The sequence below is a fragment of the Chelonia mydas genome, chromosome 3, assembly GCF_015237465.2.
Source record: "Chelonia mydas isolate rCheMyd1 chromosome 3, rCheMyd1.pri.v2, whole genome shotgun sequence".
NCBI lineage: Eukaryota > Metazoa > Chordata > Testudines > Cheloniidae > Chelonia > Chelonia mydas.
This window is the reverse complement of record NC_057851.1, coordinates 23,513,987-23,802,344: the sequence shown is the minus strand read 5'-3', so window position 1 is coordinate 23,802,344 and position 288,358 is coordinate 23,513,987.

The following is a 288,358-nucleotide window of genomic DNA, read 5'->3' as shown; positions in this document are numbered from 1 at the left end:
GTTAACCACAAAAACATTATTAAAAGAAATAATGTTTTGGCAAAGCCCAAAAAGGGAGAAAAGAGCCAGATAACCCTTGAAATCCACAGGGGCCTTCTCTTTTGCTATTAATTTTAAATGAAGATGGTCAGATACTGTGTGATGGGTGGGAGTATAAAATCCAAGATAGGTCGATAGACAGACCAAAGGCATTCTTCAGTGAAACACCTGAGAAAACCTTGTCCTTAGATATTCTCCCAGCCAATAAGAAAATTATTCCTGCCTCTAATATTCCAGGCAATCAATTGTGAAAGTGACATCATTTTTCCCAAACAAAATAATATAAATGTAGGCCAAGATTTTCAAAGTTGGGAGCCTGAAGTTATCCCTGTACGTCCATATTTAAACACCTAAATAGGGATTTTCCAGAGATGCTGATCACCTGCATTCCTACTGAAGTCAATAGAATCAAAGAATCATAGAATATCAGGGTTGGAAGGGACCTCAGGAGGTCATCTAGTCCATTGGTCCTGCTCAAAGCAGGACCGATCCCCAGTTAAATCATCCCAGCCAGGGCTTTGTCAAGCCTGACCTTAAAAACTTCTAAGGAAGGAGATGCCACCACCTCCCTTTTTTTTAGGTAATTCATTCCAGTGTTTCACCACCCTCCTAGTGAAAAAGTTTTTCCTAATATCCAACCTAAATCTCCCCCACTGCAACTTGAGACCATTACTCCTTGTCCTGCCATCTGCTACCACTGAGAACAGTCTAGAGCCATTCTCTTTGGAACCACCTTTCAGGTAGCTGAAAGCAGCTATCAAATCCCCCCTCATTCTTCTCTTCCGTAGACTAAACATCCCCAGTTGCCTCAGCCTCTCCTCATAAGTCATGTGTTCCAGTTCCCTAATCATTTTTGTTGCCCTCCGCTGGACTCTTTCCAATTTTTCAACATCCTTCTTGTAGTGTGGGGCCCAAAACTGGACACAGTACTCCAGATGAGGCCTCACCAGTGTCGAATAGAGGGGAACGATCACGTCCCTCGATCTGCTAGCAATGCCCCTACTTATACATCCCAAAATGCCATTGGCCTTCTTGGCAACAAGGGCACACTGTTGACTCATATCCAGCTTCTCGTCCACTGTAACCCCTAGGTCCTTTTCCGCAGAACTGCTGCCGAGCCATTCGGTCCCTACTCTGTAGCGGTGCATTGGATTCTTCCATCCTAAGTGCAGGACTCTGCACTTGTCCTTGTTGAACCTCATCAGATTTCTTTTGGCCCAGTCCTCCAATTTGTCCCTCTGTATCTTATCCCTACCCTCCAGTGTATCTACCTCTCCTCCCAGTTTAGTGTCATCTGCAAACTTGCTGAGGATGCAATCCACGCCATCCTCCAGATCATTAATGAAGATATTGAACAAAACTGGCCGTAGGACCAACCCTTGGGGCACTCTGCTTCATACCGGCTGCCAACTAGACATGGAATCATTGATCACTACTCGTTGAGCCCGACAATCTAGCCAGCTTTCTGTTCACCTTTTAGTCCATTCATCCAGCCCATACTTCTTTAACTTGCTGGAAAGAATACTGTGAGAGACCATATCGAAAGCTTTGCTAAAGTCAAGGAATAACACGTCCACTGCTTTCCCTTCATCCACAGAACCAGTTATCTCGTCATAGAAGGCAATTAGATTTGTCAGGCATGACTTGCCCTTGGTGAATCCATGCTGACTGTTCCTGATCACTTTCCTCTCCTCTAAGTGCGTCAGAATTGATTCCTTGAGGACCTGTTCCATGATTTTTCCAGGGACTGAGTTGAGGCTGACGGGCCTGTAGTTCCCAGGATCCTCCTTCTTCCCCTTTTTAAAGATGGGCACTACTTTAGCCTTTTTCCAGTCATCCGGGACTTCCCCCGATTGCCATGAGTTTTCAAAGATAATGGCCAATGGCTCTGCAATCACATCTGCCAACTCCTTTAGCACTCTCGGATGCAACGCACCCGGCCCCATGGACTTGTCCTCGTCCAGTTTTTCTAAATAGTCCTGAACCACTTCTTTCTCCACAGAGGGCTGGTCACCTCCTCCCCATACTGTGCTGCCCCGTGCAGTAGTCTGGGAGCTGACCTTGTTTGTGAAGACAGAGGCAAAAAAAGCATTGAGTACATTAGCTTTTTCCACATCCTCTGTCACTAGGTTGCCTCCCTCATTCAGTAAGGGACCCACACTTTCCTTGCCTTTCTTCTTGTTGCTAACATACCTGAAGAAACCCTTCTTGTTACTCTTAACATCTCTTGCTGGCTGCAACTCCAGGTGTGATTTGGCCTTCCTGATTTCACTCCTGCATGCCTGAGCAATATTTTTATACTCTTCCTGGTCATTTGTCCAATCTTCCACTTCTTGTAAGCTTCTTTTTTGTATTTAAGATCAGCAAGGATTTCACTGTTAAGCCAAGCTGGTTGCCTGCCATATTTACTATTCTTTCTACACATGGGAATGGTTTGTCCCTGTAACCTCAATAAGGATTCTTTAAAATACAGCCAGCTCTCCTGGACTCCTTTCCCCCTCATGTTATTCTCCCAGGCGATCTTGCCCATCAGTTCCCTGAGGGAGTCAAAGTCTGCTTTTCTGAAATCCAGTGTCCGTATTCTGCTGCTTTCCTTTCTTCCTTGTGTCAGGATCCTGAACTTGACCATCTCATGGTCACTGCCTCCCAGGTTCCCATCCACTTTTGCTTCCCCTACTAATTCTTCCCGGTTTGTGAGCAGCAGGTCAAGAAGAGCTCTGCCCCTAGTTGGTTCCTCCAGCACTTGCACCAGGAAATTGTCCCCTACATTTTCCAAAAACTTCCTGGATTGTCTGTGCACCGCTGTATTGCTCTCCCAGCAGATATCAGGGTGATTGAAATCTCCCATGAGAACCAGGGCGTGCAATCTAATAACTTCCGCAAGTTGCCGGAAGAAAGCCTCGTCCACCTCATTCCCTGGTCAATGGGAATGCATGATACATGGCTTCCTCCCCACTGCTTTTGGAAGAAGGTAGCTTCCTGGGGGATTCACAGAACTACATGTACAGTCCTTAAGCAAGGATTATTAAGTTATAATTGTTCCAGCCCCTGATGCAGGAGCATAGAGGTGAAGATAGAGGTGAAGATTTCCTGCACTCCCATAATCCTTCCCACTTCTGGAAGGGCCAGGGATATTTTAGCTTGGAGTAAGCAGCAGCTGTCTAACTGTCAGTGTCGGAAAGGATGGGAAGTTTCTACAGGCAGAAACTACCTTAGCATTTTTGGGTAAGCCTCAGAAAACTCTTCCAATCCTTCCCATCCCCAGCATAACAATGTCCTGTTCCCCATGATCACACCATTACTCATAGCATCACACGCAGGTTCTGAGGAGTTTTAGTGAGATGATTCTTTGGAATACACCCAAATTTAATTGACTCATTTTACATAAAAGATGTAAAACGTGTGTATGTGTGTGTGTGTTCAGGACTCCCCTTTCTGCTGCAGAAAGATCCTTTCAGCCCTAGCAATCAGTTTATATCAAACCCATCTTCATGCAAAAAAGGGCTAGAATGACAGAGATTTTGGAGCAGAAGTGTGAAGTTAACATTTCTGAAGCTGTAAAACAACAACCTCAATTTAAATTTTCAGTGATAATTTGGATTAGTTCTTCTTTAATCTGAACCAGTTCATCAGTCCTTACTTCCAACCTCTGACCTCCTGTTTGGTAGCCCAGGGCCAGATGTTGCACTGCTGAGTTGCTTCTGTTCCCTCGTTTCCCTTGGTTTACTTCATTCTCCAGTTTAGCTAGTTTTACATATTAAGTCCTGTCCTTATCCCCATGGAACCATCTCCATTCGTTTTCTTTTTATAGACTTGCATGTTTCATATCCATGTAAGATTGTTTTTACAAGGAGTGTGTTAATTGTTATTGACTCATGTATACTACTTGGTGTAACTCAGGTGGTGTAAAGTAGTGCCATCTTGTGGTGATGATTAGTTTTATAAATATTTCCTCACTTTTCTGTTGGCCAAAAGGCCAAAAGGTTAAAAAGTGTCCACTAATTTTTTGGTATTTCAATTTTAGCATCCAAAAATTGAGGTGCAAAACTGAAAGGCCACTCCTGAAAATTTTAGCCTGAGAAAACAATAAATCGCAGCTTCCCTGATTACCATAGAGTATGTTAAGAGATTTCCTTTTCTTTCATTTACCACGGTTTAATAAAATAAAGATATAAATGATCAAAGAAGTTTTATAACTTATTATTTTTTAAAAAGTTCTTTGTAAGAATGCCATGGAAATGTGTTATGCTGCTCATTGAATCGAACAATCTACCCTGATAAAAATGGGGTGCAAGGAAAATAAATTCCCCATGTAGATCAAACCTCAGGAACACATCTTAAAAAGGAAGAACAGGTTGTGAAAATACTTCACACATGATAACATACAAATTGTTGAAATACCCTTTTGTATATCATTTATTTCAGGGATGTGGAACGATGTGGCCTTTCTATTTCTTTATTGTTCTTTAACTATCCTAATGGGAATGAGGGCAGGTGACTTGTCCTACTGTTTGTAAATGTGATGGACACTCATAATAACGATAGCAAAGTTTAAAACAAGTGACTGGTAATCTGGACTCTTGAGATCAGTTCTCGGCTCCTCATGAGCTTGGGAAAGACACATAAATTGGGGTTTTCAAAAGCATTCAGCTTTGGCCGAATTCTGCCCTAATACTATCATTGCTAAAACTCCCAGTCACTTCAATGAGAGCACAGTTAGGCCAATGCTGAGCGCTTTGAAAATCCCGCCCACTGCCTATTTGTGCCTCCATTCCCCTGATCTGCAACATGGGTGTAATGCTTACCTGCTTCATGGGTTTTCCATAAACATTCATTAATTCTTGTAAAGCACTTGGTTAAAAGGTGCTAGAGAGGTGCAAATACTATGCTTCCAATGTGTTATTATAATTGCTGAATGTCCGGTCAGTTACTATTCAGCTGGAGAGGTTTTGGGGAGGAGTTCTGAGGTAGAAAACAGAGGTATCTCTACCACGTGTAGTTTGTTGAAGCTGTTATGATATTAATAAATAATGGTAGCTTAAAATAAACTCTACATAGTAGTAAGTAGCAACTAAATAGTTACTATTTTTCCATTTCATCTCTGGAGGTATAATTGCTTCAACCACAACAATATTACATAGATAACATAGATGATAATAAAAGCTGAGTGCACCTTCCATTCTCACACCCATGCTTGTTGCAGCACAGACAGCACCACTGTGTGGTTTGTATTTCCTCTCAATATGTAGGTGTGGTGTAGTGTTCCATGTCTATTGCCCCATTACCATGAATGGAAGTTACAGAAGTAAGTTGCTCACACAGGAAGAAGATTAGCTTCTTGCATCTTTCTCTGTATCTTAACATTTTCAAAGCCATTTCTCTTGAAGCACAGTAGCAATTACATGTGGCTTTCTGGTGTATAGTAAAAGTAAATGACTCCAGCGCTACCAATTTAATGCTTCAGGTACTGGTGGTACAAGAGATGCTTGTATGGTATACTCCAGCCATCCATACATTATTGCTTACTAAGCCAATTAGTCTTCAAACATAAGCTACATTTCTGTGCTTGAAAATGACTGAATATTTTTACTCAAGCTTTCAGAAAAATATCACCCCTGGTCTGAGAAAAAAAGTGTTCTGATTTTTAGCCCAATAGGTAAAAGTTATAAGAAACTGAAAAAGACCCTTTAGAATGAAAACATTTATGCATCTGTAGCTATAGGTATTGCTACACACTCCACATAAAATAAGAAGTGTTTAATGCCTGCTATTTCAACAATTTGTATGTCACTGTATGTCCTGCTCGTTGACAACCTTTTTGCTTTTAGCATGTATACCTATTATTTAATACCTTCAGTTTTCACTGAAAAGGTAAATTGTAACCAGATACTGAACACAATTAATATAAACAACAAAGGGAAAGGAATGCAAGCCAAAATAAGGAAAAGGGTTAAAGAATATTTAGATAAGTTAGATGTATTCAAGTCATTGGGTCTGATGAAATTCACCTGTAGGTAATTAAGGAACTAGCTGAAGCAATTTCAGAACCATCCTTTGACAACTCATGGAGGATGGGTGAGGTCCCAGAGGACCGGAGAAAGGAAAACAGTATGCATCTTTAAAAAAGAGGACCCAGGGACTATATACCAATCAGCCTAACTTTGATACCTGGAAAAATACTGACACAAGTTATTAAACAATCATTTTTAAGCACCTAAAGGATAAAAGGGTTATAAATAATAGCCAACATGGATTTATCAAGAACAATTTGTGCCAGACCAACATAACTTCCTTTTTCCCCACAGAATTACTGACCTAGTGGATGGGAGAAGCTGTAGATGTGATATATCTTGATTTTAGTGAGGCTTTTGATACAGATCCACATAACATTCTCATAAGCAAAGTAGGAAAATGTGGTTCATATGAAATTGCTATAAGATGGGTCCAAAACCAGTTGAGGACAGTGATCAATTGTTTTCCATGTCCAGCGAAGGTAGGACAAGAAGAAATCAACTGAATCTGTAGCAAGGGAGATTCAGGTTAGACGTTAGGAAAAAAGGCTTTCTAACTATAAGGATAGTTAAGCTCTAGCATCAGCTTCTAATGGAAGTTGTGGAATCCCCTTTATTGGAGGATTTTAAGAACAGGTTGGACGAACACCTGTCAGGGACTTTCTAAGTTTACTTGCTCCTGCTTCAGCACAGGGGGCTGGACAAGATGATGTCCTGAGGGCCTTCCTAGCCCGAGATTTCCATCCGTTTAGGTGTAAACAGTTTCTTTTGGCCTTTATTTTGTCAGTTTAAGACAATGCTATTGTCACCTCTGAATTACATGCAAAAATAGATAAATTAAGAGAAATAATTGATCAAATTACCTCTCCTGGGGACAGTGCAACTCTTTTCAAATCTTTGGTCTCCGCTATGTTCTCTCCTGGGTCTTCTCCATTGTCTTGTCAATCACATATCTGTTATCCCTTCTAACTTTGCACAGACTCAGTTTATCAAGTACCTCATCTGTGTACCTATCTATTCTGTACCCCCAATTAAAACATTATTATGCATAAATCACAATAACTAATCAAAACTAATACATTTTTGCTTATCCTTCTAAAACTTACTTTTATTTGATTCTGGCCATTCCTGTCATTTATTCTCTGCTGTCAACCCAGTTGGTTTCATCCAGTTGTTTTTAACCTTACTGGTCTATTTTTATGGCCTTCGGGTTTTGCTTATTAGCTTGTCTTGTTGAGGGACAGCACATACCTAATAATTCCCTGCTAGCACTCTGTTGCTGCCTGGTATTTACACAGACCAGAGATTTTACAGATAAGATACACAAACCAGGGTTCACATAACCTTGAAGCTTTTACAGCTGAGTTCCGAAATGCATCAGCAGAGACACATACAAATGCCAGAATTCCTTTCTATTTTCTTAAAATACTATATACAATATTCATTTCTCCAACAATACTATTCAGTATTTGACTAACACAATTCATTGCACAGGTTTCTAGCAATGCTATGTTACATTCAGATATGCACCTTTTTGGTGTGCTCACAATAAAACCGAAAACAAAAGTAATTTATTGATCTTAAATAAAATGTGTGTGCTACTGGTCCCCTCCAACACAAATTCCATGGAAGAGGGACGGTTACTAGGGAAATTCTTGGATAACATTTGCTGTAATTCAGAGGGATCAGCCTGACGTACATTTTGTGGGCATATAGATGGGGCAGGTGTGTTAGTTTTCAGCATTTCAAAGACATTCAAAAGTCCATAGGGAAATCCTACAGATCTCAGACCATCCACATGGAGCTACTCCCTAGGATTTTCTCTCCCTTAGACATCTCTTATCACTATTGGCTCCCAAGCTATGCCTGTTCCTCCCCATCAAGTTGATCTCTGTCTACTTTGGTAAGTGAATCTGTATTTAATAAAAATGAATAATTACTGGACATTGGAATAAAATTATATAGCTTGTTTCAGTGTGTTTTATCTTTCTTTTAAAATTAAATAGCTGCAGAGATTCTTCAGATACCCCTAATAACTTGGAGAGTTAAAAAAATGGAGTTTATGAAAACTGCAATCTGATTGGTCTGGAGCATCTGAAAATATTTTGTAAAATACATAGAATAGTATGGTGCAACTACTCTTAGCTGAAGCTCCTTCTACAGATAAGGCCCTGTTCTGCCATCAGATCCCACTGATGGCCGTGGGAGTTGCAGCTGTCTCTATGGGAAGATATCTTCCCTTGCAGTCTGAGAACACAACCAGAAAAATTCCGGTCAGATTGCAAATCTCTTGCTCACACTGATAAGCAGTTACTCCCACAAGTAGTTCCATTAAAGTCACTACTCATGTGACTAATGCCTCACCAGAATGAGTAAGAGATTCACAACTTAGCCATAAATGAAGCTGTTCTGAGTGGGAGTAAAAAAGAGACATGAATCTTGGAGAATGTTCAAATGTCAAAATTGCTCTTTCAAGACTCATTAATTTTTTTCACTTTATAAAAGGTCAAAAAAAAATTAAAGATACAAGAGAAGCATCTGGCTAAGTGAATAATGAAGGTCAAAACAGCAGTAGCTTCTGAAAGGGACAAGAAAAATACTTGGGATAATAAAGGTTTTGCTACTATTTGTGATGAATCATTCAAAAAGCAATTTGTCTGCTGTATTTGGAGGAACCGAATTTAAATGAAAGTTCCCAACAACACCCTCAAAGGGAAAAAAATTTTTTTGAGTGTACATAAGCCTTGTAGCCTTTCTACAACCTCTATTAAATATAAATTCTTGAATTATGTGAACCTTTTAAAAAATCTGTTTCTACATCTTCTGCTTCCTTTCAGGGTCTTCCATAGTGCAAAAGGCTACTTGCACACTTTTATTTTGTTGTGGTTTAAGTGCAAGTACAGATTCTGCTTTGTAAATCATTATGAAACATTGAATGTGATGTTGCCAGTGAAGCCTTTAATAGGACTGCACCAGTGTTCCTTTTTAACTTCATCTAGGTACTCAAACTAAAAAGCGGGTATATAATCTTATTGTCCCTGACAGTTAGACCCCACAGAGAAGCAGTTTGACACTGCTCAGTGTGATTAGTGGGAGATTGTTCCTTGAAATAATTGTTAGAAGAACACAGGCAAGCATAGAAAGAACAAAGGTGTGTTTTTCTCCTAAAATACAATGAGAACTGGTAGGGTTGTTGTCAGAGTAGCTAAGCGTTGTGCCCCGTATATGGTTCTTTTGGGTCTACTTAACATTAAATAGGAAGTGCTGGCAAGCTGCATATATGACCATAGGAGGGATTCAACTTCATGCTCCAAGACAGTACCATTTGAATTCCTTATGGCTGCATATGGTTCACAATAAGACTGGAAGGTCAGTATAGAGGTTAGGGTGCTACACAAAGACATGGATCAAATTCCCCGTTCTTACATGGATTTCCAGTGTGATCTTATATAAGTCACTTAGGTCAATATACCTGGACTCATGGGGCTTGCACTACTGTGCTTAAAAATAGCTGTGGAGACAGTGTTTTAAGTTGCACCATGGGCTCTGAAGTGCTTCCCCCACCATGCTTCAAAGCCCAAACTCCAGTCCAACGTCTACACAGCTATTTTTAATGCTATAGTGCAATCTCCCACAAGCCCAAGTTGTCAACCCAGGTTTGGAGGCTTGCTACTGCAGGTTGTGTAGACATTCCCCCAGGTGCCTAACCCTCAGATTTAGGTGCTACTTCAATCCACAGAACTCCTGCCTAAGTTTTTGCAGTAAAAGTCCCCTACGCACTTAAGTTTCTGCCTTGAGGCAGGCACCTGGATGGCTATCTTGCACCTAAACCCCGGCATGATCCTCAAACCACGTGGAGATAGGCCTTGCCTCACCTAGCTGACCTCTGGAGCCCAATCTGGAAAACATTCTCCCAGCATTCTCATTCCCCCAACATTCTCCCTAACTCCACACAAAATGAAGACAGAAGATTACCTTTATCCTAGTTGTTAGAGGGCTTATTGCGATGTGGGAGATCCCAGTTCTATTCCCACCTCTGCCTATAAGGAGTAGGGATTTCCCACTTCTCAAGTGGCTGCCCTAATATCTGGACTACAAAGTCACTCTTGCTTTGGCAAAATACATAGTTAATAATTTAATACACAGTGGAACAACATTAATAAAAGAGACGGAGAGAGCCTTCTATCAGTGTATCAGGGATGGGAAATCCCAGTTCACATCCCTTCTCCTCAGCAGGCAATTGAACTCAGGTTTCTCTCATCCCAGGTTAGTACCCTAACCATTGAACTAAAAGGATGGCACTGTTTCCTTCTCCTGGCCCTTGTGTTTGGAATTAGACACACGCTGGGCATGCCAACCAGATCAGGCCCTGCCAACATGACAGGTGAGGCACCGCCTATCTGTTTGAGGATTGCACTGGGGCTTAGGCAGGAGATAGGAGTCCAGATACCTAGAATGAGGGAGCAGTGCACGTGCCCAGAGGCAGAAACTTAGGCACCTAGTAGACTTTCAGAGTGAAAATTTAGGTGCTGCATGAGTTTAGGCAGCTTATAGGGTTAGGTGGCAGTTGAGCAAGAGTTTTGTGAATTGCAGAAGCATCTAAATCTGGGCTTTAGGTGCCTAAATCTGGGCTTTAGGAACATAAGACCCTTTGTGGATCTGGGCTTTAGTATTCAGAAATCACTCTTCTAGTGGTAGTTGTTTCCAAATTTGGAGGAAGGTGATTTTTTTGTTGTTGAATGGTTATTTAAAATAAATGCAGCTTGTCATTTGTTAGTGTTGATATCTGGAATACTTCAGTGGTACCACTCATGCAAAAAAGATAATTAGAGAGAGGAGGGCTGAGTCATAACAATTCTTATTGAAACCATCACAGGCTATTATCTTTCGTTTTCGAGGAGAAATGAGTCCAAGATCAATTTAGGATGTACAGATTCAGAATATTTTACTTCTGATCACCACAAGATCAATAGAGTACTTGACTGCCATATCATGACCTTTGAGACAGGAAGTAATACTGAATAAATGCAAAAAGAAAAGGAGTACTTGTGGCACCTTAGAGACTAACCAATTTATTTGAGCATAAGCTTTTGTGAGCTACAGCTCACTTCACGAAAGCTTATGCTCAAATAAATTGGTTAGTCTCTAAGGTGCCACAAGTACTCCTTTTCTTTTTGTGAATACAGACTAACACTGCTGTTACTCTGAAAACTGAATAAATGGAGATTGAGAGCTTTCTAAGAGCTAGAACCTTGACTTTTTCAGAAGAAATCTGAATGCATTCCTGTCCCATATGAAGTCTTTCAGTTCTTCCATATGATAAAACGAGATTGACTATCCTGTCTTGGTACAACTAATCAGAAAGGCAATATTTGATTTAGAACAAATATGAATAATTTACAAAGGGAAAGGAAATTCTCCTCTGGGATATTCATTAAATTTGAAAGCAGGATTGAACTAAATCTGTAGGACCTGAAGTTCAGGTTGAAGGCTTTCCACTGGGAGAAGACAAGGGCAGAAGACACAATCAGATGAGGTCTGGAAGTAGATAGTCATGACTGATCTTTTTTTCCTTAGGGAAATTTCTAGTTTACCATTCCTATGACCTTTATTAATTTGAAATAAGTGGCCATTTCCAGTAGCCTCCTTATCTCTGAGTTGCTGCTTTAGGTGATGTAAGTCTGCAGGATTCTTATATCAGTCCCTCTTGCTGTTGGGGTGCTCTGTCCTTTTAGCTCATTGTTGCTGGTGTTGTGAGACTACTGTCCTGCAGTTTCCCTTTTTGGCCTTCTTCCCTGTGATGCCAGTATTTTTGCTGGACATGGGATAGGAGATGTCAGTCTGAGGCATTAATTGGGGCTGCAATACAGTACAGCGGCACTATCTCTCTATTCCCTATGTCCTATTTGCATATCTTTTCTCACACCTAGCACTGTCTTTACTGTATGTATTGAAAACAGCTCCTGTTTGGTGAACTGACGGGCTAGGGTGGGACTGTTGGTGTGACAAACTGACAATATCCTGGACAAACCATGTGGAATTAAGATAAACTTCACTGAATTAAACTAAACCTTACTGAATTAGGTTTAGTACATTTGGTGTCCATTGTATTAAAAATGCAATTGTTTATGTGTTATTGTATGTAACTTTTCTAGGGATGTGCCCAATGTAAATGTTAAGAACTTCAAAGGATTTTTGGGGACAATGTGTGTAAAGTCAATTTCCTAGGAAATATCTGTGAGTGAGGGGAATGCAAAGGACCCACTTCAAATCCATCCTTTTGAAGCTATGCCCTGATGAAAGAAACCAATTGTCTGCTAATTACCTGGTACTGGAAACTCCAGAACAAAGACCCCCTAAGCATATAAAGGGTGGACTAAACATGGCACGAGTGTAATTGTTCATCACAGTCTCAGCTCAGAACTTGAAACCCCTTGGGTGGTGTTTTGAAGGACTGCTCCTGCCAAGAGCCCATGGCAGGGTTGGGGTGATCTCTGGTAAGCTTATTAGCACATGTGTAGGTTCTTTTATTGTTTTTTCTGTAGCCAGCAGCCTAGAGTGTGTGCCCTTGTTAGACCACAGAAGGGAGATACACATGAGGTTGCTCTGAACTGGCAGTTATCTCTCAGCATTTTCAGATTGGAGTTTTTGGTTTGTGTAGCAGTAGTTACTAGAGCTGGTGGTAATTTTCTGATAGACTGTCTTTCCATCACATTTCGTGGACATGTAGATTTCAACCAAATTTTATTTTGGAAAAAACCCTCAAAAATCAAAGAGCAGAGCATTCTGTTTCAGAAAGTTTCAATTTTCCATTTCAAAATGGTTTTTTGTTTCAAATATTTATTTTACATTAGAAATATAACATTTAAAAATCTGTCAAAAGCAGAAGAGTGTTTCAATCTACCCAAACCAAACTCTTTTTACAAAATATTGTTTCATGGGAAGTTTTGAAATCTTTGCTGGCTTCCTTCTGTTTCACAATTGGGTCAGCCAGATTTCCTCTTGGGAGCTCTGAGGGAGTCACTACCAGAGCTGGAGCTCTACCACATCATAAGACAGTGCAGCATGCTGTGCCAAGCCAGCTCCACTGGCAAGTACACGTGAAAGGTAATGACCCCATTGCTAACTAGGAGCAGAGTCTATGCCTTCCCACTTAAATCTAGCCACCTCCTGCAGAAGGCTGAAAAATATTGGAGAAAAGTCTTTTACCTTCCCCCATCCTCTCTGCATGCTACATAGGAGCTGCTAAGAGTCTGACACATGAAGAGTATGCTACCTTAATTTGATTCCTTTTCATTCTAACACTTCAGCTACAATATGTAATGTGGTGACATGCAAGTGATTAATGGTATATAATGTGTTTGGAAGCAGGTGGCAAAATGTATTTCATCGGCATATTGGGGAATAAAATGAGAATTTATGTGGATAGTTATACAAAACATTGTGTGTGCATGTGTGGACACAGCCGGCTTTTCAGACTTTGAGATCAATTTCTCCTTGTTTGTGTTAGTAAATGCACACAGTTTCCAGCAGATGGCGCTCATTGCTAGGGGGAAAAAAAGGGAGGAAAAGAGAAAAAACAACACCACTTTTTTCTGTTTGCTGCAAAATCCTGTTTATGTTCTCCTTTTAATTAACAATTATTTGGATGTCATTTTTAGGATTCACCATCACGCCATAGCTAGTGTTACAATGTCTTACACAACCAGTCATAATAAGATGTGAGTCTGTTGTTGCTGATTAGCTGCTGAAAGCTCTTTGACAGGCTTATCAAGGGCATCCTGTGGACTTTATACTGCTGTAGGGACTCTTATAAAGCAGAATCTGTCATTATGCAAGCTGAACGTATAAGAAAACACATGCTTAGGACCACATTTTTAAAGATACAATCATGGGCATGTAGATTTTCACATTTAAAAAATTTGGCCCTTAATTAAAATGTGAGAGAAGGCCTTTAAAAATGGTTGCAGTGTTTTAGAATATTAGTTATGCTACATTAAACAATACTTACTGTATGTAGAATTTCACATCTTCATACCATTTTGAAAATGTTAACATATTAACCTTCAGAATATGCCTGTGAGGTTACTTAGTATGAAATTGTTAAATACTAAAGCCACTATGGTCCATATTTGTGATTAGCTTATTTCCCATTAGATTAGATGTTATCTAGAATCATAGGCCTGGAAGGGACCTTGAGAGTCATCTAGTCCAGTCCCCTGCACTCATGGCAGGAGTGAATATTATCTAGACCATCCCTGACAGGTGTTTGTCTAACTTGCTTTTAAAAAATTCCAATCCGAGATTCCACAACCTCCCTAGGCAATTTTTTCCAGTGCTTAACTACCCTGACAGGAAGTATTTCCTAATGTCCAACCTAAACCTCCCTTGCTGCAATTTAAGCCCATTGCTTCTTGTCCTATCCTTAGAGGTTAAGGAGAACAATTTTTCTCTCTCCTCCTTGTAACAACCTTTTATGTACTTGAAATATTATGTTAGGTTTCAGAGTAGCAGCTGTGTTAGTCTGTATTCGCAAAAAAGAAAAGGAGTACTTGTGGCACCTTAGAGATTAACAAGTTTATTTGAGCATAAGCTTTCAGATGCATCTGATGAAGTGAGCTGTAGCTAAATGTTATACCAATAAAATAAAAACCAGCAGGATCTTATTAAAGGGGAAAAAGGCAAAATACCACATTTATTGTGAATACAGAAAGAATCATAGTAAGCAGTTAGTTATAGCTATAACATTCCATTCAATTTCATATTTATTCACACATTCATTCATACACACACACACACACAGGTTCTGCAAGGTTATTATCATAGTTACCAGCCCTAGAGTTGCTCATGCCAAGCCACTGGCCAGGTGGCCTGGACACCAGGAAGGAGCAGGGCCTCGTCAGAAGCACATCTGATGCTCCTGGAAGTTGGTTTGCAGAATCAGACCCCAAAGTTCTCACTTTCTAGAGTCCATTTTTTACAGGAATTTCTTCCTATGCCAGTCTATGGTAATTGCTTCATCATGCTGTTGCTGAATCAATCAGCAGATGTCACATTCCTGATGGCTCCGTGCTGCCAGATGTTATCTTTTTCTTTGGTTCTCCCATTCTTGAGACTGTTGGGTGGATTCCAGTCTGCCCTCCGGGGGTCCTCTGGTTATTTCCACTTGACGCCTTCTTCAGCCGATGGACACTGCATTCTTAGGCTGGCACCTCCCTGATTATTCAGTTATTATCCACACTAAGCATCCATCCACATACATCCTCTATCTCTATTTTAATCACAATTGTTAACAAAGCGAGATGAATACAACAAAAGGGTGGGGAGTATCTGGGTGCTGTTTCTGTTCTTACACAGTATTGCTTTGAGTCTCTCTCTGTGTGAGTGGTTGTTGTTACAAAGAATTGCTTTGAGAACAGACTCAGTCTTAGAATGTACTAACACAATTAGCAGCTTGCAAGTTTCACACATAGAGGGAGAGAAACAGTACCAAAAACCAAGAGTCCTCTTAATTAGTAATACCCTGGAATTTAAACTATGGGGACTCAAACTCATTTGTGATTTTAATACAGAACTTCTTTAATATGATCCAACATCCAACGTGAAAGCTTATGCTCAAATAAATTTGTTAGTCTCTAAGGTGCCACAAGTACTCCTTTTTTTTGAAATATTATATATATGGAAAATCTCCTATATATTGGTTTGCTTTGTCTTCCAACAGGAAGAAGTCCCTTGAGGCCCTTAGATAAATGGGATTTGAGAGCAAATGGGGAAGTGACCAGTAGATTTTGAAAAGGTTGTATGCTGGCCCCTGTTTCACAATGTAGTGAAGAGAAGGTCACCGTACCAGCTCTGCAGAGGACATATTTTTCAGTGAGCATGGAGAACACTGGCTGGCTTTTCAGAAGTTCTTTAAAGACACCACAATCAGAAGCTACACTACAGTGAGCAAGTTGCATGGTATTATCTAGGTATTTGAAAAGCTATCAATCTTGGAAGAGCACTCTGGTTACCTGTTCACCACACTGGTCCCCTCTCCAGTATAGAATCCTACTGGAAACCCTACTCTTGATCTGTTGAGGCACCAAAGTGCTGATGTCTGTCTATCTCAGGAACTCTCTCCTGGCTCCCCACCATCCCCATGATCGCTGCACTAATAGGGCTATGGAATGCCCTGAATCAAGCTCATAGGAGATAGCTGCCTGGAGCTGCTGAATGCAAACCAACTGCTGTAGAAAGCCCTTCCTCCAGAAAGGTGGGAGAAAGGTGAAACATACAGGCATTTTGAGTTTGACAAATTGTTATTTTTTTTTATTTTTAATGGAAAAAACTGGGCGGGGGGGATTTGGTGGTGTGGGTGTGTGCAGGGGTGTCTGGCAGGGTGACCAGACAGCAAATGTGAAAAACAGGGATGGGGTGGGGGGGTAATAGGAGCCTATATAAGAAAAAGACCCAAAAATCGAGACTGTCCCTATAAAATCGGGACATCTGGTCACCCTAGTGTGTGGGGGAGGATGGGTTAGCCATCTGTAAAGTTGGTCACAATGTTTTTGGAAAAAAATAATCAAATTTCAATATTTTTAAAAGCCAATATAAAATTATGAAAATCCCAGTAAAATATTTTATTGTTTTTTCAAGCAGCTGTAATAGGCAGGGTGTCACAGATCTCATTGAGCTGCCCCTCCTGGACACTAGGCACACTCTTGGGATGCTGATCCTGTCTAGCCTTCCTCTCCTGACAGTCAAAACCTCATGGTCTAACTACCTAGCCCAGGGGTCGACAACCTTTCAGAAGCGGTGTGCCGAGTCTTCATTTACTCACTCTAATTTAAGGTTTTGTAGGCTAGTAATACATTTTAACATTTTTAGAAGGTCTCCTTCTATGAGTCTATAATATACAACTAAACTATTGTTGTATGTAAAGTAAATAAGGTTTTTAAAATGTTTAAGAAGCTTCATTTAAAATTAAATTAAAAGGCAGAGCCCCCCGGACCAGTGGCCAGGACCCGGGCAGTGTTAGTGCCACTGAAAATCAGCTCACGTGCCGCTTTTGGCACGCGTGCCATAGGTTGCCTACCCCTGACCTAGCCCCTAAGACTGGTGTTGACCCCTCAGATTCCCCAATAGTTTATAGGCTCCCTCTCCCTGAACTCCAGCTGGGTGGGTGCTCTGATAGGGGCACCTGATAGGTGTAGCATGTAACAGGTACAGAGAAACAGACTTTGCACATATCCTAAAACACCACTCTGCTCTTTACTTGCAAGATAAAGCACAAGAGAGTACTGATCATCTAGGAAACAGACACCCTGACCACAATGCCCCTCACTCTAACTTACCCTTTCCTTGTGAATCCTTGATTGTCCATTAGATAAGCAGGGTTCCCACCACTTCATCAGGCTCCTGCAGCAGCTCCCTTTAGCTTGAGCTGGTGAAAATGGGTAAAGACTCTGAGAAGAGCAGCTCCTGCCCTTTTATAACCTTTCAGTCCCATCTGCCAGGTGACTTCATGAGCAGCTTTCTCAGGTGACCACAGACTCTTCCCAGCTGACTACATTGCCAGGTGACTTTTCCCCTGACAAACTAGTTCTCCTGGGTAGGAGACAGCCTTTTGTCTTGGATGCTTGTATTTGAACAGGGGACTATCCAAATGTAACAAGCATCTCTTGTCAGCCCTGTACCACTACCTCTAGGAGTTTCAGTGCAACACGGAGGCAGAAGGACAAGTCTTTAAACCACAATTTGAGGACTTCAATAGCTCAGACATAGGTGAGGTTTTTCAGGAGTGGGTGGGTGAGATTCTGTGGCCTGCGTTGTGCAGGAGGTCAGACTAGATGATCATAATGGTCCCTTCTGACCTTAGTATCTATGAATCTATGAATCTAAGAGAGAAGGCAAAGGACTTCAGTCAAAATGGAGTTTTCAGCTTGATAAAAATACACACAGAAAAGCTTATAATCTCACACCAAATTCATAAATTGTCCACAAAGTCCCTAAATTGTCATCTCATTAGTTAATTTTAAAAATATATATAGTTGTCCGTTGGCTCCAAAGTGCCTAAATACCTTCTGAAAATGAGATTCAGGCACCTAGATCAGTTAGACATTGCAATGCTGAACACCGCAACACCTAAATACCTTTAAAAATCGGGGCCTTAGGCATTTTTCAAAAATTTTATCTTTAGTGACTAGTTGGAATTTTTCAAAAAAACTAAAATTTCATCAACACCAATAGCAGGGGTAGGGAATATTGGGGTGTTTTGTTTTGTCTTTCAGCTGTGTGACTGCAGAAGAGTGCCAGGTTGGTTAACATGAAGGGATGAACCTGTAACTCTGTTAACTGAACAGACAGCCACCATTAGCTAATTATTCAACATTAGCCATCCCCTGCCTTCTTTGCCTGCAGTGTCTAGCCAACACAGATTAAATAAATGCATATTTACAAAGCATGCATTAATGATTCTCTGTCAAATCTGGGATGAAATGCCATTTTAAAATCATGACTCTACCATAACATTTATAATGGACCAAGGAAATAGTTAAGCAATAGCTATCAGAGCAAAGAGCATTTTCTGGAGCTTAATGAATGGGTAGGAGAACTGATGGCCTATAACAAAGCCTTGGGCCATTAACCCCAGTCAAGTGATTAATTCCCTGGGAAATGCCTTGTGCTTTGTTTGTTATTGCTATTGTAGCTCACAGAATGCAAGTAAATCTGTACTTAATCTTTACCTTTTCTTTTTGCTCTGAAGCAAGGACACTGCTTTGAGAAAGATGGATTTGCAATGCTATTGCTATTTACGTGTTATTTTTATAATAAATCACCCCCAGCAGCAGCTGATCAACTTATCACTTGACCTGTCTGTAGTCTACCTAGATGGTAATACTTGCTATTTTAAAGATCACAGAAATAGGAGTAAAAATGCTTATACATAATTTCCTAAAAATGTCCAAATTCTACAAAGCCACATTGACTCACATTATACTCTGACGTCCCATGAAGAAAAGTTTTTGTAGTCCAATGTCTGTTTATCACTGGGAAGGTTTTATTATCTTTCATTTTTCTGTCAAGTTTCATTCAGGATGTTCTGACTTTAAGAGAGTATGAGCTAGCATTGAACTGATGAAGGCAGATGAACGTTCTAGAGCAGGTTGTGACCTCCACGGGGGCCACGAAGGGCAATCAGAGGGTCCTGAGGCACTGAAAATTTTATTTCAATCTGAAACAAAAAAAATCTCACTCCCGAAACCTCTACACACACTTGACCTTTCAAGGTCAGGTATTCTCTGTCAACTTCTTGAAACACACATAAATCAGCTATATAGAGTTACTGTGGATTAATTCCCCCCCCCCCCCTCCTTAAATTTATTATAAAAGCAAGGGGGTCATAAAAATTTTACCGCCCATCTAGAAGGAACTGCAAACAAGAATAAATGATTTCCAAGAAACTGCAAGGGAGTAAGTGTGATGAGGACACCGAACATAATCTATTTGCATTAAGGAAATCTATACAGTTTACATTCGCTGAGGAAGATCTGTATAAATATTTTGATTGAACCATTTATTAGAATTTATGTAGAAAAATCTAGCAGGTGAGACGTTTTCAAATTCCAGTATCATTTATTCATATAGTCTAGGGGGTTAGTTATAGCCTGATTAGAGTAGAAATTTTAAAATACCTACAGAGCCACCAAATTAACCCTTGTGTAGTCTGATTACAATTTCAGGACAAAGCATTGTCTCCTTGCTCCAGTAGCATGATTCATAATAACGTTAGACATTATTCTCCACTTCATTGTTGTTTTTTGGCAGTAAACATCTGATAGATGAGGCGGAGAAGGAAAATGACAAAAACAATATATGAATAAAGTCTGATAGATGGTTTGCTGTAAAGTATTTAGAGGTAACACATGAGATTAAGCAATGTATTGAGTGAAATATAAGCCGGGTTGCTTTATACAGAGAGTAAAATTGAACAAGTTGGCCTCTTTTTTAACAGTTCAACTACACTCTCTACTTTTACTCTGGTGAAAGGTCCTAGTTTGATGTCCAGATCTTCTTCTTCTGTGTCTGGGGGATTGGCCACTGGCTTGCCATTCAAGTAGCTGACTAAAGTACTGCCTCCATATATTGAATTGTTTTGATGTCTTCTCTCTTAAATTGCCTTTGTTATCCTGAACTGGTTGGTTAGTATTTGTTTTTCTTCCTGACAATTGTCTAGTCATGTTGCACAGAGTCTCTGTGTTGCCATTTTGCCCATAAAGTTTAATTGGTCTTTCCTAGAACATTTTTGGCCTCTTTATTCTTTACATCATATCCCTCCTAAAACTGCTATGTCTGTGTTCTTGTGCTTGCTTGATTTAGTTTCAGCTTAATATTGTGTCTTTCTTCTATTTTCTGACATGTACACTCAGATGACCATTCACTGATATTTTTTCCTGAATCCCAGAACCAGGCCCCGAAACCATTCGGGTTTTTAAAGCAGACTTGAGGAACACAGTTGACGTTTTGATAGGCCTCTTACAAAATATGTGGGAGGAAGAAAAATACCAAATGATGGGGAAAAGGATCATATAGAAACTACCAAAGAAAGGAGACCCCAGTCAGTGTAAAAACTGGAGGGGTATTCAATTGCTGTCTATCCCAAGTAAGATATTTATACATTATTCTAGACAAACTAAAGTGGTAGATTCAAGGTTACAATAAGAACAGGCAGGGTTCAGACAGGAGAGAAAATGTATAATCAAATAGTAACCTCAAGAATCATCATTGAACTGTTGATTGAATGGCTGTCACTGCTTTATATGAATTTTATAGATTTCTAAAAAGCCTGGATAGAACAGTTTTATGGAAGTTGCTTTGCCCTCAGAAATTTGTTAACATCATTCAGAGCTTTTATGGAAATATGATATGCCAAGTAATACATAATGGCAAACTGACTAAGCCATTTGAAGTTACTATGGGTGTCAGACAAAGATGTCTTACACATCACTCCTGATCTTTTTACTGGTAGTGGACTGGGTCACAAGAAAGACCACAGAACATGTAAGGGGCACATAATGGACATTTACACAGAAGTTAGAGGTCCTTGACTTTGCAGATGATATGGACGTGCTATCCCACACCCATAGAGAAATGCAAACCAAAACAAATGGTCTCCCAGCTTATGCACAATTAGTAGGACTAAAAATCAACACCAAGAAAACGAAAACTGTGAGAATCAACACACAGCAAGAAGCACCAATACTATTTTCTGGTACTGACTGTCAGCCTAGTCGCTAGGCAAAACGGCAAGGTCAGTGGGGCCCATTGACACTTTTCCTAATGGTTGTGCTTCCTGGTTGGGCAGGGGAGCCAGTGTAACCCATGTGCCTAATAGGGAGATATCTCTTTAAGAGACCCATTGCGGGGAGGCAAGGACTGGACTGGAGGAGAAAAGAGTCCAGGCTGGAGTGAGAACAAGGCAGGATGGAGCAGGGCTGGAACAAGGACTAGAAACAGGAGCAGAGGAAGCACAGCTGCCGGTATTGTAAACATTGAGCAGCTGCTTTGCCACTGCCAGGCTCAAGTAGCAGGCTGCTGATGTAACCTCTGGGTGGCCTAGAGTTCACTTCATTGCCCTGATCCCGTGCCAAGACTAATTGAGAACCAACATTAATGGTCCAGCAGGCTCCTCAGCCAGATCTTTAAAAACTCTTGGATGTAAGTTATCTGGACCTACTAATTTAGAAACTTCAGTAGTTTTTGTTTAATATCTTCCAGAAATATTAGTGGAATGGAAAGAGTAATATCATCAACATATGATGAGACTGCATCTCTTTGTCCCCACAAAAAGCAGAACAGAAATATTTAATGAATATTTCTGCCTTTTATGCATTATTAGTGATAATTCTACCATTTCTATCTAGTAATGATCCAATACCACTGTCAGGATTCTTTTAGTTCCTAATATATTTTAAAAAATCCTTCTTATGTCCTTAACTCTGCTAGCCTTATGTCATTTGGCTTCCCTTCACAAATTTCTACAATTCCTAGCTTCTGATTTGTATTAATTAGTATTAACTTCCCCCTTTCTTCTACTTGTTAATATATACATTTTCAAAAAGGATTGTTATTTTCTGCCTTCTATTTACATAATCACTCAGCAAATTATTATTTTCAAAAAACTGCAATGAAGTATTCATGTGAAACATTGAAATTAACAAATATGCTGTATGCTCGTTCCTTAGAATAACAAAGTATTTTGGCAATTATATTTGAAGTACAGTATTGCCAACTCTCATGTTTGTCTTAAAGGTCTAATTCCTGGAATCATGTTATTATATGAAAATCTCAGATTTCATTTAAAAAAAAACAAAAACTGCCAGCCCTCCTGCTTGGAGAGGAATGCTTGAAAACATGACCAAGGTGCATTCTCTAAAGTCTCAAAAACTAGAAGGCAAATAAAATGACAATTATTTTAAAGTCAAATTAATGACTGGGGCCGGACTCATGATTTTGAACACTTAGGGCAATACTGATATTTGCTAATACAGATTTAGCCATATGACCTAGTAAAACCTCATGAAACTTAGCTGTAGAAAGAAGTCTTCAGCCAGCTATATACACCAAAAGAGAAACTTGTTGATTTGTTGATATGTACCAGTTTGCATGTTTTCTGAGTCTTTCACATCTTCTATCATTTCTATGAGAAATAGTTTTGCAGAAGTTCTCCTTTAAATCAACTGCCTCCTTTTACTGGTTTTCTCCAGCTCACAATCAGAGAATTTGGGTCACAGTAAGTCAACCATTACTGAACTTGCATAATGACAGGTTTCAGAGTAACAGCCGTGTTAGTCTGTATTCGCAAAAAGAAAAGGAGTACTTGTGGCACCTTAGAGACTAACCAATTTATTTGAGCATGAGCTTTCGTGCATCCGATGAAGTGAGCTGTAGCTCATGAAAGCTCATGCTCAAATAAATTGGTTAGTCTCTAAGGTGCCACAAGTACTCCTTTTCTCATTACTGAACTGTCTCATGAAACATACCAGCAACACTCAAACCATGCAGCTGTACTGAACATTAACATCACAGCTCTGCTTATTAAAAATGCTCCTAATATTTGCTTCACAGCGTTCCTGTTTAATTATTCATCATAAAACACACAATTACAAAACAAAACAAAAAAAGTAATAGTACAATGCAAAGGCAGATAATCACTAACAAATGTCCATTAGGGTCTTAACAGCAGCACCCAAAGATTTGAAGAAAATGTGTTTTACTAATTAGCAATGGATCAGTTAATGCCTAACAGATGCTTTAGTGATTGCCGTGGTTTTAACATAAAGTTCCTTTATGATCTGATGAGTTTTTAAAAATCTTCCAGAAGTTTTGTACTGATTTTCTTTTATTAAGAATATGGAATGAGGGACTTTGAAATTTAAGGTCAATGATTTAGTAACTATTTTTTAGCGACAGAATTTAAGTAACCCAGGTATAACAAAGAAGATTTTGTTTATAAAAACAAAAGCTTTTAACCTTAGTGTTTGTAAAGGAAACTTCCAAATGGGAAACAAATGAAAGCCAATGCAATGTTGTCTTTCTGAATTTAGAGCTTGATCCTTTAGAACTTCCTGGGCTGTTCCCAGCTCTCCCAAGCCCCAGTGGAGTGTAATTGAGAACACTTTGGTCAGTTTCACAGCTCCTGTTCAGAGCTGTAACAGCATGGCACTCACCTCTCACAGATGCCCCTTCTCCTGGGGTGTGTCTGCAGTCTTTAAACATTCCTGGCCCTTGTACTGGGCCACACCCCCTGGGGCTTCCTCCCTGGAGACAATGGCTTTGCTATCCAGCTGGGCCGCTAAGTAGTTCAGATCCCCTTCTGGGGGCTTATTGCCATCCAATTGTAGGCCACTTCCTCAGTGGCCTACAGCAGGGACCCAGGCTCGCCCACTACTCCGAGTCCCAGCCCAATGACCCTAAGAATAGCAACCACTTGCCGCCATGTCCCTTTAATGAAACTGCTTTCAGTTCCCTGGGCCAGTTCCTCGGGGCCCCAGCCTTTATCAAAACTTCACCCTTATCGCAGGGCTCTTTTATGTTCAGGCCTAGAAGACAGTCAGGAGCTCTTCCTCTCTCCCCTGGTCTCTGCCAGCACTTAGCTGTCTGTGGTGCTGCAGTTCCCTTTGGCTACCCAAGCATACCATCTGCACTCCTCTGGCTCCACCAAGGAACTGTCTCTGGCTCTGCAGTGATTTTTATATGGCCCTCCTGGGCCCTGATTGGTTGCTCCCTGCAGCCTTTCTGATTGGCTAGCCCTTCGCAGTCTCTCTAGGCTGGTGGACTTAGTTCTCTCTTGGGTGGACTTAGTTCCACTGTTTCTTTCCTGGGATGGGTGTGGCAAGACCCTGAGGCCTCCAGCAGGGGACCTCTAGGCCTAGTCCACCCCTCACAGTAGCCTTATCTTCTTCCATACACAAAGATCATAACAGTACTTTCAATCAGGATTACCTTTACTTTAAATTAAAGGAAATAGGAAAACAGTAAAATCTCTATGAAAGAGTACAGACAGTGTGTGTGTGTGTTTGTGTGTGTGTGTGTGTTCTATACATCAGTCTGCACTGAACACAAGACAGCTGCCTGTCTCTGGAGACAGCAGTCTTTAGAGAGGTGAAGATGCATGTTAATGTAGTTCTAAAGCCATTTACATTGCCTAAAACACCCCAGGCAGCAGTGAATCTAACAGGAACCATGTCATTGTTACAAGACGGCTGTCTGGAAAAATCTATGAGCAGCAGAAATGAGCATTAACTATTCATTTTGGAGAAATACTCATAAAAGGGAGGCCAGGGAGGGTTAGCATAGCAGAAAGCCAGGCTCTCAGCACCAAGGAGGTTAAGAAGAAATAGCATAGCAGAGAGCTACCCCTCACATTTGAAATTTACTAAGATGCCTAGGAAGGGTAGAGTATCTGACTGCAACTCTTTTCCCTGCGCACACTAGGAGCAGTCAGTAACTAAGGGTGAGATTTTAAAGTATTAGGAACCTAAAATGCAGATAGGTGCACAGTGGAATTTTCCAAGTGTTCAGGTGCCTGATGCTAGTGGCATCTCAGAGCCTGGGTCCAGCCCGAGCCCAAATATCCACACTGCATTTTATATCCCACAGCCTTAGCCCTCCAAGTCTGAGTCATCTGACACAGGCAAGTGTAGACATACCCTAAGAGACTAAGGGAGAGGTAGAATAGCAGAGATAGTCCTGACCCCCGGTATATTCAGTGTATGGGATAGGGAGAGAAATAATTCCACTCCCGTTCAAGCAGCCAGAGCAGGGTTTTCAAACTAATTCAGCACCTACTAGACACACAATGATATTTCTATCATATATTCCTTGCAATTTCCTCAGCGTTCACTATAACAAGGTACAGGATAGCCTCCTTACTAGGCTGCTTCCTTATTATTTGTATTATGAAAGTGCTATACAAAATTTCCAAGAATATTTGGCTAGACCTTGCTGTCCCTTTCCTGTTTCCCAGCTTACAGAAGTCTCACAGGACTGGATCACATAATTGCCTTCCACAACTCTCTAGCAAATGTTTGTTCCTGTGCCTTGCTCATGTCTATAACAAACTTCACTAAAGATACTCTTAACTTTCCCCACTGCTGACTCCTCATGTATTGCCACATTTCAGCATTACTTATTTAGAGCTAAGATAGTAAGCAGGGCAATGGTACACAGCCTGGTAAAGCTTACCTATCAATAACACTATCGTTTTATGATCGGTGGAACTGGAGTCAGAGGGCTCACAGTCCTTGGAGGGTCCGTTATTGATGGGACCCCATGAGAATAGGGAATGTGGTGAGTTTGGCCTTCATCTGGAAGCAAGTCAGCCACATAGACAGAGCAGTGCACAGAGTTGAATAAAGTTCCACTTGTTCAACTTAACCTGCATTCAGTTTCATTCTTCACTAAGCATGGCAGGAACATCAATGATTGATTTCACATTAAAGCTATGCTTTGCTTTACCAATTTGACTAAACCAATATGTTGCCTTATAAAAATCCCCCACGCTAATTTTGTCCTGTCTTGTGCTAGAGGAGTTTATTATTTAAAGTCAGCCTTTGAATATTTGAACTAATAAGTAAATAGTGCTCCTATTCAATTAGTATCCTTCTATTACGAGGTTACAGCTAATCAGGTAACAATTCTAACCAAGTAAGAGAGAAATCGCTTTCATATAAAGGATACATTTTCTTAAATGGGAATTTGTTTCTTGTGAAAGTGGCTAGGTTGACAGTACTGGAAGCTGAAGCTCACTGTTAGTGCACAGAACAGAGAACAGAGACAGCATCTGTGTAAGCTCTCCAACATTGTTCCCCCAAAATACCTCAGCCCTGAATTTGAGGGACTACTTACATGGATGAAAGTGAAGATGGTTTCTATTACTGTCCATTCATTGGCCTCCTTGCTGAGGCAGCCAAAAAAGGACAGAGGGCCAGATTTTTAAAGGTATTTAGAGTGCCTAAAGATGGCAATAGGCATCACATGGGATTTTTAGGTACATAAATACCTTTGAAAATCTGGCCCAGATGGTCTCATAGTTCCAATGGTGGTCATTGTTTTTGTGACTGAATTCTATAGGTGAGAACATAGGAAGAAAGCTAAAGGTCAGGAAAACCAAAGGGAAGCAACTGAGACAGGGGGAAATGAGAAATAGAACAAGGGGAAACCTGACCAAGGAAGTCTACCGGATAAAGATGACTCAGAAGTATCAAACATTCATGGATTGTAACTATTTCATAGAAGGCCTTCAAGTTCAGGACCATCATTAATGGGCCAGGTTCTCAAACCTGGTTATGCCCTCTTTCCACCACACAAGGGGACACAAGGGAGCTGTCATCAGTCCAGAAATTGCCAATGGGGAATTCCCTTGGTGTAAGGGAACTCCATGCTGACACAATCTGTACCCCTACGCCTCTGGCCTGCTTGATATAGGGGTATGTGTGTGTGTAAGGGGCTGGGACGGGATCTGTCAGCGCATGTCAGTGCTTTAAGGACTCTCTGTCAGTGATGTCCCTTAGCTGTACCTGGCATCGAAGCCAGTGATAGCCCTCAGGATCAGAAAGCTTGTACCAGAGACTGGTCTGTGTCACAATTAGCACTTTGATAACTGCAAGTAATGAGGATGCTGTTGAGGTTGGTATGCCTTGTGATGATAAGATCCAGTTGGTACCAGTGGCCAGATCTGGGATGTTTCCAAGACACTTTTGTTGTGGCTTTGTCTGGAAGAATGAGTTTGTTACACAGAGGTCGTAGTTGCTAGAATTTTGTTCCTGCCTCTGACAGTTTCCATTCATCTTGCCAGTTCCGTGTTGACCAAGACAGTTTGTCTATGCTTCATGAACAGCTCCCACCCTTGCACTGAAGTCCCCTACCAGGAAAACATATTCATGTTTCGGAATCCTGCTGATGGTGCTGTTCAACTGGTTGTAGAACTGGTCCTTGATGTCAGAAGACAAGGAGAGTGTTGGGGCATACACACTCAAAAGGTTGACTGGGCCCTCAGCATAGTGCCAAGCATAGAACAAGCATAGTGCCAAAATTCTCTCTGATCCATTTGTAGATGGCTCAGTGATTCCCAGAAATGAGTTCTTGATGGCTAATCCCATTCCGTGCTCTTGCATTTCTTCTGCACTTTTCCCCTGCCAGAAAAATGTGTAGTCTTTTCCCCTGAGAGATCCACTTGATGCTAGTCATGTTTCTTGGAGGGATGCGATATCCATATTTAGTTGTTTCAGTTTGTCATTGATCACACTGGTTTTAGGTGTAGTGTTGATTTACTGAAGGTCCTCAGATAACCCAGTTGTCATGATGCGAACGTTCCAGTACTGCATCTTTAAGGATGTTTTCTTTCTTTTACTACATTTGCCTAGTGCATTGGTTACAGTCCACCTGTCAAGTATTAAAACTCTAAGCTCCAAGCGCCTATTGAAGCAGGCACACTGTGGTGGGACAACACCCTATTGTCTGGTAGCTGCCCAGTTTTATGGTGGGCGGTGGTTGTCCAATGAGATACAATGATCTCTCTCTCTGCTGGAGACAGCCCCTGGCGCTGAACTATACACCAATCGAGTAAGATCTTAGAACTGGTGATTGCTGCCTCCCGTGTTGTGTCGAAACTCAAGGTGAAGCTGCAGTATCTCTCCAGGACACAAGCCTGGGCAGATGATATGGAGGCCCTGAGTTGCCCATGCATCAGGACCCCCCTCTCGGCATTACAGGTAAAATCCAGAGGAGAGGAAATGTACGGAATGAGTCAGCTGATGCTTGCATATCTGTAGCTCACCACCTTTGCTTCCTCCTCAAACTGACACACATCAGGATCCCACTGCAAATGCAGTTGCAATCTAATACCCTTCTTAGACTAAATGCAAGCACACTGGATTGCTATGTCCTGCTCATAACCATTCCAGCCTGGGCAGAGCAGGTTTTCAGTATCCAGACAGAGCAAGTCACTCTCCAGATAGTTGTGGGCACAAAGTAACTACTGAACCACTGCAGGTTCACAGGTGAAATTTGTATTTACCTGTAGGATTTATTGCTGCAGTTAAAGTCAAAAAGTTTGCTCAGTGTTACTATCCACTATGGAACAGATCATCATCTCTTCTGACACACCTAAAGAGGGTGAAACCAGTGGTGATTATGTGCAGTCTTCATGCTCTCTTTAATGTTGGGCCAAGCAAGGGTACCACCACCACCATGTCCTCTTTTCATGGTTTTGGTGAAGCTAGCCCCAAAAAACCCAATCAAGATGTTTCATTAATGTAGAAATGGTCCATTTTGACATTTCCAAAACGTTTTATTGCTTTTCTTTTGATTGAAACAATTTTCCAAAATCAACATGAATTTGTGAAATGTTTTGGTCAACGTGAATCTACTTTTTTTCAGTGGAAAAACAACATTTGGACAACAATGTTTGCTCAGGTGTAGTTGGAATTATTCATACGCTGAAGCCTTTCTTGGAAAGAGCTGGTTGCTGAAGCTCATTCACTGCTTTATCAGCTTGGTGCACTGGCCCTTGTAATGGATGGAAAGATTCCATTCTAGATAGTTACACAGCCTGAACTAAAGCCCAGTGAAGTCACTGGGAGTCTTTTCACTGGCTTCAAAGTGCTTTGGATTAGACCTAGAATCTTTCACATTTCCACCTCTATTGAAGGCTCCGAGGTAGACCACATCACCACTGCCAAAGTGCCTACTCTTTTCAAACTAACCTGTTCTGAAACATGGCACAGGATTCTGCCAACATACTTCAAACCCCATATGTTAGATGTGTTAAGCGAGACTTGAGAAATCAACATTTGTGTTTGAAGTGCAGTGTCTTTACAGTATGTAACAGGATTCATAAACATTAATAACCTTGGAAGCTGCAATTCTCTTTCTAAAGCTAAAACTAATCTGAAATGAAACATGTAATGTAACTTTTAGTTCAAGTACCTCAATAATTAAATTAAATGTCACCCTCCATTTACTGAATAAATCACTGTCTTTAAAAAGAGAGACAGAGAAGATTATTTCTGTATTAAATAAAGCTGGTCAAACCTTTTAATGGAACCGTTTTCTGTAAAAAATGAAGTTTAATCTAAACTGAAATGTTTTGCAGGAACATTTAGATTTTGATGAAATTTTCTGTGGAAAAGTGTTGAAATGACTCACTTTGACTGTCTCATTGCAATTCAATAATGTTAAAATATTTTGTGTTGACTTTATCATTTTGTTTTAACTATTGTATTTTATATATTGATTAGCCTTTATCACAAAACCTTTTGATGTTTCTAATCAAAACTTCAGAATTTCTATTCTACGAAAAATATTTCAAATTTTCATTCCATTTTATTCAGAAAATAAATTTTGAAATGTCAGAATTTCTTGCAAGATGGAAATTCTGCTTCCAACCAGCTCTACTATTAAACATAGCTCAAGTTTTTATTTAACAAAACAAAAACCCTCATTAATTGTGTGAAACAAATGTAGGGCTGCATAAGTAACCTAATTAAAATTGTCAATAGGCTTTATGGGTTTATTTGTGTATTGTCCTAACTCTGCTCTTACTAAAGTTAATGGGAATTCTAAGGGAGCAGAGTTAGGAGCACTCGTGAAAATTCTGCTGTATATGAGTAATGTTACAGAACTGTTGCAGCGTATTCATGATAAAGTCCATAAATGTTTCATTAAGGCCATCGTGATTGTTTGTTAAAAAATGCACATACATATTTAATTCATAGGCAGCAAAGGGAATGGAATCATAACACATCAGCTTGTGCTCCCATCCCATATCACCACAACAGTGGCAATTCAGCTCCCCGAACCCTTTACCAAAACCCTCACAACCTAGGCAAGATTCTGCCTCATCTTTAGTGTTGATAATTCAGAAGGTGACACTCTTTCCTTTGTGTCTGTGTTGAGCTAATACACCTGTATGGTATTAAGGACAGTTGTGTTGTTGGACGTGCCATGTGTCAGGCAACATACAAAATCATATTCGTATAGGCCAAAAAAGTAATGGAAGAAATGAGAATGTTCTAGTATTTTTAGTTTTTTATAGTTTGGGCTATTTTCTGTTTTATTTTGCTTTCATACCACTGTTTCTTGATTTTGCATATTTGTTTAATTGCTCTTTATTGTTCAGAGCAAGTTATGTAGTAGTTAAACTATTAATGCTAGGCTTTAAAGCCTTGTATTTCATCATCAGCATTAACTAAACTATGCAGAGAAGAATCTGCTTTGAGTATAGATTTATTGTAAATTACTGCTCTCTGCATATGGCTGTAAATGCCAATAGGATGTTGTGGCGACAAAGGTTAGGTTCAGCACTCACAGCCAATATGTGGGTCAGTTAGATACATGGAAGTCAGATTGTTTTACATCTTGCTGATAACTTCCATTTCAGGTTTGCCAGTATACTAGAATCCAATAGGATAAACCTTTTATTGAGTCCAGGGAGCCTTAGCTTACTAGATTAATGCTGTGTTCTTTTCAGGTCAACTTTTAACTTAAATAGTATTTCTCAAATGAGGCCATTTACTTATTCTTAACCAACCAAAAATTTCTTAATTCACCCGGAACTACATTAATATATAATCAACCTTTCACCACTCAAATGTAGACAACAAGCTGTGTGTACTACACACACAATATAGTTCTGCAAGCAATTATCACAGACTAGAGTAGAGGCTCAGTAGTTATGTCATAGAACAATGCAAATTACCAAGATTTCTTATTACATTTATGATCAACAATTCTCAACTCACATCATGTGAGACATTTTCTTATTGTCTTCATATGATCCTTTTTTGGGATAAACAGAGGTGGATATCTTTTTTAATTTCTGAGGGCCAGAAGGAATAATTAGTTATTAATCATTCAAGGCACGTCTGTCCCATATATCCCTTACAATGCTCAAGCACGGGCTTGGAAACATCAAGTCCACAAGCCCTGGTCCCACAGACCTGAGCTTAGTGTGCAGTGTAGACATACCCTTACTCACATTGAGTAGTACCTTACTCCACACAAAGCACCACTGAAGTCAATGGTACTATTCCATGGGTGAAATCCTGGCCCCACTAAAGTCAATGAGATTTTTGCCTTTTACTTTAACGGGGTTAGGATTTCACTCAAATGAGCAACAGAATAAGGATCTGGGACCAGGTTTGTAATGGTAATTAGGTGCCTAAAAATGCAGATACCTGCCTAGAGAGATTTACAAAAGAATCTAGGCATCTAATTCCCACTGAAACCAGAAGCGGGTCCAAGGACTGCACCTCTAACTGATCTTTCCACTGGAAAGGGTGAACTGAATAAAGATCAGACATAATTTTGAAAATTATCTTCTGATTAAACTAGTCAGGCAATAGGAGAATTTGCATTTTATTAGGAAATTAAAGTACTCTTTTCTGCAGATTATATCATTCTATTAGCACACACAATACTTGCTCAGGGTTCTGGATTTACTTTTCTAGAAATGAATAGTACTATTCTGTCATTTTTTTTAAAGTTCGGGTCAGATTTGTTGTACCTTTTAAATGATGAGGAGTTACATGAATAGTTCCACTGGTTTTGATGGATTTTCTAGGGTCTACTCAGCATGAATAAGAGTGACAGAGACATATACGGCTGGATAGGAAACAGTTTTCATATCCTGTGAGAGCTTTTGAGAGCTTGAGAATTCCTCTCACCCCTCAAATCAGGACAAAAAGTTGGAATCTTGAAAAATTTTCAAAAACTGACAAACCAAATAAATAAATAAATGGTTCACATGAAAGGAAACATTTTGTTTCAATTTTGACCTTTTCTTTGTTAACATTTTTAGTATAAATTAAGTTACATTTCAAAACAAAAAAACGTTATTTTGAAGTAAAAAAAAAAATCAAAACTTTTCAGTTACGGAGCCCCTGTTGGTCAGTGGTATGAGAACTGGGTTTAATGCGATCATGACAATCAGAAAGAACCATGGGATTCTTTTAATCCGAACTGTGATCAGAATTCCACTATGCAGTGATTTATCATATTGCATAAAGTATTATTTACGTAGTTGCACTTTTTCAGTCCAGTATTTGCATCTGATGATTTGTTCAGTTCTCAGGCGTCCACACATTGGCATAGAAGCTAATTACTTTAGGAAACACTGTAGTTGTTTTGTTAAGTCTAAAAAGCAAAAAGGCTAGAGCCAAATCTCACTTTACTCTTGCACATACATTGATTGGTTTATGTAAGACCACTTGCATGAGTAAAGTGAGCAGGATTCGCTCTCTTATTAATCATCTTCACAAATAAAAGCAAACAATGGGTATCAGAAGTTTTTGTCCTTCTCTGAACAAGCCTGGCCCAAATTATCAGGGAGACTTGGTTTCAGGGCTGATAAGAGATGCTGCAAGTCCCTGACTGAGAGAACTCCGGAACCAAGTGCTTGAGAAAAGAGAATCTGCAAAGTGGTAGATTATCCCTAAAGGAGAATACAGAAAAGCAGAGGCAGTCTCCGTCTCTGTATCCTCAAACCCAGGTCTAAGTGAAAATGATTGGAATTCTTATTTTTTAAGTATGATTTTTAGAGAGTGCTTAACCATCATACTTCAAAAAGAATTGGATCATTCAGTACATGTCAGACTAGAATTCATTAAATACATCTTCTTTCACTCTGCATTACAAAGAGATTCTGATCACGGGAGTAGGATGGAATGCATTAAATGAGGTTTTTTTTGTTTTTGTTTTTAAGTCAGTGCACTTGACTTTTCAGTTCTAGACGTTTTTAAGCTAAGATGTTTAACCAGGGAGCTATGAACTGACATTTCTGATTTTTTCAGTAAATTTGACACAAACTTCAAACGGTATTTATTTATCTATTGTGCACTACAAAATATTGTGAAAGCCAGAATGTTGCTCTGTTTCCCTCTCTGTAATTTGATTTTGCCTATGATAAATGGCTGCTGTTAGAGAGCTTATTCCTTCACTCTCCCACTTCCCTGGTCCTTCTCGCATGAACAGAGAGCAACAATACCCGAAGTCCGAAGGTGCAAACAATTCGATGTTTATTGGGGTGAACTTCCAGCAAGCTTAAATCTAAGTTCCTTTTTCCTTATTTTCGAATCCCAACTTACTTCCTGTTTGCCCCTAATTTATATAGTAATATTCTTAGCTATACCTTAACCAATCATTCTACTGAAATTTAACTAACCAATCCTAACATATTGTAACATGATTAGCTAACCAATTATATCCCACCACCTTAATTAGTTTACACCCAGCAAAATTAATTATACAGCAGACAGAAACAATCACAGAACCAGACAGAGACCATGCCAATAAACAATAGCAAAGTGGGAACTATAATGACAAAACAATACAGAAGTGAGGATTTCACAACTACATCTATAAAGACATAAGGGTTTCCCAGCTGTGTTTATTGATAAGTGAGTTCTTACCAAACAGAAAACTATCAGCCTAAATTTCCTTTTACATCTTCTAGGCACTTCCCTTTCTCTGGAGGTGATAGGCACTATCAGGACAGGATTGTATTCCTAACAGACCAACAGCACCTTCTTTCAATGTGACTAGGTTGGAATGTGAGGATCTGACCGGTCACTTCCCAGCTTATGGCTGCCTCTGTTGCTTAGCCAAAGGCCTTAGCCTAAGAACAGGGCCTCAGACTGTCACAGTAAGAGAAGGACCTTACATTGGCAGACAATGATTTTGATTCTTTCTTTTATATCTCTATAACTAGCCAAGTGATAAGAATATACCTAAATTCTTAAAGTACAGGCCTTTGCAGACAGGCCTGAATATCTATATCCTAACAGCTGCAATCTAATGTCAAAAGTTGTTCATATCGAGCCCTTAAGTGGTTGCTTGATGGCAATATATGAAATAAAAATGGTGATCTCTCTCCGTTTCCCAGTGGAAAAGATGTCCACTACAAATTTGTTTAACAAATGTATTAGTCACTATCTAGCAGTCTCCTCTTCCCGATACGTCTACACTGTGTACTCCTTATGGTGGCATGTAGAGTACATAAACTGCATGCTCCTCCTAGCATGGGTATAAATGGCAGTGTAGGTGGTAAGGCACTGCTTAGAAAAGTAGAGTAAAGACACATCTGAACCCTTAGGATATGTACCACACACAGGTCTCTCTTCACACCCAATAATGCCTCCCATGACTACACTATTATTTTTAGCACTGTAATGTCCCACTGCATCTCCACTTTTGTAGTCTTTCCCTGCCACAGAGGGATGCAGAGGGAAAAGACTCCAGCAGCTCTCCATTGCCGCAGCTTTCCATAGAGAAAGATTCTGGCAGGCGGAAAAGGCTCCTGGAGCTCACTGTGGTGGGGAAAGGCTCTGGCAGCAGAGAGAGGTTCCAGCAGGTTCCCCAACTGCTGGGGCCTTTTCCCACTACCTCCCCCTGCAGAGCCTTTCACTGACATGTGTAACTATGTACCACAGTATGGATGCAACCTGCTTTACACTGCAGAACCTGATTGCTTTTTCATTGTTCTTAAGATCCAAGGGTGTGGGTCTGTGTTCACCTTTGCAAATTGGTGAGGATTTTTATCAAGCCTTCCCCAGGAAAGGGGGTGTAGTGCTTGGGGGGATATTTTAGGAGGGAGACGTTTCCAAGTGGGCACTTCCCCTGTTATTTTTGTTAGACACTTTGGTGGTGGCAGTATAAAGGTTCGAGGACAAAAGGTAAAAGTTTGTACCTTGGGGAAGTTTTAACAGTGATAGAACAAACACAGAAATGAGGATTTCACATCCCAGCTATTGATAAGTGAGTTCTTGCCAGACAGGATGCTATCAAACTAAGTTTCCTTTTACATTTTCTAGGCATTTCCCTTTCTCTGGAGGTGATAGGCATTATCAGGACAGGACTGTATTCCTAACAGCCCAATAGCACCTTATTTCAATGTGACTAGTTTGGAACGTTAGGACGTGACCATTGGTTTCCCAGTTTATGGCTGCCTCTGCTGCTTAGCCAGAGATCTTGGCCTAAGCACAGGGCCTGAGACTGTCTCAGTAAGAGAAGGACCTTACACCGGCAGACAGTGATTTTGATTCTTTCTCTTATACCTCTATAACTAGCTAAGTGATAAGAATACACCTAAATTCTTAGAGTATAGGCCTTTACAGACAGGCCTGAATATCTATATCCTAACAGCAATCAGGTTGTTAAAAGAGAATTTTAATTAAAGAAAAAGTAAAAGAAAAACCTCTGTAAAATCAGGAAGGGAAATACCTTACAGAGTAGTCAGATTCAAAACATAGAGAATCCCTCTAGGCAAAACCTTAAGTTACAAAAAGACACGAAAACAGGAATATACATCCCATTCAGCACGACTTATTTTATCAGCCATTTAAACAAAACAGAATCTAACGCATATCTAACTAGATTGCTTACTAACTCTTTACAGGAGTTCTGACCTGCATATATATACAGCTATATTAATCCGGATGCAATATTCTGTGGTTTTATCTGTAACTTAAACCTTCACTTTTAACTTAACATACTGTTATTTATGACCATAAAATGTCATAACAATTGACCATGATTTAGTAGGCAGCAGGTTTAAAAAACAAAACAAAACAAACAAAAGGAAGTATTTTTTCACACAACGCACAGTCAACCTGTGGAACTCCTTGCCAGAGGATGTTGTGAGGCCAAGACTATAGCAGGGTTAAAAAGAGAACTAGATAAATTCATGGAGGATAAGTCCATCAATGGCTATTAGCCAGGATGGGCTAGGGTGGCATCCCAAGTCTCTTTTTGCCAGAAGCTGGGAATGAGCGATAGGGAATGGATCACTTGATGATTACCTGTTCTGTTCATTCCCTCTGGAGCACCTGGCATTGGTCACTGTCGGAAGACAGAATACTGGGCTAGATGGATCTTTGGTCTGACCCAGTATGGCCATTCTTATGTTCTTAAATAAAGGAGGCATCTGCACTTCTTCACATTTTGACAGCCAGGTGTAAGAACTGGTTACAATGTGGCATTTGTGCTCACTGCTAATAAAGGGGAAACTATACAGAAAAATCACATTTAGAAATTCCATTTAATCATCAGCAAGTTTTATCCAAGTATATAATGCTATATGTAGTGGATCTCCAAAAGTCCTAGCTGTCATGCAGCCCTATATTCTTGTGGTTGTCTGCAGGAGAAAAAAAAATCACAGGATACCACAGGCTGATCTGTACTACATCTGTGTTACATTTAGAAAGCCTCCTTTTACAAATAATATTAGAAATTGTAGAAATCACTGTATATGAAAACTTGAAATAACATCAGTAATTATCTCAGTAGAGAAAACTTATTAACTTATGAATGTATTAAGTAGGAAAGAACCTAACTGGATTGGAAGTGTTTGGGGACCCATTACTAAGTTTGATATTTTGACATCAATGGCTGCTACTATCTTGAATGATAGTATCTACTACCCCAGAAGGAGAACTGGAGATAGAATGACAGCACTGGCTAAGGGTGTGGTTCATTTACAAAACAAACTAGAAAGGATAGTCTTAGAAGTGAGAAAAATCACCAATCAGGCCTTTTAGGGAAGGTAAATGAAAAGGTGGTGGTGAGCCAACTCCAGCAGCATCTGAGATTTTCCATTTTTCATTTTCACTCCAGTCATTCAGACTTCAGATTGGTATTTGGACCCAAATGTCTCCTTAGTTTGCAGGGATGGTGTGTGCGTGCACGCATGCATGTTTCTGTCTGTGTAATCTTTTCCCCACTGACTAGTACTTACTCGTGTGACTAGCCCAAGGAAGTCAATGGCACAAGTCAAGCACCTGAGTCAGGATTGATCATCATAAGTGACAGTTGCAGAATCTGGTCCATAATTGGTTGTAGGTTTTCTAGAATTTAATAAATTTGAAGCATAAATATAAACTCAATAACTAGCACTGATTTTTTTTAAATGACTTATTTACACTGAATATGCTCATTCTTGAAAGCAACAGTATTACCTTTAATCATTTCACAATATAAGCTTTATACCTTTGGTTACACCTCTATTTCTATGTAGGTTGAATGTTAGAGATCTTTTGTGATAATCAGAATTTGAGGTTGCTATCTCAGTACAACTGGTCCACTGGACAAAAGCTACTCAGACCATTTTTTTTTTTTGAAATTTTAAACTGGATCCAAAACTTGCTCATCCATATTTAGATAATTAACCCCATTGCTCTACTCAGTCCTAATCAGCATGCAGACTTTCCTCTTTCAGACCTCAGCTATGGTACTATAAATCTGTAACAGGGCTCTAAGTGTTGGCAATCAAATTGAGAAGATATGTAATCTTTGATAATATTTACTTATATATTTAACTTTTTGAGAATCACCGACACTGGAAGAATGAATTGCAATAGAAATGAATAGTGAGCATATAATTTTACAATAGAAATATAGACATTAAATAAAGCTTGGTAGCATAAAAGAATTTAAATGTCTGTCACGTCTATTCTGCATTGCACCCATCAACTAGTTTGATTTTATAATGCTTTACATTTCATATTATATATATATGAACTGCTGAAGAGAAATATGAATATATAACAGATCAGTGGAGCTAGTCACACGAGTAAGCCCGTAAAATATTACTTCCCATCAATACCTAGCTCTTGTATAGCACTTTTCATCAGTAGATCTCACAACACTTTACAGAGGAGGTCAAAATCATTATCCTCTTTTTACAACTGGGGAAAATGAGAAACAGAGTAGGGGTGTAATTTGCCCAAGGTCACCTTGTAGGACAGCAGCTGAGCTGGGAATAGTACACGGGTTTCTTGAGTTCCAGTCCAGTGCTCTGTTAGACCACACTGCCTACTTACACTATCATAAGTAAGTGTGTGTGTGTGTGTGTGTGTGTGTGAGAGAGAGAGAGAGAGAGAGAGAAAGAGAGAGTGAGGATGTTTGATTTCTAATGTGAATTTTCCAGAGTACCAGGCAAGAATTCTGGAAATCTATAGCCGCTGCCACTGCCAGAGTGACATCTATGCTTTGTGGATATATATTTTAATCAAATGTGGACAGAGCTAATGAAACAGTATTTATTTTTAAGAACCTCTTGTTGTTATGAAGACCTGGATCCTTCTCCCATTTAGATTTGCCATTGAGTTCAATGAAGGGAGAATTTGATCCTACACTTGCTTCTTTCCAATACATTCCTCATTCATTAATGCTCACAATTTTCTATCTACTGCTGCAAAAACAGAGAGACAGCAAATGGAAAGCAATTGACGGCATACATCACAGGTGTCAAATATCTGCCCCAATGGGTGTATTTCTATGTCTTTGAGGTCTTATTCAGATGGATTTTACACTATATCTTCTTTTAAAATGTTTGTGTCCCCCATAGTTGCAAAGAAGAGTGTCCAACTGTGAACTGATGCATTGTTGTCCTGACTCTGCAGACAATCTAACACCAATGATACAGAGGTGAGAACTCCCATGTATCCCCAATTAATGGACATGAAATGTTCATTCTAAAAACACTAATTGTTGATACTTTACATGTTAGCATGAACTTTTCCACTGATGAATAATTTGGTATGAAGTGGGAATTGGGAATTGCTTTAGGAAAGGATATGCTGAGGGGAAAAAAAAGGAGTGACACAGAGTCAGAGGAGAGAAACAGAAAGGAGAGTGAGGAAGGAAGGAAAGCAAAAGACAGAAATGGCATTGGGCCAAAATATAGCATATTCTTTCCCTGAGTGATGTTGAATCCCTAGATAAAGTCAGACTGAAAACAAGGCGTACATTTTTAACTATCAGGGTAACTAATCATTGAAAAAATTTATCAAGAGTCATGGTGGATTCTTCATCACTGACAATTTTTAAACCATGACTGAATGTTTTTCAAAAAGATCTGCTCTGGGAGTTATTTTGAGGAATTTTATGGCCTGTGTTATGCAGGAGATCAGAACAAATGATAACAATGGTCCCTTCTGGCCCTGAAGTATATTTATGTGTCAAGGTTCCAAACAAATAATAATGCTATTTTTTAAATAAACATGTAAAAATCATTTTCCATCATTGACCTTTCTGTGAACCTTTCCATAGATATTACAGACAGACTTTCTATGGATTGTGTGTAGTTTGTAGCCTTACATTCATTTCCCAACCCAGAGAATATAAGTAAACATAGAATTTAGCCCTCTTCTCAGAATGTTTCCACTCCTTGCATTTGCCATCCAGAGCATGAGATGTACAGAACCTACAGCCAGCTCCTGCAACCCTTATTAATATCACTAACCCTTGTACACCAAATAGCCCCATTGAAAACAATAGCTTTGCTCATAGAATCATAGGACTGAAAGGGACCTTGAGAGGTCTTCTAGTCCAGTGCCGCACATTCAAGGCAGGACTAAGGATTATCTAGATCATTCCTGACAGGTGTTTGTCCAACCTGCTCTTTAATATGTTTTCAATCTTCCCTCATAGGTCATGTTTTCTAGACTTTTAATCATTTTTGTTGTTCTTTTTTGGACTTTCTCCAATTTGTCCACAACTTTCCTGAAATGCGGCACCCAGAACTAGACCAAATACACCAGTTGAAGCCTAATCAGCGTGGAGTAGAGGGGAAGAATTACTTCTTGTGTCTTGCATACAACACTCCTGCTAATACATCCAGAATGATGTTTGCTTTTTTTGCAACAGTGTTACACTGTTGATTCATATTTAACTTGTGATCCACTATGACCCCCAGATCCCTTTCTGCGGTACTCCTTCCTAGGCCATCATTTCCCATTTTGTATGTGTGCAACTGATTGTTTCTTCCTAAGTGAAGTACTTTGCATTTGTCCTTACTGAATTTCCTCCTATTTACTTCCAACCATTTCTCCAGTTTGTCCAGATGATTTTGAATTTTAATCCTATCCTCCAAGCACTTACAACCCTTTCCAGCTTGGTATCATCCACAAACTTTATAAGTGTGCTCTCTATGACATTAGCTACACCATTGAAGAAGATATTGAACAGAACTGAGTCCTGAGGAACCCCACTGGATATGCCCTTCCAGCTTGACTGTGAACCACTGATAACTACTCTCTGAGAACGGTTTTTCAACCACTTATACACCCACCTTATAGTAGCTCCACCTAGGTTGTATTTCCCTAGTTTGTTTCTGAGAAGGTCATGTGAGACAGTATCAAAAGCCTTATTAAGATATACCACATCTACCACATGACAATCCACACTGACTGTTCCTTATCACCTTATTATCTTCTAGGTGTCTGCAAATTGATTGGGTAATTATTTGCTCCATTGTCTTTCTGGGTACTGAAATATGTAGTAAGTAAGTGAGTAAGGCCTACATACTGAAGCAAAAGCTGCAGCCAGGAACAGGCCATTTAAAGATTTTTCTTAGCATTTTGTTTTTTTCCCCATTTTTCAAATTGTTTTGCCATTTTGCTCTATTTTTGAACAGATTAGGGAATGAAGAACACTGCAGGAAACTGAAAGCTGCAACAAAGCCATAGGTTACATGCAGAGTGAGCATCTGCAAACCAAATGCTACCCTGTCTACTAATCCCAACCCAGGGCTGGACAGATTTTATTGAAAGCATTCGAAATCATCCAGTCAGTGTGTTAACTCTTTTATAGGAGGGTGGAGGTGGGGACAGGGGCCAAACTGTTTGTCTAATCAGCTGCCACCAAATTCAACTTTTTATTTCTGAGACTTGGGCAGATTCATGCCTATAACGGTTTGAGGAGAATGTCTTTGTGCAATAAAAAGAGTTACATGAAGGGACAGAGTGAGAAATTAAAGTATCAGGATGGAAGTCAAAGTCTTTATTGTGGCCAACAAAATCCAAGAAGTGTGACTTTGCTGATTTGGACATATACAGAGGATGGATGAAGGGGACCTGGTGAAGTTAGCATGGCCGGAGAGGGTGGTGGGAAAGAGACCCCAAGAAAGTGATGAATGGATTGCATCAGAGAAGATTGATCTTAGTGCAGCCTTGGACAAATGAAGGTGGTGGTGGGGTGCTTGCATGATGACCTGATCCCAGATGATGGAATAAGGGGAAGAAGATTTGAGACTTGGGTTAGATTTTTCAATTAAGGAAAAATCCAGTGACTAACTCTTTTAAAGGTTCTCTACTTTCTAACACACAGTGCTTCCTAAAAGAATAGTAATATTGATATTTGCAAGACATCCTTCAAACATGAAACTTCTATCGACATCTATATTTTGTACTAAAAGAGCACTATCCATTCATGGATCTCAAAGCACTTTGCAAAACATTCATTAAGACGTACAATAGGGAAGCATTTTAGAGCACTTTTACAGCTGAGAAAATTAAGGTACTGAGAAAGATCGTCACTTGTTTAAGGTCACAGAATAAGCCATTGGCATGGCTAGGACCAGAACTCAGGAATCCTGATTCCCAGTGCCCTCCTCTAACACCAAAGTGACCTGAATAAGATTTCATAACAGCATGCAGTCTTTGGTGAATCATAGCATTTATCTTAAGGCAAGGACACATAATTAAGAACCTTTGTTGTTATTAATAACTATAACTTGAGTACACGAAATATGGAATGCTTCAAATAATTGAATAATGGTCCATCTGAATCAAGCAGTCCCAGGTTTCCCTTTTGGAAAATTTAATAGATGAAATGAAATATAAAGCTCGTCTAGATTTCAATTTACAGTTAGCTCTTATGCTAGACTAGTACTAAGAAAAGGCTGAACGGATATTGACAGCAATATAATCTCTCTAAAACTGTGATTGATCTAGTCTGCAGAGGGAGCGATGGCTGCAGTGCATACAGATGAAGGAGCAGTCTGTGGAAAGACTGCAGCAGGTACACTGTATCTACCAGTGAAAGACTTTGAGGATGTTAAATACATATCATGTCCTTCAGCTTAAGAAGCCATGTACTGAAGGGAAGGATAAGATAATATGAGGATGAATGAAGAGGACAGGCAAACACGTTGTCTGTGCATGCTCTGCTTAATAAAAGAGTTTTAGAGGTCTTCCCTCCGTTCTGTCTAACCATGATGGGCAAGACACCAGTCAAATATTTTTTCCCTTCCTTCTGTGCGATTTTGACCAATGAAGATGGCTGATACACTCAAGTTGAAATAATATCCTTTAAAAAAAAAACAGTTTCAAATATTTTGATTATTCCCCCCCTTATAGGAAGAAATCACAAACTGTTTGACATGTGTAACTAAACTGTGACCAAGCAGTTTAGCAGTTTAAAGACAGCAGTTTAATTAGCAGTCAGTTTTGAATAATTCTCTTCGGTTTCTCACAAGTTTCTAAACAGGCTGATTCATGGTCTCAAAATTGTTCAAAAAGACATTTAAACGACAGGGAAATAATATTTGCCTTACTGAACCCATTCAGTCCCTAATTGCAATTGTTCCATGTCTATAAGGGGTGAGTTAATAGTATTCTCTATTTTACACCCTTGTCTTTCCTACTATAAGGAAAGGAAGCACTAAGATGTTCATGTGCCTATACAGACTGTACAATCGTGCCACTACAAACCTTATCGCTCCACATTCAGTCCTTTTCCTTCTGATTGGTTGTCACCCTTTATTGCCTCGTCACATATGAAATGTACATTGTAAAACCTGAGTTTGGAAGTTGTGTGATTAAGTCCTTGTGCATTGATCTGAAAATTTACGAAGATGAGGGTCCAGGCCTGTCATGTGCTGAGCACACTTTGATGGGAGCTCAGCACCTCAGATGAGTGGGCACTGGGAGTCCTACCCTGCCCTATAGATATGCTATAATACATTTAAAATGAAATTAAAAATGAGATGATTGAACTGTTACTTAATGCAAAACTAATATTTTCCCTTGTATCTGAGGTATTATTTCCATTTTATAGATAGGGAAACTGAGGCACTGAGCAAAATGAGTGATTTTCCTAAAACCATACTACAAGTCACTGGCTAATTTGGGAATTGAACACAGACGTCCTGGATCCTAATTGTGAAACTACACTATTTTCCACGTGTCTTTTTTTTTTTTAATTACCATCCAATGGTACACTACTAGGCACCCATTTGTGAACACTCCAGTAATCTGCTTTGTGAATAACGACCTTAGACAGATATTTATAGGATAAACTCTGCTAAGTTTTAAACTCGTTTTCAGCTCTCAAATGGTTAAAAGCCAGCCCAGTTAGCAGGGATACATGCAGTGCTCTGTATGTAATTACTTTCAGGGTATTGATCCTGACCCAGAACATACTGATGCACATTATGATGCAAATTCAGCATTAAGAGGCTGTGTAAAGCCTGGAGCTCCTGGTGGGTGGCATCTTTTTTCCACACTGATATCCTATAACATTTCCTCTTTTACTGTGCAGTGGGGTTTGTTACTTGAAACAGGAAGAAGTGCGTGGGAATGACAGGTGGAAGCTCTGTAAACATATACAGTGGCAATCAGGCAGTGGAAAATTTCCTCTGCGTTCTGTTTTGCTCTTCACCCCATTTTGGAGGCAAGGCTTTTTTATTTACTTTTATGCTCATGTCCTTTTGCAGAGTTTAGGATTTACAGAAATTCTTCCTGGCCTCTGCTACCCCTTGCGTATATACACTTTGACAGCTCTCCTCATCTCCTGTCCTTTATGTATATGTGGCCCTCCTTCCCATTCAACCATGTTTACCGTTCACATCTCATCTTTTTTCCTGTACCGTCCTGTTCCATCCTTAACACAGGACTGTGGGTTTTGGCACCATTTTTTCTGTTGAGTTTGTTTGTTACTCAAAAGATCAAGTGGCAAGCTGATCAAGAAGTGGTAGTACAAATGGTAGTACAGAAGCACAAGGGTCAGAGTGGAAGGTGACCTTTTCGCCTTAAATCTGCATTTCTTAATTTCTGAATATTTGATGATGATAATAATACAAATATATAGGTGCTCTTACACAGCACTTTTTTCATCTCTTGATCTCAAAGTGCTTTACAAAGGATGATCATTACCCCATCTTACAGATGGGGAAACTGAGGCACAGCAGTGAGGTGACTTCCCAAGATCACTCAGCAGAACCAGTAATAGAATTCAAGTCTCCTGGGTCCCAGTCTAATAGAATCCAATTAACAGATGACCAAAACTAGATTAAAGGAAGATCACTATGAGCTGTAACTTCCTCTGTTAACTTCAAATTATGAAAAGCTTTTGCTTGTGTAGGCACACTGAGAACATAAACTCATTTCCCCCAACCCTTACAGGACAAATTAAGGCACGTGTAAGTAAATATCTTGCAATTAACTTTGCAGCTGAGTTTGCATTTAACTAGATTTTATAATCTGTACTTAGATTTCCAGAAAGCCTTTGACATAGTCCCTCAACAAAGGCTCTTGTGTAAATTAAGTTGTCATGGGATAAGAGGGAAGATCCTCTCATGGATTGAGAACTGGTTAAAAGACAGGGAACAAAGGGTAGGAATAAATGGTAAATGTTCAGAATGCAGAGGGGTAACTAGTGGTGTTCCCCAAGGGTCAGTCCTAGGACCAATCCTATCCAACCTATTCATAAATGATCTGGAGAAAGGGGTAAACAGTGAGGTGGCAAAGTTTGCAGATGATACTAAACTGCTCAAGATAGTTAAGACCAAAGCAGACTGTGAAGAACTTCAAAAAGATCTCACAAAACTAAGTGATTGGGCAACAAAATGGCAAATGAAATTTAATGTGGATAAATGTAAAATAATGCACACTGGAAAAAATAAACCCAACTATACATACAATATGATGGGGGATAATTTAGCTACAACTAATCAGGAAAAAGATCTTGGAGTCATCGTGAATAGTTCTCTGAAGACGTCCACGTAGTGGGCAGCAGCAGTCAAAAAATCAAACAGGATGTTAGGAATCATTAAAAAAGGGGTAGAGAATAAAACAGAAAATATCTTATTGACCTTATATAAATCCATGGTACGCCCAAATCTTGAATACTGCATACAGATGTGGTCTCCTCATCTCAAAAAAGATATACTGGCATTAGAAAAGGTTCAGAGAAGGGCAACTAAAATGATTAGGAGTTTGGAACGGGTCCCATATTAGGAGAGATTAAAGAGTCTAGGACTTTTCAGCTTGGAAAAGAGGAGACTGGGGGATATGGTAGAGGTATATAAAATCATGAGTGGTGTGACGAAAGTAAATAAGGAAAAGTTATTTACTTGTTCCCATAATATAAGAATTAGAGGCCACCAAATGAAATTAATGGGCAGCAGGTTTAAAACAAATAAAAGGAAGTTCTTCTTCACAGAGCGCACAGTCAACCTGTGGAACTCCTTGCCTGAGGAGGTTGTGAAGGCTAGGACTATAAAAGGGTTTAAAAGGTATACTACACTGTTATGAAGACAGGAAATGTTAGATGGTTCTTTTCATAGCTTAGATGGATGCTGCCTCTGACAATTGCAGGGGCCAGGAGGTTATGTATTAGCAAAGTCATAAAAGTATAGTTGTCATAACAACCAGGGACCAAGCTCACTAAGTAAAGAAGCCGGAGTAGATAATCTAATGAATTTTCCCTGATGCTTCAAGCCTTTAAGAAGGATTTGATCAAAAGTCAAGTAAAAATGAGTCAACACAACAGAAGAGCCAGGGAACGGATTTTCTGATGTGGGAGGCATGGGATAAAAGTAAAATATGGTGAGAATTGAAGGCTGAATTCTGAAGATGTTACTCAGACAAATCTCCTGTTGATGTCAGAGCTCAGTGAAGTTCTTTAGATTAGAGAGAGAAAGAGAGAAATTTGAGAAGAGTTTGACTGAAGTCACTGTTTTATGAAAGAACAGAAGAGAAGGAAAAGTACCAACCAGGGCCGGCTACAAGGGCAAGAGGTACCATAAATGGCTCGGTCCTTCATCCGCTCAAACCAATGATAGTTTTGTCCATAGGAATGGGCCTCAAATGTAATACTCATTGATTCCAAGGCCAGAAGGGACCACTCTGATCATCTAGTCTGACCTCTGGGATAACACAAGCCACAGAAATTCTCTAAAATAGTTCCTAAAGCATATCTTCCAAATAAAATTCCAATATTGATTTTAAAATTGTTAGTGATGGAGAATCCAGCATGACCGTTGGTAAATTCTTCCAGTGATCAATTACTCTCACTGCTTAAACTTTACTCCTTATTTCCAGTCTGAATTTGTCTAGCTTTAGCTTTCAGCCATTGGATTGTGTTATGCCTTTCTCTGCTAAATTGAAAAGTCCACTATTAAATATTTATTCCCCATGCATATACTTATAAACTGTACCAAGTTATGCCTTAACCTTGTCTTTGTTAAGCTAAGTAGATTTAGAAAACATGCTTTATAGTGACAGAATCAAAGATCTCATCCTTTAATCATTCTTGTGGCTCTTCTCTGAATCCTTTCCAATTTATCCATACCCATCTTGAATTGTGGGCACCAGAACTGGACACAATATTCCAGCAGCAATTGCACCACTGCCAAATATGTTCCTCTATGTTCCTACTTGAGATTCTCCTCTTAATGTCATCCTGGGATGCCTAATCTTTTTTGCCCACAGCTTCACACTGTGAGCTTATATTCAGCTGATTATTCACCGTGACCCCCAAATCGTTTTTAGAGTCATTGCTTCCCAGGATAGAGTCCCCCATTCTATAAATATGATCTATATTCTTTGTTCTTTGATGTATACATTTTCTCATATTGAAACGTATATTGTTTGCTTGGTAAACTAGTGCAAGCAATCTAGATCACTCTGAATTAGTGACCTGTTCTCTTCAGTATTTACCACTCCCCCCAGTTTTTGGATCATCTGCAAACTTTGAGTCATTTTTTTTTATATTTTCATTCAGGTCCTTGATAAAAAATGTTAAATAGCATAGGATCAAGAACCAACCCCTGATGTACGCCACTGGAAACACGTCCACTCAGTGATGATTCCCCATTTGCAGTTACATTTTGAGACCTATCCGCTAGCCAATTTTTAATCCATATTTATTGTGTGCAACTGTAACCCATGCTTCTGTTGCTGGTCCTTTTAAACTGTAGTTTTCCTCCTGCCAGAAGAGTGGAGCAGCTATCCACTGACTCTAGCTGGTCTTAGACTAGCTGGTAAACAAAGGAAGAAGTTCACGAACCCTTGGGCAGTAGGACATCTCCAAGAGTGGTGGCCCGTTCCACTCCCAAGTATAAAGAAAAAAAGAGGCACCAAACTCTTCAGTTAGTTCAGCCAGACCCAGAGTGAGACAGCCAGACCAGAGGGGAGGTGGAGATCTCTGCCCTGAAAGCTGAGAAAAGTTTTTACTAATTGCAGCAAGAAGATAGCCTTCTCCTTATGGCTACCAGCCCATTTAAAAAACTGGGCACTTGCTACTTGTTCAGCTCAGCACAATGTAGTGACATTAATGCCAAGTCAGTAGTATATGTTTTAAATGCACAGGATTTGTTGCCTGTGTACTATTTGGTACTGAAGAATCTGTATGTTTGAGCCTGAGTCTCAGTTAATCCTCAAATTATCGTTTTATAAACCTAAAGTTTTTGTCTGTTTTAAGTTGAGCAGCTTTACTACATTGTGGCATCTTTATTCCAGACTGGAGCAAACTCAGGATATGGGCATCCCCAACTGCCCAAATTTGTATATTTATCTTGTGCATTATTCACAGGTGGGAGTTCTGCTGTCAAAACAAAGCTCACTATTCCTGCAGTAAAATGGAATTATAGTGGGTATTTGTGTGATCAAAGTTGAGGCTCTGAACCTGTATCTGGGAATCTGTCAGTCGTAGATTTGGTCTTGCATTAAATTTCTACTAAGATGGTAGTTACATAGGCCCAGATTCACAAAGGTATTTAGTCACCCAACTGTGATGCTTCCTGGGGATACCCTGCATTGTGAAGCACCTTGCTATGACCTGCCCTTAGCATGAGGAAGCCTGGTCTGTGCCTGCCCTGGGTGAGCTCCCCAACTCCACTGACCACAGGCAACACAAGCACTGCCCTCAAGGCCTACGTAGGCTCCGCTGTCCCTCTGCAGGTTAGCAATAAGAACACTCCAACCCCTGAACGTTGTTGTATTGATCTTAAGGACCAAAAGAGTTAATGCTGGACAGTGCAAGGGTTAATGAACACCTGAAAAAGAGTGACACTTAACTTGGGGGTGGTAGGGGTGCCTACAGAGGCTTTGGTTTTACTTGGTTCCAAAAGTATTCATTCTAAAGCTGCAAGTCTATTGATCAAAACACAAGAACGAACAAGCAATTTAAACATGCACTTATATTGAAACTGTAATTGAGTGATTATCAACCAAACAAACAACCAAAACCCTGAGAGGCTCTCTCCTTTTGGAAGCAAAATATCAGAGTCTTGTCTTATTTTCAGAACAACCTTTTAAAAAAAATTTGAAAGGAAAGGGTTAATTTTACTCTCAGTCCTGCTGTGGAAAAGGTATTCACTTCTCCTGTTTCTAACAACCAGACAATCTCAAGGTGGAGGAGAGATAGGACAGAAAACGTGGAAGAAATACAGCTTTTGTTGATGTAATTAGAACAGTGGATGGCTGGACAGTCACAAATGGATGCTTTGACTGGCAGGTCAACCAGGACACCTCTTGTTTGGACCCTGGTTCACTTTCCAGTCAAGGACGTTACCTGGTTGGGTCTTTTCTCCATAGAAAGGGCAGGATTGTGGTCAACTTATCTCACCCTGCTGATGCATGCAGTTGATCAGGGCCGGATTAACGCAGAGGCTTTAGGGGCTGCAGCCCAGGGCCTCAGGCTAAGGGGGGGCCCTCCAAAAATAAATCCATAATTATATACAATTCAGTGGTGACCAACCAGTCGATCACAATCGACTGGTCGATCCTGGAGCCTCTGCCAGTCGATTGCGATCTCCAGGCTGCTAAAAGTCCAGTGGCACAGCAGGACGCAGGCAGGCTATCTGCATGCCATGGCCCCACGCCACTCGTGGAAGTGGCCGGCTGCTGGCACGTCTCTGCGGCCCCTAGAGGGGGAAAGGAGGAGGCTCCGTGTGCTGCCCCCTCCCCCAGCACCATCCCCACAACTCCCATTGGCTGGGAACTGGCCAATGGGAGCTGCGGGGACGGCGCTTGTGGGCAGTGAACAGAGACACACTGCCCTCCTCCCGCCTGGGGCACACAGAGATGTGCCAGCCGCCGGCTGCTTCCAGGAGCGGTGTGGGGCCATTACATGCAGTCAAGCAGTCTGCCTGAGCCATGCTGAACTGCCGGCTGGGAGCCTCCTGTGGTAAGCGCCCCCTGGCCAGAGCCTGCACCTCGCATCCCCTCATGCATCCCAACCCCCTGCCCCAGATCAGAATCCCCCTCCTGCACCAAACTCCCTCCCAGAGCCTGCACCCCTCACCCTCTCCTGCACCCCAACACTCTGTCCCAGCCTAGAGTCCCCACCTGCACCCAAACTCCCTCCCAGAAAGAAACTAATATAACAGTTATTCTAAGGTAAGAAGTAGGCTATTTTGAGTTAACTTAACTATATTCTACATGTTTTAAGACTGAAATGTAACCACAAGATGGCTTTATGTTAATTAAAAAGCAAGTTTAGTAATAGTGTTAATAGCTTCAATGCCATAATTGTGATCATTTTGTTTTAAATTAGGAAAAGGACTTGTATACAGGAACTCCACAAAATCTAATAGCCCCATGCCCAAAGGAGAGTTAATACGTCCCTGCAGTTGATAACAGGATTTGATGAAAAGGTAAGACAGAAAGAGACAGACAGACAGAGAGAGAGAGAGAGTGAGAGAGAGGGAGAGTGTGCGTGTGTGTGTAGGAATAAGGTCTTTTAGTTTGGTCTACTCCTTCTACCTTGGGGTCAGGGAATATGAGATGAGACAACACAAGACAGGATGCAAGATGAGATTTTTTTTGTCTTTTTAAGAAACCCCGAAAGGGAAAAAAGTGAGCAGCATAGTTCATCCCCTCATTATTCTATTCACCAGTTAGGCCTAATATCTGGCACACCAATTTTGATCCATTAATTTCTGGACCCAAATCTTCATGTTTATTGAGTGAAACCTCACTGTCTTTGAATCCTGTCAGTAGGCCCTTTTTGTTTGGACTCATCCAATTTATCTGTCTGTTTCATAACATTCATTTATTGAAAACTTGACCTTTTCCCCACCATTAATTTCCAAGCAGGGAAAAATTTATAAGCTATTGTGACAACTTCTGAACTTGCACAGACTTTTTACATTTGAACTTACAGTAAATTTTTAGGTCTAATAATCACAATAGTCCTCTGAGTGTCTACCTGCAGTATCTGTTTCCTGGTCCACTGGACAATCAGTATTCACAGATCCAATTCTTCCAAAGAAACAGAACCCTCCAGCTTATGAGTTCCACGTCAGATCACTGCTCTGCTTAATGAGCAGCACTTAGATTTGTTTACAGTGAAATCAAAAATAGGGTTATTTAACAAAGCATAGCCATTCAAAGTAATAACAAGTCGTAGTACTGGAAACAAATGGTTACATATAAAATTAAATCATGACGACATGTGCTATTGCCTAGACTTAATTGACAATATAGTATTGCTCACCCACGCTTTACAGCCAGGCAGGCTGTGACCTCTCTTTCATAAGACAAATCACACTATCAGTTTGCCTCCTTGGTGAAGGATAAAAATCTTGTCCCCACTCCTCTTTTTTTTTTAAATGCAGTTACAGATTATTGTCTCTTATGCCAGGAGGTTCCCTCTTCAGAGAGTAATTTTGGGGTTCCTATGCCTTTGCAACTCATCAGGCCTGCCCTTGACCCAGACAGTATAGCCTGTCTCCCTGGAGGTCCATTGTTCTTTACACTGATATGCCTTGACTCAGGGAACAAGCTTTACTTCAACAGTTTTGAAATGTAGAATTTTACATCTCTCTTAATTAATGCTTGTATGGGAAATAGTTTATGATGATCACTGGGCTACTGACCCACTCTTTGGTGACAGATTATGCAATATATATGACCCAGGGATCCCTGTAAATATTTATGTCTCCAGTGCCCTCTGCCAGTTAAAACCAAAAGGCCCCTAGGTCACACCAACTTCCACTGAAGTCGGTACCTTTGCGGATCTGGGTCACAGACCTTTGAAATCAGTGAAACGACTTCATTGGATGAGGGATTTTAGAGCTATCCCTCTTCCCCCCCAACCCCGCCCCTGGCTTCATTTTTAAAAGTTCAACAGACCTGCCGCCTTCCATGTTAGAAGGTCTTATCCTGCTTCAACTTAAATCAATGAGAATTTTGCCATGGGTCTCTATGTGAGTATAGTCGGGATCAGGATTTCCATCAGTTCAATGTCTGATCTTCATGAGAATTAGCAAAGAAAAAAACTATTTGCACCCTTGTTCAATAATGAGAAGCACACACCTTATTAAAATGTCCCCATTTATAAAATTAAAATGTAATAAATATCTTGATTGCTGTAGTTTGATTATTTCTACAAATTAATATCCTCTATCTTTGGCATTCTGATTTACCATAGGCAGAGCTAAATGATGCCTATAGATTGCCCAGGACCTTTTTGTTGTTATAAGCCTGTTTCCAGTGGCTTATAACTTTTTCAGATTATATTTGTTCAGTCTAAAATTGCTCTCTGCTTGAAGCGGAATTTTGAAGGGGTTTGTTTTGCTTCCATAAACTGCTTCATTTCAATAACTTTCTGTGATTGCACTGGCAACAGACAGTATACAGTGACTCAGGATAAAATTGCACAGATGACACACCACATCTGTTAAAGGAACTCCAAGTCCATCAGAGTAATATGGTGTCTCTTTCGCTGACATAAAATCACCCACTTATTGCAACACCACTGTCCTTCCGTCTATTAAATCGCCCCTCCACCGCCACCCCACCACTTAGTACAACACAAAGGCATTTTTCATTCTGAATTATTTTGCTTCTGAAATTTCACCTACAGCTTAAAACACAAGACCTTCCTCAGTCATGCGTTCTATCACCTCTTTTCATACGGAGCATATGACTCATTCTTACAGAACATATGAAAGCAAATGCCAAGTATTCTGTCAGGAAAAAAAATGTTACGGTTGATTCTGTTCGGTACAGGTATCCGGTATGTCAACTTGCATGTTTCCTTTGGAGAAGGATATAAAGAACTTCATACAAAACATATGCCCCTACCACCCAAGGGGATTGCCAAAGCAGACAGAGAAACTCAGAAGTATGAAGATAAGATTGTTTTCACTAATGCAGTACAAAAATATAGACATCCCTCATTGTGCTGAATGCTGATGCCAGAGAGATGCTATATCTGCTGGTTCATTTGGGAGAACATCAGAAAGGAGAACCAGTCACCAGAAGGGCAGCTCTTAGGGCCTGCAGGAGTATCCCAGGATAACAAGGGCCAAGACACATCAGATAGCTATGTACAGCAGAGAATAACTGTTAGGTTTTTTTCTCCAGCTGATGATGTGGGGAGAAAGAGCATGGTCAAAGAGAGTAAGTATCCAAGATTCTGCAATTGTCAGGCTTTGGAGGTTTCTGGAACAATGGAGTGCTCTGCATTAGAAAGGAGTGTATCCAGAGAAGAAAGGTTAGCCTAACAAAAAATTCATTTAAGTTAGAAATTCAGACTTAATTTGCAGCTACCAAGTGGTGTTACGTGACCTGCTTTTTATGGTATCTGACTTTCCATGAAGATCAGAAAGGACACTGCATGTAATGTTTGGTAAGCACTCAGAAGTCAGATTCACCAGAGGAGAAGGCACAACACTTGGAAACATCTAGTTCCCCTTTGAACGTGCTCAGTCACATTATTTTCCTCAGTGTATCTAATTTTCCACAGCATGTCAAGTGGGTTTGAAATTAGTCATAATGAGTTTGCCTCTTCCTAGTGTTAACTATTCAGTGCTTTCAGTCAGCTTCAGCATGTTCAGTGTGATTTCCAACTATAATTGCTGATCTTCACTGGCCGTTTGCACACGTAAAGAAAGTGATTTTTAAATTTTTAGCACATGCAAAGCGATTTACAATGGAACAGATCAGAAAGCATAGTTGCTGGCTGATCCCTTTGCAATGCATAGAATTAACCATGAGAAGATTTCACTTTTTGGTGAGCCCAGCACGGGATGAGAACCAGTGATTTATTTACCATCCTCACAGCTTTTACAGCCACTGTCACTAGGTTTGTGATATTTCTCATTAAAATAACCCAAACAGGCTAACAAAACCACATAAGTGGATTTTGCAGCCCCATCCTCCCCCACCCAAAACTCCTTCGCTGGGGTTCCACGGGATTCAGGATTTTTTGGATATTACGAGAGGGCTTAAAACTGTGGTTTTCAACCTCTGGTCCATGGTCCCCTGGGGATCTGCAGACTATATCTAAGATTTCCAAAGGGGTCCGCACTTCCATTCAATATTGTTTAGGGTTTTGTAAATGATAAAAGGTTGAAAACCACTGGCTTAGAACAATAGTATAAGCTTCCTTAGAATGGCCTACTCTGAGGGGACCAATTCTAGGGTTGAGATGGGAATTTCATTTTTACATCCAGTCTGTGATTGGCCTTTCCTGAGGTGCTCAAAACATATGTCAGCTCCAGTTGTGAGGGTGGCTTTGTAATATGGTCAGCTAGGTCCAAATTGTCAAAGCCACCTAAATACCTTTGAAGATCTGGGTCCTACTCACAACTGGAGTGTAGTGGAACTAGAACTGAAGAATTATGCACAGTGTTTGCAAACATGCACTTGAATTCTGAAGGGCTTTTAACCATGTTCATGAGCCTTTCCTTTGTCACTCATCAGAACTGGCTTAAAAAAAACCATCGGAGTTTTTCCAAAATGTTGTACTAGATTTTTAATTTCAAAGTTTCAGAATGTCACTTTCAATTAGTTTTTTACAATCACTGAAATATTTCAATACTCTAGAGCTGGTATAAAAAAAGTTTGTGAAAAAAATTTAAATCCTTGCAAATTTATAATAATGATAAAACATATTTAAATTTATGTATATAAATGTATATGTTAGTCCAAGATATTGATATACTTCATTAGCAATCCAGAAGAGTAATGATTCCTTACTGACTTAGGGCTAAATTCTTTATTTATATATCCTCATTATTGTTCGAATGGCAGTGGGAGAGCCCAGTTCAAATCCTCTCTCCTCAGAATTGAACTATGTCCCCTATATCCCAGGTAAGTGTCCTAACCACTAGTCTAAAAGTTATAAAGAAGTTCCTCCTATTACCCCTTTGTCTGTTTTAAGTGGAGTTAGGAAGCCTCTGGGTACACCTACCAGATTGAGCCCTCCAGGCAAGATAGACATTCCACTTCCTGTCTTCTCCCAGTTTGTGCCTCACACTGGGGCTTAGGCAGGAGTGAAAGAAGTCTGAACATCTAGAGCAAGCCTACAGCGCACATGCCCAAGGCAGAAACGTAGGCTCCCAGGGAACTTTTATAGCAAAAATGTAGGTACCTACAGGGTTAGGCAGCAGCTGAGCTGGGGTTATGTTGATCACAGTAGCACCTAAAAGTGGCATTTAGGGACCTAAGAACTTTTGTGGATCCAGGACTAAATGACTTACCTAAGGTCACACAGGAAGAACGTGGTAGAGCAGGGACTTGAATCCAGGTCTACAATGTCCTAGGCTGGACCCCTAACCGCTGGACCAACCTTACTCTGGCTCTAGGGACTGGGAGATGGGAGGTTTCAACGCCCAGATTCTCAGGGAACTCCCCAGAAATCATTTAAAGTTGGTACGAGGCAGCTTAATGGCCCAAAAGCCAGTGAAGGATTGCCATGGCCAAGCTCCATTATGCCCCTTCCTGCTCTTCAGCTCAAAAAGGCAGCAGAGATAGAGGGCCTCGCTGCTGTTTAGGCGCACTAGCAGTGAGTTCCTGTGTGGTTGGGTTATGGCCTCTTTGGTTAGGTCTACACTGCAGTTAAAAACCTGCAGCTGGCCTGTGCCAGCTGACATAGGCTCACAGGTCTCGAGCTAAGGGGCTGTTTAATTGCAGTCTAGACATTCAGGCTCAGGCTGGAGCCAGGGCTCTGGGAGCCTGTGAGGTGGGAGCATCCCAGAGCTTAGGCTGCAGCTGAAGCCCAAAGTCTACACCACAATTAAACAACCCCTTAGTCCAACCCCTTCAGCTGGCAGGGGCCAGCAGTGGATTTTTCATTGCCATGTAGACATACTCTTTATGCTAGCTGAGTGGTGCAAAGGGACCCCTATACAGCTTGTGAATTTGGGCTTTATTCTTTCCTCTCTTTTTATCATATTTTGATTACATTAATTTGTGCTTACTTAAATACAATTTTGATTGCATTCATTTTTAAATGAAAAATTTGATGCACTGCAGAATCAGGATACATATACGTTGAAATCCTGGTTCAGCTGAAATCAATGGGAGCTTTGCCATTGACTTCAACGGAACCAGGATTTCACCATGATATCTTTACCTTCAGAAAAGAAAGTGTCATCTTTTAAAATTCAAACGTGAATACGCCTCTTTACTCCCCCGCCCCATTATCTCCTTGGTGAAAAATTGTTATGGTAATGGTGTTTGTCATTATAAAACATTTCAGAAGTGTCATAAATGAGCATTTATTGTGTGTTGTAGCAACCAGGCAAGGCACTAACAAACTTCAACAGGACTTTATTTTTAAAGTGGAAACCTCTTTACCAAGTTGCTTCTGCACCCTCAGTAGCTCTCACTCTGCCACCTCAACTTCCCCCTCCTTTCTGTTTTCTGTCCTTTCAGACTCCCAACAGCCAGTGCTCCCAGTTCTAATAATTACAAGCAGCATCTAAACACCACATTCCCTCCTCTCTGAAGAAACTCTCCCAATTAAAATAAACATTGTTGTTCTAATCACAGGAACAAATATGAAACAAGACACGATACTGTTGGCAGAAATATTACACTAAACACACTGTAGATATTACATAACAGTCTCTAGTCCAGACGGTGGTCATTTGGGTCTGACAGGCCATCTCTCAAGCCCCGGTTCCAGTGCAATGTCTTGTTGTGTTGATACTACCGTGAAGTCATCCAGTGCAGACTGGGTGTTGGCATAATCTCCTCTTGGTGCATAGGCAGGTGCAAGATAAGAAGCATTCCCTACCCGCCCATCAGAAAGTCGATAGTGTAAGGTCCCTTCTTCTCTGTGATTTTAAGAGGAGCTGTGAATTTATGGTCCCCTTTGCGTAAAATTCCAGATTTTTGTATTTTGATGAAGGAATCACACTCAAAGTTTGGTTCCTTAGCACCCCGCCACTTGTCTGTGAAAGCCTTATACTTTGCTTGGTTCTGTTCAACTGTTTTTCTTACATCATCCTTGGTAGGGGCATCAGGTCGTGCCTTTAACAATCCAGCAATGTTCAGTTTAGTATTCATCTGTTTCCCATGCAGTAACTCTGTGGGTGATCTTTGCATTGTGGCATGTTGTGTAGCCTGGTATGTTTGCAAGAAATCAGTAGTGAAGGGTATCCACAATCGCCCTTCCAGTTTAGTCTCTTTCAAACTTCTGTTAAACCGTTCAATTTCCCCATTGGCTTGGGGATGAGCTTCTGTGTAAAATGTTCCTCTGGCTTAGAAAAGTTTCAAACTCCAAGGAAGTAAATTGACTACCATTATCTGAAACCAGTTCTTTGGGGTTACCTTCCCTGCTAAAAACTGAAGAGAGGAACTTAATTACTGTAGCAGAAGAGATTTGTGATGTAAATGCTACCTCAGGCCATTTACTGAAATAGTCTATTAAAGTGATGGCATAACGGCAGTCAATTGCAGCAGTATCAAAGGGTCCTACAATGTCCATCGCCACTTTTTCCCATGCAGATTCAGGAAGAGGAACAGGCTGTAATGGAGGGGTACATGTCACTGCTGTCTTATCATGCATTTGGCAAGTGACACAGGATTTTATGAGTGCTTCTGTTTGAGAGTCCATCCCTGGCCACCCATATAGATCCTGTAGTCATTTAGTTCTGACAGTTCCTTGATGAGTATCATGTGCCAGATGTATGAGTTTTGACTGTAATTCTTCTGGCACAAGTAGCCAGTGTGTACCTCGAAGCACACAGCCATCAGGCAAAGAAAGTTCATCCCGAACTCTAAAATAAGGCAGCAAAACTGGGTCAAGGTTTTTAGGGTTACTGGGCCATCTCTTTGTCAGAAATTTCCATAGTTTTTGTTGAATTGGACACGCTGAACAAGCAGCTTGAAATTGTTCTTTTGTAACTGCAGCGAGAGTGCTTGTAATAAGCACAACTACTACATCCTCATCCTCCGTGGACCATCTGGTGAAGGCAAAGGCAGGCGAAAAAGGCAATCAGTGACCACATTTTGGTTTCCAGGCTTATATTCCAGTTCATAATTGAAAGAGAGTAGTCTTGCAGACCATCTAGCAATATGATATCCTGCTCTTCCCAGTCCTTTCGTGGTGAGCCATGTCGTCAAAGGGCTGTGGTCTGTGAGCAACTTGAACTAGCGGCCCCACAGGTAAGTTCTCCATTTTTCAGTAGCCCAGACACAACCAGGTGCTTATTTTTTGACTGTAGAATATTTCCTCTCAGCTTTACTTATTGTCCTTGAAGCAAATGCAACAGTCCTCTCTGTGTTGTCCTCTTGAAATTGTGTGAGGATAGCCCCCAGCCCATAATCAGAAGCATCAGTAGTTACAATTGTGGGCAATGCAGGAGTGAATAGTGCAAGTACTGGACTATGTACAATCAAGTCTTTCACCGTTTTGAAACTAGCTTGTGCATCCGTTGTCCACACTAGAGGTTGAACTTCTCCATAGTAATTCTCATAATGGTTCAATGACAGAAGCATAATTGGGAATGAATTTTGCATACCAGGAGGTAAGACCCAAGAAGGAACGTAAGGTTGCAAATCTGTTGGAGGAGGAGCATTTGAAATTGCCAGGATATGATCTGGATCAGGTTTTAGTCCAGCCTGTGAAATTGTATGCCCAAGAAAGGATAGTTCAGTTTGTCTAAATTTGCATTTGGACCTGTTGAGTTTGAGGCCTGCTTTGCTGATGCAGTTTAGTACAGACTACAGGTTATTGTCATGCTCCTCCGAAGTATTTCCAAACACGATAATATCATCCAGATAGCACTGAACTCCATGTTGATTCTTCAGAATCAATGACATCATTTTTGGAAGGCACTTGGGGCAGATGCGAGACGGTATGGAACACGTTTAAAACGAAAGAGTCCCCCGTGTAATAAATGCTGTGAGGTCTCCGCTATTTTCATGCAACATAACCTGGTAGTATGCAGTCTGCAAATCAAGAGTAGAAAACATCTTTGCTCCACGGAGTTCTGCAAATACTTCTTCTACGTGAGGAAGAGGATGGCTGTCAAACACAATAGCTTTATTTGGCTCCCTTAAGTCCACAGGCCTTAATGCCTTAACGCCTCCACCCTTCTTCTGCGTCACTACTATAGGTGAAACCCATTCTGAGGAGTCGATCTCTTCAATAATGTCCTTTTGAACAAGTTTTCTAAGTTCCTCTGAAACAGCTTCCCTGACTGAAAATGGCAAGCACCGTAACTTCTGTCATACAGGCATCACATTATTCCGCATTTTAACTTTATGCAGAAACCCATAAGCACAGCCAAGTTTCTCCTCAACCTGGTATTGGGTCCTAGCTGAAACTGGTGTGTGTACCACAAGAGTGCTTTGCTGAGGAAGATCAATTTGTCTATTAACTACCCTGAGATTTAAAGCAGACAATAAATCTCTGCCAAGGATAGGAGTACCTTTGTGGACAATGTAGAACTCTGCAGTTACACAGCAATCACCACAGTAACTATTGCTGGCAGGCAGCCATGTACTGGAATATGGTTTTTCAAATAGCACACCAAGTGAAGTTTGGGTTCAGTAAGAGGCAAATCTTTAAAGTAACGCAGATAGATGGAATCAAGTAGTATAGATACTGCTGAGCCAGTGTCCAACATTAGCTGAATAGAGTGTGATTTGACTGAGGATATGGTGGAAACATTTACAGTGCACTTTATTTGTTCTGGAATATGTGCAGTAGTGATTTTGTCCACGCTCAGCACAGTAACATCTGGTATTGTAACTGCATGCACCTGTTGATTGAACTGGCTGCTGTTAGCAAAATGCCCAATCTTTTTGCAATGATTGCACTGAGCTACTTTTGCCGGACATCCTGTATAGCTTGAAAGGTGTTGTGGGGATCCACAGCGAAAGAATGCTTTTACTGTATTTTGAATTTGCTGATTTGGTGATTTTCCATGAGTTTTCCTCTTGTAATCGTTTGTCTGCAGCGATAGTGAACTTTTCTGTAAAGGAGTCACAGCCTGGACTGTGCCTCCTGTATCCAAACTCATTATTTTGGCTTCAGTTGTAGCTGACTCAATACGAGTAACAATGGTTATTGCTTTTTCTAGTGTAAGTTGTGGTTCTAGAAGTAAGTGCTCTCTTACATGAAGCATGGTTATTTTCTCAATGAGCTGGTCTCAATCATCTCATCTGCCATATTCCCAAAGTCACAAGTTACAATCAGGTTTCAGAGTAACAGCCGTGTTAGTCTGTATTCGCAAAAAGAAAAGGAGTACTTGTGGCACCTTAGAGACTAACCAATTTATTTGAGCATAAGCTTTCGTGAGCTACAGCTCACTTCATCGGATACACTGTGGAAACTGCAGAAGACATTATATACACAGAGATCATGAAACAATACCTCCTCCCACCCCACTCTCCTGCTGGTAATAGCTTATCTAAGGTGATCACTCTCCTTACAATGTGTATGATAATCAAGTTGGGCCATTTCCAGCACAAATCCAGGTTTTCTCACCCTCCGCCCGCTCCCCCCCCCGCCCCCACAAACTCATTCTCCTGCTGGTAATAGCCCATCCAAAGTTACCACTCTCCTTACAATGTGTATGAAAATCAAGGTGGGCCATTTCCAGCACAAATCCAGGTTTACTCACCCTCCCCACCCCCCGCGGAAGTGAAGAAACAAATTGATAGAGCCAGAAGAGTTCCCAGAAGTCACCTACTACAGGACAGGCCTAACAAAGAAAATAACAGAACGCCACTAGCCGTCACCTTCAGCCCCCAACTAAACCCCCTCCAATGCATTGTTAAGGATCTACAACCTATCCTGAAGGATGACCCAACACTCTCACAAATCTTGGGAGACAGGCCAGTCCTTGCCTACAGACAGCCCCCCAACCTGAAGCAAATACTCACCAACAACCACATACCACACAACAGAACCACTAACCCAGGAACCTATCCTTGCAACAAAGCCCGTTGCCAACTGTGTCCACATATCTATTCAGGGGACACCATCACAGGGCCTAATAACATCAGCCACACTATCAGAGGCTCGTTCACCTGCACATCCACCAATGCGATATATGCCATCATATGCCAGCAATGCCCCTCTGCCATGTACATTGGTCAAACTGGACAGTCTCTACGTAAAAGAATAAATGGACACAAATCAGATGTCAAGAATTATAACATTCATAAACCAGTCGGAGAACACTTCAATCTCTCTGGTCACGCAATTACAGACATGAAGGTCGCTATCTTACAACAAAAAAACTTCAAATCCAGACTCCAGCGAGAAACTGCTGAATTGGAATTCATTTGCAAATTGGATACTATTAATTTAGGCTTAAATAGAGACTGGGAGTGGCTAAGTCATTATGCAAGGTAGCCTATTTCCCCTTGTTTTTTCCTACGCACCTCCCCCCCGCCAGACGTTCTGGTTAAACTTGGATTTATGCTGGAAATGGCCCACCTTGATTATCATACACATTGTAAGGAGAGTGGTCAGTTTGGATGAGCTATTACCAGCAGGAGAGTGAGTTTGTGTGTGTGTGGGGGGGGGGGGGGTGAGAAGACCTGGATTTGTGCTGGAAATGGCCCACCTTGATTATCGTGCACATTGTGGGGAGAGTGGTCACTTTGGATGGGCTGTTACCAGCAGGAGAGTGAGTTTGTGTGTGTATGGGGGTGGGGGGGTGAGAAAACCTGGATTTGTGCTGGAAATGGCCCACCTTGATTATCATGCACATTGTAGGGAGAGTGGTCACTTTGGATAAGCTATTACCAGCAGGAGAGTGAGTTTGTGTGTGTGGTTTTTGAAAGGGGAGGGGGTGAGAAAACCTGGATTTGTGCTGGAAATGGCCCACCTTGATTATCATACACATTGTAAGGAAAGTGATCACTTTAGATAAGCTATTACCAGCAGGAGAGTGGGGTGGGAGGAGGTATTGTTTCATGATCTCTGTGTATATAATGTCTTCTGCAGTTTCCACAGTATGCATCCGATGAAGTGAGCTGTAGCTCACGAAAGCTTATGCTCAAATAAATTGGTTAGTCTCTAAGGTGCTACAAGTACTCCTTTTCTTTTTGCAAGTTACAATCAGACTCTCAGGGAAGCAATATACTGCATTATAGTCTCCCTTGTTTTCTGCTCACGCTGGCAAAATCTGTAGCGATTAGCTACTGCATTCACTTTTGGCACAAAAATGTTCTTTAATGCAGTGAGTGCAGTCTCATATTTATCATCTGCAAGGGGAAAAGTGTAAAATACATGCTGCCCTTCTGTTCCAAGGCAGTGGATTAGCAGAGCACGCTTTCTTACTTCAAAAATCTCTGTAGTAGTGAGTGCAAGCAGGTAAGTCTCAAACATATGGATCCAGGCAGTAAAAGCAATTGGAGGCTCACCTGGGCTTTGCAAAAAGGGTGCAGGTGGGTTCAGAGGCAGAAGATTCCTCCTCGTCACCAAAATGTTGTAGCAGCCAGGCAAGGTACTAACAAACTTCAACAGGACTTTATTTTTTAAAGTTGAAACCTCTTTACCAAGCTGCTGCTGCACCCTCGGTAGCTCTCACTCCACCTCCTCAACTTCCCCCCCTCCTTCCTGTTTCCTGTCCTTTCAGACTCCCATCAGCCAGTGCTCCCAGTTCTAATAATTACAAACAGCATCTAAACACCACATTGTGCTGTGCCTGTTATTTTGTTCATGCACAACTGAGAATGCTAATAGGTAAATAAGTAGTATGAATTAATAATCTATGGGGAATTTAGCTGACAATTAGTATGTATTTTAGTGCTGTGACAAGTTAGACTGACCTACACAGACATAGATCTTTATGTGAAGTTTATTAGTGTATATTAAACAGATCTGTGCTAGATATTTTTCCACTGTTTAAATAAAAAGTTTTATTCACCAAATTACAATAAAAAATGCAGTTGACATAGATTTAAAACTACTGTGGAATTAATTATTTGACTTCAGCAGAAAATTTGGCCTAATATGCTACAGAACCTACTCTCTACCCACATGTTGGTAATTATCATTGAACTCACTATAAAATATACTCTGACGTATCACCACCTCATTTCACTGGGAGCTTTACTCATGACAAGATTCCACCCCCCCCCCCCCATAGAGTAACCTACGTTAAAATCTGATTTATAATTCTCAGAAGTAACTGACAACATTGGTTAATACCTTGGCTCCTAATTACACTAAGCACCAGAATTACCTCTCTCTCATTCCACTAACTAGGGGACACTCTCACCACCAGCACTCCTGTGAGTTGTCCCACTGAAGCCATTGATTATAACCATTCATATGATTCAGGGTTGCAGGATGGAGATATAACCAACAAATGTGTTTACCAGCGTTGCTGCAGGAATGGAGGTGTCAATGTAAGGAGATGCTTAATGAATAAATATAGTGGGCACAAATCTGAGGTGCTGTCTCAGAATTTACTTAAGAAAACTCCAAGAGACGTTAAATGAATAATACTGAAGATATTATTATAGGCAGAGCCATCTATAATTAAGATTGCCCAACAATTCCCATTATAAGACTGTTTTTGGTTGCTTATAACTTTGCCCAACTTTAACCACCTGAGCTGAATTTTCCATGCCAGGTGTCTACCACAGGCTGAGTATTTTTTTTTTGGAAAGTTCAGCCATTTCCAAGAATAAGCTTCAGGAAAATTATATTTTGCCCATGTTAAAAAAATTCTAACCACCATTTTGTTGAGAAGTTCTACCACCTCCATGCTTCGGAGCAGGGACTTGAAATTTGGCATGGGAGTTTCCTTTGTGTCAGGAATGTGCCTTTTGTGGTTCCCATGAAAAAAAATGTCTGAATTTGGATAAGTTATATGCCTTTGGCATAGACAACCTTAATTCTGGCATTTCCTAACTTTTGAGTGCTTCCCCTTCTTTACCCCCCAAAAAACACATGTGTTTTGCATTGTCCAGCCCTCTCCTGGACAGTTCAGATAGGGAGGTTTGTTGCCCCTTTAAGGAGTTAATTTTCAACAGTTTGTTATTTCACCTGCTGTTACCAAATAATTCAGTTTAAACACAGCACTAGATTGTTTTAGATTAAACCAAAAACAAGTTTATTAACAGAAGATAGTAATGTAGGTGAATTCAAGTATAACAGATAAAGTTAGAAATGATCATCAGCAAATATGAGTGAAAATAAATCTAAAAGTCTAAAAACTTAATTTGGCAAGTTTAGATCCAAGGCTTTGTTCAAGATGGCCTCTCTCCCCCACAGCCTTCCAACAAGATGGGAGACTGACCCTCTCCTTGAGGCCCAAAGGTGCTCATGCCTTTGTCTTCTAGGCAAACGAGATAAGGAGCAGAAAACCCCTGTTGTATAATTCAGTGAATGCTCAAAGTGGATTCTCCTGAAGATTGTCCTTCAAAGTAAAGTTTATCCAGCCATGAGGAAGGAGAAATGGAGTCTGGCAATGAATGAGACTCCAAGCTCTTTCTTCCCCCATTTGTGTGTGCTAAAATGCAAGTTGGTCTGTTTCTTGCTATCTCCTCTTCCTGATGTCTTGAGGACTCTGTTTACTTCTTGTATGTAGACTGTGGTAAACACACATTGCTTTGTTTAGGATACACACAACTTCTGTCTAGGCAAGGCTGTCTGGTTTTGAATACGTGATCGTCCCCCTCTATTCGGCATTGGTGAGGCCTCATCTGGAGTACTGTGTCCAGTTTTGGGCCCCACACTACAAGAAGGATGTGGATAAATTGGAGAGAGTCCAGCGAAGGGCAACAAAAATGATTAGGGGTCTGGAACACATGACTTATGAGGAGAGGCTGAGAGAACTGGGATTGTTCAGTCTGCAGAAGAGAAGAATGAGGGGGGATTTGATAGATGCTTTCAACTACCTGAGAGGTGGTTCCAGAGAGGATGGTTCTAGACTATTCTCAGTGGTAGAAGAGGACAGGACAAGGAGTAATGGTCTCAAGTTGCAGTGGGGGAGGTTTAGGTTGGATATTAGGAAAAACTTTTTCACTAGGAGGGTGGTGAAACACTGGAATGCGTTACCTAGGGAGGTGGTAGAATCTCCTTCCTTAGAAGTTTTTAAGGTCAGGCTTGACAAAGCCCTGTCTGGGATGATTTAATTGGGGATTGGTCCTGCTTTGAGCAGGGGGTTGGACTAGATGACCTCTTGAGGTCCCTTCCAACCCTGATATTCTATGATTCTATGTACTATCATAGAAGGGGAATTCATAACTTTACAAATAGTGAAATGCATGTAGCCACATTATTATATAATCATCCAGTGAGTTATTAGTTTTCAAATGATACCTCAAAAAGCATATTTTGTACAAAGATTACTATAATAGTGTGAATTATGGGGGTGCATTCAGTCACAGTTTCTTGAAGAACTAAAGGCCACCACAGTCATCACCACCTTCTGCTCCATGTGGAAGGCACATTTCTTTGACCTCTCCTTCTCCAACATAAATAAATACATAGCAATATATATTAACCACCCCCTCTCAAAAAACAAAAGTGCCAAAAAACTTTAAGACACTCAACTGCTCATATTTCTTTCCTTGTTGAGAGGATAAGAAAACATACGAAGATACTATGCAGATGAAGGCAACATAGAAACCTATATAGAATAAAACAGCATGGACATGTACAGTTAAATGACATTTTTAAAAAAATACTGAGACACTAAGGCCTTGTCTACCCTACAGGGGTAAGTCAACCTAAGTTAGGCAACTCCAGCTACGTGAATAATGCAGCTGGAGTTGACGTAGCTTAGGTCGATTTACTGCGGGTGTCTGCACTGCGCTGCATCAATGGGAGATGCTCTCACATCAACTTACCTTACGCTTCTTGTTCCAGTGGAATATTAGAGTTGACAGGAGAGTGATCTGCAGTCAATTTAGCAGGTCTCCACTAGACCTGCTAAATCGCCCTCCCCCATGAATCGATTGCAGCAGTGACCATCCCCAGTAAGTGTAGACATACCCTAAGTCTTGTCTGTATTCCAATACTTATTTGGAAAGTATTTGCTCTTCATAGTCAGAGTTTCAAGTAATGCCTCCTGATCCTTTAGCCACAGCACATGGCACACTTGTATTGAAGCAGTGTGTGGGGAATAGCTTAAAAAAAAAAAACCCAAGGTCCTAACCAAGTATTGTAGACTTATGTATCATAGTTTCTTATTTTTCTCTGCTAAAGTGGATATATCCAGCCTCCAAAGGAGAGATGCAAATCAATGTCAACAATTTTCATACTCGTTCTAACAGTTCAGAAAATGGGAGAGGGGCAAGGAGAGAGAGAGAGAGGGAGAGAAACTTTTAGATATTCCTATGAATCCGTGTAAATGAAAGAAAAATCTAAACTTGTTACATAATTGTTTCAATTTCATTGTCGGTAATCCTTATAACTCCCAGGTGTGCATAGGCATCAGGCAGAGCTATCTTCCATTCTTGTGCAGATGCATTCATTTGAAGTTAACAACATTGTCTAAACGATGGTCACATCAACACCACCCTATACCGGAAACCTACTGACCGCTATTCCTACCTATATGCCTCCAGCTTTCACCCTGACCACACCACACGATCCATCGTCTACAGCCAAGCTCTGCGATACAACCGCATTTGCTCCAACCCCTCAGACAGAGACAAACACCTACAAGATCTCTATCAAGCATTCTTACAACTACAATACCCACCTGCGGAAGTGAAGAAACAGATCGATAGAGCCAGAAGAGTTCCCAGAAGTCACCTACTACAGGACAGGCCTAACAAAGAAAATAACAGAACGCCACTAGCCGTCACCTTCAGCCCCCAACTAAACCCCCTCCAACGCATTATTAAGGATCTACAACCTATCCTGAAGGATGACCCAACACTCTCACAAATCTTGGGAGAAAGGCCAGTCCTTGCCTACAGACAGCCCCCCAACCTGAAGCGAATACTCACCAACAACCACATACCACACAACAGAACCACTAACCCAGGAACCTATCCTTGCAACAAAGCCCGTTGCCAACTGTGTCCACATATCTATTTAGGGGACACCATCACAGGGCCTAATAACATCAGCCACACTATCAGAGGCTCGTTCACCTGCACATCCACCAATGTGATATATGCCATCATGTGCCAGCAATGCCCCTCTGCCATGTACATTGGTCAAACTGGACAGTCTCTACGTAAAAGAATAAATGGACACAAATCAGATGTTAAGAATTATAACATTCATAAACCAGTCGGAGAACACTTCAATCTCTCTGGTCACGCAATCACAGACATGAGGGTCGCTATCTTAAAGCAAAAAAACTTCAAATCCAGACTCCAGCGAGAAACTGCTGAATTGGAATTCATTTGCAAATTGGATATTATTAATTTGGGCTTGAATAGAGACTGGGAGTGGCTAAGTCATTATGCAAGGTAGCCTATCTCCCCTTGTTTTTTTCCTACAACCCCCCCCCAAGACGTTCTGGTTAAACTTGGATTATTGCTGTGCACATTGTAAGATGAGCTATTGCCAGCAGGAGAGTGAGTTTGTTTGTGTGTGTGGTTTTTGGAGGGGGGTGTGGGGGGGGGGGTGAGAAAACCTGGATTAGTGCTGGAAATGACCCACCTTGATTATCATGCGCATTATAAAGAGAGGTTTCAAAGAGGGATGGGCTATTACCAGCAGGAGAGTGAGTTTGTATGTGTTTGGGGTGGGGGGGGGGAAGGGTGAGAAAACCTGGATTTGTGCTGGAAATGGCCCTACTACTTGATGATCACTTTAGATAAGCTGTTACCAGCAGGAGAGTGGGGTGGGAGGAAGTTTTGTTTCATGGTCTCTGTGTGTATATAATGTCTTCTGCAGTTTCCACGATATGCTATGCATCCGATGAAGTGAGCTGTAGCTCACGAAAGCTCATGCTCAAATAAACTGGTTAGTCTCTAAGGTGCCACAAGTACTCCTTTTCTTTTTTCAGTAGCAGAGAGACTTCCTTTAATTAAGCGAGGCTCTATAATTGCAAGATCTTTCAGTTGCCAGTGCAAGCTTTGACTCATTGTACATTTCTTTTTACTGTAGGATTTGAGAAGTTGACTATTTCCTGATAATTATTTCAAGTATTTATTTTTCTTGGGGAAGGGGAAGAAGAAAAATCAGAGTTATTTAAACCTTCCTTTCGTAAAGCTAAAGAACAGAATTTTCAGCACTTACAAACATCCTACCCAATCATGTCATCCCTGATGATCAGACATGTAACTTCTCAGCAGAAAACTGGAGAAGCAACAGGCTAATGGTCAGGAGCTCAGATGCAGAGCAACACAAATTGTCAGAGCTTTCAGGCTACATTTGCAATGCATTTCACTCACCTGTCAAAGTGACAGACTTATTCTGTATAAAATTTAAAAAACCTAAGTTCTGCTATTTAATTTTATGCTTATTTATAAATTAATATGCTTTTAACCAGTCTATAGTAAAAAAAATGTATAGGGCCTAAAAGGCTTAGCTGCTCAGTTCCCATTGGAAGTCAATGGAAATTGAGTGCCTAATTCCCCTAAGTCACTTATGAAAATCCCATCCCTATGAAATATTTAGATGTTTGTTTTCCTGTGTTCTTGTGAGGAGACCATAATACACTGATACTGAGATCACAGATCATACCCAAGGCCAGTGGGAAGTTCTCTCTGGACTAAGGGGAACGTGAAAGCATATATAACATGGGAGAGGTTAGAAATTCACCATTATTCTCTTAGCATAAAATTAAAGCTTTCCCTCATTTTAGGCCAGGTTTGCACACACATATAGTCTGAACTCCCTGTAGCATGGACACCAGCTGTCCCAGGGAACTGAGGAAGTAAAACCATGGGGCATGGGCTCTGTCTATTACAACAGTGCCTTGCAGTTTCCATAAATTTCCATAAATAGTAACTAAAAGTTAATAAACATGGAAAAGGTAACATGGTTCATCCAGTCACATGCATGTTCAAAAGCATGAAAGATCAATGTTAGAATTGGTCAAGATTTCAGAATTTCAATGACATTAAAAAGAAATTGGGAAAACTATCAAATGACATTTTTAAAATTTTGTACTGAAAGAATGAAAACATTTTAAAAAAACTTAGACCTCTTTTTATTTTGGATCTGCTCCAAAATATATTGTACCATCCAGTTACAAGTGGACGTCTACTTGTGTCATTCACACCAAAGACTGGTTATTATCAAAACACACGAACATGTAAGCAATAAACAGGGTCGTAGTTCAAAGGTGCTATTGTTTGTTCAGGATAAGAGTGCTGATATGTGGACTGAGGTTGAGAATGAAACTGAATGAAGTGTTGAATGGCATACCTCTTGATTTCCTTGTTTTTTGTTTTTTGTTTTTTTTTTTAAGATCCTGTATTGGTAGGAGATTCTATGTTGAACAAGGATAAGAGATTTGGGGTAGAAATTGTTCAATATTTGCAACATAGCAAAATTGCTTTCCTACTTACTATTGAATCATCATAATAAAGAACGGCAATAGTACACATCATTTACATACCAGTTTTCATCTTCAGGTCTTAGACTAATTCACAGACGGGGGTATTATTCTTCCCCTTTTTACAGAGGGAGAAATAGAGGGGAAGTGATTTGGCCAAAATCACACAGAGAATCAGTGGTAGAATTATGGTTATAATCCAGGTCTTCAAATGCCAGAGCCATATTCTAACCACTAGACCCAACTATCACAGTGTTCTGTGGCATACAGTGCTGAGGGATTCAGACAAGAGGAGCAGAGTAACTATTTTCACTCAAATGTCTTGGTACTCAGCATTGTTTTAAAGATGCAGAAAAGCTCATGACAGTCTGATATCTAGATTAAATACAATATTTTAAGTCTGATTGAAATGTGTCACCATCTCTTGAAACAAAATATTTCATGCCAGTATTCCTTAAAGGAAGTCAAGGAAATGGATAGACTATGATAAGACTGAGCGTGCATGAAGATGAAGGAAAGCTTCCTTTAGGGTATTGCAGCAGTGGTTTCATAAAATCTTCAGCAGGGAGATAATGGCTAATGCTGTTCAAATGCTTCTGAATCAGTCAGGAATAAAGAAAGAGAACTGACTGAATGAGCAAGAGAGATGGCAAAGGATTTGCACTGCAAGAAGCCAAACAAGCTGTAAGGAAGATAAAAAGAAAAAGCAGACACATATGGTAAGAGCATTCCCCTAGCTCTCCTAAGCATTAAAGATACCACATCACTCTCTGCTTAAGCTGGATGGAAAGAACTGCTGTGCTAGATACCTGTACAAGAGATGGAGGACTCTGGGTGCTTTGAATGTCTTAAACTCTGCCACATTCCAGTGCCTTTGATGCACACAGTCTTTAGATTCCATTTGGTCAAATGGTGTCAGTCTGAATTTCATTCTTTTAATGGGAAATGGCATCAGGATTGCGCACTATCATAGGAATGAAAATTAAACTATGAATCCTCTAGTCTGACATTAATACAATTTGGCATTGTACAAGTTGCCACTCCAGTAAACACCCTTTTGGGAGAATATAGTAATGCAGCAACTATCTCAGTTTTCCCCCTTTTTCCCTTGGGCTACTCTGGCCAGAGAAGTGTCCTGGCCCTCCCACCAGACCACTTTACAGAGTCCAGCCTTTTCCAGAGCCACAAAGTCCTTTATCAAAGTCCAGTAAAAAGTGTGAAGAACCAAATCTTCTGCCTAGCTGGGCTCAGCGGGCAGCCACCTGACTGCAGCTACGCCTCAGCTGCTCTAGACTTTCCTCCTGTTTAACCACATGCTTCTGTAACCCCACAGCTAACACACTCCTCTCCTTACTCAGGGTTTCAGGTAGGCTACAGCTCATCGGGGACAACCATCCAGAACACATCTGCTGTTTTCCCCTCTTCTCAGGCTGCTGCCTAGCAAGAGAAAGCTCTGTTACTTCTCCTATCTCCTACCACTATGTGGGCTCACCCAAATCTTTATGAAAGTAAACCCCATCTTCCCCACAGCTGGGCTTTATCTCTAATTAGCTTTGGTTCATTTTCCAGGGGCCACCAGACAAGTTATTTGGCCTCTGACCCATATTAACCCTTTCACCTGTGAAATCACAAACATATATTACAGACATTTACTCTTTACTCCCTCTGTGGCTGAGAGAGAAAAGATAGTCTTATAGTTAAAGGATAGGACTGGGAGCCAGGCTACCTCAGGTCTACCCCATCTCTACACAGACTCTCTCTGTGACCTGGGCAAGCCTCCCATACTTACGTTCTCAAAAATGGGCAAAGATTCTGGGTCAACTTTGTTGTCTCATGTTGAGCACCCAAAAATGGAGGCATTCAGAATCACTGGCTACTTGAAAAAGTTGAGGCACAGAGAACTTAAGCCCTGTATTTTTTAATGTAGAAAAGGGGGATAATTAGAAGTGGTAGAGAAGTTAACAACAACCTGTTTTTTCCATCAGAAAATGCTGAGTATTGAAACCAAAACTTTTTTGGGGACAGGAAAGCCATTTTCCATGCAGCTCTAGGGATAAGGTCCCTTTCCTACCTTATGGGGTGTTGTGAAGTGCTTACATATAAATACCAGAAAAACTTCAAACTGTTAAATGTACACTAATTGACTTTTTTCAAAAAAGAGGCACTCTTACATATATATGATGCTCTTTAAGAATGAGCCCTGTACTCAGACTGCAAGGTTTCTATTATACACTAATTATAATGTATAAAAGTTATGTTCCCAACATATGCACAGAGAAGTTAAATAAAAATACTGTTTCTGGAAATTTGCCATGTTATACTACTTTATTTCCTATAATTCAGAACACACAAGAATCCAAATCAGAAAGACAGAAACAAAAATGATTAGGGGGCTGGGACACATGACTTACGAGGAGAGGCTGAGGGAACTGGGGTTATTTAGTTTACGGAAGAGAAGAGTGAGGGGAGATTTGATAGCAGCCTTCAACTACCTGAAGGGGGGTTCCAAAGAGGATGGAGCTAGGCTGTTCTCAGTGGTGGAAGATGACAGAACAAAAAGCAATGGTCTCAAATTGGAGGTGGGGAGGTCTAGGTTGGATATCAGGAAACTCTATTTCACTAGGAGGATGGTGAAGCACTGGAATGGGTTACCTAGGGAGGTGGTGAAATCTCCATCCTTAGAGGGTTTTAAGGCCCAGCTGGAAAAAGCCCTGGCTGGGATGATTTAGTGGGTGTTGGTCCTGCTTTGAGCCGGGGATTGGACTAGATGAGATCCTGAGGTCTCTTCCAAGCCTAATATTCTATGATTCTATGACAGGTTGCTCCCCAAGACAGACCAGAGAGCCACAGCTCAACCCATCTTACTCTAGGCTGGCTCTTTGCCAACTGACTGCTGAAAGACCCAGATCACACACTTCTCTACAGAGTAGAGTACATCTGTCCCTCCGCTAGCCCTAGCCTGCAAGCAGGACTAGGAAAACCCTTGCAAATTAAAGTGATAACTTCTCATTTGAAACAGCTTTCAGTATACCACAGAAATAACTTGGGGTACTACTATAAGAATAAACCAAGAGGACACTGGTAAAAGAGAGATTACTTCATAATCCACATACACTATCTTCACAGTTATACAGAAATAAAAAATCCAAGTTAGATCTAAACAGATCAATCCCCACAGAAGCACAGTGAGAAGTAACTCAGAGTTCCAAAAGCTTAGGCTGAATTCACCTGAGTCTTTCTTCATCAACTCTAAACAGTCTGCTGAGTTAAAAGCACTGCAATGTTTTCTCTCCTCTTGTTAGTTGCTTGCAAAAATCTTCACTGAAATCCACACAAACTCCTTCCCTTCCTCAGCTGGGCTCTGGAATCAGACAATTAGTTAGTTAGCTAATTCGGCAAATTTGCAGGGGTGGCAAATTTATAATAGCAGCATTTTTGTAATCGCGACATTTTTGCACAAGCCCACTGTGTGTCGGACGCCTGTGTCGTCGTCTGCTCAGATTGTAACTGCGCACCAAGCTGAAGCATCAGTGATGCCGCGATTCTACCAATCACAGCGCGTCTTGAAACCACCAATGACGGTGCAACGCCATCTAGTAAACATACTCGTGACAACCCTAAATGTTAGTAATATGACCAGAAGGAAGAAATTAAGCGGTTCTCAGTTCAAAGAAAAATGCTATACAGAAGAAAGAAAGGGAAAATGAAATGACAGCAAAAGTGCGCCAAATAGATTCCTTTGTTGTATCAGTTAGTTGCCGGTCACAAGTTCATATGGGGGCGGCAATTATTTCAGAGCCTAGGGGCGGCAAAATCATTAATCCGCCACTGGGGGAAACCAATCTGCTTTCTACTCCTGTAGCTAAACTTCCCCCAGCCTACAGAGGTCACTTGTCCTTTTAAAGAAGCTTCCCCCTGATTACTTGCCTATCTATTAATCCAGCTACAGGGAGTCTGTTGAGCATGCCCAAAACTACCACACCCAATTCCAGAAACTTCTGGTTGTGCAATGCATCTGCCTAGCAACAATGATCCAAAGATATCATCCTGTGGTATATGGGTCACATAGTGTCCCTCTGCCTGCCCCTGCCAGAGCCTTTCACTGCTGCATGTAGCTACACACCACAGTGTGGACACAACTGGCTTTTCATAATAGCATGTAGCTACATATACCCTAGACTCTGCTGCCAGTGTAGAGAAGGCCTAAGAGGGGAAACACATATTTAAATGCCTTGTTACAATGATGAGGATCCCTCATTAGCTGATATTCCCTCATATATGCCCCATGTCTCCTCACATCCTAGATCTATTTTTAATTTTTTTACCCTGCACATTGTGATTAAGACTATATTGTGACTACACAGCAAAAAACAAACAAACAAAACACCACAGCAGCAAGTCTCAGAGCCTAGGTCAACTGTCCCAGGCTCCTGGGGTTTGGGCCACACTTTTGCCAGTTTTGGTTGGACGTATTCTTGGAAGTTCCATCACATGACATTATCTTTAATTAAAGTTTAATCTTCAATTCCTGGAGACTCCAGGACAATTCAGGAGGATTGGCAACTCTATGCAGGACTGAAAACAGCAGTGTAGGTCTTCGGGCTCAGGCTTAAACCTTGGTTTTAAGGCCCTTCACCTTCCCCCTGACTCAGAGACCAGATTCCAGCCTTAATGTCTATACTGCTCTTTTTTAGCCCTGTGAACTGGAGTCAATTGACCGGGGCTCTGAGACTCGGTGCCCTGAGTTTTTCTTTGTAGTATAGACATACCCTATGGAAACTAGAGGGCAGGAGGAACTGAAACTTGCCATTGTGACATTCTGTACATTGGGGGAGCATCCTGTAACCCCCATATTCCTCATTTATATATAATTGTGATCTTGCATATAAAGCATGCCATGTAAGGTATCAAGGGAAAAGGTATCATCTGCTGAAACCCACTGTTACATCTAAATATGTATATCATTAATGCAACAGAACTTTGTAAAATAAAAGGCAACATACAGTGTAACTAATTTAGCAAAATACAAATGGCTTTCAAGCAGATAATTATGATTCCATGGTGTACCCAGAAACTATGGTGATTTATAGATTTTAAGGCCAAAAGGGACCACTAGGACCATCTAGGCTGCGTCCAATATAACGCAGACCATAGAATTTCATCTAGTAATTTCTGTATCGGAGGGAATTATTCTTTTACTTATGCAGAACGGAAGCTGCACCTGGAATGGACACTTGAAGCCCAGTGACTTGTGGCTGATGAGCACCTTTTAAATATTTGCTATAATAAAAATAAATAAATTCTAATGAACAGCAAATAGCAAATTACTTGTGGAAGGAATGTGAGATCTTAAATTTCCCATGTCTTGGCACTCAGAAAGTAACATTCCTTGTGGTCAGATTATTGAATAAGGGCCTACTGCAGGGTTCTTGCATTTCCTCTAATGAGTCTGGCTCCTGTCAGACACATTCTGGACTGGATGGACCACGGGCCTGATCCAGTAAGGCAATTCTTATGTGCTCTGCATTATTGTTAGGCTACTGCCATCTATTTCCCATGGCTGCAATCAGGATATAAAACTAGACTTAAACAATTTGATGTCATGAGTTTGTGGTATTAGTTGCATTTTGAACTCCGGTATGTCAGTTTTCAAAGGGCTGCTTCAAATAATCAAATAATAATTTTGAACAATGGCAGCCTAGTTAACCTATGCTTGAGTCAGTGTGAGTGTTGCTATAATTCAAAAGAAAAAATAAAGCAAGTGTTACATATTTTTAGGGTTAGATTATGGTTTTCATGGGGCAGATCCTCAGCACTTTGAGAACCAGGCCCCTTTATGGTTATGACATTCTATACCTTGTGGGAGTGCCCTGTAACCCCCATATTCCTCATTTATATGTAATTGTGATCTTGCATATAAAGCATGCCAGGTAAAGTATCGGGGAAAAGTTATGATCTGCTCAAACTCACTGTTCCATCTAAATATGTATATCATTAATGCCTATGAAGTTATGAGTGTTGTACGGTTGTCACTAAAATATGCTGTGGGTTTGGGAAGCACCCAGATACTAGCTCTCCAGAGACAATGACAAGGGAGGTAACCAACGCCCGGGTGGGTGCTGAACAGACATCACCAGCCAGTGTCCAGCAGAGGAGTTAGAATTCAATAACTCACTCACAGGAGACACACCGGGGTATTGCCTCACCTTGGGACTCAGGAGCACTCACTAGATATGCCTGGACTTGTGTTCTCCAAGCACATGGGACTAATGGTATAAAACAAAACACAGTGGCCCCATGCTTGGCCTTTCTCCTGCCCACACTTATGCTGCAAACAACAAGGACACTGAGAAGACTGAAGACTCCAACAGAGGGGACTGGCCCATGTTTCAAGGGTGAGACCTGTGTACCATGAACTGTAATATCCAGTGGTGTGAGAAAAACTCCTTAATCTAGATGTTGCCCAATCTAATAGGGTTGAGAGTTTAGACTGCGTGCTTATATTTTCTTTTCCTTTGGTAACTAACTCTTACTTTTTGCCTATCACTTATAATCACTTAAAATCTATCTTTGTAGTCAATTAATTTGTTTATCTTTACCAGTGAGTTTGCCTGAAGTGTTTGGTGAGTGTGTTTGCTCAGTTTTACAAAGGCTGGTGTATATCCACATTCCATCGATGAAGTGATGAACCAATTAATAAATTTGCACTGCTTGTCTCATGCAGTGTAAGACAATATATTCCTGAGGTACATGGCTGGGAACTGGGGGGATTCGGTTGGTGCCTTTCTCTGTGTGTTTCATGAGTGGCTCTGGGAGCATTCATGCAATCTAGCTGTGTGTGGAGTTCCACATGCTGTTGTGCTGAGTGATAACATCACCTGGAGGGATTTGCTGCTTGTCACTAGCAAAGCATGGTGGGAGACAGCCCAGGCTGGAGAATTAAGGGGGCACAGCAGTCCTACAGTCCCATGCTGCACCCCAGGGATCCCGTCACAATGGTATCTCACATTGGACAGCCAAAAATTGGGGTACGAAAAAATCACTGGTCACAAATTTAGGCCACAGATTATTTTCAGTCTCTGTGTACTTTCATTGGCTACTATAATCCCTAGGCTCCGGCACTCAGAATTTTGAAGATGTTTTCAAATATTTGGTAGTCTTCTGGAAATATTTTAAAGGATGAACAGGTTCTAGCACATGCCTTTTATCATTGGGGAAAAAACAGGTTCAACTCTTTAATTTTTGTGTATTTAGTATTTGTGAAAAGGGCTGGTTTGACAGCCCATGAGATAGGAGTCTTCTACCTACCAAACTGGCCCAGTGTAGGTGTGAGCAGTGCAAGCTTTTCCAGTGCTCTGCCAGTGTGCCTCAACTCTCACTTGGAGGGACCACATCTGGCATGGGAGGAGAGTTCATTCTCCATATCTATTCAATCCTTGGCCTTTTGTTGCAAATAACAGTCATACTTGTTGGGAGTCAGTTGTGTAGGTTACTGTGATGGGATAGCTGTTCACTGTGAATGAGGCTGAGCTTATGTGCAGCATGGAAAACTAAAGATGCTTGAATGCCTTTTTGTATTACACTATTGAAAAATCCTCACTCAAATTCTTTTCTGTTAAGAAATTATGAATGGGTGGATGGATGGATAGCCATCTGTCTTGGATGGTTTAGACACAACAAATTCTGCGTCTTGGCAGGGGGATAGATTAGATGACTCATGTGGTCCCTTTTAACCCTATGGTTTTGAGTCTATGAATAACACCAGTTACCTGAATTTGTTTAGATTCATGTACTGATTACAGCACTGCTCTCTCACTAGTCCTTGCTTGCTTCAGCAAATTGACTTAAACAGTCTCTTCAGGCATCTTAGGGTCTGCAATGAATCCTCCCTCCCCCAAAACAAACAAACAATTAGGTTTAACCTTCAATGTAAGCTTTTCCATTTAAAAACTCATTTACCTGCAATATTACTAATATCCACCCAATTAGTTCCTATTAAATGTCTTTCATGGCTGTTTACATATACCAAGCAGTACTAATTCCACAAGGACTCAACGCTCTTGGAATATACAAACAAAAGCAATTACCAAATGCAGTGCTTCCTATTTTCCTTCAGTGACGTCAAAACCTGAAGCTAACTAGTTATTAATCTGTGTTTATTTTGATAAAGAAATAAACAGTGATACTTTTTAAAAAAATGTAAGTTAAGCGGAACAATTAAAATTTGATTAACTGTGAGGAACTCCAGGTATATCATCTCCACTGAGAGAAATCGAGTGTACCGGTGACAGTTGTTTGAGCCCTAAGGTAAACAAGTAGGGCAGGCTGCAGGTAAATTCCCACCCATCCAATATTACACACAAATATGCAAGAAGCCTTGCCTAAATATTGTGGCACTCCATATAAGCTTGTCCCTGGCCTCTTCTCACTGGTCAAAGCTAGCAGAGAATGTGCTGGCCCATTGCTGAGGGAGATTGTCGACACCTCCCTCAGAAAGGGCATCATATTAGTCTAATGGGCCTGTTTTTTTAAAAACTCCATTCTCATTGTCAATGACCTCATTAAATGCCCTCTGCTTTCAAACCTCCCATTCCTAGCCAGTATGGTAGCAAACCAACTCCAATAATAACTGACCTCCACTGGCATCAAAGACTCCTCATAACCTATCTGTAGGCCAAATCATGGCAAGGAAATAATATTAATTGCATTGACAGACAACCTCCTCAAGGCAGTGTATAAGAGCAAATTGTTGATACAATTTTCTGGAATTTCTGTTCCACAGGAATTTGACATTTCACCAAAAAAAATTATAAATTGAAACAAAGCTGAAAATTTGAAATGACCTGTTAAACAAAAATTTCATTTTTCTTATTCTGGACCATTGAAATGTTTAGATTTTAAAAAATAAATTGTTTAGATAATCTCAAAATATTTTGTTTTGATAAGGTTAAAACATTATTTTGATTACCATTTTGATCCATATCTTTTTGACTTTTATATTAAAATATTTAACATAACCGTATAATGCATATATACATATTAAAATTAATATAAATGTTGAAATAAATTGAAATTATAATCTAAATTAAACATTTTTACTTTATCAGAAAAACCCATTGACATTATCAAAACTAAACAGCACAGTCAACACAAATCATTTCTGCTTTCCCCACCCATCAACCATTGCTGAAATTGACACATGTACAGTCTCATTATAATGATGAATTTATTGCAGATAGTGGTCATCAAAAACATCATCTTCCATCTTGAGCTAAAGAAAAATAAAAATACTCTGCATTTTTCTCTCTGATCATAACTTGACTGCAGCCATCCATGCATTTGTCACCTCCAGGCTAAAACACTGGAAATAAATCCTACCCGAGGTTAGATAACATGCTGACAAGTAAGTACATTGCAGTTGAGGAGACAATGTTACACCAGTGATCCACACTGTGCACTATTTCCTCATTGAGAACAAGATCCGCTGACAAGGTTCTGTTCCTGATCTACACAGCCCTTAATGGGATACAACCACTCTCTCTCTCTCAAGAATAGCCATTTCTCATCGAGCCAACTGCTACAGCTGCAATCATTCAGCATTTTGTGGATGGCATTGATCAGGTACCGGCTTGAGTAAACTGGAGTCTTCTTAACAACATGAACTTAATCTCCAGAAAGATGCCCCCAAAGATGATCATGGAGAGCCCTACCATCACAATCTTTACAGTATGGTGTTAGCTTCCCAACTTCTTCAGTGCTTTTCATCTGAGGACCTTAAAGAGTTTTACAAACATTAATGCATTTAACCTAACATATTCGCTGTGATGCTGGGAAATGTTATTACCCTTGTGTCATGGCCAGTGCCACCTAGTGGCCAGGTGGGAGTGTGGCAGGTGGTCTTCCTCCCTGGCATCCCCCTTTCTTATTACAGCTCTGCCCTGTGGTGGTCTGTCCTTTTGAGTGACTCAGCCCTCCGCCCAGGTCACACTTTCAATTCCATCCCTTTCAGGAGACATATTTATGGCCAAATAATGGGGAAGTCTTCAGAATTCAGCAAGGGATTCAGTATTTTCCCCTTGGATCAGGGTCTTGTGGTCCAAATCCCCGTAACTCCCCACACTCTTTGATGCTCTTTACCCTTGTTTTAACAGTCCAATATACAGTAACACTGTCACTTTAACTGTTGTTCCCCAGCAGGTTGTAGAAATCTTCCATTTCTGTCATCCTTGTGTTAATGATAATGGTAGGACCTCTATATGTAGAGCTGATCTGTGTCTGTGAATCATTGATGAAACAGTTACACTTCTGATTATTTGACTTTGTGATTAAGTCTCCTTATAAGACTTTATTTGGTCTGCACCCCTTTTATTTCCTTCTGTTTCCAGCATAGGTGTATTTCACTAACTAGTGGTAAGATAAGCATGTTTGATTGCAAATTATCCTTAACTCTTAACTTACCAATAATTTCAAAAATGAATATGCATGGAACCCCCTTCTTTTCTCAACAGAGTTGCCCCTACCATCAAACTTTACAATGTGGTGTCCAAAGCTATGTCAACTTAGTTGACTTACCTGATGCATAACTTTATGTAATTAAAATAGTTCACTCCGCCTACTACCCCTAACTACTATATCTGTCAAGATCATATTGTATCGATATTTCAATTCGTTCAAAGAATATTAGAGAAATAGAAAAAGGGAAGTTCTTCAGCTACACTGATGGTGTGGTTAGCAGGCTTCCAGGCATGCCTGTGCTGACTTGCATTACAAACTCTTGTGAAAGGCTGAAACAAATTGCCATTGAATGTTGAATTTCTACCCTCTCAGGCCTTGGTCTTGTCTCTTCTGAAAAGTCTTTACCCGTGGGCAGTCATCATTAATAATAACTCATAATTCTGGGGCTTTAGTCCTACATCTGGTTGCCTTGAGACTTTGAAAGAAAATTTGTCTGACCCATGTATTATTGTTGTGACACATGAAGAGCATATTGACAGGTAACTTGAAAGTAATGACTTAATGCTTCATAATTAAGCAGAGAGAGGGAAAGTGAATACAGCCTTAATCAGATGATGATCTGATAACTAAAGTCATGTAATTGCTTTGTATTGAGGATACTACAAAGCGCTTACAAAGAAACAAACTTTGTTGAACTAGCCTGGCCAACGTAGCAACCTTTAACATGTTACTGAACTATGATGTCTGTTAGGCTGGCAGTGAAGGCGAACTTAAAGCATTTCTAATGACTAATAAAGTTCTTGGTTTGTTTTTTTTTCCCCCCAGCCTATCAATAACTGGAATTCCCAGATATCCCTTTTGATCTATACCCAAAAATACATTAGTGTTTCAAGCCAAACCCACCATGTTGTACTGAGTTCATCATTAGACCAGATTCAGATTTAGGGCTTGATCCATTGCCCACTGAAGTAAATGGAAGTATCTTCATTTTCATTGACGTTGATTTCAATGGGCATTGGATCAGTTCCTTAAATCCCAACATTTTGCCTATCCTTAAAGTGAAGTAAATAAAGGTGCATATTGTGATGGATGTGGAGGTGGAACTGGAACTGTTCTGTAATAATTAATGAAAACAGTATTTTTACCTAGTTATTGGGATGTTTACTGTATGAATATATTTGTTTAGTTTAATAGTAGGCCATCAGGAAAACAAAGTAGGAAGGGGAAAAGGAATACTTCTAGATAAGCTACCACTCAGCAAACCCTGGAGGGTTGTGATGGGATAAAGGCTGAGCCATTTGTTCTGAGGAATTTAGCTCAACCTCCTGCATAGCCTAAATGACTAGATTTTATCAGAGTCCAAAGCCTGGGAAGAGAGAAGAGGAGGGAAGGATAGTTCAGTGGTTTGAGCATTGGCCTGCTAAACCGAGGGTTGTGATTCAATCCTTGAAGGGGCCATTTAGGGAGCTGGGGCAAACATTGGGGATTGGTCCTGCTTTGAGCAGGGGATTGGACTAGATGACCTCCTGAGGTCCCTTCCAACCCTGATATTCTATGATTCTATGAAAGACTCTGGATGGATTGTAAGATAATCTCCAGAGATGAGATGGTTATTGGAAGTTCTTTGGGAAAAGTAGACTGACACACTGGGATGTCTGAAGAAGCTACATTTGCCTATGTTTCCAACACATTATCACAGGGCTTAAGGTAAGAGACATGCATGTAGGCGGTTGGTTGTTTTAAATCCTTGTTCTCTAAATTTCTTGTTCCTATTGTTAAAATAAACAAAACACTTTCATTTTAATATGCATGTCTGATCACTATATATGCCACAGGTCACAGATGCTTAAAGGAGGAAAAACCACAAGTGCCACACCCAATCAGACCTGCTAGGTAAGTATGATTAATACATGAGGTATTGCAGCCTAGCGCCTGGTCTAGGAGTGGGATAAATCATGTGATTCCACCCCAGGAGAGGTAAAGGCATGAGGCCTGATACCTAAAGGTACATTCATAGGTGCCATAGGTGCAGCTACCCCGCAACCATAACACCTATATTGGAACATGTAGTGATCTCTAGGGGAAAGGAAGAGGTAGAAAAGGGCAAAAGGAATCAGAATTAAAATTAATGCTTAAAGGTCTGCAACAATGATTAAAATGGTGCAATCATGGGGTTTTTTTCCCCTATGTAACTATTTACTAGACAAAGTGCCAAAATTTGCAATGAGTATTACTTGTAATGAATTATTCAGCCAGCTCTAGTCAAAATAATGTTCAGAAGATTAATTCATGTCAAAAAGATTCATGTCAAAAAGCTTGATTTCAACACGCTCTCAGAATTGTGGATGTTTATCCAAAACCTATACAAAAATCTTTGGTCTGCAATTTAGGTTCCTTTATAAGGTAACTGACCCTGCTTTTAGGTCAGGGCAGCCTCTTTCTCTAGTGTATCAAGATCTCTGCTTTGGAATGGAACAAGAAGGAAGCAGTGATAAAAAGAGTTAAGTATTTTTGAACATCAAAGGAAGTTCTGTTAATGTTCAGGTTGAGACGTACACAAACTCTCAGAGAAAAAGTGATTTGATCTGAATTAGTTCTACAACCTCTGTTTAAATTATAAAATTTATTCGTAGGTTTATAAAGCAACCCAATATAAACTTATCATACAGGAACAAATTAATAGGAGGCTCTCCATTAACTCCAATGCACTCTGGATCTGGTAGTAAGCTTTGTTAAGATGACAACAGCTTAAGATCAATTTCTGAGGAGGGGAAGGATGGAAGGTATGTTTTTGTTCAGAACCATGAGCCTTTGTTTTTTAGGGTTATGTCTGGATACCTAGCTGTGACACTGAGCCAGAAAAGGTTAAGCAACTAGCAGGCTAAATGACCCAGATTCAACCTTTAAAGACCTATTAGAAAAATATAAAAATAGCAATTAGGGCCATTCCTTATAAATAGCTAACAAAGCCATGTTGGATGGACTAGAGCTTTGAAATGCCAACCTGTTTTGTTAGAGAATTAGAGGTAAATACTAATTGTATTTGTGTGTTTACCTATATCTTGTTAGATGTTAATCATGCAACCAGATTAGCTTGTGGATGCTAATTCACGTTCATGTCTTAACATTATACTATGCTCGTGAATGGTTCAGTTAACCTTCAGATCTAAGATGTAAGATATTGCAGGAAATATTATTACATTTATTGTCTTCAGTTTAAATTCTCTGTGCCATAATGGAATGTCTTGATAGTTTGAAAGAATAACTGCCTTATGTTAATACTACTAGTTTACTTGTATATACATAGGAAATAGGAGGTTTTACTTCAAAGCCACAATGCATTACATGTTCTTCATTCAAGGAATACTTGTTGTGTTATCATGCTGTCAAGAGGCTATAGTAGGCTGCCAGAGATCTATAAAAGAACACTAGGATCTGATCCTGCCATCTCAGATCTGCTTAAGCTTGGTCAGGGAAAGCCTGAGTCGCAAGACTGAGGTCTCCAGCTCCAGTCTGGATTACCATGCTACTTCCCATGGAAGAATTTGAAAAAACTCTATATATGGACTGCCTAGTTGGACTATAATCTCTGGAATTGATTCTGAAGGAATTTTTTGCAACTCAGCAGCTCACCATCTCTACTATGAAACTGACCTAAGAACTTTAATCATATCTGTATGTGTTATGATTTTTTAACCACAATACTCTTTTCTTTTTAAATAAATCTTAGTGTAGTTAATAAGATTGGCTGTAAGCATGGATTTAAGGAAGATCTTAAATATTCATTGACCCGATGGGTAATTTGTCTGATCTCTTGGGATTGATAGTACTTTATATATGAGAAACAAGATTTTCAGTAATCCTCATCATATTTGATTTGGCTGGCTGGCTGGGAGCCCAAAGGCTAGGTTGGTTTAAGTGAGCTCTGTTTTTTGGTTCTGGGTAACCAGTTAAGTATTGTAGAAGCTGTTTTGTTGCTGGTTGGTGAATCTAATTATTAGAATAACCACCAGTTTTGGGGACTGTCTGCCTATAGCGAGGTGGTCACCCGCTCCTGCCCCAAAGGGCTTGAAATCAGCTGTGGGAAAGGGCTGAGGCTGCAAGAGGGCTGCTGCTAGGGAAAGCAGCAAGCCTTGGCTGATTGGGGAAATAGCCACAGCTATGGCCACGCCCCACTCAGGCCCCAGCTGGCCTTTATAAGAGGGCAGTGGGTCAGGAGGACACAGTCTTTCTCTAGATGTTGAGAGGAAGGAGCCTGACTGCTGGGAGCTGAGTAGGGTACCTAAAGTGGGCAGGGCTGGGGAAAGGCCAGAGGAGCTGGGGAGCTCCAGCCTGAGAAACCCTCAGGTTGCAGGCCTTAATGAAGGCCTAGGAAAAGGGTGCTGGGGTTGCAGAGGGCAGCCCAAGGGTAGGCAAAAGCAGCAGGTCCAGACCCTCCTTGCCGATGAGTGGCACGTATACTGCAGTCCGCCCCAGGGAGTGGGGGCAAGATGGTGACTGGCAGTAGCAAAAGACTGAGGCAAGGTGGGGCTAGAAGGTAGGGGTTCCCCAGGGCAGGGAAGACCCAGATCTGTGGGGGTACTGCCAGGGGGCAGCACCCCGGTAGGAAAGGGGCACTGGGATCCAGTAGGGACTTGGGCCCAGTGACAAGCGGGACACTGGCCTGCAGAGGCCACTCCAGATGCTGGAAATGCTAATTCTCTGGATGACAAGCTGGAGGCGCTGCCGGGGTGAGTCCCACCCTGTCACACTGCCCCATTCTTTGCAGTTTGCCCTGATTGAGCAATCTCAGTGTGGCCCCTCCAGTGACAATGGTCACACTAGCATTGTAGAAAGAAAAGGAGTACTTGTGGCACCTTAGAGACTAACATTTATTAGAGCATAAGCTTTCGTGAGCTACAGCTCACTTCATCGGATGCATATAGTGGAGAGATTTTATATATACAACATGAAACAATGGGTGTTACCATACAGACTGTAACAAGAGTGATCAGGAAAGGTGAGTTATTACCAGCAGGAGAGTGGGGGGTGAGAGGGGAGAACCTTTTGTAGTGATGATCAAGGTGGGCCATTTCCAGCAGTTTACAAGGACAGTAGGAGGGGATATAAACAAGGGGAAATAGTTTTACTTTGTGTAATGACACATCCACTCCCAGTCTTTATTCAAGCCTAAGTTAATTGTGTCCAGTTTGCAAATTAATTCCAATTCAGCAGTCTCTCGTTGGAGTCTTTTTTTCTGAAGTTTTTTTGTTGAAGAAGTGCAAGTTTTAGGTCTGTAATCGAGTGACCAAAGAATTATAACATAATTCTTGACGTCTGATTTGTGTCCATTTATTCTTTTATGTAGAGACTGTCCAGTTTGACCAATGTACATGGCAGAGGGGCATTGCTGGCACATGATGGCATATATCACATTGGTAGATGTGCAGGTGAACGAGCCTCTCATAGTGTGGCTGATGTGATTAGGCCCTATGATGGTGTCCCCTGAATAGATATATGGGCACAGTTGGCAACGGGCTTTGTTGCAAGGATAGGTTCCTGGGTTAGTGTTTTTGTTGTGTGGTGTGTGGTTGCTGGTGAGTATTTGCTTCAGGTTGGGGGGCTGTCTGTAAGCAAGGACTGGCCTGTGTCCCAAGATCTGTGAGAGTGATGGGTCATCCTTCAGGATAGGTTGTAGATCCTTGATGATGCGCTGGAGAGGTTTTAGTTGGGGGCTGAAGATGATGGCTAGTGGCGTTCTGTTATTTTCTTTGTTGGGCCTGTCCTGTAGTAGGTGACTTCTGGGTACTCTTCTGGCTCTGTCAGTCTGTTTCTTCACTTCAGCAGATGGGTATTGTACTTGTAAAAATGTTTGAAAGAGATCTTGTAGGTGTTTGTCTCTGTCTGAGGGGTTGGAGCAAATGCGGTTGTATCGTAGAGCTTGGCTGTAGACAATGGATCGTGTGGTGTGGTCTGGATGAAAGCTGGAGGCATGTAGGAAAGTATAGCGGTCAGTAGGTTTCCGGTATAGGGTGGTGTTTATGTGACCATCGCTTATGAGCACCATAGTGTCCAGGAAGTGGATCTCTTGTGTGGACTGGTCCAGGCTGAGGTTGATGGTGGGATGGAAATTGTTGAAATCATGGTGGAATTCCTCAAGGGCTTCTTTTCCATGGGACCAGAAGATGAAGATGTCATCAATATAGTGCAAGTAGAGTAGGGGCATTAGGGGACGAGAGCTGAGGAAGCGTTGTTCTAAGTCAGCCATAAAACTGTTGGCATACTGTGGGGCCATGCGGGTACCCATAGCAGTGCCGCTGATTTGAAGGTAAACATTGTCCCCAAATGTGAAATAGTTATGGGTGAGGACAAAGTCAAAAGTTCAGCCACCAGTACCAGTCTCTACGTAATAGAATAAATGGAAACAAATCAGACATCAAGAATTATAACGTTCAAAAACCAGTCGGAGAACACTTCAATCTCTTTGGTCACTCAATTACAGACTTAAAAGTGACAATTCTTCAACAAAAAAACTTCAGAAAAAAAGACTCCAACGAGAGACTGCTGAATTGGAATTAATTTGCAAACTGGACACAATTAACTTAGGCTTGAATAAAGACTGGGAGTGGATGTGTCATTACACAAAGTAAAACTATTTCCCCTTGTTTATTTCCTCTCCTACTGTCCTTGTAAACTGCTGGAAATGGCCCACCTTGATTATCACTACAAAAGGTTCCCCCCCCCACTCTCCTGCCGGTAATAGTGAAGAAACAGATTGATAGAGCCAGAAGAGTTCCCAGAAGTCACCTACTACAGGACAGACCTAACAAAGAAAATAACAGAACGCCACTAGCCGTCACCTTCAGCCCCCAACTAAAACCCCTCCAACGCATTATTAAGGATCTACAACCTATCCTGAAGGATGACCCAACACTCTCACAAATCTTGGGAGACAGGCCAGTCCTTGCCTACAGACAGCCCCCCAACCTGAAGCAAATACTCACCAACAACCACATACCACACAACAGAACCACTAACTCAGGAACCTATCCTTGCAACAAAGCCCGTTGCCAACTGTGCCCACATATCTATTCAGGGGACACCATCACAGGGCCTAATAACATCAGCCACACTATCAGAGGCTCGTTCACCTGTGCATCTACCAATGTGATATATGCCATCATGTGCCAGCAATGCCCCTCTGCCATGAACATTGGTCAAACTGGACAGTCTCTACGTAAAAGAATAAATGGACACAAATCAGACATCAAGAATTATAACACTCATAAACCAGTCGGAGAACACTTCAATCTCTCTGGTCACGCAATTACAGACATGAAGGTCGCTATCTTACAACAAAAAAAATTCAAATCCAGACTCCAGTGAGAAACTGCTGAATTGGAATTCATTTGCAAATTGGATACTATTAATTTAGGCTTAAATAGAGACTGGGAGTGGCTAAGTCATTATGCAAGGTAGCCTATTTCCCCTTGTTTTTTCCTACCCCCTCCTGCCCCCCAGACGTTCTGGTTAAACTTGGATTTATGCTGGAAATGGCCCACCTTGTTTATCATACACATTGTAGGGAGAGTGGTCAGTTTGGATGAGCTATTACCAGCAGGAGAGTGAGTTTGTGTGTGGGGGGGGGGTGAGAAAACCTGGATTTGTGCTGGAAATGGCCCACCTTGATTATCATGCACATTGTAGGGAGAGTGGTCACTTTGGATGAGCTATTACCGGCAGGAGAGTGAGTTTGTGTGTGTATGGGGGTGGGGGGGTGAAAAAACCTGGATTTGTGCTGGAAATGGCCCACCTTGATTATCATGCACATTGTAGGGAGAGTGGTCACTTTGGATAAGCTATTACCGGCAGGAGAGTGAGTTTGTGTGTGTGGTTTTTTGAAAAAAAGGGGGGGGGGTGAGAAAACCTGGATTTGTGCTGGAAATGGCCCAACTTGATTATCATACACATTGTAAAGAGAGTGGTCACTTTGGATGGGCTATTACCAGCAGGAGAGTGAGTTTGTGTGTGGGGAGGCGGAGAGTGAGAAAACCTGGATTTGTGCTGGAAATGGCCCAACTTGATTATCATACACATTGTAAGGAGAGTGATCACTTTAGATAAGCTATTACCAGCAGGAGAGTGGGGTGGGAGGAGGTATTGTTTCATGGTCTCTGTGTATATAATGTCTTCTGCAGTTTCCACAGTATGAATCCGATGAAGTGAGCTGTAGCTCACGAAAGCTCATGCTCAAATAAATTGGTTAGTCTCTAAGGTGCCACAAGTACTCCTTTTCTTTTTGCGAATACAGACTAACACGGCTGTTACTCTGAAACCTGTCACCTTAAGTGATCACTCTTGTTACAGTCTGTATGGTAACACCCATTGTTTCATGTTCTCTGAGTATATAAAATCTCCCCACTATATTTTCCACCGTATGCATCTGATGAAGTGAGCTGTAGCTTACGAAAGCTTGTGCTCTAATAAATTTGTTAGTCTCTAAGGTGTCACAAGTACTCCGTTTCTTTTTACGGATACAGACTAACACGGCTGCTACTCTGAAACTAGCATTGTGGGACATTGATTTTGCTTTAAGGGAGAAAGAGGGAGAGGCTATCTTAAGTTTTACATAGCTCTGGGGCAGGAATGAAGAGTAGATTGTTACTGATATTAATAATAATCTATTCTACCTGGATCCACTGTAAGGAGAACCACATAAGATAAGAGGATCAGTGATAGTCTCAGGTGGTGCAAAGGAACCAGATTCTGACTGTAATTTGCTAACTTAGAATACCATGGGGAGCTCTCACCTGGCAAACAGCTGGCAGACATGGTACCTGCAGTCCCAGTGACTGGTTGCCTTATCTCTTTCCTGCATGGAGCAGAGCTCAGATATGGGAGAAAATCCACTCCATCAAATGTTGTGAAATTTAAAAATAGATAAACCTTGTCCATAAATGTTTTCAAAACATATTTTGCGTAGGCTATACATTAGCCATCTGAAAATACATGCAGGCACTATACTCTAACTGATAAATAAAAATAAAGCAATGTCAACACTTTAATAACAAGATCCTGGATAACTATGATGATTTTGAAATTATGAATGTACATAATATTCTAAACCATATAGTTGCTTCGCTTGATATTTTAAACTACAGCTAGGCCACATCATATAATCCAGAGGAAAATCTTTAAGTTCTAATTTTTACTGGACTGGTTCTCAGCATAAATACAAAAATTGCCTGGAGACATTATCTCTAGAAAAATGGTAAAAACAACATGAGTCAAGCATTAATCTTGATTAATCTTACACAGACTGGTAATTAAAGATTGATGCAACTCCAGAGGAGTTTGCTGACCTGCAAGACAGAAATAACAGCTACAGGAGTGCAAATTCAATTTCTTCTTCCAGAAAAATCAAGTGATTTTGAACTCATCCAGTTTATGTAACAAAGAAACAAATAAAAATAATATGTAGCGGTTATCAATTTAGGGAAAGAAAAAGCATGCTGAAAATTCAAGGAACAACTATAATAGAAAGTAAGAAACACCTGAATTTTGTCACAGTACCACAGTTACAATTTTTTGTGCAGTGTGGATAATAAGCACTGAGTGGTGGAAGGGACAGTTGCAGAAAAGAAACAAGTCTGAAGCTTTGGACGCAGTCATCCTTTTTAAGGTCCATTTTCTGTATTAAAAATCCTGAATGACAGGATAAAGCAAATAGAACCCCCGCCCCTCCACAAATCCACCTGCTGCTGCTCTCTGAATATGTCAGATACAACAAGAAAAAATGTTGCCAAACTAATTACTATTAATTTTTATTTTGTGGTTCCCCTCTTCTGTTTCTAATAGATGTTTCTTCTTTATGCCTAGTTCAGTAAAGCCTAAAGCATGATCTTAGACCTCACTGACTTATACAGGACGTAAGCACATGCTTAAAGTGCTTTTCTGAACAGGGATGTTTTCGTGAATGTGGGTCTTTGAGGGATGGTAAAACCCCAGTCAAATATGAAACTCCATGAAAATAAAAATAGGTGAATATTGTCTCAAAGGGTATCTGGTAGTAATGGGATAAAAAAGACCTACCATTTTAAAACAAACAAAAAAACCCATGCTGTTGAAACCTCTGTTCAAATTGAGGACATTCACTCCTTTCTCGAGAAAAATAAATTGTGCTTTTCATTACAATAGCCATATTTCCTCCATATATACAACCCCCCAAAATATTTGCCAAACAGGAGATCTGCTGGAGGAATCTCATGATATTCAAATTTCTTCTATCTTCCCTTTTTCACCTAAGACACAAGGGAACTTTCAAACTTCGGATGAAGAGTGAATCAGCTGAGCAGACTGTAGATAGATCATGCACATCAAGTGTTTTATTTTGAATTGAAACCCTAATTAGGTTTTGGTTATAACAGAAAGGAAAATATCGTTTTCTCCTATTATTAACACAGCAAATAACTGCTTTGGTAATTAACGTTTCAACCAGTATGCTTCATTTTCCATTAATCTGTCAGTGCACCACTGAATATACTCATAAATCTACCCTTCCACTCACACACCATAATTTAGAACTCATTTTTCTACAGAGTTTAAATCCACCCTGTAAAGATTTATGACTCAAGATCTGTATTATTGCAATTGATAGTGAACTTCAAATAAAATAGCAATACAAATCCATAGGGCCTGATTCCTATTTACACAAATGCAAATTTTCATCACATTGGCAGTGTAAAGGAGGGGTTTAAAGTGAGCATAGCTCCTTGTACACTGCCAAAGTTGTGTAAAGGGGCCTTTGTGTACATGGGAATTCAGGCCATAGTGTTTGATAACGGAGATGCAATAACCTTAATCCAGACAACTGACTAGATCAATAAGAAAATGGAAATTGCATTTCATTAGCCCTCAGAAGTGTCAATAACAGAGTGGGATGTGAAGTCGAGTTTCAATTCTATTTTGGTTCTTAAACTGCGCTCATCACCACAGTATCTGAGAGTCTTCCAGTCATGCACTAAGCAACATGACTCACATCTGGCATGTCTTTGTTCTCTTATTCTCTTTCCTGGTGGAGGAATATCAGCAGTGGAGTGTTTTGTTTTGAAATGTATTTTATATATAGTTGCTAGATGTTTATGTTAGAAGGCAAGGTCAAAGAAATCAGCCTTGTACTTGGACCAGCAGTTTGTGATGGTCTTTAGTTCCTCGGTCTTAGGCTGGCCTCCAAGAAAACTCTGTCTCCTGCACAGATCAGCTTTACCCTTATTGAAGAAAATTCCATTGTGCCAGAGGAGCAAAATTGTTAACTGCAGTCTTCATCCTGGAGCTTTAGGCAATCTTTATGATACCCTGGGTCCAGGCCATTGAGCTCCTTGTACCTACATGGTACCTACTAATATTTGATAATGGGCTCATCTAGCAGACAAAGGTATAACATGATCAATGGCTGGAAGTTGAAGAGAGACAAATTTAGATGGGAAGTAAAGAGTAACATTTTAATAGTGAGAGTTATTAACTATTGGAACAATTTACCAAGGTTGATGGTAGATTCTTCATCACTGACCATTTTTAAATTGAGATTGGAGGTTTTTCTACAAGATCTGCTCTAAAAATTATTTTGGGGAAGTTCTATGGGCTGTGTTACACAAGAGGTCAGACTAGATGATCTTTCTGGCCTTGAAATCTATGAATCAGGATCGAGACTATGAACTTGATTCAAAATTCTATGGAAAACCAGTATAGGGAGTTGAGGACAGGTTTGAGATGTTTGCATCAGGCATTTTTGCTGAAGAGACATGCTGCAGTGTTCTGTAGCAGTTGGTGTTTCCTAAGTGCTGAAGGCTTCATGTCCAAGTATATTGCATTGGTGTAGTCCTGCAAAGAGGAGACGAAGGCATGAATAACTGAGGCCAGGTCATTGTTCTTCAGGATGGGATGGGATTTGCTAACCTATCAGATATTATAGAAAACATTACTCACAGATGGTGCTATGTGAGAGTTTAGCATCAGTGGGGAATCCAGGAGTACTCCAAAGTTATGGACTGAATTGACTAATTATGGGTGTGTCCTGTCAATCAAAGGATACTGCCTGTGCCAGCTAATGCTAGCTTTGTCTTTGGTGCCTCATTTATTGTCCCATATTTCGTTTGAATATTACACTCCAAATTTCAAGGGGCACGAAGATAACCCTAGTACAATTCAGCAAGATTACCCAACATACAAACATTATATTAATATCATGTACATTACTAATGTGCTGTATATGTATGCATATAGCTTATATGCATTGGCTGACATCAGCAAGGTGGCTGATGATAGATCTACACAGCATTTGGTGCTCAGCTCTGAGGCAGGTTGTAGACACTCAGGCCTGATGAAGCTGTTTAGCATCCTAACATACATAAACATATAGCAAAATCTCATAACTTCATAGACAATGAGGATACACACATTTCAACAGGACAATAATGTTCAACAGATTGTGACTTTTCTAATGATACTTCACAGGGCATATTTTGTACAAAATATATCATGACCGCATACAAGTGGTGAATATGTGGGCAAAGGTATTATTCTGAGGTAGGGTGTGTCACAACCACTATGTGAATGGCTTCTAAGTCTGCTTGTGAATCAAGCCCCAAAAATCTAAATGTTTCATTTTTGAAATATCAAAACAAAAGATTTTGACATTTGAAAAAAAGAATCTTTCTTCAGGTGAAACAATTTGCCAAAATAGACATGAATTTGTGAAATATCGTGGTTGACCCAAATCTGTATTTTTCAGCAAGAAATGATACGGCCAAAAAATTTCACTCAGCTTTTGATACTCCCAGCCCCTGCGCCTGGGGCTTCGCTCCTGGCCTCCGCACACGGGGTTCTGACTGCCAACCCCAGCTCCCAGCCTACCCGGGGCTCTGCTCCCGGCCCGGCTCTGCACCCGGGCTCCGCTCCTGGCCCCTGCCCCCACACCCGCTGTCCCGGTCCTGCGCCTGCAGCCCCTGCCCCTGGTCCCAACCCCGCGCCTGGGGCTCCGCTCCTAGCCCCAACTTCTGGCCCTGGCTGTCGGATCCATGCCTGGGACTCCGCTCCTAGCCCTGGCTCTGGCTGCCGGCCCCAGCCCACCCCCAGCTGTGGCCCCAGCCTCGGCCCCCTTCCCCCTGTCCTTGCCCCCCCTCCCGGAGCCACAGCAAGATAAAAAGTTAGGGGACCATTGCTTTACAGTTTCCTTACCTGGCTTTCCGCACCCCCACTATAAAAAGTGTTACAGCATCACTGTATGAATCATATGGGGGCAGGTATGTAGCTTAGCTATGAGAGCAGACTGGGCTGCTGGAGGATACTTATGGATGAACTGAGTCATTTTCTGAACATCTTCTAAGCCAGAACTGTGAAAGGTTTGCCTGCCTTTTAGTCTCTGTACATTTACTGCATTATGATCGTACCTTTTCATCTTCATTAAGTCTAGTATTCCAGATTTTAAATCGTTAAGGCAGAAAGTGCTGTGTAATTACAGTACTCAATTAATCCTGTTAATATCCTATTTATGAAAATGCAAAACTGTAACAGGCTTTGTCTTTAGGCACCTGAGTGTAATATTTAATTAACTTTAACCTTATATGTATGTTCTTCAAAACTGATCTTTTATACCAGCCCATTGTGTTCCCACTGATGCACTAAATGTGCCCTTCGCAATCTTTGAAGAATTTGGTTTAAGATTATATAAAAGCGCTGAAATTCCCAGTAATCTTATTGAACAACAAGTCATGACTGACACACTATTTATGCTGCTAATATCTGGAAGAGAGAGCATGATGCCAAGGTTAAATGCTGAGGCACAGAGTTGTGGGGGAGATCATTACTCACTTGGCTTTTTAAATGTAAAAATACCTTTAATCTTGGCAGAATTTACAGTATAGCTCTTCAGAGAATCATAGAAATGTAGGACTGGAAGGGACCTCGAGAGGTAATCTAGTCCAGTCCCCTGCACTCATGACAGGACTAAGTATTATCTAGAACATCCCTGACAGCTGTTTAACCTGCTTTTAAAGATCTCCAATGATGGAGATTCCACAACCTCTTTGGGTAATTTATTCCAGTGCTTAACTACCCCTGACAGTTAGGAATGTCCAACCAAAACCACCCTTGCTTCAATTTAAGCCCATTGCTTTTTGTCCTATCCTCAGAGGCTAAAGAGCACATTGTTTCTCACTCCTCCTTAAACAACCTTTGATGTACTTGAAAACTATTATGTCCCCTCTCAGTTTTCTCTTCTCCAGACTAAACAAACCCAATTTTTTCAATCTTCCCTCATAGGTCATGCTTTCTAGACCTTTAATCATTTTTGTTACTCTTCTCTGGACTTTCTTCAATTTGTCCACATCTTTCCTGAAATGTAGCACCCAGAACTGGGCACAATACTCCAGCTGAGACCTAATCAGCGTGGAGTAGAGCAGAAGAATTACTTCTTGTGTCTTGCTTACAACACTCCTGCTAATACGTCCCAGAATGATGTTTGCTTTTTTTGGAACAGTTTTACACTGTTGACTCATATTTAGGTTGTGATCCACTACGACCCCCAGATCCCTTTCTGCAGTACTCCTTCCTAGGCAGTCATTTCCCATTTTATATGTGTGCAACTGATTGTTCCTTCCTACCTGGAGTACTTTGCATTTGCCCATATTGAATTTCATTCTATTTACTTCTGACCCTTTCTCCAGTTTCTCCAGATCATTTTGAATTTTAATCCTGTCCTCCAAAGCACTTTCAAACCCCTCCTCCCCTCCCAAGTTTGGTATTGTCTGCAAACTTTATAAGTGTACTCTCTGTGCCATTATCTAAATTGTGGATGAAAGTATTGAACAGAACTGATCCCTGCAGGACCCCAATCAATATGTCCTTCTGGCTTGACTTTGAATCACTGATAACTCCTCCCTGGGGATAGTTTTCCAACTAGTTATGCACCCACCTCATACTAGCTCTATTTAGGTTGTATTTCCCTACTTTGTTTATACTGATTGTTTATGCCTGGTTATTGCAAAATGGCATCAGATGTGCATTTGTTTTACAGCATTTTTTGTTCACATTTTCCTTTACTCCCTCTAGCTCTCTTAAACTGCTAATGTAACAGTACCCTTCCTCCTGTAAACTTTTATCTACAGCATCATCTTCAGTGGGACCACTCAGGTACATAGAGTCAAGCACATGTATAAGCATTTACAGAACCTGGGCCTACCTATATGAATTAAAAATAATAAAGTAAATGATCATTTTTAAAAGTTTGGAGATGGTTTGGGGATGGGGTGTCCATCCTGCAAGTCATTGGGAACTATGCGCTATCAACACCTTGCAGAATCAAGTTCTTAGTCTCTGAAAAAACAATGTTTTATATTGAAAATCAATGAGCCAAATCCAGCCCTAATATGAGCAAGTGCAAGAAAACTGACTTTAGTTCAGGTACATTTCTATTTGTAGCTAAAATAAAAACACATTAAAATATGTGTAATCATACAATACAATATTACAATATATTCAGATATTGTAATCACCTGAAGGGGGGTGGGGGGGGGAATCCTGCCTCCAGTGAACAGCCCAAATAAACAGGCTGAGTCTAAACACATCCACAGGGATCAAAGAGAGGATTTCTCCCTCAGTCTGCTCAAGGCTACCAATGTAGAATGCCCTGCAGTTGCTTGGCTCCCCATACATGCGGGATTAGACTGCGGTTCAAGGATCTTCAAAAGTTCTGCGTGCCTTCATCATCTTCTCTCCCTCTTGAGCTTTGTATTCTGCCAGTTGTTTTTACCTTCTACTCTAAGTACCCCTATGCATACAATATTTTCCTGATCTTGCATGCCACATAAACTCTCTTGTCCTTCATCAAATCCCTTGTTGCCTGCCCAAGGGCATTATGATTTTGGTTAGGGACAAGGAGTGAAAAGTCCAGGGTCTATTTTGTCACATCACAGAGAAACACATTTCTGTCAATTAAGTGTTCCTTTTTAATTTGGCTATACTTGTGCAGACAAACTGTGCTATGCTCAAGCCAGAGAAGAAAAACACCTGCCCAAGACAGATTAATAAAATGGGTCTATGGTCAGCCTACGATAGGTTTATTTCAGGAGTTAGATAATTACTTTTAAGATCTTAAAGGTCCTAATCTTTGTATCTTAAAATCTAAATGGACAGACTGTTCTGAATGAGTAAGAAGAGGGTGTGGTAAGAGTGCAGATTTAGGGGAAAAATCTACTAGTAATGAAAATCTGAAAGGCATGTATGCTACATGTAATCACACCATGAATTCATCATTAAATAAAATAGCAATTAATGGTCTGTAGGGGTATATCTATCGATAACTCATCACTGCCTGACATGTTATTACTGTTTTTTAAGTTATCTGACTGGTAGCTGTCAGCTGTCTACTGGTGCTTTCCAAGAACTCTTAGCAAGAATGGGAGTTAACTGTCAACTGCCACATTAGCACATGTCTGTCAGTTCTAGTTGTGTAGTACCAGCTGTGATGGGGCACTCTCAGTAGCACCCTGATCACTGACATTGCTGAGGGCAATTATACACAATTAAACACTTTCTGTTGGAGGAATGTGAGCACCTGGCTGACAATCACTGGGCTAACAAGGTCATTGGGAGAATATAAGGAGAGGAAACAGGAAGCAAGGGATAGGTCAGAGGATGAGCCTGGGCTGGGAAGTGAGGGCTGCAGGGAAACCTATCTTTGCTGTAAGCCTGCATTGCACTATGTAAGAGGGGAATAAATATACACTTTGATGAAAGATAAACAGCCTGGTGTGTGTTTATGACTGTGAAACCATCTAAACTGGACAGGCAGTGAGGTTCATTGGGTAGTGACAGAGGAGCCCTCCAAGACATGCTAAGAACACTTGAAGCCTATGATCCTTTCAAAAAAAAAAAAAAAAAAAAAGCCTATGATCCTAAATTAAGAATAGACCTGCACTTGGAGGAGAGAACTGCCAAGTAAACCTAGCTGTTTTGAGGAAGCAGCGCTGGTGGTTCTGCTGGTGCCAGAAATGTGTTGCATTGAATACAGGAATAATTAAGTATCTCATCAAAATAATTTTAAGCAGCAAACCATCTGTAGCAAACATGACTATCTAAGATATTTGTTACACACACTTCATCTGGCAGCAGCTTCAGAGCTAGATGTTTCATTTGTCATCACCTGCATGTCTGTGTGTTCTTACTGCAAATTGCTATTACTAGGAGAAGCAGTCTAGTCTTCCTTGCATGTACCATTTTCAAGACTCTTTGCCTTTAAATATTTAAAGTTCTGGATAGAAAAGAGAGATTCCCTCTTGGTCCATTTTGCGACTCTTCAATATCTTAAATCACAATTAAGGGATTCATATATTCTTTCATTCTTTAGTTTGGCTCATATGTATTACATATTAGACTCCTCAGTGAATATATGATTTCATATGTGAATATGAAATATTAAGTTGATACCTTTAATATATTAAATGTTGCACATGTGTAACATTTAAAGCTATGTCCTACTATGTATATGAACCATAGTATTTTTCCATATAAAATATTAATGATGCATGATCATAAGAAAATGAATTAATCCAAATATAGGTTGTTATAGCCTATGCTAAAGTCTGCTGAAATCCAGTCTCAATACAATATCATGACTACATAATTTGAATATCTGAAAGGCAGAATAATGTATGCACTTGACAAGTCATGCAAGAACCCAACATCATGGTGTGCAAAGAATCAGAATAACCTCTCCAACATGACTACTGTACATCATATTTAAATTCTTTTCCTTGCACACTAATTAAAGAAATAATGGTAAACTTTGTTTAGAAATCAATAGACAACTTTGCTTTATTTTCCAAACCTGAAGTTTAATAAAATGGACAACATGATTGTAAAATAATCTATTCAAAAATCCCTCAGTGGAAGGCATCCTAACGAACGTAGTGTTTCAGACTCCAGAGAAACTGAAAAGATTACCATGAGCTCCTTCGTGCATTACTGATATGCCTGCATGCATTTGGGTCAGTGAAAGCAAGTCATGTCACTCTGTGGAAGTTATGCTAGCATAAACAAAATTGATTGAATTTAGCTGATTCATCCCTTCATCCTTTTTTATTTCTACAGCAGATACAACTTAGTACAGACATTTCATTTTTGAACAGTGTGCCTTTTTACTTTGGGTTTTCATAAATCAATTACTTTGAGCTTCATGCTGAATTAATATTTTTATGTAAGCTTCCACATAGCATGTAAATTCACTAGAGAGGTTTGAAAGAACTTGGGCTTTATCAAGCATCCTTCCTGAAAATAAGTGATGGTGTCCAACTGATGATCTTGGGACCTGATCCAATGCCCACTGAAGTCAATGGAAGGACACCCATTGATTTCAGTGGGCTTTGCATCAGGCCCTTAGTGAATCCCCTCATAGGGCTCTTTATAATGTACCAGAGTTTCATTTGAAATCTTGGACTGAAATTAGAATGGAATTAATATAAGTGGAACACTTGTACCCTACCCACAAACCGAGTAGATTTGCTGCTCACAAACCAGGAAGAATTACTAGGGGAAGCAAAAGTGGATGGGAACCTGGGAGGCAGTGACCATGAGATGGTCAAGTTCAGGATCCTGACACAAGGAAGAAAGGAGAGCAGCAGAATACGGACCCTGGACTTCAAAAAAGCAGACTTTGACAATCTCAGGGAACTGATGGGCAGGATCCCCTGGGAGAATAACATGAGGGGGAAAGGAGTCCAGGAGAGCTGGCTGTATTTTAAAGAATCCTTATTGAGGTTACAGGGACAAACCATCCCCATGTGTAGAAAGAATAGTAAATATGGCAGGCAACCAGATTGCTTAACAGTAAAATCCCTGCTGATCTTAAACACAAAAAAGAAGCTTACAAGAAGTGGAAGATTGGACAAATGACCAGGGAAGAGTATAAAAATATTGCTTGGGCATGCAGGAGTGAAATCAGGAAGGCCAAATCACACCTGGAGGTGCAGCTAGCAAGAGATGTTAAGAGTAACAAGAAGAGTTTCTTCAGGTATGTTAGCAAGAAGGAGAAAGTCAAGTTTAGTGTGGGCCCCTTACTGAATGAGGGAGGGAACCTAGTGAGAGAGGATGTGGAAAAAGCTAATGTACTCAATGCTTTTTTTGCCTCTGTCTTCACGAACAAGGTCAGCTCCCAGACTACTGCACTGGGAAGCATAGCATGGGGAGGAGGTGACCAGCCCTCTGTGAAGAAAGAAGTGGTTCGGGACTATTTAGAAAAGCTGGACGTGCACAAGTCCATGGGGCCGGATGTGTTGCATCTGAGAGTGCTAAAGGAGTTGGCGGGTGTGATTGCAGAGCCATTGGCCATTATCTTTGAAAACTCATCGCGATCGGGGGAAGTCCCGGATGACTGGAAAAAGGCTAATGTAGTGACCATCTTTAAAAAAGGGAAGAAGGAGGATCCTGGGAACTACAGGCCAGTCAGCCTCACCTCAGTCCCTGGAAAAATCATGGAGCAGGTCCTCAAGGAATCAATTCTGAAGCACTTAGAGGAGAGGAAAGTGATCAGGAACAGTCAGCATGGATTCACCAAGGGAAAGTCATGCCTGACTAATCTAATTGCCTTCTATGACAAGATAACTGGCTCTGTGGATGAGGGGAAAGCAGTGGACGTGTTGTTCCTTGACTTTAGCAAAGCTTTTGACCCGGTCTCCCACAGTATTCTTGCAAGCAAGTTAAAGAAGTATGGGCTGGATGAATGCACTATAAGGTGGATAGAAAGCTGGCTAGATTGTCGGGCTCAATGGGTAGTGATCAATGGCTCCAGGTCTAGTTGGCAGCCAGTATCAAGTGGAGTGCCCTAAGGGTCGGTCCTAGGGCCGGTTTTGTTCAATATCTTCATTAATGTTCTGGAGGATGGTGTGGATTGCACCCTCAGCAAACTTGCAGATGACACTAAACTGGGAGGAGAGGTAGATATGCTGGAGGGTAGGGATAGGATACAGAGGGCCGTACACAAATTGGAGGATTGGGCCAAAGAAATCTGGTGAGGTTCAACAAGGACAAGTGCAGAGTCCTGCATTTAGGATGGAAGAATCCAATGCACCGCTACAGACTAGGGACCGAATGGCTCGGCAGCAGTTCTGCAGAAAAGGACCTAGGGGTTACAGTGGACGAGAAGCTGGATATGAGTCAACAGTGTGCCCTTGTTGCCAAGAAGGCCAATGGCATTTTGGGATGTATACGTAGGGGCATTGCCAGCAGATCGAGGGACGTGATCGTTCCCCTCTATTCGACATTGGTGAGGCCTCATCTGGAGTACTGTGTCCAGTTTTGGGCCACACACTACAAGAAGGATGTGGAAAAATTGGAAAGTGTCCAGCGGAGGGCAACAAAAATGATTAGGGGACTGGAACACATGACTTATGAGGAGAGGCTGCGGGAACTGGGATTGTTTAGTCTGCGGAAGAGAAGAATGAGGGGGGATTTGATAGCTGCTTTCAACTACCTGAAAGGGGGTTCCAAAGAGGATGGATCTAGACTATTCTCAGTGGTAGTAGATGACAGAACGAGGAGTAATGGTCTCAAGTTGCAGTGGGGGAGGTTTAGGTTGGATATTAGGAAGAGCTTTTTCACTAGGAAGGTGGTGAAACACTGGAATGCGTTACCTAGGGAGGTGGTGGAATCTCCTTCCTTAGAAGTTTTTAAGGTCAGGCTTGACAAAACCCTGGCTGGGATGCTTTAGTTTGGGATTGGTCCTGCTTTGAGCAGGGGTTTGGACTGGATTACCTCCTGAGGTCCCTTCCAACCCTGATATTCTAGGATTCTCTGATTCATTCTACAGAGGATCAGTTAAAATGTTTTCGTTTATCACAGAGTCCTAGAAACTAGACTTCAAAGTCACCTTTTAGTCCCTCCTCCCACATCAGGACAGGATTATTTCCTAAAGTATACTTTCCAGTGTTCAGAGTAACAGCTGTGTTAGTCTGTATTCGCAAAAAGAAAAGGAGTACTTGTGGCACCTTAGAGACTTATTTTATTTATTTATTTTTTTATTTATTTTATTTATTTATTTTAGAGACCAATTTATTTGTAGCTCACGAAAGCTTATGCTCAAATAAATTGGTTAGTCTCTAAGGTGCCACAAGTACTCCTTTTCTTTTTACTTTCCAGTGTGTTTCCCCATCTAATTATACATTACTGTCTCCATTGCTCCATCTTTTCTCATACTCAGCGATATTAATTCCACCAAAAAAAACAGGTTAATCGTTTATGAAAATGACACTGATTACATTGGAATAATCACCCAAATGTTAGGGATTAAGAATAAAGTGTTTTTCTAAATTAAATTACATTTCATTCTGTTATTTAGAAAAGTCTTCTGAATATTCACAATGAAATGTATAAATTGGCTTGCAGAATTCAAATACACATTTATTGATATGTAAATAACGCACCTGAACACAAGAAGTTTTCATAAAAGTATTCGCTTCTTTCTAAATTCAAATTCATTTACCGTGCTCCATAGGTCAGTGATTGAAACAGCTTGAATTTTCACCTGTAATCCATTTGCCTTGTTTCATTTTGGATCTTTTTGAAGTAAATTCAAGTGCTCAGTAGAAATTTATATAGAAAGAAAGAAATTTGTGATTGCTGTAATCAAAGCTGTTTCTCAAGCAGCAGCAGTTTTGTCTAAGGCATAAATGATAAAATAGTGAGAGATAGCACTACTTTGATTCATGAGTGGCACGCTGGTGATCTTTTGAATATAGAACTAGTTACACATCTTTTATGCTGGGACTCAGTTACATGCAGCCATCTATATCAAAGCTGTGGGGCTTGATTGGTGCTATGGAATGTTGATTTTTCTTGTTCAGCACGGGCAAAGAAAAATATTAAATCCAAAAAGATGTCAGTGACTGATAGTAGGACTCAGTCTGGAAAAAATACATCAACTAATCAGCTAGATATTGGAGAAGGGAGGAATAGGTTAACTGGCTAAGGGTGCAAATGGGTGTAGCTGTATACACTGGAAGAGGGGTTAGCCCAGTAGCTTGAGAGAAAACAAAGCCAGCATTTCAGAGAGGCTCTGTACTAGGGCCTGATCCAACTCCCATTAAAATCAGTGGAAAGACTCCCCTGTAGTTCAATTACACTTGGATTGGCCTTAAATAAGGAAAAGTACGCGTAAAGTAACCCAGCACTCATGGTCAGCCCTAGTTAAAGGGATTATCATCATGAAAGAGAACAGCTAGAATCAAAGTCAGGATCATTAAAGTCTCCAAGTTCCCGGCGTAGCTAATGTATTGTCAGTGTTATGATAAGTGTTTTCTATGTAACAGCCACCAGTTTTAAAGCCATCCAGTTTTACAATTAAATTCCCATATCTGCGTACTTGTCTTGGTCTGTGTATGTGTTCCTTTGTGAACTGTGGGTCACAAAATCACTGTTTGGATACACTGGAACCATACTGTACTTTCCCCTCTTATATTTACACTGCACCATTGCTCAGCAGTTGGCTTATGGGCCTGAACCATTTACAATAAATTAAATTAAAGGTCAGAGTTTTCATGCTTCACCAGTTATGATTCTGCAGGCGGCAGCCTACTACGTCAGGGTGAAATTCACCCCCTTGTGAGGACAAGGCCTATACCACTCTTAGCCCTATGTTGAGGTTTTAAGGAAGTCTTAACTTGTGCCTCACCTTTGTGTTGACTGCACAGAGAGGGATTTCACCTTTATTGCATATAGGATGTATTAATAACTCGATTATTTTAAGGTGCATACTTGCTTTCCAAACGCTTATTATCTATCTAATATTTTAGTTATATTCATGGCAGTTTAGTATTTAAAACACTGTTTTAAGTGGCCTGCCATTGACCTTATATTATATCTTGTTCTGAGTCTGCCTGGCACCCCTGTATCAGACAAGTAAAGTAGAGCAATATTTGCATGTTAAGAGCAGGGGCTCAAACAGAACTGATTGAGCATTTCATTAAGTCTGAACACCAGGAGATGAATCTGCTGTTGAGAAATGACCTGAGGCTGACCCCCTAAAGTAAGAAACTCCTAACAAGTTCAGGGAATTGAGATACCTTCTGGCTCACTAGTCAAACTAGCTCACTTGTAAACCAACCTAATCTAAAATCTCTTCATGTGTGTGTATCGCAGCATTTACTATAGCTCCTCTGATTTGGCTGTTCTTTTCTGACAATCAGTGGACCAGAATTGTCAAACTGAGTCCCTAAATCACACTTTGGTTTAGAGAGGCCACATGAGTTCCACTGAAAACTCACATACCCTTATTTTGAAAGTTTGTGTCTATCTAATGTTTCCATTATCATAGTATCTGAACACATAATACCCTAGCAAAGTAGGGAAGTGTTGTTATCCCCATTTTACAGATAAGAGGCAGAGAGATTAACTGACTTGCCGAAGGATACATGGGAAGTCTGGGGCTCAATAGGGAATTGAAACCAGATCTCCAGTCCCAGGTCATCTTTCCAATCCTGTGCCTAGCTCTTGTACATGTGCTCTCCGTAGAACAGAATATCATCCTGGATGCCTAAAGTCAGCCATTTAAGTTTGATAGTGTCGACCGAGGTCCTTATCCTAAGGACCTCACTCTGTATTCCATGTAGTTAAACAACTAACACTAAATGAAGAACAGACTGGACAAGACAGAAAGCTTATGAACCCTGTGCTTGCTCATAAGGGCCAAATTTGGCTCCTAACCTGATTGATCAATATGTGTACCTTATGACAAATTCCAAAGAATCACATTAGCTATTCCTATTTTTATTTATTACATTTTACCACTCTCTTAAAATAAATATACACAAAAGAGGTATATGTAATCTGCACATACAAATATGGACATAAATATGAAGAAGCAAAAGAAAAGACATCATACTAAAGTAAAAGTTAACTCTCAATGTGAGCATATCCTTAAATGCTTTGCTGAACAGGGATGGACTTTAGCATATACTTTAAAAATCTGGCCCTTAAGTATGTGTTTGAATTTAGGCGCATATGGATGAATTTTATTCCACAAGAAATCAAATAACATTGGTATAAAATGTCATACATAACAAACTAAGGCATTTCAGATGCAGTATGTTAGATAAAAAGAAGGAAGGATATAGTTAAAAAGTCCACTAACAGTGCCAAATATTTTATTATGTGTGTGTTTGCATCTGTGGCCCCAGTTTGACAAAGGGCTTGTCTGGAGAAGGAAGTGATTTGACTAGTGGAATGGATTTGGCAAATTTTGTAGTTTTTCAAACATCCTGGGGCCTACAAGTGTGGGATGTATAAGACCTTGAAGCCAGGCTAAATCTGGGAAGGTTTGAGGTTCAGCATGTGTGCTTCTAAGTTCCAATATTGCCCTTTAGAAAGCAATGACAGTGTGTAAGCAGTTGTAGTAGTAGATTAACATTGGGTGACATGAAAGCTATTTTTTTCTGATTGCTATTGTGTATTAGAAACAATGGGTTACTGGACACTGAATTCACATTGTTTGAAACATCAGACTGGAAGGTAAAACACATCAAATATTGACCATGCAATGATGATTTTGTTCCTTTGGTAACTTTAATTTTATATAAATCTCTGTATTTGATTTATCTTTTATGATAAAATTCATATGCAGATGCCATTTCCAGGCAGCACTCCTGAGAGCCATAGCCATCAATCTCCGTTTTTACTGCACGTCACTATTAAAAATCCGTGGAGAGACATTACAAACATCTGTACTAAACATCTGCTTAGTTTGGTTGTGCAAAATATTCTGATACAAATTCATTTAAATCAGCCCACTTCTTCCTTGCATTATATTGTATTATATTGCTATTACTGATTGAATAAAAACAAAGTGTACACACAGAGTGATTGCCAAGAAAACTGTCAGCATTTGCCCATTAGCCTCTGAAGTGCCATAGTCTATGCTTAGAACAGGTTAAAGAACCACAGTGATTGTATGGTCTCTTGGTAACTGCTGACTTTCCTGACAACCACCGCATAATATATCCTAAGACAAGTCTGAGATGATTTACCTCTTTTTTGAGACGCTGTGCTCAATTTCCTGACATCAGGATGGATTGCTCATATTAATCAGTCTTTGCTTGTATTTTGTAAAAGCATTTGATCAAAGGAACAAGATTTCTGCTTGCTTGCATAGCTATGAAAAAAGAAAATGACATTTGATCAAATTAATGTAAGCATCCCCACAAACAGTCAATATTCTTTTAAATGGCTGCCTAACTCAGGGGAGGGCAAACTACGGCCCGCGGGCCGGATCCGGCCTGTCAGGGCTTTCAATCCAGCCTGCGGGATTGTCAGCCCTGTGGCGCAGCGGAGCTAAGGCAGGTTTCCTGCCTGACCTGGCCCTGTGCCACTCCCGGAAGCGGCCAGCACCACATCCCTGAGGCCTCTGGGGGACACGGGGGCAGAGAGCTCTGTGCGCTGGCCTTGCCTGCAGGCACCACGCCCCACAGCTCCCATTGTCCGGGAATGGGGAACTGCGGCCAATGGGAGCTTCAGGGGTGGTACCTGCTGGCAAAGGCAGCGCACAGCGTAGCCACCTGTCCCACCCTATCCCACTCCCAGGAGCCACTGCCGGACATGCTGGCCACTTCCACCAGTGGCACAGGGCCAGGGCAGGCCAGGAGCCTGCCTTAGCCCTGCTGTGTGCCGCTGCCACCCTGGAGCCACTGGAGGTCAGTGGCACCGGGCCAGACCCCCACTCTGAACCCCTCCTGCATCCCACCCCCCAACCCTCTGCCCTGATCCCCTAACCCCCTGTCCTGAGCCTCCTGCTGCACCCCAAACCCCTGCCTTGATTCCCATCCCACACTCCACACTCCCCCCTGCACCCAACCCCCTGCCTGAGCTCCCAACCCTGTCTTGAGCCCCCTGCTGCATCCCGTACCCCTCCTGCACCCTAATCCCCTGCCCTGAGCCCCTTCCTGCACACTGCACCCCCTCCCACACCTCACACTCCCTCCTGCACCCCAACCCCCTGCCCCAGCCTTACATTCATGGCCCTGCATACAATTTCCCCACCCAGATGTGGCCCTCAGGCCAAAAAGTTTGCTCACCCCTGGTCTAACTGGTATAACATCAACATTTTTCAATATCCATTTCCCAATTTCTGCTACTTTGTAAAGTACATTCAAACCATTAAGCAAGAGTAATAGGTATCATTGGTCTGGGTTTATGAAGCTGATAGACAGCTTGGAAATTCTTAAGCTAGCTGGCTAGAAAGATATTTCCTCCAAGTAAATCAAAGTTTTCTCACTCTGAAGTTTCTATCAAATAGTTTACATAATGATGGCACCTTCTTGGTCTCAAATATGTTAAAGTTTAAGAAACAGAATATGTTGATCAGTGTTTTTAACTGCATTTAAAAACCAATCTAGAGAAACAGACTGACTTATGTATATTTTTGTTGATGAAGGGACATAGTGTATTATGACAAAAACTCTATTACTAAGGTGACAGTTTACTCTAAGCAAATTTCCCTCAGATGGTATTTCGAAAAAAAATGTAAAAACCTCAGCAACACTACAATACCAAATTTATGACACCAAGAGAACTAACGGTATTTCTAATGCCCAAAAGAGCTCAGAAAAGCTACTTGCCCGGGAGCACAAAAATTTGCAAGACTGGTATAAATTAAATAGCCACAACTTTAAAGAGCCAAAAGAGAAGCAAAGAAACTTTAGGATTTTCATTGCAAGAGCCGTATTAACTTTATGTACATATTTTTAAAAAGATGTATTTTATTATTTCACTCTCATCTACTAGTGAGGTTGGAAAGGAAGTGGCTGAATAAGGATGGTTCACTGACCAGAAGTCTGCATTATACTTGTATTTTCTTTGGAGCCAGGCTCAGGGTCTCACTCTTTACCTAAGAACTCTCAGGGCAGGTCTACACTACAGCTCGGATTGACGCTCTGAGATCGATCCACCGGCAGTCGATTTAGCAGGTCTAGTGAAGACTTGTCAAATCGACAGCAGATTGCTCTCCAGTCGACCCCTGTACTCTACCCCTGTCGAGAAGAGTAAGGTAAATTGACGGGAGATTTTCTCCCGTCGACCCCCTACGGTGTAGACCCAGTGGTTACTCAACCTAAGGTACCCTGACTCCAGCTATGTTGTTCATGTAGTTGGAGTTGCGTAGTGTAAGTCGACTTACTGCTGTAGTGTAGACGTAGCCTCACTCTTCTATGCAGAAGTGAAAATGGAGAAAAATGAGAATAGGGAAAATCTTCCAAGAACTTGACATGATTCCAAAATGTAGTTGTGATCTTCGTATTCATGACTTTTGGATAATAATTCACACCCGCTCTACTATCAGCCTCACTGCATTGCATTTTCAGGTGTATAGTATTTTTAACTTCGCAGTACCACAAAATAGAATTTTATGGAATTTAGCTTTGTAGTTAGGGAAGACTTTGATTTTCTAGATATTATTATAGACAATTTGTATTGCAGTAGAACCTAGGAACCTCAGCCATGGACCAGACTCCATCGTGCTAGGGCACTGTACAAATGCAGAACAAAAAATGGTCTCTGCCCCAAAGAGTCTTACACTTGTATTGCAAACAAGAGACAAAATGTGGAGACAGATGGGGAAAGCACAAAGAAGGATGTGATAAAATTGTTCAGCATAATAGGGAGTGATCTTAGTACACCAGCTGCCTAAGCATTGCCAACCTTTTTGTAAGCATCGTGGTGAAGGAGAGTTTTAAAGGAAGGATTTGGAGGAGGATAATGAGGTAGCATTTCAAATGCTTTTGGAGAATTCTTTCCAAACATGAAGAGGAGCATGGGAGAAAGCACAGAAGTGCTTGTTTAAAATGTTAACAAGTGGGTGACGAAGGCTGAATGAATCAAAGGGACATTTTTCATTTTAAATGGAGATGGGTCCAAGCTGTAAAATTCAGAATGGAATGCAGAATAACCCTTCCTAGTGTTTGGAATGTTTGTATCCAGATGCTGACTAATCTTAAAACTGATTCTCGAGTCAACTTGATTGTATAGAGCAGTGGTCCTCAAACTTTTTACCTCATGCACCCCCTCCCCCCCTGCACCGTTACCACTGTCCACTCTCTCCCCCACCAGCTGGGACCAGGAGCGGGGTCACTGCTCTGGGAAGTCGGATGCGGAGAGGGGTAAGGGGGCCAAGGCTGGGGCCACAGCTGGAGGCAGGGTGGGATGGAATGGGAGCAGGGCAAGGAGTGGATCCTCGGCAAAGGTCCAAGTCTGTCAGCTGGGGCCCTACGCGTGGGGCCAGCAGCTGGGGCCAGGAGCGGAGCTGGTGGGTGGTGTTCCCCCCGATCCCGTCTGGGCTGGCCTGTTACCAGCTGCTCTACGGGGGTTCGCTCCACCATTTGGGAATCTCTGGTATAGAGGATTATACTATGGTTTGAAAAATCCAGTATTAATGCATGCAGATTTCTTTCTTAGAATATACAGTGAAAAAGAATGGTATGTTTTAAAATATTGTCCTAAGCTCGATAATCAATATATACTTAATCATATTGAATTTTTTTTTACTAATCTAAATACATGGGGAAGATATTTCCCTGTAAAGCTGCTGTAATAATAAAATCAAATGGCTAAGCATGAAGAGTTTTATAAGTGAACAAAACTGATTTAAGCTGAACTGGTAAGCGCAATGTCACTCAAAGTTTAACAGGATTTTATCACTTTTGGACTTGACAAATGAGGCATTCTTTAGATTTCTCCAAGTTTCTATGACATAGTTTGAAACTTCAGTTGGAACCCTCTCAAAGTAAAAGGGATGCCCCAGGAATCTAATTTTGGGCCTAGTCCAGCACCTTTGCTCAGGCAAAACTCCCATACATTCGAGATTTGTCCCTTTGTTTGTACTGTGCTTTAATGTGAAAATCAATATGGTGGATTGATAGGTCAGCAAAGACAATTAAATGAGGACCTCAGGATTTCTCCAGTAGCAGGAAAAATAGCTTGGGTGTTATTTTGTTTTATTTCAAATCATCAGCCACAGCAAAGGTTCTCTACACTGCCATTATTCTTTTTGTATTATCAACATACAAGAGGAGGATTAGCAAGTATATGTGAACAATACAAGCCAGGCAGCAGAACTGCAGTTGAGAACAGGTAAGAATCCTCCTGTGATAATACATAGTTATTGTAGCATTTTTAATGTCCTGTCTTTAAGACCTTGTAACCAAATCTGCTCGTCGTACTCCTTTGGAAAGGATGGGGCTATGCTACCAGTATCTGAACCCCCAACCACTCTGAATATTGGGCTTGATTCAAAGCCCAGTGAAATCAATACAAAGCCCCTTAAGTGGGATTTGGAGCAGGCTCATAATGACTTAAATAAGTCCAAGTTCAGTACTTATGCATCTGACTAACTTCAAACACGTGAGTAGCTCCAATCAAGGGAATAGGGCTACTTACATGCTTAAGTTAGGTGCATGCCTGCTGATTTGGAGCAAAGATTAGCACTTGCCTTACCTTTATCCCAATGACCCTTCGATAGCAAACAAAATATAAAAAAAAGAGTCCACTTCGCCTTATCAACCAATTCATCACAGGAGTACTGTAAAGGCTGACTGTGCACAATATGTGAGATTGTAGAAAAGAATATTTTGTGCCTCATGAAGCACTCCACTGAAATGCAGCATTCCTTTCTCAGAAGGACCCACAGCCTGTAAGGTACACTGGTCATGGTGTCAAAGTTGTTTAGCTAAACTAACATAACAGATTCCATAGAGGCAACATCTAGATGAAGCAAGTACTTCATTTGTTCTTGGAGTCCTCAACCATGCTGGCTCAGTGTTGTCTATGGGGCTGCAGTTCTCTGCTCATCGATTATTTTTCCATGACAAAGGATAGGTTGCCCGTACATACCAGGAAAGATTGAGCACAGCTGTTACTGTTTCTCTGTGTTGGGGAGATGCCTTTCTTGACAGCATGTATTTATGACAAATAGCACTCTTGTATCCTAGCATTGTGTTTATAGTGCAAGAGAAATTTCTTACTATTTGAACAAAATGTGCTGTAAATCAGAGATTTTTGCAGTGACAGAGGTTGGTCTCAGCTGCCATTGAAGTCAATGGGAGCTTTGCAACTGACTTTAATGAGTACAGGATTGGTCCCTATGGGGAGTTTAGTTATTCCATTTAGATCATGAATAAAATTGAGACACTAATATTATTTTATGGTGAAGGGGTCAATTTAGGGGGATGGGTGAGGGGGATGCATGTCACAATTATAAACACTAATCCTCTTACACAACTATTACCAGAACCTCGTTTTACTCTGCCATATCTTTTCCTAAGCTTTCATAACCTTCCTGTCCTCTATAGCTACGTGTATACTCCGCTAGATGTCACTATTATAATTCTCTGATACAGAGGAAAGAAGTTGCATGGGACTGTTTTGAGACTCAACATTTCAGAAGAAAGAGTGGTAATAAGATCGGGGTGGCCTTTGTTGGGTAAATATTAGATGCCACCAGGGGCAAAATTCTGATCTTATCTACATCAGTGTAAATCTGGAGCTCCTCTAGTGAGAGCAATGATGTTAAAATATATAGTAACTACCCAAAATTACAAATATTCCCCCCTGTTAATATTCTCAAGACTATCTTTAGATGTCAAGCTTGTCTAAAGAGAAGAAAAGGCAAATCCACTGAAAGGCTAGAAGCCTAGAAGGTCTTCACTTCACCATGTAACAATCTAAAGAAAGGTCATTGATTTTTTTTTTTTTTACCAGTACTGCTCACGTGTCTTTTTGAGGCTGCACAATTTCAGAACCCACTTAGATAAAGTAGCAAACCAGACATCATCCTAAGGACAGTCAAATGCAAATGAAAGGTCTGGCAAATCAGCAGAAATGAAACTGCACAGAGGAGACAATATCCCTGTAAGCTCTTGAGAAAAGATGCCCATTGAATAGAGATAGCAGTATTATCCATCGATGTGGGTGACCGCTTGTAAGATCAATGGTATGTGGTGCTAGAAATGATTAAGTGAACAATAAACCACTGCTAACATTCTAAGCTGAAAAGCCCGACTAAGGAGTAGTCTGAGGTACTGACATACCGTGGTAATGGGCATGGTATAAGGAGCTAGCTAGATGAACGGAGAACTCTGCTTGGCTGAGCAGCAGATGGTAAGAAAGTGCTGGAAGCCTTTGCCCTTCTCCTTTCCCCCCATTCCTTGGGTGGAAAGAGACGAGGTGGCACTAGATGCTCAGGATGAGATCAAGAAGAAAGAGGGAACGGCATGGGTCTGTCTCCCTGGACATTGGCTTGTGAAGCTGAACTATCTGGCTACATATGCCCAGTTTGGTGTTGCTCACCTGTTGTCCATGCTGAGAAACTTCCTGAATGAGTCACAATGAATCCAAAGGTTTCAGAGCAGCAGCCGTGTTAGTCTGTATTCGCAAAAAGAAAAGAAGTACTTGTGGCATCTTAGAGACTAACAAATTTATTTGAGCATAAGCTTTCTTGAGCTACAGCTCACTTCATCGGATGCATTCAGTGGAAAATACAGTGGGGAGATTTATATACACAGAGAACATGAAACAATGGGTGTTACCATACACACTGTAATGGGAGTGATCACTTAAGGTGAGCTATTACCAGCTGGGGGGCGGGGAAACCTTTTGTAGTGATAATCAAGGTGGGCCATTTCCAGCAGTTGACAAGAACGTCTGAGGAACAGCGGGGTGTGGGGAACAAACATGGGGAAATAGTTTTACTTTGCGTAATGACACATCCACTCCCAGTCTTTATTCAAGCCTAAGTTAATTGTATCCAGTTTGCAAATTAATTCCAATTCAGCAGTCTCTCATTGGAGTCTGGTTTTGAAGTTTTTTTGTTGAAGAAGTGCAACTTTTAGGTCTGTAATCAAGTGACCAGAGAGATGGAAGTGTTCTCCGACTGGTTTTTGAATGTTATAATTCTTGATGTCTGATTTGTGTCCATTTATTCTTTTACGTAGAGACTGTCCAGTTTGACCAATGTTCATGGCAGAGGGGCATTGCTGGCACATGATGGCATATATCACATTGGTAGATGCACAGGTGAACGAGCCTCTGATAGCGTGGCTGATGTGATTAGGCCCCATGATGGTGTCCCCGAATAGATATGTGGACACAGTTGGCAATGGGCTTTGTTGCAAGGATAGGTTCCTGGGTTAGTGGTTCTGTTGCGTGGTGTGTGGTTGCTGGTGAGTATTTGCTTCAGGTTGGGGGGCTGTCTGTAAGCAAGGACTGGCCTGTGTCCCAAGATCTGTGAGAGTGATGGGTCGTCCTTCAGGATAGGTTGTAGATCCTTGATGATGCGTTGGAGAGGTTTTAGTTTGGGGCTGAAGGTGATGGCTAGTGGCATTCTGTTATTTTCTTTGTTGGGCCTGTCCTGTAGTAGGTGACTTCTGGGTATTCGTCTGGCTCTGTCAATCTGTTTTTCTACTTCAGCAGGTGGGTATTGTAGTTGTAAGAATGCTTGATAGAGATCTTGTAGGTGTTTGTCTCTGTCTGAGGTGTTGGAGCAAATGCGGTTGTATCATAGAGCTTGGCTGTAGACAACGGATCATGTGGTGTGGTCTGGATGAAAGCTGGAGGCATTTAGGTAGGAATAGCGGTCAGTAGGTTTCCAGTATAGGGTGGTGTTTATGTGACCATTGCTTATTAGCACCGTAGTGCCCAGGAAGTGGATCTCAGAGAATGGCCAACACCCTGTTTCCTGGCAACTGATGGCCTGGCCCTTCCCCCCTGCAAGGTGAGAGCTAAAGGATTGGAGAACAAAGGAATCAGGTGACCTCCTGGCCCGGGAAAGGGACAAAGCCCAGAGGAGGAGGGGCTGGAGAGAGTTTCAGTTTGGGGCTGGCTGGGGACATGGAGTGAAGTGCAGACATGGTTGTCTGGCTCAAAATGGACGCGGCTGTTCTCTGTACCTACAAGCTCTGTGTTAAACCGTGTTCCTGTTATCTCATAAATCTGTTTTACTGGCTGGCTGAGAGTCCCGTCTGACTGCGAAGTTGGGGTGCAGGACCCTCTGGCTTCCCCAGGACCCTGCCTGGGTGGGCTCGCTGGGGGAAGCGCACGGAGGGGCAGAGTATGCTGAATGCTCCGATGTCAGACCCAGGAAGGTAGAAGCGATGTGAGCTGTGTGTCCTGAAGACAGTCTGCTCCCAGAGAGGAGACTTCTCCAGAGGCCTGACTGGCTTCGTAGGGAGCAGTTCCAGAGCATCACCCGGGGACTCCGTGGCTACTATGGAGCCTAGCCGCATCGGCAGCCTGGCAGGAGGAGGAGAGGGAGAGAAACGACAAACAAATGTGACAGTGAGTTTTCCCTTTCCAAGCTTTTATTAGCTTTGAGTTTGAACCTTTTGTTCTGCAGCCAAAAGAGGTGAAAGTAAGCCAGTACTGAATGTTCCACTTATTTGCCAGTACACTACTGCATCTTTTTTTTTACCGGTAATCTGGACCGGACCGGACCGGCTTACTTTCACTTCTGGTTATAAATAAATGGCCCAATGTTGCAGAAGGAACCACTTTGGAGACTTTCCTAGGATGTAACGTACCTAATGTCCACGTGATGCTGTGGGACAATGAAGCTGCAGTGATAAACTTTTAACAAACCATGTATACAGTTTGGTATGCTCTGCAAAGCAGCATCTGCACAGCTTCATAGCTGGATGAATGGATAGGATATTGAACTAAACTTCCTGTGCAAGATTTAGATTGTGCAATCCTTGGAACAGGGACCATATCTTCCTTTGTTTGTACAGAATTAGTGTAACCTCAATAACTATTTTGTGAAACTAATCTAAGTGTCAAGTAGAATTCAAATGCTCTCCTTGCAGAACTGGTGAAATACACTTGTTTATAGCAAAACTCCAATCGGTGTAATTAATGTGACGCTATGAAGACTTCTTGCTGTTCTGTCCATCTGTATAGAGTTTATTAAAAAGATGCATTAAAACGCATTCTTAATATATCTTTCCCCCAAAAATATTGTTTTGTTTCAACAGATGTTTTATTCTCTGTAGAGACAGATGCCTAAGTTGTTTGTTGAGTAGGGAAGAGCCTATAAGCTAAACACGTGTGATGAAATACTGGTCCTGCTGACCTCAATAGGAGTTTTGCCATTGACCTCAGTGGGGCCAGGATTTCCCTCCTTGAACCTATGTGCCATAGCTGTCTTTTATGACTCAGGTAACATTACATATCAATTATAAATATATTCAGAATCTTTCATCCAAAGATGACACAGTACATGCCAGACTTTGCAGCTACAGAGGAATTTTAAGTGGCCAAACCTCATACACTGTTGGAATTCAGCTAGACAACCAGGACTAACGTTCCTCGTACATGTAAAAGTGCCACAAGAAGGCAAGACCTTGATTTTACATCTCTTCTGAAAGACAGCAACTCTAGCAGCACAGAGCCTCCTGACACTGGTACTTATCCACCACTAATTCGAGAGGGAAGAACAGTATTTATTAAATGACCAGCAGCAAAGTGTTCTTCCATGGAAGAATCTCTTCCAAACATTGACCAAATTCATACTGGCTCATTTATGAGAGCAGAAAACAAAAACTAACATCACAAAGCTAAACCTAAACTAACATCACAGCTAAACAGAGTGTATTTTGGAGGTAATCATTTGTGTATTTTTTAATTTCAGAAAATATGCCATATTATTTGATTAATATATTTTCCAACTATCTGACCAGCTCTGTAAGCCATGTACCTAATGGAAAAGTATTATATATAAAATAATTCATTCAGATAAATATTGCAACATTAACACAATTCTGGTGTTATTATTTAACCTGTCCTAATCACAGTTCAGTCTATCATATTGCGGCAGAAGTGAGGTCAGTGCTGCGGGCTATATTTTTATTTAAGTTATGTTGGTATAATGATGCTCTAGTAACTAGGGCAGTAACCTGTGACTGAGGTCCAGGTTCTAATCCATGCTCTGTCAGAGTTCCTGTTTGACTTTGAGCAAGTCGCTTAGTTTCTCTGTACCTCAGTTCCCAATCAGAAAAATAGGAATAATAGTAAACAGAGATGGGTGTCCAGCTATCGAGGAAGGGGAAGAGCATATTTGGATACCGACTGGCTAACCTAGTGAGGTGGGCTTTAAACTAGATTTGATGTGGGCATGTGACAAAAGCCCACAGATAAGTGTAAAACAGGGAGACCTGGGAGTAAGGTTAGAGTCTGGGGGAGCATGGGCCATTACAACAGAAATAAGGGAGGGACAAGAGAACACATGGGGGGAAATTTAAATGAGTATCTTAGATGTCTGTATACTGATGTGAGAAGTATGGGGAATAAGCAGGAAGAATGTGAAATGCTAGTTAAACAGAATTATGACATAGTTGTCATCACAGCTTGGGGGGGACTGGACTATTGGTACAGCAGGGTACAGCTTGCTAAGGAAGGAGAGGAAGGGAAAAAAGGAAGAACATGTTGCCTTATGTATTAAAAATGTATACACTTGGACCGAGGTTAAGATGGACATAGGAGACATCCTTACCCAGAGACTTTCAAAAAGTCTAAGAGGGATAAAAAAAGGCTGATGTCATGGTAGGGGTCTACTACAGACCACCTAACCAGGAAGAAGAGGTGGATGAGGCTTTTTAAAAAAACAAAAGCATCCAAAGCACAGGACTTGGTGGTGATGGGAGACTTCAAGTATCCAGACATTTGTTGGGAAAATAATACACCAGGTCATAAATTATCCAACAAGTTCTTGGAATGTATTGGAGACAATTTTTTATCTCAGAAGGTGGAGAAACCTACTAGAGAGGCTGTTCTAGATTTGACAAATAGGGAGGAATTCGTTGAGAATTTGAATGTGGAAGGCAGCTTAGCTGAAAGTGGTCATTAAATGAAACAGTTCATGATTTTAAGGTAGGAGGGAAAACAGCATGATAACGATAATGAATTCCAAGAAGGCAGACTTAAGCAAACTCAGGGAGTTAGTAGTAAGAGCCCATGGGAAGCAAGTATAGGGGGGAAAACAGGTGAAGAGAGCTGGCAGTTTTTCAAAGAGAAATTATTAAGGACACAAGAGCAAACTATCCCACAGTGTAAGAAAGAGGAAGTATGGCAAGAAACCACCTTGGCTTAACCAGGAGATCTTCAATGATCCGAAACACTAAAAAGAGTCCTACAAAAAGTGGAAACTAGGTCAAATTACAAAAGATGAATGTAAACAAACAACACAAGTATGTAGGGAGAAAATTAGAGAGGCCAAGACAGAAAATGAGATTAAACTAGCTAGAGACATAAAGGTTAACAAGAAAACATTCTATAAATACATTATAAGCAAGAGGAAGAATAAGGACAGGGTAGGTCCATTATTCAATGGGGTGGGGGGGACAATAAAAGAAAATGTGGAAATAGCAGAAGGGTAAAATTTCTTTTTTGTTTCAGTTGTCATCAAAAGGGTTAGTAGCTATTGGACATCTAACATAGTGAATGCCAGTGAAAATAAGGTCGGATCAGAGTTAAAATAGGGAAAGAACAAGTCGAAAATTACGTAGACAAGTTAAATGTCTTCAAGTCACCAGAGCCTGATGAAATACATCCTAGAATACTTAAGGAGCTGACTAAGGAATTATCTGAACTTTTATGATTATCTTTGAAAAGTCATGGAAGATGGGAGAGATTCCTAAGGACTGGGAAAGGGCAAATATAGTGCCCATCTATAAAAAGGAAAATAATGACAACACGGGAGGGGGGGCAGGGGAGGATTACAGACCAGTCAGCTTAACTTTCAGTATCCAGAAACATAATGGAACAATTCTTTGACAGGTTAACAAGACTTGTGGATGGGGTCGGTGGGAGTGGTAGATGTGGTATATCTTTACTTTAATAAGGCTTTTGATACTGTCTCACGTGACTGTCTCATAAACAAACTAGGGAAATGCAACCTAGATGGAGCTACTATAGGGTGGGTGCATAACTGGTTGGAAAAATCATTTCCAGAGAGTAGTTATCAGTGGTTCACAGTCAAGCTGGAAGGGCATATCCAGTGGGGTCCCACAGGGATCCGTCCCAGGTCCAGTTCTGTTCAATATCTTCATAAACGGTTTAGATAATGGCATAGAGAGTACACTTATAAGGTTTGTGGATGATACCAAGCTGGGAGGGTTTGCAAGTGCTTTGGAGGATAGGATTAAAATTCAAAATTATCTGGACAAACTAGAGAAACAGTATGAAGAAAATAGAATGAAATTCAATAAGGACAAATGTAAAATATGCCACTTAGGAAGGAACAATCAGTTGCACACATACAAAATGGAAAATGATTGCCTAGGAAGGAGTACTGAAGAAATGGATTTGGGGGTCATAGTGGATCACAACCTAAATATGAGTCAACAGTGTAAAACTTGCAAAAATCATTCTGAGATTGTATTGTAAACTTGGCACAAGAAGCAATTCTTCTGCTCTACTCCAAGGTCATTAGGCCTCAACTGGAGTATTGTGTCCAGTTCTGGGCACCACATTTCAAGAAAGATGTGGACAAATTGGAGAAAGTCCAGAGAAGAGCAACAAAAATGATTGAAGGTCTAGAGAACATGACCTGTGAGGGAAGACTGAAAAAACTGGGTTTGTTTAGTCTGGAGGAGAGAAGACTGAGGGGGGACATAAAAGTTTTCAAGTACGTAAAAGGTTACTACTAGGAGGAGGGAGAAAAATTGTTCTCCTTAACCTTTGATGATCGGACAAGATACAATGGGCTTAAATTACAGCAAAGGTGCTTTAGTTTGAACATTAGGAAAAAAACCTTCCTAACTGTCAGGGTGGTTAAGCACTAGAATAAGTTCCCCAGGGAGGTTGTGGAATCTCTGTCATTGGAGATTTTTAAGAGCATGTTAGACAAACACCTGTCAGGGATGGTCTAGTCCTGCCATACTTAGTCCTGCCATAAGTGCAGGGGACTGGACAAGATGATCTCTCAAGGTCCTCTCCAGTCCTACAATTCTATGATTTCCTATTCACAGGGGTTTTGTGAGTGCTAAAATAAGATGGTAAGGGGCGGGTGCATAAAATTACCTAAGACTGACATAAATCTAGAGCAAAATCATTGACTCAGTGTCATTGCCTTTGTTCTAGACTGGTATAACAGAGACCAGAATCAAATCCTGGCCTTTATTATTCACTAAAAGAGGGATGCCCATCAACAACTCTGTCTGTGTTGACATATTGTTGGCCCATCATCCCTGTCCTTCCCCATTGTTTAGAGCTGGCTTCCAAGACACTCTTTCAAAGGGTCTAATGAGGGAGCTGTTAAATCCTGCTCATATCTGCCAGTTCAGAAATCCGGGATACACCTCTGCTTAAAACCTTTAAAAACAGGAAGTATGTTGCATAATAGACAGGTCTCACATTTTGATGCCCTTCAAGTTTAATTTGAAATGTCTCTAATTGTTCTCCTTGTCCACTGAAGGTAGGGCAAGGAGTAATTGACTTAATCTGCAGCCAAGGAGATCTAGGTTAGATATTAGGGAAAACTTTCTAACTATAAGGGCAGTTAAGATCTAGAATAGGCTTCCAAGGGAGATTGTGGATTCCCTTTCACTGGAGGATTTTTAGAACAGTTTAGACAAACACCTGTCAGGGATGGTCTAGGTTTTATTTGGCCCTGCCTCCATGCAGGGGGCTGGACTTGACTTTTCAAGGTCCTTTCCAGTCCTACATTTCTGTAATTCCAAGTCAGTTCAAAAGGAATTAAAATCTAGCATTATCAGAAAAAACAACAACATGATTTTCTTTGAATAGTCTACAAGAGAGTATTTGCTAAAGAAAAAAATAGTTGGAACACGAAGAGCTGCATGCATGACACTGAAGTAAAGTGTGTTTTTATCGAATAGATCAGAGAAACTATTCAAGAACAGCCCATCCTCAAACAAACATTAACCACATACGGTAATGCCAAGGTCAGTGTGACCATGATCTGATCATAAAAGGTCAGCCACATCATCTCATTTTAAACTGCTACTTAACTCAGTTGTCCCCACCCTTTTTCCACTGGACTGCACCCTGGCCGTATGCCCTATGTTCCTTGGAACCACATCCTGACACAGTTGCCTCTGTGTCCACATTTTCTATTCATTTTTCCTCTCTTCTTCAATCTATCATTTTTCCTTTTGTGCATTTTTTCCTTGATTTTTCTTCCCCCTCCTCCCTCGACATGTTTTTACTCTTGCCCTTCTCCCTCCCTCTTTTAATTCTGGTAACCTCTCTCTTTCTGTTTGCTACATCTACTTTATTAATGAACCTCATCTGAAGAAAATCAGCTGAGTAGCTTTGCTTGCAAATCCAGTCGTTAGCCATCTCACTAGATTTAGTTTGCAGATGAAAGCTTGCTATGTGCAAAACTCAGCTTATCAGACAACCTCTACTCTACTCTCTGCTGTTCAGTGATCAGCAGCAGTAAAACTGACAAAAATGTCAATTTCACATATTTCTTTTTGGGAACTCCATGTTATGATGTTTCCAAAACAATTTTGGGGAGGGGCGTAGCTCAGTTTCAGAAAAGTTATAATTGTCTCTCATTCCAAATTAGAACAAAAGCAAATCCAAAATACCATAATGTCTTGCAACCTCCCCGCTCTACACAGGGGTTCTTAATTTTTTCGCATCAACTATATTTTAAGAAAGAAATCTTGTAGATCTCCTATTTGCGATCAAGAGACCACCTTCCATGCCCTCTCCTCCCTTTCATGATTCCATAGACCATACCCCGTGCTCCCCGAGTGTGGATCAGAACTACAAGAATTATTTCGATATACAGGTATTATTAGGAAAGTATATCATGTATTTTACCAGACTCTTAATGAAATTTAGCATCTGGGTCAAACAACCAGCTGTCTCTCTGCCAACCACCAGTAGTCTACAAACCACACTTTGGGAACCTCTGCTGAATATGTATTTGAATTATTTAAGCAACACCAAAGAGGGAGTTGTTTAGGATAATCCAAGCAGCTATAACTAGGAGTAATCAATGAAAGTGAAGAAAAGAAAAATGTAGTCTGAATAGAGTCATAGAGTTCAAGGCCAGAAGGGACCACTAGATCATCTAGTCTGACCTCCTGTATGTCATTGGCCACCAACACCACCCAGCAGTTGCACACTAAACAAACCCAACAGCTAAAATGAGACCAAAGTAAATAAGGTCCACTGGAGACTATAGTACTTGCCACAAGCAGAGAACAGGAGGGACCGAGATGCACCAGTGCTAAAGGCTTTTGCAATGGCAGGGAAATGATTAAGTCAGAGGTACCCAGATAATCCTGGCAAGTGACCTGAACCCATAAACTGCAGAAGAAGGTAACCTCCAGCCCCCCAAGTCACTGCCAATCTGACCTGCCTGCAGCAGAAAAAAAGTGCCTGATTTCCCTCTCACTAACACCAGTGGAAATCAAGCTTTTCCAGTTTTTCATCAAATCAGCAGAGTTTTGCCCATTGCTGCCATGAATATTCCTGAAAATTTGGAATTGAATAAGTATACGGTGCCACAAACCTTCAGTCCAGAGCTTATGTGATTGCTAAGGAGCCAGCAGAATTATCTTTGGTGAGAAGGGCAGGAACACAGTCTCTATCCCGGAACCCAAACACCCTGCCCTCCTGAGCATGGCCCAGCTGAGGATCTTAAAGTACTTTCCTGGCTTGAGGAAATTCACGCGGCCATCCTCCTTGTCTAACAGGTGACAAAGGGAAATAAGACTCATTACATTCAGTTCCTCCTGCCTTGATCCTCTTCTGCTCCACCCTTTGCTCCCTGACCTCCCCACCACCCAGGCTTGCAATGTGCATGTTGCCTTTTAATCCCCTGCCACAGAGGAGTTGCCCTTGAATCCTCTCCATCTCCACTCCTGCCCACTCCCATTAACCCTGCTCCCTGCCTTGGTCAACTCTCCTCTTGCTTCTCATAGCTGCCTCCTCTCTGGCCTTGTTGCCTCCCCTTCACTCCCCTTCAGCCCAGGCAAGGTGCTGCTGCTAAAGTCACCTTCCTGCTTCTTCCTCCCCTCTTCCCCCGCAGCACTGCTGTGCTCATGTCATTCACTTTTCCACCCTCCCTGCGCTGCCCTCCCGTGTCTCCTGCTACAAGTTCAGACTTCTCACCTGGCTTCTCCCTGTCATCTGTCCAAGACCACAAGGACAGAAGCTTTGCCTGCTATTGCTCAGGGAGTCAGAAGAGGAGATTGGTAATTGTACCTGTCTCTTTCTTCCCCTCACCCACTAACTGGACAGCATGGCACAACCTGGCCCCAGAGAGGAGATGAAGCAGAAGAGGAAAGAGTGACTAACTGCAATATGGCAACAGATAGCTCAGGAAAGATAAAAATTTAGAAGCATCCAATAATAATGAAAGATTCGTGGGATTCAAAGGATGCTTTTAAGTGGTGAAGCAGAGACTAACACAATCATTACTCAGAAACAGTGAGCAATGAAAATCTGCAACCACTTTATTCCACAAGGTTAGGAGAAAACATCTAGTTACACTGTCATTAGATGGTAAATAGCATATATTGTAGCTACACGCTATGCTAATTATTTTAATTTTACCAAGTGGGCATTACTAATTAGCATGTACTATACTATTTAAGCTTGGGCTCCCAAGAGAGACAATAAAATCAGAAGGTAGATACAGTAAAACCTGCTTTAGCGACAACCTCTGAAGAGAGGCCACCTGTCACGAGCGACTACTTGCAGAGGCCATGGAACTTTTTCCTCTATAATTTAACTGTGAAGAGCGATGACCTGTCATCTGCAACCAGCGACCACATTTTCTTACCTCCATCCATAAAAACAAACCTGTAGGAGAAACCAGTCTTCGTTTATCAGTAGGGGTCTACCTAAATCGTGGAGAAATCACACATTTGTTGCAGATTGGTCATGGAATAAATACAGTACAGTAGCAAATGTCATGGATGTGTTCATACAGTACCGTATAGTCCATGCCACCCTTACCTCTGTGCTGCTGCTGGCGGCGGCGTTGCCTTCAGAGCTAGGTGTCTGGCCAGCAGCTGCCGCTCTCTGGCTGCCTGGCTTTGAAGGCAGAGTGGAGACCGGTGGCTGCTGGCCAGGTGACCAGTTCTGAAGGCTGCTCCACTGTCAGCAGCAGCACAGAAATAAGGCTGGCAGTCCTATACCACGCCACCCTCATGTCTCCACTTCTGCTGGTGCTGGTGCAGCCTTCAGGCCTTCAGAGCTGGGTGGCCGGAGAGCAGTGGCTGCTGGCCAGATGCACAGTTCTGAAGGCAGTACAGAAGTAATGGTCGCAATACCACAACCCTGCTACAATAGGCTTGCAATCCCCTTTTGAGTTGGGAACCCCAGTTTGAGAAATGCAGTATGCTTTTGTATACTTTTAGGATATACTTTTGTGTACTTTTATACCAGAATACCAGATTTCATGGGAGAGAGCAGATTTCAAGGTCCGTGACATGTTTTTCATGGCCACGAATTTGATAGGGCCCTACTTATCGGTCTGTGTATGAACCAGAACTGGAGGTTGAACTTGAACAAACAGGAACTTGAAAGAAAGATGTGAATGTGTTCAAACAAAAGATGTACTCTACTGTAAATTACAGTTTAAAAGTAAAAGAAGTCAACACGGAAGTAAAAAAGAAAAAAATGCAAATCCAAAATGTTTCTTACACTGGAGCAATGTGTTAAATCTATATCACTGATAGAAGTGGGTACCAGTTGATATCAAATTGCCAAACAGTTTTGAGTTGGAAAAACACAAATCCAAAACCTGTTATGATGGAAGACAGAAATCCTCACCGATTATGGGTCAAATGCAAATTCTTCAATGAAAATTAAACATGCCAAAACTGGAAACGAAGAAGTCAATTTTCTCACTTACGAGTGGTTTAAGGCCACTGTCACTCATCATGTAATTAACTCTGGTCCAATGTTAAAAGCGCAAACCATGAAATTCACAGAGGAATTGGAAAATGTGGATATTAAAGCCAACAATGGCTGGCTTGAATCGTTTAAGAAGAGGCACAATCTTGCCTTTGGTATATCATGTGGTAAGAGTGGAGACGTTAAACAAGATGTAGTTTCAGATTGGAAACAAAAGTTACCTGAACTCATCCAGGATTATCAACCATCTGAAATCTACAATATGGATGAAACTAGACTGTTATTTAAAGACAGCAGCATCAGCAAAGCCCTCTGTGTCAAAGGCAAGCAATGTTCAAGTGGGAAGCATTAAAAGGAAAGAATCACCTTTGCTTTATGCACCAACATGAATGGAGATAAAGAAAAGCTTATATTGATTGGTAAATCCAAATGCCCATGATGTTTTGACAAGTTGAATATCAAGGAGTTGCTCATGGAATATGAATTCAACAAAAAAGCATGGATGAACTCAGAGCTTTTTGAAAAATGGTTACAAAGATTTTCCTATAAATATGTTGTTTGTGGATAATGCCTGATGCTACTCCCTGATAAACTCCAAACATTAAACTCTGCTTCTTTCCCCAAAACAGCACCTCTGTGTTACAGTCTATGGATGCTGGTGTTATTCAAACTCTAAAACTGAAATTTCAGAAAAGGTAAATTCAATTTACTCTTCATCAAATGGAATCTGATGCAACTTCATCGAGTACAATGATTTTGAAAAGGGTTTCACTCTTGGATGCAATACACTGGGTTCATCTAGCCTGGAGTGAGATTGAGCCAAGCACCATCCAAAATACTTTGCTAAATGCGGATTCACTATTGCCGAGTCAATTGTAGATTCACCAAATAAAAACATTCATCCAGAAGATAAATATGAGCTCCCTCTTGTGGTAGTTAACATGTCCCAGTCTTTTTGGTGTGCCGATTGAGAAGACGTACCAGATTGATGAGAACCTTTCAACAACTGAAGATGTCAAGACTTGTCAGAACTTGCTACAAAACCCCTAGAAAATTGCAAGCCACATGACGACTCATACAGTGATACAAAAACTGATTATGATGATGAAGAAGAAGAGGATTGCAATGGTGCCACTTAACTCCTGTGAAGAATCATTTCTGTGCATTCAGCCAAGAATATGATTTAAGACGTAGAAGCATTTGCCATTCAAAAGGGCAACAACCGACTTTTTATAGCTGTTCAGTGATGCAGAAGAAGAAGAAGTGGTAAACACACTCCTATCATTGCAGAGGCAGACAAGAATAAGTGACTTTTGCAAATAAATACAAGCTACTGAGACTTAAACCAGGATTTTTTCATAATACAGGTACCTGTAATTGTAAAAAATTTCTTTTGGCTTCAGTCTAGAAAATAAGCACTTTTATTAGTGAACTGAATTTCCTCATTTGATTAACACAAATGCTGTACTATTGTATTAATAAACCCACCAAGAGATTTTAAATACAGTACAGTACTCTATTGTGTAATGTTCATTTAAAAGGCGATTAAAATTAAACTTGAAACATCAGTAACTATAGTAGCCTTTCTGTACATTGTAAAGGTGTCCATTTTATAGCAAACCTTTGAAGAGAGACCAACTTTTACAAGTGACCACTTTTGCTAACTCCTGTGAGTGGTCGATCTAGGCACATTTTACTGTGCATCTATGGAACTTAATGTCAAGTATCAGGGGGTAGCTGTGTTAGTCTGTATCCACAAAAACAACAAGGAGTCCAGTGGCACCTTAAAGACTAACAGATTTATTTGAGCATAAGCTTTCGTGGAACTTAATGGTGGTTTCAATCCACAGACACTTGTTTTGTTTAAGCTGTTACTTTGGCTTGTTATTTATCACGAGCCTAAATGAGGTGTAAATGAGCATAGCTCCATTAGCATTTATGGAGCTGCATCCATTGGGTATCCAGCTGGTGCAGGTAACAGAGCAGTGAAGACCACCCAGCATGCGCTTCCATTCAGGTAGTACAAACGCAACACAGACCCTTGATACATACTCAACTTGCTTGCCAGTTCCGAAGCCTGGGCTTTGCTGTCTTCACTACTACTGCTACTTGCACTAGTTGGAGTCAAGCTAGATCAGGTAGGTTACCCCATGCACAGCTTTTGCTGTGTAGACATACACAATGACACCAGCTGAGGATCTAGAATCATGGTAGCATGCGCAATGTGCTAAGCACTTCCCACACATAAAGGAATAAAAAACCCCACTTTTCAGCTAAACATACCTGCTACACTATCTAAAATAGTAGTGGGTGAACGTCAAGATTCTCACGTTCAGTGTGTATCCAGTGTATCCAGATTACTGAAACCTTTTGGAAGGCCATCACCATGCATAAACTTTAGAACAAAATATACTGGGTGAGAGGCATTCCTGAATTCTGATGGCTTCTACTAGCTTACACCCAGGCAATGGGATCTTAGTAACATAGGGCATAGGACTGGAAGGGACTTCCTGGGTCATCAACTCCAGTTCCCTGCTATTGTAGGCGACCCCACCATAAAATTCTGTTATAAATGTATCAGTTTAGGGGAGAAAGTACACCATAGGGGGGCTGTGGCAGCAATTGCACATATCTAGTGTATTCCTTTAGTTAGTAAAGTAAATTATTACTCTGAGGGAGTGCAGTGAAGCAGGGGGACAGGAGCTGTTGACAGTGGTGAGCTGCAGCCGGTTTGCGCCGGTTCACGCGAACCAGTTGTTAAATTTTGAAGCCGGTTTAGAACCGGCTGTTAAAGGGGTTCAGTAAACTTGGGCCCATCCTGTCCGTCCCACCTGAGCTCTCGGCTGGGGAGGCGCTCCCCTGAGAATTTCTACTCACCCAGTGGCCCTTCAACGGCACTTCGGCGGCAGGTCTTTCAGTCGCTCCAGGTCTTCGGCGGCACTTCGGCAGCGGGCCCTTCAGTGCCGCCAAAGACCCGGAGCAACCGAAGGAACCGGTTCTTCAGCTTCTGGCAGCTCATCACTGGCTGTAAAGTATTGGAAGGCAAACTGAAAGCAGTAATATTCTAGAATATTATTGCTATTAATCCAGTAGAAAATCCATCATGAGTTCATTATTAGCCCAGGTGCCCTGTTCTGGATAGTCAGTTATTTTATTTTTATCACCAACTCTGAAATTACAGTTTCCATACCCCAAACACTGTGAGTTGACTTAGCTGGCTTGTAGATCTATAGGATACGCAAATAAGTTGAATTGGTCTGGCTATAAATTAAGGGGGAAATTATTCCATTTAGTGCCTTGATTGTATCCCATTATTATGTCAGCTGCCTTCCTTCAGGAGATGAATAATAGGCCTTACTCATGTTCACATTGCTACTGAGATTATAAATTGTACCTTTCACAAACTGGCAATAAACCACAAAAAGTTTATTGTATTTCTGCCATGTCAGCCATTCCGGTTAGTAACCTGTTATGATTTTGATACAAATGTCTGAGAATTATGTATATTCAAAATAAAAGACCTTTATTCAACTAAGAGAAATAAAATCATCGATGTAAAATCTTCACCCTATAAGAATGACCTAGCTAATTAAAGTCACAGAGGGAGATGTAGCCTCTTCTCATGCTTGTACCTTCCAGTATTGAAGTTCCTATAAGATTTAATCAGTCTTTGGCTATGTCTATACTACAAGCACTACAGTAGCGTAGATGCTTTCTATATCGATGGAAGGGTGTTTTTCCTATTGACGCAGTTAATCCACCTCTCAGAGATGGCAGCTAGGTTGGAAAAAACTTCCATCAACCTCGTTGTTTGTACACTGGGGGTTAGGTTGACCTAACTACAGCGCTCGGGGCACTAATTTTTTCACAGTCCTGAAAAATGAAGCTCGGCCAAGCTTTAGAGCGTAGACCACGTTTTTGTAACGGCTGTCACAGCTGTGTTGACCAGCTGTTGTCTTTAACTCTAGCAAATGGGATGCCCGGATTCCTGGGAAGCTTCCAATCCAATTCCCATATCTGTTTCTGAAGATGTTCTTAGTTCCACATCTATACTGCATTCATAAGGTTATAGTTTTTTCCCCACATGCAGTTAGTATAGCAAGGCTCATCTTCTCTTCGTGTAACTGTAATTAATGTCCTTCCGAAGACATCTCTCATTGGACCAACTTCTGCTGGGGAGAGAGACAAGCTTTCGAGCTTACACAGTGCTCTTCTTCAGTTCTTGAAAAATCACTCAGAGTGTCACAGCTAAGTACGAGTTTCAGAGGAGCAGTCGTGTTAGTCTGTATCCGTAAAAAAGAAAAGAAGAACTTGTGGCACCTTTGCCACAAGTATTCCTTTTCTTTTTAGCTAAATACAAGATGGAACAGATTGTTTAGCGTAAGTGGTTAACGGGCCATTTCACCTTAAAATATGTGTTAACACTCCTCCAGTCATAAGGAGGAAAGGAAGGGTGGCTAAGGCAGTTGTGTGAGGGTTTGTTAGTGGGTTATAGATTGTTGTAATAAGCCATAAATCCATTGTTTCTATTCAGTCCATGAGTTTTAGTGTCTAGCAAAGTTATGCATTTAAGCTCCCAGGCTCATCTTTTGAAAATGTTGTGCAGGTTTCCTTTGAGGATGAGGACTTATAGGGTCAACTATAGCGTGATCACTTTGTAAAAAGTGTTATATATACCTGCTGACACTTGTGTTTTAGAAACCTGTTCCCATATTGTCAAAAAGTTCTAGCCTGGAAATGGTTGGATACTGAAGGAATGTAGTCCAAAAAGTGTTCACATATTGTGCTGAATTTCCAGTTTATTTGGAATTCAGTGCTGAACTATGTAACCAGGCCTAAATGACAGAGTATGAAATATGTAGGGAGCTGGTGTGGTCTCCCTCTGAACCAGATGGTGAGGAGCCACTCTCTCAGCCTGAGTGGGCAGAGCCAGGCCAAGCTTACTCCACTCCCCGGAAGGGGAGGGGTGGAATAGGAAGTGCAAAAGTCGGGGCTCTTAGCCCAGTCAGGGCAGCACCAGGAAGGGAGACAGACACAGGCTACTGGCTGCTCCCTGGGGACCCTGCTGCCAAACCAGGGGATGTCCTGGACCAGGGGAAACCTGACCCAGAGGAAGGACTCGGGCTACCAGGGCTGCAGGCTGTAGACTACCCCGAGGAACTGGAAGAGCCGGGCTGTGACCCGAGCCCGATGCTGAGGGCGAGCTGGAAGAACCAGGGCTACTGGCGGCTGAATACCCTGATGAATTGGAGGAACCAGAGGGACCCACTCGAGAGACCGGGTAGGAAGTAGCTCAGGGGCAGAACTGGACAGTGCGGTGAGTTGGTGTTTGGTCAGTGTGTTGCGGACGGATCCCTGCTGACCCAGTGGCGGGACCGTCCCCCCCCAGCCCTGGACCCTGGGCTGGAACACAGTGGAGTCGGGTGGGCCTGCATTCACCTACCCCTGCCACCCCACCTTGGGGTGGCAGAAGCCCGATAAAGTGCTAAGGACTCTTGCCGGTGCCCCCTGCTTGAGGGTTGCCTCAGTGGCTGGCTGGGCACCTGACCAGTGGGCGACCCTCCTTGTTCCCTATCTGATGGCACCCGCTTAGAGGGCTTACTAGGGACTTCCGGATGATGAGGTCCGCATCTATGCCCGGGTGAAAGCAGCGATCCTGGATGCCTTGAACATCACCCCAGAGACATTTCGGCGACAGTTTTGGGGGAAGGTCTACCCACCAGGTGCCTGACCCTGGGCTGTGGCCCAGGAATTAAAGGACACCTGTTGCCGATGGCTACAGCCCAAGCGTCAGACAGTGGCTGAGGTGACTGAACAGGTCATCCTTGAACAATTCGTACACATCTTCCCAACCCTGGGGAGGGTGTGGGTTTTGTGGTTCTGGCCCACAACCCTGAGCTCAGCCGTCACACTTAAGGAGCACTTCCTAGTGGCGGAGGCCCCAGTAGGACCGGCAGCCTACACCCCACACTCTGCGCCCAGCACACAGAAGCCTGAAAAGGGGCCCCTGCCCAAACCTGATGGGCCACCCCATACCCGACGACTGGACAGCGGTGGGACCCACCTTCCCCAACACCCAGAGTCTGAACCCCGAACCATGTCTGGGTGCTCGACCCTGGTACCAGGCCTTAGTCAGCCCCTTAGTCAGGGTCTAAGAGATGCCCTGGCGTGGCCGGGGTGCCCAGGGGTAGTGCCTCACTTGCAGTGTGCTGAGTACACACATCTGCAGCGAGACTGCACTACAATGGGCCCGCAACTCCGCAGGTGTACACTGGGGAGTCGCGGGCATGTCACCAGTCCGCTGCAAAACTGATGGTCCCCATGAAAGTTGCGGGGACCCACATTACTGGCCTAGTTAATTAGGGCTGTGGGCAGACCCTTGTCCCCTGGGCACTCATCCCAGACACCGAGCAGATCATTGGGGAGGTCCGGATGCAGTGCATCCATGGAGACGTGAAAGCATACCCCACGGCTTGGGTCCCTCTCATGGTAAACGGGGTGACCCAGTAAATGACTGTGGCGCTGGTGTCCCCCTTGGCTTAGCCAGTTATTCTGGGCCGTGACTAGCCAGACTTCATTGATGTAGTCCAATCCCTACCAACAGAAGAGGCATTCGAGGGAACTCCACCTAAGACAGAGGTAGCCCCAGACACGATTTCTGACCCCAGAGTCGCCCCAGCTCCCACCCCTGACTGGGACCACCCAGAGACTGCTGGCCCCCCTCCCGGCCAGGCAGACTTTAGTCGAGACTAAAGGGAAGACCCTACACTGCGGTTTGCCTGTAAGCAGCTGACCCGGGCGGATGGCAAGGTCGTTGAGGCCCAGCGCGTTACCTAATGGCCTAGGTTCAAACTGAATCACGATCAGCTGTACCGCATTGACTTGACCCCCAGACCCAAGAAGTCTGGACCCAACTCATGGTTCCCCACGCTCATCGACGGGCTGTCCTGAAATTCGCACATGACATCCCAGCTGCGGGTCATTTAGGGCAGGAGAAAACTGGGGCAAGAGTCCTCACCCAGTTCTTCTGGCCCGGGGTCCACTGTGAGGTGAAGGATTACTGTATGTCGTGCCCGGAGTGCTAACACATGACACTGGCTGGCGCTGGCTGGCCCCCCTGGTCCCTTTGCCTGTCATCAATGTACCCTTTGAGCGGGTTGTGATGGACCTGGTGGGGCTCTTTCCAAAAAGCAAGGCGGGCCATCAATACATCCTCGTTCTGATGGACTATACAACCTGCTTTCCCAAGGCTGTCCCCTTACGAAGTATCTCCGCCCGCACTATTGCTGTAGAACTCATGAAGATCTTCATCCGAGTGGGCCTCCCTCGGGAGATACTCACTGATCAGGGGGCCAACTTCACATCTAAGCTGTTCTGCCAGGTATGCGCCCTTCTAGGGATCAAGAAACTGCAGCCCTCGGTGTACCATCCCCAGACTCATGGGTTGGTAGAACATTTTAACCGGACCCTGAAGGGAATGTTGCGATGCTTCCCCACTGATCACCTCTGCCAGTGGGACCAACTGCTCCCTCCTTTACTGCTGGCAATTCGAGAGATCCCCCAGTCATCCACAAAGTTCTTTCCATCCCGTGACCCCACGGGATGTTGGACCTCTTGAGAGAAGCCTGGGAACACACTCCATCCACAACACAGGGACTCCTGCAATATGTCTTACAGCTGCAGGGACGGCTGGCATGGGCAGACGGGCGAGCTTGCGAGGGAGAACTTAAACACAGCCCAAGGAGCCTAGGAGCAAAACTACAATTGGGGTGTTCAGGCCCGATCCTTTGTGCCTGGTGACTATTTCTACTGCTTCTCTCTGAGGAATCAAAATTTTTGGCCTGCTGGCAGGGTCCATATGAGGTCCTTTGCCAGATAGAACCAGTCACATACAAGTTCAGGCAACCTGATCACCAGAAGGAAAAACAGATCTATTGTGTGAATCTATTAAAGCCCAGGCAGGAACGGGACGAACTATTAATTGCCCCTTACTCCCCAGGCCGGACCTGGGGCTGCAACCTTCAGAGGAGCCCGAAGATGGCGAACCCCAGCTAGCGGAGACTCTTATGGTCGAGCAGTGGGAGCAGGCCCGCTGCCTAGTGAGAGCATTCCCCAAGACGTTCACCACAAAACCCGGGTGAACTGCCCTTGCCTACCATATGATCCAGACCGAACCTGGAGTGGTGGTCTGAGAGGCGACCTGGCCCTTGCCCAGGCAAATGCAGGAGGCCATAAAGGAGAAAGTTCAAGCGATGTTGGAGCTGGCTGTTATTGAGCACTCCTACAGCGAATGGCAGAGCCCCACTGTCCTCGTCCCAAAGTTGGATGGGAGCCAGCGGTTCTGCATTGACTTCAGGAGAGTAAACGCCGTTTCAAAGTTCAATGCCTATCTGATGCCCCGCATCGACGAGCTCCTCAACCGGCTTGGGGAAGCCCGCTACATTACCACACTAGATCTCACAAAGGGGTACTGGCAGATCCCCTTGGACCCCGGTTCCAAGGAAAAGACAGTGTTTGCCACCCCTTCAGGGCTGTAGCACTTCACTCGGATGCCTTTTGGCCTCCATGGGGCCCCGGCAACCTTCCAGTGCTTGGTGGACTGGATTTTGCAACTACACACCAAGTACGCCCCGGCCTACTTGGATGACGTGGTCATCTATGGCGGCCGCTGGGAAGAACATCTCAACCAGGTGGCGGCTGTCCTCGGGGACCTCTGTGTGGCCGGGCTTACGGCAAATCCTAAAAAGTTCCAGATTGGGCGACAGGAGACCACTTACCTGGGGTACGCCTTGGGCTGAGGGCAGGTACGACCCCCACATCGGGAAAGTCCAAGCACTCCAGGAATACCAGGTGCCAACCATGAAGAGGCAGGTGCATCGATTCTTGGGCTTGGCTGGATATTACCAGCGGTTCGTACCCCACTTTGCCACCATTGCCGCCCACTTGACAGAGCTCCAGATCAAAGACAACCCCTGATGAGTTTGCTAGTCTGACAAATGTGAGAAGGACTTCTGAACCATCAAGGAACGGCTATGTAGTGAGCCAGTACTCTTCAACCCTGACTTTCAACATGGATTCATCATCCAGATCAATGCCTCAAGAGTGGGGCTTGGGGTGGTCCTCTCACAGGCGGAGGACCGGGGTGGAACACCCTATTGTTTACCTCAGTAGTAAGCTGTTCCCCAGAGAAAGGAACTACTCTGTCATTGAGAAAGAGGCCCTTGCAGTTAAGTGGGTGGTTGATGCCCTCCGCTATTACATCCTCGAGGCCGCTTTTGTACTGGTTACAGACCATGCACCTCTGAAGTGGCTCAACAGGATGAAGGATACTAATTCCAGGCGGTGGTATCTCGTTCTACAGCCCTACACCTTCAACATTCACCATTGGGCGGGGAGGGACAATGCTAACATGGACTTCCTATCCCATTTAGGGGAGGGTGAGGACACCAGCTCTGAAAATCAGGAGCTGGGTTTGAGGGGTGGGGTGTGTAGGGAGCGGGTGTGGTCTCCCTCTGAACCAGAGGGTGAGGAGCCACTCTTTCAGCCTGAGTGGGCGAAGCCAGGCCAAGCTTACTCCACCCCCTGGAAGGGGAGGGGTGGAATAGGAAGTACAAAAAGCGGGGCCCTTAGCCCAGTCAGGGCAGCACCAGGGAGGGAGACAGACACAGGCTACTGGCTGCTCCCTGGGGATCCTGCTGCCAAACCAGGGAACGCCCTGGTCCAGGGGAAACCTGACCCAGAGGAAGGACTTGGGCTACCAGGACTGCCGGCCATAGAATACCTTGAGGAACTGCAGGAGCTGGGCAGTGACCCGAGACTGAGTTAGCCTGACATTGAGGGCGAGCTGGAGGTACCGGGGCTACTGGCGGCTGAATACCCTGATGAATTGGAGGAACCAGAGGGACCCACTCAAGAGACCGGGTAGGAAGTAGCTCAAGGGCAGAACTGGACAGTGCGGTGAGTTGGTGTTTGGTCAGCGTGTTGCAGATGGGACCCTCCCCCACCACCACTGTCAGGGCCCTGGGCTGGAATGCAGTGGAGTCAGGTGGGCCTGCGTTCCCCTACCCCTCCCACCCCGCCCTGGGGTGGCAGAACCTCAATAAAGTGCTAAGGACTCTTGCTGGTGCTCCACTGCCTGAGGGGCGCGTCACAGACTTTTGCCGTTGCCCCCTGCCTGAGGGACGCATCATGGACTCTTGCCAGCGCTCCTCTGCCTCAGGGGTATGTCACAAACTCTTGCCAGCACCCACCCTGCCTGAGGGGTGCGTCACAGAGTCTTGCCAGTGCCCCCCTGCCTGAGGGTCACGCCACGGACCCTTGCCGGTGCTCCCCTGCCAAAGGGGCATGCCACGGACTCTTGCCGGTACTTCCGTGTTGTGCCAACTGCAACGGCACACCTCTCTCTGCTAAGTCCCCATTGAAAGTGAGGTGTACCCCAGGCCTTTTGGCGAGGCAGTAACTCCCCGCCACCCCCCAGCGGCTTGGCGGACCAACTGAGACCTTGCTACAAAATACGCAGTGTTGGTGTTGCCTCACCCACCTTGTCTCACTAATAGTATGAAACAGTCCTAAAATTTGACAATATGTCTCAGAACAGATGCTGACAGTTTGACTATATAATTCAGAATTGTTACACTGATGAATACTACATTTTCAAGTCGTCTCATGATAGATCACTAGTAATGCAAGACATTTTACATAGGACAAAGTTATAAACATAAAACCATTTTTTCCGCAATAAATCCTGATTTCTATTCAGAAAAGTTCTTACTATTCTTATTTGTTTGTTCTGTGTTATGCTAATGTATCATAACCATTGCACATTTGAATGCACATTTATGTCCAACTATCATTAATGTAATATTGAGAAAGTTAGTAGGAATTTTATTAAGGATGCAGAAAGATATATTTTTGTTTCATTCCTTAAATGTATTACACAACCAATTATACACTGTTTGTTTTTAAATATGTAAATATATTTTAAATGAATCTGATTTGCTGAACACATTTCTTGCTGTTCAGGATGAGTTTAATGTTCAGTAAAATTATTTTTTTCTTGAATACATTTGACTTTCCTTACATTTGTCTGTTCTTATCGACTGCTTCTGGAGATTAGTTTTTGACTGATTGCTCACTCTCAATGAAATCTAAAATTGCATGGGGCAAATCCTGCACAGTAAATAAGGAACCCTATCATTCTGTGAAATTGTCATGAAAGAAAAAACAATCCGTTAATGGTATAGCTGGGCGTGTGTGAAATAGTGTTTGATGGGATAAATTTCATGACTGGAATATTGGCATAGATGGGTACAGCTTGTTCAGAAACACAGGCAGGGGGAAAAGGGAGGAGATGGCACATTCTACATCAAGCATATAGACACTTGTTTTGAGGTACAGAAGGAGGTGAGAGGCAGACCAGTTGAAAGTCTCTGGGTAAAGATAAAATTGGAAAAAATAGGGGTGATGTCCTGGTAGGGGGTCTATTACAGACCACCAAATCAGGAAGAGGAAGTGTATGAGGCATTTTTAGAATGAATAACAAAAATATCTACAACACAAGACCTGGGACTTTAACTACCTAGGTGTCTGTTGAAAAAGTAATATTGAAAACACAGAGTTTCCGATAAGTTCTTGTAATGTATTGGGGACAACTTTTTGTTTCAGAAAGTGTAAGAAATAACCAAGGGGACAGCCATTTCAGACTTGATTCTGACCAAAAAGGGAGGAATTGGTTGCAATCTAAAGATGGAATGTAATTTGGGTGAAAGTGATCATGAAATGACAGATTTCATGATACTAAGAAGAAGAAAGGAATGAGAGCAGCAAAATAAGGACAATGGACTTCAAAAAAACCACACTTTAACAAATTCCAAGAACTGGCAGGTAAAGTCTCGTGCAGAAAATGCAAAGGATAAAGGAAGTCAGGAGAATTGGCAGTTCCCTAAGGAAATAATATTAAACATATAACTGCCAACTATTCAGACGCAAAGGACAGATAAGAAGAATAGTAAAAGACCATTAAGTCTCCATCAGGAGCTCTTTAATTACCTGAAAATCAAAAAGGAATCCTACAAAAGTGGAAATATGGACTACTTGCTAAGGAGGAGTAAAAGAATAGCACAAGCATGTAAGGACAAAATCAGAAAGGCAAAGGCACACAGTGAGTTACACCTAGCAAGGCACATAAAATGCAAAAAGAAGAGGTTCTTTAATTATATTAAGAGCAAGAGAGACTAAGGAAAGTACAGGTCCTCTACCTAGCAGGGGAGGAGAGCTAATAACTGATGACATCAAGAAGGCAGAGGTGTTCAATGCCTATTTTGCTTCAGATGTCACTAAAAAGGTTGATTGGGACCAGACAATCAACAAATAACAACTATGGGGGAAGGAACACAAGCCACAATATGGAAGGAATAGGTTAAAGAATATCTGGAAGTGGCGGCCAGTACGTCGCTCGGCCCGCGCCCCTTCCTGCAGCTCCCACTGGCCTGGAGCAGCGAACCGCGGCCACTGGGAACCGCGATCGGCCAAACCTGCGGATGCGGCAGGTAAACAAACCGGCCCGGCCCCCCAGAAGCTTTCCCTGCAAAAGCGGCGGAACAAGTTTGGGAACCACTGCTTTAGATGAATAGAACACTGTAATCAATAGTATTTATACCATATTCAGAAATTGGAAGGTTATTAAAGTGTTAGCGCAATATTTTTTCATTATTTCCTGTAAATGTATTCTACATTTTCAATATAGAGCAAATTATGTTTAGCTTTCCATAAAGATTTTTCATAAAATATTATATTGTATCCAAAAGATATAAGGTTTTCTGAAAGCTGACATTTCGTCCTGTTTCTGACAAACTACGATTTCAGCAATGTCCTCTTAACTTGAATGAAACTCACTTTCATTTAATTTGCCTGTTCTAATGTGCTGCTCTGGGAAATTAATTTCTGATTGATTGCTCCCTCATACTGATATATTAGCTAGCATGGGGAAAAGCTTGCAGAGCAAGTAAGGAATATTTTATATGGTTCTTTAATTAAGAACAAAGCAATTAATCAATTGAATCAACTAGAGCTAGAATGGGCAGTTTTAAGACTGTAACACAGACAATGGGGAGAGTTTCTAAGTTAATACATTTTAGGCCATTAAGTGCCTAAACCCCTTCTGAAAATGAGATTTAGGCTTCTAAATCAGTTAAGCATTGCAATGCCTAAATAGCTTTAAAAATCTGGGCCTTTGTATTGTTTGTCCAGCTCTTCATTTTACTGATTTGGTTTTTAGTTATTATTATTACTGTAAACTTTATTTTCCCTGCCACACTCATCTTTTAAACGTAAAAGAAAACCAAAAATTGGATTTACACTCTGCCCTTCTGAAGCAAAGGATGCAGTTTAAAAATCTGGAATAAGTGTATTGAAAAGGGAAACCATATTAGAGATCAGTTAGGTGGCTCTCAGTCAGTTTATCTGAATTTTATGGGTCAAATTCTGCCCTTCTTTGTATCCATGTAAGCCACTGGCCAACCAAGTCATCTTCCAGTTCTGTGGGTGACCAATATAGAGGTTAGTAAAGTTTGTACAGGTTTAATATCGCTGCATACTTTTCAAGGAGTGAAGGATCATTTTAAATGTCAATATTTTACACATTCTTTTTCCTAAGGAGAAAAGGTCCACAAAGTCTCTTTCATAAAATATTCACAATGATTGTATGAAGTGCATTGAAATTATGGGTAACCTTTCTAAATGCTGGAAATAAATATTGGTTTTAACTACTTCTCAAATTTGAAAAAAACCCAACCCCCACCACCACTCCAAACTACTATTGTTAGGCCAGATTCTGCCTGGTCCTTATGCAAGTACACCATGCATATGGGAGGAAAAGAGAAGATACTCTGACTCTCTCTTTCTTGCTCTTTCTCAGCTGCCCACCCCCCTTTTGTGCCTGGCATAAGGACCAGTGGAAATAGCAGCTGCTGTGATCTAAGTACAAGGGTAGCTTTTTTCCTGTCCCCTTAGCACACAGGACACCCAACTGGAGTGAACAGGCAGAGAGTCATAGCGATGCTCAACCTATGTACCATTCAGCACAGTGGGCTCTCTGTGACGGGAGGAGAATAAATGCTGTGGCAGGAGAAGAAATGGACGTGATACCTTCTGCACTGTTTCTGCCTTCCAAGGGAGAAATCTGCTCAGCAGAAAAGGGCCTCTAGGGACAATGCCCTGGGAGATGATGCTCAGTTAAAAGAGCGTAGAAGAATCCTGCCATAGGCCCTGAAGCAGGAGAGATTGAAAGGAAAAGGGGAAAATCCTTTGGAAGCTGTAGCCCAGGGTAGGCTGAGGAACTGTTTCGTTTTGGCTTAAATTTGGGAAATAAAGCTGCCTGGAAAGAGACGCTGAGTGTGGCAGTGGTTCCTTTGTGTGCTGGGAGAAGGCCAACTTGTGACAGGGTCCCTTTGAAAATCTGGTTGGAGGAGGAGGTACCCACCTTGTAACTTTTAGCCCTATAGTTACAGTACTCTCCTGGGATGTGGAAAACCCAGGTTCAATTCTCTCCTCAGCCTGATGGTGAGAAACTATTTGAACAGGAATCTCCAAACTCTCAGGTAAGTGCTCCAACCACTGGAACATGGGATAGTCTGATGTGTGGCTCCCTCTTTCTCTTCTGTTGAAACTGTTCGTAAATATGTCATTGAAGCAAGGGGAACTGGACCCTGGACCTCCCATGTGGGTGCCGTAACCAACAGATGAGAGAGTCACATGTTCCTTCTCTTTGGCCCAATGACTCTAAGTATTTGCACAGAGTGGAACAGCTTTAACAGGAGTGATTGAGGAAGAACCATGTCACATAGCATCCCCTCATGAAGGGTGAGAGACCCCTGTTTAAATCCTTTCTCCCTCATCAGGCAGATGGGAGAATTGACCCGTCACTCACATCCCAGGTGAGTGCTCTAAGATGCACTCTTCCTCCAGCTGTTTTGTGTGCAACTGAGCACGTGCCTTATTCTCACAGGAAATGCCACAGGCACCTAAGGTGCCTTTCTCCAAGAGAGGGGTTCCCAGTTCTTTTGATGTTATTCTAGCTGGCCTCTAGCCCACAACAAAGTAGGCATTGCTGGCATCTTGTGGTATTCCATTTTCATCCATTAGGACCTGTAGCCCTACATTATGCCAATGGAATGCAGTGTAACCCAGGTTTAATTCTAGTCCTTAGCTGCCTGTGTTAGCTACAGCAACTTCAATTCAATCTTGCCCCTTAACCACCCTGTTTATTGCAAATATTAAATGAAAATTTAAGAATTCTCTAACTGAAGGAACAAACGTCCTAATTTCTTACAGTTAGAAATTCTGTTTTGCTCACCTAATATTTAATTCTTCTAATGTATGTTAAACATTCAGGTATCAAGAGAGAAGAGAGTCAAGAGAGAAAGTACAGCACTCTTTAAAGTTAGCTGCACAAGCATTCAGCTCAGTCTGAGTCATCTCAGGCTTCTGGAAACATCTTGTTTACATTGAGCATGCTTAAGGTCTAACCATATGCAATAGCCCAGTTATTCCCCCACTAACATCACAACATCTCCTTATCAGCATAGTCCCATGCTAGTACAATACCGAACCTTGAAACACTAATTTCCAAAAATATTTTAGCAAACTTATTAATATTCAGAATTTTATAAAACATCCATGAAAAATGTCACTGTACACAAATGAAAAATATTTTAAAATCCCATCCTGTTGTACTAGAAATACCATCCCCTACTTCAGTGCTTGCCAACACTTTTAAAGAAGTTCAGACTTCAGCACAGAAGAATTTTTTCTTTGATGGTCAAGCAAGATCCTCTTTTCCAAAACACATTTATCAAATACTGGTGGATTTCCTTCTTGTATGATGTTAACTTAACTCAGCATAGTTGCTCTGTCTATTTCATAGGACTTCCAAAGACAAAGGATAGATGATAAGGTTTTGTTGACCTTTCAGTTCCTTCATGTTATGGATCTGTTATATATTTGACTATTCATATTCTTTTTATTCCTCTAGCCACTATTTATAAGCTTTTTGATGCTAAGCTTTTACTTGTGCCCTTTGTGAAACATAGCTGTTGTGGTTTAAGAGATACCCATATGAATAGATCTGTATTTGTCAGGTTAAAGAGCAGCCCTGTAATTGCAGGAAACTTTTTAAAACTTTGTTTTGAAAAAAATGTACACATTTCTTTTCTGCTTTACCTTCCTTTACTCTATATCGGGGTAGGCAACCTATGGCATGCATGCCAAAGGCGGCATGCGAGCTGATTTTCAGTGGCACTCACACTGCCTGGGTCCTGGCCGGTCCGGGGGGCTCTGCATTTTAATTTAATTTTAAATGAAGCTTCTTAAACATTTTTATAACCTTATTTACTTTACGTACAACAATAGTTTAGTTGCATATTATAGACTTATAGAAAGAGACTTTTTAAAACGTTAAAATGTATGACTGGCACACGAAACCTTAAATTAGAGTGAATAAATGAAGACTCGGCACACCACTTCTGAAAGGTTGAGACCCCTGCTCTATATAAATACTAAGTATTATTATATTAGGGAAATTTGAACGACAAAAAGATCTTTGTTCTTTAATGCTTTTATTAGAGCAAGTTTAAAAAATCCAGACGCAGAGTCTCCCATCAGAAAATAGGATTGGGTTGATAAAATTTTTTGCAGAAAAAATAATTGGATTCATTTTTCTGAAATGTTTAGTTTTTACCATTTGCTAACTTTTGCCAGTCTGAAAACAGTAAAAAAGGTCTAAAAGGTGGGTTTTCTCTACTTTTCCCAGTTTTTATCTTTTCTTTTCTTTTTCCAGAGGAAACCTGGGGGAGAGGTGGGAGAAGAGGAGAGTAGAAAAGGCCAGGCAAAATAAAAGGCAACCCACCCACCCCAAAAAATAAAATAAAATAAAAGATAAACCAAAACAATATTTCAGGTTAAAATGAAAGTTTTCATTTAATTTTAAAATGTTGTTTTGAAACTTTAAAAAATGAAATGTTGTTTTGACTCCTGCAGGAAATTTAAAAGTTCAAACCAAAAAATATTTTTTTCTGGTGGAAAATTCCACAGGGGAAAACAAATGTCATTTTTTGACAAGCTCTATCTTTTATCTACTTGTTTAAAACCTTCTCTACCACAGATTCTAATCCCTACAGATTTAGCCAACCCTTCCTCCTTCTGAAGTAGATAAATTGAGTACTGTGCAGTTTACAGCATGGGTTTTTCATTAAGAACAGCTAGGACTTCATTTGAGGTCTATGTCAATATTAATAATCCCATGTAATCCCAATATTAATAATCCCAAGAATAAATTCTTGCACTGGTATCCTCTGCCGAATTTTGTCTCCTACTATTGTGTAGTACGCTATTATGATTCTAAGGAATAGTATGAGGGAGAACAGCACAATAAAGACAATGGATTTGAATAAGGCAGACTTTACCAAACTCAGGGAGTTGGTAGGTGAGATCCCATGGGAAGCAAGTCTAAGGCGAAAAACAACTGAAGACAACGGGCAGTTTTTCTGAGACATTATTAAGGGCACAAGAGCAAACTATCCCACTGTATAGGAAAGATAGGAAGTGCAGCAAAAGACCACCCTGGCTTAACCAGGAGATCTTTAATGCTCTAAAAAAAAAAAAAAAAAAAAAAGAGTCCTACAAAAAGTGGAAAACTAGGTCAAATTACAAAGGATGGATATAAACAAATAACACAAATATGTAGGGACAAAATTAGAAAGGCCAAGGCACAAAACGAGATCAAACTATCTGGAAACATAAAGAGTAGCAAGAAAATATTCCACGAATACATTAGATGCAAGAGGAAGACCAAGGACAGGGTAGGTCCATTACTCAATGAGGGGGAAAAAACAATAACAGAAAATGTGGAAATGGCAGAGGTGTTTAATAACTTCTTTGTTTTGGTTTTCACCAAGAAGGTTGGTTGGTGATTGGACGTCTAACATAGTGAATGCCCGTGAAAATGAGATAGGATCAGAGGCTAAAATAGGGAAATAATAAGTTAAAAAGTTACTTAGACAAGTAAGATGTCTTCAAGTCACCAGGGCCTGATGAAATGCATCCTAGAATACTCAAGGAGCTGACTGAGGAGATATCTGAGCCATTAGCGATTATCTTTGAAAAGTCATGGAAGACAGGAGAGATTGCAGAAGACTAGAAAAGGTCATATATAGTGCCAATCTATAAAAAAGGGAATAAGGACAACCTGGGAAATTACAGACCAGTCAGCTTAACTTCTGTACCCGGAAAGATAATGGAGCAAATAATTAAGCAATCAATTTGAAAACATCTAGAAGATAATGTGATAAGTAACAGTCAGCATGGATTTGTCAAGAACAAATCACGTCAAACCAACCTGATAGCTTTCTTTGACAGGGTAACAAGCCTTGTAGAGAGGGGGAAACCAGCAGACATGGTATATCTTGACTTTAGTAAAGCTTTTGATACTGTCTCACACAAACTAGGGACATGCAACCTAGATGGAGCTACTATAAGGTGGGTGTATAGCTGGTTGGAAAACCATTCCCAGAGAGTAGTTATCAGTGGTTCACAGTCATACTGGAAGGGCATAAAGAGTGGGGTCCCGCTGGGACCAGTTCTCAGTCCGGTTCTGTTCAATATCTTCATCAATGATTTAGATAATGGCATAGAAAGTACACTTATAAAGTTTGCAGATGATACCAAGCTGGGCTGGATTGCAAGTGCTCTGGAGGATAGTATTAAAATTCAAAATGATCTGGACAAACTGGAGAAATGGTCTGAAGTAAATAGGATGAAATTCAATAAAGACAAATGCAAAGTACTCAACTTAGGAAGGAACAATCAGTTGCACACATACAAAATGTGAAATGACTGCCTAGGAAGGAGTACTACGGAAAGGGATCTGAGGGTCATAGTGGATCCCAAGCTAAATATGAGTCAACAGTGTAACACTGTTGCAAAAAAGCAAACATCATTATAGGATGTATTAGCAGGAGTGTTGTAGCAAGACATGAGAAGTAATTCTTCTGCTCTACTCTGTGCTGATTAGGCCTCAACTGTGTCCAGTTCTGGGTGCCACATTTCAGGAAGGATGTGGACAAACTGGAGAAAGTCCAGAGAAGAGCAACAAAAATTATTAAAGGTTTAGAAAACATGACCTATGAGAGAAGATTGAAAAAATTGGGTTTGTTTAATCTGGAAAAGAGAAGACTGAGAGGGGACATGATAACGGTTTTCAAGTACATAAAAGGTTGTTACAAGGAGGAGGGAGAAGAATTGTTCTTCTTAACCACTGAGGATAGGACAAGAAGCAATGGGCTTAAATTGTAGCAAGGGAGGTTTAGTTTGGACATTAGGAAATACTTCCTAACTGTCAGGGGTGGTTAAGCATTGGAATAAATTGCCTCGGGAGGTTGTGGAATCTCCACCATTGGAGATTTTTAAGAGAAGGTTAGACAAATACCTGTCAGGGATGGTCAAGATAATACTTAGCAATGCCACGAGTGCAGGGGACTAGACTAGATGACCTCTTGAGGTCCCTTCCAGTACTATATTAACATTTATCTTTATTTTTCCCCAGTTTTAAAAATACTTGTATCTTTATAGGATTCTATCCACAGCAGAAGGAGTATACTGTTCAACCTCAGTGCCTTACCTACTCCTCAGTCAATCACAACTAGATTTTAGTAAAGAAAAAAATAGAGAAATACTTTCTTCTGTGGCTTCCTTCCAACTCATATGAACCTCTCACTTCCTGGTAAAATGGTTGATGGGGTCCAGATAGGAAAACAAAGAACCCAGAAAACTCCTACTTCATTATCAGGAAACAATCCTTCAGCTCATATACGGGCAGCAACTTATCAAGACTCACCCCAGCCAGAACAACCAAATTCACCCTAAATTGATCTTCCCACAGTTCCTTCCCAGCTAGGTATTTGAGTGCTGCTAGACTTGTGTGAACTATTTCAGGTGCAATTAAAATATATTGAATATGCTGAATCCCATACACTTCATAAAATCTTAGGGAAAGTATCACGTTTAATACATACTGTACCAGTTTATCTAGGAAATAATGGGTTTAAAATGCAGTTGACTAATTGAAAAGATGATAATTTCCTTTTAGTCAATTTGGTCCTATGACCAAAGTACTCTGGGAGCATTAACATATTATTAATCAAAACAGGGCAGCTTCTCTGAACAATACAGCCCAAATCAAGATGAGAAACCATAATAACCCCACCAGACAAATAATTGGAAAGGCAAAGAGACATGACAGTTGTAAGAGTAAGTGCACTAGAAGTGGAAAGAGAACCAAATTCAACAATGGAGTAAGTGGGCTTAATGCTGTTGAATTCCACTTACACCAGGACATTTGTCCCAAAGCTGTTAAAGGTCGGCTCTTCCAATGGCTGATGAAATTAAGTGATCTAAAACCAACAGGAAGTAAATCAGAAGCTTTCTTGTACATCTATTTTACAAAGAAAAAATGTTTACTCTGAACCAATACCTGCAACTGTGAGAATTTCAATTCTCCAATGTGTACCAAACGAGCCCTCACATTCAGCCCGATAAATCATGCATTCATCGAGGTTACAAGAACTATTAAAAACATCAAAAACTTCTCTCTCTCTCTCTATATATATAGATATTAAATCACATCTTTTTTCATGAGATTTTGAATAAATGGCTATTGAAATAAAAATGTTAACCTTTCTACATTATCCTTTGCGTTAAGAAGAAAAATTAATGACAAAATATTTCAGTGCACTGTTGGAGACATATGTATGGTAGCACAGGATCCATATCTTCATCAACACTATCAACAACTTTTTGTTTACTTTGTTTGCAGCCGTGGTAACTTGTGGTCACAACAAATTCTCATGCCTAAATAGCATGATACTAGTTAGTACATACAGCTCATTTTTGCAGTAAGTTGTTATATATCATAGCCCATGCTATGCCTTATTACAAAAAGGAGCATGTCACTTTAAAAATATATTATTATGGTGACATATTTCCCTGCTTTTTGTGTGTATTTTTAAGTTACATTTCTCAAGTCAGTCATTTATATACTTGCTTAGTAAATGTAATAAGCCATGAAAAAGATAATTAGGTTGTTGATTGTTTATAAAAAAGAAACATTAATTTTCTTTAGTTTCAGTACAATTGTAATTTGTGGCTAAGACTTGTTTTTTCCCCCATTAATATTGCAAAAGGGTATTTGCTGCAGGCAACGATGTTAATGTTACACTTTCAATGCAATCTGCAATTTTCCTGTCAGAACGTATTACAGGACAAATGAAATTCCAGAATAAATCAGATCCTGGCATATTGTTGCCATTTATCTCTGTTAAGTTCCCTATATGGAGACATAGAAACTGAGTTGATATGATGCACAATTCTTATATAGGGCACAATCCTGCCAGATTGTGAGGGTCTTCAATTCCCATCAACTCAGTACCTAGTAGTTTTAGGACTATACAGAATAGCTGCTGTATATTGGAGGCATGATGAAGTTTTTACAAGTTAGTTCAAATGCAGTCAATATTTAATCTTTTTATAGACCTGTTCCTTAGGGTATCAGTTTAGACTCTTTAGATTGATCAGTTGGATGTTTTTAATGATGTCACACAGGGGCTGTGACAGTTGGTCCAGAAAGGAAAAACACAAACAAAAACCACACCTTTCCCCACCCCCTACATTCTAAGCCTATGCCCATTTCTAGATCTGAAATCACTCAAGATCTAAAATATTTAGATGTTTATTTCCATGTTCTGTCCATAATCACAAGGTGAAGGGCCTGAAATAACAATACTTAACTTTTATATATGGCAGTATTTTACATCTGTGCAGTGTTTACAAGCACTAATTCTCAGCATGCCTTAGAGGTAGTGTAAGTTAGTATTATACCCATTTTACAAATGGAAAAATTGAGGCAGAGAGATAAGTGAGTTGTCTAAGGCTACACATCAAATCAGTGGGAGAGCCCCCATTGCCTCTCAGGAGGATCCTGGCTTGTGGACCCATCTGACTGCACTAGACCATGCTGTTTCTCTCATGAAGGTTCCACTCCATCTTGCAGGTTCAGAAGATAAACGTAATTGCTAATACGCATCTCAATTGCCAAGCAGATTGGACCGTTTATGAGCCAAGTAATAATTACAGATGGGCTAAACCTACAGATTATTTGTTTGAATCAAGCCTTTGCCAGTAGAGAGGAAACCGGCCGATGGTTGTTCAGCAAGGTACACATAAGCAGATTGTACATTCAGGCACACACATACTATTACGGGTTTAATGTTGTTTTATTAGGAGAGCTGCAGTAGTTAATTGCTTATGTAGTCTTACCAATCTTGCCTACATGCCAGGGACAAAATCCTGGCTCCATTAAAGTTAATGAGAATTTTGCCATTAACTTCAGAGGAGCCAGGATTTCACCCTAATAGTAGTATTTTTGAAGTTCTCAGGTTATGACAATATGTATCTTAAATAACAGCATTCCATAATGAGGGACTGATTTTGCCACAGCCATAGTCCATTAAATGCCTCAAAGTCTGTCCAAAGTAAAATCTGACTGCTAAGAGCTCTTCTCCAGAACTTGTCTGATGACCAATTTGCATCTTGACCTTATAATGTAAAAATCAATAAACTGGCATGTGAAAGTCAATCGGGACAATCTGGCATAAAAATTGTTCATTGTCTCATTTGATTCCTGTCTTCTTTACCTGAAGTTAAACATACAGATTCATTTAGGAGTAAGTGATCAATTAGAACACTAGGGGGGTTTTCTAAGAGCTTCTTGTCTTTATCAGGTGTTTGGTTGGATGGTGAACCATAAATATCACCTCCCCATACTGCAGAAATGCAATGTGTTATTTTGGACTTTCAAGTGCATCCAACAGATTTCTGCATCTACTTGTTCATTTCTGGTATCGTTGAGTAAATGGTCCATTCTCAGGGATACTAAATGCTAGAAATTCAGGCAATGCAAAATTTAACTGCTCTGTACAGTTTCCCCTACTTACCCAGGGCTGCTGAAGATCTTCACAGTTGTTACAAAGCAGAAGGGACACAACTTATTCCTCTTGTTCCAAAATCCTAGAGCCCTATTGCTTGAAATAAAGGTCAAAAATGGCTGAGTGACAACAATATATTGCCCCAGACATAGCATCATAACTGTTTAAGTATACAGTACAGGGCAGTGATACACAAGCAAGCTCTTTATAGTATTAGGTGGATGGTTGAAATAGTAGTTCAGTCTTTTGCTTTTTAATATTAAATGCTGAAAGGACACCAAGAAGAATCCACAAAGAATACTTCTCTGATGAATTTCTAAAAGATAACAGCAAACACTAGGACACAAACCTATGTTAGGGATCAGGGTAGGGCACTTAATGCTCTTTCTTTACAATATATTGCTCATATTTTGAACAGTGAAAGCTTCCCAAGAAGGAGAACTTAATACCCTTTTTTCCTGGTTGGCAAAAGTTCCCTTTTAAAAACAAGCTGAAATGACATTTAGTTAGGTGTTCAGTGAATGACAGCTGCTACTCCTCACTGCCACATCTCCATCCAACTAGCCTACAGACTCGATGGTTTTTGGAATGTGCTTTGATGGTGACACAGACTATCTGACTAGATCAACACAGACAGACAGTTGAAGCAGATAGAACTGAGAAATCTACTTCTATTTTTATTCAACTTCATGAAGTCTGAGAGGGGAAAAAAGGCAATAGTTTAACTATACCCTAAAGAACACTGATCCAAGAGGAGTTTGAATTCAAACATCGGCTATTTTTAATAACTACAAGGAAAGACATACATATTAAATAAAAGAACATTAGGAAGTAAATTATATTGACATCAAAGACATGTCATCTGAGACTAAAACAGCAATGACATTAGCAATAGCTAATATACTATAAGAAGCTGCAGAAATGTAGTAAAGGGCAATAGCAATTTGCACTTCTACACTGCCTTTCATCCGAGGATCTCAAAGTGCTTAATAATAATTCTGTCCATTTTACAGAATGGCCAGGTGAAGCCCAGAGATATTACAGTCAAAATTTTCTAATTGGTTACCATTTTGGAAGCCCAGTTTGAAACAGTTGAAAACTATGCCCAAGAGGTGTTGACCATCCTCTTCCTAAATGGGAGTTGTACTGCTCAGTACCTCTGGAAAAGCAAAAATAAATCAAGCAAACAAATATCAAAAACAAGGCATCTAAAACTAGATATCCCAAATTATAAAAACTGTGGGTGTTGTGTCTTGCTGAATTGCACTCTGTGGGGGGGAGGGATAGCTCAGTGGTTTGAGTATTGGCCTGCTAAACCCTCAATTCTTGAGGGGGCCATTTAGGAATCTGGGGCAAACATTGGGGACTGGTCCTGCTTTGAGCAGGGGGTTGGACTAGATGACCTCCTGAGGTCCCTTCCAACTCTGATATTCCATGATTCTATGAATCTAGAGGCAAGAATAAAACTCAGGATTCTCTCTGTGTATATTAAGAAGAGAAGCATGAAAAAACAGAAACCAGGTTATTAATTGAGAAAGAACAAGATGAAAGCCAAGGCTTGTACATTATTGATAAAACACTTCTGATCTCGCATCTTACTTAACAGTCCTGCTAAGAAATTGAACGCTTAAGGGACAATACTGTTAAAAGGATATTGAATTTTTCATTTAGTCCAAGAAACAAATAAATATTAATATTTTTATTTCTACATAAATTCTGCTTAGGCAATGCTATACACCATCCCCATGTGGAAATTCTGCAATTCAGGTTTAGTTTCCAAATGTCTTTAACTCCTAATGCCATAAGGCCTTGCTCAAATACTCAGGAGCATTTTTGTTTTGTTTTGTTCTGTTTTGGTTTTTCTGTGTTGTTTTTAAACAAAGATTTTTGGAATTCACAGACTTGGGGTCATCTTTGTCTCCTCTCTCCTCCTCCAACAATGATGTCCCCACCTGCTGTAAGTTAGTGTTGCTTCATCGAAACTAATGGAGATACAGATCTGTTTACATCAGGAGCATGACCCAAAGTCTTCTGAAATCAATCGGAGCTTTTCCATTGTCTTCAACAGGTTTTGGATCAAGCCCAGCTGAGGTTTGGCATGACTAAATCTCTCCATGTTTTCCTCTACATTATCTCAAGAATCAATCCTTTGCTGCCTACCCCTACCAACAAAATCCTTGTCCAGATCTGTATCATTTCACACCATGAATATACAAATCCCTCTCTGGTGTTCCTGACCCTCAATTCACCCTCAGAATGCAACTGCAACACTCACTTTTCCTGGCCAATGTAATCACCATCTCCTCTCTCTCTTCAAATTCTTTCGCTATCTTCCCCTTCACCTTCAAGCTCCTTGTGATTGTCTTTGAAGCCCTGAAACTTTACACTGTGAGCATAAACTATAAGAACTGTTGCAGAAATGCATATTATTTTTATGTTTTTATAAAAGAGACTCAGTTGCAATTTTAATGGGAACTAGGTAGCCAAATCCCCTCAGCAATTTTGAAAATCTCAGGGCCTGATTCTCATCTACACTATTTTTTTTTGCATGGTAAAGGGGCTTTAGTTTGGATGAAATTTACAAGACACCTTTGGGCCTGAATAGAATTTACACCTGCTTTAGAACTCCTTTAAATTGATGAAGCAGTGAAAAGTGGCTAGAGTGCACACGAGAACCAGGCTTTCAGTCTTAATTTAGATATTCTTCTTGGAGAATAAAATGTCAGAAAATACATGATCCATACAAATGCATTTTCTGTGTGTGAGAGAATGGATATCAAGAGTAAATTAAGGATTAGTTTGATGTTGATGTTTACATTGTATGAGAAGATGGGAGGGAAAGAAGAGATGGAAGAGAAAAAAACAGATGTAATGTGGCAACAAGAAAGATAACACTATTCTACAATGTTTCAGTGGGAAGGCAAGTGAATACTATTCCATGTACTAGAGTATATGAAAGATTATTTACTTTCTAGATGTATGATAAACTAATTAAATCTTGCTAGGATGTAGCAAATGATTCATTAAAGAGCTCTTTTTAGGCTTAGGGGAGATTCCATCCATATTTATCTGACAGCAAACCTTAAGCTGACCGAGAGTGAGCGCCAGTTTGGATACAAAACATCCTGCTTCCCTGTTGTCAGCAGTTGCCAGATCTAGGTGAAGGTCAGAGCTCTCACCGGTTATTGTGAGTAACCGAAGAGAAAGAATTTAAGTTAACATCAACATGTTAAGAAAATTAATGAACATTGTCAACAAAGTAGATTGTCTTGTCAGACTGCTTCCCACCTAAAGGATCTTACAGAATAAAGACTGTTTCAGGAAGCCCAAGGATAATAATGGAAATTATACCAAAGGGCCAAATTTCCTTTTACTAGGTTAATGTTCCTGTAGGTCCAGGGAAGAAAAGACTGTTTATTTTTCTCATATATTTCCTGCAGTGTAAATTGTCTTAGCAGCAAAAGAGGAGGGGCAGACTGGAAAATATGTCCCTCAAAAAGAGCCTCTGGGACTTGTGAAAAACATGCATCCTGAAAATGGGGAGAGACACTGATTTCTGGGCTTCCTATTTGTAAGACATTTCCAACTACGGGGTCTAACAGTGAAAGTGGTGTGTGAAGAACTCCCATTGAAGTAAACTGAAGGTCTGCCAATGGAGCACTACAATGAGAGAAACCTGTATTTGTGAATGTCTTGAATACTGCAGGGCACTCCCTTTAGATTACACCCTTTTCATGAATCCCAAAAGCCAGAGCCTCTACCAGGTAAGGAGGGAGGGCAAAGAGAAGTTGAGGGAATTTGCATAATTCAAATTTACCAGTCATTTGACACTGTAATTTACTAGCTATTTGGCTCTCTACGTAATTTCATTTTACTAGTCACTTGGCTCTCTGCTTTATCTATTAACTATACTTTTTGTACCTACTTTTTAATCACTAAGTCCTTCAGTCACTAATCCACCACTGCTGTGTCTCAGCAGTCCTCCTCCAGCGCACCTACATGTCCTCTTCCCTTCTTTCTTTCCCCTTCACTCTTATCAGTTAGTCCTCCCTTCCGCACTGCCCCACCCACTTCTGCCCCTCGGCCCCCTCCTTGTCCTTGCATCTTCCAATATGTTCCCAACCATGGTCTTCCTGCACTGGCTAACCCCACCATGTCCCCCACTCTCTGAATCCATCCACCACCTCTCCCTCCTCCATTTCATTAAATTTCAGCTCCTTGTCACTGAGTGCAAAGCCCTGCATGACTCTGTTCCAGCCATAGACAGCCTTTTCACCCCTTAGCCCCTCCAATCCACCAATGATGCTATGTTCTATTATATGGACTCTTTTATCCATTTATCAGTTTCTAACACTAATATTTTCATATACTTTTCCATGTTATCTCCTATGCATGTTATCTCCTATGCATAAATGCAAGTAATGCACATTGGAAAACATAATCCTAACTATACATATAAAATGATGGAGTCTAAATTAGCTGTTACCACTCAAGAAAGATCTTGGAGTCATTGTGGATAGTTCTCTGAAAACATCCACTCAATGTGCAGCGACAGTCAAAAAAGGGAAAAGAATGCTGGGAATCATTAAGAAATGGATAGATAATAAGACAGAAAATATCATATTGCCTCTATATAAATCCATGGTACACCCACATTTTGAATACTGTATACAGATGTGGTTGCCCCATCTCAAAAAAGATATATTGGACTAGGAAAAGGTTCAGAAAAGGGCAACAAAAATGAGTAGGGGGATGGAACGGCTGCTGTATGAGGAGAGATTAATAAGACTGGAACTTTTCAGCTTGGAAAAGAGATGACTAAGGGGGGATATGATAGAGGTCTATAAAATCATGACTGGTGTGGAGAAAGTAAATGAGGAAGTGTTATTTACTCCTTTTCATAACACAAGAACTAGGGTCTACCAAATGAAAGTAATAGACAACAGGTTTAAAACAAACAAAAGGAAGTATTTTTTCACGCAACGCACAGTCAACCTGTGGAACGCCTTGCCAGAGGATGTTGTGAAGGCCAAGACTATAACACGGTTCAAAAAAGAACTAAATAAATTCATAGAGGATAGGTCCATCAATGGCTATTAGCCAGGATGGGCTGGGATGGTGTCCCTAACCTCTGTTTGCCAGAAGCTGGGAATGGGCGAACGGGAATGGATCACATGATGATTACCTGTTCTGTTCATTCCCTCTGGGACACCTGGCATTGGCCACTGTCAGAAGACAGGATACTGTGCTAGATGGACCTTTGGTCTAACCCCATATGGCCATTTTTATGTTCTTATGGAACATCCCTCCTGAATTCATCTGCAAACCTGTAGCCTCTTCTGTATGCAAATACGTCCTAAAGACCCACTTCTGCCAGAAACCCATTTCTGAGGAATAATGTAGATATCCTTTTTGGGGAACCTGATATTGCAATGACATAACCTAACACCACTTTGATAACTCAACTTTTTTCCATATCCCTTACCCTTACCTTTTGTCTATCTCTTGTTAGATAGTGAGGTATGGCAGGCAAGGGCTGGCTCTTCTTTTCTGTCTGAAAATTGCTTACCACATTAATAGAACTACCAAAAACAAATATTCACAGTGACTAAATAAATAAATAAATAATAGGTGGAATGAGAGATAGAGGAGGTGGTGTTCTCAAATGACGTTGCTTCTGTGTCCCTTTCCTAAACCTTACAAGCTGTCACTGCTTCCTGTTGTTTTCCATCACAAATAATTTTGACAAATATGTAGCTTTTAAAAAAAATACTATATATAGCAGAAAGAATTAAAGGTCCCTGATGCTTCCAATGATATTCCCATGGAATTACATCAGGGACTTAATCATAGAATCAAATGAGCTAGAGGGGAAAGTCTATTAGATCAACACTGTGCCAATTCAAGGTTGTTCTGAACAGAATTGTTCTAGTCTAGATAATATTGATAGCAAAAACATGTACTTTTGTATTCTTCACATCAATTGGAAAGCTCTTTTTTCCCCAGTTTCTGTGCTTGGTGCAATGAACAACAAAAATATGGTAATTAAGGATCTATATGTCTACCACAATGACTGTCTGATGTCAGTGATTAGCGGCCAACACATCCCTACATTTATATCTGGTTTGCTTCTGTCACCTCCCTAAGTAATCTTGAAAGTCACTTTTTCTCTCATTAAACTGAGCTTCAGTGCTAGGCATTTACTTGATCAATAGGAGTTGCCTGGAGAGCATTAAATATACATGAAAGCCTGATTCCTTGGCTTTGGGTAGTCATGTACCCCATGCAAAATGAATGTAAAGTGCTGCCAAATCAAAATATACATAGGTATGTAGTTAGTTGTTGGTTCTCTCTCTCTCTCTGTGTTCTTTTTGTGTGCTGTCCCAGCTCTGTGCAGATAGCTGACACAGCAGACTTCAATCAAACTGCCCAAAAGACCACAGACTCATGTCAGTAGCAAAGTCATACAGACAGGTTTATTGTCAACGAATTGAGGTCCTAGTGCCCTGGCTCAAGGACCACTAACACATGTACGCCCATTGCAATGGACTCAGCTCAGGGAATGGCAGGACTTTCCATTCCCCCCTCAGCTGGTGAAAGACAAACACCCTGTGACCCCTCTTTAGAACATAAGAACGGCCATAGTGGGTCAGATCAAAGGTCCATCTAGCCCAGTATCCTGTCTTCCGACTGTGACCAATGCCAGGTACCCCAGAAGGAATGAACAGAGCAGGTAATCATCAAGTGATCCATCCTCTGTTGCCCATTCCCAGCTTCTGGCAAACAGAGGCTAGGGACAGCATCCCTGCTCATCCTGGCTCATAGCCATTGATGGACCTATCCTCCATGAATCCTTTATACACCACGTATTGCCCCTACTCAAGATTCCCCAGTTTATGCATCCCAGGATCACATTAGCTTTTTTGGCCAGAGCATCCAGCTGGAAGCTCATGTTCAGCTGATTATCTACCATACCCCCCAAATCTTTTACAGAGTCATCCTTATGAGAATCATTTCAAATTCTAAAAGAAACTCAGTGCATACACTCACTTTTGTTTTAATGACAAGAACCTTGACATAACTTAATGATCAAAGAAAATATTTTCTAATGTTCACTTAAAAAAGAGGAGGAAATGTTCAGAGACACGTAAGAGCTGCAAAGAACTAAGAATAATGGTCCATTTGAGCAGGTACATTGAAGTCAATAGGACCTATCACATGTTTAAAGCTAGGTATGTTCTTAAGTACCTTGCTGAAATGGGGAGCAAACATAACAAGGAAGTTCTGCACTATAACATATGATTTTTGCCTTTTGAACAATAATTCCTGGAAGGGAATTCTGCAGCAGCTCAGTAGAGAAGCAGAGAGTCCCCATGATTCATCTGAATAATCTGTTAAAGTGTCAACCTTTATTGGCAGCGAAAGGAGAATATTTCCTGATTTAAATAAGAGGATAGCAAATAGCATTTTAAAAATGTACAGTAGCTCAACAAAGTGTATTCAGTATGACAGAGTACATCAGATTATAATGAGTCAATTAATGTGACATGATCTGAAGTGACTCTGCAAACTGAAGCTTGCTCTCTATTTCACATTAAGAAAATGCATGCTGCTTTCATCGAAATAGGTAATTATTTACAAAACATGGACATTTTAATCCTAATACATTAGTGGAAGGATGTGACAGTTATTGAGCAGCTGCCACATTTATAATTTCAGAATTTAAAAAAGAATTCATCTCCTTTGAAGATTTAAGGTAATTGTTACATTTTGTTCCCAAAATAAATACTTTTATGAAAGGTTTATGATGGAAACACATTTTAGTGTGTGACATGCCCCAGGCATATTCAAATGTTCTGTTTGTCATTGAAGTGCATTATAATCTAACATAACTGACAAGTTGTACTGCAGTGGGTGGAGCTTTAAATAAAGCTATATTTGTATAGCTATCACTGTACATGAAATAGCTTGATTATGCTTCATCCCACCTAACTCATAAGTACCAGCTCTAATTAAAGTGGTAAAAGCCTGAGTGCATAGACAGACATTTCAATGTGCTCTGAAGGTCACCAGATTCAGAAATTTTCCTGGTTTATATTACAAGTTGCATCAGTATAACCAATATCCTTTTAAAATAAATTCCATTAAACCAGTGAAATCCCCTGTGTGGACATTGGCATCAGTTTAAGCATAATTTGTGTCTATTTAGTTTATGAGGAACATTTTTAAAGACCCAAGTGGGAGTTTCGTGCCTTACTCCCATTCCTTTCCAACAGGAGATAGATGCCTTTGTGCCTTTCAAGATCACCCCTTAATTCAGAATTAATTTAAATCAAAGTGAAATAAACCACATTTAAATTGTTTTAAGAATGTGTACACGGGGGAGGGCACTAGCTTAACAAAATCAAGTTAAATAAAGGGCTTGTCTAAATAAACACATTGCATCAGTTTAACGTAAATTGGTTAAAAAATAATGTTGTTACCCAATTCAAAACACTGTGTGGACACTAATATCCATTTAAATCTGTTGTATATCATCTTGCACTCACAACACTAAACCACCATATTCCATATTTAAAGAGATATGAGTGTCCATACACAAAGTTGTACTAGTTCATCTACATGCATTTTTTGGTAAACCAGTGCAACTTGTAATATAGACATGGTACCTAAGTGATTTCAGAGATTAAGTATTTGTCGGTACAAACAGTTAATGTATGGCAAGCTGGAGGGTAACCCTGTACTAGCATGCCACATAATAACTGTCCATATAGACCCTACTACGGCACATGTGTGTACTGACCTACCCTTCTTTGAAATGGGAATAGATCAAGCCCTGAGTCCCATTTTCTAATGTGATTTAGGTACTTAGGAACCAAATCTCATTGAAAGTCAATGGGATTTGAATTCTGTTGGGGAACACTGATTATTAAGATCCTAAAATCAAGACACTCCTCAAAATACAACATATGGAAAATTGCTAGCATGTTTTTGTTTGTAACGATATGCAGACATGATATCGGACTTTGTGGAAAAGTCCCCTGAGAAAAAGATAAGAAATGTTGATATAAAAGGGTCATCAAATTTTCCATAACTCCCTTTGCCCCCACTCCATCCAAATAAAAATTAGTTAGGATGATATACATACGCTGACTTATAATATTGAAATGAAGAATTGCTAAATGATAAGGTTAAGAGCTTTATTAGATATATTTTAATTGTAATTATGGGTAGTGAGGTAACACTCAGGCCAAAGTCACGCTGCCATGAGTGTGGTTTTGCCTATTCTCCTTGAATTGTGGGTGTGCTTAAAATGATGCTATTGCTGAAAGGACAAAGGTAGGTGGTGCTGGAAAATTTAAGTAAAAAATACACAAACCTGTAAAGACAAGAAGTCCCTTTTCCTGGGAAAACCAGAAGCAGGATGATACAGAAAGAGAATCACATAAACAGCAAAAGTTGTGTAAATTAAAGCTTGTGTATACATATTGTACAGGTTACCTAAAACAAATGCTTAACATGTTTAAAGATAAGAAAAATGTAATAAGAGAATTATAAAATGTATAAAACCCCTCAAATAAACAAGGCCCAAACTGGAAAAAAAATCAAATAAACTAAAAAAATGGGACTAAAAGACTAAATCAAAGATCAAAGTCAGCAATGACCATCATAAAATTATAAAAAAAATCTTCCCAGTGCCCTGAAATGCATTAAGTTGGGCCCCCTACCAATTCCATCTTCTCTGTTTAACGTCTGGCAGAAATATGTGGTCAAACAATTTCAGTAACAATAATTCAGTCTAAAATTGTATGAATAAAGGCAAAAGTAATTAAGCTTAAATTGGGTGGACTTGTAACTGTTTCCCAAATTAGACTCCCAACAGTTCCTAAACTGCACAGGCATTTTTGGAAATGTTACCTCTAATCTACTTGCTCAAACAAAAAAAGCGTGTTGTAAAGTACTATGAAAAAAGTTGTGACTTTGACAGGCACTGCAAGCTGCAGTTACTGCTTTAAGTTACTTTACCTTTGAAATAAAAGTAGATCATGCTACCTTGATCCCGAGAACATGACCTTGTAGAAGGCTTTGCTAAAAGAATAGAAGGAGGGAAAAAACCCTGAATTATAGCAGACATTTAAAAGAAGTGAAAGTAGACAGAAAAGCAGTAATAGCTTGTTTCTTTACTTTGCTTACTACCAATTTTGGAACAAAGAACTACCATTACAATTGAAAGAGAGGGGATTATTTTTAGTGTCTATGGAAAATAACAAACGTGAATTTAGAAGCATGGGAAACTGCAACAATGAACATCAGAATCCTGTCAAAGTCTGTATATCTCTTAAAAATTTCACAGTTAAGCTCCTTCTAATTTACCCTATAAGAAAAAGATCTTCCTGGAATGTTGAATGTATCATCTTATCCCAGGGTAGAGTATTTTCTGAAATAAATCAGAAAAGGAGTTATTGGCCTCTAATCGGTGCAAGAGAGAACTGGGGGGAAGAAGGGTGAATAAGACCAAAGGCTTTAAGCTGTCGTTTCACCCTTTCACTGCCAGGTTGCTCCAGGGTCCAAATTTGCCCGGGGCTTAATTTAGGTTTGCTGGAAGGACTAAATTATGCCCTACTATCTCCTGAGACCAGTTTAATACATATGTTATCATTCAGGTTTTGCTTTCGATGTGCTCCTACAAAGTTTTATTATTAGATCCTTGGACCTACAGGATGCACATGCATGAAGAGGAAGTTGGGGAAGAAGAGCGAGCTGGAGGGTGGGGAAGACTGAATAGAGGGCTATAGGACAGTGTGCTGGTTTGGGAGGTGAGTTTTGATACGCTAAAGGAGGGAGTAGGCCCACCATCTTGGAAAAAAGTACTGAAAACTGAGGGGGGGATTTTATTATAATATGTAGTATGGAGAATATAAAATTTCCAAACAATGGATTTTTTTTGCTAACAAATAAGAAGAGCTTTGTTTGTAGTGCTACCTGATAGAGGTGATGGAAGAGAAGGTCCAAGGTTTGGAGATGCAGGCAGAAACTATGGTTGAGTTTCAAATGGGATTTGAACAGATGATGTAGGGAAGGCAAGAGGAGGCTGAAGGGAAAACTAAAGACTCACAGATGCAAACTGGACTGGAGAACTTTGAGGGTTGACTGCTGGGTTAGGAAAATGGCTAGTGGAAGCATGTGACTTTTAGAGACAGGCAGAGGAAAAGACTGGCTAGTGAAGGTGAAATAGAGCTCAGGAACAGGTTTGCAGCACTGGAAAATGAAGAAGGGGTTCAGCAAGCAGTAACAGAAGGTGGAAGGGTAAGGAAGAAGAGAAGAGTGGGTAGTCCTTCAAGAAGACAGGAGGAATCAGTGGAGATAGCCAGAGTTCAGAGCCCCGGTAGGTTAGAGGATGACTCACAGGCAATTGCAAAGGAGAACAAAAGACAAGAGGACTTGCGGCCAGAAAGAACCGGAAGAAGTCTTGTGAATCACACCATACCAGGAAGAGGCAGGTCTACATGACTGCTGACTGCCTACTAAGAAGAACAGACAGACCTGTCACCCGAGCTGATCTGGAGAACAGAAGGGTGTGCTATCTGCAGGGAACTAAGACACAACATGTGGAACTAAGGCTGAAGAGGCTCCGAATGGGAGCAAGAAAGAATACACTGATTGTCCTTCACCTGGGAAAAAATGATACTTCTAGATTCTTGCTGGGATGCATCAAGGAAGACTATGCCAGGCTGGGAAAGATGTTTAAAGAAACGGGGGCTCAGGTGATCTTCAGTGGGATTCTACCTGTCCTTAAAGGAGGAATATGAAGGTGAGACAAGCAGAAGCAACTAAGATGTTTGTACACCAATGCCAAGATCCTGGATAACAAAATGGAGGAACTAGAACTACTGGTGCAGGAAGTGAATCAGATATTACTGGGATAACAGAAACATGGTGGAATGGTATTCATGACTGGAGTACAGGGATTGAAGGGTATGGGCTGTTCAGGAAACACAGAAATAAATGTAAAGGTGGTGGAGTAGCATTGTATGTTAATGTTGAGGTAGACAGTAAAGAAGTTGAACATGATGTAGTGCATAAAACAGAGTCTGTTGGGTCAAAATCACTTTGAGGAAGAAAGCTACCAGAGGTTCCCCTGGGATAGTGCTTGTGGTATGCTACAGACCCAAGGATCCAGTTTGGTTATGGATAGAGACCTCTTTAATGTTTTTAATTAAATAAATACTACTGGGGATTTTGTGATTATGGGAGACTTTAATTTTCCAGATATAGTTTGGAGGACAAGTACTATTAATAATGGGAGGGCCCAGATTTTCCTGGATGTGATAGCCTACAGATTTCTTCACCAAACAGTCACCAAACCAACAAGAGATGATGCCATTTTAGATTTGGTATTGGTGAGTATTGAGGATCTCATAGAAGAACTGGTTGAAGGGGACAATCTTGGTTCAAGTGATCATGAGCTACTTCAGTTTAAACTAAATGGAAGGATAAACAAAACTAGATCTGCAGCTAGGGTCCTTGATTTCAAAAGGGCAAACTAAAAAATTAAGGGAATTAGTTAAGGAAGTCAGGCAATGAATTTCAAAATGCATCATTCCATCAGATCCATAGGCATTAAGATTGGTGATCTCTAGCTCTCAGACCTTGACTATGCAGATGATGATGTTCTTCTAGTACAGAGTCCTGACAGGTTTCACAAGGCACTCCAACAAATGGAGGAGGAATCAGCTAAGGTTGGCCTCCATATTTCATGGGTAAAGACAAAACTGCAAAATCTAGGATTAGGTCCACACGCGACCCCTCTTTGAATAATTAAACTATTGAAACAGTGTCCAGCTTTTGCCATTTGGGTTCCATAGTCACCAGTTCCTCCAGTTCTCACCTGGAGGTTGTCCACTGGATTGTCATCACAGCGTCTGCCATGGGTCATTTACAATGAATATGAAATCAACATCATCTTGGCGCAACAACCAAGTTCAGGATCTATTTGAGCTGTATTGTCTCCTTACTGCTGTACAGTTGTGAAACATGGATGCTATGCTGCTCAGACTGGGCAAAGCTAGAGGCTTTCCACAAAAAATGACAATGTTGTATATTGGGCATAAAGTGGAACGACTTCCACTTGCTATGCAGATGTTTATGGTTACTCTGGCCTATAGACTACTCTGGCCATTGTCTGCAGACAGCATTTTACACTCTTCGGACATGTCACAAGAATGCCAAAAGACGTTCCATTGAATGCCATTCTCCAAGTGGCTTGTAACATCTGGGATAAAATTCCACCAACCGAGGGGTGGGGGCGGCCCAAAGGCAGACCCCCTATTACATGGATGCATCAAATCTCTTCCAGTGTTGGACTCTTAGCTCATCAACCTCTTGTGGCCACACAAGAACAGACCAAATGGTGAATGATCACTATGGCCAACCATTCAGCTAAGTGTTGAAGAAGAGTTAAGGAAGTGGACTGGACTGAACAACTCAAAGATCTGAATGTGGAAGAAGCTTGCAATTACTTTAAGCCAAAGTTGCAGAAACTATCTGAACCTGCATTTCAAGCAAGGAGAAAAAAAAGTTTGGGGAAGGGTTACAGATCAGACTGGATGAGCAAGCATCTCAAACAGGTTATTAAGAGAAAGCAGAAAGTTTACAAGGAATGGAAGATGGGATGGATCAGAAAGGAACAGTACATCCTGAAGATCAGACCATATAGGGAACAAGTGAGAACTACCAAAAGTCAAGCAGAGTTTGACCTTGCAAAGGGAATTAAAACCAATAGTAAAGGTTCTGTAGCCATATAAATAAAAGAAAACAAGGAAAGAAGTGGGATCACTAAGCACCGTGGATGAGGTGGAGATTAAAGATAATCTAGGCACATCCCAACACTTAAATGAATACTTTGCCTCAGTTTTTAATAAAGGTAATGAGAAGTTTAGGGATAGTGGCAGGATGGCTAATGGAATAGACACAGAAATGATCACTTCTGAAGTGGAAGTCAAACTCAAACAGCTTAATGGGACTAAATCGGGGGGCCTGGATAATCTCCATCCAAGAATATTAAAGTAACTGGCATATGAAATTGCAAACCCAATAGCACGGATTTTTAATGAATCTGTAATCTCAGAGGTCATGCCCTATGACTGGAGAACTTCTAATAACAGTACCTATTTTTAAGAAAGGGAAAAAAAGTGATCCAGGAAACTACGGGCCTCAATTGTATGCCAAGTGTTAGAACACATATTGAAAGAGAAAGTAGTGAAGGATTTAGAGGTGAATGGTAATTGGAATAAAATACAATATGGTTTTACAAAATGTAGATTGTGCCAGACCAACCAGATCTCTTTGTTTGAGAAGATCACTGATTTTTTAGACAAAGGAAATGCGGTAGCTCTAATCTACCTGAATTTCAGTAACACATTTGATACAGTTCCACATAGGAAATTATTGGTTAAATTGGAGAAGATGGGGATTAATATGAGAACTGAAAGGTTGATAAGGAACTGGTTAAAGGGAAGACTACAAGAGGTCATGATGAAATGTGAACTGTCAGGCTTGAAGGAGTTCCTCAGGGATTGGTGTTGGGACCAATCTTATTTAACATTGTTATTAATGCCCTAGGCACAAAAAGTGGGAGTGTGTTAGTAAAATTTGTGGATGACACAAAGTTGAGAGGTATTGCCAATACAGAGGAGGACTGGAATATCATATAAGGAGACCTGGACTACCTTGAAAACTGGAGTAATAGAAATGGGGTGAAATTTAATAGTGAAAAGTGGAAGGTCATGCACATAAGGACTAACAACAAGAATTTTTGCTATAAGCTGGAGACTTATCAGTTGGAAGAGACAGAGGAGGAAACAGACTTGGGTGTATTGGCTGATCACAGGATGACTATGAGCCACCAATGTGATGCGACCGTGGAAAAGGCTATTTCAATCCTAGGATGCATCAGGTGAGGTATTTCTAGTAGAAATAGGGAAGTGTTAGTACCATTATACAAGGCACCAGTGAGACCTCATCTGGAATACTGTGTGCAACTCTGGTTTCCCATGTTTAAGAAAGATGAATTCAAAGGGGAACAGGTAGAGAAGGGCTACTAGGATGATCAGAGGAATGGAAAACCTACCTTATGAGACAAGACTCAAAGAACTTGGCTTGTTTGGCCTAACCAAATGAAGGCTGAGTGGTGATATGATTGCTTTGTTTAAATGCTTCAGAGGGATAAATAGCAGGAAGAAGAGAGAGGAAGAAGAGTTATCTACAGTAAGCGCCAATGTTGACACTAGAACAGATGGATATAAACTAGCCATAAACAAGTTTAGATTTGAAATTAGATGAAGGTTTCTAACCATCAGAGAAGTGCAGTTCTGGAACAACCTTCCAAGGGGGAGCAGTTGGGTAAAAATCTACTGGCTTCAAGGCGGAGCTTGACAAGTTTATGGAGGGGATGGTATGATAAGACTGCCTACAATGGCATGTAGATGATCTATGACTGCTAGCTGCAAATATCCCCAACGGCTGGTGATACTACATGGGGACGGCTCTGAGATACTACAGAGAATTCTTTTCCAGGTGTCTGGCTGTTGGATCTTGCCAACATGCTCAGGGTCCAACTGATTGCCATATTTGGGGTCAGAAAGGAATTTTCCCCCAGATCAGATTGGCAGAGACCCTGGGGTTTTTTGCCTTCCCTGTGTAGCATGGGGAATAGGACACTTGCAAGCTTAAACTAAAATAAATGGTAGATTCTCTGTAACATGAAGTGTTTAAATCATGATTTGAGGACTTCAGTAACTCAGCCAGAGTTTATGGATATATTACAGGAGTAGGTAGGTGAGGTTCTGTGGCCTGCAGTGTTCCTTCTTGCTTTGAAGTTTATGAGTCTATGAGTCAAAGAGATGTGGGTGCTGGAGTAAGGTGCTTAACAGCATGCCTAATTCATGTTGGAATCCCAGCCCATCAGTGCAGCTCCATGCAGGCGCAGGATTCTGCCTGCATGGATCTGAATATAGGAATGAGGTCTCAGTAAGTGCCAGTGACGACTCTCCATTTCATTGAGTTTCATTTTCAAAGTTGGGGGCAGGACGCTTTTAATTTGACTTCTAGAAATCATGAATTTCTCTCTTGTACCATGTCTCTTCCTCCTCCCAGCTATTTCCTCCCCATAATGTTCCTTTAAAACATTAAAATGAAAGAAAGAAAAGTGTCTCTCCTTTCTGATCTTGCCTTTCTTCCAGCAGTCTTCATTTCCAGACTGTCTGTGGCAGAAACCTATGCTTTTTCTAAGTAACTCACATCAATATAAATTTGCCATTAGAAAAACAAGAGCCACAAAAACATGTCACAATCAACCACACCTCCCTAGCACAGTTACCAACTTTCATGAACTAAATAAGCACCCCGACTTTTGCAATAAGCTAAAAATCAAGCTAATCCCATTTTAAAACAAGGCCAAAACTAGCCGATCCCTAAGAACCCCAACCAACACTCTATGTGAATAGATCCCCCTGGCATGCAGCCTGGGACTGTGGTGGGTCTGCTGTGCACCCTGACTCTCTCTCCCACTTACCCGTGCTTGCCCCTTGCCCCCCTTGACCCTGCTTGCCGTGAGCCAATCAAAAAAAAGAAGCAACAAGCTACATGCTAAAAACTTGCCAACAAGCAACTCACAAGCCAATTAAGCCAAAAACAAGCCCAATTTCTATGTTTTTTTGCGGAGGGTTGTCATGTCTGCTCCCTAGAGGATATCTGAGCTAACATAGCTGTTTTCCTCAGGTACTGTGGTTCACATTTGTCTCCAAACACATTTTTGTTGTATATAGCGGCTCTCACCCTGCTCCCGGATAGAAATTCTTACCATTTACACAATCTTCCATTGCACCTGCCTTTTGTAATTTTATTTTTATTCACTGCCTTTTCCTTACCCTAGATGTTCCTGAATTCTTTGGGCCCTGAATTGACATTCACAATACCTGCATGGCATATTACTTCCAAATCTTTATAATTCAACATGGGATTTTGCCTGAATAACAAATGAATAAAGGACTTCAGGATTCAGTCAGCAGCAGACAGATTAATATTTCAAGCCAAAGGGTAATGCCAGAAGGAGGAACCATCAGCTGAGTTGTTTTCCCCTTGTTCTATGCTCTTATAATAAATGGAGAACTGGGCACTCTTACCTCAAAGAGAAGTAGATTGGGAATTTTTTGCGGTACATTTTCCTTGGAACCTGAAAATACTAGCAGTACTCAACAGAGATCACCATTGTAGGTCATGTAAAGAGGGAAAGGCTTGTTACATAATGCTAATATTTATACTCTCAAATGGCACCCCTTGGTGCTATGAATACAGCACTGCAGATACCTATTAAAATTAATGGTAAACTGCCCACTAATTAGTTTTGTTCTAATTCTTATTTGTTATCTGTGATTTTTATGAGTGGCTGGAATTGGTGGGCCCTTACTTCCTTGTGTCTAAGGTGGTAAATTGTTTTCAATACCTTACACAACAATAACATCCAAAGAGAAAGGTGTTGGGGGGAGAGACTACGGGGCAAAGTGTAGTCGTCTCATGTCTCCCCACAGGCAATAGTCCCTACCTGACAAAAAGCTTTTTCTCCTCAGTACAATTCTCCCCAAAGGCCCACTCCAGCCCTTGGCATGAGCAATATTTCTAAGCGTCAAGGCAAAAAATTAAAATGAAGAAGTCAGCAATATATAATGTACTTCATAGACCCCCCTCCTAATGCCTCTTCATTACTTGTGTGCTGTACCCTGAGCCACCAAAAGAGTTAATCAATTCCATTTGTTTTGAATTCAGCAGTGATGATCACATGTACCCATCCCTCCTACATTGCTTATTCATGAAGTGAAAGACACGATTTCCAAATCGTCAGCATCATAAATGCCAATAAGTACAAAGCTATTTCTGTTTTTTTGTTTTTCAGGAAATCAGTGAGCTGTGCTGAGACTTGAAATGTTTTTAGCACGATCTACAAAAGCAGGGTCTTTGCAATATGCCCAAATTGTCTAGAAGAGCAGTGTAGCCAGTAATGCTGTGTAGTAGCTACAAATCCTGGTTTTTAACATGACATAACTCCTCAGACTTTAGAAATTTGTAAACACTAAAGACAAATGTAGCCAAGAATAAAATATATTATGTATATTTAGGATATAGAGGTGAAATAGAAATATTAATTAATACTGTAACACCTGCCAACTGGCCTCAAGCCTGAAACAGTTTGGCATGACTAGCTGACTGAAAGATAACCCTGCACCAATGAAGTGTAAGATTACAGTAAAAGATGTGGTAAGTGCTGATGTTCTGGAAACTATGCAGCCATAGACTGGAAAATATGGTGCAATGTGCCAGTTAATAGAGCCAGATGCCCAACACTAACATTTCACGGGATTCTGTAATAACTTCAAATTGCTATGGCAACTCATTGCCATAGATGTTAATGAGAATAAGCAAAACTAAGGGATTAGTCAATGAGAAATGGGGTACTCCTAAATTAATGGGGTGTGGAGGTATGGAAAAGAAAAAATGGGCTGGAACCTTTATGCATATATATGATCTTTAGTAGGTGTAAGCATAACATAGGATAAAAGATGTTGTCTGGCCTGTGTGCTGAGGGGGACATATGGGGAGACACTAAGATGACAACCCCTGGTGATGACGGTGACGATGAAGATGATGAGACAGATAATGACTGACACTCTGGGGACCGCAGCACAAAATGGGATACATTAGCGATGCTAGTCATAAGACTAAACACTTTGCACTCTCTAGCCGCTGTAGTATTTCAGTGTTTGTGTGATTGTTTATCTGCTTAGTGGATTTGTTAATAAAGGGACTTCTGATAAAATTGCAGTTGTTTCTCATATGCTCCTAGAGTCTCTTGTTCTAATGATACTGATAATAATATTCCCAGTGAGGTAGTCCTCAGGTGACTGAACCTTTATTGACCACTAAGAGACTAAACAACAATCAATATACCAATCTATTAATTAGGCTATAAAAAAAAGGATAAGAACCTGCAGCTAGAGGGAACAATATATATATTCATGATAAAATCCAACCTAAATAATTTCATCCTGGAGGACAAATTGAGAGTCACTGATATGCCACTCTGTGAAAAGAGTGCATTAATCTCCTCTTTCAGAACTGCTTCCTCAAAAGCAGCCCAAAGCAAACTGTATCACATTGGTCTCATCTGTAAATTCCTGGCAGTTGAGAATTTCTCTCAGAAAAATTCGAACTTTTCATTGAGTGTCAGGATTTAACAGGCTGCTCGTCAGATGGAACAATTCCATCAGCCAGTGCTTTGCAGAAACAGTGGCGAACCTTTTCATCTCTGTTAGGGCAATGGGATGGAAATGCAATAACCCTCTATTCACAGTCAGTCAGTTTGCTAGCACTGATGGCTCATTGCGCTTGCCATCTCTTTGCCAAAGTGGCTTGTGGGGATGATGTGGAGGAATTGCTGTATTTTGGATGCACAAAACCCAAGAGATCTTTCACCTGTTTGAACGTACTAAACAAGCCCAGGCCTGCTAACAGCAAGGTCAGACCATTAAGTTTTGAGACCATACTGGAATTTAATACATGAGTTATTACACTGTGGGGCAGGCTGATGGATCTCTGCTAATAAAACTGCATTAAACCTGTACCCTATACGATATGTGTACCTAGATTTACCTCCTATTAGAGAGGAATTTTTAGAGAGGAATTTTATTGTTCAGGTATGATAATGCAAACTGCATCCGATGAAGTGATCTGTAGCTCACGAAAGCTTATGCTCAAATAAATTGGTTAGTCTCTAAGGTGCCAGAAGTACTCCTTTTCATTTTGCAATAAAATCTGGCATCTATTCTTGGTGCATAACATGTGACATAAGTTATGATTTCCTTTATGCTGCCTTTTCTGAAGCTTTCTTTGCTGAATTCTATTTAATATATTATTCATTCATGTATTTGGTACTGCTTTGTTTTCATCTAGCTTTGCCTCCATCTGAAAAACAATGAGTCACCAAACATGAGAGAGAGACTTGCTCAGACACTATCATCAGAATAATTATCGTGTCATTATGTGCATTGTACAATAATAGGATGTGTCAGATCAGTACTGGTTAATTGTACCATAATACATGTCACACTCTCGTTCAGTACCACATCAGAAATTTTAAACACACACACACAAGTTTGAGCTGAAAAAATCTCTCTCTTTTGTGAGCTGTAACTAAATCACCAACTTTTAAAATAGGAATTTTCTTTCTTTGTTTATGGATAAACGATTAATGAAATCATGGTCAGGAAATGGAAACATATGTACTTAATAAAAGATTAATTAAGATGCTAACACATTTCAAGTGCAAATAACAGCTGGGAATGATATTCAGCTAACCAAAGAAAACATTATGATAATGCACCTCAGGAAAAAACCCTGAAAAGTAATGGAATACAGAGTTAAATGTTAACTATGTAACTAGGCACTGAAGGCTTAGAAGGGAGACACTAATTAGGTGCCCATTTATGACCTATATTCAGAGCATTTGACATAATGAATTTCATTTCCTTGTTTTTTCGGATTGGAACTTGTTCAATATTGTTTTACCGTGTTGTCTGGTGAAATGTATGAAATATTTCATATAATTGCTATGCGACTCATAGATTTTATGGTCAGAAGGGACCATCATGATCATCTAGTCTGACTACCTGCACATTGCAGGATACAGAAACTCACCCACTCACTCCTGTAATAGATCCCTAACCTCTGGCTGAGTTACTGAAGTCCTCTAAGCATGGTTTGAGGACTTCAGTGACACTGATACCCTCTTTGTTTCTCATAGATATACATGCAAATAAGTCATCATAAACTATAATACATGTTATAAATATTTCAAGAGCTCTGTCTGTATCAAACATGTGAAATGGCAATATCAGATGCCAAATCAGAGCGGTAATATATTTACATACAAATATGGAGTCATAGATCCAATCAAGCACCCCCATATCTGCCATTGGCCCAGACTGCTGTAAAGGGATCCAACTACTCGATCCCATAAGCCTCTGGAGTTTGAACCAAGTCCAGGCACTACCCCTATGTTGGGTCCCTAGGTATACTCTCAGAGTTCAGGTCCTCTAACTAGCACACCCTCCTGAGAGCTAAGACCCCAGGGTCCAACTGCCTTGCCCCTGTTATGAGCTCTCGGACTCCTCCATAGCTTAAACACACCCTTTCGTAGAACTCCAGCTGTGTGGGTGTTCTGGGTCTGCAGGTTAACTCTTCAAAGGCATGTGATAGGTGTATCTTAAGACACTGACTACATGCAGATAGACTTTACATAGGATTCTAAAACATCATTGTTCTTTCTTAAATAGCACAAGAAATCCACAGATCTATTCCAAAATAATAAACCCTTCACACATTTCCCTTCTATAGTTTCCTCAGCACTCTGGAGCCTTCTTTGGGCTGGGGTCCAGGTCTTCTGAGGGTGTCCATTTCCTTATGTTGCAGCTTATGGCTTGACTTATGAACCTTAGAGCTTCTCTCTCCCTTTGGGTCAGCATGCTTTCTCTGACTTTGGTTGGTCCAAAGCTAAACTGCTCCCCATCCCCTCCCCTGCTACAAAAGCATGTCTGTCTCTTCCCCTCTTGCCCAAAGTTTCCTGTGTGGCTCTATGAGACTTCTTCCTGTGAGTCCTTTTTAAACCCCTGCTTTGTCACTTCTGTCTCTGTGTCTGGGACTTCTCCATTCTCCAAAAACAGCATCTGCAGACCAACAGAAGGAAGTAGCTTCTCTCAGTTCTCTCAGTTCTCTCCTAGATCTATTGACCGGTCATATACAGTCATTAAATGTAAATGTTCACCATTGGCCCCAGTCCATGGCAGATACACATAGACATAGATGCATTCCATGATACAGGAGTTTTCATAAGAACAACGATACTATCAACCACAGTTCAGACAGATTCCCCAAATCATTACATATGGGGTTTTATTCCCTCCTTGTATCACTGCCCTTTTTCTAGTATTTTTCATATTTGGCAAAAGGATGATGCCAATTTATGAACTGATCTTGTACCAGTATTTTTTTTTTAAATCACAAGGTTTCTGAGCTATTGAAGCACATAAAAAAACAGAGAGCTGAAATTCCATTGTATTTGCATTTATAGTTCCTTCAAATCCAATTAACGATAAAATTGCTCTTGGCTTGGCATTGCATGGTAACTTCAGTATAATGCCAAAGCACTCATTCAGTATTCATGAAAGGTTTATGGTCATACTTCTGTCCCAGTTTGGAGACAAGTGTTTACTCCAACTCCCTTCCAGATAGGAGATAGTTGAGGTCACTACCCTTGTTGAGGTGTCTCTTGTTTTCTCTAGGTTGTATCTGTAATGTTGGCTGCTTGAGCTAGTTACTTTTAGACCTAGATGTTTTTCTTTTCTCTTCTAAAAGATTTTAAGACTTTCTTCTGTCCCTCTGTAGTTCTCCTTCATTGACACAGAAACTATGCAGTGTGGGGAATAATGGCCTGATTGCTGAGGGTCTTTCTTTTGATGTGCTTGACCACACTATCCTCCAGTGAGTGCAATAGACCAAGTTCAAGACACCAGTTCTTACTGAGCATAGCACTGCAGAGAGCATGTGCCTACCTATCAGCAGAGGCTTTGTCCTCATTCAGCAGATGTACCCCAGTCACTACATAACAAGCAGGGGAATAAGGACCTTCATTCCTAGGGAGGTCTGTTCTCATCTCTCTGTGCAGTCTCTCAAAGCTTCCTCTCTGTTCACTGGGATCTAATCCTGCCAATGTTAGACATGTTCCCCATGCTCCTCCTTCCCTTCCAATGCTGCTTCTCCAATTCTAAGAGATCCGCATTCTGTGTCTCCTTCTCCCTCCATTTCCTTGCACTCACTGGATTCTGGCGGTGCACAGCTGACAGCACATCTGTTGCTGCTGACACCTTTAGTGGCCATGACAGTGGCACTGGAACACTTCTGTCTTTCTTTTCCTGTTTCCAGCCTTGTCCCTTCCCCACTCTAACTCTTCATAGCCTCTCCATGAAATCCTTCTCTTCACTGCGTAGGCATATCCGCCATTATCTACTGCCACCCTCAACCAGACTCCTCACTCTATTTTTCCTCTGACTTTAAAGCCTGGCTCTTTTCCTCTTGCTAAAATCCCATTCCTTCATCTTGGATGCCTTTAATTTCTACACTGACAACTCTTCTGATTCCAATACCTCTTGATTCTTAATCAACCCTTCAGCTTTGCTTTGGCTTTCTCACTTACTGTCTTGGTCTTTAACAAAACACTCTTCTCTCTGACCTCCTCCCAACCCACAACAGACACACACACTCCTTCAGCATTGCTCACTGTCCATCTCTCCCCTGTCCTTTCATTCACTGCATTTATCATCTCTAACTTACTAGCCTCTAACATCTCTGCTTCTCTCTCAGATCTCTTCTGTGCTCCCATTCTTGCTTCTCTCTCTCTCTCTCTCTCTTTTAACTCTACAGTCCCCTCTTCCGTCCATTTCTCTCCTCACACATTGCACTAACTGTATTCACTGCTAGGCTGTTCAACCAGGGACTAGCTGTCCATAACTCCTATTCATAGGGGAAATACGCCCCAAAAGAGCTTTGAGTATTTTCCTGTCTATAAATACATGAAGGGAGGTGTAATCCCATTGTTTGGGCAAACATGAGAGCACTCCGAGAAACTTAATAGTTAAGAAATTACCCTCCCTATTAATCCACAGAAAAGGAATGAAGCTTGCAGAGCCTGCGTAGGTTACCTCTCATTGCTCTATCAATGAACCTCAACACTGTCACAGGGGACTACCTCTGGGGTGCCAAGTTAGTTCATTCACCATTCTTTTAGTCCTTGCTGTGTCTGTTGAGAAAGCCAGGCACGATGCTAGCCTTTCATGATGTGGGTACTTGTCCATTAGAAACAGTCTGAAGCCAATGACAGTCTTGACATAATGAAGAACTTTTAGCCATTAGTAACCAGCGTGTATGATGGAGCACACTTATAGTGCAACTGCATTTGTAATGAAGTCTTTACTAGGTACAAATGGAATTTACTTATACGGTATGTCAATTAGACACCTGCAGCTGGCCCATGCCAGCTGACTCGAGCTCACAGGGCTCAGGCTAAGGGACTGTTTAATTGAGGTGCAGACACTCAGGCTCAGGTTGCAGCCCGAGCCCTGGAACCCCCTTCCCCCCGCCCCACCTTGCAGGGTTCTAGAGCCAGGGTTCCAGCCCAAGTATGTCCACCACAATTAAACAGCCCCTTAGACCAAGCTCTGTGCGCAATGTCAGCTGGCACAGGCCTGTTGGGAGATTTTAAGTGCAGTGTAGACATGCCCATAGTGATCTTCTACTTAAATACTGATGTTCTCTGAAACAAATGATTTCACTATAGAATGATTCTATTTTATAAGGAAATGAATTGGTTAAATGATTTCTGCAGATCTTCAAACCTAGATACTGAATCTATTTCTGCTAGGCTAATGTAAAATATGAAAAAGAGAGCCCATTCTGAAACAAAAACTGACATATCAGGTTAAATTCTGCTCTGATTCACACTATTGCAACTCCAGAGTAATTCCATTTTCTTCAGTGATACACATTTACACTAGAATAATGGTGAGCACAATTTGGATCATAATGACTAACAAAGGCAGTGAATATTTGATTTAAATTTGCTGCAGTGCATAGCTCATCAGTGTTAGTGGCAGTGTTATAGCATTCACAATGCTGGGAAGCTCAGGGTAACCTTGTCCAATCACTGCTATGGCTTATATTGTTTACATCACTCTTCATTCTGTGCATATTTCTTACAACAGGAGATTGTAGGGTCACTTTTCAGGGCACCTTGAATGTTAACAATTCACAGCTCTGTAGGCTTTCCTGAAGGTGGCTCCATTTGTTAAAGGTTAAGTCAGACAATCAGAGTTAGCTTAGTTCCAAAAGCTCATCAACATAATCGTTTCAAAGCAGTCATAAATGTGTGTATATTATAGATCAAATTTCATGAAATTATCCCCATAAAACATTTCAAGTGCTTAAACTGAGACTTTATTGCTGTTTAAATTAGGTGATATAGTGAAGGTTCTACGTGAATGATGAAATGGCCCTTAATTAAAGTGTATTGTCTAAATTTTAATTCTAACATAATGATATATGCCAGATCCATAATGGCAAAGTCAATTTACAGCCTATGAGTTTGGCTCTACAATACATTTCTGGCTATAGCTCTTGAAGTACATGTGGTTGCTTGCATGGGAAAGGCCTACTCACATGAGTAAAGGTTATAAGAAGGACAGTAGATTTCCACAGTTTTTTTTTTCAGTCTTAGCACTAAACATTTTTACTTTTTATTGGATTTGTAAGGTTCCTTTCCCCCACTCACACATAATCTATAATTTAAAAAGGTTTAATGGTTTTGCTGATATGTTCTACAAACTAAATCAATTTTGGGCAAAGCGTGATCATGAGACATTTCAGCCCCTAGAACTTGAGGGAAAGAAACTAAAAATGAAATAATTCTCTCAACTTAAGATCAACATTATTTGTTTATTTGGATTCATAAACAACAAGGTGAGTTCCTATCTCAAACTCTAGGCAACTGACAGTTGATTAAATATAATGAAACGACATCATGAAATGTAAAAAGGACCGAAAGTCAACCCTCAATAAACATACAGGAAAAATATCGAAGAACTGCCCCCCCTACACTTTCCTATGAATCATCCCTTACACAGTGCTCATGTCATTAACTGCCTTTTAAAAATAGTCTCAATACCATTTAATATGGAATAAAGTATAAAAGTAAGATAAGAGAGGCAGGAGAAAATATGCCACAAATGGTTTGTCCTGAGAAACTATATTGATTGTATGGGATAGAATCAAAGATAGATCATCTAGCTACTACTTATAGTTAAATCATGGTTATAAGTAAATCAACACATCATAATCCAAGACCTGTCAATAATATTGATCAGAGAAGCATAAACTAAACAAGTGTAATTGTTTTTAATTTCAAATATGTTTTCAGCCTGTCTCAGAGTTCCCCCCACCGCTCTTCCCTTGTGTCTCTTCCATTTGCTATGGTCTCTCCGTCATTAGTAACTCATCATGGGGCATGGATCATTGTTCACATTGCATTCCCCATTAGTACCAGCCCTGGCTGGGGAAGCTAATGAACCAACCAGCGGACCAAATTCAGTGATGAATCCTGATCACGTGCCACCTGAGGCACGTTGTGCACATGCTAAGAAGAAATAAGCCATCCAAGTTGGGCACCATGTCTGAGAATAATGAGAATAATGCCTTTGTCTAGTGCAGGGGTTCTCAAACTTCATTGCACCATGACCCCCGTCTGACAATAAAAATTACTACATGACCCCAGGATGGGGACTGAAGCCTGGGCCCGCCCAAGTCCCACTGAACCAGGAGGGTGGGGGGGGGGGAAGGAGGGAGCAAAGCTGAAGCCCAAGGGCTTCAGCCCCAGGTGTGGGGCCTGTAACCTGAGTTCCAACATGCAGCGCTGAAACCCTTAGGCTTTGGTCTTGGGTGGTGAGGCTCGGGCTTTGGCTTTGGCCTTGAGTCTCAGCATATCCAAGCCAGCCCTGGCATTAAAATGGGGTTGTGACCCACTTTGGGGTCCCGACTCACAGTTTGAGAACTGCTGGTCTAGTGAGTTTAACCAAAAAAAGTAGACTAGTCTCAGCAGAGACAGTCTAAGTTCCTGAAACAAGAGTTAAGGAAATTTGGAAATTTACTGAATAAAACACCAACAAGTTGAAGCAAAACACCATCCTGCAGGGTATAAAACTGAGCTTGAAATGATCATATGAGAGTAGGTCTGAGAATCCATAATTATTCCCTTTGAAGTTTAACATGAGAAAAAAAAAACAGGCAGCCAAAAGTAGAAAGCTAGGAAAGAAAGCCCTTCAGAAACTGTTCTGCCGAACCAGCTGTAATAAGTATTTCTGTTCTCCTGGAGAATTATTTGTTGTTATACATCCCAGGAGATGCAGTTTCTATAAAGTGTCACATGAACTGCTATTAAATTCTAAGATGAACAGATAATAATTTGTATAAAAATCCAACAACACTTATCTGAAGCATTCCTTGAGATGAGAAAGGGCATTGAGTTTAGCTCAATTGGGGCATTTATTTTGTCCCTCCTTGACTCAAAACACTGGAGGCCACTCTGATATTGGAAAAACTGCTTGAGAGCAGAAAAGCATCTCCAGTTGGACACTTAAAGTGAAGCTTTCATGGTTTAACAGATCTACTGCTGTGAAGTGTGACTCTGCGCATTGGACAGCGGCTGTGTTTCTTCCCATAGGCTGTGCATTTCAGTGGGGAGTTAATTGACTTCAGTGTATGTTCTGGGGGCCTGATTTTCAAAGGGAGATCATGCCCCCATCAGGAATCAGGGCCTGGAGCACATCCAGTCTGTGGGCAACCTAATGAATACAGCTGGCTTGTAATAGGCTGTCTGACAGGCTACACTGCCTGATAGGTGGGAAAAGTCAGCAGAGCAGCTCTTAAGCCCAGCAGGAGCAGTAGTCCAGCAGCTGCTCAAAGCATTCAACCACGGCTGTGATAACTCCTGAGCCTGCTTGTTCTCAACCCTTGTTCCTTCCTTGTTCCAGCACTGTTCCTGCATCAGACCCAGCCTTCTCCTGCCTTGCCTCACTCCAGGTATCCTGGCTCTGACCCTTGGCTCTGATTCCTGACTCCAGCTCTGACCCTGCACTCTGATTCCTGGATACCAACTCCTGTGCTAACCATGAGACCTGACTTTTGTTCCAACCACAAAGCACCACTCCCAGTCAGTGAGTTTAATCAGTCCTCCCTCCCCCCACAAACAATGAGGGAACTAAAGCTGATATGCTGTTCATGGATCCCACCTTTTATTTCTGACAGAGATAGTGGGAGCCCTACAGATCTTGCAGGCCCAGGTTGCTGCCCTGCAGATGCAGAATGTGGTCCTGCAAGCTCAAGCAATGCTGCCTGCAGCTCCAGATACAGGATGTGGATCTGAGGCTGAAATGGAGGCTCAAGTGATCTTCAGTGGTATTCTACCTGTCCCTAGAGGAGGGGAGCAAAGGTGAGACAAGATTATGATGGTCCACAGATGGCTCAGGCAATGGTGCTCTAAGCAGGGCTTTGGGTGGTTGACCAGTGGGAGCCATTCAGAGAAAGAGGACTCTTCTCCTGGGCTGGACTCCATCTGAGTAGAAAGGAAAATAGATTTTTTGAGATGGAGGCTAGCACAGCTGATTAAAGAAACTTCAGATTAGGAATTTGGGGAAGACAATTGGTAGATGCTCATGTAATCTCCATGCCTGATTCTAATATTGAGCATGAGAAAAATAAAGCAAAAGAGTATATAGCAACGGAGAAAGGAACAACAGAGGATAGGAGAATGGACAAAAGGAGGAACGAAAGTGCCAACACCAGTTAAAGTCATGTCAGCAATGCTGGCAGTAAAATTACTGTGCCTAATTGGGAGAGGAATCTGGGGCACACCAAACAAAAACAATTAAGATGTCTGTACGCCAATGCCAAGAGTCTGGATAACAAAATGGAGGAACTAGAACTACTGATACAGTAAGTGAAATCAGATATTATAGGAATAACAGAAACAGGGTGGAATGGTAGTCATGACTGGAGTAAAGTCATTGAAGGGTATTACCTGTTCAGATTAAACCAAAATAAAGGTAAAGGTAGTAGACTAGCATCAGATATTGATGACGAAGTAGACTGTAAATAAATTAGAAGTAATGGAATAGATAAAACAGAATCTGTTTGGATCAAAATTACTTTGGGGAAGAAAGATAACAGAAGCTCCATGGCGACAGCACTTAGGGTCTGCTTCAGACCCTCGGGATCTGATATGCATATGGATAGAGAACTTGTTGATATTTTTAATGAAATAAACACAACTGGGAATTCTGTGATTATGGGAGACTTTAATTTCCAAGATATAGATTGGAGGACAAGTGCTACTAATAATGGTAGGGTCCAGTCACTAATCCAAGAAGAGGTGATGCCATTTTAGATTTAGTATTAGTAAGTAGCAAGGACCTCACAAAGGAACTGGTTGTAGAGGACTGCCTTAGTTTGAGTGATCACGAATTAATTCAGTTTAAACTAAATGGAAGGATAAACAAAAATAGGTCTGCAACTAGGGTCCTTGGTTTCAAAAGGGCAAACTTTAAAAAAATAAGGGAATTAGTTAGGGAAGTGGAGTCAAGGAACTATGATGTGATTGAAATAACAGAGATTTGGTGGGGTAACTGTCATGACTGGAGCACTGTCATGGATAGGTATAAACTGTTCATGAAGGACAACAAGTTAAAAAAGTATGGATTGGATGAATGGACTATAAGGTGGATAGAAAGCTGACTAGACTGTCAGGCTCAACGGGTAGTGATTAATAGCTCGATGTCTAGCTGGCAGCCAGTATCAAGCGGAGTGCCCCGGCGTTGGGCCTGTCGCAGGTTTTGATCCCCAAAATGCATCAAAAGCCTCCATAAACTTTAGCATAAAAGGGATAGTCCTACTGGGGACAGTCTCTTTGTAAAGAAGATATCAGCTACATACAAAGCTCTCATTCTCTCTTGGTGGAACTGGCTTTATATAAAGAATTAATAATGAATTTAGTTACTTAATAAATAGGAATTAATCTACACCAAACTTTTAGAGGGTGTACTATATATGTTTGATGAACCTCATGAAAACTCCTACCAATGAAATGTTAGAGCAACTGAAAGTTCTAACATCACCTTTGACTTCCATGATACTCCACTCATCACAGTCTGCAAAGATGAGCAAAAGATTGTCTCCAGAGAGTCAGTTATATTAATGGTTAGAATGTTCTCTAATACTCTCATGAGAAGCTGGTTACATTCTGGTAATAAAGGAACTGGTCTTTTGCTACTACACATTGTGGGTCCTTCTGAGGGTTAAGACAATTGAGCTATAGCCTTGTGGTATAACTCTCCTAATAATTTTAAACTAATATAATTAACCAGAATGTCTTTAAATGACCTACAGACTTCTCAGGGATTTGATTAATATTTATATATCCTATTCCATTTCTGCCAATGTTTCACTACATAATAAAGGGCAAGTCACAATCTATTTTTTTCAAAAATGTATCCAATTTATGGGTGCCCAGCTTGAGATACCTTCCACCTTTTTTTTCCAATAACCTACTTCAATGTACACATTTTTCTACTGAAGCTCATCAGATGTCTGCTTAAATAATCTACAGAGTGGTCGATATTTGATTGAGGTTTCCAACTCTATTGCTGTATCAATTAAGTAATGAATTTTGCAAAACTATTTTAATAAAAGTTTTACCTGCCTCCTATGAATCTCTCTTTGCATCCGCTGAACGCTTATTTATTAAAAAGAAAAAGCACAACTATTTGATGTCCCTGCTATGGGACCCCATCTTGCAGTGAGCTGCATGCACTTGGCTCCCTACTTCCATATGGAGCTCATTGAAGGATCAAGGCCTTAGGCCTTATTGTTCATGGACAGATTGCAGCCTCCATCTCTGAAAGACAAGGAAAGCAGGGCAGACAGGGAAACGTACTCATATCAGTAGTTCTAGCTTCTGGGAAAGCATAATCAGAAATAAGGGGAGTATATAAAACTGTACCCTTTCCAGTGGAGGTAGCCATACTGTGATGATTTTTCCTGAAAAGTGAGAGCAAGGAAACCCACATTCTATATCATCTTTCATTTTGTAAACCTTTGCTCTTTAGTAATTTGGGGGTGGACACCACATAAGATTGTCTGAAGTAATGTATGAGATCGAGAGTGCATTTTGCTTCCTGTTTGGGACAATTAAAGCAAAAACCACAAACAAAGGAACCTTCTCTTCACAGATTTCAAGGCTATGTGTCTTTGTTGTTTGGCTTATGACACATGCCATGTTTTTCATGGAGGACATTAAGTCAATCTCTACTGATAAGAATTGTTTAGATAAAAGCTGTAATGAAAACATTGTCTGGATTAATTTCCCCCAATGACTATCTTTGAAATTGAAAATATGTCCTTTTTAAGCTTCTCCCCTAAATAAGCCTTACTCTTCTAAATAATCATGTGAACATCAAGAAGATTGTGTGTTAGTCAACATTTTTCACAGGAAGATGTCAATTTTTCAATTTTCATATCAGTAAAATCAAAAAAAAGTTTTGTTTCAAGTTGACATTTCAAAATAAAAAAATCATTTCATTTCAACTTAAAATATCAGCTCATTTCAGTTTTCCATTTCAGTTTTTCCTTCCCCCATAGGAAAAGGTTGGAAAAAGTTAAAAAATGAGAACAAGGGGAGAAATCCCACTCTGTCCCTCACTATTTTGAGCTGAAAAATAATAAAACAATTGTAAGAAAGAGAATGTATTCTCTCTCTCTTTAATTTTTAAAGTACTTGTTATATGCCTTCCCAGTAGAAAAAAATACAAGTTTTTCTCTCACTTAAAAAAACCCCAAACAACTAAAACCAAAACAGTTTCCAACCTTTCCCTTTCCTGGGGAAAAATGGAGGGAAACGTTTGAGAGAGAGAGTCCTGAAAATCTCCAGACCAAAATGGAAAACTGAAAATTTTTAGTTCCCAATAACAAAAGCAACATGACATTTTAAGCTGACAATTTTTAATTCAATTGACATTTCAAAATGAAATGAAACTTTTTGTTTTGTTTTAAAGTGACCCATGGAAAACCTGAAATTTTCCAATAGGAAAATTGTGAAGAGGCATTTTGCCTTTTCATAATGTCACAGCAAAAATTCCCATTCCCCACACTAGCTCTTGCAGGAATGTATCAGAAAATATACATCTAAAATTGTTGCCATGGCTCTTTGGCAACTGCTATAGCAACCTTAAAGAAGACAGTTGACAGCCTCTCTAGAATAAAGAAGAAACATATATTTTGTAGCTCTTGCTTAAACATTAAAAAGCCAGTTCCTGCAGCTTTTACTCAAGCTCTCAGATATTATAGTGATGGGCGCAGCAAAAGAACCTAGAGAGGATAGATTACAAACATTCCCATTGGACTTTTGCCTGTGGACTGCAGGATTTGGTTCTTAGTTAATTGATATCTATTTCCCCACCAACGCAGGGACCCTGCAAATGCTACAGGGTATATTGCTTATTAGTCTGAGTAGTGGCATTGGTTTCAATGGGACTACTCCAGTAGTGAGCCTTCTACTCCATAGTAAAAAGAAAATGAGTACTTGTGGCACCTTAGAGACTAACCGATTTATTTGAGCATAAGCTTACGAAAGCTTATGCTCAAATAAATTGGTTAGTCTCTAAGGTGCCATAAGTACTCCTTTTCTTTTTGCGAATACAGACTAACATGGCTGCTACCCTGAAACCTGCTCCATAGTAATTGTTTTCAGGATTGCCTTAAGCAGTACTGTACTAGTTATCAGGAGTGTATTTCATTATTTTCTGATTTTCATGATATACTGAACTTAGAAGCTCTGTACTGAAGCTCTGTACTGTATAATCTGAGAAGTGGAATGAGTACAAGTCTTTCTCCTGGTCACTGAGCAGCAAAATCTATCACTGAGTAAGCAACCCCAGAAAGGTATTTCACCCTAAAGAATAAAGTAGAACACAACTGCATATCTCCGTAGGAAGGGCTCATACATATGCCCAGATATCTGAAACTCAGTATTTAGTTTTTACATTTATAAATTGAGCATTATCAGATTTTTACCAGAGGCCAAACCCCACAGTCCTTTCTTCATTCTGGCCTTACCCAGTTTTCACTCTGGCAAAATTCCTTTTGAATTAATTGGGAATTGTACCAAGCAAGGGATTTTGGATTTTGCTCTAAATCGTTTGAAGAGAAAGGTTTAAGTAAAACCTGTGTTGTAATTGCAATAAACTATAATGATACCAGTTTACAAACACAAATGTTTGATAATCATAAAGTTGACACTATTAGCGTCATGTTTTTTTTTTTAAAAAAAAAGGTTCTCTCATGCTTGAGAAGTTTAATTACAGGATGTTTTTATACACAGAAGCTGCAGACTACTAGTAGTAAGGAAAAATAATGCTTTGTCCTTGTCACTTAGCCAGGTTTATTGTCTATTAGCAACAAACAGATAGGTGGCACACACTATATAGCCTACCAAATGGCGTTAGTATATTTGCCCCTGAGTATATTGTGGATCAGGTTTAGAACCATATCCCACCCTCCTGAGGTAAAAACTGTGATAAGGGGGAACACAGGATTCAGGACATTCTTGCGGAGTCTCCTTGGAATAATTCCTACATTGGGGAGGTGCTTGGGGAACAACAGAAAAGATAAGGATTCACCTTCCATAGGAGCCACCGGTGAAGGAAGCTGCCACCCTGGAGAATGCCATTCCCTCCATGGTGAAGTTTTGCTCTCTGTCTCCTCTCTCAGTGCCACCATTGATTCATCACTAGGTGCATCAAAAATAAGTCTATTCATAGTACTGTAAGCTGGGAACTTGCTGCTTTATTTAACTGCATCACAACAGAGAAGGGGGAAAACTTCCACTGACTAAACAGGAAGGAGGGCTAGAGCATGGCTTCATTCTATAATACTTTGCATGACTCAGTTATCCCTACTGATCACTTTGCTCTCATGCTTATGTGTGGGGAGAGGGTGCTGGCATGGAGAGGGAGTTAATGGTGCAACCAGTCTCCCTCATTGCTATCCAGACAGCTTTGAGAGGAACATCCAGACGACTGCAGTGTCTACTCAGCTCCACCTCATCCTAACCTTCAGAGAGGTTATAAATATAATATAAATACAGTAAACTATCCCCAGTTAAGATATTCTGTTAACAGCTCTTTAATTCTAATTGTCTTCTTCACTATGTATCTTGCGACAGGACACAAAAAGTCTTTTGATTTGACTTCCTTCCCCCATACACTTCATAATTTGATATAGTTTAGTTAAAACTCCTTACTCTTTCTTTTTTATGCTAAATGATCCTATTGTATCCAGTCTCTAATTGTATGTAAATCCTGCCCTAACACTCACCATTTTGTCACTGTTTCTAGCCATTTAACTCTCTGCTGTATAGTTATTGAGCTGAAGCAAGCAGACATGAACATACTGCTGAAGATTACCATCATTTTATATAATGGTATATTTTCTATCTTCATTTCTCTCTCATTCTGAAGTTCATCCAACTGCCACATTGCTTTTTAAAAGACTGTACATAGAACTATATATGTGGATGAGTCAGAAGTATCTTTTTGTCTCATTAAATGCAAATGAAGTACCATAATTTTGATTTTAGAGATTTTGCACATTATCCTGAAAAATCATTTTTCAGAAACCACTGAGAATCCTACTTATATCTCCTTTTCTTCCCTGCTGCTGCTTGTTTTCATCTTGCAGAAGCCAAGACAGGGGAAAATGAAAAATATTAAGCCACCAGCACGGCAAGGAGACTTACAGGCTCAGGGTCAAGGAAAACTGCTTTAATCCAAGCAACATATATTTCCCCTCTTGAACAAAGCAAAAGGAAAATCTTTGTTCAGTAGCCACTAAGTACAGCATTCTCTCATCAAATGTTTCCATGGAGACATGGCCTAGCTGAGTGAAAGAGCTGAATGCCATCAGCACAAGCAGAGGAGCGGTATATTCCTATCCCTTCAGGAACAACATGTTTATTATTAAGCAATTAATGTATCTCTCTCTCTCTCACACACACACAAAATCTATTTCTTTAAAGACAGGATATTATGGGGGAATGAAATGTAAGCATGTTTCCTAAATAAAATGTTAAGATTTATAAGTTACATGAAAAACAGAAGGAAAATATCAACAGGTAACACTACTTTTTGGAGGAGATGGTATGATGATATTTCCCACAATGGCATGTGGCCAATCTGCGACTGCTAGCAGCAAATATCTCTGATCGCCAGAGATGGGACACTAGCTTGAGAGGACTCTGACTTACTTCAGTGAATTCTTTCCCAGGTATCTGCCTGGTGGGTCTTGTTGACGTGCTCATGGTTTAAACGATCACCATATTTGGGGTCAGAAAGGAATTTCCCCTCAGGTCAGATTGGCAGAGACCCGGGGGAGGGGGGGGGGAGAGGGGTAGGTTGATTTCCTCAGCAGCAGTAGGAACAGATCACTTGCTGGTTTTTACTAGCATAAATGGTGGATTTGCTGTAACTGGAAGTCTTTAAGTCATGATTTGAGGACTTCAGTAACTCAGCAAGTTATGGATCTATTATAGGAGTGGGTGGGTCAGGCTGTGTGGCCTGTTATGTGCAGGAGGTCAGATGATCACGATGGTCCCTTCTGATAAGTCTATGAGTCTAATTACATTATCGTCCCGTGTAACTGTGAGATATTTACTATTGGCCCTATGGAAGCAGTTTGATTTTAATTAAATAATTTTATCTCCCCAAATTTTACTATATTCTAGATTTATTTGTATCACTAAATATCTATATGCCCATAATCCCATACAAATATTGTATTCTCTGTCACCAGCTGATATTATCTCATTCTTCCTTCTGTGATCTGAATAAAAGTGATACTTTACATCAGCATTTCTCACACTGGGGTCTGTAAGGGTACTCCAGGAAGTACACCAGCCCTGCTGATCAACTACTCCCCCTCCCTCTGTCAATTCCTCCCCTCCCTCCCAGTGCCTCCTGCATGCCTGGGAACAGCAGTTCAGCGGCATGCAGGAGGTGCTGGAAGGGAGGAGGAGAAGCGGGTATGGGGCGTACTCAGGGGAGGGGGTTAAATCATGTTCGGGGCCTCTGGCCCCGCTGATCAACTCCTCTCCCTCCCTCCCAGTGCCTCCTGCATGCCGGGGAACAGCTGTTCAGCGGTGTGCAGGAGGCACTGGGAGGGAGTGGGAGGAGCAGGGATGGGGCCACTCAGGGGAGGGGATGGAAAGAAGCAGGGAAGAGGAGGCATGGGGTAGAGCGGGGGCAGGAAGAGGTGGGGTGGGGGCCTTGGGGGAAGGGGTGGAGTGGGGGTGGAGCCAGGGGCTGAGTGGGGATTTGGGGATCCGCGAAAAATTTTAAATCAAAATAGGGGTCCTTGGGTTGCTAAAGTTTGAGAATCGCTGCTTTACGTAATATTAGAATGTGATCAGTTCACGTAAATTGCTGCATGTGAATTACATTAGCAATCACAATAAAGCACTTGACATTTAATATAATTTTAGCTGAAGGTTTTTGTATGTTTAATTTGGATTCAGTTTTCAGTATTTTTTCATTACAACACACATATTTGCTCTCATCGAGGTTACCAGGCTTGGGGCGGGGCCGGGGGGGGGAAAGCTACTGGAGTATTAGATCATTGGAGTGGTGGAATGCAAGTCTCTGTGCAGTCAGGCTAGTTCTGTGTCCAAAACAGGCTTGATCGTACAGTCTTTACTCAAACAAAGCACTCAGGGGCGAAACATTGTGGTATGACCACTATTCAGGGAAATGTGTTAATATAACCAGGGGTGAAGGGGTTGCTGTTGGCAAATTCTGGGGTCACACTGAAGTTAACTTCCATTGAGTTCACTGGGTCACAATTTCATCCTTGGTATTTCAATGGTAATCCCAGACTTTATCTACTGGGGTCATTCTCAAATGTTGTAATATATAATGGAATGGGTGAAGCTGAAAACTTCTTGGGATCATGGGGTTGACTAGATTGACCTACACAAATTTTCTGAAATATGTTGGTGGATTTCCTAATCCCTACAGTTGTAAATAAACAGCAGAACAGAGGAGGCTCACATAAAAACAAACAAACATGATGATAACTGAGACCTATGTTCTCTCCAAGGGCAAGAGCATGGATTTCTCACCATTACAGGGGATTTACTTAACACAGAGGGTAACTGGAGGACACAATTACCCTCTACAAAGGGTAGTGGTGTGTGTGGGGGATAGTTTTTACATTTAACAAACCATTTATGAATAAAACTTGCTGATGTTACTTTAAAAACAACTAATACCACAAGACTTTCAGTCCACTTTAGCAAACTTTTATTTTCCCTTGTATTGCACTTCACTGCATTAACACTTCTCATGCTGTTCCAAGTTTTATGCAGCAAGTTAGGATTCCATCTAGCAAGATGGTAAATTGGTAATTGGGCAAGGGAAAGATTAGGGAATACAGAGCCTAACCCATGGTTTTACATGGGAGCTGCTGCATGGTCATAAGAGGGAAAATATCAATTCTCAAAGAGTTGAAGCTTTGACGTCTGTTATCTTCTGCAACAGGCTGATATATACCCCCCCTCTCTCCCCGAGAGACTTAGTATCCATGACCTTCAGCTTGCACAGTTCTGAAGGCAGCTAATATTTTCATCTGAAGGGGGCCCATGGAAGTTAATTACCTATATGTTTGTCAGCTTTGTTTGTGTATGTGTAGACCCTTCCACCAGATGTTAACAGCAGTAAAAAGCGATTGGTTCACTATGTCTCTTAAAATATCTATCTCAAGCCTCCATCTTAACCCCTATTTACAGGCACAGGCTCTAGGAACACAAAAGTAAAACCTTAGTTCTCATTAATGATATTCAGCAAGCACACATGCACCTCTGAGAACCTGAAACACAACTACTTTTAGTTTGGAATAAAACGCTAATTAGACTTTTAAATGAAATAAGGAAAAACTACCAAATATGTGACTGATCTGGCAGACTTCATAGTTCTATTTTTTATTCATAGACTGGTCTGGTGGAGCCCCAGGCTAACGTCTGACCAAAGCACCACTCACCCTTCCACTGTGACCCTGCTGCAGGGGAGAGGACTCTCTTCAGCTTGTTTACTGAGTAACATCTGCTAAAGACTGGTCACTGATTTCAGCTCTAACTGGCCAACCACTCCACAGCCGATTCTGCCCTTGACTCCAATCCAGTCCAATACCATCACCCAAGTTAGGTCAATTCCAACCCAGTCTTCCTGTCTTTAATTCGCTACAGTCCACTTTATTCCTGTCCAGTACCTAGTCAGGCTGACTCCACTCGGTCCACTCTGGTCTACGACATTGACTTTTGGGCTCCGTAAAACTATAGTCAACTCTCGTTCAATCCACCAACAAAACTCCTAAAGAAGTCTTATTCTGGGCTGCTGTCAGAGGTGCTGGAACAATTTGTATAGTGAGGGTGCTGAGAGCCACTGAACCAAATTGTAAACCCTGGATATAATGGAAACCACTTCAAGCCAGGAGGTGCTGCAGCACCCCCAGCACCTCTTGTTCCAGCACCTATGGCTGCTGCTCCTATCACCAGAGCAAATTAATAGTATAAAATAGAGTCCACACTTACTTTGCCCCCCCTAGACTCAACTAACTAATCTTAGCCCATTGACTTTCAGATCACAGCAACTCACGTCCCCCATGAAATAACCTTAATAGATTCACACACATACTCTTCCACACATATACATAACACAGTTCCTAAGAATAGAATACAAAGAAACACAACATAATGCAACTTTAAACTCTTTATGAAACTACACTGAAGCATGTGCCAATTAACCCCCAAAGTTTGGATCTAATGTTCAAGTTTGGGATTAGAAAATCAGAGCTGAACCACACACGCATCCACCCACCCAATAGGATAAACGCTTTGAAAATACTGTAAAATACTTCAAAAATCATAAAGTCACCATCCTCTCTTCTCTACACCCATGGATAATCTAAGGTTTAACATCATCCACTGATCTACACCTGGATAATCCAAGAATCAACTAACAGTTGGGTATTAATTTACACTTTAAGGAATTTTCCAGCTCTCTGCTTTTAATTGCTCAATAAGAAGGAGGACTAGATAAGTATAATGGCATTAGGGGCAGGGGTATTGTAAAATGGGACCCAACACAACCCTAAGTTATCTTGGTGGGACAAGGAGCAATCCATCTCTCACAGCCCCCCGTGTTACCCAGAGGAACAGGCTGGCCATGGTTTCTGGGTTGTGAGGAGGGGTGGCACACTAGGAACTCCAGGGGACTTCCTTCCCCCGATCTACCTAGGAAGACTACACCAGCAGGGCCTTGCCTACTGGATCCTCAAAACACTCTGGGATTGGGTTTAGGCTGCAACCCAATTATCAATTGCCCTCCTTCTGAGGGATATCATAGCTGCTCATAAGACCCTGGGACTGAGCCTGAACTCTAGAGGCTGTGTGGCACCTTAGAAACTAACAAATTTATTTGAGCATAAGCTTTCATGGGCTACAGCCCACTTCATTGGATGCATAGAATGGAATATATAGTAAGAAGATATATATATACATACAGAGAATATGAAAAAGTGGAGTAAGAGGCTAATTAATTAAGATGAGCTATTGTCAGCAGAAGAAAAAACTTTTGTAGTGATAATCAAGATGGCCCATTTATATGGTTGACAAGAAGGTGTGAGGATACTTAACATGGGGAAATAGATTCAATATGTGTAATGACCCAGACACTCCCAGTCTCTATTCAAACCCAAGTTAATGGTATCTAGTTTGCATATTAATTCAAGCTCAGCAGTTTCTTGTTGGAGTCTGTTTTTGAAGCTTTTCTGTTGCAAAATTGCCACCTTTAAATCTGTTACTGAGTGGCCAGAGAGGTTGAAGTGTTCTCCTACTGTTTTTTGAATGTTATGATTCCTGATGTCAGATTTGTGTCCATTTATTCTTTTCTGTAGAGACTGATCTGCATCGTCAAAGATCTACAACCTATCCTGAAAAATGATCCCTCACACTCACAGATCTTGGGAGACAGGCCAGTCCTTGCTTACAGACAGCCCCCCAACCTGAAGTAAATACTCTACAGCAACCACACACCACACAACTAAAACACTAACCCAGGAACCTATCCCTGCAACAAAGCCCGATACCAACTCTGTCCACATATTTATTCAAGTGACACCATCATAGGACCTAATCCCATTAGCCACGCCATCAGGGGCTTGTTCACCTGCACATCTACCAATGTGATATATGCCATTGTGTGCCAGCAACGCCCCCTGCCATGTACATTGGCCAAACCGGACAGCCTCTATGCAAAAGAAGATTTTTCCCAATTTTAAAAACTTCTAGCCTTCCCATTGGCTCTTTTGGTCAGGTGCCCACTCCCTCCCTTTTACCTATCGACTTTTTAACCCTTTACAGGTAAAGCAAGTAGAGAACCACTACTAACAGGGATTTTATAGCTAACTGTGTCTGGGTCTCCATAAAAGGGAGCTACCACCGCCCCTTCATTTATCACATCTGCAGGCCTGGGTCTTTGGACCCAGCCTCTAAGACTCACTCCCAGGGGTTTCTGCTTGCTGTATAGATATACCCAAAAAGTCTCAAAGTCCCAGAGCCTCAAACAAGCTATTCTGATTCACCATGTGATCTTATGCAGACAGTGTATTGTCAGCATTCTTACCATCAGGCATATTTTAAATAAAGGCAGCAAATCTCTCTAAACATTTAAAAAATGTATCTAAATATAAAGCCACAATACTTTAGTTTTAAGATGGAAAGCCCAAATGTAAATACTAAGAGAGAATCTAAAAAGGAAACCATATTATAGAAGCTTGGTTTTATGCTGTAAGGTCAGGACAAAGTTGTGCTCTCATTATTACTGATGAAAATCTATTGAATTTGATGGGAGTTTTACCAGGGTATGCAGTATGCAAGAACACAATGTGCCCTTTAATGTGTGTTATGGAGGGTGTCTCTCCACACAGTTAAATTAAGACACATGCAGATAAGTAATGTCTACATTTCTCAGATTTTCAACCAGCACTGTACTATATCTAATATAGACATATAGAAAAACAAGGATCCACTGTTAAAGAAGGTAATAACTTTGGGAGGGAGGTCTGTGTGGTTTACCTCACTACTTGTGGACAACTGGGAAAATGCAAGTCTTTAGGGGAAGTCTGAATAAGAACGTAGTGGTTCGGTGAACTGGGATTGGGAAGGTGAGCTATGTGGGGGGATGTGGGAAAGGGCATGGAAAAGAGAAAGTCTAAAGGAAAGGAATGTGGCATCAAGGCTGGAATTTGTGGCAGAGTGGAGGGGGAGAAGGGTGTGATGTGGCAAAATAGGAGATGGAGATTGCGATGTAGTGGTGTAGGACACTGATCAGAAAAACAAGTTTAATTGTGATGCCACAGACAAGAGGGGCCAGAGAGGGATTCAGTCAGGAGGGTGACATGATCAGATTGAAGAGCAAGGAAGATCATTTTAGCAGCTGTGGTTTGGACAGTCTGGAAGGATGATGGCAATACAGGAAAGAGAGAGGACAGAAAGGAGCACATTGAAAGCAAGCCAGACACGAGAGAATCAGGGCATGAATAAGTGTTGTAGCTGTCAGGATGTGATGTAGTGAAATCACCCCTGCTAAAAATAACCCCAAACCAAAACCCCACAGACAAATTTGGAACATAATGTTTGGAGTGATGATTAGGGTTGCCAATTTTGGTCAGACATATTCCTGGAGGTTTCATCACATAACATAATCTTTAATTAAAGATCAATCTTTAAGTTCTGGAGACTTCAGGACAATCCTGGAGGGTTGGCAACCGTAAGATGTCTGGTGAGCACTCAGGACAGAGGCACAGAATTCTTAATGACTGCACAAGCTCCTAGCTAACACTGAATCTGCTCAGCCTTCTAGAAATATCTATTTCACACTGGGCATACTTGGGCTTATCAGCAGCACAATTGCTCCCAAAATCGCACTAAAAGTGTGAGCCTCCTGAGTTACAGTTTTACTTTCTCAGGGGGCATGTGGCAGTAGTGACGCATATAACATTCACAGACACTTTGCACAGAAGTGTCACACATGATTCACGCTTCACTTAATCACACGAGTAATTACATGGATCCATGCAAAAAATAAACCCTGCATGCATTGCCTCTCACTCTAGTGTACTCTTCCCTTTGGAGTTCTTGGGGGACCACCTGTGTTCAGGTAGGCAGGGGTCCTCCCACTGCCTCATCCAGTTCCTTCAGCAGCTGCCTTCATCTTAAGCTGGTGGAAAATGAAGAAGAGCAAACAGAGCAGTTTTTGCCTTTTATAACCTTTCAGCCCCTCCGTCAGGTGACTCCCCAATTAGCTTCAACAATGATCACAGAGTCCTATGAGATGACTTTGTTGCTAGGCAACCTCTCCCCTAATAAGCCAGTGCTCCTGGTTGGGAGCCAGTCTTGTCTAAAGTGATTACATTTCACTGGTCAGCCATTCAGATTTAACAACCTGTTATCAGCCCTGTACAATTACCATGTTGGGATTTCAGTCCAACTCTGTAGGTAAAGAGACAAAGAAGATGAAGCAGTTCACATCCAGAAAGGAGTCTGCATTGTGACAGAGATACAGAGAAAGAGCCCCAATATCAAACAGAATTCATGTTTTACAGACAGATTCCCCACGGCATCATACCTGCTCAAAGAAGCCAGCTAAAACTGTAAAGGAGGAGGACAGATTGTTTCTTGGTCCTACAGATTTGCACAAGTGAAGCATAAAGCATAAAACACCTCTCCCCATCTTGTGCATCACCATGTCTTGCCTTCCAACGCCGTCCCCCCAGCCTCGCCACCCACATCGGCTGGGAACAACAGGAATCCTTGTACTTTGATGGTGCCAGGACTTTGCAATGCTAGCTCCACTAGCTTCTAAAAGGGGTGTTGTAAGGGCAAGTCTAGGGCCCCAGCCCCCTTCTCTATGCCAGCCAGAACCACTGGCAAGACTCAAAGAAACACTTGTGCTGCATCGTCTTTAATGTTGGTGCTGCAGTAGCCACGTTTCTCCAAGAGCAATAAGCCTTCCTGGGGCACCAGACCTCCTGGAATTGTGGGATTCCAGGGTGCCACAAATTCAGAGCTCTGGCTATTTGCCACAATTTAGTCCTATTTTTATAGTATCCTGTGAAAAGCAGTAAATACTATTTATTTTCTTCCTGACATTTTATCTTTTAATTATATCGAAAAAGCTGGCAGATATATTTTCACTGTATAAAGTGAAAAAATGTCAACATTCAACCCTGGTTTAACTCCATTGAAGTCCATAGTTTTTCAGCAGGACTGAATTTAGGTTTCTATGAATCTTTGTATTGCTTCATTAAAGCTGTCAGGTAGATTTCCTTTGGGAATGACATATTCTTTACCACCCATGCACACGGAGAGGCTATTTGTTTTTGGTTCATTTTCATTAAACTTCTCTGAAAGACCTTTATTATTAACTGACATTTTTGGGCACTGAAAACAACCACAGAGATTTTTAAACTTTTTAGAACAGAGAGTTTTCCCCTTTCCACATTACATTTTTCAGCATCAGAGCAATGTAATGTGCATCTTAGATGTACAAAATGGAATACTCAGGACTAGACAAATACAATATAATTTTGTATAATTTAAATATAATTATTAATAATTTTATATAATACTATAAATGTGTATATAATTTGTATGATAATGTGGTATAATTCATTAGTTAATATTCCTGTTGATCTCTCTGTCACCTACACATCTAAATTCAACAAAAAAAATATTTTTACAAAATGTTATTAAAATCTTACACGGACTTTTTACATCTCATTTTACTCACAGCTGAGCACTTACCTATCCTGATATCTAAAAGGCACCGGTGATATAAAATGGAATTCACCTAGCTGGAAGCCTAAAAAATAGCACACCTGCTCCATTGGAAGACTGCCAGAAAACAGATAAAGCACAATGCATTTCAGCAACTCTGAACAATGAATAAATGACACTCTAGTCTGTTTCAATAAGCACAACAGGTGTTGTCTGCAAATCTAGTCCCAGTTGTTAACAGATGTGAATTGTTGTTTGCTGGCATAAATGTTCTGACTTTTACTATTATTGAACAAAACATGCTAATTCCTTGTTTTGCTATGATGACTAAGGACTCGATCCAGCTTTTGTCACCCAAACCTCCTGCTAAGCTCCGTAAGAGAACTTTTGATGTGCAAGAAATACAGCATTAGACCATAAAGTGAGAAGTCTGAATTCTACCAAATTTACTTAAGCAAAACTCTCACTGAAGCTAATAGATGATGTTAATAATTTATGTAGGAACCAAATTGACAAATAAGAAGGAAGAACCCAGCCTCAGAAATTCTCATCATTATGGATACTAAGGAAGGGAAATGAGATACAACAAAAAAGAGCGACTAAGTGAAGTTGGACATGGTGTCCCATTAGTGCAGTGATTCTCAACCTATTAACCATTGTGGGCTGCGTATCCAATAATACCTCTACGGCCCTGAGGATGTCACATGGGTCACAGCTGTGTGCTGACTGGGCCGCAAGTGGCCCATGGGCCACAGGTTCAGAACCACTGCATTAGTGCCACAGTTTACAATGTTTCCTTTAGAATCTTATTCTGATTGTGGTGTTGGTTCAACGAGAGGTGGGGAAGGGATAAATAAGGTCTTTCCTTTTCTTTTTACATGAGAAAGGATTATAATATATTTTAGGGTACATCTACCTTTGCGAGTGGACACATGTGATGCTTGCTCCTTACGAGTGTGGGTACCCCATAGCGGCACAACACATCCACAGATATATGCTGTGCTCAGGCATGTACCCATGTCCACACTGGCCCTTTATGGCACACAACAGTAGCACTGCGAATTCAGAGACGGTATCCCAGAGTCCTTTGCACCACAGGAGAAACTCTAGGCACTGCCTTGCTGTGTGTTCCTTATACTGTAAGCTGACTTTTTGGAGATGGCAGCGTCTGCTTATCTCTCCCTTCTGCCAAACTACTGTGGAGACATAGAGCTAGTCCATGAGGATTTGTTTCCTGTGTAGCGGGGTGGTCACCCGCTTCTGCCCTGAAGGGCTTGAAATCAGCCCTGGGAGAGGGCTGAGGTGGCCAGAGGGCTGCTGCTAGGAAAGCAGCAAGCCCCAGCTGATTGGAGAAACAGCCACAGCTGCGGCCATGCCCCAGTCAGGGCCTAGCTGGCCTTTATGAGAGGGCAGTGGGCCAGAAGGACAGCCTATCTCTAGATGTTGAGAGGGAAGGGCCTGACTGCTGGGAGCAGGGCTGGGGAAAGGCCAGAGGAGCTGGGGAGCTCTGGCCTGAGAAACCCCAAGTCTGCAGGCCTTGATGAAGGCCTAGGAAAAGGGTACTGGGGTAACAGAGGGCAGCCCAAGGGCAGGCGGAAGCAGCAGGTCCAGACCCTCCTTGCTGACAATGAGTGGCAATTATACTGCAGTCTGCCCCAGGGAGCAGGGGCTAGATGGTGACTGGCAGTAGCCAAAGACTGAGGCGAGGTGAGGATAGAGGGTGGGGGTTCCCCATGGAGGGGAGACCCAGATTGGCAGCCTCCTGGCCTGAAAGGGGCACCGGGGTCCAGGGAGACTCGGGCCCAGCGGCAAGCGGGACACTGGCTTGCAAAGGGCGCTCTGGAGGCTGGAAATGCTAATTCCCTGGACAACCAGCAGGCGGCACCACAGGGGTGAGTCCCGCCCCGCTACATCCTGCTATTACTCACAGGACAAATGTTCATGCCATCCAGTTCTTAAGAATGGATGCACTAGCTCCAGAGAATTTTGAGACATTGAAGATGGATGATCCGGGGAGAGAATGAAAGTCCACTAGTGCCCCATGGAACAGAGGTCTTGAATACTGGGATTGCAATGATATCCCCCTGGGTGGCCTGCTGCTCCAGAGAACCAGCATGTTAAGTTTGGAACCACAACATCTTGGAAACCCAGGATGCCAACCAATGGCAGCAGAACTTCATGCTGAAGAAGCAGATTTCCTTGAGTTGTGTGAGCAGCTTGCAACAAGTCTCCGGCACAAGGCTACTCGATTTTGGAAACCCATTCAGGTACAGGAGAGGGCGGCAAGTGCCATTTGGAAGCTGATAACACCTGTCAGTTGCAAACCAGTTTGGGGTGGGGAAGCCTGTTGGTGTGGTGGTTGTACAGGTGTGCAAGGCTATGGCTACTGTAATGTACCAAGCACTGCTTGCCATCACCAACATACCTTGAAATTATTGTGGGATTTCAGAGGATGGGGTTTCAAACTGTGCAGATGAAAGACACATCCTTATCTATTCCCCACTAAAAGGGGCAATGAATACATTAACCAAAAAGTTTACTATTCAGTGGGTCTCCAAGGCTTAGTGGACCACAAGGGTCAGTTTATGAACACCAATGTTAGATACAGGGAAAAGATCCATGAAGCCAGGGTGCTCAGGAAGTAGGTAGCGTACTGCAGGGAGCAAGAAAGGACTTTATTTTCCAGAAACAATGTTTTTATGTACAGTATTTCTGTACTGACATTTCATTAGGGTAACCCCACATACCTGCTCCTACCATGACTAATGAAGCCTTACCCCAACATCACTGACCCAAGGAAAAGGGAATGCAATAGATTTAATAGCTGCAGAATGGCAGTGGAATGTGCTTCTGGGCATCTGAAAGCCCACTGGTGAAACATACAGAATCAGCTGAATATCAGTGTGACCAACACAGTTTGGATTATGAAAGCATGTGGTGATTTGCACATCTGTGAATGCAAAGGGGAATATGCCCACAGTGAGCAAGGACAAGACAGAACTGCTTTCCAATGCATGTATAAGCATTCTGATCCAAACACTCCTGGTTCCCAGCAGGGCAGGGTAATTGGGGTTGCTATGTGCTCCTACATCATGGACCACTAAGGAGCCAGAAGGTGACTTGGGGCTGTGCTGAGGTAGACTTGTGATGCTATGGTGCGCCTTGAAAAGCTTAACAGAGCATTGCAATATACTTGTGCTGCAAGACACTAACTGATCATTGAAAGCACATAATTGTGATAAGGATCCTGAAGGTTAACACCTTTGGCCCTGCTTTTGTACTGAGCACACTGTTAAGACACTGTAATGCTATCATTCATCAATGTTTCTGTTACATATTAAATGCTTTGATTTGCTTTGGTTCATGGGGAGACAGCATTGCTTATAGCAATTATCAGGTGCTATGTGTGATTACTCACATCCCCTGAGTACTACCATGGGTGTGACCGCTTCGGGGAGGTGGACGATGAGTGGTTGTCAAAGCACAGTATAACATACCTTCCATGTCACTTTATTTTTGTTTCCTTTGTATTCTGAGTGAAATCCTTAACAAACCCATAAAGACTTTTCAGTTAACTTCTTCTCTGTTTTTCACTTTGGTGCTTTTGAACTGCAACAGTTATTTCACAGCTTACTTCACTGCCAGTAACCATTTTTTTTTTAAACATATAAGTACGTTTGTGCCCAGGGTGTGGGAAGAAGCGGGAAGAAGGGATAGCATTAGGAATATAATTATTTGATATCAAGTATCAGGGGGTAGCCGTGTTAGTCTGTATCCACAAAAACAACAAGGAGTCCGATGGTACCTTAAAGACTAGCAGATTTATTTGGGCATAAGCTTTCATGGGTAAAACCCATTTCTTCAGATGCATGGGAAGAAGTAGGTTTTTCACCCACGAAAGCTTATGCCCAAGTAAATCTGTTAGTCTTTAAGGTGCTACCGGACTCATTATTTGATATGTCAATGGCTGCAGACTTATGAGCTGTGATTCCTGCTGCATCAACCCAAACCTCCATCGACTAGCACCTTGATCGTAATCAGAAAACAAGGTGCACACACATAAAAGTGAAGTGAACATAAACTTTTATTTACAAACATCCATCTAATTTAGTGCAAAAATGCTTTGTAACAGGAACCAATCAAACAAAAATAAACAGGCAAATTCCTTGATGAGTAGGCAAACAGTACCTTCTCCCTGCCCTCCAAATGCTCATCAAGAGGTTTCAAATGACTGTGGAGAATGCTGTGCCAGGCTTCCACTTTGCTCATCCTTACTGGGAGGGGTAAGGGGGACGGGATTTGCCACCTCAAAGGCAGCCCAGCCAGCAGCCCGACAAGGTGGAGGGGGAAGTGGTGCTTCTTGTTCCCAGACAGGAGCGGTGGATACTGCAGCAGAGAAGTGCCCAGAGGCGTTCCGCCATCAGTTGGACTAGAGACTGCGTGAGCACATACGTGATCCCTTTCCCTCTGTGCATGCTCCCATTGCCTGTGCTGTGTCTCCATTTGTAGGAAACGGTTCATTATCGGCAGCCGAAGAGCCAAATCCTCCCTTGGCCTAAGAAACGCAAACTGCTCTTGACTGCTTCTGCCTATGCCAATGAACGAGTCTTTCAGAGTCCTCCTCTGCTCGCCTGCTCTCTCTCTCTCTCTCTCTCTCTCTCTACAATGCCACTCCTGTTCTCCCAGTGGAATAACTTCTCTGTCAGCACGGGAATGTTCTGGTATGTCAAAGACAAGGGTAGCATTATTTTTCAATTTTTCCTTGGAAATTACCTAATTCCCTCCAAATAAAGCAACTATGCTGCTGATACAATATTGATACTTCGTAGAATCCCAGGATGCAGCTTTTATAGCCACCTTCCTTCCGACTACGTCTGGAACCCTCAGAGAAGGAGCTGAGGTTAAAAATGGTAAGATAATTGAATTACTTTTATTAAAATGTTGTAATTTTTACACGCATCAAGGGCTTGCTTGGGGTCGGGTTCGGTTGGGGAGAGGAGTCCCCCTGGTTCTCTTTCCCTGCAGCAGCACCTGCGCTGGGGGGGAGAGGTGCCTCTTTCCGCTGCGGCAGCTCCTGTGTAGGGACCGCGGGATAGGCACCCCTCCCCTGGCCATGGCAGGTCCAGGCCAGGGCTGGGTTTGGGCTGGGGGAGGGGCACCCGTCCCCTGGCCACAGCAGGGCTGGGGCTGTGTTTGGGTCGGGGGAGGGGTGCCCCAGCTGTGGCAGGTTTGGGCTAGGGGAGGGGCGCCCCTCCTCCAGCCACGGCAGGTCCCACCCGGCAGGTTCCCTGAGCACCTGCACAGTACTTAGTAGGCTGCTGTGTGGCCATGTGGCCACGCAGCTTACAGGGAACTTAAGTCCCTAAGCTTCTGACTGCCAGATGCTGGCACTGAACAACAGATGATGGATCATTTGAGAATTGATTTGATCTTTTCATTCCCTCTGAAGCATCTGGCATTTGTCAATGCTGGAAGACAGGATATTGGGCTAGATGGACCATTGGTCTGACCAAGTATGGCCATTCTTATGTCCTTATCATTGGAGTCCTTCACCCTCTAGTACAGGAGCCTGAGGTGTTTCATGCTCTCACGGCACTGGGATGGAGTCCGGTGAATGCCTGTCGTACCGGTATGGTTCCATGCCACAGCACTGGTGTGTGCCTACCTACACCCCTCAGGAGTGCTGGCCTGTGCACTTCACTGTCCTTCAGGAACAGGCTGCAGGGGTTCAGATGTGGATGGTAGGCTGGTTATGGCACAACCACGCACATGTAACCATATACAGCTGCGAGAACAGACTGGGCCTCAGGGTGAATTTCCGGGGTGCGGAACATTTGGCTCTAAATGTTATTTTTACAGTTTAAGAAGCCCATCCTTCCTGACTTCAGCAGAGCTCCTCATGCAAATAATTGCTTACCAGTGGGACTATCTTTTATTGGAGCAACTTCTGTAAATGAGAGAGTCAAGCTTTTGAAATTACACAGAACTCTTCTTCAGGTCTGGGAAATGCACTCAGTGTCACAGCTTAAATACAAGGTGGAACAGATTGTTTAGCATAAGTAATTAACATATATTTCAAGGGACCATTCAAGGTGAAGTGGCTCATTAACACCTCTGCAGTCATAAGGCAGAAAGGAAGTGTGGGGGAAAGGCAGCTGGGGGAGAGAGGTGTTAGTGGGTTACAGATTATTGTAATAAACCATAAATCCAGTGTCTCTATTTTGTCCATGGTTTTTAGTGTCTAGCACAGTTATGAATTTAAGACCCCAGGCTCATCTTTTGAAAGTTTTCTGCAGATTTCCTTTGAGGATGGGGACTGATAGGTCAGCTATAGAGTGATCACTTTGTGAAAAGTGTTCACCCACAGGTGATATGGTGTTTTTGTCTTATCATTTTCCTGTGTGTAACGCTGTCTGGAGTGGCTCACAACCATGAGAGCCAATCTTAGGGCAGACTGTCAAAAAACAGGGCAGAAACCCCAAACTGGTTGTATATTGTATAATTAGATTTCAACAATCCAGTAACAAATGTGAACTGCTGAAGCACTGTCAGTCTACCACAAAGAGTCCCCTTGGGACTCCAGTCCATCTTGTCACTCAGGCAAGCTGGACTTAGTGATAAATGGTCACTTATACCAAAGATGACAAAATATTCAGATTTCTCCCAGTCCCAAGAGACCAGTCACTTACCCTTTGTCACTTTGTACCTCAGATCCCACACCAAAGACAATGCTTATAATTAATGCTATAGAAATGAACTAAGGATTTATTTACTAGGAAAAAGAAAAGGAGTACTTGTGGCACCTTAGAGACTAACCAATTTATTTGAGCATAAGCTTTCGTGAGCTACAGCTCACTTCATCGGACGCATACTGTGGAAAGTACAGAAGATCTTTTTATACACACAAAGCATGAAAAAATGGGTGTTTACCACTACAAAAGGTAAGAGTCACCACTGACTTCCTGAGGAAACTACAATCCATCAGTGATCTTCCTGATAACACCATCCTGGCCACTCTGGATGTAGAAGCCCTCTACACCAACATTCCACACAAAGATGGACTACAAGCCGTCAGGAACAGTATCCCCGATAATGTCACGGCAAACCCGGTGGCTGAACTTTGTGACTTTGTCCTTACCCATAACTATTTTACATTTGGGGACAATGTATACCTTCAAATCAGCAGCACTGCTATGGGTACCCGCATGGCCCCACAGTATGCCAACATTTTTATGGCTCACTTAGAACGCTTCCTCAGCTCTCGTCCCCTAACGCCCCTACTCTACTTGCACTATATTGATGACATCTTCATCATCTGGACCCATGGAAAAAAAGCCCTTGAGGAATTCCACCTTGATTTCAACAATTTCGATCCCACCATCAACCTCAGCCTGGTCCAGTCCACACAAGAGATCCACTTCCTGGACGCTACAGTGCTAATAAACGATGGTCACATAAACACCACCCTATACCGGAAACCTACTGACCGCTATTCCTACCTACATGCCTCCAGCTTTTACCCTGACCACACCACACGATCCATTGTCTACAGCCAAGCTCTGCGATACAACCGCATTTGCTCCAACCCCTCAGACAGAGACAAACACCTATAAGATCTCTATCAAGCATTCTTACAACTACAATACCCACCTGCGGAAGTGAAGAAACAGATTGATAGAGCCAGAAGAGTACCCAGAAGTCACCTGCTACAGGACAGGCCCAACAAAGAAAATAACAGAACGCCACTAGCTGTCACCTTCAGCCCCCACCTATGATTCCTGATAATACCTCTCCAGCACATCATCAAAGGTCTACAACTTATCCTGAAAAATGATCCCTCACTCTCACAGATCTTGGGAGACAGACCAGTCCTTGCTTACAGACAGCCCCCCAACCTGAAGCAAATACTCACCAGCAACCACATACCACACAACAGAACCACTAACCCAGGAACCTATCCTTGCAACAAAGCCCGTTGCCAACTGTGCCCACGTATCTATTCAGGGGACGCCATCACAGGGCCTAATCACATCAGCCACACTATCAGAGGCTCGTTCATCTGCACATCTACCAATGTGATATATGCCATCATGTGCCAGCAATGCCCCTCTGCCATGTACATTGGTCAAACTGGACAGTCTCTACATAAAAGAATAAATGGACACAACTCAGACGTCAATAATTATAACATTCATAAACCAGTCGGAGAACACTTCAATCTCTCTGGTCAAGCGATTACAGACATGAAAGTTGTGATATTACAATAAAAAAACTTCAAAACCAGACTCCAGCGAGAGACTGTTGAATTGCAATTCATTTGCAAATTGGATACAATTAACTTAGGTTACCTTGCATAATGACTTAGCCACTCCCAGTCTCTATTCAAGCCTATTTCCCCTTGTTTTTTCCTACCCCTCCTCCCCCTCCAGATGTTCTTGTTAAACCCTGGATTTGTGCTGGAAATGGCCCACCTTGATTATCATACACATTGTAAGGAGAGTGATCACTTTAGATAAGTTATTACCAGCAGGAGAGTGGGGTGGGGGGAGAGAAAACCTTTTGTAGTGGTAAACACCCATTTTTTCATGCTTTGTGTGTATAAAAAGATCTTCTATACTTTCCACAGTATGCATCCGATGAAGTGAGCTGTAGCTCACAAAAGCTTATGCTCAAATAAATTGGTTAGTCTCTAAGGTGCCACAAGTACTCCTTTTCTTTTTGAGAATACAGACTAACACGGCTGTTACTCTGAAACCTAGGAAAAAGAAATGAGAGAATTATTCACAGGTTAAAGCAGGCAACATATATACACAAATGAGTTATGATCTGTGGTTCCAAAAGAAGATATACGTATTAATCTATCAGCATTGAATGTCATCATTTCCCTCTTCTGGGCGTCAGCGAACCTCCCTCCCCAAACCTCTCAAAGCTCATCATCAGAAGCAAGTTCCCCACAGACCAGGATACACCACACTAAAGTGGCACTAGACCTGCCAGAGCAACAGGTGCAAAATCTGCAGACATATCTCCACTGCTACAGCGATCAGCACCCTCCACAACGAATCTTTCAAGATCCATGGGCCCTACACATGCCTATCACAACATGTGGTGTACCTCATTTAGTGCACTAAATGCTCTAATAGCAACTATGTAGGTAAAACCAGACAATCACTATGCTCTCAAATGAACTCACACAGGAAAATGATAAAAGACAAAAACACCACATCACCTGTGGGTGAACACTTTTCACAAAGCAATCACTCTATATCCAACCTCATCTTCAAAGGAAACCTGCACAACACTTTCAAAGATGAGCTTGGGAGCTTAAATTCATAACTGTGCTCAACACTAAAAATCATGGTCTGAATACAGACACAGGATTTATGGCTTATTACAACAATCTAACAACCCCCCTCCCCCATGACCTTTCCACCCTCTGAATGAAGGAGTGTTAACAGGCCACTTCACCTTAACTGGTCCCTTGAAATATGTGTTAACTGCATATGCTAAACAATCTGTTCCACCTGTGACACTCTGAGTGCATTTCCCAGACCTGAAGAAGAGCTCTGTGTAAACTCGAAAGCTTGTCTCTCTCACTAACAGAAGCTGAGCCAATAAAAGATATTCCCTGACTCACCGTGTCTCTCTAATATCCTGGGACTGACACAACTACAACACCACCGCATACACCAATGCAAAGGTATTCACAATCTCGCCCAAAATTAGTGTATGAACAGGGATAAAAGATTCACCCCAAAGAGTTTGACCAAAAGTAGTCACAAGCATTTTAGCACCAATCCCTCTTTCACTATCCATTTTCCTGTGTTCTGGCCACTAACCTACCCTTTTCTCAGACACACCCACACTCTTCCTGTTTCCTGCTACTTCTTGTAAATGGTATTCATTACTTGAACCATAATCACACCACATCATATCATATGGACAAGGTTTAACTCAGGAAATGTGTAAAATATGATTAACCTTTATTTTAGTATATAACCACTCTTGTTCATGACAAATCATATTGGGTAACATTTTCCAAAGCACTTAAGTCCCATTTTCAAAAGTGACTTAGAAGTTTAGATCTCACTGGAAGTCAATGGGATTTAGGAGCCTAAGTGCCTAAACCACTTTTTAAAATGGTAGTAAGGTTCTTAAGCACTTTTGAAATTGTTATCCTTTCTGTATTAAGCCAAACTCCTTATTTCTCACTCAGGTGATGGGAGCTTGCCAATGAGAAAAGGGACTTTGTCCAGAGTGAAGAATGCAAGATTTACCCTCTTCCGTCACTGCTAGAACGTGAAAAAACAACCATCACCACTACCATCCCTCCAAATTCTCAAAGGTTTTTTTCTCTCCTTGTTTAATTGTCATTGTAACGGAAAGGCAACGGGGAAAATTCTTCACTCATTTACACCAGTGTATCCCCATCAACTTCAGTGGCAATTGTGGATGCTTAAGAACTATGATGATCAGGAAAGGTGTATTGAGGTCCCTCATTTTAGGCATTTAAGTTTGAAGATTTTTTCCTGTGTGTTTAATAGAGATTTAGTAAGACACTTTAAAAAGTTTTCTACAATGTGGCAGGGGGTACATAGTCAGAACTCTGAAATTCCATTCAGGGTAAAATGTTGAAAGCTCTCTAGTTAAGAGAAACTTGATTTAACCCTAATTATAGCAAGCAGACAAATAAAGGGAGACAAAAAGAGCAACTTGATAGATGGAAGGAAAAAATACTGTTTGAGAGGCAGTAATAGAACAGTGAGAAAGGAATTAATCAATAGGACAGGTATATACATGTCTGGAAATAGCTATTAATACCACAAAATTATGCACCACTCAGTCATTAGCATCCCATTGCATCTAACAGTTTAACAGAGCAGATTTTAGGTCTTTAAAAAAAGAAATTAAGACCTCAATTATGGCTCTCACAAGCCTGAGCCATGCTAGGATGGCAGAAGATATGCACTGCTGCATATTGGTGGTAGGAGGTATTATGTCTCTGAAAGGCACAGGAAGGAGGCCAATTGTTACACCTGTACTACAGGCACAGCCATCCCAGAAGACAAGCCCTGCCCAGAAATATACCCTATGGGGCACTAGTCAACCCCCACACCTAGAGATGGGAGCCAGATTGTGCCAAGCCCCAGAACAGGTGAGATTCTCTGGCCCAGATCCACAAAGGGACTTAGGCATCGCAATGCTGAGCATCACAATGCCTAACTTGTAGGTGCCTAGAAAATCACTGGAACAATGATGGGATCCACAAGCCCAAGTTAGGCACCTATGCTCCCTATACAGTAAACGGGGAGAGACAGGTCCTTAGAATGAGATCTATAAAAGCCAACATGCTAGGTGAGGAGTCTCCTAAACAAGCCAATAAGAGATGCTGATGAGAGAGGTGTGTCCTAAGCCCCGCCCCTTGCATGGAGTCAGGTGGCTAAGGTGGCTAAGACATTTCTTACAAGGAATGCCAGATGAGGAGAAGGAGGAGAGGAAGTGGTGATGGTTGCAGTAGGGGCTCCCTTTTAACTTTTTGCCCAGAGGTTAGCTCACTCACCCAGGATGTGGGAGGCCTGGGTTCTATCCTCCTGAAGGGAGAAAGGATTTGAACAGGGATCTCCCATCTCTCAGGAGATTGCTCTGACCTCTGGGCACTTTGATGGAGGGAATGCTGTATGTACACACAAACACAAAATTATATGTTATTCCTAGATTTTTGATGCCAACAAGGACTATTATGATCACCTAATCTGACTTCCTACATAGCACAGGCCATAGAACCTAACTCAGTAACATATGCATCAAGACTATAACTTCTGTTAGAGCTATAGCATATCTTTTAGAAAAATTTCCTTGATTTTAAAACTCCAAGCAATGGACAATTCACCACATCTTTGGGCAAGTTGCTCTAATGGTTAAGTATCCTCACTGGTAAAATGTGAACCTTATTTCTAGTCTGAGATAGTCTGCCTTCAGGTTGACATCAGACATCTCTTCCTCATACGGTACTTTTAGACCATGATCAACTTACTGCTTAAACTGAGCGCCTGAAGTGTCTATAGAGCAGACGTGGGCAAACTATGGTCCGCAGGCCACATCCGGGCCCGGGACCATCCTGCCCGGCCCTTGAGCTCCTGGCCGGGGAGGCTAGCCTCCAGCCCCTCCCCTGCTATCCCCCCTCCCTCGCAGTCACACCACTGCATGGGCAGCGCTCTGGGTGGTGGGGCTGCATGCTCCTGCAGGGCAGCGTGGCGGCATGGCTGGCTCCAGTGGGCAATGGGGCTGCCAGACATACTGCTCTGAGTTGGGGGTTGGATAAGGAGCAGGGGATTCCGGGGGACAGTCAGGAGACGGGGAGCAGGGGGCGGTTGGATGGGGTAGAGGTTCTGGGATGGTGGTCAGGGGAAGAGGAACGGGTTGGGGGGAGGTTGGATAAGTGTGGGAGTCCCAGGGGCCTGTCAGGAGGTGGGGGTGTGTATAGGGGTCGGGGCAGTCAGGCAGCAGGAAGGGTTGGATAGGGGGTGGGGTCCTGGGAGGTGGCGGTCAGGGGACAAGGAGTGGGGGAGGGGTTCGCTGGGTCGGGGGTTCTGAGGCGGGCAATCAGGGGGTGGGAAGTTGGAGGGGGTGGATAGGGGGCAAGGGCCAGACAATTTTCCAACCCCAATGTGGCCCTCGGGCCAAAAAGTTTGCCCACCCCTGCTACAGAGGCAGGTTTTCCAGCTTTCAAATAATTCTTGTATCTCATTTCTGAATCCTTTTCAGCTTTCAACTGTCAGGTATAGGCACCAGAACTGGACATGCGATTTCAGGAAAAGGCTCACTAATGAATTGTACAGAGATAATACTAACTCCCTATTCCTACTTGTTCTCCCCCTGCTTACGCATCCAGGGATCACATATACCCTCTTAGCTACAGCATCATAGTGGAAGATCATGTTCAATTGCTTATCTACCATGATTTCTAAATCCTTTTCAGGGTCATTCAGTCTAGGATTCAGTCCCATATCTTGAAAGAATGGCCTATGTTCTTTGTTCCTAGATGTATGACCATGCATTTTGTTGTATTAAAACTAGGGCTGTCAAGCAATTAAAAATATTAATCATGATTAATCACACTGTTAAACAATAATAGAATACCATATATTTAAATATTTTGGATGTTTTCTACATTTTCAAATATATTGATTTCAATTACAACACAGAGTACAAAGTATGCAGTGCTCACTTTATATTTATTACAAATATTTGTACTGTAAAAACCAAAAGAAATCGTATTTTTCAATTCACCTAATATGAGTACTGTAGTGCAATCTCTTTATCATGAAAGTTGAACTTTCAAATGTAGAATTATGTACAAAAAAACCTGCATTCAAAAATCAAACAATATAAAACACCCCTCTTTTTTTGCATCATGATTGACAATTTTACCATACTTATCTAGTATCAGACACATGCCATTACTAGGATTTCATTTGGTCTTGATATATCTAAATAATTTCTTTTTATTGTGCTTAATCCTACTGGCCACAGATTTTTCATTAATGCCTTTAGCTTCTCTTATCAATTGTCTGCATTTCCCAACTGCTTATTTGTATTCATTGTTATCAACTTTCCCATTTTTTTATAGTTACTTTCTCCTCCCCACTTAACTGGTATGGTTTAAACAAATGAAGAAACAAAAAGCTTTCTTTCTTTACTGAAGAATTGAAAGATTTTTGTGCATGTAATAAAACACTCTTTAACATTCTTTTACACTTTAATTTTTATTTTTTTCCCTCCTACTTAGTTTTGCTCATGATTGTTTTCAGTTTGGGGAAACTGGCCTTTCTAAAGGATCAAAAACACATTATGATCAGAACTATATTCTTTTTGCACATAATAAATGAAATTAAACTGTGATCACCGTCACATAGGCAACTTTGAATGTTTGAGTGACCAATTCATTTTTATCCACCAGAATTTGATCTAATATTCAATCACTCCAAGTTCATTGCAAATATTTTGTGTCATTATTGTCTAATTTTCAGGAACTCCAGGAATGGTTTATCAGTGGCAGCATGAGTGCTCCAGCATATGCCCTCCAGATTGAAATCCCCCATAATGCATTTTTCCCATAAGTATTTGAAGAGAGAATGGAATGATCAGCTCATCTATAGCTGATCCCCACTAGTATCCCATCCTGTGATTCATTAGTTAGTACATTGATACACATGCATTCCAGGTTCTGTCCTTCTGAACAGTCAATAACTCAAAAGCCTGTAATGCCATCTTTGACAGAGTAGGAAGAAGGGATTGCCCTCTCTTTCAAAATAGGATGTACCCAGAGATTTTACCATTCCAATTATGTGAATCGTTTCATCAAGTTCCAGTAACATCTATTATATCAAATTTTTATAATATTATAATCACTATGCTTTCTAATTGAATGTTTTTTTTAAAAAAATGATATGTAAGAATAATCAAGAAATTTAAATGAAAGGGCATTGCTGATCTTTAAGATGAGAGGGAAAGCAAGTCACGACAAAATCCTATATTTGAAGTAAAAAGAAAAGGAGTACTTGTGGCACCTTAGAGACTAACAAATTTATTTGAGCATAAGCTTTCGTGAGCTACAGCTCACTTCATAAGATGCCACAAGTACTCCTTTTCTTTTTGCGAATACAGACTAACACGGCTTCTACTCTAAAACCTATATTTGAAGTGTTGTAGCCATGTTGGTCCCAGAATACTAGAGACACAAGATGGGTGAGGTAATATCTTTTACTGGACCAACTTCTGTTGGTGAAAGAAACAAGATCCTGAAGAAGAGCTCTGTGTAAGCTAGAAAGCTTGTCTCTTTCACCAACTGAAGTTGGTCCAGTAAAATATATTACCTCACCCATCTTGTCTCTCCACATTTGAAATCAGAATTATAAATGGATTAGCAATATTTTCTAAGAATATATTGCAATTCAAATCTCTTCATGCATTAGCTCTTTAGAGTATCAGCATTAGTCTGGTATGGTACATTTGTATTCTTCTTTGTGCCATGAGGTCTGACTTTCCATGGTACTGCAACGTGCTGCTTCTGAAAGAGTACAACTTGCTCGGTAGAAAATTTAGTTGCTAGGTGTCTATTTATAGTGCAGATGTTCCTGCTTTCAACATAATAATTTAGGAGGAGTTTCAGCTCGCTGCCTCTCTGTCAGAAGTTCAGCATACAACCTATGGGAGCTCAGACAAAACTCTGGTGATAGCAATTTGCAAATCACATTTTTAAAAGAGACTCAAACGCACTGAGTGTCTGAGTAGCGAGCACACAATGGAAATATTAAAAGCTGCAGTGTAAGTTTATAAATATTAATTGACAAAATATTTCATCACTCAGTATTTTTGTCCCTGCTGGTAATAATTGAGGTAATAATGTTTATTATGGGTTACTGGCTAGATGATTTCTGATGAATTGCTACACATAAAACAGGGAAAACATTTTCATAAGTCAGTTAAATGATGTGGGTGAATGTAGTTTCCACGGAGGAGGGTTATTGTTTTAAATTCAGCTATCAATCCTAAAAATGTACAGTTAGGGTTAGAAAGACAGTAGTTTGAATGCCTGTATGCTAAATTCACTTGTTAATATTACAGTTTGAATTATACAATCATAGAACTGTAGGGCTGGGAGGAAGCTCAAGAGACCTAGTCCAGCCCTGATGCAGGATAAAGTAAACCTAGACCATCCCTGACAGGCATTTGGTTCTTAAAATCCTCCAATGAGGGGGATTCCACAACTTCCTTAAGATAACCGGTTCCAGTGTACAACTAACTTACCGTTAGAAAGCTTTCTTAATATCTAACCCAAATCTCCCTTGCTGCGGATTAATCTGATTACTTTTTGCCCTACCCTTAGTGAACATAGAAAATTTATAATTGTCCTCTTTATAACAACCTTTTACATATTTGAAAAGTGTTGCTATGTCCCCACTCAGTCTTCTCTTTTCTAGACTAAACACATACTACTCTTTCAAGCTTTCTTGCAGATCATGTTTTCTAAGCCTCTTTTTTTTCTTTTTTTTTTAATTCTTTGGTTGCTTTCCTCTGGACTCTTTCTAGTTTGTCCACATCTTTCTTAAATTGAGATGCAGTACTCCAGTTGAGGTCTCACCAGTGCTGCCTAGAGCAGAACAATTACTGCCTGTGTCTTAGATACGGCTGCCGGGGCGAGTGAGTTAGATGCCTATAGGGCTAGGCACCACTCAAGTGAGTTAGATGCCTATAGGGCTAGGCACCACTCAAGTGAGGGTTTTAGGGATCGTCATGGTGCCTAAATCTGGGGTTTACATGACTAAATTCCTTTGTGGATCTGGGATTAAGTGACTACATTAAATTCAAGGAATGAAAATCAGGTCCAATTCTACTCAGTTGCAGGGGGAGAGAGTGGGGGTTACACTGGATTTGTAATGTTGCAATTGAGAACAGAATTTGGCCCCAAGTTTATTTGTTTCAAGTTAAGAGTTTTTCTCAAATGTTTAGGGAGGTATTTGCTGATTAAAAGAAAATCTTTGCAACATAATGTATTATATGTTTGTGAATCTATCTTTAAAAAACACTGGTTACTGTTTAAAGTTGGTCTGTCATTATGCATGCAAAGTTGAAAAAATATTAACTTTCAAGATACTCTTTCCCTGTCTATATAATTTGTTGTCTTACTGAATACAAGGAGGCTGTGTCATGTTTCAATCCTACACCACTAATATTTTTTTCAGAAAGGTTCAACTAATAAACATGTTGTTCCAGAGGCAATACTTACTAGGCATACTAGAATTTCATCTCTCTTTACATTATCTGTGAGAATAAATTTATCCTATGTCACCTTTACTGTTCGCCTAAAGGTAGCTGAATCAGTGCCATGAAAGCATCAGGTAATTACTCATAGTTACAGCATCCCTTAGCTACTGGAGCATAACATTAATTATAATACACATGACTTGGTTGGCCCAATCCCATTCTGAGTATCAAGCACATGAAAAATCAATAAATCTGTGAATATATTTTCCACTGACATGATCAGTAAACCTATGACCAAGATAATAAAAGATCTTTAAATATTTATGCCGGTTAGCACAACTTTATTCTTTGAGCCTCATTTGAGTCAAAAATTAAGTGGATCCAAAATGCAGCAGCCTCAGTCAGATACGTGAGTTCTTTGGCTGTCCTGCTTCAAATACATTGTCCACATGACAGGATTAGGAAATGCAAAATGTAAAGACTTTTATGGAATACAGATGGGCCAGAAAAGTTCTAAGACTTAAGCAACTATAATCTGTAGGCAAATTTTGTCCCTGGCCTTGCAAACATTTACACACCTGAACAATTTAACAGGGTTATTTATATGAGTAAAGTTACTCATGTAGTAAGCATTAGAGGATCAAGTTTTGAAATGGGTCTATAGAAAAAATTCCATAAATTTCAGATATCCCCTTGCTTGGGAGTTACCTATATGCTTCTGTGCCAGTGTAGTCCATCTCTGTTTCATATATACTTAATGGGACTACTTACAGTTGTAAAATTACTCATGCATATGAGAGTTTGCAGGATTGTGCCTAAAATTAGTCTAGATTGCCATTTAAAGTTCCTCTAACTGAGGGATACTCACTAGATCAGAACCGGTCCAGCAATAATTCAAATGCTACTTTCTTGAAATACCTCCTTTGATGCTTGTTTTCTAATCCTAACTCCAAGAGATGACTAGTGGATTTATTTGGCTAGACCCCCTTGCAGAGGAAGTGTGTGTAATGCTATTTTCAAATACTAGGAAAAATATAGCATTTTTCTCCTTCTGTCTCTATATTTGACAAGGGTTATCATTGCTCATCAGTCATCTGACTTCACAGGAATTACATCTTGACATTTCAGAGCTGGAAGTTGCTCACTGGAGGTGGAACCTTTTAAAGGCATTTAAGTAGGTAAAATGATTATAGGCCAAATTCAACCCAACACAGCTGAGTAAGCAAGTGTAATTCCCATGGAAACTGCCAAGCCAAACCCAGTGTAATTATATCTCACCTTCCTTCCTACTCTGTCAGTTTATTCTTTTGGCTGTTGCATGTTATCATTTTGAATTGCATTTAGGAGCATATCATGATTATTACAGGTAGGGGAATACTATTCTTCAGTATAGTATTGTTCAAATGTAAGCCAGCTTCTCACTTCTGTAATGTGCCTGAGCTCCTCCCCCAGCCCATTTCCTGCAAAGATTTCTCTATATAGACAGTGAATCAGTCAAAAAATGTATGGAGAGTTTCACACATCCCATTTGGAAAACTGTTTGTAGGGTGGTTTGGGAGTCGTCCAATCAGGAAGTAGCAACAATGCCATGTAGACAATCTCAGTGTGAACAACAGATTATCAATAATGAATACCTGACATTTAAATGAATCATTGCAGCAAGTCCATCTGCTGAAAAAATGCTTGTAAACCATTCTGTTTAGAAATAGAAAACATGGTGAAATGGGTCCAATTGCTGTGAATAGCTTACCCATCTCTAACATTTAATAATATATGAGATATCTATGTTGTAAGTTGTATTTATATCATGTATAAACAAAGTTTTACCTATTTAAAAGTGTCAAAAATATTATAAGTAACACTCAGTTTTAATGCAAAAACTTCATATTTCATTGCAGTTTTATGACAGAATCATCTTAACTCATAGTTATTAAATGGCTTGGCTTAAACTTTGTATCTAACTTGCTTTTCATATCCACAACAAAGAGCAAAAGCACTTTGGAAATGGGACAAATGTATATGTGCAGACTTTTTAACCTTCTCTCCGCTGACTTGAAACATTAGCCATGGAAGAGAAGAAAATAAAAAGAGATGACTTTGAATACTTTACTTGCTTTTAGCATTCAAAAGATGTGCATCATAAATTGTATCCCAAATACAAACACATGCACAGAGTTATGAGTCACCCTACCCAGAAAACTTGATCTGGGTCTAATTATTTTTGAAAGTCCCAGAGTTCTATACTATAATGGAGAAGAGATCTTCCCTGTGACAAAGGTTACTGCTAGCTCTTCTGCTGATATCAATTTATTTTTCATCATTTAAAAATCCTGTTACATTCCCTTCACTTTTTTGTAATATCTTACAACACAATTTGGTATACAAAAAAACCCCGTGTTCTTATAGTTTTAGGGAAAACTGTTCCACCTAATGAGTACAATGTGAAACAGTCATATACATAGAAATAGTGCAGGGGGCATTATCCGCCTTCAGGACTGGTCCTTTGGCATTTCTATTTTCCTGATCTTTTTGTTGCTCTTTGTAGCCTGCAGTCTGTCACTATTTCTCCTGTGCACAGTGGTTGGATTCCTGATCTGACTGGGACTGTCAATATTATTTGCATTAAGGCAGTAAAATACCTAGTAAAAGTGTCCCTGGCTCAGATAGCTTACAATCTAAAAAGACAAGACAGACAGAGTGGGAAAACGAGACTATTATTATCCCCATTTTAGAGAAGGGGAACCAAGGCCCAGAAAGATTAAGGGTCAGGTTTTTAAATTTAGGCACATAACTGGCTGCGGTTCCCCGCTCCAGGCCAATGGGGGCTGCGGGAAGTGGTGCGGGCCAAAGGATGTGCTGGCCGCCCTTCCTGCAGCCCCTGTTGGCCTGGAACGGCAAACCAGGGCCAGTGGGAGCCGCGATCGGCCAAACCTGCGGACATGGCAGGTAAACAAACCGGCCCAGCCTGCCAGGGGCTTTCCCTGAACAAGCAGTGGACTGGCTTTGAGAACCACTGCTCTATTGGATGCCTTAACCCCAAGACCATCTTGCCTCTATGTCTAATTATGAGTGCTGGTCAGGAACAGTCAACATGAATTCACCAAGGGCAAGTCATGCCTGACCAACCTGAAAGCCTTCTATGTTGAGATAACTGGCTCTGTGGATATGGGGAAAGCGGTGGATGTGATATATCTTGACTTTAGCAAAGCTTTTGATACAGTCTCCCACAGTATTCTTGCCAGCAAGTTAAAGAAGTATGGATTGGATGAATGGACTATAAGGTGGATAGAAAGCTGCCTAGATTGTCGGGCTCAACGGGTAATGATCAACAGCTCAATGTCTAGTTGGCAGCCGGTATCAAGCGGAGTGCCCCAGCCGTCAGTCCTGGGGCCGGTTTTGTTCAACATCTTTATTAATGATCTGGATGATGGGATTAATTGCACCCTCAGCAAATTCTCAGATGACACAGGATCCAGAGTGATCTAGACAAATTGGAGGATTGGGCCAAAAGAAATCTGATGAGGTTCAACAAGGGCAAGTGCAGAGTCCTGCACTCAGGAAGGAAGAATCCCATGCACCGCTCAGGCTGGGGACCGACTGGCTAAGCAACAGTTCTGCAGAAAAGGACCTGGGGATTACAGTGAATTAGAAGCTGGATATGAGTCAGCAGTGTGCCCTTGTTGCCAAGAAGGCCAATGGCATAGTGGGCTGCATTAGTAGGAACATTGCCAGCAGATTGAGGGAAGTTATTATTCCCCTCTATTCAGCACTGGTGAGGCTGCACCTGGAGTATTGTGTCCAGTTTTGGTCCCCCCCAGTACAGAAGGGACGTGGACAAATTGGAGAGAGTCCAGTGGAGGGCAACGAAAATGATTAGGGGGCTGGGGCACATGATTTATGAGGAGAGGCTGAGGGAACTGGGGTTATTTAATCTGCAAAAGAGAAGAGTGAGGGGGGATTACCTAGGGAGGTGGTAGAATCTCCTTCCTTAGAAGTTTTTAAGGTCAGGCTTGACAAAGCCTGGCTGGGATGATTTTGTTGGGGATTGGTCCTGCTTTGAGCAGGGGGTTGGACTAGATGACCTCCTGAGGTCCCTTCCAACCTTGATATTCTGTGATTCTATGATTTGATATCAGCCTTCAACTACCTGAAGGGGGCTTCCAAGGAGGATGGAGCTCAGCTGTTCTCAGTGGCGGCAGATGACAGAACAAGAAGAAATGGTCTTAAGTTGCAGTGGCGGAGGTTGGATATTAGGAAACACTATTTCACTAGATGGGTGGTGAAGCACTGGAATGGGTTACCTAAGGAGGTGGTGGAATCTCCATACTTAGAGGTTTTTAAGGCCAGTCTTGACAAAGCCCTGGCTGGGATGATTTAGTTGGTGTTGGTCCTGCTTTGAGCAGGGGATTGGACTAGATAACCTCCTGAGGTCTCTTCCAACCCTAGTATTCTATGATTCTATGATCAGGAATTTTCCAAAGGAATATTTTTTCATCAGAGACTGCCAATTCATCAAAAGTAAAACCTTTTGTGGCAATGCACTGATTCTGATGGAAACCAAACAGGATTCTGGAAGAACCCTGTCTGCCAGCCAGGTTTCAAAACTTACCTGGTTTCCTGCTAGCTTGCCCACCTGGCTTCTCAGCAGCCCAGGATTCCAGGCTCCCTAGCTCTAAGGCAGCCCACAAGGGGGCTTCTTTGGATTAAGGGCTCCCAAATCCTTGACAGGTCAGACACTAAGGGCCTGGACTCTGGAAGACCAAGTCCTTGGAAGCTCACCTGGTAGGTTGTCCTACTGCCAGGGCTCCCAGAGATTCCAGACTCCCAGATCCTCACCAGCGTGTGTGGCAGAGAACTGGTGCATCCCCACACTGCTTACCTCCCTGGAAGCCAGCCTGGTGGGCTGCCCATATCCCCAGCCCCCTGAGCTGCTCTTCCATCACCTGCCCAGGGGTTTCCCTACCCAATCAGCAGTGCTAGCAGACAGGGAGACCTGAGACAGGCAGTGGCAGCATGAGTACGTTCTTGAATCAGAATCTTCCCTTTTGTGGGAAAACCTGAAGTTACAGGTTTCATTCAGATTTGGAACAAAATAAAAATCTCAAACACTTGGAATTTCCCACAGGATAGGTGTTCAGTTTTCTGGCCAGCTTTATTACATATTTTTAATATTGCAGTAGCACGTACTGCAAATGTGACCAGGACCTATTGTGTCTGGCGCTGTACAAACATAACAAAGATAGTCCCCTGCCCTAACAACCTAAGTACTGCTCTCAGTAATTAGAATAAGGATGTGGTTATGTTGGCAAGCAATTTCTCGAGTCAGAAGGTGCAATGCTACTTCCATTAAAATAAGTGAAGGGAGTCAGACACCCTTCTCCAGTGTAGGGGAGTCTCAAGGACAAATATCAGGAACAGATTAGTTGTTCTCAGCTTTTTCCAAACTATGACCTCCCCCCATGTTACAACAGAAACATATTTTGAGACACCCTGTTCTCAGCCCTCCGACAAAACACAGCCCCTCCTATCTAGGCATAAAGACAGGAAGGGAACGTAGTTGCAACCATCTGACACCTGCTTGTGTCCACCAAATTGAGAATGCCCGGATTTGGGATGCCAAACTAAAGTTTTCTCGACCGTACATAGCCCTCCAGAGGTATAGGGCGTTGGGGTAGCCAAACCCATAGCTTAGGCCCTTCTCACCCCTTTATAGGGAGAGTTGAAAAAATAAGTTGGTAACTGTGGTGCCCAGAAATAACACAATATCTCATTTGCACCAGAGTCATATAATCCTGCAATGTTACCTCCCTGATCTGTGTCCTGATAATTATGCATGTGTATCATAAGAACGGCCATACTGGGTCAGACCAAAAGTCCATCTACCCCAGTATCCTGTCTACCCCAGTATCCTGTCAATGCCAGGTGCCCCAGAGGGAATGAACAGAACAGGTAATCATCCAGTGGTCCATCCCATCACCCTTCCCAGCTTCTGGCAAACAGAGTCTGAGGACACCATCCCTGCCCATCCTGGCAAATAGCCATTGAGTGACCTATCCTCCATGAATTTATCTAGCTCTTTTTTGAACCCTGTTATAGTCTTGGCCTTCACAACATCCTCTGGCAAGGAATTCCACAGGTTGACTGTGTGTTTTGCGAACAAATACTTCCTTTCATTTGTTTTAAACCTGCTGCCTATTAATTTCATTTGGTGAACTCTAGTTCTTGTGTTATGAGAAGGAATAAATAAGACTTCCTTATTTACTTTCTCCACACCAGTCATGTTTTTATACATCTCTATCATATCCCCCCTTCAGTTGTCTCTTTTCCAAGCTGAAAAGTCCCAGTCTTTTTAATCTCTTCTCATAGGGAAGCTGTTTTATACCCCTACTGATTTTTATTGTTCTTTTCTGAACCTTTTCCAATTTCAATACATCTTTTTTGAGATGGGGTGATCTGCTCTCTGCTGGTTCTCTTAGCATTAGATCTGGCAGAGAACAGGTCACCTCTCCCTCCTGAATACCTGGCAGCCAATGTAGCTCCCAGTCTTCTCTACCCCCACATTGGGAGGGAAATAGGAGAAATATTATCCAGCCATTCAGTTTCCTCCTTGTCTCTTGTCTCAGATGGAACAGTGTTACCTTTATTCAAGCTATTCCAACTCCCGTAGTCCCTAATCCCAAGGGCAGTGTGCATATCGCTGAAAATGTCCCTGGGGTTTAAACCCTTGCTTTTCCTACTACTCTCTATTTCCCACATTATTCTGTGTTTCTTCTTGGCCTTCCATAAATGTCCCAGCCATGACTAGGACTCTCAAGCACTGTGGTAATGCAAATAATAATAAATCATTTTGGGATCTCTGGGGTGGCTCCTTCCTTTGTGATTCATTCAATTTTGCTGCTTGAGTCCCTGTGCTCTTCCAGAAGGAAGAGCAGGAGGGCGATGTTTGACAAGGGAGAGAAACATGATGCAGCTCCTCATACGGAATACCTGGATATCACAACAGGCCATCCTGTATCCTGGTTGTAATGTTATATCATTAAAGGGGATTCTTTGGCTATAGGCAGTTGCCATTACACAGATGCTTCTTTCATAACTTCTGAGAAACTACCTTGATATTCTTCTGCTTGCCACTCTTTGTTACTCACCATGTTCCCTGCAGGGCTTTTGTGCCCTGTTCCATCCCCTTTGTTATCATCACTTGCTTTCTCCCTCCAACTTCTCTCCCAGGAGCCACACAGGATATAAAGAGAAACTACAGAACACCCCCATCCCTTCCCAATCTAGGAATAAATAAGGTTGAGCAGCTGACGTGCTGTGACCACTGCTTTTTATACTAATTATAATTTGTTCCACTGTTACCGTCCCTTGTGCTTCTCTTCCCCACTGCCCTTTTTGTAGCATCCACCCATTGTTTGGCATATACTTTGAGTGTAAGGTCTTTGGAGCAAGGACAATCTTTTCCATGATACATGGCTACAGAGCCTAGCACAATATAAAAAATAAATAATAATAATAACCACCATCACCCAGGCCCACATTCTTAGGAGTCATCTGTGTACATCTTGTAAGCACACATCAATGATCCTGCATTTAGTCTCATTAAGTACTTTGGGCTTAATTTTCCAAGCACTAAAACTACTTATTCCTTATACCTAGTATTTGCTCACCACTTAAACACTTTTTGCTACTCTTTATTTGCCATCAGCTTTAAGCATATACTGTAACCAGCCTGCCAAGTCACATTTCTTTTTAAAATGCCTCTGAGACAGAGACAGTCTTATTTGATATTTGCACAGTGCCTAGCAAGACAGGGCTCTAGTCCAGATTATGGCTTCTGTAATGTAAGTGAACAACAATATCATGGGAGTGTGAAGTTTCAAGCATTAGTTCCTCTTGTTTTGAAAACTGCTGCTTAGTTGCAAGCATTCAGATCACATGCTACCTGTTTTTGGAAGTAGTCTGCTTTTAAGCAAGCACTTTTTTAGTTTTAAAACAAAGAACTAGAAGTGAACACTTTGCAGCAGAGAACAATTTTATTATCCTTTTTATTGATTTTTAAATTTCAGGACAGAAGCCTGAGTACTATTTGTAGTCCTTTTTTCACAGAGAAAGGGAGCTTATGTGCTTTGAAAAAATAGGGCCTCAATGTTGTATAATTTACTTCTAGCAAGCACACACCTCAAGGTCCAGCAGATGCAAGAAGATCATTGGCAGGGAATTCTAGCTCACAAATTCTGAGAGGCATCTTTGCTGGCTTCACTGACCAAGAGAATGATTTGCAGAGGCTCCTGTGAAATTTGAAAAGAGCTGTTAAAGATCTTGAAGTTTTGTATTTTAGAACAGTTTGTTGGAATCTTTGAAAACACCCATTATATTTAATTCTAATCTATGTTCACATTTCTGCTGGTCTTAAGACATTGTGTAGCTATTCTGACAGGGGGCCTATTTATCATCATGAAGTAAAGTGGCCTACAGAATGTTATACATCTCAGTATACTTACAAATAGCTCTCCATTGTTCTTGAGACTGCTCATGGAACGTACATATGGTAAGCAGATCATCAGTATTAACCCAAAGGGTTATATATTGACCAGGGCAAAGCAGAGGTCAATATTTTTAACTCAAGAGACAATCAATCTAGATCACTGAAATATGAAGTCTATGTATTTATATCTAGATCTAAATCTAGCCACATAAATTCTCAGTGGTTTCAGCTGAAATACCAAAATCTCTGAATTTGCTTTATTATAAATTTTTACAGTTTTTAAAAAAAAAAAAAAAAACCATCACTGTAAATATGCCATGAGATTTGAGATGCAGGGGATAAAATAAAAATAAGCTATTAGACTTTTACTTGTTCCCATTTTGTCTAGGTTTTAATACATTTGTAGAAGGGGACTTAAATCAATAGTTCCTTCTCCATTCTGTTCCCTTCCCATCTAAAGGGGAATTAGTTACAAGTTATTTTTGTCTTCATAAATGTTAGCAGGGTATTTGGCTGGAAGGGAAAGGAATGAGTTTTGCACGTGGACCTAAGAGTACTGAGCTTAGTGCTCTTTGTTAGTTCCTGCAAAACTAACTTTCCATAATCTCAGACCAGTTGCTGAGACAGCCCTGTCTGCAGCACACAGGAGCTTCATCTTTGAGATAGCTCTTTTAGAGCAGCGGAACAATCTGAGTTGCTGAAGGCCATCAAGGTTCTGAAGAGTGAGGGGGGCATTTTAGGTCTCTTTGGCTGTGGCCAGGGAGGATCTTGAAAATAAGGATCAAGAATTTACACTGTCTCAATGTTCAGTAGGAAGCTATTGGAGCCAGTGAGTATAAGGATGACATGCTTTCATTTTACAACTGTGAAGGGGTGGTGTTGCATTCTGAACCAACTGTAACTTTTCCAGTCCTGATGTTTTCAGAGGAAGGTATATTGCATAGCAATAGTCAGGTTAGGAGGTAACAAATACGTATGGGGCTGATGCCAGGTCATCAGCAGAGAGACTAAGTCACAGTCCACAATGCTTTATCTCATCTACTTTGTTTAAAAGACATACACCCAGAGCTGAAGCTATGAGAATTCCATGATAGCAAGGAGTTGCTCTAGAAGTACCTCTAGTGCGTGGACTCTACAATTTGCAGACAGGCTTAATTGATGGAAAGATTTATTGTGGCAGCAGCAAGCTTTTCAATGTATTTCTCTCTGCCTGCCAGCAAAACCTCCATCTTTCTTGGATTTAGCATGAGGAGATGTTGGCTAAAGCAAGTGCCAACATAAGCCACAGAGATGGCTATCTGGGTGAAACTGGTAGTGGCATATAATGAGAAAGAGAAATGCATGATCTGCATATCACTGCCATTGGGGACCATGGAGACTCAGTTTCTCCTAGACGCTGGATGCAGATATTTAATAGAACAGAAGAGAGACTCAGTTCCACAGCTGAGGGCTCTCATGGCAGATGTACAGTTTTCCAGGAATTATTCAAGCCATTTCAGGCTTCTTCTCTTGCCCCCTACCAGTGTTTAGGAACTATAGCACCATTCTGTGACAGATTGTGTGGAATGCTGTAGAGAAGTCTAAGGGAATGAATATAGATCTTGCTGTTTTTACATTCAGGATTTCTTTAATGATTTAGTGCTTCCCGCAACTCCCATTGGCTGGGAACGGTGAACCGCGGCCACTGGGAACTGCGGGTGGCTGTGCCTGCAGACAGTCAATGTAAACAAACTGTCAGCAGATTACCCTGATGAGCCACGTGCGGCCCGCAGTCTGCAGGTTGCCCACCACTGTTTTATACCCTTCCATCAGGACTGAATTGTTGTGTCCTATTAGTTGCACTCCTTTTGCCCTAGCAGATCTGGCTGCAAGACAAGAGGTATAGTTTAATACAGTTGTTTCTCTGATTCTCACCAGGGAGAACCTTATTCCACTCACAAGAAGTGCCACCTACTTAAAGTGCTGATTTGCCCAGCAGGGTCTGGCAGAGTGGTGGCAGCAAGACAGGAGACATTTAAAGTCTCAAATACAGTAAAAGAAAAGTAGGAAAAGTGAATGGAAAGGAAAAATAAAATTATTAGTTTGAAACTAAGAAAAATAATTGGAGAGAATGGAGAGCAGAAAAGAGGAGGGGGTTAAAACTAAATTGCACATAAAACTGTTGAATATGCCATAGGGAACAGTACTGCATGGGTGGGGTACGTACTGGGATACCTAAATAGGCCTGCTTGCCTCTTTCTTTCTTACTGCTATGACTCTAGGACTAAAATTTTATAAAGTGAAAGTATAAAGATTAGAGGGCCTACTACAGGTACTTTCCAACCTAAAGTCCTAAGGGGCTATTCCTTACAAAACCTTGTGAAAGAGCCAGGATAATCCACATGTTTCAGTATCAGGATCTCTTTGAAAAGATGATTCCATGAGGACATGCTTAATGAACACACACCACTGCCCTATTCATCAGACCTAGATTCCATTGATGTCAGTGACAGGATCCACAGAAAAGTCTTATGGATCTTGGGAATATCCACTGAAGTCCAGCACATTCACGTAGATAACCAGAACCACTGAACCACTCCTTAGGTGCTCAGTTCCACCATGGCAGCATGACTCCATCAAGCCTCTTGCAGTGGGCTCTCCACTGGTGGCTGACACAGAATAGCCTCTCATATGTGGTCTGAAGAAGGAAGGAAGTCCCAGACATGCACTTTGCTGTCCTAATACTACAGAGCCTCAAAAGTACTGAATTTTGCAACTTCAGTTGAAGGTGGGGAGGTTGATGCTGTTTAGACTCCACCCCCATGCCCAAACAAAAATTAAACCATTTTCTTCACTTAAAAAAAAAAAACCACACCAAACAAACCAAAGATTTTATATATATATATATATATATATATATTTGTCCAAGCCAGACAGACTTAATGCTAAGCGCTGTGTTGAATATATCATGTGGAAACAGAAGACTACAAAGGAACACAGAGAAAGACCACTGTGAGACGGTGCATCAGTGCAGAGATGCCCTCCTCCCCTGGCCAAACAGAAAGGGGTGTGTAGCTCTGGCTCACTCAGCTCAGCGGGGCCATCTATACGTTCCTGGTGTCCAGGAGTCTGGAAACCCTTTCTGTTCTCAGGTCCATCGGGGAGGTTAGTAGAGGAACCCAGGCCCACCCACTCCACTGGTTTCCAGCTCAGGGCCCTCAAGCTAGACAAGGACTGTCAGGGTTTGCTGACTCTGACAGAACCCTGAGCTCCTTCCTACCTTCCCTCAGGCCTCTGTAGGCTCTTCAGTCTGTTGGCCTATTTGCTCCCTTCTGGGGTGCTGTCTCTGGGCAGCTCTCTAGCAGTCTGCAGACAGGAGCTCCTTTCTCATGCCTGCTCCCTCCTCTGTTAGCTACCCTGCCCTTTTGCTTCCCAGCCCTTTTATCCTCCCAGCTGCTGCTAGAGTGCCAATCAGCAGTGGCTGGCAGTGCCTGTATTAACCCTTTGGTTGCTGCGCTAGTATGGGATATATACACCCCATGACACAACCCATACTCTTAACAGCAAAGCACAGTGATACACAATCCCTCTATGCTTTGGCATTTGGGAAGTGTGTCTGGAGTCCTTACTCAGGCAAACTGGCCATTGATTTTTTTACTTAAACAAGGATTGCAGGGTCAGACTTTGACTAATACAATGATCAGACATAACACAAACACACACACTATTTATAGCGCCATAATTTATACTCATTCATAATGTACTTATAATTAAAATTACACCGTCTAGCTTTTTATTTGAACCCATTAGCATGTACAATTTGTTAATGCATTTTTTGCCATGTTGGAAAAATTCATGTCTTGCCTGACACTCTCAGTGTCAAAATTTCTCAGCATCTGTAGCTGCCAACAAATAATGGCTGCTCCAGCATGATGAAAATGGTCACTTTATCACTATGTTTATCATCAGCACCGGGGGGGAGGTTCCTTCTTTGTCAGCAAGTCAGCAGTGGCCACTGCTATAAATAGATATTCTCCTAGGAACAGAAAATAGGCAGAGGAAGCGTTTATGCTGGTGACTGGCTGCTTGATATTGTTACTCTGCCACTTCCCCAACAGGCGTGGGACCCCACTGTGTTATCATCCACATCCAGTTTAATTACAAAAGTATTTCTCATTCAGCTTCTTTTTACTCAGGTGCATTTTGAAGTATATTTCCAAGTCAAGAGTCAAATTCATTCATGGTGCAAATTCATTGAATTCAGTGGAGTTATCTGCTGAACAACAGCTGAATTTGTCTCTACTAGCACTGCTTTGTGGTTCCATTAAACCTGTATCTAGTATATGTTGGCCTAACACCACTTGTGTCTTGGCACTATCTTCTCTCTTGCTTTTTCAAAATGGTTGAATAATCAAGAGAAAGGACCACAAAAAAAATTGCTTGGGGACTTCTAGTTCTACAACTCCCAATTGTACATTTCTTCCACTGTGTTTTATATCTTATTTTTCAGACCCACATCCAAGTACAGTCAGTAGCTAAGTTATGCAGATACAACATTAAATATTTATTAACTCAAAATGGAGATTAATGATGCCCCACACAAAAGAGATTTATTCACAAAACTGAATCTTTTAGGACTGCTCTACTTCAAATTAAAATGGGATTTTAATGTTATAGTAAGTTCAGAATAGGGGTGAATCTTCAGAAGTCTAATTCCTTGAAATCCACGGCCAATGCTCTTTGGCTCAGTCCTTGGCAGTTTCTATCTAGGGGCATGGTTTTTTCAGACTAAGTCTTCATTTAATTACTACCCAAATGTTTCAGCTTTTTTAAATTTTGCATGTAGCTAGTGCCTTTTATACCCAAGGTCTCCACATGCTTTAATTAATATATATAAGCTGAAAGTATCACTTCACTCACCATTGTAAAGCAACCTTGAGCTGAAATGTGCAGTGCTTTAAACACAGCAGAGAAAAATTACAGGACATTTTATGGCTAAAAGTGAAAATGTCTCCAATTGAACCTGTATGGAGAATTTCAAACAGGCAGAATATAATCACCCAAGAAAGAATTTAAACCAAAGAAGCAGGGTTAACATAATCTTTACTCTCACAAAGAGTGCCATCGGCTCCTTGAACATCACAGGTAGTGAAGAATTCGGTTGCACATCTCATTTGAAGGGCAACAAATTTAGCATCATTAAATTAGAGGGCCCAATATTGAACTTCCAGCACTTCCTGGAGCATCTGACTTGTTTCTTTTTCTTAATCTTGTATTCTGATATTGATAGGCTCTGTCTACCTTGTGAGATCTGTGAGGATAAATAGCATAAGTTGGTAAAGCTACAAGCCATACTCTATTATGGTATGAATAATTTAATGGGGTTTCTATTTTAAAAATTAGGCTGTCTAGGTGATATTATAAGGAAAAGGGCAAGATTTAAGAATGCCTCCCATAAAATTGAATTCTATTTTTTAAATTTTATATGTATATTTATAAAATTGTAGTCACCGAGTGATGAAAACAAGAGCTTCCTCCTTCTCAAAGTGAGATCCTGGCTCTGCTGAAGTCTATGGGAAAGCTCCCATTAGCTTCATGGTAACCAGGATTTCATCCCTAATTGGAAAGTGTTATTTTACAACCACAAGTTAGTCTTTGATTGGGAAACTGTGGGAATTTTCCAAGGACAGAATGTTCCAACCCAATAACAAACTAACAAAAGGAAAAATAGCCCTTTGTGCCCTATTGATTTTATGCAGTTTCTGTAATATTTCAAATTAAAATTTGATTCTACCCTAGACACCTCAATGCTTGCGACACTGGATAGTTTTAGCAGCAGTTTTATGTGCTAAAATAATCATCCTCTTGTTCCTTGTGTTTTGGGCCAGTACAAAGATTTAGTAGTTATTGGCTGTTATCACCATTTGTGACAACATGGCAGAAGTAGTGTGAAATGAACCAACCAAGAGGTGCATAAATAAGAAGCAAATGGTTGGAATCATGAGCTGGGAGTTGAAAAATTTGGATATTAGGTGCATACTAATTATAAGCAATTCATGGGTATAAGTGTCTGCCTTATAGGGATGAGGGATTTTCTTTTTTAACATATGTTGCAGGGATTAATCTTCTATTGACAGGATAGTACATGAGACTCCAATAGGTCCTTTTCTTGCCACAGTTTCTTAGTGGCCTTCACGTGTAGACCCAAGGAGACCACATTATCTGCAGATTTCAGAGTAGCAGCCATGTTAGTCTGTATCCGCAAAAAGAAAAGGAGGACTTGTGGCACCTTAGAGACTAACAAATTTATTTAACAAATAAATAAATTTGTTAAGTCTCTAAGGTGCCACAAGTCCTCCTTTTCTATTATCTGCAGAGTGGAGCATAGCAAAGACATGAATGAACCTGGCCATTGCTATAACAGAGAGGATCCACGACTCATACTAATGCACCTTACTAATAACAAAAACTGGTAAGCAAATCCCATCGATCTCTGGAAAAATGGAAAGAAAGCCAATTCTGAAAACCACCAATTCAGCTAGTAGGTAACCTTAATTCTCCTATATATTATTGCATTTCTCTGGAAGAAATCTTAATTCTCCATACATTTGAGGAGAAAGAAATGGAAGGCTAGAATACTGTTGCTGTGAGGATTTACTTTAAGTCTTTTAGTTTTATACTTATATTAAGTAATGTTTTCTTCAAAACAATATGCCGCAGATGCAGGCTTTTTTGTTTTGTTTTTAAATTCAGCACTGATTTGGAGCAGAAAAGATTTAGAACTGGTCAAAATGTTTCTAGCAGAAAGTCTTTTCTTCATAAACTGGCCTTTTTTGAAAAGGAAAGTTTTATGATCTGTTAACATTTTTGATTTTTAAACAATTATAAATGTCTATCAAAATATTTATGAAAACGTTTCCTATGGCAAAACCCCAGATTTTGGTAAACAAAAAATGTCTATAATGCTATTGAGAACAGTTTCAATTAAGAGAATCAGAAAAGTTTTAAAATATGAAATAACATTTATTTGCAAATTGTCTTTTCCAGCATCTGACCAACACCAAAGAGAAACAAAATAGGAAAATAAAACTACCTCAAGGAGAAATGAAGCACTCTACACACTGGCTTATGCTGAGTGTGAGGAGTTAAGAAAGCAGGAAAGATGATAATTATCCAGTATTTCAAATGTTGCTGCACAGTCCATTTGAAAAAAAAGACCACCTTTAATTTATTCAAATTGTTAACAATGTTCTAATGTAGGCATATCAAAATTAATTGAACCAATGTTGTTCTTTATTAAGTTCAACTTCAAAAATGGATATAATAAATATGAATAAGTCAAATGAGTCAAAATAGGAGATGACTCAAAAAACTAAATAACGAGTTACTCGTTACATATAAAAACAATGAGGAATACTTGTGGCAGTTGACAAGAAGGTGTGAGTAACAGTAGGGGGAAAATTAGCATGGGGAAATAGTCTGTAATTGAGTGTACATTGGCCAAACCAGACAGTCTCCATACAAAAGAATAAATGGACATGAATCAGACGTCAAGAATTATAACATTCAAAAACCAGTCAGAGAACACTTCAACCCCTCTGGACACTCAATTACGGACTTAAAAGTGGCAATTCTTTAACCAAAAAACTTCAAAAACAGACTTCAACGAGAAATTGCACAACTGGAATTAATTTGCAAACTGGACACCATCAAATTAGGCCTGACTAAAGACTGGGAGTGGATGGGTCACTACAAAACCTAACAACTATTTCCCCATGCTAATTTCCCCCCCACTGTTACTCACACCTTCTTGTCAACTGTTTGAAATGGGCCACCCTAATTACCACTACAAAAATGATTTTTCCTCCTGCTGATAATAGCCCACTTTAATTTAATTGTCTCATTAGAATTGGTAAGGCAAACCCCATCTTTTCATGTACTCTGTATATATATCTTCCTACTGTATTCTCCACTCCATGCATCTGATGAAGTGGGTTTTAGCCCATGAAAGCTTATGCCCAAATAAATTTGTTAGTCTCTAAGGTGCCACAAGTACTCCTCGTTGATTTTGCTGATACAGACTAACACGGCTACCACTCTGAACCCTGGTCATATATAATTTCCAACTTATTAAATGTGATGGCAAGAGAAGGGGGGGCATGAACTCATATGCTGATTCAGATCTAGAATATGCTAAGTCTGTTGATTTCCTGGCACCCTGCATAGGCCATCAGTTGGAGTAGGCACTAGTGGACTGTTGAAGAAATTGAGGGTGTGAATATGTGGTAATATGGGAAGTGGAATTGTATTGGTCTGCTGTTTGGGGATTTGATGAGACTGGGCAGAGAAGTGAAGAGAGTGCTATTGTTTTGGATTATTTATACTGTAAACTCCTTTTCAAAACTGCATCAGAGGCACTTAGATGGTGCCACTGGATAAGAACATAAGAATGGCCATACTGGGTCAGACCAACGGTCCATCTAGCCCAGTATCCTGTCTTCTGACAGTGGCCAATGCCAGGTGCCCCAGAGGGAATGAACAAAACAGGTAATCATCAAGTGATCTGTTGCCTATTCCCAGCTTCTAGCCAGCAGAGGCTAGGGACACTTCAGAGCACGGGAATGCATGCCTGCCCATTCTGGCTTATAGCTATTGATGGACTTATCCTCCATGAACTTATCTAGCTCTTTTTTGAACCCTGTTATAGTCTTGGCCTTCACAACATCATCTGGCAAAGAGTTCCACAGGTTGACTGTGTGTTGTTTGAAAAAAACCTTCCTTTTGTTTGTTTTAAACCTTCTGCCTATTAATTTTATTTGGTGACCCCTAGTTCTTGAGTTATGAGAAGGAGTTGCCCTTTTCTGTAACTTTTCCAATTCCAATATATCAGTTTTGAGATGGGGCAACGAGATCTGCATGCAGTATTCAAGATGTGGGTGTACCATGAATTTATATAGAGGCAATATGATATTTTCTGTGTTATTATCTATCCCTCTTCTAATGATTCCCAACATTCTGTTAGCTTTTTGACTGCCGCTACACATTGAGTGGATGTTTTCAGAGAGCTATCCACAATGACTCCAAGATCTCTTTCTTGAGTGGTAACAGCTAATTTAGACCCCATCATTGTGTATGTATAGTTGGGATTATGTTTTCCAATGTGAATTATTTTGCATTTATCAACATTGAATTTCATCTGCCATTTTGTTGTCCAGTCACCCAGGTTTGTGAGATCCCTTTGTAGCTCTTTCCTTGGCTGGTATCCTTTGCTGTGGAATTCTTTCAGATGAAAGTGAAAAAGAATCAGTTTATCCAGACCAGAGTTTTACTGTGGGAAAATTTGGATCCTACTCTTTAACCTGTGGAAAGGCTACATCCTCAGAGGTGCGCAGGATATATGAGGTTCAGGCCCAGAGACTGCAAGCATCAAACACAGAGCACTAGTCGAAGGGGAGAAATGAAGTGATAATTCTCCTTTTTACTAATTAAGACTCCCTGGTGCTCCTTTTGTCATGCTGCAAATAGTTACAATGCATTGTACTGGAGCATTGATTAGCCCTGTTGATGAAATTATACCCATGTAGACTGCTATCACTAAGAAGTACATAGGTAATGAAAATGCAGCTGATTGCGTGTTGGTCATTCTTTATCCCCACTTGCCTGAAAATTCCAGGTTGAATTTAAAATTAAAATCTACATATATTTCAGCAAGCTACCCTTGCAGCAGGCAAGTCCTCTGCATTTCACAGCAAGCAAAGTGATAGTGAGAAAACATGACACACTTGGAAATGTCAGGGTCAGCATTAGCATGACTGATCCAGTGAAGATTGAGGACTGATGCAAATTGTGCCCTGCCACTGCTGGGAAGATGGTGACATGGCAGTAGCCAGCTCCTGTAGTTGCCCTTTGCACCCCTAATGATGATTTCAGAGCACTCCCCTCAAATATTTATTCCCTTGAGACAATCAAGAGCAAATTGCTCATTTATTTCAACAGCTCATAATCACTGTATATATAATCATGTGGTGTTCCTCACAGATGAGTGCTTAAATAGTGTCAGGCATGATTACAAGGATAATTTTAAAAGTTCCTCTCTCTTTAGCGGGTCGTTGCACACCTCAGGAGAAGCCATCACACACACACACAGTGTTTGAATCAGGTTAGCTTGGAAAAGGATTAGAGAAGTCATAGGTATTCTTGTCTGGTTCATAAAGGTTCATTCACAAATGTCAAGCTTGTTAAAAAGAGAAGGCACATTCATATGCGTAAGTCATGTTAAAAAGTTTCCTGAATCTCCAGTAAGTGTCAGGACTCATTAATACACTGTTCATTTATTAAGCTACCTTTAGAGGGAACAGTTCCTTTGTAATGTTGTACTGCTGGAGTACTGAATGGAACAGCAAGATAGGCTGAGAAATAAGGACCTGATTCCACAACATATTAAGCACATGCTTAATTTTAAATACATGAGTTATCCCATTGATTTCCATGGGACTACTGAATTGGAACCTAAGGGTATGTCTACATTGCAATTAGACACCTGCAGTGAGTCAGCTGACCTGGGCCAATTACGGGTGTCTAATTGCAGTGTAGACATACCATAAGTGACTAAGGGTCTGATCTAGAGTTTATTGAAGACAGTGCGCATATTCCCATTCATTTTAATGGATTTTGGGTGAAGCCTTGGAAGTAGCATTCTCTAGAATATAAAAAGGCATTTCGTTTTCAGAGATGTAAACATATATATTATATTCCATATTTGTTATAATTACTATAAAATCTCTTGTCATTACCAGTGACTCTAGAATTGAGAGAATCATCCTGTGTAGCCTGAGGTGTGTGTGTGGTTTGTTTGTTTTCGTTTTTGTTTTTTTTAGCTTTCATCCTACAATCTCAGATTTTATTCTAGAAAATTGCTTCCAAACAATTCCATTAGCCTCAATATTATGAATGCGCACAGCATAAATTACAGATGAAGAAGAAATAAAGAGAGACAGTAACTCTAAGGATAAGTGAGGAACAGCAGCACAAATAACACGAAGAAATAAAACTCTGGTGCTTTAATATTCTACCTGTCCTGAAGAGAGAGATTTGTATCTGTTTTGTAAACAGGAACTTAGTGAAATTCAATGGAATTGATCCTGCAAGAAATTTCTTCAGGCCTGTATGCCTAATGAATCATCATTTGTTAACCAGACCAATTTTCTATCTCAAGCAACATATGCAAATTATAAATGAATGGAACGGAACTAAAGTAATTCAGATAGTTCAATGTACTAAAGCCAGTTTTACATGTAGGTTTCTGGATGTTTGAACTCCAAAACCCTCAGAAAACTATTTCTGGGGCTCTACCTTCATTACAAGAAGTATCATTTTTCATACACATTTTCTCCAATGCAGCATACGCAGTGGTATCCCAATGAGCAAAAGCAGGTTCAGATTAGTCACAGAAACTCATGTACAGTCAAGAGTAATCTTTTCTAGAAAAATATGCAAGTCATAGCCATTATGTTAGGTATCCAGACAATGCAGTCAAATTTTGTCAAAGTACTTTATGCAGGAATGATTTCATCCTTGAATCTATTCCATGCACAACAGTGTGCAGATACTTTGAGCACCCACAAGCTAGCAGCATAAAAACAGAAGCAATGCCTTAAAGGAATTGGTAAGGCTATCATTGTATTGTGCCTAGCATATGTAAATATGGTAAAGGGACGTGACCCTGTATTGGGTTATATGATGCAGGGTGTGTTCAGGGTGAATGCACTGTCATTGTTCTCTGGAGAGGAGGTAGGCCCTCCCTCTGACAAAATGGAAGGAGGTGGCCCTTTCCCTCAGTGGGAGGGCAAGTGACAGCTGGAGGAGTAGAGGAGGATGGTGAAGGAACAGTGGCATGGAGTGGGGAGCTTGAGAGAGAAACAGAGAGTCTGGGACTAACAGAGAGAAAGAGGGAGATGGGAGAGGGACAGAGGGAAATCAGGACCAAGAGAAACCAAGAGCGAGGAGAGAGGCTAAGATTGGGCAGGACAGACAGATATGGAGGAGAGGGTCCTGTCAGTATAAAGCTGGCTGGTCAAGTCAATCCGTGTTTGATGGCATGTTCCTGAGTATCCCTTTGAGTATGTTCCTGAGCATCAGTTCCAGTCGTCTCCTGTCATTGATTCATGCTGTCCCAGAGATATGGAACAGGAGAACCAAAGGTCCTGTGGATCCCATGGATCTGGTCTAATGTGCACCCCCACAAGCAAGCACCACTGGAGTTGGGTCCATCTCTTTAGGAAGTCACCAGAGGCATGAATGTGTGTGTGTGTGTGTGTGAATTGTTTTTTTTTTTTAAATTATAGATACTCCTCATATATTTAATGTTATTGTAGGTAGGTGGAATCCAGTTCCATTTGTTCTGGTTTAAATAAAATCCCTGGGTTTTTGTTTTTTTCACAACCAGTTGTATTATCTGGTCTACCATTAAACAACCTTTATCATGGTGTAACACCTGACCCCCCCACCCCCAACTCCCACCTGCTGAGTAAATTATACCACCACTGTGGTGGACCATTATGAAATCTTGGTCAGTGATTTTTGGGACAGGGTGGCCCTTGGATGTATTTGAAATTATAATACAATAACTGAGAGGTCAGTCTACACATAGGTATTTTGGTGATATAAAAAAACCTCTCAAGTGCACCTATGTAACTGCACCCATAAGACTTGTGAGTGTCCTTACTGGAGTCCATAAAATCCAGGATTTCCAGATTACATTCCCCATTTAACAGAGGCAGAGTTTGACATCTTTATGTGCAAATAGGTGAACCTGCCCTTTCACTGAATGCAGTTTTAGGGGCCCATCAGAAAACAAACACTGCCCTATAACCAACAGCTGTATCTCTGGGGAGAATTTGGCAGAGTGGAAAAAGCAATTGGAAGCTATGACAATGATACTACCTGTCCTACGATTGTAGGAGTCAGTCTTTAGTTAGGTAAAGACCTGGTCCAATGTCCATTAGTCAATGCATGGCACCATTAGATCTCAGTGGGCATTGGAACAGATCCTATATTAATAATGTGGGTGTTTAGTTAGATCTCCACTTGTTTAATCAGGTATCTGCAGCAAGCAGGAGCATTTTCCTCTTCCCCCCCACCCATCTATGTCTGATCAGGAGTTTTCAACCTTTTCCCTCAGATGTGGACCTTGGAAACCAGGCCTCAAGCTTAGACTACTTTATGTGGGGCTATAGCTCTCTGCAAACCTCAAAGACCATGCCTCAAATAATGAACTAGGCTCCTCCCCTGCCCAGTAACTTTGCAGTTCTCACCACAAGTATGGGGAGTAAAATACACTAGACACATTTTCCCACAATGACGTGATAAATATCTCTTCTTTATAAACATTTTTTTAAAAAGTATTTTTTAAAAAGCCTTGGAAATACATCGGAAATGCAGATTTTACAGACAAATTCCATGCATAGCTTCTGCTAACCTGGCACAGATTATGAATCAGACACCATCCGTCAAACATATGCTAGATAGAGAAGCACATTTACATGTGCAAGAAAACACTCATGGATTATGTTAGACTGACACACAGGGCCACTGAACGAGCTGTTGAACTCAAGTCTCCACTGGATATTAACTAAAACTTTCTAGTACCAGGCCTTAGAGCTGGAGTGATACTCTTAATTCTTGACAAGAATTTAGCTGGGCAACTCTCCCTCCACTTTGGTTAATTTGAGGCTCACAAGGGAGTTGTACCTGTCCTGACTAATAAACAGAAATATGGAATAAGGTGTGGGATGACAAAGTACTTTTTTCTAGTGAAAGCTAGTAGTTATTTTTACCTATTGATTGGAGCCAACAAGATTCAGCCTGTAAGAAACTCATGGAGAAGCAGCAGCCTGAGAGAACGAAAGGATGATGGCATTTTGAAGAGGGAAAGGCAAATTAAAGAGAGATCATAAAACAAAGTATCTTCTGAGAAGAGTCTGCAGAGTAACAGCAATATCCAAGCAGGAGAACAAATCCATGAAAGTAATATGCAGGTTTCAATCAATGTGTCAAGAGGAGCTTCAGGTTTGGGCCTTTTGATTTATATTTAGGCATCACAAAGTTCTTTTTAGAGTTGGTCACTTTTCTGTATGGACGTGTTGCAACTGGATTTCATTTTTTTAAACTAAACATTGACATTTCACTCATGCAGAGAACCGGGGTAGTTAGTCTTAACTTCTTGTCCTGCTATAGCTTTAAACAACTGCTCATATGATATTTGGTAGAGATGTATTTTGTGGAGTTCAATGTTAGTGAGACTGGAATGTTATCAGTCATCGACATTATAAACCCTGGCTCCCACTATTGTAATTAATTTAGGGCCAAGTTCTGCTACCATTACTAACACTGAGTAATCCCATGAGTAAGGATGGCATGGCCTGTTGTAATAATACAGTCTTACTATTTATGATTATGTCATAGATTTAAGGTAACAGATTTATTAGGAGTTAAGAAAGTTTCAATTTTGTGCCAGTCACCGGGTTACTTTTTTCTATTGTCATACCTGCCAGACTGAGCCCTGTTTTATAAAAAATAATATTGCACAATGATGTGTCTCAGTATTTTTAATTAATAATTTTCTGTTCTTCCACTGCATTCTTGAGAGACTGCAGCTGAAACAAGTCCCTGGTTTACGAGTGTTTTGGCTGTATTTTTCCAATTTTAAAATGTCTCCATTGGCTACTAGTGAGATCTCACAAAATTTGTAACTTGATTTTTTAGTATATGATAACTTAGTAATAGATACAAATATTAAAACTCTAAACAGATGACAGTCATGTACCCGCAGAGGACCTGATTCTGCTCTCACTTGCAAAAGGGTAAATCAGGAGCAACTCAATTGAGGTTACTGGAAAACAGCAAGCAAAACAGGGAAGATTTAATGCAGTGAAGAGATTTAATTCTCAGTCTGCATTCTGTCCATACTGGTCCCACTCTCTATGGCAGAGAGCAGTTATCTATGGCCCTGCCCACTAGAAGTATCACCTATCTCCTGTAGCCAGACCACCCCAGTGGACATCACTAAAACATTCATGCTGAAGTTTCCTGATACAAAAATCATAGAATCATAGAATATCAGGGTTGGAAGGGACCTCAGAAGGTCATCTAGTTCAACCCCCTCCTCAAAGCAGGACCAACCCCAACTAAATCATCCCAGCCAGGGCTTTGTCAAGCCTGACCTTAAAAATATCTAAGGAAGGAGATTCCACCACCTCCCTAGGTAACGCATTCCAGTGCTTCACCACCCTCCTATGAAAAAGTTTTTCCTAATATCCAACCTAAACCTCCCTCACTGCAACTTGAGACCATTACTCCTTGTTCTGTCATCTGCTACCACTGAGAACAGTCTAGATCCATCCTCTTTGGAACCCCCTTTCAGGTAGTTGAAAGCAGCTATCAAATCCCCCCTCATTCGTCTCTTCCGCAGACTAAACAATCCCAGTTCCCTCAGCCTCTCCTCAGAAGTCATGTGTTCCAGTCCCCTAATCATATTTGTTGCCCTCCGCTGGACTTTTTCCAATTTTTCCACATCCTTCTTGTAGTGTGGGGCCCAAAACTGGACACAGTACTCCAGATGAGGCCTCACCAATGTTGAATAGAGGGGAACGATCACGTCCCTCGATCTGCTGGCAATGCCCCTGCGTATACATCCCAAAATGCCATTGGCCTTCTTGGCAACAAGGGCACACTGTTGACTCATATCCAGCTTCTCGTCCACTGTAACCCCTAGGTCCTTTTCTGCAGAACTGCTGCCGAGCCATTCGGTCTCTAGTGTGTCGTGGTGCACGGGGTTCTTCCATCCTAAGTGCAGGACTCTGCACTTGTCCTTGTTGAACCTCATCAGATTTCTTTTGGCCCAATCCTCTTTGGCCCAAGTCAAAGAGCTACAGGTAGGATGTTCCCCACAAGGGTCCCTAGGCTTTTTCCACTCATTCCCTAAATTTGGTCTGAAATAGTTCAAGGCTTTTTTTACCTTCAAGCAAGTCAAAAGTCTCATCTTTCTTTAAAGGAGGCTTTTCAGGAGGATAGTGTTGCTGAAAGGTATGGGTTTTGGTGTATGGTGTGTAGGGCTTTATGCTCATTTACTCCTTGACCCAGAGTAAAGGGGCAGGGATTATGGGAGAGGAGAATTGCAAAATATTTGACTCCACCACCTGTGATGCACAAGGCCGCAGCTCTGAGCCAGCGTGGGGGAGTGGATATGTCATTTGCTGTTTTTACAGGACAGCAGCAAATTACTGTCCCCTGGAGCAAAAGAGTATCAGCATAGCTCACTGAGCAATAATCCCTCCCTAAAAAGGACATAATCTAGTCCTTAATCTACAATATGAATTCTCTTAACTCTCTTCCCTTTCCCACCACAGGATACATCTACATTTCCAGTCATTATAAGAAACCTGGTTTTTCTTTCACTGCTCGCCTCTATTTCCTTTCCTTGTCTAGGCTGTGTTCTGTTCACACTGCAGTGGTAGTGCTGAATGCTGATGAAACAAAGCTCTTTCCAACCCCAGGCACTCATTTCCAGGTAATTACTTAGCACCATAGCAACACTTAAGGGACCTGAATTTCCTGACAGCGATGCCTGTCTGAAAGGCAACAATAAATTTTCAGACTGACTTAAGCAAGTATAAGCCTTATGTTCACAAGTTTGTTTGTTTATCTGTTTAGCCAGAGTAGATTGTTAGGAAGAATCATTTCAACTATGGCTGGACAGTGGTGGTACACAGAGATAACAGAAACAGTGACAGAGAGCATGAATTGAAGGAAGCTGTAAGGATGTGTTGAGATGTAAATTAAATACAGAACTAGGTGAAAAATGTCCACCTCCCCCTACCTATTTAAAATGCCCAACACTGGTACCACAGACCTGCATGTGTTACCCAATGCATTTTCCAAATTTATAATTCAGTAAAATGCATCATAAATTATAAACCACAGTCAAAATAGAGAGATTGCTAAACCTACAGGGCAGCACGGAGACTAGATTATCAGAGAGAAACAAGAAGCAGTGATTTACCAATTATTTACACTGCAGTACGCTCCTCGGCAGAACTATTATTGTTCATTATTTGTATTATAGTAGCACCTAGATGTCTCATTGTACACACACAGTGATAGACAGTCTCTGCCCCAGCAACTTTACTGTGTAAAGAGAAAAGGTTGGGAGGGGAATCAGCTAAACGATGAGACTTGGCCAAGGTCACAGAGCTTGGCGCCAAATGTAGGTCTCCTCACTCCCCATCCAGTTCACTAGCCAGTAGACCAAGCTCTTTCCTCTGAGCTACATAACTAAGACACCAAAGGTCTCTGAAAAATAAATTTCAATTATTGTAACAAAAGTGGAAATTTCCTTATGTATTATAATGCAATATTTTGTATGGTAGCTTTAACATAAAGGGTCTGACCTTTTTCCTACTGAAAGGAATGAAAGTTTCATCATTGAATTCAATGGGAGGAGGCACAAGTAATACATACACACACTCACTCACACACATATATATGTAATATTACATACACACACACATAGATACATACACACACACATAATATAATGTAATATTTTAAAAATCATTGCTGTACTGGGCTATATAGGAGTAAATGTCATTTTTGAAGAATGCTATTGCAATATAGGGTTTTTTTAAAAAAAAAAGAAGAGTGAATTCCTAATATCTCACAGTGAATTATCAAGTTATAAAATATATTTATGAGTAACTCATGTCTAGTTTCTGTCCAGTCACTCAAATGCACTACTCTACAGTCTCAAACACGACAGGTGTTATCACATCTTTCGATAAATAGTGTGAAGAGAGAATGTTACATCAAAGAGAAAGACTCAGTCTCAAACAAGTTTAAGTTCTTTACTTATCTAAAATATTTCAAGAAATCTGTGGTAATACAGCATTGTGTGAAGAAGCTTATGAACATTCAGTTGAACTTATGTGCCTTTAATTATGGACTCAAATACCTAATATTGCCACATTCTGAGGTTTCCCCCTTCCCTTCCCCTCTCCCCCCCCCCCCTCGTTCTTTAGGCATAGAGAAGAAAGATGTGTGAACTATAAAATGACCTTTGCTACTGGTCCCCCACATCCTGCTTCAGTGCCACATCCCTATTGTCCACTAAAGTCATAGCGGAAACATCATGGCTAGGGGTTATATGCAAGCATCAGAACTAGAAAGGTGATTTCCCTCAAAATATGTAACAAACAAGGAATCTGTGGAGCAGCCATTGGGCACTAAAGAACCAGACATGTTGCACTTAAAATCAGGGAAGGATGACGCAATTCTACCAGAAGGCCTCCTCACCAAAAATGTAAATCAAATTTTTTTTGGTGTTCAAAATGGGTTTGGTGGACTATATTCCATTATCCTTTTTTCCTGTACACACAGAGAAACAAATTAATCCCCTGATGTAACTCAGATTCAGTCAATGGTGTTGTGCCAGGGAACAAGTTAGGCCCAGTTTCTTAAAAAACAAATGTAATGGGGTCTTACCTTATAAAATGTTGGAGTCAGCTGCTGCCTCAGTTTCCCCAGTCTTGGATGTGCCAATAGGTAAAATGTATGCAAGCAAACAATATGTGTTTGAATATGGTGAAATGTAAATATATGCATCTAGGAAAAAAGAACATAAGCCATAATTACACAATAGTGGACTCTATCCTGGGAAGCAGTAACCCTGAAAAAGACATGGTAGATAAACAACTGAACTTGCTAATGAGGTCCTTCAATGCAAACAAAGGGTAATCTTGAATAGGAGTAAAGAGGTTATTTGGGACTGGTGCAACCGCTGTCTAGTTCTGGTGTCTACAATTCAAGAAGGATGTTGAAAAATTGGAGCGGGTTTAGAGAAGAGCCCCAAGAATGACAAAAATTTCGAAAACATGACTTATAGTGTAAGACTCAAGCACTTCAATCTGTTTAGCTCAACAAAGAGATGTTGAGGTGACTCGATTACAAGACTACAAGTACCTACATGGGGAGCAAATATCTGATAGTGAACTCTTCAATCTAGCAAAGATGGTCCAATGGCTGGAAGTTGAACCTATTCAGACTGGAAATAAAGGTATACATTTTTAACAGTGAGAGTAATTAGCTACCGGAACAATTTACAAGGGTTCTGGAAGATTCCCTGTCACTGACAATTTTGAAATCAAGCATGGCTGTTTTACTAAAAGATCTGCTCTCGGAATTATTTTGTGGATATTCTATTGTCTGTGTTGTACACGAGGTCAGACTAGATACTCCCAATGGTCCCTTCTGGCCTTGGAATAAATTAATTCTCATGCGTCTTAATGATTTATCCCTCTAGTCGAATCAAAATGGTAATCCACCTTTGCCATTCCAGAGGTATGCAAAGAAAATCCAACAATAAACAAAGGAGATATACAGCAACCTAACCTTTCTTTTTTCATAAATGCCAACATAAAGATAAGAGAGATGAGGATATAAAAGGGGCCGCAAAACATCTTTAAAGATCTTGCCGGCCAGGAGATGAGTTCCCACAGATTTATCAGCCTTGCTGTGACACGGTGCTAAGCTGTAGCACACTGGTCACTCAGGTTGCTGCAGTACAGAGAAGGCTGCAGGCTTAGTTGGAGACAACTAACCTTTTACTGCCAGAGATTACTGACATGTGGGGGCAATTGCTGGGCTAATCAGGTAATTGGGTTAGTAACTGGGAGGGCGTAAAGGGGGAGCTGGGTGGAGAAGAGAAGCTGTGTGAAAGGCTCCTCCTGCTGCTGTATATCTGTGCTATGTCCTGTCCTGTTTGGAAACAGAAGATTAAAGGGGGCAAGGAAACGGACTGTGTGTGTTAGTGACTGGGAGGCCACGGAAACAGGGTAGGCAGTGCTGCTCACTGGGTAGCTTAGAGGTGCCCTTTGATGCTAGCTGTCCTCAGACTCCACTTCAGAATCTTACTGGGGAAAATGTAACCTCAGAGACTGACATCTAACAAATACTTAACATTATATCTGTAAAGGGAAAAAATGAAACCCCTGATGAATCACCTTCACTTTAACTGGATAAAGTTTTTTCAATTTAATTGATGGAATTCAGTCCTCAGAAGAATAAATGCATGTCTTCAAATTTGTGGAGCATGAAATAAAACTGAGGGAAAATTTATTTGCTTTTTGTCCAGAATAATTACACTCTCAGCTGTTACAGCCTCCAGGATCATGGGGCAAATTCTGTTTGCATTAGCCATGCTGGAGCCACTATGGTAATCTCTCAGTCACATTGAAAGTCCTTACACAGATAGTTCCAGATTTATATCTCCATTTCATTTAACCCGATCAATGTGGTTGAATGACTTACTTAAGGTCAGAGACTGGGGTTTGGGTGAGGGCCAAAAGGCTGACACTGAGCTCAAGCAAATCTGAGGAAATACTTGTAGATTGGTTCAATCTTTCAGAAGACCTGGTGGAGGTTATTTCAGCTCCCTTGATTAAGGGAGTTCACCAGCTGTTTGTGACACATATTGTTAGATATTAAAACCCCTACAATTCTTTTACAGAAATGTTAATCGAAATCAATTCTTTGTATCCACCAAAGTGTTTTGTATCTATAAAATCTAGTGCTCTGTACCAATCAAACAGAAAAAAATTGTACTTAGTTTGAACCATAGTGGGTGATCAAATGAAGAAATGTATGTAGTCAGTAATGGAATGTGTATAATCTTTCCTATGAGCCCAGTGAACTGTGGCAAATTGTGTCCACATACCCAAAGAGGGACCCCTGGCAGCTAACAAAGGATTTCTGTTACCACAGATGTGTTTTGTAATGAACAAGATTGTGCAATGGATAAGGGGTACTTATAATCTAAATATATTCTGTGATTGATAAGGGATATTTATTATGGCAGATGTTTTCTGTGATTTATGAAATAATGACCCACTGAAAGATGCTTTTAATTCATTAGGAATTGCATTTCGACACAGAAATTCTTAGTAATAAAGACTGGGTTAGAAATCTCTTTCTCTTATCAATCATATAAACTGATCTGCCACAAAAGAAGTTCCATAAATTATTAGCTACATTGAGATATGGAAAACAGAACACATAGTAGGATCAGTTGTGGGAAAGTATCTTCTCTTTACCACAAAGGAATTTTTTGTCCCACACCCTATAAAAGAGAAGAGGTTTGGGAGTTCTGTTGGAAGTGGACAAGTAGCTATCACTTCACCAGTTACAGAATCATAGAATATCAGGGTTGGAAGGGACCTCAGGAGGTCATCTAGTCCAACCCTCTGCAAACCCTACAGAGGGTTTGCTAAAGTATGCTTTTTTTTCTGTATTCTGCTGTATTAATCTTTGATTAATAATCTGAGTAAATAATTCAAATTGAGCTGATTATCTGACAACTCATGTTGTTATTATCATTATTAAATAAGGTCATGCAGCATGCAGGTTCACAGCCTGGGGTTCTCTCTAAAATAGAGACCATTCCAAAGATTTTTCTGACTGCATGTTAAACTGCAGCAAATAGATATTCATTCCCTTATTGACAAGTTAGAGTTATGGTGGTATGTGAATTTTATATCCATTGGAACATTTTGACTGATTTCCCCAGCTGCTTCTGGATTCCAGGGTAACAAAGAACACTTTTTAAATCTTCACTTGGCTAGAAGTGTAACTAGTCCAGTTCACTTGTAACTAGAGCTGGACAGAAAACAATTCCATTCCACAACAACTTTGAAGGTTTTGAAATTTGTTTTTGTTCTACATTGGAATGAAAACAAAACCTTCTGAAGGTTTTTGTGAAACAAAATTGGGTTGAAATGTTCTTTACCTGATCAAAAAGGTTAGGTCTTTCTCCCTCTATCTCAGGTTCAGAAAATTCACTCTGACCCTGAAAAAAACATCCCATCAAAACATTGATTGAAATCAATATGTTTTCACCAAACATTTCAGTTTCAACAAAATGGCTGTTTTCAATGACAAACATTTAATCAAAAAGTTTCCTGCCAGCTCTAGTTGTAAGCGTTTCTTCCAGGTGCAGGATTTATGACAGTTATCCAGGTCTGTGTCACATCAAAACTGAATTGCTACAAAGTGCTCTGGCTACTGCTACGTCTGACAAGCACTGGAACTTTTGCTAGTTACTCAGTGATGCCTCACAGCTGTATTGCACTGACTGCCAATTCATTCTGAGGCGCAATTCACAGTTGCTTCACTCTGTGATACGACCCCTGCTCAGCTGTTTCCTAGGACTGCTATGGTCCCTTCCACTGAAGTTCACACCACTTTTTCTGGTTAACTTCAGTGGGACCTATATAGATGGGTAAAATATAACATGAGAGTCATTCATTCCAGTGCCAATGCACACTACACATGTATAAGAAAACAGGAATGAAAATGTTTCCTTACACTCAGAGTAACAATTTACAGTAAAAGCAAAAGAACAGTGAACCCTCAACCTGGTGCAAGAAAGATTCTGTGGCCTGTATAATGTTTATACCATCTTGTAAACGTTTTCTTAAATGATTATCTAAGACATTGAACCATGTTACTAGGAGCAATTCCAGTTTTCATTCTCACATGATTATGCAGCTGAATGGGGTGCAGCTGTATTGATTAAAACTCCATCGGAGACCAGTGGTCATCACATATGAAGAGCCCTCTGCTCTACTGTACATATAGCTTTGCTAGCTGTGACTGAGTCATGAGACATGATTTAAAGATATGGGTGAAAAAAACATTGAAAAGACATCTCAAAAATCTACATTTTCCTCTAACTTGTTAAAATATCAAGACTTTTATATCTAGCCAGCAATCTCCCTATATTTACTAGCTGCTAAAGTGGATTCTGTATCAAATAGCAGTAAATCAATATGTATCCCCTTATTGCCAGAGTGCTGTTATTGTGGAAGTGCGTGAATTGCATACTCATTGTAACATCGTATTTCCCAGGAGATCCAGCAATGGGTTGTTACCAAAACATTATTTTCATTGGAGATAATCACCTGAGAAATGGTAAGATGACTTAATCGACTCTAGTTAATTGGGAGAATGACACTATTTATGCTGGATGCCTTCATTCCTACCATTGGTAGGAAACTTTCCAATGATAGGCCAAATTCATCCACAGCATACCTCTACCAAAGCCATTAGAGTTAAGCCAAGGACACGATGAATCTGAGTCATTGCTGGTTGCCTCAGTTATGTATTTTTGGAGAGACCATGTGTTCTGCTGACCTGGGAATACTACAAATTACTCTCATTGCTCCACTGCTGTTATTGCCAGCCCTTGGCACGAAGAGGAATGTATACCTTTTATTTGCATATTTATGCAGTTCATTAATCTATGGAAAATAATCTCAAATTTAATGTTTGCTAATGGGATATGGAAGGAAGAAATGGCAGACGGATTCCAGAGTACTGGGATATTGTGTGCACAATGGCCTTGGGTCTGAAAGTCCTTGCATGGTTTGCAGCAACATACACAAGGTTGTTAAATTGCAGTGCAAGTGTGAGCAGAGGCTACCCTTGTGCACGAGCAATGTAAAGTGCAATGTAAACTGCAGCCCTCCACACTGAACAGAGGGGTCAGGTTCAAGCGTTTCATGCATCTGCTCCCTTTAGCAGGAGAAAGAGAGGCAGTTTGTTCATGACTGGGCCGCGCTCTTTGTGTGTCCTATACAGTGAGGGGAGGGAGGAACCAGCAGGCTTCTCCCCCCAACAGGGGGCTGTTTTGCCTTCCCACCTGCTGGAGTGTCAGTGCTGCTGCCAGCTTGCAGACCATCCACAGCTGAGAGGCAATCCAGCAGCAGGGAACGCGAAGCAGCCCCATATATGGGGGAAGGGAGAGAAGCTCAGCATGCTGTGTCCCGGATTCAGGGACACACAGAGAGTGCTGCCTCCTTGCTGCTCGGCATACTCTCCAGAGGTGTCCAGAGCAATCTGGGGGGAGCACATGACCCTGCCTTCCCCACCTATGCATCGCCTCTGCCCCCACTGTCCACTCAAAAGCATCTGGTGGTATGGATGTGGACCACGGTCCAACCATTGACTATCCCCTGTCTTAAATATTGAACCTGGCTCTTGTGACACCCCCAGAACCTTTCATTTGTGTCCCCCACCCCCACTAGTCAGAGCCACGGATAGCCTCTGCATGCAGGCTGAAGCTAAGCTGAGCTCGCGCTGGAGCCATGCAGAACCATGCTTGTGCTCTGAGCAGTCCCTGGAATCCACCCCCCCCCCAGCATCATGCCCTCCCCACTGAGTGGTCCCCACCCCTGAGCGGTCCCCAGAGCACACACCCCCCCAGCCTTGTGCCCCGCACCCCGAGTGGTCCCCAGAGCCCAGCACTCAGCCTCGTGCCCCCTGTCCATGAGCAGTCCCAAAGCTCAACCCCCCTCCCCCCAGCCTCATGCCCCTTGTCCCGGAGCTCCTCCTACCCTAGTCTCATGTCCTCCCCACTGCTAGTTCTTTAGGGCCACTCCCCAGAGCCCTCTCCAGCCCCACCCGCCCCAACCAGCCTCTTTCCTTCCCCAATCCGCTTCCAGTCACCCACTTCTGCCATACCCTGGCCTCCCACCAGGGCTGCTATCTGGAAACTCCCTGGTCCCTCCTGCTACCTGGAGCCTCCTTCCTGCCCCTCCTGCTATCCCAGCCCCCAAAGGTGCATTGCACTGCTAGCTGGATCATAGTCCAACAGCTTCACCTCCTGACTCCAAGCTCAAAAGTACTCACTCACATTCACACACTGCTTTGCTGCCCAGATCGCAGTCCATACCATTTCTCTCTGCCCGCTTCCCTGCACCCACCCCCTCTCTGCCACTTGGCTCAATTGTGGGCACAGAGGAATGTTTTGGAGGGGGAGCAGCAATGCCTGGTGGCTCAGGCTTGCACCGTGAGTCCCGTTTTCAGCTTAGGGAAATATGGTCACCTATCTCTTCAGGCAGGGTGGGGGGAGCTGGCAGGTGATCGGGGACCTTGGGGAGGCAATCCGGGGATTAGGGCAGTGGAGCTGGGTGAGGGTTTATACCTTGACCAAAAAATTTGGACCATGACAAAAAATTATTGACTACCTCTGATCTAGGGGTTCCTCTTAACAATACAAAACAGAACCAGCTGAAACCCTACCCAGTAATCTGGGAAAATTTACCACCACCCCGTGCCCTTCTAAGCGGCAGTACTTCCCCACTTGCAAGCACTGAGTCTGTGTACAACAAAAGAGAATTATTAAATGGGAAAAGGTGACCCAATATGAATTTAGGAAAACACCACAATCATGATTCAAAAGCATATGACCATAGGCCCATCCACTCCACAGCACATTGGGCACTGTCCTTTTGCCTTAGTTTCTCACCTTGCAGTGTGAAAGTCTGGCCAACAAATGACCCTTAACACACCACTCCCCTCTCCCTCCACTGCACCCCATTCACAGCTGGTAGCGAAGACCCAGAATTCAGAGGTGCATTCACAAGGTTTTCACCTCCCGCCCGCTGGGGGAGGGCACTGAGCAATGAATCTGCAGCTGCTCCTTCTGCCTCTGGCTCTCTACTGCTACTGTCTTTCTGCCATGTCACATTCTGGGGTTCCACTACTTAACCCAGCTCTTGGCAATTTCAGCAGATAGTGGGGAGCCTCACTGCCAGACAGTTTCTGTGTTGTCTTTCACTACAACACTATCAGCACACACGGTTTATGACTTAGTTTTAGGAATCACCCACAGAAACAAGAACTCTCAGTTGATTGTAATCAGCTCTCTCTTTGCTAGAAAGAAACAGGTCAAATTATGCCTAGAACTCGTTAAACAGATTCCCTAGCTACTGTCATCCGTACCCCCTGCTTATCAAGTGAGGTTCAGTTCAAGGTGACCCCCTCAATCAGGACATGCTAAGCACAGTTCTCCTGCCCTTTACTCATACTATAACAACATTTCATTACTGCTACATTCAAATACTAGAGTGATTTATAACCTCAAACCAGCCAAAATTAATCATTTTGGCAAAGCAGTTCCATCAGCTGAGCACCTAGGCAGAGTAGATGTCTCTATGCAAATATGGTCTACTCCTGAAGTCTTTCCTCCCCAGCTTATCACTAGATGTCAGGGGAGAGCTCATTCAGACCTTGCTTACATCAGTTTTTCTGCTCTTCAGTGATTGGATTGGGAGAGACAAAAGAAAGGCTGCCTCTGTGAAATCCAGGAATCCTACTGTTCTAGTGAAAATAATGAAATGAGAGTTGCTGAGATATCAGTACCGTACTTGATATGAAAAGCTGCATAAAAAGGATTTAAACAACAGAGTATACAACATGATGTGGCTGTTGAAGGCTCACCCAGTCTGTCAGTAGTTGTGTGGATCTGAGCACTTTTTTGCACTGTATGGAGAAACCCAGACAAACTAACTCCACCTGGACCAAACTGTGGTCAGTATTGGGAACAACAGAGGCCATGTAGGGAGGAAAGAACAGCTGCAGAGTGGGAATTTCCAGGCCAATATTTAGGGCAAGAGGTTTGAAAGTATCATACAGATACAGTGAATTTCTGACTAAAATGGTGCTACAAAGATAAAAGGCTTAGCTGGGGTTTGAAAAATGGAATTAACTGTGTAAAGCTTTACTGTTGCTTTGCTATCTTTGTTCAAAGCAAAGAGGAATTGAGTGCACTGTGTCACCCATTTCTCTCCCACTGAGAAACTGACCTACACTGGAGATCTAAACTCTACTTACTCCTGGACACTCATTACACTACTCATTCCACATAGCAGAGCTTCAGATGTTTTGCGGGTAGCAAAAGATAATGGCCTATGTTAGTTTTTGCTCAACTTTTCTTTCTGTTGTCAATATGTGTATGCTTTCATCTTGTCAGAGCTTTTGTTTTGTACTGTGCATTGCACTGAGTGCTTTCAATAATCAGCATGTTTAGTTAAAAGCGACCCTCCGCCTTGGGAATATGTCTTCCTGTCACTTACAGTGATAGCCTTGAATCTCTTAAGACACTGAACTGCAGAGGTACATTGGTCATAAAGCAGATTATAATTTTCTCTTGCTGCAGATACTAATTTATAAGGACGGAGGAAGTGTTCGTCTTGGACTTTAACTTGAACTGAACCTGACTTTAGCCTTTTATGACTCCAGAAATGTTAGTTACTACCTCCCTGGATTCTATTTTTATTTTTTGTTAAATTCCAAATTTCAGCCAGGAGCTGCAATGTGAAAACAGCATTTCCAGCCGGACCCGAAGCACACAGTAGCGGGATTCTTACTGGAAAGCCTTTTCTCGATAGATTTCTTCGGCTTTGTTTGAAGACACAAGAAGTTTGGACACAGATTCAAAAAGGTGGGTGCTTATCTAAACTGAACTGCAACCTTTTTAGGTTGGGGTCTGTCCACTCAGAGTTGCTTGGAGAAGTAGGACCGTAGTCCGTTGCGCTATTACGCCCAGGAGTTTACATACGAGTCTTTCAGTAAAAAATGTGGATGTTTGCACTGAACGTGCTGAGAAAAATCAGTGTTCTCGCAGCAAGCACCTGTCAACAATGAATCTCATTTGCGACACCTCCCAACGGTAGACTCAGTATAAATGGTGAAGAAAAACATTACATGCTGGTCACAAGAAAGACAAATTGATGTTTATTCACCTTGCAACATTATTTCTGATGGAATTGATAGAGGCTCCTGTACATTCAGTATCTGTTTATATTAGCATTTCCTGGCCACAGGTGACCGATATTTTTCCTAACGCCTCTTAAATGTTGAATGATCAGACAAATATTGTTTTGGTTTTCTCACTGCACTGTAGATTAGTGTGTGATAGTTTAGCTGAAGTTAAAAATAGAATTTCCTGTTGAGGTTTTGCGCTGAGGCACTGTAATCCCTAACTTTACCAACTCCAGGAAGAAAGCAAATAGGATTTGTGGCCTGATCCAAAGCCCACCAATGTCAGTGCAAGTCTTTCCAATTACTTCACTGGACTTTCAATCAGGTGCTTTCCCCAAATCCTTTCAAAGAAAGGCATCACTAGACTACATGTGGAAAATGCAGACTTCTTCCTGCATTCAGTGGAAAAACTTGCTACCAAGGCGGTCTACTGCATGAGGATGATTGAGCTGCTATAATCTACATTTTGTTGTATCAAAATAAGCAGTTATTCATTTCAGTTCCTGAGGTGTTTTTTTGCCTTCTAGTGACATTCATATTCCCCCCCCCCAATGAATTTTGAACAAGATTTTTTTTTTCTAGAAATTAGAGGTGAAGCTATAGATAAGACCATAGGATCACCTTCTGGAGAACATTCCTTGCCTTTCCTTGTATCCCCCTCACCCTCCAAGCACCCCAACACTACATATAGAAATTATGTATGTCTATTGATGGTGGAAGTGTACTGGAGAAGAATATTCCTAAGTTTAAGAGTGATACATGTACTATTATTTAAGTTAGCTATCTTTTCAATAAGACTTGGCCAATTTTTTTTTAATGTTTGTCATCAACATTTCAACAAAAATGGGTAGGGCCTCAGCTGTACATTGAATATATATTTTACAGCTATATTTTCACATTAGCTTCATGGCTGATGCTCCACCCAAAGACAACAGGGTAGAGCTCGGTGAAGAGGGGAACAACTGAAGAAAATAGCAGAGATGATATTTACCTTCTTGACTGAGAAGACATTGTCACCTTTCATTACTCACATTGCCCACAGAAGGATCCTGCTAAGCTTAGGCCTTGTTCCTGTTCCCACAAGACTCAATGGCAAACTCCTATTAACATCAGTGGTGCAGGATCCAGCCCATAGTGCTCAGCGGATCGAGTCTGGTATGAGAAGACTTTTACAATAATTGAGTATAATTTTAAATTACGTTAACAAGGGTCTAAGAACTATAGCTATTCAATTAACAGCTCTCTACAGGATATGGTAGATCCCAATACAACTCAAAGATGACCCTTGTGGCATCTTAATGAAGATGAAAAGGAAAGAGGTAAAATTCACATACTGCAGGAGCATCCAGGACTCTATACCTTACAGGGAAAGTTTTTGTCAGAAGAATTGGTTTGACATTATACTCCAGGATCTACAGTGAGAGAACAATATTTTGAGATACTGCTCACCTCAGGGAGCATCAATATTTATTAGATGTGATAGCTTTTGAGATGTATGTTCCAGCTAAGAGTTTCATCCTTTCTTACTGGAAAAGTACATGCCGCCTAGATAGATTCCAATGAAGAAGCTAGGCTAGAGAGTGTGTTGTCTATATTTGAATAAATTCAACATATACAAGACATCTGACATGCTTAATGAGAGTTTTAAGACATGGGAAAATTATACTACATTATTCTTGATGGCATCTGAAACATAGATGTACAAACTCCTACTGCCACTCAGGCCCAGATCCTCAAAGGTATTTAGGCACCTAACTCCCATTCATTTCAAAGGAAGTGAGAAGCCTATGAGGATTTGGCCCTCACTGCTTTCCCTCTGCTGTGATGATCTGAAGATACTTATGTGTTACTGTACTTCCATGTCCAAGTATATGGTTTATTTTATATGTCTTCTCTTTGTGTGTGTGAGGGAGGGTTCATCTCACACAAGCCCCGAATAGTTTAATGTGGGCCAGAAGCCAGGCAATTAATATGCTGCATCTAGAGGGGAGCCAGGGCTTGATAAAGACTAATTGCAGACAATGCCCATCTTGGGGAAGAGCTGGGATAGGATTGTAAAGACCGGAAGCAAGAGCAGGAGGAGGCTACAGGGAAGAGGCTTACAGGGACCCTCTGGAGGGAAAGGGAGTTGGTTGGTGTGACACTGCACCCCATAGTCTTCATAGTGATATTATTATGATATGATTATGATGTATTTTATGCAAGATAAGTCATGTGAGGTGTCCTTGGAAAAGTTATGATTTACAGAATATGATTAGCCTATTTGTACGCATGTATCATTTTTGTATCTGAAGATAAGAATATTGACTATGTATCTGTATTTCAAATTTTGTTACTCCTGGGTAATGCCCACTAGACAAGATGCTTTTAGTCTAGATAGTGGGTGGGGAAGGGCCTATTCAGGGCAATGGGCCATTAGGAAAAACAATAGGCATTAGGAGAAGCTTATCCCCCACCTGGTGAGCCTTCCTGAGAATGCTCTAGAGAGCCCGTAAGCAATGGCTGCTATAACTATACAAGGACATGTGACCAGGCCACATGTCTATGGACTTCATCTTGGAATGTAAGTATTTTTCCACAAACTGGTCTGGGAACCAAGTTTTGAAACAAAGGGCTCCCACCATATGCTTAAGCTGTATAAGGCAGGTAGTGACATCATCTGGGGTTCTTCATTCGCTACCCAGGAAGACTCCTGGAAACACCTGATGAACAAAGACTGAACTGGGGGAAGTGCTGGAACTAGGCTAATGTGGTTACTGGCCTGTGAATTAAGTCCAGAGAAACCCAATCTGTAAAGTTTATGCAGCTTGTGCCTTAAGAATTTGCAGCCTGTTTGTACCATCTCTTAGACTGGATATGAATGATCAGATTCTCACCCTAATATATGAAACTTAGTTTGTGTTTTTGTTTATTTGCTAGGTAATCTGCTTTGATCTGTTTGTTAACCCTTAATCACTTAAAATCTATCTTTTATAGTTAATAAACTTGTTTTTCCTTTATCTAAACCAGTGAGTTGGAGTGAAGTGAATGGGAATCTTACCTCAAGGGGCAAAAGCTGTTGCATATTCCTCTCCACATTGAGGAAGGGGGGCAAACATTGTGATCTTACATGGTACAGTTCCCTGTGCAGCACAAGACGGTATAATTTTGGGTTTATAGTCCAGAGGGGGTGCGTGCCTGGGGAGCGAGGAGTTGCCTTGGCTGTAGCCTTTCTATTGTTTGTTCATTGCAGGGGCTGGACAGAGAGCCTTCATGTAACTGCAGCTGGGTGTGTCCCTACCTCTATGAATGCTGGTGAAAATGGAGGCTATAGGGCTTTGCAGCTTGTCACAGCAGTACAGTGTTAGAGTGAGTCAGGCTGGTCGGTCAGGGGGCTCAGTGGTACCCCAGTTCCAGGTGGCACCCCGGGGGGAGCCCATCACAGTGGCATAGTCATACAGGAACATATGCACAGCTGCTTGTTCTGAGTGAGATTTGCACTTTCTGCACTGGTGATGATTTTAAGTGAGTTTTAAGTGTGGTGGTTTGAGATCAGTCAAAGAGGTTATCAGTTTGTTATTTTCTGTTTGCTTATTTCAGGAAAGGGAAGTAGGGATAGAAAAGCAGCAAAATGAGTTAAAGTTAAACTAGTAAGAAGCTGGAGCTGTGCAGACTGCAGGCAGAAGAGACGGGAAAAGAACAGAAAAGACTTAAGGAATAAAAACAGATGGAAATTGATGCGCAAGAAGCTGCACACTAAAGAGCCATGGAACTTCAAGCCAAAGAAAATGGAAGAGAAGGAAAGAGAGAGGAAGCATCAACTGGAGTTGATAGAGAATCAGAACCAGAACCCCCACACGCCAGGGAGTCCCACCTCTCCAAAAATCCACAAATGGGAACGATTGTGTCTTGCATACAGTGAGCCTGGATATTGCTGAATATTTTATCACCTTTGAGAGGCTGTGTGTACTTTATGAAATTCCTGAGGACCAAAAGATGCCCACTTTGGTTGCAAACTTGTCTGGGAGAGCTCTGGATATATTCAATAAGATGTATGTAGAGATGCTTCAGATTATGGCAAATTCAAGGAAATGGTTTTAAAACAGTTTCAGATTATACCTGAAACATATAGAGTAAAATTTAGAAGCCTTTAGAGGGGTGTTGGGATGAGTAATGTGGCATATGTAAACCAGATGAAAGATTTTAATGGATAAGTGGGTAAGGGGAAAAGGTGTTACAAGCTTTGAAGGAATGTGTGATCTTGGTGCTCAGGAACGTTTGCTGAGTATATGTAGAGATGATGTGAAACAGTGTTTATGGGATAAAAAGGTGAAAACTTTTGATGAACTGGCTACTCTAGCTGATCAATTTGAGCAAACCCAAGCATCTATTGCAAACAAACCACAGACAGAGAGGATCAAACCTGGTGGGAAGCAGGGTTCCCGTTTTACCCCTGGGAAGAAAGAGGGTGGCTGGCAGGCTGGATGCTCACCTCCCCAAAACCATTCCTCTAGTCCTCTTCCCAAATCTCCTGTAAAAACAGAGGAGCCCAGAAGGTGCTATCACTGTAATTCCACAGAACACCTGAGGAATAAATGCCCTGTGCAATGAAGCAACAGGCAGTAAACAACTCATGGGAATCAGGGCCTGCTGTACAGTTTTGGCTGCCCCAAGCAGTGAAAAAGACTGCCGCCGCGGCCACAAAGGGGAGAAGCTGCCGCCGATTTGCCGCGGTGGCCGGAGGAACTGCCGCCCCTTTCGAACTGCCGCCCCAAGCACCTGCTTGGAACGCTGGTGCCTGGAGCCGGCCCTGTTGGGAATGCTGCTACCCAGAGCACAGAGGCACCTCAGGAAATTGCCACTTATCATACAGGGGTTGCAAAAGTAACCTCTGCCCTGCCAGGCATGAAGCACATAAAGGCGCCAGGATTAATGGCAGAGAACACCTGGGTTGAGCGACACAGCTATGAGAGCTGTGAATTGGACTTCTGTGCATGTACAGGCCTCCCTTTCCAATGGAAAGGGAGAACATAGCAAGAGGTGAAAATATTTACCTGTCATATTTTTAGCTTACAAAAGTAGTTTTGATCATAAAACTAATGAAAAAGGCAAACCAAAGGACTGAGGGTGAAAACTCTGCAAGCTACTGCTATACAGATTTAAACAGTGTAACAATAACTAGATGTAACATTCCTTGTTCCTAGAATGCAATCATTTAAAGGAAAGTGGAGTATATTTGCTTTGCCTAATTTTGAACCCATTCCAACATGGCAGGTTTGAAAGCTCAGCTTAAACACAAATCTCATTTATTGGGTTCAGGTTACTGTGGGAAAAGGAACAAGAAAAAAAATCAATATTAAAAATAGGGGGAAATGGAGTGGGAAACAACTACAGCGAAACTGTGAAATTAGGCAGGAGAAAGAGAAAAAATGTTAGGGGTTGAGCTGCACACTTTCTCAGTCCGCTTGCTGGCTACTGGAAAGTGGAGAGAGTCTACTTTTAACGCTGCTCTTCGTTATTTAATACTTTGGCTTTTAATTGAAGCAAAATATTTGAAGACAGGCAATTACACTCATACATGGTAGGCAAAGATACAATTCAGGCATTCACTCTCCAACAACTGGCTCAGGTTTCAGAACTTCTTAGCATTAATAGTAATATCTTTGCGCTTGTGTAGCATTTTTCATCCATAGATCCTGGAGTGCTTTACTGTGTCATTATTCTCATTTTACAGATGAGGAAACTGAGACATAGGGAGGGAAAGTGACATGCCCATGGTCACCCAACAGCAAAGCTAAGACTTGAACCCACATCTCCTCAGTGCCACTTCAGTACCCCAGCCTCTAGGCCACACTGCCTCGCTGCTCAAGCTTTATTATACATTGTGAAACAATTTATAGCTGCAAGGAAATGTTTGCATTGAATTTTCATAGCTCAGCATCTGAGTAATTTTTGTCTCTCTGTTCGCACTTAGATCCTCCCTGTTATAAATGTGAGAGCTGCTGCTCAAACAAGACAAGCTCTCTTTCGCCCCACTGTGATGCAAAGTACATTTCTGATATGACAAACAAGCAAGGTTTTTCTTCTTCTTCTTCTTCCAAAAGTGGTAAAAAAAAAAAAGATTCAATATTTTTCACCCTTACCTTAGGTGCAAAACTTTCCCTACAGTTTTCATAGCAAATAATGGTGATGTCCTACTGCATCATCTGTCTGGTGACTGCCTAGAATTTTCTTCCCACTGTCCAATCCACCCATTTAGAATTACTTCTGAAGCATGTAAACATTTTCCATTTCTCTCTCTCTCTCTCTCTGTGTTTTAATTTCCTGTGGATAGTTCCATCCTGACTCCTTTTGTTGCTCAGTGTATGCCTAGTTTTGACAACCCTATATTTCCCCCCAGCACTCAAGGGAGGAATACAAGGTATGTGGTATGTATTACACAGTAACAAGGAACAAAAGGCAAAAATAAAGACATATCTTTCTTAATTTTAAGGCCATGTTTTCAGATATGAGTCCCCCACATTGTACCTGAAAATAAACATTTGCATACATGAATGGGCCTTTGTCCAGTGGAGATGTTTGGCAAATCCAGCTCCCACTTCTCGCTGCTTTCTGGGGAGGTGGATTACCTAAACTGATGGGAGAACCCCTTCTGTCAGCATAGGTAGCATCGACACTGAAGAACCCCCGCAGGGCAGCTTCAAGTGTAGACAAGCCCTTAGTGTAGACCAGGCCTGAGACACTTTTCCAGACCTGAAAAAGAGCTTTGTGTAGCTCAAAAGCTTGTCTCTTCACCAAAATAAGTTGGTCCAGTAAATATATTACCTCACCCACCTTGTCTCTGTAAACACATAGTCACACAAGTACTTGCAAAAGTTTATATTTTGTTTGCAGAAAGAAACTCCTTAAAAATCATACGTTTGTGTAAAATACATGAAAGAGGTTGTGAATCCAATCAATGTGACTTTGCAGTTCTTATTAAAATGAATGTTTACAAATACTTTTAATGAAGCATTTGTTTAGCTGTTTTTGAAACACTAATTTTTGATGTAAAGATAGTTTGTGTACAGAAAGGTTCAGAACTGGCAGTCCTCTAATTATCTCTAGATCCAACCCACTACTTTTTTTTAAACTGCTACAATGACCCCTCTCTCCTCTATAGAATGGATGGTAAAGAGGAGAGTATTTCCAATTCTGTGTTTCCTGCAGACAGTCCAGTGTGTGAAACCTACCATTGATTTCAAAATGACTGAGGAGAGGCTTGCCATATTCAGAAATGCTTAAATAGCATTCCAGTGTCCTGGTGAATAGGACCTATGACTTATTTATTGTGCTGAATGCAGTTGTACTTCCTTTTAAAAAAAGTAATGTTACCTACATATGGTTGTCCAGCAAAGACATGAGAAAATGGCTAGACTTTGCTTGGATGTACTTTCCTACTAGACTGCCAAGGAGATTGAGAATCATGAGGGCAACATGCTCAGAACAAGCACTAAGGTGGGTGAAGAGGAAAGGTTGGAGAAAGGAGTCAAAGCAATGGTGTTAAGCCTGGATAAGAAATTCAGGATTTGTCCTGTTGCTATTAACCAATGAAGAAGGGGAGGATTTTGACTGAAGTAAACAAGTGATTACTAATGTTCTGTGGGTCGTCACAAATTTAACAGTTTTCTACCATTTGGCTCATCTGCTCTCCTCTACCTCTGTACTATTCACCAGTACATGTTGCATTAGGCACTCCTGCTCTATTCAAGGAGACTTAGAAGGAAGACAGATAAATCACCCCTCAATCTCCTCAGATGAGACTTTTTAAACCACGGAAGGTGTAAACAGCTATAGTTACAGAAGGCATTTGAGTGAAAGGAATGCCACTTTGCACTGAGTGTTCTATGAAAGCATAAGCTTTTCATACTATATTCAGGCTTCCAGTTAGAATTTGTCACTTCAGATGCTGTATTTGAACATTTGCCACCCTTTAGCACCATATCTGCAAAAACCCAGCTCGACTGGTTTTGAAATGCTTCCACTCCCTTTCAGTGGTCATTCAAAGTAGTTTGTCTATGATCCTACTGAACTCATAATGCTGTAATTTCTTATAAAATGGAATATATCTAAATTACAACCTCAGTTACCCTCATATGAATTATGGGAAACTTTCTATTGCTTAAATCAGGGCCATGTTCCTGCAGCTTCAGCCAATGGATTACAGTCCAAAAAAAAAAAAGAGTATTTTCTGAGAATTTTTATCACCTATTTTTTTCCAGCTGGATTTTTTTTTTTTGGACAAAAAATTCTGTCTAGTTCTAATTAATTACATTGAAAATGTCTCCAATTAGGGACACTTTGGCCTTCATCCTGCAGACTCCTAAATAGTTGGAAAATTTTACTCAAATGAGCAATCGCATAGAACGAAATCATGGATCCACTGAAGGTGATTGGAGTTTTACCTTTGACTACAATGGCACCAGGATTTCACCCATAGAGTTTAATGTGATTACTTATGTGAGTAAAATTATGCATGTGCTAAAGTGTCAGCATATATCCTTAACCTTGCAATGTTTCCCCAAAGCATTCTACTAATACTGATAATATAATAGTTATAAATAAAGTAGACATAGAATTTTGAGGTTAATTTTTTTTTGCTTTCATATTTTTCTTGATCAGACTCTCGCTGTAGATTTTGATTAGAAAGTTTAATGGTTTCTTCATCTATCTTTTTTCTATTTTATTCTTATTTGAGAAATAGGGTATGATACTTCCCCTGTTGAATATTTTAAGGTCCTCACATCAAACAGATGCACTTGAAATTCCAATCTGTGCCAAATTTTCAAAAAGATCTCTGAAACTGCCCAGAATATTTACAAGGGAATCCATTTCCACATTCCATTTCTATCTTCAACAGGCTCCTAGGGTCTCTATGGGTAAGTCTACACTTCAAGCTAGAAGTATAAATTCCATCTTAAGTGGACATACAGTACCTGTACTAGGTCTGATTCAGCTAGCATGCTAAAACTAGCTCAATAGCTCATCATGGTTTGAGCAGCAGGAGGAGCTAGCCACCCCAAGTATGTAGCTAGCATCTTGATTAGGCTTGTACTGGGGTGGATAGTTCCTCCCAGCACGAATGTTGCCTTGGCTACACTCTCCTTTTAGTGCATTAGCTCGATCAGAGTTAATGCGAATATGTCTCCTCAAGCTGGAATTTACATCTCCAGCTCAACATGTAAACATACCCTCAGGTATGCTGGCCAATTCTCATGTCCTCAGAGAAGCCCTGGATAAGGAGAGCACAAAGATGATTTAAAGACACCACAGATGCTATTCCCCCTTGTCTATGAGTGCTGTGCTGTGCCTTTTAGAGGAGACTCTCACCCTGAAGTGTAACACAGAGTGGGTTTTTTTTTTAATTAGTCAGTAAAACTTAAAAAAAAAAAAAAAGAACAGCACCACCCAACTAACAGACAAACTACTTTACATTCTTATGAAATTTAGTATATATTATAAAAATTCCAACACTTTTTGCTGTATGGTAGAAAGTGACTGAGAATTCCCATTTGTTAGAGAGTACCAGTAAGATAATACAGTGTCATTATATTTTAGTTACAGAGCTGTAATAATGTTTTATGCAGTTTCCAATGAAATAGAGAATTTTACAAATAAGTATATGGTTATGGAAAAGGGTTACTTAAATTACCATTTGATCCATGAACATATTAAAAAATTAAAAGTAACCGAAGAGTAAGCATGATATTCTCAGTAACAAATACCAAGTTTGCAAATTGCATTTGTACTCTATAAAATACCACTACATTTGATTAGCCAAGCTATTTTCATTATTTACCTTAAAGATGAATAAGGGAACAAAGTCCCTGGCCAAAAAAGTGAATTATAGCTGTTCAAAACTTTTCATTCAGAACTATTTTTTGATGAAAAATGGCCTTATTTTTAGAAATGAAAAATTTCAAATTCTCTGAATTTTTCAGTAAAAAATGGAAAAACAATAAAAAGTTTTAGTTTTCATTTTTTGTTTTCTTCCTCTTTTTCTATTTCTTTCCTCCCTCTCTTTAACCCCTTATTTCCTTATTTCCATTTTTCCCTGGATACAAAAGGCAAAAAGGCAGAGAAAGGGGAGGGAAAAAAAAGTGAAAACCAATTTTCAGATGTTAGTTTTATTGAAAATTTGGGAAAAAAACCCTCTAATTTCTTTTGCAAATGTATTTGAAAAAATGCAGACTATTTTCTTTTAATGGACTTTAAAGAAACAGGTTTTACCAGCCTCGAAGATAATGTGTTCTTAAAAGGGACCCAAAGGAACCTCCATGCAACCTTGAGCAAGTCCCATCATCTCTGTGTCACAGTTTCCCCTATCTTTAAAAGAGGGGGATAACAATAGAATTATAGAATCATAGAATATCAGGATTGGAAGGGACCTCAGGAGGTCATCTAGTCCAACCCCCTGCTCAAAGCAGGACCAACCCCAACTAAATCATCCCAGCCAGGGCTTTGTCAAGCCTGACCTTAAAAACCTCTCAGGAAGGAGATTCCATCACCTCCCTAAGTAACCCATTCCAGTGCTTCACCACCCTCCCAGTGAAAAAGTTTTTCCTAATATCCAACCTAAACTTCCCCCACTGCAACTTGAGACCATTACTCCTTGTTCTGTCACTTATTTTCTTATTTTCCACTATAAAATGTGTTTGGGTTTATAGATGAAGTTACTATTCATGAGCTAATAATTATTGTTATTCATTTTAAAAATATGGGAGAAATCACTCAATGTAGGATTTTCATAGTAAATATTATTGAAGAAAAGGCAGTTGTTTTACATATGAAAGATATTCTGTGTGTGGGAGATGTATGTCTGTTAGATGACATTTGAGAAGATACCCTGTCTTGCAGAGTATCAGATGCTGGCTGAGGATGCATAGTCTACCTATGAATTTTTTTCTTATCTGTCCAGAAACACAGACAGCATACAAATGACACTATCTTCTACAGCAGACCTTTGGGAACAACTGGTAAAACAATAAAGCAAAAGAGGCTAAATTCTAGATAACTATAAAATGGGATCTTGACATGAGATTCCTACTGCAATCTTTTTATTAAACTTTTTTAAAAAAAAACATTTAATATGAGGGGAGGACTAAAGATAATGTCTTAGCCTTAGGGGGGTGGAAATGAAGTGAAAGGTCAAGAGCAATTTAACAGCTGTGAAGATGAAGAGATAAAACAGGATGTATATCAATTTTCTGCAGTACCAGAACAAGGACAATTGTCCACATGAGTGATAACAAGCAAGCCATGGGTGCCAGCAATCTGCAGTAAGCTGAAAATAGGTGAGGTATTTTTCAAACAGCAGGCAAACAGATGCTGAAAGATTATAGAACATCTAGCATCAACTAGTATAATAGTGACAATTTACTTTATCTAAGAATAAGTCAATGGGATTTGAAGTCGATGGGCCACCCACATGCTTAAAATTAAGTACATGCAAGAGTACTTTGCTGGATCAGAATCTACGTGTTTCCTCTGTACTGGCCACACTCTCTCACTCATGGACTGCCCCTATGGCAGCAGCTGTTGGTTCATTTTGAGAAAGAGGGAGTCTTTCCACTTTCTCTGTGCACAGGCAAATTGCCTACCAGTCACAGTTGTACCTCCTGCTCCGAAACAAGTAGACAGGCAAAGTCAAGCAATTTAGATAATGCACTGCTGCTTGTGATAGTGTAACTCACACACCTTGAGGGTGTGGGACTCTGTCCCATCTAGGGGCACCGAGACCACTTAGCTACACTTAGCTACCACTTAGCTACTTGTAGAGCGGACTCATTAATATCTCTTTAATGGCCATATGGCTTTTAGCGCATGCAGGAGAGGCTCATGCACTAAACTCCAGAGGCCCCAAGTTCCATCCCGCCTGCTGATGACCAGGGTCTGTCAGTGTTACAAGTGGGGGCTCTTAGCTAAGACTGTAGAGCAGACTCATTTTATTTCTCTCTAAGTGGTGTCAGTGCCACTAGATGGGACAGAACACCACACCCAGGAGCTGTGTGGGTTACAATAGCACAGGCCACAAATCCCTCTTTAGGCAACACAGTACCAAAATATGTGTTTGCATTTTGTGCAAACAGCTCACAGCCCTCAGTTACAGAGTATAGGCTCTTAAAAACAAAGTGGCTGATTTGGAGGAGCTAAGGGAGACAGAGAAGTACATACAAGAGACTTTTCAGGACACCGATGAACAGTCCCACCCCGAGTCTGACAGCCTGTATGCCATTGAGGAGGATGAAAGTCTTGGGGAGGGAAATGATCCCATAGTTGGGACCCTCCTTCCAGATGATGTCACAGTACTTCTCCAGGGGAGGGGACCCTGTTATTAGGAAGCGATAGATAATTGTAAAGGGAGATTTGATTGTTAGAAATGTAGATAGCTGGGTTGGAGATGACGAGGAGAACTGTATAGTGAACTTCCTGCCGGGTGCAAAGGTTGTGGACCTCTCGAGACATCTAGACAGACTTAAGTGCAGAGCTGGGGAGGAGCCAGTAATCATGGTGAATGTAGGTAACAATGACACAGGAAAGGTAGGAGAGAGATCCTGGAGGCCAAATTTAGGCTGCTAGGTAAGAGATTAAAGTCCAGGACCTCCTAGGAGCATTCTCTGAAATGCTTCCAGTTCCACACTCAGGGCCAGTTAGGCAAAATTGCACAGTGTTTGGAGGAGGTATTTAGGTTTATTAGGAACTGGGGAACCTTTTGGAAAGGAGGAGCCTATACAGGAAGGATGGGCTTCACCTAAACCAAAATGAAACCAGGTAGCTGGCATGTAAAATTAAAAAAGGTCATAGAGGGGTTTTTAAACTGAGGGCTGGGGGAAAGCTGACAGGTGTAGAGAGGAGAACATGGTTCAGACAGAGACTTGTCTACCAACTACCTGAGCCAAGACGTCGGATGGACAGATGTCTTCAGGGTCAGAGACCCCTCTCCCCTCCCTCCTAGACAGCTTGTGGCTCCCCCGGCCTGAGGGACTGAGCCCTAAGAGTTTTTGTTAGCACTGCTCTATCCTGCCAGAGGGACCTCAGCCCCAGCGCTTGACTCGCTAATCCCCTGAAACTGGACAGTGCCCCAGTGACCTAGTGAGGCAGAGGGGCCTCCCACTGAGCCAGAAGGGGAGGGATGACTGCTAACCCAGCACTGAAAAAAGAAATTTTGGAGACATTGTGCATAGTTCACAATGTGCAGCGGCACTGAAAAAAGCATACAGAATGTTAGAATCCATTAGGAAAGGGATAGATAAGACAGAAAATATCATATTGCCACTATATAAATCCATGGACACATTGAATACTACATGCAGTTCTGGTTTCCTTATCTCTAAAATATATAAATTAGAATAGGAAAAAATACAGAGAGGGGCAATAAAAATGATTAGCAGTATGGAACAGCTTCCATATGAGGAGAGATTAAAAAGACTGGGACTATTCAGCTTAGAAAAGTGATGATACAAATCTATAAAATCATGACTGGTGTGGAGAAAGTTAATAAGGAAGTGGTATTTACCCCTTCACACAACACAAGAACCAGAGGTCACCCAATGAAATTAATAGGGAGCAAGTTTAAAACAAATATAGGTAAGTACTTCTTCACACAACACACAGTCAACCAGTGGACCTCATTGCCAGGGGATTTTGTGAAGAACAAAACCATGAATGGGGTTTCAAAAAGAATTAGATAAGTTCACGGAGGCTAGGTCCATCAATATCTATTAGCCAAGATGGTCAGGGGTTACAAATCCAAGCTCTGGGTGTCCCTAATTCTCTGACTGCTTGAAGCTGGGACTGGACAACAGGGGCATGGATCACCTGATAGATTGCTCTGTTCTGTTCATTCCCTCTGAAGCACTTGACACCAGCCACTGTTGGAAGACAGAATATTGGGCTAGAAAGACCATTGTTCTGACCCAGTATGGTCATTCTTATGTTCTTATCACTTCTTTGTTGCAATACACAGGAGGTGTCATAAAGATAACCTTCTAACAGGAATATGGCCAATACCAGTCATACTACTAATCTAACAACCATCCAGATTTCACATATTTAAAGAACAGGAGACTGATACTCTAGACCAGTGGTTCTCAACTCTGGTCCACCGCTTGTTCATGGAAAGCCCCTGGCGTGCCGGACCAGTTTGTTTACCTGCCACGTCCGCAGGTTCGTTCAGTCGTGGCTCCCACTGGCTGTGGTTCGCCGCTCCAGGCCCATGGGGGCTGCAGAAAGTGGTGCAGGCCGAGAGATGTGCTGGCCGCCCTTCCCGAGGCCCACATTGGCCTGAAGCGGCGAACCACAGCCAGTGGGAGTCACGATTGGCCGAACCTGCGGACGTGGCAGGTAAACAAACTGGCCTGGCATGCCACGGGCGTTCCCTGAACAAGCGATGGACCAGAGTTGAGAACCATTGCTCTAGACACTAGCTGTTCTGGTTAGATGGCTGTTTGCTGTGTACTCTGAACACAGCAGTTAATCACTTTTGTGCTAACCACCACTGCAAAACCCAATGTACCAGTTCTGCTTGTTAGCATTCCTTGAAGTCCTGGACAGTGTTTACTGGGGTATACCAAGTATATCAAGCATCATATGCGTTTTGAATTCTGCACCATATTTGACATGTTACACAGAAAAGAAACAATTAAGTTTCTCTACTTACTGAGGAGAAAGTTCTCAGATGCAAATTGCAATAACTCAGTTGATTTCAATGGCAATTTACACCAGCTGAAGATCTGTCCCCTGATGTAATCTCTGAGGCTAAAAGCTATGGATAATGTGGATAAAAAAATGCATCTCTGAAGCCCATTGATACCTCCATTGACTTCTGTCCATGGTTATAGGGTCTTGTGTCTTTTTAATTGTTGGCTGTCTACAATAAAATCCTGTCCTAGCATTATTGATGTTAAACAGGAGCTACTACTTTTAGACATTTTTAAATCAGCAAGTCCAGATAACTTGTATCTAAAGAGTTTTAAAAGAGCTGGTTGAGAAGCTTGCTGGACCATTAATGTAGATTTTCAATAGGTCGTGGAACACTGAGTAATTCAAGAAGACTGGAAGAAAGCAAATGTGCTAATAATTAAAAAAGATAAACATGATGACCGGATAATTATAAGCCGGTCAGTGTGACATTGATCCTGAGAGAGATAATGCAGTAGTTGATATGAGGCTCGATTAATAAAGAATTAAAGAAAGGAAATATAACTAATGCCAATCAACATGGATTTATGGAAAATAAATTCTGTCAATCTGTTAATATCTGTTTTTAATGAGATTACAAATTTGGTTGATAAAGGTAACAGTGTTGATGTAGTATACTTAGATTTCTGTTTAATGTATTTTATATATATATAGTGCAGTGGTACCCTTTGATAGGCAGCCTATTGAACTAATAATTATAGACCAAATTTTGCTCCCAGTTAGTCTGCAGGAACCAGAGTAGGTCTGGGTGCGGCTGTGGATTTACAGTGATGTAACTGAGTTATAAACTTTGCCTGGATTATTTATAAACCAAGTAAGAGGATCCCGTCTCTTCCATACCATCTTCCACTACGGTGTAGGTGCTTTACTGGTGATTAATTTACATCCTGGATAATATCAGTTGGAAAACTGGCAGGTATTGATGTATGGATGAGGTCATCAACATGACATTTGAATGAAAATATCTTTTGGGGCAAACACTTTAGACTAGCACTAATGAGCTCATGTGCTACTCCCCTCAGTGACTCAATCCTATGATTGAGAGTTTATATCTCAGAGTAGTTTTGAACAGTTGTTCTTCGGTTCAGAGTCTGATAGGCTTCCATCTTGTTTGACTTGTCTATGATGCCATGAGAAGGGTTAGGGAAAAGGGTAGTTTTCTGTCTGCTTATGACAACTAACTCTATATCTTCAACTCATCTGACCCAGCCAGTGCTGCCGAACCCCTTCCCCAGTGTTTGCTATGGATCATGGCATGCATGAGGGCAAGTGGAAGCATGATCCAGACATGACTAAGACAATATTACTTGGCAGGAGAAAGCAACTAGAAGATGGACTATATTTGTTCCTTACTTTCTGGGGGTACTGTCAGATGGTCATCTAAGATCAGTGGTAGGAAGAGGCATGACAAGGGCTGGAATTTGTAGGTAGCGTGGGTGGGAAATGGTTTCCCATTCTGAGAATTTTTTTAAGAATTCAGCATTTTTTCCCCTGTCCCAAAACTGAACAAAAAGGTAAAATCTTGCAATTTTCACCATCCACAAAGCTTAAAAACAAAACAAAATAATCAATTATAGTTAATCAAAATATTTTGTTGGGATAAAAGACTGAAACATTAACTTTTTAAAATTATAATTAGCTTAAATTTCAAAGCAAAAACATCAAAACATTTTTAAAAGGTTGAAAGGGGATGGGTTCAATAATTTTAAAACTTTTTTTCTCTCAATTTATTTTTGAAACAAGAAATTCCTCAGAACAGATCCTTAAGTTTTGAGAGCAGTTTTGGTTTTGATTAATTGGTATTTCTAGATGAAAAAATGCTTTGCTGAAAATTTCCCAACTAGCTCTATTTGTAGTATGCAAAGGTATTATGTGGATTTGATATGCATCTCAGGTTGCTTATGTCTGGGTTTTGGGATGTGTGTAAGCTGCTGCTTTTGGTCCTGATCCAGCATTCAGTGAAGCCACCAAGAATCTTTCCATCGACTTCAATAGCCATTGGCTCAGGTTTTTATATTTTATGTCACTGCAGTTTTAAATAATTTCAAATGCACGTAAAAGCCAGAAGTGTCTTTTCCCTTCCCCCCCATCATATCAGTTGTAAGTAGAAATAAAATAAAATAACCACGTGCAGAGTCCCCCTCTCCGCCAGGGCATACGTTGGCCAATCTGACACATGGACATTAGAAAAAACTTCCTGTCAGGGTGGCTAAGCACGGGAATAAATTGCCTGTAGAGGTAGTGGAATCTCTATCATTGGAGATTTTTAAGAGAAGGTTAGACAAACACCTCTCAGGAATGGTCTAGATAATACTTAGTCCTGCCATGAGTTCAGGAGTCTGGATTAGATGACCTCTCGAGGTCCCTTCAGTCCTATGATTCTATGGAAAATCTGCAGAAGAGATTCAAAGATTTCTTCAAATTCAATCTCCCAATAATATGTTAAGGTGTTGGTCAAAATGAACTTTATCAGCATACTTATGTACTCCTGTGAGGAATACAAGCTTAAAGGACTTGACGGAATTTATTTTGTCAATTAAATGGCTTTAGGTTCCTGACAGAATTCAATTTGTACATAGAAGTGTTTTTCCTGAGCTTCAATCATTCCTTATCTGAGAGAGAAAATATTCTAATTTCACAGTCAGGCAGAAAAGCAATTGGACAAACTACTTACTTCCTTCTCAACAAATGTCATTGTGTCAACAAAGTCAATGCATTTGATTGTCAACATTAAGTCTGGAAAATAACTCTGAGCTTTCAACCTCCCAACTAAATTTATTTTCTCAGATGCGTGCATCAATCCTTTGGGCAGACCTCTCAAACCATACACGCCAAAATAAATTGAAACCATCATTTCAAAAATGCCAAAACTGCTAAATTAAAGATCTACAGTATGAAGACCCAGTGATTAAAACCAGACAACATGCTTTGGTTTTAGTCTGAAAATTCTGAGTCATACATTGCCTATAAAAATCAGGATTTTTGCTCTCTTTTGATCTGCAAACTTCTCCGTCATGTGGTACTCATAAGAATAGTCATACTGGGTCAGACCAAAGGTCCATCTAGCCCAATATCCTGTCTTCCACCAGTGACAGGTGATCAATGCCAAGTGCCCCAGATGGAATGAACATCACTGGGAAGGCGCTTCCTCCTGGTCACTCTGGGGACTAGCTCACAAGGTCAACTCCCCTTCCCACAGTTGTACGCCATATCTCTGCCTCTCCCTCTGGGTCTGCATCCCCTCTCTTGCTCCACAAGCTGCAGACTCCTCTTCCATGACTTAGCCCTCCAGCCAGGTCACTTTTTGTGTTTTATCCTTCCAGGGTACCCAAGTCTTCCTTCAGCAATCCTGGACAGTCTTCCCACTTACTGGCACATAGTGCCACTCTCTCAATGGCTAGCAGGAGAACTCTGGCCAGTCCTCTACCTGTCCTCTGGCCCATCCTCTCTCAATGGCCAGCTCAGGGAACCTCTAGCCAGCAGACATGGTCATAGAATATCTGGGTTGGAAGGGACCTCAGGAGGTCATCTACTCCAACCCCCTGCTCAAAGCAGGACCAATCCCCAACTAAATCATCCCAGCCAGGGCTTTGTCAAACATGACCTTAAAAACTTCAAAGGAAGGAGATTCCACCACCTCCCTAGGTAACGCATTCCAGTATTTCACCACCCTCCTCGTGAAAAAGTTTTTCCTAATATCCAACCTAAACCTCTCCCACTGCAACTGGAGACCATTACTCCTCCTCTGTCATCAGCTACCACTGAGAACAGTCTAGATCCATCCTCTTTGGAACCCCCTTTCGGTAGCTGAAAGCAGCTGTCAAATCCCCCCTCATTCTTCTTTTCCTCAGACTAAACAATACCAGTTCCCTCAGCCTCTCCTCATAAGTCATGTGTTCCAGTCCCCTAATCATTTTTGTTGCCCTCTGCTGGACACTTTCCAATTTTTTCACATCCTTTCTTTAGTGTGAGGCCCAAAACTGGACACAGTACTCCAGATGAGGCCTCACCAATGTCGAATAGAGGGGAACGATCACGTCCCTCAATCTGCTGGCAATGCCGCCACTTATACATCCCAAAATGCCATTGGCCTTCTTGGCAACAAGGGCACACTGTTGACTCATATCCAGCTTCACATCCACTGTAACCCCTAGGTCCTTTTCTGCAGAACTGCTCCCGAGCCATTCGGTCCCTAGTCTGTAGCGGTGCATTGGATTCTTCCGTCCTAAGTGCAGGACTCTGCACTTGTCCTTGTTGAACCTCATCAGATTTCTTTTGGCCCAATCCTCTAATTTGTCTAGGGCCCTCTGTATCCTATCCCTACCCTCCAGCGTATCTACCTCTCCTCCCAGTTTAGTGTCATCTGTAAACTTGCTGAGGGTGCAATCCACGCCATCCTCCAGATCATTAATGAAGATATTGAACAAAACCGGCCCCAGGACTGACCCTTGGGGCACTCCACTTGATACCAGCTGCCAACTAGACATGGAGCCATTGATCACTACCCGTTGAGCCCGACAATGTAGCCAGCTTTCTATCCACCTTATAGTCCATTCATCCAGCCCATACTTCTTTAACTTGCTGGCAAGAATACTGTGGGAGACCGTGTCAAAAGTTTTGCTAAAGTCAAGGAATAACACGTCCACTGCTTTCCCCTCATCCACAGAGCCAGTTATCTCATCATAGAAGGCAATTAGATTAGTCAGGCATGACTTTCCCCTGGTGAATCCATGCTGACTGTTCCTGATCACTTTCCTCTCGTGTAAGTGCTTCAGAATTGATTCCTTGAGGACCTGCTCCATGACTTTTCCAGGGACTGAGGTGAGGCTGACTTGCCTATAGTTCCCCAGATCCTCCTTCTTCCCTTTTTTAAAGATGGGTACTACATTAGCCTTTTTCCAGTCGTCCAGGACCTCCCCCAATCGCCATGAGTTTTCAAAGATAATGGCCAATAGAGGAGGGTCTATTCCCTCCTCACTGCCTTTCCCTGCGTCCTTTCCTTATCATCTAGCACACCCACTTCTCTGGGTTTGACAGCCTCCCAACTCGCTCCTCCCAGGGAGCAACTGCAAGCTACATGTGTCTGCAGCCTCCAAGCACTCCTCCCTTCTCCCAGCCTATTTCCCATCCTTTATAAACCCAGCCAAGCTCATTCCTCCTCAGCTGGGCTCCCTCATTCAGTCAGAGGATTGCTTAAGCCACCTGATCTCCGCAGCTGTTGCCTGTCTGATGAATTGGCCCCTTCTTAGCATACAATAACCTCTTCAGGGCAAGTGTGTGGCAGACACCCCATCACATTCTCCCATTAAAAATGTAAGTGTACTTTGAAAAAAAAATCAAACAAATACATGGAGAGAAGATTCAGGTTGCCTGCAGTTTGATCTATCAGATCAGCATGCAAAATAAATGTTGTTTAACAGATATTAAAAGAGCCTCTCCATCCCTTCACATAGTAAACAAGGCCAGATTTTTACTGGAGCTCTAAAATATGAGCAAAGACAAAGATTATGTTGGTCTCCCAAAACGATTCATGAGGAATGTTAGGTATTACACCACTGCCATGCTTTCTGTAATCCCCAAAAAGGCACTGCCAAGTTCTTTGTGAATTTAGTCTTTGTGGATGACAGAGTGTGCAGAGAGTTTGAAGCCAGGTCACTTCCTGGTGCTAAAATTCTAAACATTCTAGCTAGGGTTCAGTGCATACAGAATTTGGAAGATAACTCTGTTCATATTCCTTTTGGTACTGGAACAAACACGGTTCCTGCCTACCACTTTCAGGAGCATTTGTTATCTTCCAGCTTTGAAGGAGAGGGAGCACTGCACAACATGCCCCATTCCCTCCATCTTCTTCATGGTGTGGAAGGTTACCTCAACTACTACATTCTATCTTTCAGGGGAGGAAGAAGAAAGGATGTGTTTTGCCCCACCCCAACTCCAGGGAGAGAGATTTCTGGGTGAGTGGCCCACATCTAACTGAAGTGGGATCAGGAAGAGCTGAACAATCCCTTTATGCCCTTTAAGAAACAAACACTGCATCAAGCTTGGGTCTAAAGTGGACTCTTCCCCTCTGGGTGACCCCTCGGTATACTTTTCAGGAATTCCTGATTTTTAATCCTGTTTCTTGCGCTGACTCACACTGTGACCTTGGGCAAGTCACTAAACTCCCCGGGCCCTCATCTTTCCTACCACTTATCTCACTGAGGTTGTGTGACATGAGGATCAATTGTTCGTATTTGTGTAAAGCCCTTTAAGGATACTAAATGTTTAGGGATGTGATGCTTTGCAGAGTGTACTAAGAATGTTTTCTCCACATACTTGCACATATTCACATATTTTATATTATATTCACATATTTTCTGCACCTATTCACATTCATATTCAATGGGTCCATTTCAGCCTGCCAAGCTCATCACTCCTAACCCCAAGCCAGCACCCCAAAACAACCAGTTTCTTGCCTTGATTCCAGTCCCATAATCCTCTGTGGTCACAAAGGACTGTGCAGCTGAGGAAACTGTGACTGGCTTTGTGGGTTACAGGTGGAGAACTGAGTCTAATATTTCAGTTAAATCAGCCAAATCATGATTTGTCTCTGAGGTCAAAGAGTCTAAAGTATCCATTGCAAATTATTTGCTCAGTTCGAGTAATAAGAAAGGGATGAAAAAAATTAATAGGTAATAGAGCACATTTAAAAAAAAAAAGTCATGAAAGCTGAGAGGTTCAAGCAGCCAGTTAGTATACTGCTTATAGGCAAATGTTTAAAATTTACTTTGAGATCCAGGAGGTACCAGGCATTTTTATCTTCTGCCAGTGCTTTTCAAAATTATCCTTATTTGTGATACAATTTTATGCCCATCTATTGCTTTTGGAATGAAGTATATTATTACCTACCAAGGCCCCTAACTTTTCACTGTCTCAGAGGTATTTTGCTGCCAACGTATTTCTGATGGGAAGTGTGCAGAAATGCTGGGAGGCAACATGAGCAGCTGAGTTGCTATGTTTGTTTCCAGTATGAGCGATGATATCAATCTTAAAAAGAGAGAGCGAAAAGGGAATATATTTCATCTCTCAGACATCGTGGGGGAGGGAGGGAACATTTCAAAATGTGTTTGTTTTTGTCACACTGTCAGGCTTTTCCCTCCCTCTTGGGAGTTAAATCATTTTCACAGTCATATAAGGTAATCACTGAAGGTAGAATTCAATTTCTCTCTATATTTCTCAGCCTCGATATTTTAAGGGGTCACTATTGTAGACTATATAGCTTTTCAAACCGTGCTCAAATGTTTATTATTAATTTTTATAACACCAGTGTGCACTTTACAAATGTCTCATGGGTTGGGCTATAGGAGGCCCCTGGTCCAAGTTCCCTCTCTGCCTGAAGGGGAGAATGGATTAGAACAAGGAGCAGCTACTTCTCAGGTGAATACTCTAACCACTGGGTTATGGAACAGCTGGACGCTCCTTTCTGTTGAAACTATTCCACTGTGGATACATTTTTTTTTAAAAAAAAGGAGTACTTGTGGCACCTTAGAGACTAACAAATTTATTTGAGCATAAGCTTTCATGAGCTACAGCTCACTTCATCAGATGCATTCAGTGGAAAACACAGAGGGGAGATTTATATACACAGAGAACATGAAACAATGGGTGTTACCATGCACACTGTAACCAGAGTGATCACTTAAGGTGAGCTATTACCAGCAGGAGAGCGGGGGGTTGGGGGGAACCTTTTGTAGTGATAATCAAGGTGGGCCATTTCCAGCAGTTGACAAGAACGTCTGAGGAACAGTGGGGGTGGGGGAGGGGATAAACATGGGGAAATAGTTTTACTTTGTGTAATGACCCATCCACTCCCAGTCTCTATTCAAGCCTAAGTTAATTGTATCCAGTTTGCAAATTAGAAGTCACCTACTACAGTACAGGTCCAAGAAAGAAAATAACAGAACGCCACTAGCCATCACCTTCAGGCCCCCAACTAAAACCTCTCCAACGCACCATCAAGGATCTACAACCTATCCTGAAGGACGACCCATCACTCTCACAGATCTTGGGAGACAGGCTAGTCCTTGCTTACAGACAGCCCCCCAACCTGAAGCAAATACTCACCAGCAACCACACACCACACAACAGAACCACTAACCCAGGAACCTATCCTTGCAGAAAGCCCGTTGCCAACTGTGTCCACATATCTATTCGGGGACATTATCATAGGGCCTAATCACATCAGCCACACTATCAGAGGCTCGTTCACCTGCACATCTACCAATGTGATATATGCCATCATGTGCCAGCAATGCCCCTCTGCCATGTACATTGGTCAAACTGGACAGTCTCTATGTAAAAGAATAAATAGATGCAAATCAGACGTCAAGAATTATAACATTCAAAAACCAGTTGGAGAACACTTCAGTCTCTCTGGTCACTCGATTACAGACCTAAAAGTGGCAATACGTCAACAACAAAAAACTTCAAAAACAGACTCCAACGAGAGACTGCTGAATTGGAATTAATTTGCAAACTGGATACAATTAACTTAGGCTTGAATGGAGACTGGGAGTGGATGGGTCATTACACAAAGTAAAACTATTTCCCCATGTTTATCCTCCCCCCATCCCCCACTGTTCCTCAGACGTTCTTGTCAACTGCTGGAAATGACCCACCTTGATTATCACTACAAAAAGTTCCCCCACTCCCCCTGCTCTCCTGCTGGTAATAGCTCACCTTAAGTGATCACTCTGGTTACAGTGTGTGTGGTAACACCCATTGTTTCATGTTCTCTGTGTATATAAATCTCCCCACTGTATTTTCCACTGAATGCATCCGATGAAGTGAGCTGTAGCTCATGAAAGTTTATGCTCAAATAAATTTATTAGTCTCTAAGGTGCCACAAGTACTTCTTTTCTTTTTGCGAATACAGACTAACACAGCTGCTTCTCTGAAACCTGTAATTTTTTTTTAAATGTCACTGGAGCAGGGGGACTGGATCCTGGGTCACGCACCTCCCACAGGAGTGCTCTAACCACCAGGATACACTATCATGCTTTCTCATGCTGACCCAATGACTATTTAAATGATATATTCACAGTGGAACAGCTTCAACGGGAGAGACTGAGGGAGCCCCACATCAGTCTATCCCATAGCTCAGTGATTAAAGGATTCACTAGAGACGTGGCAGATCCCTTTTCAGATCCCTTCTTCCCCATCAGGTGGAAAGAAGCCTTGACCTGGGGATCTCCTGATACAGGAGGGTATTTAGCTGCCTTGATCCTATATTAGAAATACAGCACCCAGGACAGAGACATGCAGCCATATACACAGCTGTAAACAGCCAAAGAGGGGCAGAAAACATTGTAAAAATCACCTCTCTCAGTTAACATAACAAAGGTGGTGACAGTGTCATAATGGTTAAACATGCATAGAAATGTAGATCTTGAGAAGAAGGCAAGTAAGTATAATCATTTTTGTATACTAAAGGTATGTCTGAGTATGCTTGTAAATAAAGCTAGATGTCTGCATCTGAATGGATTTTACCCCACCCATCCTATGAGTGTCTGATCACCACTCATAGGGTGTGATTGTTCGTACTTAATAAGAAAAGGAGTACTTGTGGCACCTTAGAGACTAACCAATTTATTTGAGCATGAGCTTTTGTGAGCTACAGCTCACTTTGAGCTGTAGCTCACGAAAGCTCATGCTCAAATAAATTGGTTAGTCTCTAAGGTGCCACAAGTACTCCTTTTCTTTTTGCAAATACAGATTAACACGGCTGTTACTCTGAAATCTTCGTACTTAATGTTCTTTAAGGTATAATGTTGTAATGTTGCTTTATATATATATTCATATATATGAAATCTCTGTGTTACAATGCTATTATAGTGTTTTAAGTTTTCATACATATGTATAAGGGGGTCAATGTGTACTGGCTTATGCAACTTTGTATCAACTATATGGTTTGTTTAGTCCATGGTGTTGCCCTAGTATGATTTCTAAATGCAATGCAATTGTGTTATGCTATATGTCACATATTGCAGTGTATTCTTTCTTGATTATTAAGTATAATTGTAACTGATTATTTCCTTTAAATAAATGTTGTTTTGTTTTCGAAGAATTACTGCTTAAGTGTCAATCCTTTGTGTGGAAGGCTGTATCTGTGTCCTCTCACGGGTTAACAGAACTAGTCTGTTCTGGGGAGTCCTCTGAGGGCCAGAGACAAACTCTCTGGTAAAACCTGGGCAATTCCTCTAGGGCCACCTTCTGTTATCCATTGGTACACGCCAAATTGACAATTGGCTTATGGTTATAGGCAAGACATTATTAGTGTGCCTTGGGGTTCAAATTTTGGGGTAACACTCACACATTCAAGATGAGCACCTTGGTCACTGAGCTATGTCTCTAATGACCTCATCCTAGAGTAAGCTCCAAGCCAGCATTCCATCCCCGTTCTCTTTGAACTGTCAGCCTTTACTGTGATGACTACAGAAAATTTAACAGTTAGGCTGTTGGTGTGCTGAGACCAAAGCCTATCATGGTGACCAATATTTTCTCATTGTTTATGTGGGGTACTCCCCTGTCCCTCTGTCTCCTTTCTCATACTTAGACTGCAAGCTCCGTGGGGCAAGCAGTGTCTTTTTTTCCTGCATTTGAACTTCACCTAGCACAATGCAGTCCTGGTCATGACTAGGGCTCCTAGGTGCCATGGTAATACAAATAAATGATACTCAAGGAAGTGCTTAGAGAGATGGCTGACCATGACTATATAAAATAATTGTTCAAGTTCTTCTACATAATGGGCCTCATCCATCACTACATAAAAAGGTGATAACTTGGAATATTTTATTTTCCTTTAAACCATGTCGGAAAACTGTCTCAGAATTTGTTCCTGCAAGTGCCACAATTGCTGGCCCAAGAAGATAACGTACTTCCGTCACCACTGCTTTTTTGTGCATTGTATGCTTTGGTAGATGTTCTTCTATTGCCAGAATGTGAATTTCAATCCATAATGAAGTTTCTGCTGCAGAATATCAAAAGGGTCTCTCAGTTGTTCAGCAGCAGTGACATTTCTCAAAAGGAGACTGCATAATACAACTAAAGGTCAAAATACTTCAGCGTAGGTCAAAATACTTTAGTCTCTCAGGGGTGATTTCTTCCATAAATGGATCGTGCCTGGAACTCAGAGGGAAAAAATGGGACCGCAATCTCCATTTTCATGAAGCATGTTTGTGGATAAGGTGTGCCAAGAAAATATCTGCTTTGTGAAAGTTGCTCCCCAGTAATTCTTCCCAGGTAAGGGACAACTTTGATTCATAAGCCTGCATTGCATAAATAGAATCTTTTTTGTATCCAAATAGGCACCTTCATATTTATGATGTTGGCTAACGCTGCTTAACGTTTAGTAAACTAGCTTGTCAGACGAAACTTTTGACAAACATAGGCCTTTATTTATTTATTTATTTATTTGGCAGTTGCAAACCACCCTCAATTTCTGGGCATGCATCTGTTGTTCATAAATATTCACTTACGCTGTCTAACAAACTCTAAAGGTAGGAGTACAGAACTGAAATAAATTAATATAGCCAGACTGCTCAGTAAATCGTGTCTCTGAGCATTTCATACAGTTGAACCAAAGTATTCACATCTCAGACTCTTATCTTCTAAATAACAAACGCATTCTATTTCACTTTCCTCGAGACTTAAACTCATTTTAAACCTACCAATAACAATAAAAAAAAATCTCTATACACAGCTTTCGAAGTTCAAGTGTCAAGTCTAGGCAATGTAGAAAAATCTTTTGTAACGTGCCTCAGGTCTAAGGGGGGAAAAGGTCTCTTTGCAGACTGATTTCAGAAAAGCGACGTTAAGAATACTCCAGTGACTCAATCTTTCCTGTGAATTTCAATCTCTCTTGGAGTGTTGGTTTTTCCAGCTCAAAATCAAGGTCAGCCTCACTTAGAACCTGCCACTGACTCTATCACTTGACTCTATCACTTACTTTGTAGTTTCTCACTGCATGTTGCATTTCCTGTAGCATGAAGTAGAGAGGTATGCTTATTATGATTTTAAATATAATTTATATATGGGGGGGAGGGGTCAGTCTTTTTCCTTACTTGGACCACCTCATCTTCCATTCATGATCATGAGGACTTACTCACTGACAAAACAGACTTTGTACATTTTTCTGAAAAGTGCAGCAGTTTTCAACTGCTCTGCTTTCCTCATTTCGTTCCTACTTTTTGCAGTGGTAGATCACTAATTTTTTTTCTCTCTCTTACACTCTGCCAAGAATACATCTGAAAATAGGTGCTGAGCAAGTGGTGCCAAACAACCAAAACATACACACCAAAATTTTCAAACCTGGTTGCCTAAAATATGAACCCGATCCAAAGCCCATTGGAGCCAATGGAAAGACTTCTCTTGATTTCAGTGGGCTTTGGAGTAGGTACTGATTTTTCAAAATTGTGCAACTTGTATTCAGCTGTTTAAACACATACTTAAAAATGTAGTCATCAGGGTCTGAAAATGCTGGCCACAGACCACACTGGGCTGGACAATTAAATGTAGAAATTACTTGACATGCAGATTACCCATGAGTGATACATGACTCACTGTCACAAGGCCAAAAATTCTAGCAGGTCAGTGCTGCCTGGGAGTTCTACTACCTGACCCAGCTGCCGCAATTTCAATTTGAATTGCTGGGTAAGGAGGCCTGCACCAGAGCCCTTGGGTAAGCAGCTTCTCTCTGAAGCAGCTTCAGCCCAAGCTGCCTAGCTCTGCCACCACTGTGCACTGTCCACCCTCCTCATAGGTGCCACCGCTGCTCTGCATCATCTGTTGCCTCAGATAAGCTGCTGCCACCGCCGCCACCACCATCTATCTGCACTGTTCAGCAGACTCAGCTCATGGCGGGGGAAGGAAATCAGTGGTACCTTGACAGTCCTCACCCCCAGAGAGGCATTGCCAGCACCAGATAGCAGGGGGGCTTTCTCCTCTTTCTTTCCTTTAGCTTTCTCTAGGCTCCCTTACCCAACTGTGCCAGACAACAGTCACAGTCAACTCCAGGCACATTCAATGTCAGTGCTTTGTCCTTGTATGTCCCAACAAGGTCAAATGCATTTTGTTTCCTCCAAACACAAATTTAAACTGACTTTTAAACAAAACGTCCCAACCCACCCTATAAAACACATGCAAATAAGGCATGGCGCATTCAGCCAACTCTCCTTGCTCTCTGCTGGCACCTGTTGGAGAGCTTCCTCGCCAGAGGAGCTCCTGCCTGCCTTCACTTCTTAAGCATCTCTGGGCTGCTCTTCTCCCATTTCTACAACATGTACTGGCCCTTCACTCCCTTTTCTCTCAGGCTTTAGGCAAAGAGATCACAAATTGTGACTGTCTCAGAACTCCAAAGACTAGTAGTTTGAGCTCTTTTCTTTCTCCACCTACTTTGCTTTCTGACTTGTCGGCAGGCTGAATAGGGGTTACACACTATGTTTTAGTCATCTTGGACTATTACCTGTGCTCTGCACCCAAGTCCAGAATACCCATGTATACCCACTATTTCCCATTTCTGAGTAGGAACACATATCTGAAAACATGGCCCAATCTGTAGTCTTGACAACATGCAAATCATATGCTGTAGCCCGCATTTAGAATTCCTGGGGGAATAGAGAACATTCTTTGAAACTTCCGCTACAATAAATTTACTTCATATAAATAATCAGATTCCCCATGCTCACTGTCCCAGCCTATCAAAGGGACGTTTGGAAATGAAATGAACTGCATTACTTTCCAATTCTTTGACAGTGGGAAAATGTCAAGTTCCAACAAAGACATCTCAGGAGATCCAGCTGAGGAGGGGAAGTTGGAGCCATTCTCTGATACTATCTGAGGACCTCACAACAGCCGCTTTCCATCAAAGTGCACAGGATGTACCTTTCAGACAATTAATATTGCAATGACGAAGCCAAGTTTCCACAGCCGAATGCTTTATTTCAATAATAAAAATGACTGCTCCCGAAGAATACGAAGTACCGAATATGTATAACTGTTTGGAAACACGTCATTTTGCATCTAAGACTAATAAAGTTAAGAAAACCCTCAAATTAATATTTTAAAGATCTCCCATTTATCTGAAAGACACAGACGCTATTTTATTCTATATAGGTTCTCACACGATACTTATCGCCGAGTATCTCAGAATCCACAGATAATTGAGACAGCTGAATGCCCAGCAAAAGTATCTCAAAGTCAGGGGGTAGTTGCCTTTGTCAGGAGAGCGTGGAGGACAGAGGTGGTACTCAAACCCAGATTTAGGTATGATCAAATAATCTCCCCGGAGACTGAAGCTTGATAGAAGTTTCTGCTAAAATGATCAGCAGTGAAATAGTTAACAGTAGAGGTGGTTGAAGATTTTTCAATTTTTTGGCAAAAACAAAAATCAGTTTTGACCAGCTGTAGTTAACAGTGCTGTCATTTAAAATCTTCTTGCTTGGTTCCAGAGTTAACACTGCTCCAATGAGCTGATAAAGCAGCTCTAAGCTCTTTGAGCTCTGGCTTCTGTCAAGGGACTTAATGAGGCAACAATACCTAGGTTCATAAGAAGAAAGTTCTCTTTGCAATTGTTAGAACTGGACAATTTTGTATAAGAATGTTTAATTGCTGAGGAAAACAATGTTGGTATCAGATAAGTACTGCTATGCGGTACCATGGTATCCTGCCTCAGTCTTAGAATCATAGAAATTTATGGCTAGAAGGGACTTCAAGAGGTCATTTTGTCCACCACCACCCCCCAAACCACACCATCCCCCACACACTGAGGCACAATTAGGTATACCTACGCCATCCCTGACAGGTGTTCGTCTAACCTATTCTTAAAAGCCTCCAGTGACAGGTATTCTACAACCTTCTTGGGTAACCTGTTCCAGTGCTTAACTATCCTTACAGGTAGAAAGTTTTTCCTTCTATCTAATGCAAATCTCCCTTGCTGCAGATTAATCTGATTACTTCTTGCCCTACCTTCAGTGGACATGGAGAACTATTGATCACCATCCTCTTTATAACAGCCCTTAACATAGTTGAAGATTGTTATCAAATCCCTTCTCAGCCTTCTCATCTCTAGGCTAAATATGTGCTAGGCTAAATTCTTTCAACCTTTCCTCACGGGATTCCTCAAGCCTCTTATTTTCGTTGCTTTCCTCTGGACTCTCTCCAAGTTACCCACATCTTTCTTAAAGTGTGGTGCCCAAAACTGGATACAGTACTCAAGCAGAGGCCTCACTAGTGTTGAGTAGAGAAGAACAATTACCTCCTGTATCTTACATACAATACTCCTGTTAATACATCCCTGAATGACATTTGCGGTTTTTTTGCAGCATCGTTGATGGCTCATTCAATTTGTGACCTTCTATAACCCCCCAGATCTTTTTCTGCAATACTGTTGCCTAGCCAGTTATTCCCAATTTTGGAGTTGTGCATTTGATTTTTCTTTCCTAAGTGGAGTACTTTGCATTTGTCTTTATTGAATTTCCTTTTGTTGATTTCACACCAATTCTCCAAATTGTCAAGATCATTCTGAATTATAATCCTGTGCTCCAAAGTGCTTGCAATTCCTCCCCCCACATCTTGTTTAAGCAGAACCAAGGGTTAAAATCCTGACCTCAGTAAAGTCAATGGCAAATCTCCCAGGGCTCTTCTTCCAGTGTTCCACTATAAGACAGGGCCACACCAATTCTGAGAAATCAGTAGCAGCAGTTTTTAATTTACGTGGATAATTTTTGTTACATGATAAGGATTTGTCAATAATTAGCAAGACCCGTACTGATATGTTTTATGTCGGAAGTTGAGACTACACTGTGACAACACTGCTATTGCCATAATAGTTGCCCAAAAGCATGCCTCCCCAGCAATGCCACTCATTTGTATTGGCCTCTGGAGTGGAGAGCTGGAGTTGATGTTTCTTTCACAGTAGGAATTCCTGAGGCAGCTTTCTTAGTGCGACTCGAGTGAATCCCAATGGTCAAAACCAAACGCAGGTACTAGTCTATGAAAAAATTCTTTTCATTTTCCAACATCCTTCTCACAGACAGCAACTACAAGGATCATATATGTGCTTTGTAGTCCCATTTTTCAAGTGTCAGTAAGTCTTTCAGTGTCTGTCCTAAAGTAATGAAAACCAGGAAATTGAAAGTGAAGAACGACAAGTTCCATGTCACTCATGCCATTGTGCCAGAAATGAGGGACAGCAGTAGATAAGCATTGTGTTTTCCCCTACACTCAGAATACCTAGGAACACACTATTTAGCAGTTAGAGATGTGTACAAGGAGCATGGACTCTTAGATTCTCTTCCCAGGTCTGTTATGAACTCACTGTGTGACTTTGGAAAGTGATTTAGTCTGTATGTCTGCATTGACCCGATGGTAATAATGATAATTAACCACCTTGTAGGGACGCTGTGAATCTTAGTTAATGTTTGTAAGACACTGAGGTCATTAGAAGAAAGATGCTATAAAAGTTAAAATATATAATCGCACAAGTACTTAAAAACATATCTATTAATCAAATGGAGTTGAGTATGCAATTAATTAATAATAATAAATAATAAAAAGGCAGAGTATGCATTCACTCTGCCTGGCTCAGCAGGGTTTTTCTTTTTTACCTTTTGTAGGGATGGGGCGGGGATGTGGGTAGGAATGCATTATATTTTTCATCCTGTGATCTTTTTACTTTAGGTCTCAAATTTGATACATAACTGGAATTGTGAGAGACAGATCCCAGAAAAATAGATTTGGAATTCGGAGTTAGTAGTTACAGCAAAAATGTTCCCTAACCAACAGATGGGAGAGAGAACTGAGAGAATAACTGACTTTTTGTTTCATTGGCTGAACCAAAAAAAATCCAAAATTTTTTTAGAAGCAACAGATTTTCATTTTCCCCTCAACAAAACAATGCCCCACCCCTCCACACAATTATTTGGTTGAACGAAATCTTTCTAATGTTGACACAAAACAACATTTCCAAAACAAAATGTTTAAATTCCCTAACAAAATGTCAATATTTTGTTTAGCAAATGTTATTTTGAAACAAAGTGTCAAAATTTTTAATTTTGACATTTAAAAAAATCATTTTTTTTCAGCTGTGCTCGAATAATAACCAAGATCTGTGACCACCTACTGTGAACTAATAAGGACTTAATATGGTCTCAAAGAACTGCTAGGTCTGTCATTACTCTTAATCAGTTTATAACAATTTTAAGGCATTAGCTTGTTTAAATGCATTCATAATTATTAACATCTAAAGGAGCGGAAATTTGAAAAAATGCAATTACAATTGGAAAAGAATACTTAAGCTTAGGGATTGTTACGATTGATGGATCTGTCATCATTTTACCTATGGACAATAGACGAGCGGAGAAATATTGAAAGCAAATATAAAGGATACTGTAGAATCTCAGAACAGATCACTGAGATATACTCGAAAGGTTACCTGACAGCTTGCAATTGAACAGAAAAATCACTGAAACTGAAAATCTAAAAAAAAAAATTGTTCTGGTAAACTGAAAAATTTCATTTAGATAATTTCACAATGTTTAGTTTCAATTTTGACCTCATTTTTCCACTATAATTAATTGAAATTTTGAAACAAAATCTAATTTTGAGCAAGACAAATGTACTTTTATCATTTTGAAAGTGTTAAATAAAATGTTAAAACAAAACAGTTTCAAATACTTCTTCAAAAATGTTTTAAGTCAAATACTTTATTGAAACTGACTCTGTCCCATGAAAAGTTTTGGGTTTTGATGAACTGGCATTTTCTGATGAAAAAAACCATTCCTGACCAGCTCTCCTAGGGATCACCCTTGTACCATCTCATAATAACGTTCCAAAGCACTAACACATTGTGTTGCAGAGTAAGAGTGTTGTCATGAAGGAAGAGTGTGTCTCATTCAGAACAACCTACCAAAGTGACAAACTACATTCATTTTCCCCATCTCAGCTCATCTGAAATTCTAGGGCACCCAAAAAGATAGGGAAGAATCCCTTTGTGGCATCTGGCCTCCCCCAAAATAACTGAGTTTGTATTCTTAATGGGTTTGGATCTTGCATCATTTTTCTGATGAGCATGAAATGGAAGAGTATGTTGTGGATGACTGTAAAATACTTGAGAGTGGCTAGGCAGCTGATGTGACGTAATCAATGCTTATTGCACTTATAATTATCCCACTGTTAATTTGTGCTCCCTCCCTTCCCACACATCTGTTGCCTTTCATCAAATACTTAGACTGTAAGCTCTTTGGGGGCAGGGAGCTTCTTTTCATTGTATCTGTTTACAACACCAAGCCCAAAGGGGCCCTGATCCCTGACTGGGGCCTCTCACTGCTACCAAATACAAGTATTTAACAGTGATAATAAAAAAATAAATAAGAAATAGTTCTACAGATCTTCCTCTTAAAAATAAGGTCAGTAAATACATCAACATTGGAGATGCAAACTCTCTGTATAGCATTGCTTATTGTCCCATGATATCTGTTGCTTCCCCCGCCCATGTACGCAATGTAGTTGTAGCCGTGTCAGTCTCAGGATATTAGAGAGACAAGCTGAGTGAGGTAATATCTTTTATTAGACCAACTTTCCAGTTTTATCCACTTCATCTTTACTGTTATTTGCTATCTCAGCTCTTTTGGTAAAAAAGATCTCATCTTCACACAGGTCACTTTCTGCAATATCCCCATGGACAGCATGGTATGCATATAAACAAGATATAATTGTCAATGAACATGATCGTAAAGGCTCAGTTATCAAAAGTGATTTACACACACAAATTCTTGCTCATGAATTTTTATCACAGTAATATGTACAGGAAGCAATTCAGATCCAAGTTGTCACTTTTTATTTTGTTTTAAGATTTATAATAAAAGGAAGTATTTCCTAGTGGTCACTGCACAGAACTTGGAGTCAGGAATGCTCTTTTAAATTGTAAAGATCTGTACATACTTCATTTCCCACCAGTAGATGGTGCTGTATCTTTATCTTATTCTTAACTTTTTTTTTTTTTTTTTTTTTTTTTAACATTAGTATGTTGCTGTAACTGATCTGGGGAGGTTATTGGGAAGGTCAATCCTGCTGGAATTATTTGCAGTGTTCCAATAAACCCTTTAATTTCTATAAGCCGATATTGCAGCTGGTGCCAGGGGGTTCATGATGGCAAAGGCACTTTTGCTTGAGAAGAAATTTACAGTTGTGCAGATGAAACTGGAATCTGGAAGTACTTGACAGAGTTTAAGCGGTTGTTCTGTCATGCCAAAGCCTTCTCCCAGTGTGAATTGTGGATCTTACACACAGTTATAAAACACTTATATGATTGCTTTCGGGAGGATTGGCCCTTTTGAAATCCAAGAAGGAATGGCCAGCCAGGAGGTGGCAGGGAGGGGAACCCTGCATAGTTACTGGGGTGCCCAGTGAGTCTGTTGAGTAGGTCTTGCCCCAGGTCACCCTGGTCTGGAGAGGGCTCAAGTGAAACAGAACCTGCTGTGCTGAATATGGAACTGCCAATGCAGAAAGGGGCCTATGTCCAATGGCAAGTCTTGAGAGTATTGAGTGTGAAAAGTCCATTTATAAGGGATTTACCAGGGGAAGTACATATCCTGCTGGTGAAGGAAGATCACATACTGGATAAACCTGTGGACCAGAGTATATTCAGATGTTAATTCCCAGCCTTAGGGTAACTCCTTTTTACCAGATACAGCACTTCAAGAAGTGATTGCTACAGAAGTGGCTAAAATAATTGGAGGATGTCCAGGTGAAAGCTATTTGCAGGTGCTTGTGGGTCAAAAAAGAGAGACTATTACCAGAATGGGTCCCAGCCAGATGACGCTTGCAGGTGATATGGAGACAAAGAGAAAGAGGAAAGAACAGTAGCCCAGTAAGAAGAAATCACTGTGGACCACAAACTTTTATTCATATTCTTTAGCTCTGTGAGGCAGTGAAGAGGGAAGTGCTAAAGTGGGTGAAGAAAAAAAAATATTGAGGATGGCAACTCAACCTCAGTCCTGTTCCCAGCAAAGCTCTTGATAATGTAGTCTTATGTATTTAATTTAAAAAAATGTATTTACAAAGTATTCAACCCTGGATACATTTACAAATTTAAATTGTAATCAGTTCCACAGCTATAGTAGCCAGTACATTATAGACACTTCTCTCTGCTGCCTTAAAACCTCAATATTCATTCTTAATCCCATTCCTTAACAATATCCCTCAGGCAAAAACCTGACTACATAAAATTGGCACGGTGTCCTGAGATTCAGGCTCTCTCAGACACAAGCAGTTGACAGCCTTCAGGCTCAAGGACCTCCTGCTGAAAATAGCCTGCCTCTAATCTACTACAATCCTTACCCTGTTAGCAGCCACACTGTCTGGCACAACCATTCAAGATGAAATGCTTTACAAAAACAGGTTTAAAAATTGTCTCCTAAGATGGGGAAACTGTACAGCAGATGAGGTCATGTCTTTGACATTGCTCTCTAGCCCTGTTCTAGCAAGTGAAATAAAAACAAGCAGTACATTCTGAAGAGGGCAAATCTGCCTAATTAATTTGGCCTAATCTGGAACATGGATCATATAGATGTCATTCCATATATCACCTTACTAGCCCTTAACTGCCAAATCCCTTCTCTATTTCCACTTTTCAAAGCTCTCTTATATCTAATAGCAAAAAGAAAAGGAGTACTTGTGGCACCTTAGAGACTAACCAATTAGTCTAAGGTGCCACAAGCACTCTTTTTCTTTTTGCGAATACAGACTAACACGGCTGCTACTCTGAAACATATCTAATAGCATGATTCTATCCATAGCAGGTCAAACTACTCATTTATGATGTTTATAACGTTTAGCCCCTTTTCAAATTGGCGAATGGTCTGAGAACCTGTCTTGATTTTGCAAGTGAATTTGTAATTATTCACCAAGCAGTTCTGAACATAAAAATTGCATAAGAAATCATACCATTGTTCCACACTACTACCACCAAAATGGCCCGGGCTTGTGTAACTCTGACAGACCCTGGTTGTCGGCGGGCAGGATCGAACTGGGGACCTCTGGAGTGCATGAGCCTCTACTGCATGAGCTAAAAGCCAACTGACTGTTAGCTAAGGCTGTAGAGCAGACTCGTGTTATCTCTCTCTCTAAGTGGTCTTGGTGCCACTAAATGGGACAGAACACCACACCCAGAAGGTGTGTGGGTTACACTTGGAAGAACAGCTGGCTGAAGCTGAACATAAGCAAGAGAGAGGTGATGCTGATGAACAAAGGTAAGTATTTTGAAGAGTCTCCAGCCATGCAGTCTCCATTGTGTGAAGATACACACCCACTATTATCTAAGAGTAATCTTGGATTCCTCACTCATGCTGAGCTCTCACATAGCAGTATCCATGAATAATGACTTCTACCATCTCCACTTAACTAGGAAACTCCATCCCATCCTGGAGGATGAAAGTTTAGCCTTTGTTATTCATGCCTTCATCACCTGTTGACTGGATTGCAGCAATGCAATATACATGTTCATGAAGTCTTCAGCACCCTAAGACACTCCAACTAATTCAGAATGCTTCACCAACACAGATTACTACAAACACATCATAGCTGTCCATTGTTCTCTACACTGGCTTACCACAGAATTTCTGATTAGCTTCAAGGTCTCAGTCCTTATCTTCAAAGCACTTCATATCCTGGGCATCTAAAAGACTGTCTAAACCTCTGGGACAAAGACTGTGATAGATAACTACACTCCTCTGGCACAATGGAACTATCGATAGAGTAAAGTTCATCTGTGTGGGAGACAGAATTTTCTCCAAGGTGGTCTAATAATGTGGAATGAACTCCCCCAAGAACTAAGAACTAACACAAACCTCACCACTTTCCCCTTCCAGTGCAAGGCACATTTTTTTGACTTTGCTTTCTCTAACAAACACATGGCAATAGGGTTTTTTGTTTTTTTTAAATATAGACACTACCAAAACAAGACACTCCAAAGAACATGCTTCTCTCCATGGGCAGAGAATACAAAAAAACATGTTTCGACAGATGAGTAGTCATGTTGCTTAATACACTACTGGAAAGCAATCAGATATGACAATGATGAGTGCAGTATAAAAAACCTCACTAGAATGAAATAGAATTTATTCCATTATCTTGTCTCTGACAGAAACCTGTGTCAACTTCTTCAAAGGAGGATGCAAAGAATGCTGCAGTAACAGAACAATGTACCCACAATTTTTTTCTTACCATGGGCTAGAGGTTGGCTTATACCCTGAAGCATAAAGGGTTATATCCCTTCAAAAATTCCTGCTTATGTATCTTTTTAATCTCTTCACTTTAAGTCTACATATTTTGTAGATATAAATTTGATATGAATATAAAAATTTCCAAACCTTTTTTGAATCCTGCTAAGATTTTAGTCTCTGTGATGCTTGTGGCAAGGAGTTCCACAGGTTAGTTATGCATTGCAGGGGAAAGTTTATTAATTTTAAAATTACCTGTTAATTTTATTGAGTTTCCCCTTACTCTTTTATTATGAGAATTGCTGAGTAGATATTCCTGATCTACATCCTCAATACCATTCAGATTTTCTATATTTTTTATCATATCTCCTCTTCTTTGTATGCAATATAAGATAAATATTACCTATCTTTTCAATCTCTGTCTTTTTTATGGATTTTTTCTATATCTCTATTTATTCTTGTGATTGTCTCTGGACAAAACTGCCCCCATTATTAATTTTCAGTGTACTTGTTATTTGAAAACTGTTCACTGAATATTTGTTACTCATTTGTAGGTTAGTCATCTAGTTACCACTACTAGGAGGAGATTGTAAAACTATTAATAATGATGCAGAAAAGGCCAAGGTGTTCAATAAATATTTCTGTTCTGTGTTGGGAAAGAAACAGGATGAAGTACTTTCCACTCTATTAGTAACCAAAGAGGATGTTAAATGACTTCTATCAGTAATAAACATTTTTAAATCAGCAGGCCTGGATAATTTGCATCCAAGAGTCCTAAAAGAGCTAGCTGAGGAGATCTCTGGCCTGCTGATATTAATTTTTAATAAATCTTGTAATACTAAGGAAATTCCAGAAGACTGGAAGAGTGCTAATGTTGTGTCAATATTCAAGAAGGACAAGCAGGATGACCCAGGTAACTATATACCTGTTAGCCTAACATCAATCCCAGGCAAAATAATGCAAAAGCTGATATAGGATACAATTAATACAGAATTAAAGGCTAGGAATATAATTAATGCTAGTCAATACGGTATTATAGACCATAGATCTCAAACAAACCTGATTTCATTCTTTGATCACAATCTTGATTGATAAAGGCAAATGTAATAGATTTTTATAGGGCACTTGACTTAGTACCACATGACATTCTGATTAAAAAAACAGCACTGTATAATATCAATAAAGCACACATTATATATATTAAGAACTGGATAACTGACAGATCTCAATAAATAGTCATCAATGGGGAATCATCACTGAATGGGGAGTTTTCCAGTGGGGTTTTACAGAGATTGGTACTCGGCCAGATGGTATTCACCATTCACCATCATTGATCTGAAAATAAATAGAAAATTATTGTTGATAAAATTTGCATATGGCAAAGACTGGCACAATGGTAAATAACGATAAGGACAAGGTAATCCTACAGATAGATCTAGATCACTTGGTAATCTGGGTCCATTCAAACATAATGCATTTTAATGCAGACAAATGCAAAGCTATGCATCTAGGAACAAGGAATGCAGGCCTTAAAATCTATGAATTTAACATGGTATTTTTTTATGTTCCTTGTCTGAATGGCACAGAGATGTTTAAAGGAATCTAGTGAACAATGAGCAATATATCATGTACTTTCATAGTGAAATTTTTGACAAAAATAATATGTTCTATGATTGCTGAAGCTTCTGACATTCTTGAACACTTTCAGAAATACCCATCCATAATTCAATGAATAATTCAATACACGTGTATAAAACACAAAAATTCCCCCACCAATGATGACAAGCCAATCTCAGGGCTTTTACCTATATAAATATTTGTTTCTTTGAACTATTCAATCACATCTTCCTCTGTCTCACTGCAATCTTTCTTCCTGCTTTCTTTTACTTTCCTTCAGCCTCAATTTTCAGCCAGTTCCTCATGCATTTCAATTTTCCCTTTTCTCTTCTTAAAGAGAATGGAATGGTGATAAAATCAAGGACCTGTAGCAGCTACTAAAATCTGTTGCAGCCTATTTCAGTATAACATTTGTATAATTCTTGAATTCTATTATTGTTTTAATCTTATAGTTCCCAGTGTCTATGTTTTGGTTGATGGTGCTCTATACAAAAGTTGGGCCACACAGTAGGGAACAAAGGAAGTCAAGCTAAGTTGCCTTCTCCTTGGGCCTTGCTGACAGAGGGAGAGAATGAGCGACCATGCTGAGTAGCCTCCTACTGTAGTCCCACAGCTGGGATTTAGTGCCAGCCTGTCAGCTGAATATCTATATGATGTAACAGTCACTCCAAGGGTTAGAAATATTGATTCACCTTGAGCTCTTTAGAGGGACTAACTTTAATGCTGCCCAGCATGGTGATACAGTGACTTCAATACTCAATGTAGACGACATTCTTATAACGCTCGTATGTGGGGCTAAAAGTGAAGATGATACAGAACAACTCCAACAGTTACAGAACAAAGCAGTCTGCCTCCAGCAAGAAAAGACACTGAGAAGACATCATGCTGGTGCTGTGCACTTTCCACTGGCTCTCAGTTCACTTCTGATGCCGAATCAAGACCCTTGTCTTAATCTTTAATACCCTTAGTGGGGCCCAGTTACCACCTTCTCATTCACGGCCCACTGACATAGCTGTGCTACTGTGGGATAAGATAGCTGATAGATCCCAGAGTAAAGTTCTTAAGCCAGAGGTAAGGCATTTTCCATCAAGGGAGCTTGACTGTAGGATGACCTTCTAGAGGGGAAGAGAAAAAAAAGGCTAAATGTAACCATTTTCAGGGAATGCTTCAGGACTCCATTTGCAAAAGCCTTTCCTCAATGGCTGAAGACAACTCTTTACTACAAGAACAAGATGGAGGAGTAAAATGAAATGCTGAATGTGGGAGAGTTTAGAAGTAGAACCTGTGACCGAGTCCAGTAAACACATCACTAAGTAAAACTGAATAGCACACGCATGCACTACAGTAACAGCCATCCTAAATAAAACAACATAGCCAGGTAAACATGAAGGGTATGAAGGGTACTGAATCAAACCAAATGAGCTGTTTACCACAGGAAGGTGTTTCCAGCAACAGAAAAGTATTGAATATTTTTCCATGGGGAAGTTTCTTCTTAACACTAGGCAGTAACCAGCTGGCCTAGGTTCTGAAACATGATGGTTTATGTCCCTTGTACATTTTCACCTTAGCTAGTGTAACTGAAGAGATTCTTACTACCCATAAAAATATCTGATCATTTTTAAAATTATACTAAGGCTGAGGGAATTGGCATTTACAATACACTGTGTATTTCCCCCACAAACGTAACACAGAATGCACCTACTCTACGCACATATATCAATGCTGACTATTTTCATATAGAACTGCATTAAAAAAAATCATTAAAGGAACATTAAGGTTGCAAAGTGAATCATGCGGAAGACTGGAAATGTCAATAGTAATGTTGCCCATGGAGCTCTCCTGAATTATGATCAATAATTAAGATATCTGTTCAATATTTATTTTAATCTCATTAGCCAATGTATGTGCCTCCCACTTTAGAGCCAAGTAAAATAAACCTTCTTTGCTATTCCCTTTTCAAACCTAAATTCCTTTATTTGGGTCACTGTGACGGGGTTGGGGACTCACCACCGCAGCGCCTCCTGCTGGCAACTCTGGGAATTAGCTCTGTCCGTTGCCGAGCGCCTTCTGCTGGTGGTGTCTCATCCGTCTCTCGCTGTCTGTTGGCGTCTGGACCTGCGTTGATCCTCACTCGGCGACGTCCGCTTCAGGACACTGCCCTCCGGCAGTGCCCCCTAGTCCATACTCACCCCCTTCCGGGGGGCGGGGTGGTGTGGATTTAACAGCAGTCTTTTCTCTTCACCCCAGCTGCAGTGGCCAACCACATCCCCAAAGTCTAACCCCTTCTATCAGGGGTCGGGTGCAGTCCGCTTTGGCCACTTCTAACGGCCGGGTGTAGTACAAGGGGGAAGGTGGGGACCCAGGCCCACCCTCTACTCTGGTGGCAGCCTCCCTGCCCTCCTTCGCTCCCCTTGTCTGCCTCTCCTTCTGGGCCACATCCCCCTTTCACTTTGTGGGTCCTTCTATTAGGGCCTGCAGCCTGGCAGGTATTGGGCTGAAGCTCTCCTCAGCTCCCCCAAGCCTGCCCAGCACTGTGCTGTGCTGTGCTGTGCTGTGCTGTGCTGTCTTGGGTGCTGGTCTCCTTCACTCAGGAGACAGACCTTCTGCCTTGAAGGTCTGAGAGAGACTCCCTACTCCCTTCCTGGGCAGCCTTTATATAGGGCCTAGCCTAGCCCAGATTGGCTGGCTGTAATACTGGCTTTCTAACAGGCCCTCCCTGATTGGCTGCTGCCTTGCGCGGCCGCTCTGGCTTGTTGTAGCCCAATCTGGCATGGGGGTGGGGCACAGCCCCATCACAGTCACTAACAGCACCTCAGACTATCTACCATGGAAAGTTCATAAAATTTGCTTTACACTATTTATGCTGTTTGTTCTTTTATGTCACTCAGCTTGTACAAGAAAACAGACTAGTCAGTTCCACTTTAGCACAGCACTGTCATCACATCAATGTCAGTCAATGTAATCGAGAGGCAAACTCACAGCCAATCAAGGCTGCTTGCTCAGGCGCTGTGATGAGTCAGCCCTCAGGCGGAAGCAGCAGCCAATCACAGATCAGTCTGAGCAACAGCACTACCCAGCCAAGAACCTTCCTGCTGCCTTACAGTGCACCAGACTCCAGCAAGTCCCAGCCTGCTCCTGCCCCAGCCTTGCCAGAGCCCTGTCTTTGCCCTGGACTAGCCTCAATCCTGTGTTATCACCAACCCGCTCTAGCCTTGCCTCCACCTCAGGATCCCCCCCTAAACTCTCAGACTCAGACTATCCGTTTTGACGTTTGGTGTGTATCTGGACTCGGGATTCTGTATCAACTTGGATTGCCTTTGGACTCTGACCACTTGGCTTTGACCTCTGGCCTACACCTGGACTCTGGCTACGCTTCTGATTCTGGTTTGTGTACGGATGCTGATCTCAGGTTTGACTCCGAGTCTGCCCCCAGATCTTGATCCCAGAACCACCCTTGGCTGAGGCCCAACCGTAAACCTACCTGTGACCCATGTTCCAACCACTAAGCCTGACTATTGGAGGCCATGCCTGACAGTAATTTACAACTTCAGATTTAAGCATCAAAGTACCTTCAATTTCTATTTTTGTTCAATAAACTTGCTGACTGCAGCTGAATTAAAAACTGTATGTTTTGGCCTCTGTGGCCTTCATTGGCAATAAAAATGGGAAATATTTTGAAGTCTAAAATTGAAGGCGATCAGTTGTATTTTGTGAAGTCCAGAGGAAGGTTAACAAATTAAAATCCTCATCTCACTTCCAAGTATCACCCAATCATCAACTCAGCTAAACAGCATTTCTCCTGGAGTAACAGAATAGCTTTGTTAAAAAAATCAACTACAAAATGAAGGAGTCAAGTGATATATCAGCAAATTTGTCTCTAAAGAGTTTTCCAGAAGACATCAGTGGCTCTTTAAAATGGTGTCTGAAATGCCTATGGAACACTGGGTTAGGAAGGGACTCATGGATCAACAGGACAATCTGGAAAGCTATCCCTTTTTTATGCATAAGCAATGAAAGATGCCAAGAGAGAGGATATGTGATCATTCTTTGCATGGTATAATACCTTTGCAGCAGACATTTGGACAAGCTGAAGTTTGGCAATCAATCTATTTGGCAGGCAGAGCAATACAATAGCTTAAGCTGGAGAAGATAAAAGCAAAGCAGAGCTTCCTGAACAGAGTCCCTGAGTAAGAGTTCAACAGCAACAAGAAAGAAATACAACCCAAATTCTTCCTAAGGGAATATCAGGGAGTGAGATTTTATACCATGTGAGGGCACATCAATTTCTCTCTTTTCTTTCCCAGAAAAATCAAAACCACAGAGGTACAGGAGTGTCTAGGTTCTTATATTGGTACCCCTCACAATAGCTCTTGTGGCACCAGGGTAATATTGGCAATTTGCTAGGAACCAGATTGCTACATATCATTTGAACATTAATTTACACTGCACTGCAGTCAGTGAGCAAAATATAGTATTTTTGTTTACACAGCATACACAATGTTTAACAAAACTGGAAAAGATTCAGAAAAGGGCAACAAAAATTATTAGGGGTATGGAACGGCTGCCATATGAGGAGAGATTAATAAGACTGGGACTTTTCAGCTTGGAAAAGAGAAGACTAAGAGGGGATATGACAGAGGTCTATAAAATCATGACTGGTGTGGAGAAAGTAAATAAGGAAGTGTTATTTACTCCTTCTCATAACACAAGAACTAAGGGTCACCAAATGAAATTAATAAGCAGTAGATTTAAAACAAACAAAAGGAAGTATTTTTTCACACAACGCACAGTCAACCTGTGAAATTCCTTGCCAGAGGATGTTGTGAAGGCCAAGACTATAACAGCGTTCAAAAAGAACTAGATAAATTCATGGAGGACAGGTCCATCAATGGCTATTAGCCAGGATGGGCAGGCATGCTGTCCCTAGCCTCTGTTTGTCAGAAGCTGGGAATGGGCGAAGGGATGGATCACTTGATGATTACCTGCTCTGTTCATTCCTTCTGAAGCACCTGGCATTGGCCATTGTCGGAAGACAGGATACTGGGCTAGATGGACCTTTGGTCTGACCCAGTATGGTCGTTCTTATGTTCTTAACCTAAAATGCATAGCAAGACAAACATGCTTAGACGACTCTAGCAGGAAAGTACCATTACTTCGCTGAAATCAACTTCTTAACATACAACTTTATTGTTAGGATGGCCCTGTGCATTGTGTATTAGGCAATTTGGATTTGTTCAGATTGATAGTAGAAGATTCAAATATAAAGTACTTCTAAATGGGTTTACACAAATGGGAGCGCTCTCTAGGAATTCTGGATATCTGTACTTGACTGGCATTTATAGGATTCCAATAAGTTTCCTCTAAAAGACTTGGATTGCAGCAATGTAAGTTAACACATTCTACCTGAAATTCAGCCTCAGCTGAAAGTAGGTTCAAAAAATCTAGAGCACTTACTATCCCCTTGAAAGTTTCTGAACCATTGACCAAGTGATTCTTGAAACTTCTTCATCTGTTCAGCATAGGAATGAGTGAGGTCGTGACTCATATTTCCTGAGACAGAATGTGAAAACGTATTCCACTAAAAATGTAAAGGAAAAATCTTTGCAGTTTTGTTTGGTGGGATGTTACTTGGTAACCTAGGTCAAAAGCTAGTTGATTTTTGCCCTGTAGTAGTAAGGTATTTAAGGGAGATACAATGTTTGAGAGAAATTCAAGCATAGACAAATCATTCTCTCAATGAAAAAAGTATCTTCAGCTTTTCCATAGTTAGACTAACTTTATCCAGACTTCCCCTGTGGTGAGTCATCACATTCCAGATCAGTACAGCAAATTATTGTATTCAGAGGGGTGAACCTACCCAGAGTCCTGGGGATGCTGAAGGCTTCCCCGTTTATCTGATAAATGACTTGTATTTTTGTTTGGCTGGGTAGAATTTTCAGTTTCTACCTACTTCAAGTTTGTGCCCGATCAAGCAAAAATACAGGCACTTTACCTGACAACCGTCTGTAAGTCCCTCAATAGTGAATTGGCTACTGCCAGCAGAAAGGAGTGAACTGCAGGGGAAAGGGAAGAGGAGGAATCAGCATTGACACAGCTACCTGCCTATCCTAGGTCGAAAATGATGCCACAATTCGTAAGCACTTTACAGTAGCATCACCTGAAGGGGCAGGGGTGTGCAATCAGTGTGATTGTGTTGTTGTTTTTGTTGGTAATAGGGAGGCAGATTATTGAGACTTTAAGGTGTTTTTTGTGGAGAAGGGAGACTGGGAATCTGGAGGGTGGATGGGGAAGGACAGGACACAGATGCTATATTCTATCATTGTAACTTTATTATTAAATGCAATTAATTACAATCCTTTGGTTAGCAACAGTCAATAACTGGGTTGTGTCAAGAGCTGATTTCAAGGGCTGCATAAAGGAAGACGTGTGCACTAAACAAGTGTTATTGGTCCTGCAAAATCAAGAAACGATGCTACATATTGTTACTCTTTGTTGACCTGAACATTAGTCTTTTGTGGTCCTGCAGGTTTTTTCAGTTAGGAGGAGAAATTGATGACGGAGTCAGGGAGCTGTCACTGTGCCTCAGTGGGTCACAGCTGAGAATGTCAGATGCAGAACAAACTGATGAGAAATAGGGCAGACTCACCCCACACTGGTGGTTATTCTATTATTAGATTATGCCAACCCAGTAACAAAGGTAAACCTCTGTCTCACCACATTGGTTAACAAGAAGTCAAAAATACACCTTGGAGTCCATATGACTATCTCCTACTCCGTCTTTGCATGTGGCTTTGTTTTTGTCATAGACCACTACTGTTTCAGCTATCTATTCCATAAAGGAACTTGATTAACCTGAGTGTCTCTGGATTAAGTTTAGAAGTGTGAGCAACAAGAGTGATGTAGCGGTGGGAGTCTGCTATAGACCACCGGACCAGGGGGATGAGGTGGATGAGGCTTTCTTCTGGCAACTCGCAGAAGCTACGAGCCCTGGTTCTCATGGGCGACTTCAATCACTCTGATATCTGCTGGGAGAGCACTACAGCGGTGCACAGACAATCCAGGAAGATTTTGGAAAATGTAGAGGACAATTTCCTGGTGCAAGTGCTGGAGGAGCCAACTAGTGGGAGAGCTTTTCTTGACCTGCTGCTCACAAACCGGGAAGAATTAGTAGGGGAAGCAAAAGTGGATGGGAATCTGGGAGGCAGTGACCCTGAGTTGGTCGAGTTCAGGATCCTGACACAGGGAAGAAAGGAAAGCAGCAGAATACGGACCCTGGACTTCAGGAAAGCAGACTTCGACTCTCTCAGGGAACTGATGCGTAGGATCCCCTGGGAGAATAACATGAGGGGGAAAGGAGTCCAGGAGAGCTGGTTGTATTTCAAAGAATCCCTACTGAGGTTACAGGGACAAACCATCCCAATGTGTCGAAAGAATAGTAAATATGGCAGGCGACCAGCTTGGCTTAACAGTGAAATCCTTGCTGATCTTAAACATAAAAAAGAAGCTTACAAGATGTGGAAGATTGGACAAATGACCAGGGAAGAGTATAAAAATGTTGCTCGGGCACGTAGGAATGAAATCAGGAGGGCCAAATCGCACCTGGAGCTGCAGCTAGCAAGAG